Source organism: Schistocerca gregaria, chromosome 9, assembly GCF_023897955.1.
Source record: "Schistocerca gregaria isolate iqSchGreg1 chromosome 9, iqSchGreg1.2, whole genome shotgun sequence".
NCBI classification, from domain to species: Eukaryota; Metazoa; Arthropoda; class Insecta; order Orthoptera; family Acrididae; genus Schistocerca; species Schistocerca gregaria.
The window spans coordinates 70,916,990-71,205,347 of record NC_064928.1 but is presented as its reverse complement, the minus strand read 5'-3'; the positions used below and the strand labels follow the sequence as shown (position 1 = coordinate 71,205,347).

Here is a 288,358-nt window from a genome sequence, read left to right as displayed (position 1 = left end):
AATGATCACACGCACGGCACAGCGGACACACCAGGAACCGCGGTGTAGGCCGTCGAATGGCGCTAGCTGCGCAGCATTTGTGCACCGCCGCCGTCAGTGTCAGCCAGTTTGCCGTGGCATACGGAGCTCCATCGCAGTCTTTAACACTGGTAGCATGCCGCTACAGCGTGGACGTGAACCGTATGTGCAGTTGACGCACTTTGAGCGAGGGCGTATAGTGGGCATGCGGGAGGCCGGGTGGACGTACCGCCGAATTGCTCAACACGTGGGGCGTGAGGTCTCCACAGTACATCGATGTTGTCGCCAGTGGTCGGCGGAAGGTGCACGTGCCCGTCGACCTGGGACCGGACCGCAGCGACGCACGAATGCACGCCAAGACCGTAGGATCCTACGCAGTGCCGTAGGGGACCGCACCGCCACTTCCCAGCAAATTAGGGACACTGTTGCTCCTGGCGTATCGGCGAGGACCATTCGCAACCCTCTCCATGAAGCTGGGCTACGGTCCCGCACACCGTTAGGCCGTCTTCCGCTCACGCCCCAACATCGTGCAGCCCGCCTCTAGTGGTGTCACGAAAGGCGTGAATGGAGGGACGAATGGAGACGTGTCGTCTTCAGCGATGAGAGTCGCTTCTGCCTTGGTGCCAATGATGGTCGTATGCGTGTTTGGCGCCGTGCAGGTGAGCGCCACAATCAGGACTGCATACGACCGAGGCACACAGGGCCAACACCCGGCATCATGGTGTGGGGAGCGATCTCCTACACTGGCCGTACACCTCTGGTGATCGTCGAGGGGACACTGAATAGTGCACGGTACATCCAAACCGTCATCGAACCCATCGTTGTACCATTCCTAGACCGGCAATGGAACTTGCTGTTCCAACAGGACAATGCACGTCCGCATGTATCCCGTGCCACCCAACGTGCTCTAGAAGGTGTAAGTCAACTACCCTGGCCAGCAAGATCTCCGGATCTGTCCCCCATTGAGCATGTTTGGGACTGGATGAAGCGTCGTCTCACGCGGTCTGCACGTCCAGCACGAACGCTGGTCCAACTGAGGCGCCAGGTGGAAATGGCATGGCAAGCCGTTCCACAGGACTACATCCAGCATCTCTACGATCGTCTCCATGGGAGAATAGCAGCCTGCATTGCTGCGAAAGGTGGATATACACTGTACTAGTGCCGACATTGTGCATGCTCTGTTGCCTGTGTCTATGTGCCTGTGGTTCTGTCAGTGTGATCATGTGATGTATCTGACCCCAGGAATGTGTCATTAAAGTTTCCCCTTCCTGGGACAATGAATTCACGGTGTTCTTATTTCAGTTTCCAGGAGTGTATATAAATAAATAAATATTCCCACAGAAGATGTCACGGTGATACCTTGATGGGCGAGGGGGCACTGTGGCGAGGCCCCGGGTTACGAACCCTGGTCCCTCCAGTAAAATAAATAAATAAAAATAAAAATAAAAAAAGTCACGAGTCTTGATGGGGAACGCATTTTTAATCTGCCAGGAAGTTTCATATCAGCGGCATACTTCGCTGCAGAGTGAAAATCTCATTCTGAAGGTTCGAAATGTAGAGTTTTGTGTTTCCTGGCATACGCTAACCATCAGACAGACCTGTGGTACAATGAACATCTACGATATACCATGATGAGCAAAGTGTCCTCAGAGAAATGAGAGCGCTCTTCCGTGTTCGCAGTTTGAAATATTGTTTCACTCGCAGAATAGATAGTATTTGGCATTCACTACCTTGCAGTAAATCTTCTCAATGGCATCAAAAAAATGCAAACGGTTTAGTGAAATTAATACGATCAAGACACGTTTCTCTGTCGTGTCGGCGGACATTTATAACTGTCTTGCGGAGAAGACATGTGTGTGGCCCTTTTAACTGTTTGTTTACCCTACAAGACCCAAAAAGTATTACGCAATTCGGTCTGTAGTATGGCAGTTCCTAGTTGGTGTAAACGTACGTGCGTCCGTCGAATGAGTATCCTTGTGAGTGGATGGGAATCAACCAGAAGCAATGAGTGTTTTTCTAGTTCATCCTATTCTGCGAAGTGCTGTTGAGTCAGTGGTATGGCAACGGTGTAGACGTTCTTGCATCCGTCGAATGAGCAGCCTGGTGGAATGACTTCAGAAATTGATGGAATCTCTGTAGGAGCAGTATCTGCTTTCTCGTGCATTGAGCTCTGCAACTTGAACTCGTTCTCCAAGTCTATAATTCCACCCTGCCGCAGTGGACAATACAAGTGGATAAACTGATACACACATGAGCTTTCTCCACTGTGAACGCAAAAACGGCTGTTTTAACGTTTGTGCCAACTGAAACTTACAATACGCCTCGTATTTTAATAATCTATTTGAAAGTTGCGCCTATTCACAGTCTGAAAGTATGGACGATCGATAAGGAACTAATGATGTAACGACACGTACGTTTCGCCTGCTTCGAGGGACGGAACCTACTTATAATAACAAAATGGTGCACACTACACTGGTCAAGCAGAGAATTTGTGACCTTGCAATACAGTGCCAGCTGCTCGTCCATGTACAATGCACTTTAGCTGTAAGGAGACTACGTCACAGCTAGTTATCCGACTGGGCAAGCCCCCTCTAATGAGTGACCCGCTATATCTGTGACCCGCCAACTTTGCTCTTCGTTTCTTATTTCGTAGCTAAAAAATGTTGCGTCGTAGTCGCTCAGTTCGAAAATAGCTCTCAGATACTGTGGCAGTAAATATACCACGGTAAACGTTAGCGTGCTTCCCGCCCACCCTGAAATTATCTGCGTTCCTGATGTGCGACACGGCAGTAACAGATATCGGACACCTCTTATTGGGTCGCGTCACGAGAAGTATTTCAGGACAGAGTGATATGTTTGTGTCATAGAGTCACTTTATGTCTGTCAGATATTAATCTGTAACTGTTTGTATGAATGTTCTCTGGAGAACCATTACGGTGAAACAATAGGAGAGGGAGCATTGTTTTGAGACTAATTAACTTTGCAATCGCATTGAAACGCGAGTCAGTGACCAATACGACAAGCGTGTTGTGTATTCCTTCCTCTGTATTACAACAGATTAGACGCACATGGCCACATTTGTAACGTGAATGCAGAGCGTGCGAAGGGCCCAGCTGCACTCTGCCGTATCGAGGCACAACACACATCCCTTATTACCCACCAGCCTGGTGTCTCTAGAAGACGTAGACGTCGCGGAGTAGCAGCATAGGTATTTCGGAGGTTCGTGTTCCTTGATGAGAGGCAGTAAGGAACTGTTCAGTGAGTTGCTACTGCAAGAGAGATGGAACAAATGTTAGATGGTTGAAACACAAAATTAGAGGAATATGGAGTGAAGATTGACAAGCAGAAAACGAAAAGCATGGTAAGTAAAGGAAAGGGGAGAAAATGCCGTATGAAAATAGGGGAAGTGTAATAATGGATTATATGTATTGTTCAGCAGAAATTAGGAAAAGAATTGCAATGGCAGAAGAAAGAGTCAAGAGGAAATATAAATTACTTTGTGGACCACTAAACAAAGATCTGAGGAAAAGACTTGCCAAATGTCACATCGGGAGCGTTGCACTATATGGTGCGGAGACCTGGACATTGAGGAAGGAAGATGTAAGAAGATTGGAGGCACTAGAGATGTGGACATGGAGAAGAATGGAAAAAGTGAAATGGGAAGAACGAGTAACGAATGAAGAAGTATTAACAAGAGTTGGAGAAGAAAGAAACATGCTGAAAGTTATCAGAGAGAGAAGAACTGGATTGGACATTGTTCGAGGAGGGACTGTTTATTGAAGGAAGGAGTAGAAGGAATGATAGAGGAAAAAAGGGGAAGAGGAAAAAGAAGATATCAAATGCTGGACAATATCAAAGGAGACAAAGATTCAGAAATGAAAAAGACTGGTTATGGAAAGACAAAAGTGGAAGAGGCTGAAACCATGACAAGACCTGCCGCAAGCCAACATACCATTCCACTACTGCTAAAAGAAAAGACAAATTCCAAAGAGGGACACCAACGGCTCTTAGTGCTCTTATAACGTATTAGCAAAACTAAAACGTAACACGAAACACAGATCCAGAGTGTAACAACTGAAATACACACCAAATATGTTTAGAACTGCATTATGCAATACGCATTTGTATCGGTATATTTTAGGATAACACCATCATTGGCTCCACTGTACTAAAGAAGAATAAAAACACATGTAATGAACTGTGTAACATTGAAGCATGCAGCTGCTAGATGAAACCACATTAAATACATCGCATCACTGTAAGAAAGTTCTTGCAAAAGCATCTCAGACATGTACTTACGTAATTGGAATAATAGTAAAATAAAACAGTGATCAGATGCAAATTGTTCCAACGTTAGTAGTAGCTGCATATGCGTAACGTACTCTTCACTGTAAGAAAGTTCTTGCAAAAGCATCTCAGACATGTATTTACGTAATTGGAATAATAGTAAAATAAAACAGTGATCAGATGCAAATTATTCCAACGCTAGTAGTAACTGCATATGCGTAACGTACTCTATATGTTCATTTAACCTCATAGACGTTTGTGTGTGGTATATTCATGCACTGAACAGACTGGTTGGACATTATTCAGTGAAGCATTTGAAACATACCAAATATCTACCAACTATTCATTAGATCGATTGTCCATGCCCAAGTCGTTAATACATTACCTGCCATTAAAATTGCTGCACCAAGAAAAAATGCAGATCATAAACAGGTAATCATTGGACATATATATTGTATTAGAACTGACATGTGATTACATTTTCACGCAATATGGGTGCATAGATCCATAACAACCACCTCTAGCCGTGATAACGGCCTTGATACACCTGGGCATTGAGTCACACAGAGCTTGGATGACGTGTACAAGTACAGGTGCCCATGCACCTTCAACACTATACCACACCTCATCAAGAGTAGTGACTGGCGTATTGTGACGAGCCAGTTGCTCGGATACCATTGACCAGACGTTTACAATTGGTGAGAGATCTGGAGAATGTGCTGGCCAGGGCAGCAGTCGAACATTTTCTGTATCCAGAAAGGTCCGTACAGGACCTGCAACATGCGATCGTGCATTATCCTGCTGAAATGTAGAGTTTCGCAGGGATCGAATGAAGGGTAGAGCCACGGGTCGTAACATATCTGAAATGTAACGTCCACAGTTCAAAGTGCCGTCAATGCGAACAAGAGGTGACCGAGACGTGTAACCAATGGCACCCCATATCATCACGCCGGGTGATACGCCAGTATGGCGATGACGAATACACGCTTCCAATGTGCGTTCTCCGCGATGTCGCCAAACACGGATGCGACCATCACGATGCTGTAAACAAAACCTGGACTCATTCGAAAAAATGTCGTTTTGCCATTCGTGCACCACGTTCGTCGTTGAGTACACCATCGTAGGCGCTCCTGTCTGTGATGCAGCGTCAAGGGTAACCGCAGCCATGGTCTCCGAGCTGATAGGCCATGCTGCTGCAAACGTTGTCGAACTGTTGGTGCAAATTTTTGTTGTCTTGCAAACGTCCCCATCTTTTAACTCAGGAATCGAGACGTGGCTGCACGATCCGTTACAGCCATGCGGATAAGATGCCTGTCATCTCGACTGCTAGTGATACGACGCCGTTGGGATCCAGCACGGCGTTCCTTATTACCCTACTGAACCCACCGATTCCATATTCTGTCAACAGTCATTGGATCTCGACCAACGCGAGCAGCAATGTCGCGATACGATAAACCGCAATCGCAATAGGCTACAATCTGACCTTCATCAGAGTCGGATACGTGATGGTACGCATTTCTCCTCCTTACACGAGGCATCACAACAACGTTTCACCAGGCAACGCCGGTCAACTGCTGTTTGTGTATGAGAACTTTCCTCATGTCAGCACGTTGTAGGTGTCGCCACCGGCGCCAACCTTGTGTGAATGCTCTGAAAAGTTAATCATTTGCATATCACAGCATCTTCTTCCTGTCGGTTAAATTTCGCGTCTGTAGCACGTCATCTTAGTGGTGTAGCAATATTAATGGCCAGTGGTGTATTACATTACAACATTATAAACAACGCTAAATGCATCTATGTTACAACATTAATAATTCAGTTACATACCATTTCCGTTTTACAGCTACTGTTAACGTTAGTGGAAACGTAGACAGACACACTTCAGTCTAACCAACTCTAAAAGTAATATAGGTACTAGTCATAAGGACAACACCGTCATGACATTGGCACTTTGGAGATTTTGAGTAAAAAGATGATGATTTGTAAGTGCTCTGTTTGCAATTTGTATGGTAGAACATGGAGAATAGCACACGCAGAACCTTTTCAGTAATGTATTAAGTACAAGTAAGGACCATGTTAAATGTTGATAATCGGTAAGTACGTATCATGGTGGCATGTTCCCATAGGGTACTTGACATTGCACGCCATGGCGATTTCATCTTTATGATTAGTACCTATATTACTTGTAGAGCTAATATCTGTGTTTCCATTAATGTTATACAGGGTGTTTCAGAAGTCATGGTCGATTTTTCACACGTGGTAAGTACAGGCCGAAAGTAGCTAAAAAGCTCCAACTAACATGGGTCGGCAAATCAACCGCTGCCGAAGCATCGCACTACTTCGAGTTGGGAACCAACTCTAAACGTCCCTGGATACGTCATTATCTTTAGGTTTGGCATGGACTATCTGTTTGTTTACGCATGCGCACCTACTTACTTTCCCATGCTTGCCCTGTGCCGTACCGGTTTCACAATCAGTTACGAACGTGAAGTCAGCATGAACAGAGGTTACACCAATGAAGAGTACGCTGACGTGCACTTCATGTGTGACAAAGCCAATGGCAGTGCCCTTGAGGCTGTGCGATTGTGTGAAGAAGGTTTTTCTCTCCGCAGGCAGCCCGACAGGCGTACATTTAGCCCGTTACGTCAGCGTCTTAACTAATCCGGGATGTACGAGAAGGCCGACCCAGAGCCATAACACACGATGTTGAAGAAAGGGTGTTAAATGCACTGTACGCGAAAGTCAGAGGACTTCAACAAGGAGGGTTGCTACTCAAGAGCATGTCCTGCGCCATAGCAGTGTGTGGTGGATTTTATATCGGAAAATACTCCATCCATATCATATCCAGCGAGTGCAAGCCCTCTATTATATCTCTTAAAAAATAATGTAACTATTTATGTTAGAGGAAACACTCTCCTAGTCAATTTGGTTGTCCTTTGATGTATCGTGATGTGTTACTGATTTTTAGTGAAGTTAGTTTTTACGTTTAGCTTTAAAAAAAATACAAAGGAGATATAATAAGCGAAATAATGAATGTCGTAGGTTACCAATTAGGTATTATATCTCGTTTTATCGAGCGCCAGGCTCCCTACAAATCACTGTAAATGCAATAGCGTATCTCCAGTTCACTGATCTGAAATTATTACTATCACAGAAAATAGACAAGTTTTAATAAAATTGTTTTATTGGATTCCTTCAATTAATCTCACTGAATATTTTTACATAATTTCTTCCGCTCCGACATTGTGCTGTGAAAAAATATATTTAAATGTACAGCGTAAAGGCGTCTAATTGTTAACAGTCAGAGATCACTGTTACTCGCTCCGCAGCAGCTGGAGACATGCTAAATAATTTTCATTAAATATTCTTTTCATAAGATAAATGTGGCGTAGGTTCTTGAAATAACTCACGGAGATCACTTTATACTAATATATTCTTACTAGGACACAGTTTACACCATCAAATATTTGCAATTACGTTACGACAGAAAAAAATGCTAGCGCAGCACAAGAGCTTGCTTACCTTATTCCAGCTAACATCAGAACGAACAGAACAAAACAGACTAGACAGAAGAATGAGCATTGTATTGTGTTTTATACTCTTACAAAGATAATAATAATTGTTTTAATTACTTACGCATTATAATCTCATACAATAAAAATAATGTCTTTTCTGCATCTATCGATCTATATTGTACATTTTTACAGTCAGTGTTATTACTTTTTGCAGATAAATCGATGTTTGCAGTTCATTTTGTGTCACATACAATCATTTTTATTTATGTTTCACCTCGATAATGGTGAATATTGCAAAAGGGACACGACACCTCCTAGAGAGAATTTCTGCCTTTGGGTGCAACAACAGTGTATCCTGAATCTCCTGTTTGTAAGCAGTACTCTGTTCATGGATGAGGCTGGATTTACCTATGACGACATTTTTAACTACCATAGCTGTCAAATTTGGGCCGATGTCAATCCTAATGCAGCACATGCATCACGAAATCACCAGCGTTATTCGTTAAATGTTTGGCAGGAGGGCTCAGAGACCGCATAACTGGGCCACACTTCCTTCTAGAAGCCGACCTCGGGGAAGATCTGTTTGGATTCCGCAGAAATATTGGAACACGTGAGGCAATACTGACCCTACGACTTATCTTAGAAGAAAGATTAAGGAAAGGCAAGCCTACGTTTCTAGCATTTGTATACTTAGACAAAGCTTTTGACAATGTTGACTGGAATACTCTCTTTCAAATTCTGAAGGTGGAAGGGGTAAAATACAGGGGGCGAAAGGATATTTACAATTTGTACAGAAACCAGATGGCAGTTATAAGAGTCGAGGGACATGAAAGGGAAGCAGTGGTTGGGAAGGGAGTGAGACAGGGCTGTAACCTCTCCCCTATGTTATTCAATCTGTATATTGAGCAGGCAGTAAAGGAAACAAAAGAAAAGTTCGGAGTAGGTATTAAAATCCATGGAGAAGAAATAAAAACTTTGAGGTTTGCCGATGACATAGTAATTCTGTCAGAAACAGCAAAGGACTTGGAAGAGCAGTTGAACGGAATGGACAGTGTCTTAAAAGCAGGGTATAAGATGAACATCATCAAAAGCAAAACGAGGATAATGGAATGCAGTCGAATTAAGTCAGGCGATGCTGCGAGACTTAGATTAGGAAATGAGACACTTAAAGTAGGAAAGGAGTTTTGCTATTTGGGGAGCAAAATAATGGTCGAAGTAGATAGGATATAAAATGTAAACTGGCAATGGCAAGGAGAGCGTTTCTGAAGAAGAGAAATTTGTTGACATCAAATACAGATTTAAGTGTCTGGAAGTCTTTCCTGAAAGTATTTGTATGGAGTGAAACCATGTATGGAAGCGAAACATGGATGATAAATAGTTTGGACAAGAGGTGAATAGAAGCTTTCGAAATGTGGTGCTACAGAAGAATGCTGAAGATTAGATGGATAGATCACATAACTGATGAGGGGGTATTGAATAGAATTGAGGAGGAATTTGTGGCACAACTTGACTAGAAGGGATCGGTTGGTAGGACATGTTCTGAGGCATCAAGGGATCACCAATTTAATATTGGAGGGCAGCGTGGAGGTTAAAAATCGTAGAGGGAGACCAAGAGATGAATACACTAAGCAGATTCTTGCAGTAGGTACTGGGAGATGAAGATGCTTGCACAGGATAGAGTAGCACGGAGAGCTTCATCAAACCAGTCTCAGGACTGAAAACCACAACAACAACAACTTCCTACTAGAGAGTCTAACTGGGCAGCAGTACATGCGGTTCCTGCGGACTGTACTTTCAGATGTACATGATGATGTACCACTGAACCAACGCCTATGAATATGCTTTGTGCATGTCGCTGCTCCAGCAGATTTTCATTAACGGGTGCGCCTGCGTTTAACTCGGACGTGTGGTCAACATCGCATAGTGGAGGGGGGTCTGTGCCATGGCCTCCAAGTCCTCGGGATTTAAATCCCCTGGATTTCTGTATGTGGGGTCATGTCAAAAGCCTGGTCTAAGCTACCGAGGTCAACACTGTTGAGGAATTACGCTTGCGGATTGAAACAGCCTTCCAACACTTACAGTATTCCCCGGGGCTGCCTGAGATGATTCGCAACTCATTTTAGAGACGGGTTCAGTGTTGTATTCAGACGCATGGATAACATTTGGGACACTTACTTTAAAGTTGAGAGATGCCGTGTGTTCTTAGACACTGATGAACCGCAACAGAAAATGTATCTCTATAACGTTTGATTTGTGGACCCATGTTTATTGGGGCTTTTTAGCTACTGTTGGCCTGTGCTTTCCATGCGTGAATTATTGCTTATCACTTCTGAAACACCCTGTACACTAAACGTAAAATGCAAATGAATTATTAATGTTGTAAAATGTTAGTTAGCATTTAGCGTTTGTCGTAATGTGTAATGTTAACGTCTGTGTGGTGTTTACAATCTATGTAATCAATAGCTGGCATATCTTTGCAGTACCTTAAATGAATGATTGAATAATCTTTGACTACTCAGTTCCGTGCATGAGTATATCACACAAAAACGTCTTCGTCGTTAATGGACATATATGTTACGTATATACAGCTATTGTTACTATTGAAACAATATACATCTGATAACTGTAATTCAAATTACGCACGGTCTGGGGCGCTGCAGTCTCGGAGTGTGCGGTTGGTCCCGGCGGAGGTTCGAGTCCTTCCTCGGGCATGGGTGAGGGTGTTTGCCCTTAGGATAATTTAGATTAAGTATTGTGTAAGCTTAGGGACTGATGACCTTAGCAGTTAAGTCTCATAAGATTTCACACACATTTGAACAAAATACGCAGATGCACAGCTCAGATGTTTTGTAAGTACCTTGCTATAGTGACGCAAGATATGGTGTATTTACTGTCGTTACACTTCCATACTCTATACTTCGTTACATGCGTTTTTGTTCTTCCTCAGTACAGTGGACCGGATGATGGTCTGATCCTAGACCGAAATAGATCGTCTCTAATTAAATATACCGACAAAGCTGTGCATTGCACAATACAGTTCTTAACATTTATTAAAGCTGACCGAGCGAGGTGGCGCAGTGGTTAGACACTGGATTCGCATTCGGGAGGACGACGGTTCGATCCCGCGTCAGGCCAACCTGATTTAGGTTTTCCGTCATTTCCCTAAATCGCTCCAGGCAAATGCCGGGATGGTTCCTTTGAAAGTGCACGGCCGACTTCCTTCCTCTTCCTTCCCTAATCCGATGAGACCGATGACCTCGCTGTCTGCTCTCCTCCATCAAAAACAACAACAACAACATTAAAGCTGTACAATACCACCTCCATAAAGTACTCAAAATGCTTTGCATACCTCACCTAACAGAATAAACTTCTTCTTTAGACACTCGCAACGGCACGATTCATTACGCCAGTTTCGTAGACGGCGCGTAACTGGGACGGTACACGTGCGACCTACAACCGTATCGTCCAGGCGCTCACTCCGTGGCGATAGTCCGGCAGACACGACTCTCAAAACACGACTACTCAAACACATTGCTGGCGCGAACCGAATAGTCACAAAGTGCTTCGTCTCCATTACTTAGTACTAAAGTAAGTACTTGCCCGCGAAAGGCAGAGGCTCTGAGTTCGAGTCTCGGTCCGGCACACAGTTTTAATCTGCCAGGAAGTTTCACACCAGCGCACACACCGCTGTAGAGTGAAAATTTCATTCTAGTACCAAAGTAGTTAAAGAAAAATTATTACGAACAGAATCTGAATATAGTATACGACAGCTTGCTGTTGGGGATCTCCGCAATGACAGTCAATCAAGTCAGAATAAAATATAAAAGGAATAATTAATAAATGAAAATGTGTCTGGATCTCACTTCACTTCTTTTGTTATACTCGCCGATTATATTTAAACTTTTGCTACTTCAGCCAGCGTAGCTGCAAAACTATCTACCGTATACAAATCCAACTTTTTAGGAATGATTTTCAGCGTAAATTCTGCACGAAATGCTTTGTTAGTATTGTTAGTATAGACCATAGATAACATAGACTGCGCGTAACGTCATTTTACTCAAACCACCATGTGTGTCAAATGACTAAGCACGAAGCCGAATATATCATTATGCATTTATAGTGCACAATTTATGACTTTTTGTTACAGATCAAATGTTGTGCTGTTGTGCCTATTACTAGTTACAGAAGTAAAGAACTTCTTATATGCTCAGATAAGTGTTTTGTTTTTGTATCCTACAGATTAGATATGGTGATGAAAATCTGAGTTGTGTAATTAATTTAAAATACTTGTATTTTCACAAGTTGAAAGTTAGGATGGATGCAGGTCCTTCAAGGTAAAACTTGGTGATTGACTAAGCTTTCGAGACGACATGTCGTTAATACCTAGCTCATTACAACAGTATAATCAACATTTTGTAATATATTACGCTTCCTATCTTGATATCGTTTTGGTGCCTCTACTGTATTAAGTCAGAAAACGTATCTGCTCATTTTATGTAAATGCCTGACTGTGGTGTCACCGCCAGGCACCACACTTGCTTGGTGGTAGCCTTTAAATCGGCCGCGGTCCGTTAGTATACGTCGAACCCGCGTGTCGCCACTATCAGTGATTGCAAACCGAGCGCCGCCACGCGGCAGGTCTAGTCTAGAGAGACTCTCTAGCACTCGCCCCAGTTGAACAGCCGACTTTGCTAGCGGTGGTACGCTCTCATTTGCAGAGACGACAGTTTAGCATAGCCTTCAGCTACGTCATTTGCTACGACCTAGCAAGGCGCCATATTGAGTAATGAGAATGAATTCTGAATAAATACTATTGTGAATCATGTACCGGCAAGAGCGACGTTCATCATTAATAGATTAAAGTTAAGTATCAAACTAATTACGTTCGCTTTCTGAATTCTAATTCCTTGTCATGTTCCAGACCTCACGCCAGCCTGCGTGAGCTAAAACGCGTGCATTTCGGCCTCCACTAGTAACACCGCGTTGGCTCTCCTGCCAACACAACACTGACATTATGCATATATACGGATTTCCTTTCTTACAATAGCATGTCACACATAGTCTTGTGTTTGAAATTGTTATTTTGTCTTCTGCTCCTGCGGAAGCGGTGAACTACAAGAATTCATAGTGAAAAAAGAAAGAAAAGAAACGTGTATTCACTAAAGAAGGAGCATTCTGACGCTTGTTAAGAGAACTGTGAATACGCTTCAACTTGACCACATCTAAAACTGATAACAATTGTTTTATCAGGAATTTCGAATAAATTAGATTAACTGCACTATTACATGTCTAAGACTACCTAGACCTACAGAAGGTTGAATATCAAAATGAATGCTTGATTTCAGCAATAAATGAGAGAAGCTGTAACTGTCATTTCCACTTTACACAGCGCGTTACGACGGAAACTCAGCTTTCTGCTCCGAGTCACGTGACTTAGATGTTGGTTTCAACCGATAACACGGCAGAGAGAGTGACATGCGCGGTCTATGTTATACGAGGGTTGGAAAGTAAATAGTGGCAACTATTTATTCACAACCGATACAAAAGAGTTACTTGTTTTCACCTGTTACTGTCCGTCAAAGTATTCACCAGCGTTGTGTAGAGCCCGTTGCCAGCGATGTAGAAGGCGTAGTATAGCGTTGGCAGAGCCTGTTCTGTTGATGGTGCGAATAGAGCGGTCTAACGGTCGCATACTGCGCAAGCTGTGGCTGCTCTGTTCGGTCGATAGGATTGGAAAGTAGTGTACCATCCACCATACTCCCCGGACTTAAGTCCTTGTGACTGATTTGAAGATGAAGGAACCATTTAGCGGTATTCGCTTCAGAACTGTTCCAGAGATTCGGCAGGCAGTAGACCGCTCCATTCGCACCATCAAAAGAACAGGCTCTGATAACGGTATACTACGCTTTCCACATCGCTGGCAACGGGTTCTACACAACGCTGGTGACGATTATGAAGGACAGTAACAGGTGCAAACATGTAACTCTTTTGTATCGGTTGTAAGTAGTTGCCGCTATTTAAGTTCCATGCCTCGTATATGGCCTATGATTTTCAGTATTATGACTTGTTAGACACCATTGCTGGTACATTGACAGGGCTGAAACACAAGCATCAGTGTATATTATAGCAGCAATAGCGTACCCGCTACGCGTTATAGGAATACGGAGAGGTCCTCTTTCCACGTAGGGATTGAGGAACATGATTCGGAAGTTCGAATTAACCGGCGATTTGGGAGAGACTAACGGATAATTGGCCTCAAATTATAGACGAAGCTGCTGCTGACGTGGCTAAGAATGGCGAAAGCAAAGTGCGACCTTCGAGTAGTGTACGAGCTGTGTCACGACGACTAAACATCCCATGATCCACCTGAGATGTTTCGGGCAGCAGTGGAGCAAACTCTACTGCGGTTCTAGTCTATCGTGGATGCACATGGTCGTTTGTAACCTGAAACGTAAACATGGTACGCAATTAACGAATGTTACCCTCTCACGTGTAAATTAATATGTTCCATGCAACGGTTTATCCGTTATTATTTTCTGAATGTCCTTACAAACGTTTCTACACGGTTTCAACGTCCTACGAATGGGGGCCCCTCTGAAGTAACGAAACTTGATTTATAATCATACTTTACTTCAACCAAGTCCGTTCCCGGTAGCTGAGTGGTCAGCGCGACAAAACGTCAATCCTAAGGGCCCGGGTTCGATTCCCGGCTGGGTCGGAGATTTTCTCTGTTCATGGACTGGGTGTTGCGTTGTCATCATCGCCATTATTTCATCCCCATCGACGCGCAAGTCGGCGAAGTGGCGTCAAATCGAAAGTCTTGCATTAGGCGAACGGTCTACCCAACGGGAGCCCTCGTCACACGACTTCAGCTAACATTTCCTTTATACACACATCAAAAAAATTTTGCATCGCCTCGGTTCCGAGAGTTCCGGAACGTGTACAGAAAAGAAGAATAGAGATCAACATAAACAACATTTCCGCCCTTCTTATAGCTCATGAAAACCACACATCGCATGTTGTACTACCATACACCGAGAATTTCAGAGGTGGTGGTCCAGACTGCAGTACACACCGGTACCTCTAATACCCAGTAGCACGTCCTCTAGCATTGATGCATGCCTGTATTGGTCGTGACATACTATGCACAAGTTCAGCAAGACACTGTTGGACCAGATTGTCCTACTCCTCAACGGTGATCGGCGTAGATCCCTTGGTGAGTCACCTCGTCTATAAAGAGCCCTTTTCATTCCATCCCAGACATGTTCGATAGGGTTCATGTCTGGAGAACATGCTGGCTACTCTAGTCGAGCGATGTCGTTATCCGGAAGGAAGTCATTCACAAGATGTGCACTTCGGGAGCGCGAATTGTCGTCCATGAACACGAATGACTCGCCAGTATGCTGCCGATATGGTTGCAATATCTGTCGGAGGATGCCATTCACGTATCGTACCATGACCACCAGAGGCGTACGTCGGCCACCCCAAAACAACAGGTAACCTCCACATTGCTGCACTCGTCGGTCAGTGTTTCTAGGGTATTCAACCTGACCAGGTTGCCTCCATTCTTCGACGATATTCTGGTTGAAATCATATGCGACCCTCATAGATGAAAAGAACGTGATGCCAATCCTAAGAGGACCATTCGGCATGTTGTTGGACCCATCTGTACCGCATTGAATGGTGTCGTGGTTGCAAAGATGGACCTCGCCATGGACGTCGGGAGTGAAGTTGCGCATCATGCAGCCTATTGCGCATAATTTAAGTAGTAAGACGACGTCCTGTGGCTGCACAAAAAGCGTTATTCAACATGGTGGCGTTGCTGTCGGGTTTCCTCCGAGCCATAATCCTTAGGTAGCGGACATCAACTGCAGTAGTAGTACTTGGACGGCCTGAGCATGTCATCGACAGTTCCTATCACTGTATTTCCCCAATGTCCGAACAACATCGCTTTGGTTCACTCCGAGTCCCCTGGACACTTCCCTTGTTGAGAGCCCTTCCTGGCACAAAGTAACAATGCGGACGCGATCGAACCGCGACACTGACCGTCTAGGCATGGTTGAACTACAGACAACACGAGCCGTGTACCTCCTTCCCGGTGGAATAACTGGAACTGATCGGCTGTCTGACCCCCTCTGTGTAATAGGCGCTGCTCAGGCACAGTTGTTTACATCTTTGGGTGGGTTTAGTTACATCTCTGAACAGTCAAAGGAACTATGTCTGTGATACAATATTCACAGTCAACGTCTGTCTTCAGGAGTTCTGGCAACCGGGGTGGTGTAAAACTTCTTTTGGCGTGTGTAATTACCAAGTGAGGTTTGGGAGAGAATAGTACAATTCCCAGAGCCAGAAATCTTACACCACACACTCGTACCTTTTAACAAATATTTAAGGCTCCCTAAATATCGTAGCAGATCTGCTTTAAGCAAAGTAGCAAGCGGCAGTCATGTGCTTTTTTTTTTAAATTTTTTGATGTTATGTTACAAATTTTACTTACTAACTTACCATACTCATTGTTATTGGTGTTGCTGCTATTGTTGTTCTTTTGAGTCTGAAGACTGATTTGGTGCAGTGGTTCATGGTAGTCCAACATCTGCAAGCCTCTTCAATTCTGCATAACTCCTTAAACCTACTTCCAGTACAACCTGCTTACTCTAGTTGAGCCAGAGTCTCCCTTTGCAGTTTTTACCGTCCGCACAGTCCTCCATTGCCAGCCTGACCATCCCCTGGTAGGATGTCTTCAATAAGCCAGTCACTTCTTCCTGTCAAGTTACGCTATACACCGTGTTCATTTTTACTGAAAACACTGAAATATCTCGAATATTACACATCGGATAAAAAAAAGAAAAAGAGTTACAAATTTCAATTTTTTTGTTTTGGAGGGGGGAATCCAGTGCTGTTGCAATCGACCAACGCCGGTCCCCCTACGCCCCTCATTCCGTGCGTGGGTGGCGGGGGCAGCTTTGAAATCTTCAATAGGAGGTCTCGTTTATTGCAGAATCGAATTTACAGGAAAATCTATGTACGTTTTGTCTTAACTGTCTCGTGGGCCCCTACCACGACGGCTCAGGCGCGTCCCCAGGTTGCTGATAGGGGATGCGCCCTTCAGATATGAAGTGTAGCTGCGAGTACAAAAAAATACGCAGTCGCGGACAGCCGGTGGGGGCAGGGGATGGCGTCATGAACCGTCCCTGGTTCTTCTTCTCTTACTATCAAATCTATTCATCAAGAATCAGCAACATTAATGGGCATGGGTCCCTTTAAAGGAAAATGTTCCGGAGGTAAACTAGGTTTCCATTCGGATCTCCGGGCGGGACCTACTTCGAAGAGATTCAGGCCGAAAGGAACTTTCATGTTGGGAACATGGAACGTTAAAAGTTTGAACAGGCCAGGAACGTTTCAGACATTAGTAGGTAAACTAGATAGATTCGATGTAGACATTACAGCTATTCAAGAAACTCGGTGGCAGGGGGAGGGTAGCATAAAGAGGGGTAACTATACATTTCTCTATGGAGGTGCGGAAGCTCACAGTTTCGGAACAGGTTTCGCAGTACAGAGAAAAGTGCTTCACGCAATCAGAGATGTAAGGTTCATTAGTGACAGACTATCAGTTATAGTGTTTCCGGCAGGTGGAATAGACCAGTAGTAATTAATGTACACGCACCAACTAAGGACACTGAAGAGAGTGTTAAAGACTGCTTTTATGAAGAACTAGATCAACTGTGGGATGAGTTCTCCTCGTATGAATACAAAATTAACCATAGGTGATTTTAATGCGAAGATAGGGAAGGAGGAAGCATTCCGGCCTACAATTGGGAAAGAAAGTTTGCATAACATTTCGAATGATAATGTCACAAGGGTGGTTAACTTTGCTGTTTCAAAAGACATGATTGTTGAGAGCACATATTTCAAAAGGAAGGATATTCATAAAACAACTTGGGTGTCTCCGGATGGACACACCCGAAACCAAATTGATCAAGGGCTTCAGGGCTAGGACAAATGCACTTCGAGGGGATGCTTGGGGAATACTGACAGACCCCAGTGCAGCATTTTGAGCATCTATTAAATGTACACCAGGAAGCAGGAAATGAACAGGCGTACGAAATACATACAGCAGAACCCCAGACACCTGAGCCAACGTTAAAGGAAGTAAGAGAGCTAATCAATAAATTGAAAAACCACAAAGCACCAGGATCAGATTGCATAACTGCAGAATTAGTTAAAAATGGGGGACAGAAATTGGTGGAAGTAGTTCACAAAGTGATAACTAAAGTATGGAACTCAGAGATGATATCTGAAGAGAGGCAGGAGTCGATTCCGATCCCAATTTTTAAGAAGGGCGACAAAATGGATTGTAGCAATTATAGAGGGACATCGCTACCACCAGTATGTTCCAAAATATTCTCGAATATTCTGCTGAGCAGGCTTACACCATATGCAGATGAAATTGTGGGGGATTACCAAGCCGGCTTTCGGAGGAACAGATCAACTATAGACCAAATATTCATCCTGCGTCAAATTTTGGAAATGAAATGGGAATACAATAATCCAGTTCATAATCTTTTCATAGATTTTACAAAAGCATATGATTGAGTATCGCAATCAAAATTGTACAGAATTCTTTGGAACTTGGAATACCAAAGAAGTGTGTTACACTTATAGAAGCGATTTTGAAAAACACAAAAGGTAGAGTACGCGTGGGGAAATTGGAGTCAGAAGAATTTGTAATAAAGATCGAACTTAAGCAGGGAGATGCCCTGTCTCCACTACTTTTGAACTTAGTCCTAGAATATATTCTACGAATGGCAGCAGATATTTCAGAGGGTGTGGAGTTAAATGGAAATATTAAGATATTAGGGTATGCAGATGATCTACGAGTAAACATCATTAGCGAAAGGAAAGAACCTCTAACAGCAAATGCGAATGCGTTAATCAAGGCTAATGAAGATGTAGGTCTAAGGATAAGTGAAGACAAAACTAAATACCTGGTTACTACTAGAATGCCAACAGCAGTAGGTCAGGAAATGTTAAAGGAGTTGGAGACATGCAGTTTGAAAAAGTGAACACATTTAAGTATCTAGGCGTGGACATCACTTCGAGAAATGAGATTGAATCCGAACTGAAGAAGAGATTACGGGGGGGAAACGCCTGCTATTTCTCACTGAATAGATTACTTTCACCACGGATATTGTCTAGGAATTAAAGATTAGAATATACAAAACTATTATTCTATCAGTTATGCTGTATGGGTGTGAGACTTGGTCTCTCACTGTGCAAATGAAAAGCCGTTTCGAGTACTTGAAAACAAAATTTTGAGGAAAATTTGCGGAGCAAAAAGGGATGACATTAGTGGAGAGTGGCGAAAACTGCATAACGAAGAGCTTCACGAACTCTGTTCGAGCCCTGACATAATCAGTATCATTAAATCACGTAGGCTGCGATGGGTGGGTGACGTAGCTCGAATGGATGAGGGCAGGGCAGCGCGCAGAGTACTGGTAGGGCACCTAGAGGGAAAACGTCCTGTGGGGAGACCGAGGCGTAGATGGGAGGAGCCTAGGTATTGAAGGTGAATGGAAGGAAATAGCCCAAGACAGGGACAGATGGCGAAAATACGTTGCTGCGGTAATGGACTCTCGAGTCCGGTATGACCAGTGAGTGAGTGAGTAAGTAAGTTTTGTCTTAAGCATTTTCTTCATTTCGCCAGGGTTGGCGCTGTAATCAGAGGAATAGAAATGGTTACACAGTGGTAATTTACGACATACTACTCAATGGCCCTTGAATGTCCAATGGCACTTGGACCCCACTTCATGCCGCGAGGGTAGGAAAGGTGAGCGTTTCATAACTTGTGACTGGAAAGCCCACTCGCAGCGTTGTATTCCTCCGACATTTCGAACAGGCGACTACTCGACGCGAAGCTGTTGCTGTGGCGAACTATACTCTACTCTCCTAATCAGAGTAACTGTTCAAACGTAGTAAATGATCCTACACAGGACAGAAGCATATCTGCGGGAATTTTAGCTCATGTTTCTGATGCGGTCGATCATTTCTTCTTGGCCTGTTGGCACTTCTTGATACACTGTACCTTATCAATATCCCTACAGAAGGAACTGCTGCGACATCAAATCTGGCGCCCTAGCAGGGCAATTAATGGAGCCATCCCTGACGGTCTACTGACCAGCGTAAACATGATCTAATACCTACCGTACTTCAGTTGTGTAAAGCGCTGGGCAACCGACACGCTGAAATTACATACGTTGTCGAACGTCCAGAACAACACCCTGCAGCAGAACCGGCAGTTCCAAAAACTTTCGATATTTGCGTCTACCCAACGTGCCGTTGATAAAATACAGACCAATAAGTTTGTTCCCAATCATGCCACACAATACGTTAATAGAACAAGGACGTTGATGGTCAACTTATCGTAACCAGTGGGAACTGTCTATAGTCCAGTAATGCATCTCATGCCGGATAATGGTACCATGTAGACTCATCGAAAAATAGCATCTCAGCAAAGAACGTGGAGGTCATTTGCATTTTGTTGACGTGTCTATTCACAAAACACTACCCGGTTATGAAAGTAGGTGCCATGAAGTTCCTGGTGCAGTGACGTGTGGTATGGATGGTACTTACGATAATGCAATATTGCGAAAATACACTGAAGAGCCAAGGAAACTGGTATACCTGCCTTATATCGTATAGGGCCCCCGCGATCACGCAGTAGTTCCGAAATACGACGTGGCATGTCTTCGAGTAATGTCTGAAGTAATTCTGAAGCTAACTGACACCATGAATCCTGCAGGGCTCTCCATAAATCCGTAAGAGTACAAGGGCATGGAGATATCTCCTAAACAGCACATTGCTAGGCTTTCCAAGTATGCTCAATAATGTTCATATCTGAGGTGTTCGGTGGCCAGCGGAAGTGTTTAAACTCAGAAGAGTGTTCCTGGAGCCACATTGTAGCAATTATGGACGTGTGGGGTGTCGCATTGTCCTGCTGGAATTGCCCGTTAGAAGGCACAGTGGATGTGAACGGGTGCAGGTGATGAGACAGAACACTTACGTACGTACCACCTGTCAGTCGTATCTAGACATATTAGGGGTCTATATCACTCCAATTGCACACGCCTCACACCATTACAGAGCCTCCACCAGCTTGAACAGTCCGTGGACTCACGAGTTTCGAGCTGTGCACGGCTCGTGTTCATGCTATTTATTGCTTGTCATCTTCTATTACGGTACTGCCGCCTCGTTTTCTTAATCCTTCCTCCCTTACTTGTCCGTTAGCGGCAGCGGCAGCGTGTATCGGTAAGTGCACTGTTGTACCATCTCTGGAGCGACCGATAGTATTTCTGGGTCGTCGTGAGTCTGGCAGCCAGTTGGAAACGGACCAGCAGTGAAGTCAGTGACGGAGCGCCGGCGAGGCGCGGACAGCCAGTGCTCGCTGACCGCTGGCGACCCACGTGACCTGTCCGACTGGAGCGGGTCGACCGTTGGTCGGTCGTTCGGTTGGTCGTCTCGTTGGCCGACGTATGTCTGGTCCTTTCAGCGTTTCCGCGCATGCGCAGTTGGTCGGTTGGCGTGGAGCAGCGAGGAAATCTCCGTCGCACGTGGGCCGGTGGCAGTGTACACGTGCGGTTGGAGTGTGAGGCGCTGCTTGCAAGTGCTACCAAGTTCGTCGCCCACCGATCTTGGACCTGAAATTTGAGTCCTCACTTAACCTACTATCGAGCCTCAACTGCTTACATTTCTTCGTTTGATCCTGCTTGTCGTTTTTGGGACATTCCCGCGAGCAGTAACGTGTGTGTGTATTCAAGTCAGCTAAGATTCCAGCCATCTTCCTATTGAGTTTTTCTTAAATTATTCCCTGTTATTGAAGTTGACCAGCGGTATATTCTGCCTTGTGGCCGTTGACATTCCAGTTGACGTAATTTTCGGCAGTGTATTTTCCTCTTGGTGTTGTTGCTGTCCAGCCTGGCGTGTAGATCGACAGATGAGGTGTTGTTGTTCGTTGTGAGCGCCGGTATTCTAAGTGTCGATGTATTGAAATCTTGTGGTCGTTATGCTGGTTGTGTGGAGCTGAATTGATTTTGTTGATTGGTCGGTCGGCTGTCTGTCGGTTGGGTTGCCTTCAGATTAAGAAGTCGCTGTACAGGCAGCCTTCCTCACCTAAACGGGCGTTAGTGTTACAGTCTCAGGCCGGCCCTTGGAAACTTCTGAGCACCGTTCCTTGTGTGTTACATAGTAATTTCCCTGTTGGGGTTTTAGTTGTTTGGTTGATGTGTAGCCTATGGCAGAGTATCAATATCTCTTAAAATTAATGTTCTTGTGTTGCCCTGCCCTTAAGACGTGAATTTTGCTATTCTTTTATATGAGGTCTTCAGACGAATTTTACACGAGATGTTTTAAGATGAGGCTTTCTGCCTTTTAAATTCAAACTCTTTTTCTAGACCTGAAGCCGTTAAACATATTTTGTTGATATGTGGCCTTCATCTGAGAGTTAATATCTCTTAAATTAATGTTCTTGTCTTGCCCTTAAGGCATGAGACTGTTATTCTTTATAGGGGCCTTAAGTCGAATTTTGTATGAAATGTATTAAGATACGACCTTCTGCCTTTTAAAATTGAAACTCTTCTTCCTATGGCTTAAGCCGTTAAATTATTTGCTGATGTGCGGCCTTTGGCCGAGTTTTAATATCTCTTAAATTAATGTTCTTGTCTTGCCCTTAAGGCATAATATCGTCATGCTTTTGTATGGGGCCTTCAGCCGAATTTAGCATGAAATGTTTTAAGATAAGGCCTTCTGCCTTTTGATTGTACCTCTTCTTTTTGCTTAATATGCAGCCTCCAGCCAAGTTCCGTTAAAATTAAATTGCTAAGGCCTTCAGCCTGTTTAGATTGAAGATTTAGAAAATATTTTTGAGTGAAACCTCCAGAAGATCCTTGTATTTCAATTTCTTGCTTAGACCTTGTGTCTTGGATGTTGAGTGTGGCCTTCAGCCGATCTAATCAAGGGAGATCGATTAAAATTTCGAGTGTTTTGTATCCTTGTTGTAATATTGTGTGTCTATAAATGACGTTTGTATGCTGAGTGCAACTGACGGCAACTTATTTTGGCCCCTTTCCACAACCTAATCCGCTCTGTCCTGCTAGCCCAGGCATTTCAAGGTTGTCTTCATTCTAGTATACCACCATCTGCTCGATACAATTTGAAACGAGACTCGTCCGACCAGGCAACGTGTTTCCTGTAATCAACAGTCCAATGTCGGTGTTGGCACAGGCGAGGCGTAAAGCTTTTTGTCGTGCAGTTAGCAAGGGTACACGAGTGGGCCTTCGGCTCCGAAAGACCGTATCGATGATGTTTCGCACGCTGACAGTTGTTGATGGTCCAGCACTGAAGGTTGCACTTCTGTCACACTCAACCATTCTCTTTAGTCGTCGTTGGTCCCGTTCTTGCAGGACTTTATCCCAGCTGCAGCGAAGTCGGAAATCTGATGTTTTACCGGACTGCTGATACGGCATACTCATCAAATGTCGTGACCTGCCATTGTAGCAGGAGTAACCGATCTAACAAGTGCGCCAGCCAAGTACGACCGTAAGGGCACGTTTTACGCTGTGCTGAATGAGGTATAATGAGGGCCACAGCTTGCCGGCGCATTCAACTTAGACAGCACAGGTCAGCCAGCGGTCCAACTAACCTGCAATGATGTGAGCAGCTTCAGTTCAGACATAAAAAGAGACGAGCAAGGAAACGATGTAGCTTCGAATGTCATTTAATTTTAATCAGAATGAAATAATATAGAGAAACTCTACTGTTACCGCGAGCTTCTTAGGTGACCAGACGGAAGGCATAAAATGTACTCGTTCTCACCGGCCATAGTATTCGAATTACAAACACGAGTGATGAAAATTTCTAACGTAAACATAGGGTAATTTTTCTGAGTGAGTTATGTGTGATGCAAAAGCATACTGCAGGGGTTTCACCGTACTGTTGAATACTGAAGTCATTGAAGGTATTCGTCAGTCATCTGATAATCTCTTAGCTCCTTCCTTACCCGAAACAGAAAAATAAATTTCGGTTCTGGAAGTGCCGCCCGCGACGTTGATAACGAGTCTGTCAACAACAGAATCCACGAAGTCAACTGGCGCCGCATTTTCTCTTCTTCTTTTATGACGAGCCGTTCTATATGTCGCCAGCGTTCGGCAGTGACGTGAAAAAGCTGCGTGCCTTAGTTCCAGTACGCCTGGCAGCATAACAGTCTTGTTACTTCTCGGGCTCAATCCCGCAACTTGGCTCCAGATCAGTTCTACTGGGCTCATTTTGTAATTGTCTCAAGATGGCCTTGTAAGCCGAAAACCGTTAGCAGTAAAGGTAATATTGTGAAACAAAAGCAAACTGGTGCTTTTCATTTATTATTATAATGTTGTTCTACCAAGAATCGACGGAAGATTCTGTTAATATGATTACTTTTCATATTTCTACGATACTTATCTACCTCTGTAGCATAAAACGATGGACATAATCGATATAGAGAAGATTTGGGTGCTCATCTTTGCCTTAAAAAATTAAATTTTTATGTTTTCTTAATGTAAGCAACTTATGTGAACAGTCTTTCACAAAATATCGATAATTAAGAATTTGTATTTGAAATAAAAACAGGAATTCGCGTCCAGTACGCAATAAGAAAAAAAAGGAGGTGCATTATTCATAAAAAATAGAGATGAGCTTTATAATTAGAGATGTAGGTATTTGAAACTGACCGAGAAAAAAAATGACAGTAGGAAGACACGACCCAACGAATAATTATCTGTGGCTTGATAGCACTCCATCACGGAACCGATTGCGCAACATGTGCGATACTGATACTGTCAACAGTATTACACAGAGGAGGTAGGAAACATCAAGGTCGACTACCTCCGTAAATTTATGAAAAACATTAAGATCATCCAATTTCTCGGGCTTTTTAACCGTATTACACACGTGTGTTTCACTACGGAATATAAAGCAGCCTCAGCCATTTTCATACTGCGCATTAACAGCGCGACAATCAGAGAACAACACTGCAGAGGCCGTGACTGTACACGATTTTAAAATAAGAACCATATATCTAAAGCATGATTAAGAAAAAACGTTGATGGCTGATAGAACATTTAAATATCTTATAGTTTCATGTAACATAACTTAGTAACAAGATATCTAATACGTACGTAGGACCTACTTCCAAGAGCGTAGCAACATTAGTGTACGTGTGCTACGGCTTCTGGCCAATCATCGCGTTTGTGTTTGTTTACATGAGGTTTATTCTTATGATGAACCGATTATAGCAACGCCGCATACCATCAAAATATATCGCTTTTAACTGTTTCCCTCTTAAAATGGATGTTAATCTCTTCAGTGTGAATATAAGATTTGTTAGTCTTTGGAACTCGTTTGTCCGTTTCATTGTGGAAAACACAGATTCAAATACCGGAGGTATAACAAGGAGAGAGGGTGCTACAGACTTACGCTGTAAGTTGTTTTGAAGCCAGCGCTTCCATCTTAGATGCATGAAAACATAAGCAGGCTACCGTGTTACGAATGGAGGCCGAAATGCACGCGTTTTAGCTCACGCAGGCTGGCGTGAGGAGGGAAGAACTATACTGACGTGAGGTCTGGAACATGACAAGGATTTAGAATTCACAAAGCGGACGTAATTAGTTTGATACGTAACTTTAATCCATTGATGATGAACGTCGCTCTTGACGGTACATGAATCACAATATTATCTGTTCAGTATAATAGTAACTGAATATGGCGCCTTGCTTGGTCGTAGCAAATGACGTAGCTGAAGGCTATGCCAAACTGTCGTCTCTGCAAATGAGAGCGTCTGTAGTCAGCGAACCATCGCTAGCAGCTGTACAACTGGGGCGAGTGCTAGGAAGTCTCTCTAGACCTGCCGTGTGGCGGCGCTCGGTCTGCTATCACTGATTGTGGCGACGCGCGGGTCCGACGTATACTAACGGACCGAGGCCGATTTAAAGGCTACCACCTAGCAAGTGTGGTGTCTGGCAGTGACACCTCTGTCTACACTCTACGAACACACATACGCCTGTAGCGCAGTTGCCTACAACCTAGTGTCGTCGTGTGAACTAGGCTTTAGTAGAAGCAAGTAAATATGGTAGATAAACAAGCTGTCCCTCGCAATCTACGCAGCACTACATGTCTCAACGGGAATCTCCTCACTCGGTGCTCTCTTTGCTGCCGGATGGGACAGATAAGCCGTCAGTAAACACAGCCGTCGATCGGATCCTCAGAGGCGGCGGTTACGTAAAGGCGACTCATGCCCGATGACCTCTGCGTCCTTCCCAGCCGCCACACCAGACTGATCCTCACGTTGACCTCTCGCGACGGCCTGGGCTGCGGTTATTTAAGCGCCCGAGCGACAGCGCCCGGCGCACTGCGTACGTGTTCTGTGTTTCGGACATGGAGATCAGCTTCAAGAACCGACGCATCCTGGTGACGGGAGCGGGTCGAGGTACATCACCGTAGCGACAACGACAGTGCAATACTTAATTAATAATTTCTACCGCTTTTTAGTAGTATTTATTAGCACGAAGCGTTTCGGCAGCATGCTGCCATCATCAGTTGCTTACAGTTATGTGCATAAGGAGCAGCCAAATGAAAACAAGACAGGTGGGAGAAAAATAAAATATTATTTCAAAAGTAATCGCTGTAACTGTTAACACAGTTATCTCACTGTAAGACAAGAGCGTCAATCCTTTCGTGGAAATATGTTTGTGGTTGCTTACGGAAGCGTGATGGTCCTCAGGAACACACCTCTTCGTCAGAAGCGAATCGGCCGCCAGCAATGTCTTGTTTTAGGGCTCCAAAAATATGGAAACCACGTGCAGAGAGATCGGGACTACGTGGAGGATGTGTAAGGGTTTCCCAGTTACCCAGTGAGGCATAGCTCCGTATACCGATCCTGCCTTGGAGGCGGTTAAGTGGGAGATGTGTCTCAGAGCTGGACAGTGGCAGATGGTGACGCCAGACTAGACGCGCACGTAGTTTATGTATCAGCCGATAGAGGACAGTACTGGGTAGGGGGACTGATTTAGTTTCGATTGTGCCCACTAGCGTGCACTAAAGTAAGAGAATGTTTTCATAAACTGTTCTAGTATTTTTATAAAGCGTTATTATGTCTTTTTGTGTATGTAAAATGTTATAAGTGTGTTTTAGCAGTATGAATGAGGCGTGAGTGTGGTTTAAGGTTAATATGAAGATAATTGTTTAACGATTTATATAGTGGGATTTAGAATGGGAACATTTCGAAAAAGTATGGATGTAGACAAAGGGGATTTTTGTAGAATAGATTTGTAAAGTAAGTTTATGGTAAAGGGAAACTTAATTCAGGTATAAATAACAATAGTAAATAAATTTATGCATAAACAAAACTTCAGCATATTAGATAATTACGTCGGTAAAAAGTGCAGTTGTTAGGTTTACTATTCTGCGAATGGTTATTGATGAAAAGCGCGGACTGACGCGGGAGAATGTTGTTTTGCTATTGGCTGTTGAGTAAACTGACTACTGAGAAAGCAAAATACTTCGCTCGTCTTTCTCTGCTGGTAGAGAAGACTCAGAGTATTCTAGAGAAGAGTCGGAGCCTAGCCATGAAGCAGTTCGGACGTGTGTAGTAGTAGTTCTGGTTAAAACGATAAGTTGCCGGATCTAGCAGGGTTTCATACATCAAAATTGTTGTAAAGTGACGACATAATTATTCCGATGGATGTGTAGAAATTTGGATTTTTTAAGTGAATTTTGTCATGGGAAAAGACTTATATTCCGCGTGGCGTATTGAGCAGGTCGGTGGATGAATACTGGGACTGCATTTGGAACCGACAGACTTAATATTTGGCGAGCATTATCAATCAAAAACAATCAGTATTTTTATACTTACTACGTTTTCGGGAAATGCAACACCATAAGCTTGCTAACATGGGATTGTGAGTGACTGTCTCAAGACTAGCACGGCCTTGGCAGTGATGCTTGTTCACCTAAGTTTCAGAATATATTAATTGAGGACAAAATTTCCAACCTTTCATTTCGTGTGAGAACTCACTCCCGAAACGTAGATTAGTGACAATTGCAGCCTGGTTCACGTCGAAGTACAGTAGGTCTCGCTCGGCTTCCCTACTGATGATCTGCTGAGACAATGTTCACAGGTAGGTGCAGGTCCGTCGTAAAGGGACGGAAGGAACCCAGCGGAACATCTGCAGCAGAGTCGGCACAACCTTGGCAACATGAAGGCAGGCATTATCCTGCGGCGGAATGATGCCGTCCGTCAACATTTCTGGGCGTTTGGACTTCAGTGTCTGCAGAAAGTCCACGTACCGCTGTGCTATAGTTGAGACGCAGTGCTCCAGAAAGTTAATGGGCAGCAGGACCTGGCAATCATAGAAGAAGTTCATCGTGACCTACCGGAGCTGGCGGGCCTGTTGTTTCGCCTATGCTGCAGAAGTATCTCTGGACAGCCGTTACATATCTTTCCCCATATGATTTCTGTATTTTTAAGCACTAACGAAAGACATTCGTGTGCGTCGATTTGCTGAGGACGAAGACGTAATATTTGTCCACGAAGGCGCTGACTGTCTTGTCTCACAGTGGGACATACAGGGTGTTTCAAAAATGACCGGTATATTTGAAACGGCAATACAAACTAAACGAGCAGCGATAGAAATACACCGTTTGTTGCAATATGCTTGGGACAACAGTACATTTTCAGGCAGACAAACTTTCGGAATTACAGTAGTTAGAATTGTCAACAACAGATGGCGCTGCGGTCTGGGAAACTCTATAGTACGATATTTTCCACATATCCACCATGCGTAGCAATAATATGGCGTAGTCTCTGAATGAAATTACCCGAAACCTTTGACAACGTGTCTGGTGGAATGGCTTCACGTGCAGATGAGATGTACTGCTTCAGCTGTTCAATTGTTTCTGGATTCTGGCGGTACACCTGGTCTTTCAAGTGTCCCCACAGAAAGAAGTCACAGGGGTTCCCGTCTGGCGAATAGGGAGGCCAATCCACGCCGCCTCCTGTATGTTTCGGATAGCCCAAAGCAATCACGCGATCATCGAAATATTCAATCAGAAAATTAAAGACGTCGGCCGTGCGATGTGGCCGGGCACCATCTTGCATAAACCACGAGGTGTTCGCAGTGTCGACTAAGGCAGTTTGTACCGCCACAAATTCATGAAGAATGTCCAGATAGCGTGATGCAGCAATCGTTTCGGATCTGAAAAATGGGCCAATGAATCCTTTGGAAGAAATGGCGGCCCAGACCAGTACTTTTTGAGGATGCAGGGACGATGGGACTGCAACATGGGGCTTTTCGGTTCCCCATATGCGCCAGTTCTGTTTATTGACGAAGCCGTCCAGGTAAAAATAAGTTTCGTCAGTAAACTAAATGCTGCCCACATGCATATCGCCGTCATCAATCCTGGGCACTATATCGTTAGCGAATGTCTCTCGTGCAGCAATGGTAGCGGCGCTGAGGGGTTGCTGCGTTTGAATTTTGTATGGATAGAGGTGTAAACTCTGGCGCATGAGACGATACGTGGACGTTGGCGTCATTTGGACCGCAGCTGCAACACAGCGAACGGAAACCCGAGGCCGCTGTTGGATCACCTGCTGCACTAGCTGCGCGTTGCCCTATGTGGTTGCCGTACGCAGTCGCCCTAGCTTTCCGGCACGTTCATCCGTCACGTTCCCAGTCCGTTGAAATTTTTCAAACAGATCCTTTATTGTATCGCTTTTCGGTCCTTTGGTTACATTAAACCTCCATTGAAAACTTTCTCTTGTTGCAACAACACTGTGTTCTAGGCGGTGGAATTCCAACACCAGAAAAATCCTCTGTTCTAAGGAATAAACCATGTTGTCCACAGCACACTTGCACGTTGTGCACAGCACACGCTTACAGCAGAAAGACGACGTACAGAATGCTGCACCCACAGACTGCTTTGTCTTCTATATCTTTCACATCACCTGCAGCGCCATCTGTTGTTGAATTGTAACTACTGTAATTTCGAAAGTTTGTCCACCTGAAAATGTACTGTTGTCCCAAGCATATTGCAACAAACGGTGTATTTCTATCGCTGCTCGTTTAGTTTTTATTGCTGTTTCAAATATACCGGTCATTTTTGAAACACCCTGTATATACCACTGTGAGACAAGACAGTCAGCGCCTTCGTGGACAAATATTACGTCTTCGTCCTCAGCAAATCGACGCACACGAATGTCTTTCGTTAGTGCTTAAAAATACAGAATTCATATGGGGAAAGATATGTAACGACTGTCCAGAGATACTTCTGCTGCATAGTCGAAACAACGAACATAATGGAATGTACTCGAATTAAGTCGGGTGATGCTCAGGGAATTAGATTAGGAAATGAGACACTTGAAGTAGTAAAGGAGTTTTGCTATTTGGGGAGTAAAATAACTGATGATGGTCGACATAGAGAGGATATAAAATGTAGACTGGCAATGGCAAGGAATGCGTTTCTGAAGAAGAGAAATTTGTTAACATCGAGTAGAGAGTTAACTGTCAGGAATTCGTTTCTGAAAGTATTTGTATGGAGTGTAGCCATGTATAGAAGTCAAACATGGGCGATAAATAGTTTGTACAAGAAGAGAATAGAAGCTTTCGAAATGTGGTGCTACAGAAGAATGCTGAAGATTAGATGGGTAGATCACATAACTAATGAGGAGGTATTCAATAGAATTGGGAGAAGAGGAGTTTGTGGCATAAGTTGACAAGAAGAAGGGACCGGCTGGTAGGACATGTTCTGAGGCATCAAGGGATCACAAATTTAGCATTGGAGGGCAGCGTGGAGGGTAAAAATCGTAGACCAAGAGATGAATACACTAAGCAGATTCAGAAGGATGTAGGTTGCAGTAAGTACTGGCAGATGAAGAAGCTTGCACAGGATAGAGTAGCATGGACAGTTGCATGAAACCAGTCACAGGACTGAAGAGCACAACAACAACGACATTGATGTCTTCCTTGCGAGGTGCGTTCTATATTGAATTACACGGTATTTTTTCCCATCATTCAGCGCTCGCCGTATGACTGATCGCTATAGGTGCAAGTATGTAGTGCTTTGGTCAAACCGTAGGTGGCAGCGCAGTCGCTATAAGTGTAATCCCTGAAACATTTTCCCACATGCTGTCATTACGTGACAAGGCAATATGTAGTGTGATCATCAAGGACAGCCCTGCACGGCGTGGTTTCTGTGCAAGGAGGACGTAGGCACCTCGGATATTCACAGGCGGCTGGTGGCAATTTGTGGAGAGTGTGCACTGTCAATAAAAGATGTTCCAGCAACGCGACAAAGCCCGTCCCCCTACGATTACGACTCGGAAGACTACGGCTGCTGGAGCTGCAATGGGGTTCCAGGTACTGCCACACCCATCGTATTCTCCTGGCTTTTCCCCTTTTGATTCCCACATACTCAGGCCTATGAAGAAACCTCTGTGCAACAGCACTTCACAATACTTCTAAATTCGTGTCTGTATGTATCAAGTTACTATCTGATAAATGTATAGAACAGTGTTAAAATTAAACTTTTGAATGTGAATATGTGGAGCTCATGCTACTCGATGTGAAATGCAGACTAGTCGGTATATTAAACAATCCGTCTGCGAGAAAGTAACCCGTTTGCCATGGAATTTACTTATGCTGTCTGACTGCAAAACAAAATTATTCTGTATAGAATGTTGGCCCTGAATACAATTAATCTTTATCCTTAGCCTTGAAAACAATCACTGCACCAGAACCGTTACTCTAATTACAGAGGAAATGAACATTTAAATAAACGCATCTGACTTTCTGATAAACTGCTTGTAAACTTACAAGATAGCACTTCGCTGAAATCTTTTGCTAAAATGAAACCTCTGAATTATTATAATATTTTCAAAAATACCACATTCTGACAATCGCTGTATCTTACAGTGGACATGGTTTTGATGATAATTAAATTTCTTGGCCTACCTGTGAGCAAATTTCATTTGCTGTACTTGAGATATGCAATGGTAGACGGTATCTCACAAATTTTCACAAAAACTGCGTCTAAAGCACATGGAATGTGCGGTGCGAGTATACAAGCACATTCATAAAGCTAAAAAATGAAAGACGAGCAACTAAACTTAATGATTGATCAATTAGAATAAAGACTCCAAGCTTCATTAAACCATATGTCCTAGTCATTTTGCAACTTGTTTTGATCTTCTGATGACTTTTCTAGACGGTAAATGACGGCATCTTCTGCAAATAATTCAAGAAGGTTCAAAATGGTTCAAATGGCTCTGAGCACTATGGGACTTAACTTCTGTGATCATAAATCCCCTAGAACTACTTAAACCTAACTACACTAAGGACATCACACACATCCATGCCCGATGCAGGATTCGAACCTGCTTGCAGCTATCATATGTTAGTTAGAATGTAGTAAAGTACTCTCATTTAGCGCAAAGTATCGTTTTGAAAAAATGCAGTGCTAGATTGTCTAAATGTTACTGTCTAAAATACCTGCTTCACAGGTGGTGAAAAAGGCAGGCAAGTTAAACTCATTTGAAACATAATTTATCCTTGATTACGAACATGAATGATTTTTTTGGTAGTTATTTGAGCTCATTGGTCAGTAGGTTGCCTTGAAATGTAAAAATATAAACTATTTCAAGTAAAGCTAAGAATTAACTTCGGTTGAATTAGTTTTTACTACTGAAATAACCGTAGAGTTTGACTAGTGATACTATACTAGTTTAGGGTCCCCGCCATATTCTTCTAATATTAGAAAGATAATGGGAATATTATTGCTACTATGGAAATCTGATATATTTCTTTAAATTCGAGTGTAAAAAGTGTAATTGAGATATTATTTTTTTGTGATTGTTACATGTCAGTTAAGTTAGAAGCCCCCCACCTCCCCCATGTCCAACTTTAGTACTGTACTTCCTGCAGTAACATCTCAGTACTGAGTCAAGTAATGATCTTGATTGTAGCTGTTATTAGTATGAGTTTGGTGCATTTTTGATTTCTATGATTACTGGTTTGTGCATTATTGGTAACTGCTGCTACCCACAGCTCAGAGAGCCCTGTGTCTGTTTGTGTCGTGTGTGCTGTTCAAAGGCAATACTAATGAGAGTAACTTCAATAACTGATATTCAAGTTTCTTAAACTTATATTTCCAAATTAATGTGCCTAATTAGGCTGCCGACCGTTCGTCTTTTTCATTCACATATTAATTTGACTACTTTCATTAAACCCCAAAGTTAAAGTCTGTTTAGTTTTTCTATTCATCGCACTACATTGAAAATTATAGTCCCATACCCTTATCTGTTAGACAAACATGCGGACAAAATTCTAAATCCTCTCGGAGGGTAACATTAGTTTGTTCCACGGCAGGCTATTGTTATACGTAGCTTTTCCCATGACATCAGTAAAGGTTAGGTTGCTGGGGCAGAGTAACACATACGCTAGTGCATTACACATTTGCAAGCTACTGTTATACTTGGTAGTCGCTCTGCCGCGGTGTAAGTTAATGCTTTGTTTGCACGCCGTCAGCGCACACTACAATCTTCCGACGGCCAAGTCCCAAGCCGTGCTTAGCTGCAGTCCGCCGCCCTTATTGAGGCTGTTGTCATAAATTTTTATCTCGAGCGCTTCATTTATTACGCTATCTCAGAAACTATTAGTCCGTATAAAAGCAGATATCGTGTTGAATGCAGTACAATGTCCGCTTTCTAGAGCATACTCTGCCACCACCTATTTCTTCGGTGCCATAGACGAAAGCATACCTCTCGCTCTACACAACTGCTCAATAATACGCGCAGTAAATCCGACATAAAAGTGTTCGCATCCACACGGTATTCTATGTATTCCTGGCGTTCTGAGGCCTTCAAGTATTGAGTGGGAACGCTGAGCGCACTTGGCATGTTTTTAATGCACAATCTTTTTTTACGAATTAATTAAATTAATAATATTATATTATGTTTATAAAAATGTTCAGCGCAAAGAGTTTTTATAAGATAAAAATCGATTTTTTTATCTTCTAAGTTTTTTACAATCGAAGACTTTTTTATCTTATAAAAAACTTGGTACCGAAAATGTTAATAAACATAACATAATAAAATACTCATTTTTATTTATTTTTATTTTATGGCCTCTACTCATTTATACAAAGGTTTATACAGGTTGTTGTTACTCAATAATACAATACAGTTCAGTAATAATTCAATAAGAAAAAATACAATAGAGCAGTAGCTGTACAGGGATTGTTATAATTTGTTATTATAGGAAGGGTGTTTTGCTCTCCTATCTACCCAATACGTCTTCATTGTTTCATATATTTTCTTTCTTTCTTCGTCTGAGATCACTCTTCCTGCAGCACTTTTACTGATCTTCGTTTATACCCTGGTTTGTGTGTCTTGCAGGATTCTGGTTGTCTTTGTTTTGTTTTTTAGGTCGTCTACGGTAATTTGGAGTTCTCTTATATCTTCATTAATTTCTATGATCCATTAAATATTGCTCTTACACCTTATACACCGTTTCATTTGAAGCTATTACCCACTGCTCAGTTGCTCAGTATTGTTTATTTATGCATATTCTAATTATTCTTCTTTATGTCTTTAGAATTTTGTTGTTTCGAAGATGGTTTCAGCTGCTTTAGTTATTTCTGGTTGTGTAACTATTGCATAATGTTTTAATTTTGCATGTGTGGATAGGTTTTTTTAATTATATGTGGTTTTGGAAATGTAATTTGCTTTGTTCAGTTTTTCTGTTTTGTTTTGCCAAGACGGTTTCTCACTTAGATTGTAAGTTACGATTTCACATAAATATTTAAATTTTTCAAAAATTTCGATTTCTCGCCCTCTTGTTGTAATTTTGTTTGGAAGTGGTGAATCAGTTAGCGTAACTCTGTCTTTTTAAATGATATTCTGAAACCTGCTTTCTGTGCTATTTCTTGTAGTGATTTAACTTTTTGTCTGGTTTCTTGAACATTGTTGGCTCGAGAGCAAAACCATCAGCAAATCCTAAGCAGTTCAAACTTATAATAATTTTAGCACTCCCTATCCTTATGTTCTTTAGGTTATACTAGTGTACTATTCTTTCAATGTGTATTCCAGGGCGCAATTGAAAAATAACGGTGATAGCCAGTCACCTCTTAAATCTGCTTTCATAAGCAACTGTTCAGAAATTTCTCCTCTAGACTTCGATTTTCTGTTGGTTTAAGTTTTAGTAATTTAATTAGTTTTGGATGGAGTCAAGATTCCTTAAAATTCTTAGTACTGCAGGTCTTGCCTTCTTAAAATCTGCAAATACCATTGCAAGATGTTTGTTTCGTTTCGTGTAGTATGCCATAATCAATTTTAAACTAACGATATGCTCTGCACGGCTTCTCCACGGTCTGAACCCCCCCTGGGATTCCTCTGACCCCTGTTACAGTTGTTCCTTGATCTTCCACGTAGGATCTCGTATCAAATCCTGTATGTGCGGTCTAGGAGGGAGATTCCGCTGTAGTTTTATGAATTGCTCTTATCCTCCTTCTTCTGAAGTGGCTCCGGTCCAATGTCCAAGGAATTGCACTGTTACCGAAAATTCACCTTTTTCTGATTATCATGTGTAGTTGTTATGGGACTGCATGTTTGTGTTTGGTTCTGTTGTGTTGTTGTCTGTGGTTTGGTGCTTTTTTCTTTTATCTTACTTTTAATTTTGTTGTTTATCTTTGTGACTACGTTATTATTGTAACCATCATTTTTGCTATCTGAATTATTATGTCCAGCTCTTTTTTGGTAAGTTTCTTTGGTGAGTGGTACTGTGTTGAGTCTATGGAGCATGTGTCAAAGTGCTGCTTGCTTTTGTGAGTGTGGGTGGTTCGAAGATTGGGGAATGATGATGTCCTTTGCTGTGGGTTTATGGTAAATTTCAAACATATGCTTACTGTTATGTATATCTTGTTGAAGTCAGTATGTAGTTTCTCAATTTTTGTCTGTGGTTCATCTATTAAGCAAAGGATGTCATCCGTATATCTGAATCAATACAATATGTTGTATTCTTTTGTTACTACTTTTGTGAAAATGATCTTTTCAATGTGGTTTACAAAAATATTTGCTAAAGCTCCGGAAACTGGGGTATAAACATCATGAACAGAAGCTAGTCTTGAACATACACTTAGTACTTTGTTAGGTTGCCAACAAGTAGGTAATCGTGCGTAAGAGGAGGAAATAAGCAATTGAGTTGCAATATTTACGTTGTGAAAAGCAGTGTGAGACGAAATAGTTATATCGAGTGGAAAAAGAATAATAGTACACCACAGGAAAGATGAGAAACGTGGTGAACAGTATGAAGAAAGTCAGAACGAAAAGTTGTGCTTATATGGCAATAATAAGAGTGCTAGTGCGACCTCCAGACCAGATGTGAGGAAACGCAGATCAGCAAATTGTAATTAATTTTTTACAAAATAAACGTGACGTGAACTGTATCCTTATACATCCCCCTTATAGATGCCTTAGATCAAGATAAGGAGTAACGCGTATGGGATAAATAAATTAGGTAGCAGCAGGAAAAGCCAGTTTATTTACAAAAAAAGTACCTTGTGTAGTGTTTATTACGTCTTTATGGAATCCTCTCTTAATTCGCCTAATGTTCTGCGTGAATTTTTTCCTTCCCTTTTTGTGCGCGATCGTATTTTCTCCTGTTTTGTATGCTTGTACCTTAACCATGCGTAGTGTCTTTCTTCGTGGAATTTGTCACATTTCGGTGTCCACCATGCATATTTTCTTCGAGGGTGCAAGGGAACTACATTCTCGGCTTGTTTCCTGTGACTTGGTACCAGGTCTAGATTGTTTGCTACTTTAATGGTTTGTGTTATTTGTTGATATTTGTCATTTTTAATTAGCTGGTGCTGATCATGCACTCTTCTCGTTTCATTAATTTTTTCATTCTTTTTCTTTAATGAAGTGACTTCGATTTTAATTTTAACTAAGTAGTGGCTTAGCCTGTGCCTCTCAACACGTTGACGTTGTATATTTCCTTACGAAAATTTGAGTCTATACAGATATGGTCTAGTTGCCACTCCCCCTTCATCCAACTTCATTTGGCTTCCTCTTGAAGTATGTTGATTGAGATATAATGTTGTGTTCTCAGGAGTGTTTACAAGTCTTTGAACATTCTTGTTTATAAAGTTATGTGGCCACTGCTTTCCAGTTGCATCTTTATATGTCCTTTCTTCTCCCAGCTTGGGGTTGAAGTCTCAAAATAAGATGTTTCCATTTCTGTCATTTATTCTGTCCACAGTTTGTTCGAGGAGGTCCCAAAATTTATCTACCTCTTCTGTGTTTTTGATATAATTTTTTTTCATTTATAGTTCTGTCGGTTTTGTTCATTGTTTTAACAGTGAGAGTTGGAATTCTTGGTGATATTGCTTGAAAATCAGTTATTGACTCAATTATTTTTATGTTCACTATAAATCCTTTTCCAAATTACGGACATTACTTCATAACCCTCTGTCCTGGTTTCCCGTTATAAATTCGATACCCTTGTTACTTGAATAGATCTATCATGTTTCTCATTTCTTGTAGCCCCGCTATTAAAATATTTTTGTTTATATAATTCACCTATGAAAAGTCTGGAGTTTTCCGATCTAAGGTAGTGAGTTTATGATGTATGTTGCTATATAATTTTTTTGCTTATGTTGACTCTTCTTTTTGCGTGTCAGTGTGCAATTGGGTGTTTGCAAATGCTCCGATTCATTGCTGTCTTCAAGGTGGCTACCCACGGAGTCCGATGTAGCCTTTACCTGCCTTTTTGGCCAGGACAGTGGTACTTTTTTCCTAAAAGACCTTTCCATATTTAACTTCGAAAGGTAATTAACCTTAGCTGGAGCAAGCTTCGATTTGAAGCTACTGTTGTTAACTGCAGAGGGTGGGTTTGGTCCGTGACAGTTACGTTATTCCACTCAAGTCCATTAGTTAGCCAGTTAGGACCTGCCCTACCCCTCCTTCCCCCCCCCCCCCACCACCCCAAATCTACTACCTGGGACGCACCACATAGAAGTATCACCGCCCCTCCTGCTACGGCAATGTAGTAATTTCGTGGGTAATACAATACAATGTAATGTAATATAATACACTGTTAATTGTTTCATATATAATGCAATTAATTTGTAAAAATATGTTGTGTATAAAAAACATGCCAAGTGCACTCTTTGTACCCACTTGCTACTCTTACAGCAGACTTCTTTGGGTCCCCCTTGGGCTTGTGTTTACAGTTTTTGGGAAGAATGTTTACGAAATCAGGCAGCTATTGCAGGTGATTTTCTTGAATACTTCCCATCAAGTGGCTCAGTTCCTTGGGCAGATCCTCAACGTCAGAGATGGGTTCCGTTCGATACACCAAATTCCGTCCGTGTCCCGACTCCCGCCCTCAGGCGGGTTTACCGGATGGGCTCCGCCTTGCGACTCTTAGCCATGATTTTCAGCTTCCTTCTTTGTCCTGTCTCCCTCGCTCCCTCCCCTCCACCCCACCCCCCTTGGTTAGTGCCTCGGCCTCGAATTCGCACGGATCTCCGCCGAGGTCCGAAAGATTCCATCCCCCCTGTGGTGTTCCGTTCCTTTTTCCGCCAAATTTGATGGGAGTTTCGGCTCTAAATCTGCTGATCATGTGGGGTATGCCTTCACGTCCTCTGTTGGAATGGAAAATCATCTGCTGCCACCTACATGTGGGGTGTTTACTGCGGAATTGATGGCAATTTCCCAGGCCATTACCTTTATTAAACAGTCCCAACACAACCGCGTTTTGTTATGTACGGACTCAATGAGTGGCCTTCTTGCTATTGACCAGTGTTTTTCGCGCCATCCCTTGGTCTCTGCCATCCATGAGCATCTCGCTGATATTCACCGTGCCACTTGTTCCGTTGACTTCCTGTGGGTCCCTGGCCATGTGGGTATCCCGGGTAATGAGCTCGCTGATCGTTTGGCTGGGGCAGTAGTGACTTAACCCCCGTTTTCTGTAACCCCTCCTGCAGCGGATTTACGGCTTCACATCAAATCCGACTTCGCATAGTCATGGGCCAATTCTTGGGAAGCTACTGCCCTGTCTAATAAACTTCGTGCGATTAAGGTGACACCAGGACCGTGGCGTTCTTCCTTTCGCCTCTCCCGAAAGGACTCGACCACCCTGTGTCGTCTCTATGTCGTCTCCGCATTGGCCATACCAGGCTGACCCATGGTTTTCGTTTGCGTGATGAGCCACCCCCACTTCGTGGTTGTGGAGCCTCCCAGTCAGCAGTCCACATTTTGGTTGAATCCCCCCTTCTTGTGGCTCTGCATGCTAAGTACAGACTCCCCCACACTTCACCTTTGATGTTGGCTGACGATTCCTGGATGGTCTCTCTGGTCCTGGGTTTCCTCCGGGGAAGGGGGTTTTATTCTCAGTTTTAAGGTTTTTAATCTCTCTCTGCTGTTGGGGCAGGGCGGTGAGTGGTTGAGTGTTTGGGTGTCTCCCACTGTAAGATTCCCGATTCACCTCCCTAACAGAGATCCTTTTTTTCTTCACCTTTTACTCTGTTTTTTACCTTTTTTTTAAGGATTGGTTAGTCTCCTTTTCCCATACGTACTTCTACATACTAGCGGTTGCACGTTTTAAGTCACAGGTGGTCTAGCCTATGCTGCTTCAGCGTAGCGTTGGGTGCGTTCTCTTGCTGACTTCCCTCATTTTCTTTTTACCATTGACAACATGACTGCCCTTTTACGTTTTTAGCCTTTTCCCTTTTATTGTTCTGACTTTCCTGAGATGTAACATTAGCGGAATGGACCACATTTGAAACAAGGGACTGATGACCTTGCTGTTTGGTCCCTTAACCCTCAAACAACCAACCAACCAATCCTTCCGTGTCGATGAGTTTCTGGTGAACACTGTGGCTAAGACACCCATTTGCTTTACAGTTGATGAGGACATCAACGAACGGCAGGCCACCATCTGTCTCTCCTCCATTGTGAACACGATGTCATGGATATTGTTTCTGTGGTCCAAAAATTCTCCAAGCTTTTTATATTCATGAGTCCAACAAAGAACGTATCGTCAGAGAAATGGTAAAAGCAAGTAGGGTGTGCAAAGCCATTCCAGAACGCCATAACATAAACAGGTTACCTATAACTAGACCCTAAGGGCTCCCCATCGTGACGTTGTCTCTCTGGTTAAAATATTCTCCATCATAGAAAAAGTACGATGTTGGCAGAGTATTCTTAACACTCCGATGCTGGCGCCTGTAAACTCACACGGATTTTGGAGCCGGATCTGTGAGGTCCATCACTCAAATTGACAATACTTTGAAAATATCACGTATGGATGAGCTGTAGGATCTAGTAAGGTAATATATTTATTTTTAACAATTTCATTAGAGAACATAGAAATAAGGAACTACGCTTGGAAAAATTTAATGTTCCGTAAATGGTTTACATGGTATGTACGACATACAAAGTCCTGAAAAGTAATTTACAACTAAAAATATAACAAATAAGAGACGTTTTCGTGTTTCTTCTGGAGGAGCACCTAATTCAGATCCTTCACGGCAAACAAAATCACAGTGCTGAAGACACAGATATTGTTCACATTGTTTACACGAATATTTCGTCAGTCGTCTTGTACTAGTTGTGAGGCGCGGTTTGCAACACATTCGTCTTCCTTGATTGGTCTCGGCATCGTCGGCTCACTCACCAACAAGACCTGAAGGTCGGCGATATTGCGGCAGAATTTCAAAAATGCTCGTAGCCATGGTCCGAGATAGTTTGGAAAGCACAATTCATTTTACCAATTGATCTCCCAAGAATTCCCATCCGAGCTGACGAAGAAACAGCCGTCGGTGGACACTTTCGTTTCCATTTACCATATAAATTATCTGGCAATTTATACCAGCAACATAAAATACGACCATGGGCCGTCGTCGTGGTACCCCTCTGAACGTTGTGGGCAGACCACAATTTGTAAAAAATATCGACTGCAATTTTGTGTGTGTTATAATATGTTATGGTAATAGGTTTTCTTTAATCTCCCGTGCTTTCGTCAATTTCAGCGTCATAATGCATACTTGTGATCAATAAAACATTTTTTGTTATTTTTATTTCGTGGGACGTACGAAACAATCGTACCTTCTTTTCTGTAAGCAAATATGCTAGAATTTGCAGCCCTGGTTTGCACATCCTTCATTTCTTTCGGGATCTGCTGTTTATTTGTTTTCAGGGTTCCAACATATGACAACCGGTACTTCTCTGACAAATCACAGAGCAGATTTACATCACTGAACCAGCTGTCAGCACAGATATTACGTCCTGAATAAGTGGAAGGGGCCACCAAACGTTCAACCACGTCACTGCTTTTATTATTAAACTGAAATGGACTATCTGGCTGTCTGCCAGCATAGATCTCCATATTGCACGTGTAAAACAGTTTGGAATCAACTGTAGCAAATATTTTTATTCCATATTTTGCCTGCTTCGACGATATAATTGGATAAAAGAGCAACGTCATCTGAAGGCCTCGAGTTTCTCGTTAATGGTGACGTTTTGGCCTACAGCGTAACAAGATAGGCAGTTCTTCACAAACCTTTGAAATAAATGTTGAATTGGCGTCACGCGGTCCCCTTTTCTGCATTTGTTACGTGATTGTCTACCATCAAAAGCGCAGAGCTTGTAACAGAAAACGAAACCTGTACTCACTCATGGTCAACCGAAATGTCTCGATTCCCAGCCCCTTGGAATCACACAGATCTTGAAGACTTTTCCTTTCCGCCTTTTGCATTTTAGCTATGTTTAGAAGTCCAATGAAGGCTTTTGTGCCGACTAAGTCCGTTGGGTAAGCGTTTGGTTCAGCTGGTAATTGCTTCGAATAATTCCATTGTATTGGTTCGTGTTCTTTACAATCATTTCCAGCATTTCCTTGTCAAATAAGCTTTCCCATGTTTTTGAAATTCCTTCAATATTATTTGCATTTCCAGTGACACCAAGAAGCCTTATGCGGAGAATGTTTTTCTTTCTTTTTTTCCTGCGGTTTGTGTATGGTGCCTTTTACCAGTCGAATTATTTGATTATTTTCTTTCCTCTCTTCCTATAACGACGCACACGGCCCTCTTCCTCACCTGAACTCACTCTGTGTCACTCTGTTCAGTCTCTGAGTCGTCTCTTTCTTCTATGCTTTCTTAGGCATCAGTATCTATCTCTTCGTCTCCGCCGCGCGGGATTAGCCGAGCGGTCCCAGGCGCTGCAGTCATGGACAGTGTGGCTGGTCCCGGCGGCGGTTCGAGTCCTGCCTCAGGCATGGGTGTGTGTGTTTGCCCTTAGGATAATTTAGGTTAAGCAGTGTGTAAGCTAAGGGACTGATGACCTTGGCAGTTTAGTCCCATAACATTTCACACACATTTAAACTTTTTTTTTCTTCGTCTCCCAAATCGAGAATAGGAGTCCTGTGTGCAGTATGTTCGCCCTGGTGAACGCTGTCTTCAAACAAAATTTACTGAAAATCTGTAACTTCTGGATTGTGTGTATCCAGAATTTCATTTGATCGCATGTCCAGACAAACAACAGATCTGTAAACAATGTTAACATTGCCATGTGGAATAATCGGGTCTACTGCCAGATGTTTGTGTCGCTCTGGCTCAATATTTCGCCCACATAACTCGTTGCCTTCTTCAGGTGCTACCCGAGACTGCCGTATTGGAGAGTTTTTTTTTTTTTTTTTTTTTTTTTTTTTTTTGCACATTTCATTCTTCTCCTCAGGGGAGAAGGCGGGCTGTTCTAGTGCTTATCTGTTTGCCCTTTATCAGCCATAGGTTACAATTTTTATTTTATTTATTTCCATTTTCTTTATATATTTCATTACATGCCATTATTTTATGTTGGGTATCTTTAACTTTACGTTACTTTTTGGTGAATAGAATGTGAAAGAAAATTGATTGAGTTAATTATGCATAACTGAAGTTATTTAACAATATAACTAACTTAACAAGGCTAATTGTTTACTTAATTGAATCTAGGATGCGATTAGTTATTGACTTTATAAGGTATGTGGGGGTGATATGACATTATAACTGGAAGTGACACATTAAGCTAGTGGGTGATTATTATAGTGTTTTTTCCCTATGTAATAATTCTATGAAATGCAAAATTTTGTGGGACAGTGTTGTTGTTGTGGTTGATATACTCTAGCTTAGACTAATCTTAATACTAGTGTTTACAAGCTCTCCTTTCCTGTTCCGCAGTAGTTGGAGCTGGTTGCTACAATTTTTTGTCTTTTTTTGCCTTATATCTAGTTTTACATATTCTCGTTTTCCTTTGGTGTTACTTGGAGCTGGTTTTTACATCTTATCTATGATTTCCTTGATGCTATTGTGCTTTGTGTTATGGGGTGTGTTGTGTGTTGAATGCAGGGGGCTGTCGTGGTGCACTAGGTCATTTGTTGCTGTGCTATTGTCTTTCGTCTAGGTGGGGTGGGGTGGTTTCTCCTCCTGTCAGTTGTGTGGGTGCCAAGTCGGGGAACTCGGTTGATGTATTTTGTGGTACTGTACGCTCCGGGTAAATGTATTTCTTTTTAGGGCGTCTTGCTGTGTGTGGCTTGGTCGTCATTACGTCTTCCATATCGGGTCGTTTGTGTAGGATGTGTGAGCCGTATCTTGCCCTAAGTTTTGCCAGTCTTGTTTGCAGTGGGGTTATTTCAGTCGTCTCGTATACTTCGTCGCTAGGGTGCAGCATGGTAGTTTTGCTAGGCTGCGTAGTAGTCGGTGTTCTGTCGCGTGCAGTCTCAGTCTGTTTGCTACTGTCTTCGTTATTCCGCCCAGTGGTGCAGCGGCGTATTCGTATATTGGTCATATGTATGTCTTGTACGTGTGTATGGCCGTCCTGGTGGAGCAGCCATACAGCCGTCCTTGCACTTGTCGGTTTAACTGTTGTCGTTTCCTCGTTTTGTTGAGCAGGTATTGCAGGTGGGCTTGGTAGTTGAGGTGGTAGACACCGAGGTATCTCGCGTTGTCAGTCAGTTGTATGGGCTCGTTCCACAGTCGGAGTGTTATGTCTTCTTGTTTCTGCTGTCGTTTTCCCGTCAGGTTGCGGTGTTAGGAATAGGGCTAGTTGTGTTTTGGTCGGGTTAGGTCGAATTCTCCATTTGGTCATCCATGTCTCTAGTTTGGTCAGGTATTTTGCAGCTTTTCTTTGTATTACGTCAGTTATGAGTCCTGTGCACCAATATGCAGTGTCATCTGCATATAGGGCGATTTCTTCGTGTTGGTCTGTTGGGGTCGGTATGTCGTGTATAGCGCGTACAGTAGCGGGGATGATATTGCACCGTGTGGGACTCCTGCCTCTGGGGTGAATGGTTATGAGGTGGCGTCTTGCCCATGTACTCCGCTGTGTCGTCCGGTCATTTGTGTTTTTGTGAGGCGTACGAATTTTGGTGGAAGGCCAAGTTTGAGCAGTTTGAATAGGAGCCCATTGTGCTATAGACGGTCGAAGGCGCGTTCGATGTTCAGGAATATGGCTAGTGTACAGTGCGATTTGTTGAAGCCGTGGGTGATGTCACATGTCGGTTTAAGGAGTGGGTCTGTGGTGGAGTGGTTGGGGCGGAAGCCGGCTTGGAGTAAGGGAAGTAGTTGTTTGCTGTCCACATATTTCCACAGTCTGTCGGTCAGTATACATAAGTTTTGCCTATGACGTCTAGTAGTGAGATAGGTCGGTAGGAGAGGGGCTCCGTTCTTGGTTTGTCGGGTTTGAGGATCATTATGGTCTTGCTTGTCCTCCACGCAGTCGGGATTGTTTCTGTCGTCAGGCGGTAGTTGAAGATCAGTGAGAGGATTGGGGTTAAGGCAGGGAGGGGGGCGTTCTGCAGGTGGATACGTTTGATGTTGTTTTGTCCTGGGGCTGAGTTTAGTCCGGTGCGTATTGCTTTGGTGATTTCAGCGTCTGTTATAGGTTTGGTCAGTTCGGAGGTGTCTTCTGTTTCTGCTGTTGGACTTGTTAGCAGGTCAGGGAGTTGGTTCTCTACCTGTCGGTAGAAGTCGTTCTCGAACTTGGCGTCTGTTGGGAAGGAGTGGATGATTTGGAGGGCGTTCTGGAATGTGTCTGCCTGTGTTTTAGGGTCTGTGATTGATTCGTTGTCTACTATTAGTGTCTGGTTGGGGGGTTTATTTTGTCCAGTCAGCGTCTTGAATTTGTTCCAGAATTTTCTGCCTTCTTTGCAGTTCAGTTGGCGGCAAGTGTTGCCCCACTCTTTTTGTTTGTACTGGGACATTATACGTTTCGCTTGTGCTTTTAGTCGGTTCCACTGCCGTCTTAAGTCTGAGTTATTGGTACTTCTAATTTCGCGCTGCAGTTGCCTTTTCCGCCTTAGGATCGCTAGCGCCTCCGCCGGAATGGCGGGCCTTCAGTTTTCTATGGTCTTTTGTGGCATTGCTTCGTCTGTTGATGTTGTGAAGTTGGTTTCTAGTCGCTCGTTTAGATATTCCAGGCCGCCGTTGTCTGTCGAGGAAGTTGGCGTTGCTAGTTCGTCTTGTATGACGGTTTTGAATTTCCCCCAGTCGGCTTTTGCGTATAGGCGGATGTTGCATTGTGTGGGGTGAGGCGGTGGTGGGTTTATGGCGGCTGTGGCTAGTATGATGGGGAGGTGGTCGCTGGTCGTGGGGTCTCCTAGGAAGGGATTGGAGAGGTTATTGGCTAGGATCGGGCTATGGAGGATATGGTCTGGGGTGGAGGAGCCGCGGTGTCCCATGAACGTTGGTTGGTCGAGTGCAAGTATGGATATCGTGTCGGTTGTTGGTATGTCAAAGAGTGCTCGTCCATTGTCGTTTGTTGCTGTGCAACCTAGTTGCGTGTGGCGTGCGTTCGGGTCGGTCAGCAGGATGAATTTGCTGTAGGTCGTCATCAAGTACTGCAAGAACTCTTGTGGGATGGGGTGTCAGGGTGGATTGTACAAATATGCGACAGTCAGCGTGCATCTTTGTTGTGTCCTAATTTGCACCACAACAGCTTCTGTATCCTGTAATTGTTGCGGGAGGGGCACCTCTACAACTGGGATGTTGATATGTGGGTATATTGCTACGGCCCCCCGCCCCTCCCGACGTCAGGTCTGCTTTTGGAATGGCACGTGTATCTGTTTAGTTTACAGTGTTGTTGTGGGCGCAGCTATGTTTCGGCTACGCCAAGGATGTGTACCTCGTGTTGGTGCATTAGTGCGTTTTTTTCTGCTTTGCAGCCTTTGGACATTTACAAACATGATGTTGACGCCGTCGTTCTCTATCCATCCCGCCATCATGATTCTGACCGTTGTAGGGGGGGGGGGGGGGGGGGAGGGGGAGTTGTTTACGTTGTGTCTGTAATTGTTACGTGGACCGTGTTGTTGCTTTGTGTCACTTCCAGGTCTTTGTTTAGCAGTTGTCTGACAGTTTGGCGTAGGACAGTCTTAATGTCGTGTTTTCTGTCCTGGAAGACGTTCAGCAGGACGGTGGTGAGTGTGCAGATGAACTCTTCCTTCACCACTGCCTCTTCTTTCAGTTCTGCTGCAGTTTGGGGGCGTGGGTCAGATTCGTCAATAGGTTTGATGACGGCCTTTGCGTAGATGTTTACTGCTTCTTTGGGCCGGCTCTGGCATTTTAGTGACAGTGCAGAGTGGCTTTCTCCGCAGCTTCAAATGGTTCAAATGGCTCTGAGCACTATGGGACTCAACATCTTAGGTCATAAGTCCCCTAGAACTTAGAACTACTTAAACCTAACTAACCTAAGGACATCACACACATCCATGCCCGAGGCAGGATTCGAACTGCGACCGTAGCAGCCCTGCGGTTCCGGACTGCAGTGCCAGAACCGCACGGCCACCGCGGCCGGCTCTCTGCAGTTTGCGCATTTCGTGCTGTTTGGGGGTGCGTTGCACCTTGACAGCGTGTGTTCCGCGCTACACTGTGGGCGTTTTGGTTTGGCCATGCAGCGTGCGTCTTGTGGTCGAATGACAGGCAGCGACCGCATTGCGCCGGCTGGGGGGGGGGGCAAAAGGTTCGATGGTTCTACTGTTCATACTTTGTAGTCGATCTTGACACCATCGTTCAACATTCTGTAGATGGTGTCAGGATCGTGAGTCAGTACTCGGAATTTCATGGTTGGCCCGGCAGTTTCGTGGGAAGTGATTCGCCAGGTTTTGTGGACCTTCAATCCCTGCTCGAACAGCTGTTGCTTTACTTCTTCCTCATCCACCTCTTGCTCTACACCCTTGATCACTGCTTGCAGAGTTGTCTGCATTGCAGTGGTTCTCTGGTTGGGAGCAGTACACTTTAATTGCTGGTGAGCGGTGGTTGCGGAAGGACGCCCGCAGGATTGGCGCAGCTTCCTCGGATGCGTATCTTATATTTGTTGAGAGGCCTCTCCCGAAGTGCTTATAATGTTTGCCTTCATGTTTGAGCTGGCGAATTGCTTGAAGGTTGTTGCTATGGAGTTTTGTGTTGTTTCTCGCGGCATGTTGAGTAGGATGGTGGGCTGATGGTAGAGGGGTTGGGGGGGGGGGGGGAGTCACGTCGCTCGACCAGTAGGTGGATACCCTAGGTCTTCGTGGCGGCGTGCTGCAGTAGGAGCTCGGATAGGTACCTCTCGATGATGGGGTCCGGCTCCTCTGATCCCGTTGTGCAGATGGTACTTTATCTAGGGATGGTGGGCTGATGGTAGAGGGGTTGGGGGGGGGGGGGGGAGTCACGTCGCTCGACCAGTGATCTCGGATCGGTTTCGTCGGTGCGCTGGCGCGTTGTCAGCTCGGCAGTCTAAATATTTAGGCATGTGTGGCCGCATTTGGCGCGCTGAGTTCCCGCTTGGTTGGCTCCTTGCTTTGATGCCTGAAGGTATCCATGCGAGTGATCAGCCCTATCTACTCGTGCGTTGGTTACGGAGCTCTGCTGCTGGCCCTGGCACGGATTTTTCCCTGCAAAGGGGGCAGAGATGCTCTGCTGTGCGGATGGAGCTGTGGCTTTATGGCCTTATATTTGTTTCGCTGCCATGGCGGAACAGCATTCGACACTTTTGCTTTTTTTGAATTCCACGACAATTGCTTTCCTGGATGTTACCGTTTTAGCGGCAACAGCTGTCGTCGCTTTCCGGACTATCTCCTTCGTCTGGACGCTTCGACTCGTCCGCTGGCTGCTGGTGCCTTTGTCCGGTGGTGGGGGCTAATGGTGGCTGGTGACCCCCTCAGCGCTCTGCTATGACGACCTGCTCGCTTTGGCTGCCACGGCTCTAATGGGAGGATCTTCTCCAGTATTTATGCCCAGACTGCGTTGGGTGCCCTCTTTGCTGTCCGCTCCCACCTGGCGCTGCTGGTAAGGTGTTGTCTCTTCCCCAGTGCTCCCTCGGACGTCCGTGCCCGGCTCGTCCACCGTCTGTGCACATGGCAGCTGTCTGGGGCCGGACCAGCGTTTGGCGTTCCGTTAGCGGTCCGCGCCCGCTTGGCGCTCCTAATGAGGTGTTGGCACTTCCCTGGTACTCTGACGCTCGTCCGCGCCCGGCTCGTCCACCATCTGTGGTCATGGCAGCTGCCTGGGGCTGGACCAGCGTTTGGTGTTCCGTTAGTGGTCCGCGCCCGCTTGGCGCTCCTCCTGAGGTGTTGGCACTTCCCTCGTACTCTGACGGTCGTCCGCGTCCGGCTCGTCCACCATCTGTGGTCGTGGCAGCTGCCTGGGGCCGGACCAGCGTTTGGCGTTCCGTTAGTGGTCCGCGCCCGCTTGTCGCTCCTAATGAGGTGTTGGCACGTCCCTGGTACTCTGACGGTCGTCCGCGCCCGGCTCGTCCACCATGTGCGGTCGTCGCAGCTGCCTGGGGCCGGACCAGCGTTTGGCGTTCCGTTAGTGGTCCGCGCCCGCTTGGCGCTCCTCCTGAGGTGTTGGCACTTCCCTGGTACTCTGACGGTCCTCCGCGCCCGGCTCGTCCACCATCTATGGTCGTGGCAGCTGTCTGGGGCCGGACCAGCGTTTGGCGTTCCGTTAGTGGTCCACGCCCGCTTGGCGCTCTTCCTGAGATGTTGGCACTTCCCTGGTACTCAGACGGTCGTCCGCGCCCGGCTCGTCCACCATCTGTGGTCGTGGCAGCTGCCTGGGGCCGGACCAGCGATTGGCGTTCCGTTAGTGGTCCGCGCCCGCTTGGCGCTCCTCCTGAGGTGTTGGCACTTCCCTACTACTCTGACGATCCTCCGCGCCCGGCTCGTCCACCATCTATGGTCGTGGCAGCTATCTGGGGCCGGACCAGCGTTTGGCATTCCGTTAGTGGTCCACGCCCGCTTGGCGCTCCTCCTGAGGTGTTGGCACTTCCCTGGTACTCTGACGGTCGTCCGCGCCCGGCACGTCCACCATCTGTGGTCGTGGCAGCTGCCTGAGGCCAGACCAGCGTTTGGCGTTACGTTAGTGGTCCGCGTCCGCTTGGCGCACCTCCTGAGGTGTTGGCACTTCCCTGGTACTCTGACGGTCGTCCGCGCCCGGCACGTCCACCATCTGTGGTCGTGGCAGCTGCCTGAGGCCAGACCAGCGTTTGGCGTTCCGTTCGTGGTCCGCGTCCGCTTGGCGCACCTCCTGAGGTGTTGGCACTTCCCTGGTACTCTGACGGTCGTCCGCGCCCGGCACGTCCACCATCTGTGGTCGTGGCAGCTGCCTGGGGCCGGACCAGCGTTTGGCGTTCCGTTAGTGGTCCGCGCCCGCTTGGCGCTCCTCCTGAGGTGTTGGAACTTCCCTGGTAGTCTGACGGTCGTCCGCGCCCGGCTCGTCCACCATCTGTGGTAGTGGCAGCTGTCTGGGGCCGGACAAGCGTTTGGCGTTCCGTTAGTGGTCCGCGTCCGCTTGGCGCTCCTCGTGAGGTGTTGGCAATTCGCTGGTAGTCTGACGGTCGTCCGCGCCCGGCTCATCCACCATCTGTGGTCGTGGCAGCTGCCTGGGGCCGGACCAGCGTTTGGCGTTCCGTTAGTGGTCCGCGCCCGCTTGGCGCTCCTCCTGAGGTGTTGGCACTTCCCTGGTACTCTGACGCTCGTCCGCGCCCGGCTCGTCCACCATCTGTGGTTGTGGCAGCTGTCTGGGGCCGGATCAGCGTTTGGCGTTCCATTAGTGGTCCGCGCACGCTTGGCGCTCCTCGTGAGGTGTTGGCACTTCCCTGGTACTCTGACGGTCGTCCACGCCCGGCTCGTCCACCATCTGTGGTCGTGGCAGCTCTCTGGGGCTGGACCAGCGTTTGGCGTTCCGTTAGTGGTCCACGCCCGCTTGGCGCTCCTCCTGAGGTGTAGGCACTTCCCTGGTACTCTGACGGTCGTCCGCGCCCGGCTCGTCCACCATCTGTGGTCGTGGCAGCTCTCTGGGGCCGGACCAGCGTTTGGCGTTCCGTTCGTGGTCCGCGTCCGCTTGGCGCTCCTCCTGAGGTGTTGGCACTTCCCTAGTACTCTGACGGTACTCCGCGCCCGGCTCGTCCACCATCTGTGGTCGTGGCAGCTGTCTGGGGCCGGACCAGCGTTTGGCGTTCCGTTAGTGGTTCCCGCCCGCTTGGCGCTCTTCCTGAGGTGTTGGCACTTCGCTGGTACTCTGACGGTCGTCCGCGCCCGGCTCGTCCACCATCTGTGGTTGTGGCAGCTGCCTGGGGCCGGACCAGCGTTTGGCGTTCCGTTTGTGGTCCGCGTCCGCTTGGCGCTCCTCCTGAGGTGTTGGCACTTCCCTGGTACTCTGACGGTCGTCCGCGCCCGGCTCGTCCACCATCTGTGATCGTGGCAGCTGTCTGGGGCCGGACAAGCGTTTGGCGTTCCGTTAGTGGTCCGCGCCCGCTTGGCGCTCTTCCTGAGGTGTTGGCACTTCCCTGGTTCTCTGACGGTCGTCCGCGCCCAGCTCGTCCACCATTTGTGGTCGTGGCAGCTGCCTGGGCCGGACCAGCGTTTGGCGTTCCGTTAGTGGTCCGGGCCCGCTTGGCGCTCCTCCTGAGGTGTTGGCACTTCCCTGGTACTCTGACGGTCGTCCGCGCCCGGCTTGTCCACCATCTGTGATCGTGGCAGCTGCCTGGGGCCGGACCACCGTTTGGCGTTCCGTTCGTGGTCCACGCCCGCTTGGCGCTCCTCCTGAGGTGTTGGCACTTCCCTGGTACTCTGACGGTCGTCCGCGCCTGGCTCGTCCACCATCTGTGGTCGTGGCAGCTCTCTGGGGCTGGACCAGCGTTTGCCGTTCCGATAGTGGTCCGCGCCCGCTTGGTGCTCCTCCTGAGGTGTTGGCACTTCCCTGGTACTCTGACGGTCGTCCGCGCCCGGCTCGTCCACCATCTGTGGTCGTGGCAGCTGTCTGGGGCCGGACAAGCGTTTGGCGTTCCGTTAGTGGTCCGCGCCCGCTTGGCGCTCTTCCTGAGGTGTTGGCACTTCCCTGGTTCTCTGACGGTCGTCCGCGCCCAGCTCGTCCACCATTTGTGGTCGTGGCAGCTGCCTGGGCCGGACCAGCGTTTGGCGTTCCGTTAGTGGTCCGGGCCCGCTTGGCGCTCCTCCTGAGGTGTTGGCACTTCCCTGGTACTCTGACGGTCGTCCGCGCCCGGCTTGTCCACCATCTGTGATCGTGGCAGCTGCCTGGGGCCGGACCACCGTTTGGCGTTCCGTTCGTGGTCCACGCCCGCTTGGCGCTCCTCCTGAGGTGTTGGCACTTCCCTGGTACTCTGACGGTCGTCCGCGCCTGGCTCGTCCACCATCTGTGGTCGTGGCAGCTCTCTGGGGCCGGACCAGCGTTTGCCGTTCCGTTAGTGGTCCGCGCCCGCTTGGTGCTGCTCCTGCACCGCACGGAATGATAACGCCACGTCAAAGGTGACGATAATATCTCCTTCTCCAAAACGCTTATAGACTTAAGATGTTTTCTCAGACCATAGTTCAAATGGTTGAAATGGCTCTGAGCACTATGGGACTTAACTGCTGAGGTCATCAGTTCCCTAGAACTTAGAACTACTTAAAGCTAACTAACCTAAGGACATCACACACATCCGTGTCTGAGGCAGTATTCGAACTTGAAGACCTTAGCAGTCGCTCGGTTCCAGACTGTAGCGCCTAGAGCCGCTGAGCCGCTCCGGCCGGCTTCAGACCGTGGTAACACTTGTTTGTGGACAATTATTGTTTTTTGGATTTCATATCTGGCACTCTCATTACTGTTTACCTGTGATGGGCCAATGCCTGTGTGCCTTGTAGGAATCGGCCGGGAGGTGTCGCTGTCTCTGGCTCGGTGCGGCGCGCAGGTGGTGGCGCTGTCCCGCACCCAGCACCACCTGGACACGCTGGTCGCCGAGGCCAGGGCAGAGGGCTTCTCCATCACCCCCCTGTGTGTGGACGTGGCGGACTGGGCGCGCACCAGGCAGCTGCTGGCCGGGCAGCCGCCCTTCGACGGGCTCGTCAACAACGCGGGCATCGCCTGCCTCGGCCACTTCTCCAGCGCCACCAAGGACGACGTGGACAAGTAGGGCGCTCGCCTCTGACACACAGCCACTCAGTGTATGCCGGCCGTGTGCCAGCTACACTACTCGCCATTAAAATTGCTACACCACGAAGATGACACGCTACAGACGCGAAATTTAACCGACAGGAAGAGGATGCCGTGATACACAAATGAGTAGCTTTCCAGAGCGGCGGTGGCGACACCAACAACATGCTACCATAAGGAAAGTTTCGAACTGATTTCTCATACACAAACAGCAGCTGACCGGCGTTGCCTCGTGAAACGTTGTTGTGATCCCTCGTGTAAGGAGGAGAAATGCGTACCATCACGTTTCCGTCTTTGATAAAGGTCGGACTGTAGGCTATCGCGATTGCGGTTTATCGTATCGCGATATTGCTCCTCGCGTTGGTCGAGATCCATTGACTGTTAGCAGAATTCGGAATCGATGGGTTCAGGAGGATAATACGGAATGCCGTGATGGATCGCAACGGCCTCGTATCACAAGCAGTCGAGATGACAGTCATCTTATCTGCATGGCTGTAACGGATCGTGCAGCCAAGTCTCGATCCCTGAGTCAACAGATGGGGACGTTTGCAAAACAACAACCATCTGCACGAACAGTTCGACAACGTTTGCAGCAGCATGGATTATCAGCTCGGAGACCATGGCTGTGGTTACCCTTGACGCTGCATCACAGACTGGTGCGCCTGTGACGGTGTACTCGACGATGAACATCGCTGCACGAATGGCAAAACGTTATTTTTTCGGATGAATCCAGGTTCTGTTTACAGCATCATGGTGGTCGCATCCGTGTTTGGCGACATCGCAGTGAACGCACTTTGGAAGCTTGTATTCGTCATCACCATACTAGCGTATCACCCGGCGTGATGGCATGGGGTCCCATTGGTTACACGTCTCGGTCACCTCTTGTTCGCATTGACGGCAGTTTGAACAGTGGACGTTACATTTCAGATGTGTTACGACTCGTGGCTCTACCCTTCATTCGATCCCTGCGAAACCCTACATTTGAGCAAGATAATGCACGACCGCATGTTCCAGGTCCTGTACGGGCCTTTCTGGATACAGAAAATGATCAACTGCTGCCCTGGCCAGCACATTCTCCAGATCTCTCACCAAGTGAAAACGTCTGCCCAATTGTCGGTGAGCAACTGGCTCGTCACAATACGCCCGTCACTACTCTTGATCAACTGTGGTATTGTGTTGAGGCTGCATAGATAGCTGTACCTGTACACTTAATCCAAGTTCTGTTTGACTCAATGCCCAGGCCTATCGAGGCCGTTATTACGGCCAGAGGTGGTTGTTCTGGGTACTGTTTTCTCACGATCAATTTACTGAAATTTGCGTGAAAATGTAATCACATGTCAGTTGTAGTATTGTCCAATGAACACCCGCTTATCGTCTGCATTTATTCTTGCTGTAGCAATTTTAATGCCCAGTAGGATACACTGAAGAGCCAAAGAAACTGTTACACATGAATAATATCGTGTAGGGCTCTAGCGAGCACGCAGAAGTGCTGCAGCGCGATGTGTCATCTACTCCACTAATGTCTGACGTAGTGCTGCAGGTCTGTCTATAAATCCGTAAGAGTAAAAGGGGGTAGAGATCTCTACTGAACAGCACGTTGCAAGGCATCCCAGATACCCTCAATCATGTCTGGGGAGTCTGGTGGCCAGCGGAAGTGTTTAAACTCAGATGAGTGTTCCTGGAGCTACTCTGCAGCAATTCTGGACGTGTGTGGTGTCACATTGTCTTGCTGGAATTGCCCAAGTCCATCGGAGTGCACAATGGCATGTTACCTGTCAAAGTCGTATCTAGATGTATCACAGGTCCCATATCACTCCAACTACACATGCTCCACACCATTTCAGGGCGTGCACCGGCTTGAACAGTCCCCTGCCGACATGCTGGGTCCATTGATTCATGACGCTGTCTCCATTACCGTACACTTTCATCCACTCGATGCAATTTGAACGAGACTCGTCCGACCAGGCAACATGTATCCAATCATCAACAGTCCAATGTCGGCGTTGACGGACCCAAGCGAGGTGTAAAGCTTTGTGTCGTGCAGTCATCAAGGGTACACGAGTGGGCCTTCGGCTCCGAAATTCCATATAGATTATGTTTCTTTGAATGTTCGCACGCGACGCTGCCTGACAGCGTAAAATTGAAATCTGCCGCAGTTTGTGGAAGGGTTGCACTTCTGTCACATTGAATGGTTCTATTCAGTCATCGTTTGTCCCGTTCTTGAAGGGTCTTTTTCCGGCCGCAGCGATGTCGGAGATTTGATGTTTTACCGGATTCATGATATACACGGTACACTCGGGAAAATGGTCGTACGGGAAAATCTCCACATCATCGCTCTCTCGGAGATGCTGTGTCCCATCGCTCGTTCACCGACTACAACACCACGTTCAAACTCACTTTAATATTGATAACCTGCCACTATAGCAGCTGTAACCGACCTAACAACAGACACTTATTGTCTTATACAGGCGTTCCCGACTGCAGCGTCGTATTCTGCCGTATCTCTGTATTTGAAGATGCACGCCTTTACCAGTTTATTTGGTGCTTTCGTGTAGCTAGACTGCTAAAGTTCACGACACAATAATACTGTTCAGAGTTTAATTTCACGAAGTTATGTGTCCATATGTTCACACATGTTGCTAATAAACCTAAATGAAGAAGTCACAAATACAAACGAAATGCCATTTACAGTTCCTGAAGTTACCTGTCTTAAAATTCACAAGTCCAAACGCTATTCTGTTTAGTTATTGAAGGTATTTTAATTCCATCTTTGCAACTGCAAGAAAATGTGTGTTTGTCACTCGAAAAATTTGCATTATTGAAATAAAAAAAAATAGCCATGGTATGTTATGAAAGGTATTTACAAATTGTCTTTACTTCTAAATCGAAACCTGTCCGTTAGAAACCATGTTGATTTTAATTGCACAGTTTCAAGCCTGGTTTCTGCTCTTACCAGGAATAGCCTTCTGCTTGCACATTTTTTGGGCATCGAACTGTTTTTAAAACATAGATGATGTTTTATACCAGTGATACGGAACCTATTTGTTCACCAAAGCACGTATTTCCTTGTAGTTGCAAAGACGCAATTAAAATACCTTCAATAATTATAAAGCAACTGGGGACAAATGGTGACACAAATGAAGAATTCTGTTTAAAGTTGACCATGGTATCAGTCGAAACTTTCTTAAGTTTCAGATTTTCTGTAGTAAACTTCTCATGTCTGTCAGAGTGCTGGCTGGAAAATTTCAGTCAGTTAAGCTGCCGCTGCTGCGCCCATTCTTCTTCACTGACTGCTCTTAGCAAACTGCCAGTAGCCAAAATGGCCGTCGCCCTTAAATGGGAACTATCTGTCGTTGCATTTTACTTATTGCTACAACGCATATTAGACACGAAATAAGACCATAATTCCACTGACTTTTCTGTGCTTCCATTGGATTTTTGCTGTAGTCATTAGCTTTCTCGTTATCTTTATCAGCGAGATAATTAACGTGTCCTTACTTACCATTATTTGTTATTGAACCTTGTGTCGGTGCACAAAAATAGCAAACACTCTCCTCTTTAAAAGAATCTGACGAAAAAGTAGAGAATCAGCTTCCTGAACCTTCATTCTGCCTTCCTCACCAAATATTTTGCCACGTGAACGTATTCGCATGTTTTTGTAGTGAAGCCTTCATACCTAGTATTTCCTTCCTGCTACCACTGCCCACATCTGTCTCTCTCCCACTGTTTCCATTTTTTCTCGTCTGTCTGTCACACTGTCACTGCCTTCATCCCTTGTTGTCACTCTTCTTAGTATTGTCTCCTTTTCTATTAGTTTCACTGTCTCTCTGCACCACAGCCATTGTCTTTGCCCCATTACTTTTCTGTCCCATTGCCACTGGCTCTTTCTTCCTCGCTTACACTCTGCTGTCTTCCGCTTCAGCCATCATTGTCTGCTCTCCACACACGTCCTTCACGATGTTTCGCTCTGGGTTTTGAGCCCTAGACCAGGAAACAGGTATAGAGGGTAGACGAAATAGTGCTTTGCTGTTCGTGTTCACCAGTGTGGGGGCGCCCACGACTCCCAAGCTTACCTATGGTATCTTTTTTGTTTATGCTGATCTTTATTTTTTGCTCCCACTGCTCCTGCCTCCATCCATCTATCATTCTCCTTTACTGCCATGCCTCTCACTAACCATCATTATCTCCTCCCTCTTCCACTGCTGTTGTCTTCATCCATCTGTTTCTCTTCCACTGCCACTTTCTCTCCTATCCTTCACTGTCTCCTCTCTGCTTCTTTCTCACTGGCACTGTCTGCTCTTTCTTCCGCCGTCAGCGTCTCTTTCAGCGCAAAAAAGCGTGAATATGTTTACTGCTCAAAATTTTTTGTGAAGAAATGGGATGAGGTTTCAGGCAGCCGGTACTCCACTTTTCTGTCATATTCACCTTTTCTTGCCATTGACAGGACGAATTTTCAGCTGGTTCCTTCTTCTCACTGTTACAGCAGTGTGTGCTGCTTGCACAGGGTGGGCAGAACCAATCTGAAAAACTTGTAAGGGTATCAGGGGGTAGGCAGCGCTTAGAAATAATTGTTGCATTCTTTCTGAGTTAATTTGTACTGAAGTTAGCCAACTGAGCCGTTGTGCATGCAAATTCAAGCGCCCCTTCAGAGATAGTACCGCCAAATGTGTTCTCTAGTTGGTATAACTGAAACCGAACAAAAGATCGATGCAAAAATGGGACATAGTTCAGTGGAAAAGATCCAACCCGAGCCAAAGGCTGAGCAGTCTCGAGTGCTATCAACTACACTGTCACAACAGGTGACACTGAATGTATCTTGTGGGCCAATTGAGTTTGCGGGCGCAACGGCCTCACTGGCTACCTGCAGTGCTACTCAACTCGAAAACGGCGCAACGCATAAAGTTTCTTCCATAACTGGTACTTCTCAGCACATTGTACAAGCTTCCAGACCCTTTCTCACCAACAAGTATAAAACGAATGCTTTAGGTCAGCTATGTTTTGACTGTTTATTCATATTATTCGACACACTTATACACTTTGATGATGACGATATTTGGTTTGTGGGGCGTTGAACTGTGTGGTTATCAGCGCCAGTTGAAACTTCTAGCTTGTCACTGTGAAGTCTCGCCACTTTCCCGAATGACGATGAAATGATGGGGAGAACAAAATGGTTGAAATGGCTCTGAGCACCATGGGACATCTGAGGTCATCAGTCCCCTAGAACTTAGAACTACATAAACCTAACTAACATAAGGACATCACAAACATCCATGCCCAAGGCAGGATTCGAACCTGCGACCTAGCGGTCGCGCGGTTCCAGACTGAAGCGCCTAGAACCGCTCGGCCACTGGGACCGGCTGATGGGGACAACACAAACACACACAGTCCCCCCTGGATATCGGACCAATATGGTGGGAGACATTCTGGTTGGTATCCCACAGTTCTCTGGGTACGTATTCAGCCTGGAATCTCATTAACTGGGGTAGAGTGATGAGTCCCGCTTCGGACTGAGCCCCGATGACCAGGGAAGACACCACAGATGGCGGTGGCGTACCGACTTGACTGTAGCCTGCAGTACGTCCCAACAACGAGGAGTGATGATCTGGGTTGCCACCTCGTTTCATAGCAGGATCCCTTTGGCTGTCATACACGGCACACTTGCAGCACAGCAGAATGTAGACGGTATGCTACGCTCTGTTTTCTTTCCCTTCATGGAAAGCCAACCTGGTCTTACATTTCAGCAAAATAACGCCTGTCCGCGCAGCTGAAAAGTTTCTCCTGCGTGTCTTCATTCTTGGCAAATCCTTACTTGCCTGAGAAGGCCGGCAGACCTCTTCTTTTTTTTTCTTTATTGTGATTTCATTCCCCTGCCCCTATGGTGCAGGGGAGGGCTGTCAGCGGCACAATCCACCGCTCTTCAGCAGAGTGACATGACAACTAAAACAAGAATAAAATGTTACATATATAAGGCGATAAAAAAGGGGAACTTAAAACAGAGTACAGGGAAAAAATGGAGGTAAAAATACACTGGCATGCAGACGTTCATGGAGAACAATTAAAAAAGTCACCAGAAAGTTAAAAAAAACGCTGTTGGCGATTTTTAAAACACGAATAAGACACTGATGCACATGCACAGGTTAAAAGTCTGCCACACTATTAAAAACAGTCCAAAAAACACAGTTAAAATCCACTTGGAGCACACACGATGAAGAATAAAACTGCCAGGTGGTACCTGCTGAGGGATATGTCAGAGAGTATGGAAAAGGAGGGGAGAGCAAGGGGCAGCAGGGGAGGTGGCGTGATGAAGAGAGTAGGGGCGTCAGTGGGTACACTAAGAGGCAGGAGACATGTGGGGCAGGAGATGAAGAGGGCAGACAGGGCAGGACGGAATGCAGAGACACTGAAAGGAGTAGGAGCGGGAAGCCAGGGAGGGAGGGGGAGGAGAGGGAGCCCTGAGGAGGAGGCAAGAAGATGGAATTAGAGTTGGTAGGAAGGGTAGATGTCAGGGCGAAGCTCATCATCCGGGATGGGTAGATGGTGGAAGTTGGGTTGGGAAAGGAGGTGGAGGGTGTGGAGATGGAGAGAGAGTGGGACACAACAGTAAAGGCGGGGAAATGGGTTGGGGGGGGGGAGGAAGGGAGACACCAGGGGGTGAGGGGGATCAAGGCAGCACAGAATATATAGTGTACGGATATGTTCAAGGAAAAGGAGAAGGTGGGGGAAGGGGATGAGGTCTTAGAGGATGTGCGTGGGGCACGGCGAGGCGGGACGCATATCGTTCGAGGATTTGGAGGAATTTATAGAACCGGGGAGGGGCGGAAATCCAAGCTATGCTGGCATAACAGAGAATGGGGCAGATGAAGCATTTGTAGGTGTGAAGGATGGTGGAAGGATGCAGACCCCACGTCCGGCCGGAGTTTCAGGAGGCGGAGGTGGTTGTGAGCTTTGTTTTGGATGGTAAGGAGGTGGGGAGTCCAGGTGAGGTGGCGGTCGAGGGTGATGCCAAGGTATTTGAGGGTAGGAGAGAGGTGGATAGGACGGCCATAAATGGTGAGGCAGAAATCACGGAGGCGGAAGGAGCTGGTGGTGAAGGCCTATGATGATCGCCTGAGTCTCGGAGGGGTTGATACGAAGGAACCACTGGTTGCGGACCTCTTCCAAGCTGAGAACGTTTGCAGCAGGCAATGCCACACAGTTAGTTCGAGATCCATTTTTTCTGAAACTCTAATCACTTGTTTGCCTCTACATGTATTTCACGTGACACGTCCAAGAGGACAGACATAACGCATTCATACTACTGATTCGCCTCGATGGGGAATAAATCCACGAGCTAGAGTGCAGATACACAATATCGTTCGGTCTGCAGCGGGAATCTAGAAGTAGTGAGCATGGGGAGCGTGGATGGGGTTTGAGGATAGGTGGACCTAAATGGGAGTGAACGTCAGTCGGTGGCCATGCCTAAATAGTCCGTGGATTCGTGACGAACATTGTGTCCAGGTGGCACTGCGGTTAACGCATCTGCCCGCTGTGTAGGAGGTCCGGGATTCGGATCCAGGGCCAGTACACATTTTCACTCGTCGCCGCTAATTCTGCATAAAGTTCTAATGCAGCTGATATGAGTTCCTTCCCATTCCTTCTACTTCTCTTCCCTGACCCTTCAATTCACATAATACTTCTCATCTACAGATTTCCTTTCTGTTCGTATAATTCTTACGTGGTGCGTTGTTTTCTTTTTTATTTTCCTTGGAGTGTAAAAACAGTCATTGGGCTGGTAAGATATACCTCACTGATAAGTAGATATAGTTTTTTTACAACATCACTGTTCAAACAACGCCTTTTCGTTACAGATGTAGTTGCTTTTTTTCGTTTCCATACTCTCATTTGTGAACCACTAATGCCGACATGGCGTCAGATCGGAAAATATCCCCCATTAACAGTTAGCTACTTCCCCACATCACGCTTAATACTCCAGATCAGATCGACTTCTCTCGTGTGTAAGGCTGTCATCTGCCATTCTGCCCCTTTGTGATGAATTTCAAATCATTAATTTATATTGTCTAAAATCTGTTCGTATATTCGGTCTGATACAAAAATTCGACTGAAAACGGTCTACTGCAGCTGCTTCTCATTGTTTCGGGGAATAGGGCATTAAAATGCGTAGACAATATGTCCGGAAATCAGAACAACAAATATGGGATCGTGTTTCACTGGCACTTGCCATTACCTCGATAGGGTGGGGAAACTGATCAAAGTGTAAGCCTTCAGAAAAATGTGTATTGTTTCGGTAGGTAATTGTTCCTGTTTTAAATGATCGCCTGCTTAGCTGAGTGGTAACGTGTTTGCCTACCATTGAATGGGCCTGGGTTCGACTCCTGGCCAGGTTGCAGATGTCCTCTGCTCGTGGACTGGGTATTGTGTTGCTCTCATTGTCATTTCATCATCAGCGACGCGCAAACCGCCCAAGGTGGCGTCCCTGTAATAAGTCTTGCAACGTGGTGGCCGAACTTCACCAGGAGGGGCATCCTGGCCACCAGTGCCGCACGCCCGATTCATTTTCTATCAAAAATACTCGGTGTGATACCTAATTGTATGCAGATTTAAAACGTACAAGTGGCAAACATCTGACAACAACCGTGAGTTGCCGAAAATTCTATTTTTCCTGGAGTGGCCACTTCACTCCCCCTGATCTTAACCTGATATTGTGTGTTCGTCAATATATTGCATCACACTTTATGCACTATCTCACCAGAAGTATCTGCATATCTGGTAGTAGATACTGATGTGGGTTGTATTAACTTTCTGCCTTCGTAACGGCCTCAAGTGTGGTGGGAGTGATTTGAGTGAAATGAAAAGTGGCGTGGCTGGGGCCTCGCATCGGGTACGCTGATCGCCTAGTGCAAGTCTTTTTAGTTGACGTCACTTTTGCGAGTCGATGGGGATAAGATGATGATGAAGACAACACAATACACAGTCCCTAAGCGGAGTAAATCTCCGATCCAGCCCAGAATCGAACCCGGGCCCCTTTGCACGGCATTCTGGCCAGCTGACCATTGAACTATCAGGGTGGACAGCTATTTCAGTGAGGTGTCTGAGTCTCTGTGGAGAGATGGCAGCCCATTCTTCCGCAAGAGCCGAAACCAGAGGAGATAGTTAAGTTAGACGCTAGGGTCTTGATCTGAGTCGACGTTCTACCTCTCTGCAGACTGAAGACTCTGGACAGGCCAGTCCATTTCTGGATTGTTATTGCCCACAAGCTGTAGCATCGCAGATGCTGCTAATCGCAGGCATGTTGACACTAACAATCGCCGTCACCAAACGGTTCCCCTAGTACACGCAGCACACAGTCCCGTTAAATGCGTTCATATGCTTCCGCATTTAGCGTTTACTTGGGCGCAGTTAGGGGACCGCACCCTAAGCACGAAAAGGTCCCCATACCGAAACACCATCACATCCTTACTCCACTGTTGGCATTACAAAAGATGACTGGTAGTGTTCTCTACACAATCACCAAATCCAAACCCTTCCATCGGATTGTCACAAGGTGTAGCATACGGCTTGAAATAACTCGTTTCCAGTCATCCACTGCCCAGTGGCAGCTCCAGTATCGCTGCAGAAATGTTTGACTTATGAGGAACTGCTCGACTGTTGTAGCTGATTTTTAACTTTCTGTCATTGTGTTACCTGGACTGCTCGTAGAAGTTTGGTACTCATGAGGGATTCCTTCCACCGATTTCGTGCGACTTTACACAGCCACCCACCACGATGACAGACGGTTCTGCCCATCAGTATATCAGGTCTCCCTCATCTCGGTTTAGCCGTTTCCACTTCACGATCACAACACCAACAGCTGACTTGGGCAGCTTTAGAAGTATTGAAATATCCTTGACGGATTGATTACTCAGGTGGCATCCAATTACCAGTGCACTGAGCTGTCCTGATCGATCGACTGTGTTCTCACTGCATCTCTACTGACAACGCATTCTTTTTCTTTATTGTGATTTCAGTCCCCTGCCTCATATGAACAGGGGAGGGCTGGCAGCGCCACAATCCGCCATTCTTCAGCTAAGTGACATGGCAATGAAATAAAAAGAGGAAACTACCCATCAAAGAGATGGAAAAGGGGGACATAAAACATGGTAAGTGGAGACAATTGGGTTAAAACATACACTAACACAGTGATGTTCATTGTGGGATGGTTAAAAAAAAGGCGACATACAGTTAAAAGAACACAGTTGGCGAGTCGTGGAGTACTTAAAAGACACGGGAGTCACATGCACAAGTTGAAAGTTGGTAGCAGTATAAAAACACACCGAACGAAACCACGGTAAGCTATGGAGGACACACAAAGACTTGCCGAGAGGGAGGGGCCCTGAGAGGAGGGAGAAAGAGAGGAGAAGAAAGAGCAGTGGGGGTCACAGGAGCACAAGAGGCAGGAGGTGGATGGGGCGGGAGATGGAAGGCAAGTCAGAAGAGAACACAGTCAAAGCATCAATAACCACCTCCTTTTATACTGGCGTGTCTGCCTCTCATGACATCTGGTGGTCAATTCTGAAATACACAGGATGTCCAGACACTTCTGATCAGATAGTCTAGATGCTTGAAAATGGTACAAATGCCGAAATCGCAATAGTGAAGTAAATTCAGTGTCAGCTGAAAACGGACGTGGTGTCATTTAAATAAGCAAAATCGTTATTCCATTGCAGCCAACGATAACAACGGTTCCCGTCAGATCACCGAAGTTAAGCAGTGTCGCGCTGGGCTATCACCTGGATGGGTGGCCCTCTGGTCTGCCGAGCGCTGCTGGCGAGCGGGCTGCACTCAGCCCTTGTGAGGCAGAGGAGCTACTTCATCGAGAAGGAGCGGCTCCGGTCTCGCAAACTGACATACAGCTGGAGAGCGGTGTGCTGACCACATGCGCCTCCATATCTGCATCCAGCGACACCTGTGGGCTAAGGATGAGACGGCGACTGGTGGTATCGTTGGGCTGTTCGGACCTAGTTTAGTTCAGCTTGTTCTGTTGAATATATACTTCTCTTCTAAGTAAGATTAAAGTGAGAGAATCGATGGGGAAGATATTTGAAAACGCATGCCTACGGATCTTTCGATGTTTACCCTTGTTATTGACTTAGAGACTAATCGAGAGCAACACACTTAAGTAGGCACGGTACCAATGTGAACATTTTCGCCAAAATGTCTTCTGTTTCGGATCCCGTAATCTACACATGATTCGCCGGATCCTCAACAACATGTAATTATCATGTTGTAAACTAAATAACCTTCTTAACAGCAACAACATTTCTCTTGGAGAAACAGCTGTCTGGCTAAGAATGCATTAAAACCGTCTCAACTGCTATAAAACACGTCTTTATAATGGTACAGGTTTTGGTCAGAATGTGACCATGACCGACGCCAGTAAGCATTATGAATAATTGTTTTACTGCGGTAGAAGTAATAAGAAATGTAAATCGGTTTACCCGCTTAGTACCTGTTTACAGAGCAAAGGCAATCAAGGATATACAAATAATAAATAAGGCAACAATAGCATTTCTGAAGATAAAAATCTCTCCAGTAATATCCTAATAATATCCTAATAAAATAAGTAATTGAAATTATCAGTTGTAATCTGATAACCCTTAATAAGATTAGTACTGCAGAATGTACAGAATAATTTAATTTTTAGAATTTATGGATAAGATAACCATGAGATGCGCTGGCGCCTTGATATATTTCTTGAATGATTTTTAATGACAGTTTTTTGCCAAGTTTCCACAGCTAAAAGAAAAAAACTTATACTATAAACAATATGTCGACGATTCCTTATTACTTATAGAGGGTGACGTAAACGCATTTGCCCAAACAATAGGCAGTATGCATCCAAAACTATCTTTTACTGCAGAAGTAGAAAACGACAAGTCAACTAATTACCTAGGCCTTGCCATTAAAAACGTAAACAATGTACATAAACTTTCCATTTTCAAAAAACCCACATGCACATATAAATGGTGATTCGCGAAGATACGCAAATATTTTAATATATTATTCAGCAAGTAAAACTAAAGAAAAAAGTTCATATAAACGTAGGTCCGCAAATGTTCAGTTACGGAGTTACGGCAAATAAAAGATTTGGCCTGGAATTTAGCAACTTCGCTAATATGAAGCCGTCGCAAAACTGTACGAGATTAAAGTAAAGCACGATTTCCATTTATGTTGTTGTTATTGGTCTGGTGAATCTAATAAAACATATCCCAGGCGTGTATCAGCAGTAGCTGTCCAGAACATTGAAAGAAGCAAAGATTATTATATAAGTAAATTTGTTTAGTTTCCGTTAAGAATGTAGAAACTTGTTGGTAACCGTTAGTGAGTTATTTCAGTCGTTTCCTAACCTTGAAACGATTTAGTTTATTCTGTACGTTCAGTGAAAGAACATGATAACAACAGTGTATTTAAGTGAATCCACGTAGCAACTGTTTTAGTTTGTAGATTATTTATGAAATAGGGATGCCTTTCAGATTAACGACAGAGGAATACGCCGATATGGTATTTATTTATGGCAAATGTGATGGATATGCTACGGCTGCAGTTAACGAATGTCGCATACGTTATTCAACTCGGAGGACTCCGAATGCGCGAACCACTAGTAGAGTATTTCGAATGTTACGGGAGCGTTTATAATTAGTACGAGCGCTCGATACGTGAAGACTATGATGAGGATATTATGGATGCTGTTCAACGGAGCTTGGGTACCAGTACACGACGTATCTCTCAACGGTTAGGCATTTCACAATCTAAGGTTAGGAAGTACAATAATCTGTACCCTCACCATAAACGAAAGTGCATAATTTACGTCCGGGAGATCCTGCCCTTCGCTTGGAGTTGTGAAACTGGTTAAGTACTAATCGACAGTTAAAAAAGTACATTTTATTTACTGATGAGGCACAGTTTACTCGAAATGGTATAAACAATTTATGTAACGAGCACGTACAGTCTGAAGCAACTCCAAGTGCAACAGTGCAACGCAATTTCCAGCAGCGATACAGCATATATGTGTAGTGTGGCATAATCAACATACACTTTATTGAACCATTCATTTTCCTAGGATGTCTATCTGGCGAGACGTACTTACAGTTCCTTCAAGAAGAAATGCCCCGCTTGCTCGAAAATGTTCCATTTGCTAAGCGATTGCAAATGTATTTTCAACATGAGGGCGCGATTCTACATTTGACCAACGCCGTTACTACAAAGTTAAATGAACATTTTCCCCAGAAATGAATTGGTCGTGGTGCTACACGTCTGTGGCCACCCAGATCGCCAGATTTAACACCAATGAATTTTTGAGTATGGGAACGGATGAAAGAGATAGTTTATGAGGGCAAAGTCAATACACTCGAGGCATTACTTGCTAGCATTATGAATGCAATAGGCGAAATTAAGAACAACCCTGTGAAACTGATACGAGCAACAAAATTTGTTCATACACGTGCAGCTAAATGCATTGAACTCGGTGGAGACATTTTTGAACATTTATTGTGAAAATGTATGTACACTGTACAACTTCCTTAACACTGAGCTTTGTTTTTTTCCAGTTTAGAATGAATTCACGTGTGCTATGGTATTAATAAAAGCAGATTATCTGACACATTCATACAGTTTCAGTTAACGTTATTATCATCATGTTTCCTAAATTAAATTCTGTAAAACGTCTGTGGAAAAGAGTGAGATTTTCACTGTGAAGCGGAGTGTCGGTAATATGAAACTTCCTGGCAGATTAAAACTGTGTGTGCCGGACCGAGACTCGAACTCGGGACATTTGCCTTTTGCGGGCAAGTGCTCTACCACGTGAGCTACCGAAGCACGACTCACACCTCGTCCTCATAGCTTCACTTCTGCCAGTACCTCGTTCTGTGGAAAACTTTGTGTAATTGTCTAGAATTGAAAAAAACAAGTTGGGCCAAGGAGTTAATAAATTAAAAATTTTACGAAGTTACTTCTTTGCTACTCTAAATGTTCTGGAAAACTACTCCAGATACACATCTGGGAAATGTATTATTGGATTCACCAAACCAATAACAATAAAAAAAGATGGAAATCGTGCTTTTCTTTAACCTCACACAGTTTTGCGATGCCTTGATATTAGCAAAGTTGCTAAATTTCTGGAAAAATCTTTTACTATCCGAAACTCCGTAACTAAACATTTGCGGACCTATGTTTATATGAACTTTTTATTTCGTTTTACTTATAGAATAAAACAGATCTTCGTGAAATATCCTGTATTTATCATCAACGTCAGTTCACTCCTTCGTCCACGATATAAAACAGCCTTCTAGATCTCTTTCGTTCACCCTTTACCGACAATGAAATACGGAAATAACTCAGTATTTTAAAGCAGTTTACAATAACCGATGGTTATTCTGTAAATGGTAGTGGGCAAACGCTTGGCTCAGCCATAAAACAGTACTAATAAGGAAAAGATGAAAACCATTCCGCTGCAATTTCACAGTAATGTGGCCAAACAAATGGAGAAAAATTTCATCAAATCTAAATTTAGATGTGGTTTTCAAGTTAATAAACTCTAAAACTTCACGTAAATCATAGGTTGAGAAGCGCATATGTCAAATTTGACGGTTGTGGTGTACACAGGAGATCAATGTTTGTGTTTAGTACTCGTATTACGTTGGCCAGACCATCCGCTCTTGTAATATAAGGTTTAAGTTGAGCATTGACAGACAAGTAACAAAACTACCTTTGGGTTGAATTTAGCAGAAACCGGCCATAGTAGAGGCAGTATTGACACAATTAGGCTCATTCTTCACAGAGCGCAAAAAGCAGATGTTTTCAGATTACTGGAAGAGCTTGAAATTGACAGAGCCAAAAAAACAGGAGCCAGCAAAAGACTCAATGGGCAACGCGGCTTTGTACCTAATGACCACTTTGCTTTATTTCATAATCGTACATATGAATTATTTTCTTATTGTGATTTGTTTCCCCTCCTCCCCCCGACCCCCTAGAGGGAGGTCGGGCTTGCAGCACCGTAAGACGCCGCTCTGTAGCCAACAGATAAAGTTAAAAAAAAATATAATGAGGAGATATAACAATTAAAAGGTGATAAAACGGTGACTGTTTTAGACTGGTCATGGCGAAAAAGTCCTGAAGAGAAAATAATAGGTCAGAGATGCTGATTAAAAACACTTACGAAATAGACAGGAACAATTGAAAAATATGGCGACAGTCTGGTTTCTGTTCACAGCACTTTATAAAGGGGACGCACAACACTGAACACTCACGGAAAACACTGCACTAGTGAGTACGAAGGCATATGGGTATGGGGATAGGGAGGACGTGGACAGATGAGGGGGGAGGGAGAAGAGGGGAAGCGATGGAGGGAGAGGAAACAGAAAAAGGGAGGAGCAGAGAGGACGCGAGAAAGGAGTGGGGATGACAGTGGAGGGGAAAGAATGGAGCCAAGAAGTGGGAGAAAGAATGGAAGGGGGGAGAGGTATCCCAGGAAAAGGACAGACGGACAGAGGAGGAGGTGAGGATTATAGTTGATCGGAGGGATAAATGGAGGGAGAGAGGACATCATTTGGGAGGCGGAATTGACGAGAGCCACCTTGGGTAAGGAGATGAAAGTTGTCGAGGTGGAGGCTAGGGGGGGTGAAGGTGCAACTTTGGTGGGTGTTGGGGAGGAGCAACCAGGGGATGAGGGGGATCAAGTCGGCAGGAGGTGTAGAGGACACAGACATGTTCAGGCAAAAGGAGCAGATGGGGGAAAGGAATCAGATCATAGAAGACCCGCATGGGCGACAGGAGGCATATACAGAAGGCGAGGTGGAATGCATGGTGCTCAATATTCTGGGGGGAATTATAGAATTTTGGGGGGTGGGGGGTGGGGGGGGGGGGAAGGTAGACATCCAAGCAGGACTGGCATAACAGAGGATGGGACAGATTACGGATTTTTAGGTGTGGAGGATGGTAGAGGGGTTCAAACCCAATGTCCAGCCAGAGAGGAGTTTAAGGAAATGGAGGCAGTTGTGGGCTTTGGATTGGATAGAGCGGAGATGAGGGATCCAGATGTGGTGACGGTCAGTGGTGAATCCAAGGTAGGTGAGGGTGGGGGAGAGGCGGACAAGACGAGCGCAGCTGGTAAGGGAAAAATCAAGCAGCGAGTGGTACGACCTACAGTGATTGCCTGATTAATTATAGAACACCTCTCTTGTGTATATCCTGCCCTTTCGTTGCGTAGTATAGAGTATGTCACGTATTGGATTAGTTTTCTTACATTGTACATATTACTCTCGTGTTTCGTTGTTCCTTCTCTGTATATGTAATGTAGTTCATTAGCAACATAATAACATTATTGAATGAGGGTTCGATATTTTATTATACTTTCCTTGGATTGGTGTATCTCATGGCATGAGAGGCCCTCTGGTGGTTAATTTCCTCCGTCTTCTCGCCTATGCTGTATTCTAATGGCTATACCAACAGATGGCGCTGATTACTTGCTTGGGTCTTTTATTGCCATCCATTTCGCCTCTTTCCCTAATTATTTTATCTGTTTTTTATTTCATTAACTACATAAGCTTTTTCTTCTATTTGTCATTACTTTCATCTAAAATGACCGCAAGAACGTCTCAGAACCAATATCTTTTTAAAAACTTAAAATTTAACTTTATTTTTAATTTACTTCATTTTATTACTGAAATAAGTGGGTAAGCTCACAGTAGGCTTTACCTATTACACTTTTTCATTATATTGAATGTTGAACAATTTTATAATTGAGTAATATGTGTAGAGGCTTTACCTATTACACTTTTTCATTATATTGAATGTTGAACAATTTTATAATTGAGTAATATGTGTAGACTTACAGTACTGACGTCTAGAGAGCTTACGATTCAAAGATATGTTGGGGTTACTGTACGATAGCTTGATATGAGCTCTGACGTTATTAGCAGTATGATTCCACTGGCCTAGTTGACCCCATATTTTAAATACACTGATGAGCCAAACATTTAACACCATCTGCTTAATAGCTTGTTCGTATGTCTCTGGAACGAAAAATATCACTGATGATTCTGCGTATCAGGAATCCGACAGATTGTTGGTAAATTTGTGGATTTATGTAGCATTAGATGTCTACCCATAGGTCACGTAACTCGCGTAAATAATGGGCCGTTGATTTGCGTACCCGGTGATGGCACCCGAAAGCAACCCAGATGGGTTCAGGAGGATTTGCACAGGCGAATTTGTTCGCCGAAACATCAACGTGAGTTCACTATAATGTTCCTCAAATGTCTCTCGTAGCATTACACTGCTGCCAACAATCTGCGTCCATGGCGTGCTGCGTGTTCCGAGCCGCCGTTCACCTCGTTGACGGCGTCTGTGAAGAAGACCATCGAGCTATTGTAGCGGAAATGTGGTTCATCTGAAGAGCCGACGCGTTTCCATCGATGGACGGTCGAATCCCGATGGTCTCGCGCCCACTGCAGTCGTAACTGGCGATGCCGTTGGGTCATCATGTGAACGTATAGGGATGGTTTCCTGCAGAGCTCCATGTTCGACAGTGTGCTCTGAAACACGTGTGACTGACTGCACTAACGTTGTACGTATTTGGTAGTGATACCACAGCTCACAATCTATCCTACTCTATTGAGCAGACAAGCCTCCAAACGCCACGTTTTGTGAAGTTATGGACGTCCAACCATTTAACACCTAGTGGTAGTTTCACTGTCCTTCTACCTCTTTCCATAGATGCTCACGACAGTAGCACATGAACATTCGCCAAGCTTCGCCGTTTTTTAGATACTCGTCCACCGTCTCAGAGTAACAATAGTCTGCCCTTTGTTAATGTCGCTTTTCTCAATTGATTTCCGCATTTTCAGTCCATATCTTCGCTTACATACTTTTGTTGCCGCATCACGTGAAGTCATGGACATCCAGCCATTTAGTACCTAGTGGTAGTTTCACTGTCCTTCTACATCTTTCCATAGATGCTCACGACAATAGCAAGTGAACATTGTTCCATTTAAAAAAAAAAACGTAGGTTTGTGTTAAAAAACATACTTCCGTGCATTTTTTTATGGTTTGTATTAACCAATTACACTAGCCCCTCTCCTCACGTTCGGTCTGTGGAATCGGTTCGTCAGTATTTGATGTGGTTTATGAAATATATCCAGCGATAACGTTAGGTGACTCACCCTGTATATACATACAGGGTGTTTCAAAAATGACCGGTATATTTGAATCGGCAATAAAAACTAAACGAGCAGCGATAGAAATACACCGTTTATTGCAATATGCTTGGGACAACAGTACACTTTCAGGCGGACAAACTTTCGAAATTACAGTAGTTACAATTTTCAACAACAGATGGCGCTGCAATTGATGTGAAAGATATAGAAGACAACGCAGTCTGTGGGTGCGCCATTCTGTACGTCGTCTTTCTACTGTAAGCGTGTGCTGTTCACAACGTGCAAGTGTGCTGTGGACAACATGGTTTATTCCTTAGAACAGAGGATTTTTTTGGTGTTGGAATTCCACCGCCTAGAACATAGTGTTGTTGCAACAAGACGAAGTTTTCAATGGAGGTTTAATGTAACCAAAGGACCGAAAAGCGATACAATAAATGATCTGTTTGAAAAATTTCAACGGACTGGGAACGTGACGGATGAACGTGCCGGAAAGGTAGGGCGACCGCATACGGCAACCACAGAGGGCAACGCGCAGCTAGTGCAGCAGGTGATCCAACAGCGGCCTCGGGTTTCCGTTCGCTGTGTTGCAGCTGCGGTCCAAATGACGCCAACGTCCACGTATCGCCTCATGCGCCAGAGTTTACACCTCTATCCATACAAAATTCAAATGCGGCAACCCCTCAGCGCTGCTACCATTGCTGCACGAGAGGCGTTCGCTAACGATATAGTGCACAGGATTGATCACGGCGATATGCATGTGGGCAGCATTTGGTTTACTGACGAAACTTATTTTTACCTGGACGGCTTCGTCAATAAACAGAACTGGCGCATATGGGGAACCGAAAAGCCCCATGTCGCAGTCCCATCATCACTGCATCCTCAAAAAGTACTGATCTAGGTCGCCATTTCTTCCAAAGGAATCATTGGCCCATTTTTCAGATCCGAAACGATTACTGCATCACGCTATCTGGACATTCTTCGTGAATTTGTGGCGGTACAAACTGCCTTAGATGACACTGCGAACACCTCGTGGTTTATGCAAGGTGGTGCCCGGCCACATCGCACGACCGACGTCTTTAATTTGCTGAATGAATATTTCGATGATCGTGTGATTGCTTTGGGCTATCCGAAACATACAGGAGGCGGCGTGGATTGGCCTCCCTATTCGCCAGACATGAACCCCTGTGACTTCTTTCTGTGGGGACACTTGAAAGACCAGGTGTACCGCCAGAATCCAGAAACAATTGAACAGCTGAAGCAGTACATCTCATCTGCATGTGAAGCCATTCCGCCAGACACGTTGTCAAAGGTTTCGGGTAATTTCATTCAGAGACTACGCCATATTATTGCTACGCATGCTGGATATGTGGAAAATATCATACTATAGAGTTTCCCAGACCGCAGCGCCATCGGTTGTTGACAATTGTAACTACTGTAATTTCGAAAGTTTGTCTGCCTGAAAATGTACTTTTGTCCCAAGCATATTGCAACAACCGGTGTATTTCTATCGCTGCTCGTTTAGTTTGTATTGCCGTTTCAAATATACCGGTCATTTTTGAAACACCCTCTATATATGTATGTGTGTGTTACTTGTGCTTCAAAAGAATTTATTTACAGAAATATACTCAAATGATGTTGCCATTTTACAAAATTAATGCCTGAAAACATCGTCTCCCAGGAGACAGCCGTTGTCAGCAATGCACTTGTCAAGGCGCTCTCAGAAGTTGACTTCCACTCTGCCCAACATTGCCGTGTCACTTTAAACGACTTCCACACCAACTGCTTCCTCCAGTTCTTCATGTGCACGTGGTTCATGGTCGTACACATGTGACTTGAGGTAACCCAATGAAACACAGTCGCACATGGACACGTCTGCGGAATGAGGACGCCAATACTGCCACCAAACTGGGAAATGTCGTGACCACGTATAGCAGTCCAAACAGCTTCCATTGAAATTCTTGCTGTGTGAGCTGCAGCCCCGTCCTGCTGAACACAAACTCGCCAGATAGGAATGCGTTTACTTCTTAATTCAGGTACGAATAATTCAGTCATCATCTCTCTATAACTTTCTGATGTTACAGTTGCAGTGTTCTCATTATCCTCTTGAAAAGTATGGACCAATAACATCTGCACTGGTTACAACACACCACACAGTCACCTTGTCACTATGTAATGATCTCTCATGCAGTAGTTTTGGATTTTCACTGGCCCAGTAACGATAATTCTAATGATTTATTATGCTGTTCAAATGAACATGAGCTTTATCACTCATAAGCAAAATAAGGTTGTCATTTCGCTCAAGTATGTCCTCCATTTCTCGAGCAGAATTTAAAAGCTGTACATAATCTCTAGCGTTCAACTGTTGCACCTTGGCCATTTTGTAGGGAAGAAATCCTAGATCAGCATGCAAAGTACGCCTTACTGAACGATCGCTGAGGCTCAGTTCAGCAGATGTCTCCTGGCAGATCAATAAGGACCACGAAATATGGCTTGCCGAGCTCTGTAAATATTCTCTGCAATGCATACTTAGCGAGGAGCCCCTGACGGTGTTCTGTTCATCACTATTCCTCATAAAGGAAGTGATTCAGCCCAACATAAAATGAAGAATTTGAAGTATAGAAATAGTCCCACTTAAATTCGAAACATTTGTTGAATGATAAACTTTCATTAAAATAGACACTTTCTTGATTGCATAGTATCTCTCATAAAACGTGAAAATTATCACATTACTTCTCTATATTAGATCTGTGTGCAACGGCTTTTTCCCAAATACATTATATATACCTTCTTTATATATCTTAGTTATAATTTTTATGTGCTTTTATATATGTTCGTCGCTGCTAGCACAACAGCTTGCCGTGTTTGTAGATGCGATTCACTTACTGTAATTGCAGTAATCGCATATAATATGTACGTTTTTGGACATATCACGGCATTATGCTAAACCAATACTGAGTAAGTTTCTGCAATAAATTTCTTACCTTTCAGATAAATTTTTATGCAAGTTCTAAATACCGGATGATCAAAAAGTCAGTATGAATTTGAAAACTTCATAAACCACCGAATAATGCATATAGAGAAGTAAAAATTGACACACATGCTCAGAATGACATGGGGTTTTATTAGAACCAAAATAAAAAAAAACAAAGTTCACAAAATGACGCGTGAAAGATCTTTTTCGTGCGTCGTTTGGTGATGATCGTGTGCTCAGCCGCCACTTTCGTCATACTTTGGGGTTACCTGAAGTCGCAAGTGTATCGTGATCGACAGACATCTCTAGGGATGCTGAAAGACAACATCCGACGCCAATGCTTCACCATAAGTCCGGACATGCTTTACAGTGCTGTTCACAACATTATTCCTCGACTAAAGCTATTGTCGAGGAATGACGGTGGACATATTGAGCATTTCCTGTACAGAACATCATATTTGCTTTGTCTTACTTTGTTATGCTAATTATTGCTATTCTGATCAGATGAAGCGCCATCTGTCGGATATTTTTTGAACTTTTGTATTTTTTTTTGTTCTAATTAAACCCCATGGCATTCGAAGCATGTGTGTCAATTTGTATCTATCTACATTATTCCGTGATTCATTCAGTTCTGAGATTTATGCTGACTTTTTGATTACATAGTATTTATGAAGTCCCTAATTTTGTAGGCTTCTGAAGATGACAAATTAATTTGTCGGAACCGGTAAAACGAAATATTAATATATTTGCAGCTTCCGAATGAATTTTATTCTGAAAAAGATGTAGTTGTAGATGTAGCGGTAGATGTCAACGGAATAGTGGAGTAAAAGGTATGTGGTACAGTATATACCCTCCGCCACGTTCCGTACGGTAGCTTTCAGTGTCAGATGTAGATGTTGATTTTTAGAACATTCGACTTTTTTGTAAGTCCTGTGCCTGTTTATTCCGTTGGGTGGTAGCATGTCCATTGTCTCGCAACTCTACCACGTGTGCTGTAGATCCCTAACGAGAGGTTTCCTCGCTTACAGGAGCTTCGAAGTTAACCTGAAGGCGGTGATCAACATCAGCCAGGTGGTCTCGGACGGGATGATCAAGAGCGGGAAGGGCGGCAGCATCGTCAACGTGTCCTCCCAGACCGCCATGGTAGGTGCCCCAGCTGCGCCACCTTGACGCGGTCCCCAGTCTCTCCTCCTGCACACAGCTGAGCGCCGGCCTGTGGCTCTGTGCAGGTGGCCATCCCCAACCACGCAGTCTACTCAGCCACCAAGGGCGGGCTGGACCAGCTGTCGCGGGCCATGGCACTCGAGCTGGGCCCGCACAACATCCGGACCAACTGCGTCAACCCCACCGTCGTCTGGACCGACATGACCAAGAAGGGCTGGCCCGACCCTGACAAGCTCGCCGCCATGATCTCCAAGATACCGCTCGGGAAGCTCGCAGGTACCAGACCACTCCACTCTGATTGGGCAACGTAGCCGGGCTGTTCGGCCCATTGATGAAACAAATTGTTTCGGGGCATTATGTGGTGGGGGTGGGGAGGGAGGGGGGGGGAAGATGAGGAGGAGGGAGGAGGCTGAGTCAGTACGACTGGCTGGGGGTTTCAGCCATGAGTTTTCCAATGTGAGGCCAATATGGAAAGATCCCACTAAATTAGTCATGCTTCTGTATTTCGTTAATGCCAGTTACAAACTGAATTAATTCTTCAGCAGAACCTTTCCTTCAGACCATTTTTACCTCTTTGCAGTTATTTATTTTAACCATCAATGAACAGAATTATAAAGCGATAAACATAAAAAGTTCTGAATGTTTTACTGGAAATCTGATATAATTAAATGTTCCTTGAGACACACAATTCTCATCTTTATCTATGATAATGATAGAAGCTGAAGAAATGGATTAAAATTTGTACCTCAGTCAGCACTTGAACACAGGTCTCGTGCTTACTTTTTTCCTTGCTGATAAGGCAGATGAGTTAGCCATTACACCATCGCAGCAGCATACGTAACACTGATGAACAGACTGCTCTAGTCCAATTATCTCCCCAACACAAAAGTGAAAAAAGGCGTGACTTTATGTTTGTGTTAGGGAGGGCATGTAGCTATGTTACCTATACTACTTCAGTGATGAAATGGGAAAACACCTCTGCTTAGTAGGTATGTGGCCCAGGACCTGATGGGATTTCAGTTCGGTTTTACTGAGAGTACTCTGTACTGCATTCGCTCCTTGCTTAGCTTGCATTTATCGCGAATCACTTGCCCAATGTAAAGTCCCGAGTGACTGGAAAAAAGCGCAGGTGACACCTGTATATAAGAAGGGTAGAAGAACAGATCCTCAAAATTACAGACCAATATCCCGAACATCAGTTTGTTGCAGGATTCTCGAACATATTCTCAGTTCGAATATAATGAATTTCCTTGAGACAGAGAAGTTGATATCAGTGCATCAGCACGGCTTTAGAAAGCATCGCTCCTGCAAAACGCAACTCGCCCCTTTTTTCACATGATATGTTGCGAACCATGGATGCCATATTCCTTGACTTCCGGAAAGCATTTGACTCGGTGCCCCACTGCAGACTCCTAACTAAGGTACGATCATATGGGATTGGTTCCCAAATATGTGAGTGGCTCGAAGACTTGTTAAGTAATAGAACCCAGTACGTTGTCCTCGATGGTGAGTGTTCATCGGAGGTGAGGCTATCATCTGGCGTGCCCCAGGGAAGTGTGGTAGGTCCGCTGTTGCTTTCTATCTACATAAATGATCTTTTGAATAGGGTGGATAGCAATGGCGACTGTTTGCTGATGATGCTGTGGTGTACGGGAAGGTGTCGTCGTTGAGGAACTGTAGGAGGATACAAGATGACTTGGACAGGATTTGTGATTGGTGTAAAGAATGGAAAATAACTCTAAATATATATAAATGTAAATTAATGCAGATGAATAGGAAAAGGAATCCCGTAATGTTTGAATACTCCGTTAGTAGTGTAGCGTTTGACACAGTCATGTGGATTAAATATTTGGGCGTAACATTGCAAGAATACGAAGTGGGACAAGCATGTAATGGCAGTTGTGGTGAAGGCGGATGGTCGTCTTCGGTTCATTCGTAGAATTTTGGGAAGATGTGGTTCATCTGTTAAGGAGACCGCTTATAAAACACTAATACGACCTATTCTTGAGTACTGCTCGAGCCTTTGGGATCCCTATCAGGTCGGATTGAGGGAGGACACAGAAGGAATTCAGAGGCGGGCTGCTAGATTTGTTACTAGTAGGTTTGATCATCACGCGAGTGTTACGGAAATGCTTCAGGAACTCGAGAGGGAGTCTCTGCAGGAAAGGAGGCGTTCTTTTCGTGAATTTCTACTGAGGAAATTCAGAGAACCAGCATTGGAGGCTGACTGCAGTACAATTTTACTGCCGCCAAATTACATTTCGCGGAAAGACCACAAAGATAAGAGAGATTAGGGCTCGTACAGAGGCATATAGGCAGTCATTTTTCCCTCGTTCTGTTTGGGAGTGGCACAGGGAGAGAAGATGCTAGTTGTGGTACAAGGTACCCTCCGCCACGCACCGCTGGGTGATTGCGCAGTATGTATGTAGATGTAGATGTACGTTCAAGTCCTCGCCATGGCACAAATTTTAATTCATTTCTTCAGCTTCTATCATTATTGCTATGCTTGTGTTACTTGACGATCACAATAAACACATATTGATAAAAGTGTATTAAGTCATGTTTATATAATATATCTTGTAGCGTTACATTTTTTAAAGTCAGGCATTTAAACATTCAGATGAATTAAATTGTTCCTTGTAAATAATTACATACATACGTGTACGTTTCTGAACATATGGAAATATTTAAAAATTTCATAGATTTTGTTCTTTTTGAAAGTTTATAAAATAGTTCCTTTTGCTCCCAATAGCCAGATTAATGTTACAGTACTTGCAGATAACTGACGAACTTCCTTTGCAGTTTGACAGCTTGCGTCTACTTCTCTTCTCAGACATCACAGACCGATGTCCAACACTTTCTGACGAACAACCTTCGGGGGAACAGCCTCTGATGCACGCCCTGTTTTCTTATTCTTTGCATATTCAGCAGCTAAACTTGAAGAAGGCCTCCCCCTATTTCTTCCACTTACATTCCTGTTCATTTTGCACAGAGCATGAACTATTTCATCTCTGAACTTCGAACTTGCCTCTCACCTTGTTCGTCTGTACACCAAAATAGTCACAGTCCCTCCTGGGCAATAGCCATGCCTTTACTATCATCATAGCAAGGAAGATAAAACAGTAGCCAATGGTAGTACTTCGTCGATCTGTATTCTGTATAATGCAGTAAGTGAATCTAAAAGATCCACTCTTCCCATAAAATCGCTGTAGAGAAGACTAACTGATAAGTAGCAACTTAAAGCCTTTCCTTGGCTTCCTTATCCAATCGTTTCGCCTTACTTAGTGGTAGCATTAGAAGCGTCACTCATGTCACGAGCAATAACACTCCTTTTCATAATATACTGCAGCATTCACTATATACAGGGTGGAGAGATTTTAATCCTGGATAGCTGATGCCAGTAGGAACCGAAATTACTGATGTTGTGTAGCTCGACAACGCACCATTTTAAACTACGGAAATTTGGCGCCACGCTCTTCGATTGTCCGCGGAATTGCCCTGTTGCCGTTCGTCCATTGACAACCAGCGCTGTGGTTGTCGGTTCAGATATACAAGCGTCCCTCGCCCCGTCACTGCCTCAACGTGATACATACACGTGTCGAATAGGTCTTGTTGTTTGCATCCAAATCATGTCAGAGGCATTCACAAGTAAGATTCGCTTCAGACCACACACACATCACCTGCAGTTCATACAGTAAACATGGCGGCACAGTATTCATTTGAAGAAAAACGAGAGATGCCACAGCTGCATTTGTCAACGGACCTTTACCCGTTCGAATCCCCTTCCTATGGCGATAGGATCGCAACGCTGAAGTAGCACATTCCCCAATCTGATAATACAGCTTCACTAAAAGCGCCTTTTTAGGTAACGCCAACATGCTGCGACTGCTGGCGCATCTGATCCTCTCTCTCTCTCTTTTTTTTTCTTTATTGTAATTTTAAAACCTCTCTCTCATTACAGCACCTTTTATACACGATTGTCATGTGCAGTCACTGACGTTTTGCTGTCCATCACCATCTGTCGGACATTTTGTGAACTTCAGATTTTTTTTCTTTTGGTTCTCCTAATAAAACCCCATGTCATTCAAGCATGTGTGTCAATTTTTACCTCTCTATTTACATCATTCCGTTGTTTATTAAGTTTCGAAATTTATACTGACTTTTTGATCACCCGTTACATTAAAATCAGACAATTGTGAGACCGTCAAATAATATTTTGAACGTTGGCGTGTGACTGTTAAATTTCGCGGCTATGCATATACTGTCACAGTTGAGGTGTCATATCTTGGGACGACACATTCCAGAAGGCTGAGTTACATTGTTTTGTGCCTACTGCTACGTCTCAGAAGTTGGCATTGCGAATAAACAAATCAGCCCTTTGTTTCTGATACTAGTTTTCGTTGAAAGTAGTGTGATTATCGGCTATTTCTGTGTTGTTTTTTATACGAAAATAAAATGACTAAGCGTAAAAGTAATTATATTTTTTGTAATAAATGACCCGTTTTCTAAAAAAGTGCTGATGCTAGAGACATTAAATTTTCACGGCATGTCAAGTGTGGTGATTCAACACATATTGAACCAGAATAATTAAAATGTCCTGAGTTGTTTTGTTCTTACGTTCATTTATTTATTAAATTCTGTCAAAAAGTTGAGTGTTTGAAAAAGAAGATAACATTCCGACAATACAACTTTAGTAATAATTCTAGTTCAGTGTATCTAGAAAGGTGCATTCAATAATTATGGAACATTGTAAGTTGGTGTCTTAAAGAGTTTCCAAGATAATGGGTCACAAAATTCGATAATTTAACATTGGCGACATAGTAATACAATGTCCCCTTAAGACATTGTCCGCTATATGCCTCACGTAATGCTCGTCAACATTACTAATTTAACTCCCTCTTCAAGGGCAGCTAGACTATGTAGAAGCCAGACTAATGTTGTTATCGCACACCCGTGACTCGTCAACAAGATCTGTTCTTTCAGACATGCAAGTACGTTTTAAAGAATGGCTTGCATCTTGCCTTCAGCTGGCAGAATCTTATTTTGCGATTGCAGTCTCGGTATTAAGCCATTTTCAAGCATCTACAATACATAATACAACGTAATGAGAACAATTGACAGTGGGATTAACATGAGGTACAACTAGTCAACCAGTCTTGTAGTTTTTTGGCATTCATATACCGAACTTAAAAGATTGTGACATATAGGGAGAGATAACAACGTAATATGTACAACTGCACATCAAATAAACTATAATCGAAACACCAACACCATTGAGGGAATGTACTACACAGGGTAGAGAAAGGCAGATCAATGGACGCTCTAGAAGAAATTGAAAGTTATAGCGCCGTCAAAGAACAACCTCAATACGCACCCAGTGAACAAAGGACCCCAGAAATAAAAATTGTCTCTACTGTTTTAGACATATACTCTAATGTATTGTAAGTGCACACTTGTGTAATATACACAATCCACTCTAAATCGCAGCACATAAAATGGACTATTGACTAATATCGGTGACTAGTTCTCTGATGTGGTGCAGTTGTGCGTACGACGTTGTTATCCCTGCGTATATTTTAAAATCTTGTAAGTTCGGTATATGAATCTCAAAAAACTACAAAACTGGTTGTACCTACTGTTCATCCCACTGTAAATTGTTCTTATTACGTTGTATTATTTTCGTAGATGCTTGAAAATGGCTTAATGGCGAAACAACAATCGCGAAATAAAATTCTAACAGCTAAAAGCAAGATGTAATCTTTTAGAAATTTTATAGGAGATGTGGATCCATTCCACAAGAAAATAATGGTACGGGCTCATGACGATAACAATGGCCTCGAATCCCCGTAGTCTAATTCTTCCTGCCCCGCGAATGCAATTAATAATGTTGGCGAGCATTAGGTCATGAATGTAGTGGACAGTGGCATAGAGATGTAGACATATGACTTACGGTGGTTTGGGCCGGTCATGGGAGTGTGTAGGGATAGCAAAAGTGGTTTAGACGAACAGTAGCGATAAGGGGGGTAAAATGGCTCTGAGCACTATGAGACTTAACATCTGAGGTCATCAGTCCCAACTAACCTAAGGACATCAAACATATCCATGCCCGAGGCAGGATTCGAACCTGCGACCGTAGCGGATAAGGGGGAAATCCGAATTCGAATCCCCATCCGGCACAAATTTTCGTATGAATACCTAACACAGTAGATATCAAAGAATTTACAGTCAGCAAATAATTTCCAACTATTTCGTGCAGCTGTTGATCGTCTTTACTTACAAGGGCTTAGAGCGTCTTGCATCGACTTACATTATCGAACGCTTTTTCCATGTTGACATAGCCTGTGTAGGTGTCGACTTTTTATTGCGTCTTGCTTCCATTATCAACTGCAAAATCAGAACTGCCTCTTTGGTGCCTTTGTTGTTGTTGTTGTTGTTGTTGTTGTTGCTGCTGCTGTTGTGATCTTCAGTATAAAGTCTGGATTGATGTAGCTATCCATGCTATCCAATCCTGTGCAAGGCTCTTCATCTCCGAGCAACTACTGCAACATACATCCTTCTGAATCTGCTTACTGTATAAATCTTTTGGTCTCCCTCTACGATTTTTACTCCCATGTTACACTCCAGTACTAATTTGGTGATCCTATGATGAATCAGAATGAATCGTATTAACGATCCCTTCTTCTATTCACGTTGTACCACAAATTTCTTTTCTCCCCAGTACCTCCTCGTTAGCTACGTGATCTACCTACCTGATCTTGATCATTCTTCTGGAGCTTCTATTCTCTTTTAGTCTAAAGTGTTTATCATCCACATTTCACTTCCATACAAATACTTTCGGAAAAGGCTTTTCGACACTTAGGCCTAACTCTATATTCGATGTCAACCAATTTCTCTTCTTCAGAAACGCTTTAGTTGCCATAGCCAATAAACATTTTATGTCCTCTCTACTTCAAACATCATCATCATCAGTTATTTATGTCTCCAAATAAAAAAAAACTCATTTACTACTTTGTCTCATTTCCTAATTTAATTCCCTCAGCAGCATTCCATTATCCTCGTTTTGCTTTTGTTGATGACGACCTTATAGCCTCCTTTCAACACACTGTCCATTCCGTTCAACTGCTCTTCCAAGTCCTTTGCTGTCTCTGACAGAACTGCAGTGTCATCGACAAACTTCAAGGTTTTTATTTCTTCTTCCTGGATTTCAATTCTTACTCCAAATTTTTCTTTTGTTTCCTTTACTGCTTGCTCAGTATACAAATTGAATTACATCGGAGACAAGCAACGACCCTGTCTCACTGCCTTCTCAACTACTGATTCTGCTTCGTGCCCCTGCCGTCAGGTTTCTGTATAAATGGTAAATAACCTTTCCTTCCGTTTATCTTACCCATGTCACCTTCTAATGGCCCTCCCTTGGCCACTAGGAAAAATTATTAAGTATTCCTGATAAGAGCAAAAAGAACAGACAGGCAGCCTCGAAACATTCCGCTGCAAAATTAATTGTAACTACTGTACCCCATTCTTTCCAGGTCCTCTTTACTACCTAGTATTAAATGATTTAAATAAATATTTCCTTTGGTGTTACGTTTGAATATGAATATTGAAACTGACCTTTTCATCAAAAATATAATATTTAGTGCTGTGGGGATCTTAATTACTGTCTTCTTGGCTGAAAAAGAGTAGATTATTAATTTTTCAGTAAAGCGTGGCGTCTCCGGAGTGCAATAGAGCGCACCCAAGGTTAAAGTTCTTCTTAGCAGCCAGCTTTGCAAGATCTGTGTCGTATTGTAGAGCTGAAAAATTCTGAGCAAGTCAGACGGATACGATTCTGAACGGCTACGACAGTCTGTGTCGGTAGGGCAAGCTCCACAAATTTTCGCTTCTCACAAAAGAGAATCTGTTCATTCCCAAAGACCGTGTTATTAAACAGGGATCGCACAGTAGTAAGTAGCATTCAAAATCCTATGTCTTCTGCTTGCTTGCACTTTGTATCCTGATTATTAGAAGAGGAAACATGAGCATAATATTCACTTCAGATATGAGAAAATTTTACCTTTTAAGATAACAATTATTATTTCATAAAAACGTTCTTTTCAGTGCTCAACTATTACAGTATATATTTAGTTTCTTATATACTTCCTTCCGCAGTCCAGTCTACAATCAGAAAAAAATTATTAGTAAAGTCACGGAATACATAAGTGTGTTAAAAATCACGAACGCTAACAAGCCAACGATGTTATTTACAATGCTGTGCTCTCGCAGGGGAAAGCGGTAATTCAGGTTGTTGTTGTTGTTGTTGTTGTTGTGGTCTTCAGTCCTGAGACTGATTTGATGCAGCTCTCTATGCTACTCTATCCTGTGCAAGCTTCTTCATCTCCCAGTACCTACTGCAACCTACATCCTTCCGAATCTGCTTAGTGTATTCATCTCTTGGTCTCCCTCTGCGATTTTTACCCTCCACGCTGCCCTCCAATGTTAAATTTGTGATCCCTTGATGCCTCAAAACATGTCTTACCAACTGGTCCCTTCTTTTTGTCAAGTTGTACCACAAACTCCTCTTCTCCCCAATTCTATTCAATACCTCCTCATTAGTTATGTGATCTACCCATCTGATCTTCAGCATTCTTCTGTAGAACCACATTTCAAAAGCTTCTATTCTCTTCTTGTCCGAACTATTTATCATCCATGTTTCACTTCCACACATGGCTACACTCCATACAAATACTTTCAGAAACGATTTCCTGACCCTTAAATCTCTACTCGATGTTAACAAATTTCTCTTCTTCAGAAATGCTTTCCTTGCCATTGCCAGTCTACATTTTATATCCTCTCTACTTCGACCATCATCAGTTATTTTGCTCCCCAAATAGAAACACTCCTTTACTACTTTAAGTGTCTCATTTCCTAATCTAATTCCCACAGCACCATCCGATTTAATTTGACTACATTCCAGTATCCTCGTTTTGCTTTTGTTGATGTTCATCTTACACCCTCCTTTCAAGACACTGTCCATTCCGTTCAACTGCTCTTCCAGGTCCTTTTCTGTCTCTGACAGAATTACAATGTCATCGGCGAACCTCACAGTTTTTATTTCTTCTCCATGAATTTTAATACCTACTCCGAATTTTTCTTTTGTTTCCTTTACTGCTTGCTCAATATACAGATTGAATAACATCGGGGAGAGATTACAACCCTGCCTCACTCCCTTCCCAACCACTGATTCCCTTTCATGCCCCTCGACTCTTATAACTGCCATCTGGTTTCTGTACAAATTCTAAATAGCCTTACGCTCCCTGTATTTCACCCCTGCCACCTTCAGAATTTGAAAGAGAGTATTCCAGTTAACATTGTCAAAAGCTTCCTCTAAGTCTACAAATGCTAGAAACGTAGGTTTGCCTTTTCTTAATCTTTCTTCTAAGATAAGTCATAGCGTCAGTATTGCCTCACGTGTTCCAACATTTCTGCGGAATCCAAACTGATCTTCCCCAATGTCCGTTTCTACCAGTTTTTCCATTCGTCTGTAAATAATTCGCGTTAGTATTCTGCAGCTGTGACTTATTAAATTGATAGTTCGGTAATTTTCACAGCTGTCAACACCTGCTTTCTTTGGCATTGGAATTATTATATTCTTCTTAAAGTCTAAAGGTATTTTATCTATCTCATACATCTTGCTCACCAGATGGTAGAGTTTTGTCAGGACTGGCTCTCCCAAGGCCGTCAGTAGTTCTAATGGAATGTTGTCTACTCCTGGGGCCTTGTTTCGACTCAGGTCTTTCATTGCTCTGTCAAACTCTTCACGCAGTTTCTTATCTCCCATTTCGTCTTCATCTACATCCTCTTCCACATCCATAATATTGTCCTCAAGTACATCGCCCCTGTATAAACCCTCTATATACTCCTTCCACCTTTCCACCTTCCCTTCTTTGCTTAAAACTGGGTTTCCATCTGAGCTCTTGATATTCATACAAGTGGCTCTCTTTTCTCCAAAGGTCTCTTTAATTTTCCTGTAGGCAGTATCTATCTTACCTCTAGTAAGATAAGCCTCTACATCCTTACATTTGTCCTCTAGCCATCCCTGCTTAGCCATTTTGCACTTCCTGTCGATCTCATTTTTGATACGTTTGTATTCCTTTTGCCTGCTTCATTTACTGCATGTTTATACTTTCTTCTTTCATCAATTAAATTCAATATTTCTTCTCTTACCCAAGGATTTCTATTAGCCCTCCTCTTTTTACCTACTTGATCTTCTGCTGCCTTCACTACTTCATCCCTCAGAGCCATTCTTCTTCTACTGTATTTCTTTCCTCCATTCCTGTTAATTGATCCCTTAGGCTCTCCCTGAAACTCTCTACAACCTCTGGTTCTTTCAGTTTATCCAGATACCATCTCCTTAAATTAGCACCTTTTTGTGCTTTCTTCAGTTTTAATCTACAGTTCATAACCAATAGATTGTGGTCAGAGTCCACATCTGCCCTTGGAAATGTCTTACAATTTAAGACCTGGTTCCTAAATCTCTGTCTTACCATTATATAATCTATCCGATACCTTCTAGTATCTCCAGGATTCTTCCGTGTATACAACCTTCTTTTATGATTCTTGAACCAAGTGTTAGCTATGATTAAGTTATGCTCTGTGCAAAATTCTACTAGACGGCTTCCTCTTTCATTTCTTCCCCCCAATCCATAATCACCTACTATGTTTCCTTCTCTCCCTTTTCCTATTGACGAATTCCAGTCACCCATGACTATTAAATTTTCGTCTCCCTTCACTACCTGAATAATTTCTTTTATCTCATCATACATTTCATCTATTTCTTCATCATCTGCAGAGCTAGTTGGCATATAAACTTGTACTACTGTAGTAGGCATGGGCTTTGTGTTCTGTCGAAAGTACAAGTATATTATTAGTCTAAATGAAGGCTTGTCTCTCCTTAACCTATCCCCCATGAGAAGTCGCAGGTCAGCCTTCCCTCGCGTGCACTCTCGTTTCTCCGAAATCCAAAGTGATCCTCACCGAGGTCGGCTTCCACGAGCTCCTCCATTCTTATGTAAGGAATTCGTGTTAGCATTTGCCACCGTGATTAATTACACTTATAGTTCGGTAATCCTTACACCTGTTAACATATGCTTCCTTTGGAATTGGAGTTAATACATTCCTCTGACTCTCCATCTTAAGAACCAGATGGAAGAGCTTTGCCGTGGCTGGCTCTCCCAAGGCGATCAGTAGCTCAAACGAAATGTTGTCTACTTCCGGAGCCCTGTTTCGACTTAGGTCTCACAGTATTCTTACACATTATTCACGCTGTGGTTTATCTCCAATACATCTTCATCTACGTCCACTTCCATTTCCCTCAAGTACATCGCCCTTGTATAGACCCTCTATATAGTCCTTCCATCTTTCTGCTTTCCCTTTTTTATCAGGGATCTGCCGTTCCATCTGAGCTCTTGATATTCGTACATCTGATTCTCTTTTATCCACAGGTCTTTTTAATTTTTCTGTCGGCGGCATCAGCTTTCCCCTCGTGAAATATGCTTCTGCATGCTTACATTTGTCCTCTAGTCATTCCTGCTTAGCCATTTTGCACTTTCCGTCAATCTCATTTCTGAGATGTTTGTATTCCTTTTTGCCTGCTTCGTGAATTGCATTTTTATATTTCCCCTTTCATCGATTTAATTCAGTGTCTCTTGCGTTACCTAAGGAATTGTACTAGCACTCGTTCTTTACCTACTTGATCCTCTGCTGCCTTCACTATTTCATCTCTCAGAGTTACCCATTATTCTTCTCCCCTGTTCTTGTCAATTGTTCTCTAATATTCCCTCTGAAACTCTCTACAACTTCTGTTTCTTTCACCTTATCCAGACCCCATCTCCCTAAATTCGCAGCTTCTTCAGTTTGAACATGTAGTCCAAAGCTACAGGTCAAAGTACAAATCTGCCTCTGGAAATGTCGTAGAATTTGAAATATAGTTCCGAAATCTCTGCTTTACTATCATCTAATCAGTCTGAAAACGTCTGGTGTCTCCAGGTCTCTTCCACGTATGCAACCTTCTTTCATCATTCTTGAAGCAAGAGTTAGCTATGATTAAACTACGCTTTGTGTAAAATTCTACCAGACGGCTTCCTCTTTCATTCCTTTCCTCCAGTCCATATTCACCTATAATTTTTCCTTCTCTTTCTTTGCCGGCCGAGGTGGCCGAGCGGTTCTAGGAGCTACAGTCTGAAACCGCGCGACCGCTAGTATCGCAGGTTCGAATGCAGCCTCGGGCATGGATGTGTGTGATGTCCTTAGGTTTGTTAGGAGGAGGAGGAGATTAGTGTTTAACGTCCCGTCGACAACTAGGTCATTAGAGACGGAGCGCAAGCTCGGGTGAGGGAAGGATGAGAAAGGAAATCGGCCGTGCCCTTTCAAAGGAACCATCCCGGCATTTGCCTGAAGCTATTTAGGGAAATCGCGGAAAACCTAAATCAGGATGGCCGGAGACGGGATTGAACCGTCGTCCTCCCGAATGCGAGTCCAGTGTGCTAACCACTGCGCCACCTCGCTCGGTTAGGTTTGTTAGGTTTTGTAGTTCTAAGTTCTAGGGGACTGAAGACCTTAGATGTTAAGTCCCAGAGTGCTCAGAGCCATTTGAACCATTTTTCTCTTTCTTTTCCTACAGTCGAATTCGAGTCACCCATGGCTATTAAATTTTCGTTACTTTTAACTATCTGAACAAATCGTTTTTATTTCATGATACATTTCTTCACTCCCTTCTACATCTGCTGAGCTAGTTGGCATATAATCTTGTACTACTCTGCTGGGAGTGGGTTTCGTGCCTGCCTTGGCTAGAATAATGCGTTCACTATGCTGTTTGTAGTAGCTTACCCAAGTTCCTATTTTTTATTCATTATTAAACCTACTCCTGCATTACCACTATGTGATGTTGTTTTTATAACCCCTTATTCACCTGACCAGAAATCCTGTTCCTCCTGCCACAGAACTTCACTAGCTCCCACGATATCTAACTGTAGCCTATCCATTTCAGTTTTTAAATTTTCTAACATACCAGTACGATTAAGGGATCTGACATTCCACACCTCAATTCATATAACGCCAGTTTCATTTCTTCTGATAACGATGTCTTCCTGAGTAGTCCTCACCCAGAGATCCGAATGGGGAACTAATTTACCTCCGGAGTATTTTACCCAAGAGGATGCCATCGTCATTTAACCATACAGGAGAGCTGCATGACGTCGGGAAAGGTACGGCTGTAGTTTTCCATTGCTTTCAGCTATTCCCAGTGCCAGCACAGTAAGGCCATTTTCGTTGATATTACAAGGTGTTACTGTGGTGTCACCGCAAGGCACCACACTGGCTAGGTTGTAGGCTTCACATCGGCCGCGGTCCGTCAGTACACATCGGACCCGCGACTCGCCACCTTCGACGCTAGCAGACCGAGCGCCGCCACGCGGCTGGTCTTTCGAGACCAGCTAGAACACTGGCCAGTTCTACAGCCGACTTTAATAGGAATGGTTCACTTGTCATGGCTTCAGAGATCTCATTTGCAGAGACGCTAGTTAGCATAGCCTTCAGCTAAGTCAGTTGCTACGACCTAGCCAGGCGCCACATACAGTTTATGCATTGACAATTGATTTATATGTGTGAAGCAATCAGAATTGTAAAGCAGTATTCGCAGTTCAGTCTATAACTGCACTTGTAATTATTATTGTACAAAGGCAAGATCGACGTTCACCGCTCACGCTGAATTAAAGCTAAGTATTAAATGGTACTCCTGTCTACTAACTTCTAATCACCTAAAATGTTCCAGATACATCCCGTTGTGAGAGTGTGGGTGCTATTCTGTCACTCTGCGCAACGGATTAATCTGAGATGTACCCTTTACCCTGTGGCTCCTGCACAATGCAATTTCCACCGACCACACCACTACAGAAGTCAGACAGACGCTCCTAACGTTCTAAAGAGAAATACCTGAAACACTTTCAGCAATAAATATCTTCTGGAGAAGTTCACTGTAAGGAAATGACACAAAAAGTCGCAAAATTTCTTACCTAACTAGTGGGATACTTGGGTACTGGAGTAGTGCTACTTAGTGTAAGAAGAACATGGAACTAACGTAAATTATTATTTATTTTTGCTAAAATTCTAAGAAATCACAATGGCACCTTTAGTTATGAACTGAACAAGTTATTTCCGGGTTCTTTTCAGAATGTGAAGTTACCTCCCAAGGATAGGATTCTCTAATGAAATTTCTATACAAAGTTTAAGATTGTTATTGACTTGGCAGAATAGCTGAGAGCCGCCCCTACTCAATTCGAATAATTATCCATTAGAATGTTGCTAGGTACAGTCGAGGCTGTCGCGTGTAAAATGCAGTGAAGTGCACTGTTGTGCAGGAAGTATGGGGCTCGCAATAGCTGTAGCGCACAATACCGTAAGTTGCGATGACTGCTGTCTGCGTCGCTCGCTGCTGACAATTAAGATAACTCTCGTTCTATCTGGATTGACCTTCGCCAATCAAAATCTCCCTACCGTTTGATGAAGTCAAGGATTCCTACTCACACCTAGTCAAACTACTGGCGTGGTACACCGGCCAGATAACCAGTCCACCGCGACGCCACTCAAAAATTCGCTCGCAGGCGTTTAACTATAACTCTGTCCGTTTACACCGCACAATATGTGTGATGGCCAATGCAGTGAACAACACTTAATCGCAAGGACTCAGTATAGTGTTGCACTCCGATTCGCTCTTGACGGAAGTGCTCTCCCAGTGAAGCACTGAGGAGAGACTTGTTCCTCGCTCTTTGAGTACATGTACGAGTTCACAGGCTCTCGTTACATGTTCTCGCTCCAAGAGCGACAACGGAACGGGCGCCTCTCCACGCCAGACGTGCATGGGTGTATCTTTCGGTCTCTTCCATTACTCCTTCAGCTCAGAGCGTCAGAAATATCGTTTGCCAATCAGCATTGCTCTCTAAAACGGGAGAATGACGTTTCGCTTTAGGTGATCGATCCGAAGTCTGTATCATCGGCATTGCTGTCTCCCTGTGAAAACCTCTGAAACTGCGTGCTCTGCTTGTAAAGAATGTGTAGGCTGGGCGCTCCCACACAATGTAGTGGAATTTACTTTTAAGCCGAACACGGGGTCGTTCTTCCTTTCACTCGGGCAAACGCTGTCCGCTCCATGGGCGGTCTCCTCGGTGTTTGGCGTTGACTCGGCCTCTGAAGGGACCGACGTCCCGTTGTGCGGTTTGCGTCTCCCGATCTAAAAGCCCCTGCGACCGTCATGTCTTGAATGTGTGTGTGCGTACACTAGCCTCGAGTATTTCAATCTCGGAGTGCATTTGCGATTTATTAGTTATTTGCTTGTCGTTTACATGAATTCATACAACATTGACTTTCTCTTATCGAGTTTGCGTTCGAATGAAGCATCTTGATGTGTGGAATATGTTTTTGAGGGCGGAATATGTAAGCAATGAAGGTCAGGGGACCATGGCGTCTTACATACCTCCCTCCTTCTGACAAAGTTTTGTCTGGGGTTTGTCAACGCCGAGGAAAACATTGACAAAGTCAGGCAACAATTGTTATTTTAGATTTTCCAATAAACTTTTCTCAGCCATTCTTAACAATTTTTTCTAATGATTTCATTATAGCTATTGTTTCTATTTTTTTTAATTCTACAATTTATGTTTTGTTGTTAGGCAAATATAGACTTTACAAAGGTTGTTATTCTTTGTCGTTGTCAGTATGTGTCTCTGTTTTTGTTTTTCATTTCCAAAAATTGTTTTTACAATATTAATTTTTCCAAACTCGTTAGTGTACAGTGTATCATGTTTGGTCTGGTTATATCTTTTCTTTAGTTAAGCTTTGTGTGAATGTTCGTAAAAGCTCTGTTGTATGACCTTGTTTTTTTATTTGGAATTTCATATTCTGGAAATTCCGTGTTCTTGTCCCTTCGATTCCCATCTGTCTGATCTGTCTGAATTTAATCCCAGTCTAACTGAGCCTGCTGATTCTGCAGCTCTCCGACTGTCCTATTCTCAAGTTCACTTTCTGTCCTATTCTCAATAAGCTCGTTTACTTGCTGTCTATCTGATTGATTCTCCCCCATCTTGTCTACTTGCTGTCTCTCCCGTAACCTTTTGGCCTGTGCTCTCGTTAACATGAAAACTCTTTCAACACACCACAACCCTATCTACAAAACTGTACGACCACTTACCAGTTGGTTGAACCAACAACAACAATAACGTTGTGACATCTCAGCTAATGTTCTGTCTGCTCTGCTACAGTCTCCAACCTCCACCTGTGCGCTTGCAAAGGGAGAAAAATGTTATTTCTTAATTCTAACTTGTATGATGCTGCGTCACATTGCGTCTCTGCATCACTCTGCGTCTGTGCCTATCAACTGAAAATCCTATGCCCTAACAGTTACACAAAAATCGTACAAAAATGCAAAATTTTGCAACACAATAACACACGCCTTTTTCCCTACAATTCTGCTTTATTCACTATCTGTATCTATTCTGCTCTCAATCTTTGCAAACAGCTATTTAATACATGAAAGAAAGTTCTTGCAAGTGCAACTGCTGTGACCTGCCGTACCTGACACTTTCCTATCCTAGTAGCTTACCTATTTTACCTATCCTGGCAGGGTCGCCACTTTCTGTGAGCGTGTGGGTGCTATTCTGTCACTCTGCGCAACGGATTAATCTGAGATGTACCCTTTACCCTGTGGCTCTGGCAAAATGCAATTTTCACCGACCACACCACTGCAGAAGTCAGACAGATGCTCCTAACGTTCTAAAGAGAAATGCCTGAAACACTTTCAGCAATAAATATCTTCTGGAGTAGTCCACTGTAAGGAAATGACACAAAAAGTCGCAAAATTTCTTACCTAACTAGTGGGATACTTGGGTACTGGAGTAGTGCTACTTAGTGTAAGAAGAACATGAAACTAACGTAAATTATTATTTATTTTTGCTAATATTCTAAGAAATCACAATGGCACCTTTAGTTATGAACTGAACAAGTTATTTCCGGGTTCTTTTCAGAATGTGAAGTTACCTCTCAAGGATAGGATTCTCTAATGAAATTTCTATACAAAGTTTAAGATTGTTATTGACTTGGCAGAATAGCTGAGAGCCGCCCCTACTCAATTCGAATAATTATCCATTAGAATGTTGCTAGGTACAGTCGAGGCTGTCGCGTGTGAAATGCACTGTTGTGGAGGAAGTATGGGGCTCGCAATAGCTGTAGCGCACAATACCGTAAGTTGCGATGACTGCTGTCTGCGTCGCTCGCTGCTGACAATTAAGATAACTCTCGTTCTATCTGGATTGACCTTCGCCAATCAAAATCTCCCTACCGTTTGATGAAGTCAAGGATTCCTACTCACACCTAGTCAAACTACTGGCGTGGTACACCGGTCAGATAACCAGTCCACCGCGACGCCACTCAAAAATTCGCTCGCAGGCGTTTAACTATAACTCTGTCCGTTTACACCGCACAATATGTGTGATGGCCAATGCAGTGAACAACACTTAATCGCAAGGACTCAGTATAGTGTTGCACTCCGATTCGCTCTTGACGGAAGTGCTCTCCCAGTGAAGCACTGAGGAGAGACTTGTTCCTCGCTCTTTGAGTACATGTACGAGTTCACAGGCTCTCGTTACATGTTCTCGCTCCAAGAGCGACAACGGAACGGGCGCCTCTCCACGCCAGACGTGCATGGGTGTATCTTTCGGTCTCTTCCATTACTCCTTCAGCTCAGAGCGTCAGAAATATCGTTTGCCAATCAGCATTGCTCTCTAAAACGGGAGAATGACGTTTCGCTTTAGGTGATCGATCCGAAGTCTGTATCATCGGCATTGCTGTCTCCCTGTGAAAACCTCTGAAACTGCGTGCTCTGCTTGTAAAGAATGTGTAGGCTGGGCGCTCCCACACAATGTAGTGGAATTTACTTTTAAGCCGAACACGGGGTCGTTCTTCCTTTCACTCGGGCAAACGCTGTCCGCTCCATGGGCGGTCTCCTCGGTGTTTGGCGTTGACTCGGCCTCTGAAGGGACCGACGTCCCGTTGTGCGGTTTGCGTCTCCCGATCTAAAAGCCCCTGCGACCGTCATGTCTTGAATGTGTGTGTGCGTACACTAGCCTCGAGTATTTCAATCTCGGAGTGCATTTGCGATTTATTAGTTATTTGCTTGTCGTTTACATGAATTCATACAACATTGACTTTCTCTTATCGAGTTTGCGTTCGAATGAAGCATCTTGATGTGTGGAATATGTTTTTGAGGGCGGAATATGTAAGCAATGAAGGTCAGGGGACCATGGCGTCTTACATACCTCCCTCCTTCTGACAAAGTTTTGTCTGGGGTTTGTCAACGCCGAGGAAAACATTGACAAAGTCAGGCAACAATTGTTATTTTAGATTTTCCAATAAACTTTTCTCAGCCATTCTTAACAATTTTTTCTAATGATTTCATTATAGCTATTGTTTCTATTTTTTTTAATTCTACAATTTATGTTTTGTTGTTAGGCAAATATAGACTTTACAAAGGTTGTTATTCTTTGTCGTTGTCAGTATGTGTCTCTGTTTTTGTTTTTCATTTCCAAAAATTGTTTTTACAATATTAATTTTTCCAAACTCGTTAGTGTACAGTGTATCATGTTTGGTCTGGTTATATCTTTTCTTTAGTTAAGCTTTGCGTGAATGTTCGTAAAAGCTCTGTTGTATGACCTTGTTTTTTTATTTAGGTATTATTTGTGTCACTGCTTTAAGAGTGAAGAAGTGTTTTTTCTTTTTCTATCCTCTTTCAAATTATTATTATTCAAAACCTTTTTTATATAAAAAACTAACTTGGCTTTACAGGGATTTTTTAGATTATCCACTTATACTAATTAATTTTCTTTACATAATATTTTAAGGTCTCTATCACATTATGGTCTTTACATATATGATAAAATAATTCCTTTTACAAAAAGGGAAATTTTTTTTTACGAATATATCATTTTCTTAACTCTAAATTCGTGTTTTATCAGTCTTTTCGTTTTGTGCTGCATCAGTTTCTGTGTTCGACGATCCCCACTGAAATACTGGAAGGTGTCAACTCATTTGTATGGGCGTCACAAATCATGGGAGAAGCACTCTAGCATGCAATGCCGGGTCTTACCTGTTGACATTATCATGGAGTGGTACTTTTACCCGATGATGACGACTGTGATTAACTGCATAAACAGTGATGTCTTGGTACTCCTTTGCTGTCACACCTGGGACGGTATGGCAGTTCGATGATTGTAGTTGACTACTGACGATCGTTACCCAATATTGTGCTGTGACGTCATGGTACTTCACACCTGGTTCAGTATGGCAATTTGACGATGTGGTAGGGAGAATACTGTTCATTTTGCTGAATCTATTTTTAGATAATGTTGGTTGGCACTGCTTAATATTCCGTTTGCCGTTCGCTTCTATTTGTTTGACAATTCAAGTTTTATTTGTGGAGAGGTGGTTGTAGTAATTGCCAAGCCTCAAAGTTCATGGAAAGACGTTTGTAGCAATTTGCTTTGTAGGATATGAGTGAAAGGTATCTTGCTGTCTTCTGCCCTTATTCATCTTGCATCTTCTGTTATTCTCTTCTTTCTTGGATTCTTCTGTTCTTCTAGGAATATGTGAATTTTAGTGTTGGAGTGGCATAGGATTTGTAGGATCTGACTGCCCTTCCGAATGTTACTTGATGAGTTTGTAGATCTTAGTAATTTTTTGTACCTTCATTGTCGTCTCATCATATTATGATTCTCCCCACGCTCTTCCGTTGTGTAGCAGTGTCGTGACACATGAAATGTCTGTGCTGCGCATTGTCCTCATGAAGTCCAACCTGGTTGCAACCTGCATTTCCAGTGTGGCGTTGCTCTTCATGTTGTCGTTATTGCCCTAAGTGCTTTCTCAACATGTCTGTACCCTCTCTGTCGCTATCTCGAAGCATCTGGTGTTAATGGAGCTGATGGATCTGGTGTTGGTGGCGATGTCCCTCTGACGTGTAGAAATATTTACAATTTTTGTTTTACGTACATTTGCTATTTACAAAAAAATCTCTGATTTTATATAATGCAAGAATTTTCTGATAGTGGCAAAAATTATTGTGTATATATATGATTTCTTTTCATTATTCTAATTATGCCCTACCACTTCTTCATTCTTTTAATTGTTGTGTACCATTTATTGTTTGTGTGCATGTTGTAGTGTACTTCATACTACAAGCGATTGTCAGTGTGTATTGTCTCTTTTTCTATTAATGAATGTGTTGTTCTGTTGATCTATTAATTTAACTTTTATTTAGTGGTTAGTGTAAGATAGGGTGGACATTAGTTTGCCTAACCTCTTCTGCATTTTTCAATTCAATCTTTACGTTTTGCAGTATTCAGTGGCCTAACTTCTATATCTGGTTTCTCTTTGCTATGTTGTTCTTGTCTCTGTGGACCATAATTTCCTCTGTAATTATTCGCGCCCTGGTCTCGCCAGTTGCTGTTTCTACCATCGTGACCTCTTTCAAAGTACCCTTGACCGTTGGCATTTTGATTCCTAAACCCATATCCGCCACTGTATGAGTGTCCATCACCGTTCCTATTTCGGTACCAGTTATTCTGGTTATCGTTTCTGTGCCAATTGTCTCGATTGTGCCACTTTCCTTGTCTGTTAAATTGCCTGAAATTATTGCTGTTAGAATTACGGTTATTATTATTATTGGAATATTCATTCGTAGTCCTCTCCTTTTGCTGTTCCCTTTCCTTTCTTTTTTATTTCACCTCGTCTTCTTTAAATATAAACTCAAGTTCCCTTAAAACCTCTTTGAATTCTTCGGTATTTTCATTTTTTCCTACTGTCGCCTGTTGATACTTTACCGATAATTTCATTCTACATAGACGTATCCGCTCTCCGTTACTGTATGGCTTGTCTAGGCATTGATTCTTTTTGTCCATTGTATCAAAGAATTTTACTACGCTTTTCTCTCCTGAGTTTTCATCTGGTGTCATCTGAAGTACGTCGTATTTAATTTTGTTTTGCGCCTCCTTAGACCAATATCTTTCGAGAAATGCTGTTCTGAACTATAGGTAAGACATACAGGTAGCCGCGACCTTTCGCATCACCTCTGCTACTGTCCCTGACATGTGTGCACAAATGAAGTCAAGTTTTTGAGCTACGCTCCAGTGGTTTAGTAAGCCTACTTGAAACTGATCGATGAGTGTGCGTTCATGCAAGCTACTACCTTCTTCCTTGAAATGTTGAAATTTTTAACTGTAAGGAAGTGGTTTGTATCGTATCCACTCATAAATCCGGTTTGTGGCTGATTCATGGACTCAAATAATCTGCCACTGCTTCTGTCGTCATTTTTTATTCTCTGGTAACCTACTGCCTGTCTGCCTATTCTCAGTTTCTTGACTCATATCCGCGTCATATCGTATCAATGGTGAACAAAAGTGTTGTTCGTGTATTTCTAGTCTCGTCGTTCGTGGTATAGAACCTGTGCTGTTATTGTGTTGTGTCATTGGATTTACTGGTTCAGTTGCCTGTCTTTCGATTGGTATTGGCTGAATGTATGTGTTCCGTTTTTCTAGATACTGTGCCTGGTCCTGTGGCATGTCATGTATTACTTTAATCACGGTTTTCTGTTTCGATTTCTGCGCGAGTGTTACGTTTGGCCTAGGTTCTACCTGAACTTTCTTAGACGGCGCGTGTTCGTGTACTCAATTAATGCTTGACGTATCAGTTGTTTCGCTACAGGTGTAATCGGTCTCGATCTTCGATAGTTTGTATCAACTCTGTTCGAAGCTTTTCAAAATGATCTTTGTTTTTAAGTTCTATTTTACTGATCCGCTGATCGTATTTTTTTAGTGCAACCTTTGCGACCTTGCTTTGAATTGCTTGTTCTTCCGAAATTTGTATTGCTGTTTGAGTGGCTATTTTCGTAAAACGTTCCACCTTTTTGTCAACGTTTACGATGTCCAGTTGGACCTTGTCCACGTCAGTGCGTAATTGCTGCTGGCCTTGTGTTAGTATCTGAATTGTTTCTCTGGGTTCTTTCGCGTCTTTGTTTATGTGAGTGATCTGACTATCAATTATGGCGATCCCTTCTTCCATCTGGATTTTAACCTGTTGGATCTGTGTCTTAACAGTCTGATTATCCTGTTGGATCTGTGTCTTAATAGCCTGATTACCCTGTTTCAATTCCTGATACTGTTTTGTCATTTGTGTATTCTGTTTCGTTATCTGTGTATTAATAGTATTAATATCCTGATTCTGTTGCGTCATACTAGCGTTCATTTTTAGTAACATCTCCATGATCGCGTCCTGTCCTGTAACACTACCTTCTGCTGAGCTATGTATTCTCGATCTATTGTTTTCTACTCTGTCAGTTACGTCGTTTACTGGGCTATGCTGTGGCGTTTCTGTTTGATAACTGCAATAACCCGTTCTGTCTGTGTTGAGGACTAGTAGCGTTTGTCATTGAACTATTACGTCGCGCGAACAACTCCGCATTCTGCCCTCTCTGTTGTGTATGTCTTGTGTTTGCAGGTACAGTTGAGTTTGTTACGGAACCTTTTCGGGGCGCTTGTAACTCCGCAAAATTCTGTGTCTACTGTTGGGGCATATTTAGAATGTGTACGATAGGTTTGACGTATTCTAAATGTTCCCCCTCTTCCTCACTGTTTACTTCTCTTTGAACGTTGGCTAACTGCCGGTTCATTGACTGTATTGACGCGTGATCTGTCCCTGAATATGCGGCAAACAAACGCGTTTCCTGTGCTCGTTTCACTTCTAATCTTAGACATTTCCTACGTGGGCTGTCTATTTCTGGCTCAGAATGTGCCCTACTTGGAATTTCATATTCTGGAAATTCCGTGTTCTCGTCCCTTCGATTCCCATCTGTCTGATCTGTCTGAATTTAATCCCAGTCTAACTGAGCCTGCTGATTCTGCAGCTCTGTCCTATTCTCAAGTTCACTCTCTGTCCTATTCTCAATAAGCTCGTTTACTTGCTGTCTATCTGATTGATTCTCCCCCATCTTGTCTACTTGCTGTCTCTCCCGTAACCTTTTGGCCTGTGCTCTCGTTAACATGAAAATTCTTTCAACACACCACAACCCTATCTACAAAACTGTACGACCACTTACCAGTTGGTTGAACCAACAACAACAGTAACGTTGTGACATCTCGGCTAATGTTCTGTCTGCTCTGCTTCAGTCTCCGACCTCCACCTGTGAGCTTGCAAAGGGAGAAAAATGTTATTTCTTAATTCTAACTTGTATGATGCTGCGTCACATTGCGTCTCTGCATCACTCTGCGTCTGTGCCTATCAACTGAAAATCCTATGCCCTAACAGTTACACAAAAATCGTAAAAAAATGCAACACAATAACACACGCCTTTTTCTCTACAATTCTGCTTTATTCACTATCTGTATCTATTCTGCTCCCAATCTTTGCAAACAGCTGTTTAATACATGAAAGAAAGTTCTTGCAAGTGCAACTGCTGTGACCTGCTGTACCTGACACTTTCCTATCCTAGTAGCTTACCTATTTTACCTATCCTGGCAGGGTCGCCACTTACTGTGAGCGTGTGGGTGCTATTCTGTCACTCTGCGCAACGGATTAATCTGAGATGTACCCTTTACCCTGTGGCTCTGGCAAAATGCAATTTCCACCGACCACACCACTGCAGAAGTCAGACAGATGCTCCTAACGTTCTAAAGGGAAATGCCTGAAACACTTTCAGCAATAAACATCTTCTGGAGTAGTCCACTGTAAGGAAATGACACAAAAAGTTACAAAATTTCTTACGTAACTAGTGGGATACTTGGGTACTGGAGTAGTGCTAGTTAGTGTAAGAAGAACATGAAACTAACGTAAATTATTATTTATTTTTTCTAAAATTCTGAGAAATCACAATGGCACCTTTAGTTATGAACTGAACAAGTTATTTCCGGGTTCTTTTCAGAATGTGAAGTTACCTCTCAAGGATAGGATTCTCTAATGAAATTTCTATACAAAGTTTAAGATTGTTATTGACTTGGCAGAATAGCTGAGAGCCGCCCCTACTCAATTCGAATAATTATCCATTAGAATGTTGCTAGGTACAGTCGAGGCTGTCGCGTGTGAAATGCAGTGAAATGCAGTGAAGTGCACTGTTGTGGAGGAAGTATGGGGCTCGCAAGAGCTGTAGCGCACAATACCGTAAGTTGCGATGACTGCTGTCTGCGTCGCTCGCTGCTGACAATTAAGATAACTCTCGTTCTATCTGGATTGACCTTCGCCAATCAAAATCTCCCTACCGCTTGATGAAGTCAAGGATTCCTACTCACACCTAGTCAAACTACTGGCGTGGTACACCGGTCAGATAACCAGTCCACCGCGACGCCACTCAAAAATTCGCTCGCAGGCGTTTAACTATAACTCTGTCCGTTTACACCGCACAATAAGTGTGATGGCCAATGCAGTGAACAACACTTAATCGCAAGGACTCAGTATAGTGTTGCACTCCGATTCGCTCTTGACAGAAGTGCTCTCCCAGTGAAGCACTGAGGAGAGACTTGTTCCTCGCTCTTTGAGTACATGTACGAGTTCACAGGCTCTCGTTACATGTTCTCGCTCCAAGAGCGACAATGGAACGGGCGCCTCTCCACGCCAGACATGCATGGGTATATCTTTCGGTCTCTTCCATTACTCCTTCAGCTCAGAGCGTCAGAAATATCGTATGCCAATCAGCATTGCTCTCTAAAACGGGAGAATGACGTTTCGTTTACGGCGACCGTTCCAGAAGTCCGTAGCATCGGCGTTTGGTGTTTGCTGTCTCCCTGTGAAAATCTCTGAAACTGCGTACTCTGTAAAGAATGTGTAGGCTGGACGCTCCCACACAATGTAGTGGAATTTGCTTTTACGCTGAACACGGGGTTATTCCTTTCACTCGGGCAAACACTGTCCGCTCCACAGGCGGTCACCTCGGCGTTTGGCGTTGACTCGTCCTCTGAAAGGACCGGCGTCCCATTGTGTGGTTTGCGTCTCCCAAACTAAAAGCCCCTGCGACCGTTGTTTCTCGAATGTGTGTGTGTGTACGCCAGCCTCGAGTATTTCAATCTCGGAGCGCATTTGCGATTTATTAGTTATTTGCATACCGTTTACATGAATTCATACAACATTGACTTTATCTTATCGAGTTCGGGTGCCTTTACCTTTTCTAAAGCCAAACCCATGATGTAACAGATACTCAGTTGGGTAACGGTGTGTAAGAAGCTATTGATGTATGGGGAGGAAATCTAGACTGGTAGGTTATGGTGTGGTGTGGTGTTGCAGAAACCACGGACGTGGCGAACGCGGTGCTGTTCCTGCTGAGCGACAAGGCGGCCATGGTCAATGGCGTGTCTCTGCCGGTCGACGGCGGCTTCACCGCAACCTGAGGCCACGCCCCACACCAGCCAGCGGCGAGGAGCGACTCGTCTCTCCTGTCCTGTCTCTCACGTCTGTAACGTGACGCAAATAAATGGTGCTGCGTGCAGATTTTGGTGTCTGAAGCCGAGAGAATCCTTTCATCCCATGACTGAGGCTGTGGTCGTCTTTTCCAGCGCAATCTGAGCTGCAAAAAACGCGGCCAATACTTTAGCAAGTGTCCCAGTCACAAAGAGCAGGAAAAGTTGGAAGTCGTTGGCAGTGAGGTACCAGACACACGCATCGGAGAAGCAATATTTTTCTTTTTTCCTTATTTATAGCAGCCAGTCTTTCATACATGCAATGTAACCAATTAAACTACATATACTATCATAAAGTCACATACACCCATGAATCACGTAGAACACTGACATGTGTTGTATACAGTAATTGAAGACCTAACTTCTTTACATGCTAAGGACCAAGATTAATTTCTTAAGGTATAACAAAAACACAATATTGTCTGATACACAGAATTAGTATGCACGTTTTTATACAATTAAACATTTATTATCAGCCTGAAATATAAACTATGGTGCAAGGCGAGAGAAAATTGCATTAAATTGTCCACAAAAAGAAAATTAAAAACTTGGGAGCAGAAGGTGTCTTAAACATTGCATTATTCAGACTAAATAAGCTAAGTCGAATCTCTATCATGCAATAATAGTTGACAAAACATTAACGTAGGTTGATACTTACAAAGAAGAAGACAGCATCCAGCCACTATTAATATTGCTATTTATTTAAGTAAATAGCGCCGCAACCGGTTTCGAACTGACAAATTCATCATCAGACGGCTCTTCACAAGATTCACAAGATGCACATTACATAATCGTCAGTTTTCGATTTTTATTCTACCACTGTAGTGAAATATTCTTGATGTGTTGGTGCCATCGAAAATTCAGCAAAATTTTGTTGCAAAGTTGCAGGGTTGTATTTTTGAAATATTGCAAAGTATTTGCAGCACTTATATGATTTGCATGTCTCTATATTGGGCAAAGCACCAGACACACACACACACTCACACACATACACACACACACTCACACACACCAAAAATTATTTGCCACATGTGAAGTTGACACAAAGATGTGACAAATGCTTTTTGGTGTGTTTGTGTGTGCCTGTGTGGTGCTTTGCACCATATGGTGATATGTAAATCATATTAGTGCTGCATACACTTTGAAATATTTCTAAAACCAATCCTGCAACTTTGCAACAAAATTTCGAGTAATTTTCGATGGCACCAACACACCAAGAATATTTCGCTACAGTTGGAGACTAAAAATGGAAAACTGACTATTATGTAAAGTGCATCTTGTGAATCTTGTGAACAGACGTCTAATGCTGGACTTGTCATTTCGAAACAGGTTACGGCGCTATTTACTTAAATAAATAGCAATATTAATAGTGGCTGGATGCTGTCTTCTTCTTTGCAAGAATCAACCTACATTAACTGTACACAGCCACGGTCTTACCATGTCAGTTTTAGACAACATAGCATTGACAAAACATATCTAAATACAAATATCTTAAGACATATAAACACTACTAAACAAAAATCATCAGTTTGCATCACCGTTATACAAAAGAGTAAAAAATTGCCGATGGTGATATGGCATAATGGGGTACCATAGCAAGAAAACTCTTTCTTTTCAACAGACAATCGTGAAATATTTTGCACAACTGAAAGTTATGTGTGAATGCAATCGCTAACAGCTTTGCATTTCATTAGGATGTTTACACTTTCCCGCTATTCAATGTCACGGAATGTCCTTTTGATGTGCAGTATTTCAGGTTAGGTTCTTTTAATTTGTGCACCAAGACTGTTCTCTAACTTTGTTGTGTTGATGATTTTATCAGCAGCAGTCAGGAAATCAGTACTTTTCGTCCGTCTTGAGTGTGTTCAATGGTAAATAAGGGAGTGCTGAAGTAGTTACTACCTGTAAATCATCAGATACACAATACTGGATTATCCTGTCGTGCTTTTCTATTATGGCAAAATACCTATCACAAGATAGAAAACTGTGGTCTGAAACCAGATACTTGGCTTATATGCAGCCCAATAGCTCCCTAGACACTGTGAACGCGTACACACATATATAAGTACACGGTTTTTGATTTGTCCACAACAGTTGACACTCCAAATCACAAGTTGCGATTTCTTACCAATTACACTGACGGTAATTTTAGCGCAGTTCAGGACATGGCATAGTCATGATGCTATCCTGTTAGCTCCACGAGACACTTCACCCTCACGCCACGATCACTGTCGACCTTAGCAAGAATACAGAAGTCGTAATATGAAAGCCGGATTAAGTAGACCCTATCCGAGTGAGTAAGAGTCGCCACAAACAATACTTGTTGTAAATTGATTGAAAATGTGCAAGTGTTACTTCAACACGACGAACAACACGTTCGCGACTTGAACTGTTGTGTTCAGTTCCCAAGCACACTTAGAATGAAGAAGGCCGTGGAGCTAGCTGTCACCACTGTTACGATTCGTTACATTCGTCACATTATGAAGCGCATTTTGTGTAATATACTAACATCGATGTAGGGCCTTTTGAGTGAATAAAATGAATATATAATAATGATACTTAGCGCGTCTAGAATGTTACGTCTTTATATACTCTACACTCAGCCACTGCAAAGTTATACAGCGTGTCTCTTCTAAGACTCGTCACCCGTGTCATCTCTGGTGTTCAAAAATGGTTCAAATGGCTGTGAGCAATATGAAACTTTACATCTTAGGTCAGGGGTCTCCAAACTTGTTAGTCCGCCGGCCACATTGACTCCTCCACGAAGTCATAAGGGCCAAGACCTACCTAGTGGGATTAAAGCACCCTAGCACTCCACGATCACCGTAATGTAAGGCTAAAGGAAAGATTAAATCTCAAAAATGTAAGGTTATGGGAATAGCTAGCACTGAAACGAACTACTATTTTTATTTAATTACATAATTTTGATTGGTGGACGTACCTGACCGAAATTCTGGCGTATTTTATTCTGGCGAATTTCACCGAAAAAAAGTATATCACTGCATAATCTGTATGTATTTTACAAAAGAAAGTGAAACCTCGATTAAGAAGCATCTTCCATAATGATTGATTACTAAGACTAGTCGCCGAAGTGGCGTCCATTTGAAAGACTTGCACCACACTCGTGAATACAATAAAACGCAAAGAATTTTTTTTACTTAAAATGTTTTCGCCAAACTAGTCTGTTAACCGTTCTTTTTTTCACTATTTCACGGAGAATGGTCTGTCTGTTTATTGTGGATAGCCACAAGTTTAACCATGACCTTGGTCGCGATAGGCCTCGAAACTCAATTGTTGGCAGTATAGGTACCACCTCAAATGTCTGGCGGGCCGGATACCAGGGATGTCCAGTCAGCTAAAGCGGGCCGTAGTTAGGAGACCCATGTCTGAGGTCATCGGTCCCCTAGAACTTGGAACTACTTAAACCTAACTAACCTAAGGACATCACACACATCCATGCCCGAGGCAGGATGCCGTAGCAGTCGCGCGGTTCCTGACTGAGGCGCCAAGAACCAGCCGGCCGCCGTGGCCTGCCATCTCTGGTGTTTCGGCAGATATTTGCAGTTTAGTTTTTGCAGTGGCTAGCTGGAAACAGCTCAAAGAAATACTGGTCATGACGTCCCGCATCGATGGAACACGTCGGTTTGTTTCCCTTTACAAGAAAATGAGTTTAACCCTTTCGCAGGGCTTGGGGGATATGCTTACCACTACCACTACCAGTTTTTCCATTATCCTCGTTTTGCTTTTGTTGATGTTCATCTTATATGCTCCTTTCAAGACACTGTCCATTCCGTTCAACTGCTCTTCCAAGTCCTTTACTCTCTCTGACAGAATTACAATGTCATCGGCAAATCTCAAAGTTTTTATTTCTTCTCCATGGATTTTAATACCTACTCCAAATTTTTCTTTTGTTTCCTTTACTGCTCGGTCAATATACAGATTGAATAACATCGGGGAGAGGCTACAACCCTGTCTCACTCCCTTCCCAACCACTGCTTCCCTTTCATGCCCCTCAACACTTATGCCATCTGGTTTCTGTACAAATTGTAAATAGCCTTTCACTCCCTGTATTTTACCCCTGCCACCTTCAGAATTTGAAAGAGAGTATTCCAAAAGCTTTTTCTAAGTCTACAAATTCTAGAAACGTAGGTTTGCCTTTTCTTAATCTTTCTTCTAAGATAAGTCGTAGGTTCAGTATTGCCTCACGTGTTGCAACATTTCTACGAAATCCAAACGGATCTTCCCCGAGGTCCACTTCTACCAGTTTTTCCATTCGTCTGTAAAGAATTCGCGTTAGTATTTTGCAGCTATGACTTATTAGACTGATAGTTCGGTAATTTTCACGTCTGTCAACACCTGCTTTCCTTGGGATTGGTATTATTATATTCTTCTTGATGTCTGAGGCTATTTCGCCTGTCTCATACATCTTGCTCACCAGATGGTAGAGTTTTGTTAGGACTGGGTCTCCCAAGGCCGTCAGTAGTTCCAATGGAATGTTGTCTACTCCTGGGGCCTTGTTTCGACTCAGGTCTTTCAGTGCTCTGTCAAACTCTTCACGCAGTATCTTATCTCCCATTTTGTCTTCATCTACATCCTCTTCTATTTCCATAATATTCTCCTCAAGTACATCGCCCTTGTATAAACCCACTATATACTCCTTCCATCTTTCTGCCTTCACTTCTTTGCTTAGAACTGGGTTTCCATCTGAGCTCTTGATATTCATACAAGTGGTTCTCTTCTCTCCAAAGGTCTCTTTAATTTTCCTGTAGGCAGTATCTATCTTACCACTCGTGAGATAAGCCTCTACATCCTTACATTTGTCTTCTAGCCATCCCTGCTTAGCCATTTTGCGCTTCCTATCGATCTCATTTTTGAGACGTTTGTATTCCTTTTTGCCTGCTTCATTTATTGCATTTTTATATTTTCTCCTTTCATCAATTAAATTCAATATTTCTTCTGTTACCCAAGGATTTCTATTAGCCCTCCTCTTTTTATCTACTTTATCGTCTGCTGCCTTCACTACTTCATCCCTCAAAGCCACCCATTCTTCTTCTACTGTATTTCTTTCCCCCATTCCTGTCAATTGATCCCTTATGCTCTCCCTGAAACTCTCTACAACCTCTGGTTTAGTCATTTTATCCAGATCCCATTTCCTTAAATTAGCACCTTTTTGTAGTTTCTTCAATTTTAATCTACAGTTCATAACCAATAGATTGTGGTCAGAGTCCACATCTGCCCCTGGAAATGTCTTACAATTTAAGACCTGGTTCCTAAATCTCTGTCTTACCATTATATAATCTATCTGATACCAGGATTCTTCCATGTATACAACCTTCTTTTATTATTCTTGAACCAGGTGTTAGCTATGATTAAGTTATGCTCTGTGCAAAATTCTACCAGACGGCTTCCTCTTTCATTTCTTCCCCCAATCCATATTCACCTACTATGTTTCCTTCTCTCCCTTTTCCTACTGACGAATTCCAGTCACCCATGACTATTAAATTTTCGTCTTCCTTTCACTACCTGAATAATTTCTTTTATCTCATCATGCATTTCATCTATTTCATCATCATCTGCAGAGCTAGTTGGCATATAAACTTGTACTACTGTAGTAGGCGTGGGCTTTGTCTATCTTGGCCACAATAATGCTTTCACTATGCTGTTTGTAGTAGCTTACCCGCACTCCTATTTTTTTGTTCATAATTAAACCTACTCCTGCATTACCCCTATTTGATTTTGTATTTATAACCCTGTATTCACCTGACCAAAAGTCTTGTTCCTTCTGCCACCGAACTTCACTAATTCCCACTATATCTAACTTTAACCTATCCATTTCCCTTTTTAAATTTTCTAACCTACCTGCCCGATTAAGGGATCTGACATTCCACGCTCCGATCTGTAGAACGCCAGTTTTCTTTCTCCTGATAACGACGTCCTCTTGAGTATTCCTCGCCCGGAGATCCGAATGGGGGACTGTTTTACCTCCGGAATATTTTACCCAAGAGGACGTCATCATCATTTAATCATACAGTAAAGCTGCGTGCCCTCGGGAAAAATTACGGCTGTAGTTTCCCCTTGCTTTGAAGGGGATATAAATTTTTCAAGGCATCTGGTAGAGAGAAAAGAATTTACACACACACGAAATTTTTCGCTATCGGTCTTGCAAACTGTCCTTCCTGGACCCCTGTTTGTATTTATGGCTGATGAGACATTTGCTCCAACCAAAACATCTCTCAAGACATTTTCCAGACAAAAACGTGACCCTTAACTTTTTTTTTTAAACTATCAGTATCTAGCTGTTTTGTTGAAGGTATTTCAGCAAGTAAGTGGAGGATATAACACTAGCTGATAAATGTTACATAATTGAAATATGTTGTGTGATTCGCAATTATGTGAAGATTGTTGATGGTTACTGATCTGAGCAGACCGTGACATGCGTATACGTATGTCTGCATGTGTAACTGGAGGCAACACAAAGGAAAATTTGTCACAGATGATTTTGCAGAGTGTTTGTGTTCTAGTCATGACAGTGCTTAGGAGAGACTGCTGCAAGGAATAAATCTTAAATGGCTTTCCTAACATGAATATGAAGACGAATGTGCTTGTACGTATAAGAGAAGTAGAAAAATCACACTTATTTATTGTTTCTGCGTCTATCATCTTCCTGTCTTCTAGATTCATTTTCTCCCACTCTGTCTTATTAAGTGCTATGGCAATTGATAGCAATGCATTGCACCTGCTATTATAGTTGGGCACCTTCTGTCAAAAATACACATGTATTTTGGTACCCACATTTAAGACCTCACTGTCCACATAGCCGATGTTGCACATCAGCGATAAAACGTTTTGGTCGGGAGCGCGCTACGCACTGAATGCCTCGAGGAAAACGGCTGTTGTGGCTACTCGCACACGTCAGCGGCGTGCCCCACTATCAGATAGGGACATACCACACTGGCACTCCAAGGCAGCTCATGTGGCAACCATGCCACATCTGCCAGCAGAGCCCCAAGCGTAGTCTCTTCAGTTCCCACGCAGTATCGAAATCAACGTAGAGGAGCTAGTAGCTACGCTTTGTGTGTGACGTGAAAATAGAAAGAGAATGCAGAAGTAGCTGTTCTGGGTACATACATTTGTTGATGATCATGACATAAACAGGTTATTTCACACAATATACAATGATGTAACAAATTATAGCGATAAATTTTCATTTGTGAGAAGTTGGTGGAGATCTAACGTGATTAACTCAATAAAGAGGACACAGTTCTAGGCAGGTCGTCTCACCAGAAGAAGAGATATTCATGACGTTGAGCTAACTGCCTGTCTAATCAGTAGCTAGTCGTTATTTGTTCACAGTTTTACTTACAATATCAGTTGTAACTGTAATGTATATACAAAAGTTATTTTTCAGTTTCTGTTTGAAAGTACGGGGTATTCAAAAAGTCTCACCGCAGTGCCTATGATTCTTAGACGCGCGCGCCGTATGCCGCACTGAATACACCGAAATGAAACTCCGTGAAATACAAGTTATTAATTTACTGAATATTCATTTTTACTTACAGATTTTCACATTAAGTGTTGAAAGTGTCCCCTCTGTTGTTGAATACACAATTCAATTCTTCTAATCATGTTTCCAAACACAAGCTGTAACATTTCATCTGTAATAGAAACAGTGAAAGTTGATATTAGAGTTTTCAGTTCATCGGTGGGTTTTGGACGGTTTTTATATAGAGATGCTTTCGCTGCACCCCAGAAGAAAAAGTCAGGTGGTGTTCGGACAGGCGATCGTGGAGGCCAAAATCATGCGATCACCAAAAACTTCAGCAAACAGTGACATTGAAACGCAAGCTGTATGCGCGGTTGCACTATCTTGTTGATAATAACCATTCAGTATTTCACTTAACACAAGTTCTCCTATGAATGGGTACAGAATATCACCGCAGTATCGTTGTGCGTTTATTGTTTCGCTGAAAAATACGAGACCCACAATCCGACGTCTAGAAATTGCAGTCCAAACTTCTGTTTTCCCAGAATGAAGTGGTTCTTCATGAATACACAATGGAGTTGCAGTACTCCACATACGAGAATTTTGCGAGTTCATGTACCTGGATAAATGAAACCACGCCTCATCAGTGAAAAGGTTCCATGTTGTTGAACGGAATTTTTGAACCATTGACAATAATGCAGTCTCTTGCCATGATTAGTATTTTTCAGTTCTTGCACGACTGTCACTTTGTATGGGAAAAGTTCCAATTTTTTCCTTACAGCTGTGTGGGCCGTTCCGACACTAACATCGCTAGCCTGGGCGAGTTTTCCTACTGGCTTGTTCGGACTGATGGACGTTTTATGGGAAACATCCAGCAGTTTATCCTCAGGCTAAACGCTAGGCCGACCACTTCTCGCTGCATCTGTCACTGAACCCGTACTTCAAAATTTGTTAATCAAATCGCGCAGAGTATCGCGGTGTGGGAGTGTTGTCTCCGGGAAAAATGAATTAAACGTTTGACGAACTGAATCTGTGTATTTACCGCCAGCTTTGTACACTTGTTCGACTAAAAACATATGTTCTTCAACAGTTAACGTTGCAACAGTGACGAAAACGAAACAAACGAACAAAGGAGCTAATGTTAAACGTTCACGTCAACACGTGACGACACGCACCAACGATACTATTGACGCTGGCTCAGACAAACGAAGCAGTGGAATGTTGAGAGAGTGCACTTAAAGGGAAGTGACTCAGGCAGGCGAACAATCATACGGCACGGCGGAGAGACTTTCTAAACACCTCGTACTTTACTATAAAAGCAAATTCAGTACAAATAAGTATTTTGTACAATAAGGTTGAAACGAGCCTCATTTACTTACATATCATTTCTTAAAATAATACAGCTGTATATGATGTCTCAGACCAATGACTTGCTGCACCAGGAGTTGCACCTGTGCTATTTGGGTCAGGAAGTAGGTTTTGAGAAAAATTTCTACATACATATAGTTCTTGTGATTAGAGTGAAGCATCAGGAACAGGCTGCGAGGAAATTGGAGGTCGATAATTGTGCCCTTTCTCCAACCAGCCTGTGCCTGTCGTTGAAATGGGATTCATTTATGTTGCTCATAATTCCAAACACTCCTTTTTTTTAATTTGTGGTTTGAAGAGCTCCGAGATTAAGTGTCCCAAACTGATGGTTACTTACTTACTTACTTACCCACTGGTCATACCGGATTCGAGAGTCCATTACCGCAGCAACGTATTTTCGCCATCTGTCCCTGTCTTGGGCTATTTCCTACCATTCACCTTCAATACCTAGGCTCCTCAAATCAGCCTTCACATTGTCCTCCCATCTACGCCTCGTTCTCCCCACAGGACGTTTTCCCCCTAGGTGCCCTACCAGTACTCTGCGTGCTGCCCTGCCCTCGTCCATTCGAGCTACGTCACCCGCCCATCGCATACTGATTATGTCAGGGCTCGAATAGAGTTAGTGAACCTCTTCATTATTCAGTTTTCGCCACTCTCCGCTAATGTCATCCCTTTTTGCTCCGCAAATTTTCCTCAAAATTTTGTTTTCAAATACTCGAAACGGCTTTTCATTTTGCACAGTGAGAGACCAAGTCTCACACACATACAGCATAACTGGTAGAATAATAGTTTTGTATATTCTAATCTTTAATTCCTAGACAATATCCGTGGTGAAAGTAATCTATTCAGTGAGAAGTAGCACGCGTTTCCCCCCCGTAATCTCTTCTTCAGTTCGGATTCAATCTCATTTATCGAAGTGATGTCCACGCCTAGATACTTAAATGTGTTCACTTTTTCAAACTGCATGTCTCCAACTCTTTTAACATTTCCTGACCTACTGCTGTTGGCATTGTAGTAGTAACCAGGTATTTAGTTTTGTCTTCACTTACCCTTAGACCTACATCTTCACTAGCCTTGATTAACGCTCATCTGAGTCTAGCAGTTGAAATATTCAGTTTCAAGATTATCCATAGCACTCGTGGGGGGGAAAAGAAAACTACATACTGGTGAGTAGCACGTAGTGCGTGGCAGCTCTGGTGTCTCCCTGTGCACCACCAGCCATAAATAAGCTGCTGTGCACTCCACTGGCTGCGCTGCCGGGCTGGCAGAATCTCACAGCAGTGGCTCCACTGGCAGAGCTGCCGTAGCCAGGTAGATGCCAGGTGCCGGAGGCTCCGTTGTGTCCCGTGTACTGTGTCTAGAGTCTCTGCTATGGCCTGTCAGTGCAACAGCACCCGAGATGCTACAGTCCTGTGAGGGCCGGTTAAATGAAAACTGAACACTCACCACAATGGGATAACAGAATGGTCCCATCCAAAATAATCACCACACACTCTGACATTTATCCCACAGGCAGACGAGACACCCAATTCCTGTTTCGTAGGATCTGGTTGGTCGTTGATGGATCCACAACTACACCCAATCTTGCAATTCCTCTTCTGACTGAAACCGACGTCCGCGTATGTTTTTCTTCAGGTCGCTAAAGACGTTACAACACGTGTATATTTATATTGTTGGTTTGACATCTTTCAGAGCTTTTTCTATGTCTTCGCTAGAGAAAGGGCGAGAGTGTTCAGTTTCTGTTGCTTCATGTTTTAAGGTTTTGAGTTATCGCTTCACTTGGATTATCCTTTGGTGTCCTAGACGTGTTATCTAGATGTGCAGCTATGGCATTTGGTCTTACAGCTGCTTTTGTCGTTGTGCTAGTGGGCTGCTACCTAGTTTTCTCAGCAGTGACCATGCTTGCCTGCTAGATGTTTGGAAGTTGAGGCTTTCTACAGTTTACGTCCACTTTTGTCTTCTGGCAGCATCCAAGCTGTGAAGCAGTTCATCCGCTATTTCCTGATCTCCGGATTCAAGGAAGCTCTGGTATAGTTTTTCGCTGGTTTGGGACCATCCAGGAATGTATTCTTTGCGGTACCCTCATTATATTAGTAATGTTGGTTTGCAATTATTAACGTTTGTTATTTTAGTGATTTGTCTGTTTCTTATTTGTCTGTATTGTCATACGATAAATAAAAAATAAATAAATAAATTTCTATTGTCTATTGTCGAACCACAATTTATGAAAGATGTTTCTGTTTTATTAATAGGATCAAGTAGGAATAATTAATATTTGTCATGTTGGAAATAGTTGTGGTAGCAGGGGATGTCTGCACCGAAGTATTGTTGGTAAGAGAGACCGCACATTGACACAATTTTAAAAAGGGAGGGAGAGACCGCGTACGGATACATTTTAAGAAAAGAGCGGGAAAGGCGGCGCATTGATACATTTTGTAATGGTAGCAGGGATTGTCTGTACCAGAAAGCATTGTTGGCAAGAGAGACCGCACTTTAGCGTTCGTAGTAAGCGAGATGTGAAGCGAGTCGGTAGCAGGTCTGAAGCGAGAGGTTGAGAGAAGCAATGTGCCTGCCAGCCACCAGCTACGATTTACAAAAGATTATAAGCGGATGTACAGAGATATCAGCTAACTATTACCATAAGAGGAACTAATATTATTGAATTATTTTTTTGAGAAACTCAAGACTACTGAAGGTATGTTTGCGCAATGCTAGTTCTAAGATTATTGTAAAAAGTAAGTCTCATTCGAACGTTTGCAAAATCATTTCATTCAGAATATAATTAATTTTTGCCAGCAATATTGCATTTATGATTATAATCCATCCCAAAAACCATCAACGTAAAACTTTGCAAAATTTTACTGTTGTCAAGAAAAAGTTTAACTATGAATTACGCAACTTCAGTCAAATTAATTAAAGAATAACGTCAGCTTTGGTAATACACACAGCCACTTGTTACCAAAGCCCACCAGCAGCTAATCGAGAATAGTAAAACAGAGTAAGTATATTCATGTCGCAGTTCGATGTAGCAGTCAGATGACGATCCAGAAACAGTAAAAAAAAGTAAGCAACACTCTTGGGTTATTGCAGGTAACGACTGAGGGCCACGATGACGACAAATTCTATGTTTCGTTGAAATAATCAGAAAATAACTTTCAATAAGCAGCATTTAAATTTGTATACGAAGGTTGAGAAAGAGAATTAATTTCAAAGGGAAGATTTCATGTGTTATTATTAAGAAAGAGGTAGAAATCGAAAGGGAAGGTTTCAAAGGTTATTGTAGAAGGGAAGGTTGAGCAACAAAAGAGATATAGAGGAGGCGGGAAGGTTTCAACGTTAAAATCACACTGAAAGATCTGCACTGTACAGAGGATGTTGCAGTGTTTCTTTGTAGGGTGAAAGGATTTGGGCACTTACACATGAGCCTGTCAGCGTTAGTACTAATAATAAAGGGACTGGCAAGGGCATCAGGTCATGACTTTATTGACTTATGATGAAAATGAGGCACTCTCGAGTAGTATTCCCTGCATGTGTGCATGATTACGCTACTAACTTAAAGCGTTGGTGGAAAGTGTCGAAGTTGAGAATTGTAGAATGTAAAGTCTGCACCTGGCCGTATATAGCAGAGCCGCCGTGGCCGGCAGGTAGCGGTCACCGGAAACGCGGGACAATACGGCGCCTTTGGGGGAAGTCCGGCCTCCGGAACCACCTGTGCTAGCCAACACGTGGCGGAGACGGGGCCGTATGACCGACATGATCATTGGGTAGAATCTCAAAAATGGCGTCGGAGGGGTTTCGGTGATGTAAGAGCGTTCGATAGAGGACTCGTTAGCGCTAGGATTTCACCCGGAACAAGTTCCGCCCACTCACCCCGGCTTTCCCGGTCCTTGTTCGGCGCCTGGGCATCGCCTCAGTTGCCCACGTGGTTTACCGCGTTCGGCTGCACTAGGAGTGAATGTTACATTAATATCTTGCTAGGTCTTAAATTTTGCCAGGTAGTTAAAAGGCACGTTACAAAAACCGTGCACAATTGGCCTCAGCTGTGCCAGGTACTTCCACAGCAAACATAAGAGAAAACAATTTAGCACTGAATTCTTTAAATACGGGAACTCAGTATTCAGATGAATAGCCTATGAAGAAATATACTTCTATGTGTGAAAAAGTACCCAAAGCTACAACATGAAAAACCTACGCTCAAAGAATAATTTGCTTCGAGAAACAGGAACCACAGCACACTTGACAATTGTTTCAGAACTCAGACAGTATATGTGAAACAAGCACCAACGTTCACTATACTTCCAGATGGCATCAAGATTACTCTGTTCTTGCTAGATCGGTCCTAGCTGTTTTGCGTCTTATTCACTGAATAGTTTTGCTGACAGGTTTTAGGGGTGGAAGAAGAGCGAGCACAGCATGAAGGACGTTTTACAGCCGTGAATCACTGCACCGTGCGGCTGGTCCCGGAGGAGGTTCGAGTCCTCCCTCGGGCATGGGTGTGTGTGTTTGTCCTTAGGTTACTTTAGGTTAAGTAGTGTGTAAGCTTAGGGACTGACGACCTTAGCAGTTAAGTCCCATAAGATTTCACACACATTTGGAACACTGCAGCATTTGTATCCTCCATAACTGCTCTGTGACAAACATACACATCATCATTATTATTTTTAAGAAATGGTTTGAATGACATTTACGAAATTAATAAATCTTTTGGTTAAAAACAGACAGGAGAAAGAATAACGACAGATTATTTTCCTGAGACGTTTGCAACAGCATATAGGACACCAATCACACAGAAACAGCCACAATTCTTTATAACCTCGTTTATAAAGCGCATTTATGGTATTGGAAGAATTTACAAGTTAAAATTCACCCATTACCCATGCAAATACTAACGAAATACGTCATATAAGCAAATATCTTACTGCTTTCATGAGGCATTTCTACTTCATGGCATTCTTATATTCTTTAATTTTCGTGAGCTTCTACGAGGACCTACATAAACAAAACGACTTTCACTTATTTCTATATAACGTTGTTTTTAGACAACAGAGTTAGTCGACTGCATCCGTGGCTTTACTACCGACATGACACATTCAAGACCTTTGTTTTCGCACGGTATGTTTGCTCTGCTGTTTCCCTCAAATAAACGTATTATAAAAGTGAATTACTTAATGAAAATTTGTCCCTATTGCCCTTAAATAACATCACGTTATTTTTTGTTTTCTGTTGCTGGCGACGCTTTCAATTCTCTATAAATACTTTCATTCCTTTAATAATGCACATTCATATTATATTACTATCCAGAAAAACTTAAATTTCTTATCGTAACAGACTCTCATTACAGTGTAACGTGTGTTGTACTGTGACCATAACAAGTTTGATGTAGCTTCCAGTTTGTAGAACTGGCGGCTGTTTAGGGCAGGGCCTTACACTACGGACAGGCGTAGAGGGGGATGAATGGGCGGGACTTGTCCCGGGTGAAATCCTGGCGCTAAGGGCGCGTGTTCGATAGTGGCCGAAACTGAGTATTCTTCCGCCGCCTTTTCGTACGCTTGGAAGACGGGAGAATTGTCGAGAAAGAGGACTTCGGCTTCAGTTACCGAGCGGTACCCACTTGGAGATGGCGTCTTGGCCATCGTCTTCGAAGGGACGTCGGCGAGTTAGGACGTATCCCGCGAGGTCTAAGACGCGAATTGTTACTCTGTGCAGAACAGTACAGAGAGGGATTTTTCTCGTGTACGAGTTACGGGTTTCGTCAAAAAAAAAAAAGTTGGCTTCTGTTTTCTAACTCGCAGGATTTGTGGTGTCCTGTCCGGTGGAAGTTTGAGAAGCAACTTTCAATTGAGTTTACCACAGACTGGGAGTAAGTGCTGTGACTCGGAGACCGCGGTGCCATCCGAATTATAGGTATCTTTGCCATAGGGCAAGTTTGAGTGATTGCCTTCATTATAGATGTAGGATTGCGCATTTTTTAGGTCTACACGACGAGGTTCAGTGCAGGAGATAAACGGTCTGTATCGCAGCATTGCACCAACGCGGGTTCCATGCAGACTTCTGCGCTTAGAGTTCTTCATGAGCTCATAAGCGACGTTTTCACCAACGCTTAACCACTTCCAACAACTTATCTAGTATTCTTAATTTTGTAGTTATCCTTGCGAGGTGCTGAGTATTCATCAACGTAGGTGCCGGTAACTGGGGTGTGTAATTGCAAATTAGTTAATGCGCCATTCTCAGAAGTGAGTGCTTGGTCAAAAAAATTTCACGTTTTTTGTTATATTTGTCAATTATAGGAAATATCAAAATTAAATGCCAGTATTAGAATCGAATTATCGAATTCAATGTAGCTAGCATTTAACCTGTTGCAGCAAGCTTTACATGTACCCTAGTCACTGCACAGCTCGCCCAGAGGAGAAGGAAAGAAGATTTGCGATCTCCTATGTCAGCTACGGAAAAAGAAGCTTACATCCTAACTAAATCGCCAAAGCGTAGCTTTTGACTCATTGGCATTGTGGGGGAGGACGTTATTGTGCAACAGCATGATTCTGTTTGACATTTTGGCATTATGGCTCATAACAGTTTCTGGAAACTTTCTTCATAGCGCTGCACACTGATTGCTGTTCCACACTGGAAGAACTCGACAGGGAGAGGTCCCCTGCGGTGCAGGTACAAGGTCAGTGGTTGGTGCCAGCATTTCGAGCCCAAGGACAAACAGGAAAGCCAACAATGGAAATATACCACATAGGCCCCCGCTACTCTCTGCCCCCCTTCCCCCCCTTCTCCGCCCCCGTCAAAGATATTCAAAGCTGTTTACACGAGCTCAGATGAGCTGCAGAATAACGACCACCCTCAGAATGCCAGTCGGATGGGGGCTATACTGCAGCGACTGTTGTTGGAAACACTGCACCGTTCTCCGTACGGCACACATCTTTCAACGTGTGAGCTATATGTCCTGAGGAAAGCCATGCGTTGATGCCGGTTTCAGTAGGAAGCAAAGGAGTGGGTGTGGCTGTGGACGCCTCAGGTCGCGACTGCGTTCTGCCATCAAGGGACTGATCTCCTTGTCATATACACTCCTGGAAATGGAAAAAAGAACACATTGACACCGGTGTGTCAGACCCACCATACTTGCTCCGGACACTGCGAGGGGGCTGTACAATCAATGATCACACGCACGGCACAGCGGACACACCAGGAACCGCGGTGTTGCCCGTCGAATGGCGCTAGCTGCGCAGCATTTGTGCACCGCCGCCGTCAGTGTCAGCGAGTTTGCCCTGGCATACGGAGCTCCATCGCAGTCTTTAACACTGGTAGCATGCCGCGACACCGTGGACGTGAACCGTATGTGCAGTTGACGGACTTTGAGCGAGGGCATATAGTGGGCATGCGGGAGGCCGGGTGGACGTACCGCCGAATTGCTCAACACGTGGGGCGTGAGGTCTCCACAGTACATCGATGTTGTCGCCAGTGGTCGGTGGAAGGTGCACGTGCCCGTCGACCTGGGACCGGACCGCAGCGACGCACGGATGCACGCCAAGACCGTAGGATCCTACGCAGTGCCGTAGGGGACCGCACCGCCACTTCCCAGCAAATTAGGGACACTGTTGCTCCTGGGGTATCGGCGAGGACCATTCGCAACCGTCTCCATGAAGCCGTCTTCCGCTCACGCCGCAACATCGTGCAGCCCGCCTCCAGTGGTGTCGCGACAGGCGTGAATGGAGGGACGAATGGAGACGTGTCGTCTTCAGCGATGAGAGTCGCTTCTGTCTTGGTGCCAATGATGGTCGTATGCGTGTTTGGCGCCGTGCAGGTGAGCGCCACAGTCAGGACTGCATACGACCGAGGCACACAGGGCCAACACCCGGCATCATGGTGTGGGGAGCGATCTCCTACACTGGCCGTACACCTCTGGTGATCGTCGAGGGGACACTGAATAGTGCACGGTACATCCAAACCGTCATCGAACCCATCGTTCTACCATTCCTAGACCGGCAAGGGAACTTGCTGTTCCAACAGGACAATGCACGTCCGCATGTATCCCGTGCCACCCAACGTGCTCTAGAAGCTGTAAGTCAACTACCCTGGCCAGCAAGATCTCCGGATCTGTCCCCCATTGAGCATGTTTGGGACTGGATGAAGCGTCGTCTCACGCGGTCTGGACGTCCAGCACGAACGCTGGTCCAACTGAGGCGCCAGGTGGAAATGGCATGGCAAGCCGTTCCACAGGACTACATCCAGCATCTATACGATCGTCTCCATGGGAGAATAGCAGCCTGCATTGCTGCGAAAGGTGGATATACACTGTACTAGTGCCGACATTGTGCATGCTCTGTTGCCTGTGTCTATGTGCCTGTGGTTCTGTCAGTGTGATCATGTGATGTATCTGACCCCAGGAATGTGTCAATAAAGTTTCCCCTTCCTGGGACAATGAATTCACGGTGTTCTTATTTCAATTTCCAGGAGTGCAAGCTGATTACTTTTCAAAAGCCACATTCCATTGTCCCGTTGTGGTGGGTGTTCGCTTTTGATCTGACTGCCCCTTACACTTCTGCAGCGTTCTTTCCAACTAGAATTCTGCTGGAAAAACCGAGCGTGTGGCTGTAGCCTTAGCTGCAACGTGCGAGACTGACGCACTGTCGTCACCTAAGTGAAACTGTGTAGTTTAGGATCATCAACCGTCTTCATGCCTCTCACTACAATGTAGTTGCTGGTAAGTCAATTCGCTACTTCAAGTAGCTGATTTTCTATTCGTTCTCTGAAACAATTCTACCTACTGAGAGACGTTTTCTGTTGGCAGACACCATTACCTTGATAAATTCAAAGAATGACATGATTTTTTAAAATTTAAAAGTTATTTATATTGGAGTGACAGAGGCCAAATAGCTGCACTTCAGCCGTTGTGTAACGGTTCCACTAAGATTTGACATAATACTGGTTTTGAAATGTTTGTTGTACAAGCTGGGTTTCTTTAATTATATAGTGCGTCTCAATATGATGTTATGTAAAATAAAGAATATTTCATTAAGTCTGAAGATGTTAACAGGCATAATGCTGCAGATGTAGTACGAATCTCAGTGCTGAAGAATGTGATTTAATTGTAAGGTTAAACTGAAAATCATATGATTGTAATTAATGTGTAGACAGTTTGCATAACAACTTATTTGGCGTTCTTGACGTGAGTGAGAGACGGAAATTATATAGTATTATTCGTTAGATAGTTTTATATTTGTGTCAGACCACTCATCATTAATTTTTACTAAGATAGCGACGACCCTTAGATTGGTTGTTTTGTTTGAAGGAAGAGACATTTGCTGGTTGGGATGTCACAGATAATGACTGAAGAGGGACCGTCTAAATTTACGGCTCAGCTATAGGGCGTGTGCTCAAGCTGCTTCTGCCTGTAGCTCTTGGTCTAGTGGCTATCGTTGCTGCCTCTGGATCACGGTATCCTGGGTTCGATTCCCGGTGGATTGGGGGTTTTCTATGCCTGGGGACTTGGTGTTTGTGTCGCCCTCACCATTTCATCCTCATCATTATCGTTCGTGGCAGCCGCTAGATCGGACCGTGTAGTAACTGGGAGTTTGATGAGCGCGCAGTTGAGCGCCCCACAAACCAAACATCGTCAAGCTGCTTCTTCTACAGCTGATGAGACAACAATGTCCTAACGTTAAATCTAGCCACTGTACACAACAGACAACACTAACACAGGAATGCACAATTTGATAGTTTTGAAAGTTTTGACTCTTGAATTTCTTTGTTGGAACACAGGTCGCACCCATTTATTTGTTGTTTTCATTTCTGTGAGAGGTCTATGCGGCATCTCGCCTGCTCTCACTATTCACCACATTACCTTGTGACGGTAATATATTCTTACCACATGGCTCATACTCTGTAACAAATGTATAGTATGACAGTTGCCAAGGCTACAGAAGGAGGACAGACATGTCAATGTCCGCACGGACAGTTCATAAATTTTGAAGAAAAAAAAAGGCAAAGTGGGCCTTTGAGGAAGATTCGAACACAGATCTCCCAGTGGGCAGCCGGCCAGAGTGGTCGTGCGGTTCTAGGCGCTACAGCCTGGAGCCGAGCGGCCGCTACGGTCGCAGGCTCGAATCCTGCCTCGGGCATGGATGTGTGTGATGTCCTTAGGTTAGTTAGGTTTAATTAGTTCTAAGTTCTAGGCGACTGATGACCTCAGAAGTTACGTCGCATAGTGCTCAGAGCCTTTTGAACCCAGTGGGCAGTCCAACAGCGTGACCACATAACTACGAAGCCAGCCAGGGATCTTGGAATGCGCTCGATGTTGCACAACTTAAGCTTGGACCGTTCAGTGTTGCTATTTTACTTCTTTTTGGCACTTCAATAGATGCTCTTCCTTTTTTCATGCTACGTCTGGGTTCAGTTTTTGACTGGTTGTTCACTGGGCTGTCATACCACTAAATCTGGGGGCAGTAGGGGAGGGGGGGGGATGGTCTGCGATGGTGAGTTTTCCATGTAAACAAAATCTAATTCTTCCCTTACTTTGAGCAAGTATTAGATCAACATTGGCAATGTAATTTACGGTTAATTAAATTTTTGCAGGATCTGAATTTTCTCTTAAATTGCTCAAATATGTACCAAACTTTTACAATGACAGAAATAAATCAATTGACCTTCGAATTAGCTTAACAAGCTGGATTACGGTAACACTGTGTGAGGGCACCTCTTAAAGGAAGACAGGGAAGCAACAGTACAAGTATATCCTTACCTGCACAGCTCGATAATGCAGTATTTAAGAAATTAAATTCCAAATTCAGTAAAGGCAACAACTTAGACTGCACATTGAGACATATGAAAAGCAAACTGCTCACATTTCGGATCACGTTACCTCGGACTGCGAAAACTCACCACTGCTCCAGGTTAGGAGAGCAGTGCAAAACAGCCACTGCTGGCCGACAGCTACTGTCTCTGATAACAAGTATCCAAGTCGCTCGAACCTTAGTCCCCGACTCTCGAAAAAATTCCTTCCTTCTGCCCGCACAGGTGGCGTCTAACTCTATACTATTGCCAAGATAGTGGCCGAGAAATTACGCAAAATTTTCTAAAAATAGGGGAAAAGACAGCGAATTTCCCCCTTTCTGTGTACACCACGCACTATTTCCTTTACAAAGTTGGTACTGGATGATACCAAATTATTTTCAACTGGCCGGTTCGCTCGCGACCAACGCTAGGTGAACCGAGGGTAACTCATTGGCAGAATAATGTCTTTTGAGCAAAACAAAGGCGCTGCTCCAACGTTCTCTGCAAGAGTGTAGGTCCTCAAGACGCCAGCACAGAGCAGTCTGGTTATCATACTTATCTACCATAATCATTGAAGCAGAAGAAATGAATTGAATTTTGTTCTGTGGCCGGGACTGGAACCCAAGCCTTATTGCTTGCTGGACAGAAATGCTAACCATTACACCACCAAAGCACTTAGTTGCTGCACGAATTACATAAGTTCAAACTTCCCGGCAGATTAAGTTGGGTGCCCTCCCCAACACATACTTCAATTCATATCTTCTGCTTATTTTCCCTTCGATTGTCACTACAGCGGAAGATATGAACTGAAGTTTGTGTTGGGGAGGGCCCTCAACTTTGGTAGTTCGTGCAACATTAAAAACCGTAGTGCTTTGGTGGTGTAATGGTTAGCGTTTCTACCTAGCAAGCAAGAACACCGAGGTTCAAGTCCCTGCTGTACGATAAATTTTAATTCCTTCCTTCTGCTTTAAACATTATCGTAGATAAAGAAGAGACTTAAATGTCTCAGGGAAAAATAGAATTATAAGATCTATACTCACTTATCTTCAAGGAATGGTGGGGCAGGCTGCGAACGCCGCACCCATGGCGCCGCTCACCAACACACAGGAGGTGGGAGAGTGTGAGGTTGAAATGGACGCCAGAAGCTCGGCCACCCACCATGGAGGCATGCTTCACGCAGGGCGAATTACCATTGGGCTACTCAAGGAGGATGGTCTGATATATGCGACGCTTTCCTCTGCCTTATACACAGAGCAAAACAGACTACCAATTTACAATTGGCAAACATGCTGGCCCTGAAATGAGCTGATATCACATAGTCATATCTTATGGTCATGTCACATGATCAGTAAGTATCCCTAAGAACTCGGTAGTAAAAGTAACCTGGCCTATTTAGGAACACCCACTTAAGGTGGAAACAGAGAATACTTCAAAACGCGACAATAATCTGTTTCCGAACGGCTCCTAGAATAGTAGCACTCGCCACTACCTCACATTGGTTCATCTTCGGAAACAGATAATACTTAACATGGCAAGGCCTCGTCCCGAACTGCCTCCCCCCCCCCCCCCCCCCCCCCCTCTCCGGCGCCCACCTTACAGCCAACAGCACGCAATCCAAGCAGCTTTGGATTGTGGATCAAGTGAAACAGGAACACTAGCAGATATGAAACTTCCTGGTAGATTAAAACTGTGTGCCGGAACGAGACTCGAACTCGGGACCTTTGCTCTACCAAGTGAGCTACCCAAGCACGACTCACGCTCCGTCCTCACAGCTTCACTTCTGTCTGCACAGTGTGTTCTACCTTCCAAACTTTACAGAAGCTCTCTTGTTGGTAGAGCACTTGTCCGTGAAAGGCAAAGGTCCCGAGTTCGAGTCTCGGTCTGGCACACAGTTTTAATCTGCCAGGAAGTTTCATGTCAGCGCACACTCCACTGCAGAGTGAAAATCTCATTCTAGGAACACTAGCCGCTCAGACGTATCCGAATACCCCTATATAATGTGAAATAGACCGCTAGATGTCGCAAGAGGCTGGGACCGCTAGAATGAAATGAGGCAGGAAGTTTAGTGTTGTCTACCAGAAGTACCCTCCACCACACACCATTAGGTGGCTTGCAGAGTACGATGTAGCTATAGATGTAGATGCCAGTGGGGAAGCAGCAACAACAGCATGGGTCGTTCAGGAGAACTGAGTCACTTCGACTGTGCAACAGTCATTGTATGTCACCTGAGTAAGAAATCCATCAGGGACATTTCAACCCATCTAAAGTTACACAGTTCGGCTGTCGATGATGTCTTTGTGAAACGCGAAGAAACAACTACTGCTAAAATGAAGACCACGTAGTACTCACGTAATAACGGACAGGGGATATTGAGTATTGCAGAGGACAGTTGTTAAAAGACGCATGGAATCAGCGGGAGGAATCACCTGTGAGGTCCAGTTGGATTCGAGCAGTCCAGCTAGCACAATCACTGTGCGGATGGAGTTATAACAAAAGCGCTGGGTTACAGTGGTAGAACAGCTCCCAAAGATCCACCCATTTCTGCAGGCAGTGCTAAGTGACACTTGATGTTGTTTAGGGAGCAATGACACTGGTCAGTGGATGACTGGAAAGGGCTGGCGTGGAATCATCAGTTACGCTATGGGCTTTGGCAATCCGATGGCAGGGGTCGAATTTGGCAAGCGCCTGGAGAAATTTACCTGCCATCGTGTGTAGTGCCAACAGTGAAGTATGTAGGTGGTGCCGAGCGGGTGGTGCAGTGGTTAGCACACTGGACTAGCATTTGGGAGAACGACGGCTCCAACCCACGTCCTGATTTCCCTAAATCTCTTCGGGCAATTGCTGGGATGGTTCCTTTGGAAAGGGCATGGCCGACTTCCTTCTCTAAAATGTTGGGACCGATGACCTCGCTGATTGGTACCCTCCCCCAAATAAACCAACCAACGGAGGAGCTGGTGTTAAAGTATGGGGGTGTTCTTCGTCAGGCTGAGAAAATTCTGAATGTGGAAGGATAAGGACACATGTTACAGCATCGTGTTCTGCTTAAAGTAGAGGAACAGTTCGGTGAGGTTGGTAGTATCAGCGTGACAATAACTCGTGTTAGAAATCAGCATCTTTGAGGCAATGGTTTGTGGACAGTAACGTTCCTATAGTGGACTGGTCTGCCCAGAGTACAGACCTGAACCGAATGGAACACCTTTGCGATGAGTTAAAATATAAAGTTTGCTCCAGACCCCAGCATCCAACAACACTATCTTCCCTGGTTTTGGTTCCCGACGAACAATGAACTGCCATTCCTCCACAGAATTCCACACACCTCACTGAAGCTGGATTTATGTGGCCTCATAACATTTCCAGTTTCTGACAGTTTCTTATTTTGTCATTATTTTCCCACGTCATTTTGCAATACGACCTATTTTATTGAAATGACCACAATGTTTTTACAGTATTTTACAATTTTATAACGGAATTTATATCATAACAACAGAATACATGTTATATTATATAGCCAGTTGTTGTTCCTACACTTCTTGTTACATGTGTTACGTGTTTGCTGTCCTCCCTACGTTTTACAATTGTTGACACCTTTTTTATTCTTCATAAATATTATGTATTAGCTCTTCTGTTGATGAATTTTATAACGCAAGTGACATCTGGTTGTCACCCTTTCACGCACTGAGTGTTGGTGTTACTCAAAATAAAAAAATAAAAAGTTCTGCGGATTATCTTTTTGTACAAGTAGTCAGGTCTACCTTCGGTGTGTCTACACATAGCTTTCGACACTGATAACATAGGATGTAAGGCAGATGGTATACCTGGTACGCCAGCAATTGATGTCAATTATTTGTGAAGTTTTGTACATACCTCATATATACTTTTGTTAATATGATGTTTAAAATAATAGTTTGACCGGTGATACGCCATGTACTCTATTCAATATACTATAATAATATTTTATTTCCATTTGTATGCCTTTAATGTATTCTTTGGTCGCTGACTGTTTTTATACATGACATCAAGTAAGTCTGGCACGCCAGAAATATATGTAATGTGCTATCGAAAGTCTTACACTCTGTGGATGAATGTGTATCTGTGACAACAAATTACTAGCTGCTGTCAATTACTGTGCTGTTGTACATGAAGCAAGGTACAGAATACGATCTTAAAATGTGTCTTTGAATCCTGAAGTAAAATGACGGAATATGGGTACTGTTACAATGTAAGTAAGAAATTTGTACAATAATGTTTCATCTTAATGTGAGATGTGCAAAGTGTTATTTATACATGGTGATGAATGCGGAAAATGTAAATCTTTTCCGTGTTGCTTTTACAGGTGGTTGACAATGACGCTTAGTCGAAATTAGCTAATCGCACGATTAAATAACATCGCTTTACAGCATACTATGGACCCCGTTTACGTTTATTAAGCATGTGGAGGCTGTGGATCCACACAAATACATAAATTTTAAGAAAGTGTTTTTATCAGAGTTCAAGTAGTCATAAAACCAACAAAGATGCATGTCCACCAATAGGTGTCCAGATAGTTTCTACCAAATAGTGTATTTTGATAATAATGTTGTGAATATAAATACCGTAATCCGAGAACTGCATATATTAACAGCCGTGCGCCAACTGAGATTCAGCCATGCGACCTATCTGTTTCCAAGCACGCGATTTACCGCTGACCCACGAGGCTCGACATAGATGCTGCTCTAACGTTGCCTCCCCCCCCCCCCCCCCCCCCGCCCCCCTCCGCCCTCTTTCAAGCTGTGACAGCTGTTGCTTTACTGCTTTTCCCTCCAGATACCGTCTCCTCTCTAAGTGACTAGCTCATAATGCTCATCACTTCCCATGAGATGTCACTTCAAGCATCAAATTAATATGCAACAGGTGGCGACAGATACATTACACAGTCATTATCTACAAAGGAACCCAGCGGTGCGATCTACTTTCTGGAACTATCTATACAGTGATGTAGGTTAAGACCCCAAGTACCACACACTGCAGTCATTTGCTCTAGTCGGCCTTCATTTACAAGTAATTGACGGAAAAAATTCGGAAATTTGTGTGGCAGTCAGTAGCGTTAAAAAGAGCTTGTTACGTGCAGGAAGTGATGGGTTTGCATCTCATTCGGTAAAAGAATTTATTTTTATTTTTAAATTCTTATCGAAATGAGTCATCATATTTTTATCCAAATAACTGACTTAAATGTATTTTTTTCCTATCCCTTTATCACACAATTTTAATCTTCATTTGTTCTCATTTTTCGTGCTATCATTGTTTCTCCACTTGAAATCTTTCTTCATGTGTTTTTAATTAATCTTATGTATTAATTGCGATTTAATTTCTTTTGTTATATCATCCTGTGTTTTCGTCCACATGATTACGTTCATTATATCTATTTCTCATTTGTTTGAATTTTCATTACAAATCCGTCCTTCATTTAAATTTTCATATGCTTTATTTTGTCCATAGAGCAATACGTTTTTAGGGTATGTTTTAAATGTTTGTTTGACAATTACTGTGCAAAAAAATTGCACATCTGGTGACAAAAATACATTTCTCACGCTATTCCACAAACGCAAATAGGTTATTTCTTTAGTTTTTTAACTGATTGATCTGAATTTTCAAATAATTGAATATTATAATACATAAATATCATTAAATTCATATTCACAAAAATTCCGATTGGGGAAAAATGATATAAATAAGAAATGAAACAAATGAAAAAGTTCATAATGTGATTCAAATGATGTGACAAAGGAATAGAAATAAAAAAATTGCATACATTTAAACCAATTACTTGAATAAAATAGTAATCGAAGTAATTTCAATAACGATTTAAAAATAAAAAATTAATTGTGCAGTTGATGAGATTTGAAACCACAACCTGCTACATGCGTAACTGTTATCCCATCCAATATACCACGCTACCAGACTATGCACTGCAACTTTTTAATGTCACTGAGTGTCACACAAATTTCCCAGTTCTTCACAGCTGGGGACTTCTCCCTGTTAGCGCTAATAAATATATACACAAATTTTCCCCGTGAATCTATCTATTAGTGAAAAAATGGCTCTGAGCACTATGGGACTTAACATCTCAGGTCATCAGTCCCCCATAACTTAGAACTACTTAAACCTAACTAACCTCAGGACATCACACACATTCATGCCCAAGGCAGGATTCGAACGTGCGACCATAGCGGTCGACTGAAGCGCCTAGAACCGCTCGGCCACCAGCGGCCGGCTATTAGTGAAAGCCATATCAAAATCTGTCCAGTAGTTCCTGGAATTAGCCTGAAGACACAGACGAAAACTGCGGCAGGGGACTTGAATTTCCACTATGTATGGATGGATATATTCGTTCGCGAACACTTCCGCGAATTACACAAAGTGTCGAGAATGCACCACAGCAGACTGCCCCACAACAACTATTAATAGCACTAAGCGGTTGTTAGTGTGAGCAGACAGGCACACTATCTCTGTTTATTTAAACAATATATCAGTTGCTTTCAAAATGGTGCTCACGAATTTTCGTAAGACTGTACACTCCTAGTGTGTATGAGCCAGTTTTACTGCAGCCGTTACGAGGGGTAACAGGAAGATGTGCGGGCGGAAGTACGTCATGCGGAGCAGGTTAGTGCAGGCACGAAACGCCAGACTGTTGGCTAATAACCCTAAAAGTAGGTCGCAAAAATTAAAAAAATAGTAAAGAAAAACAGCCCTCGGTCACTATTTTTAACAAATTAACGTGTTTTAAACACTGCGAGGAGTGTCTTCCTCCCAATTTAAATCAAATAATGCTCTATATTCTGTAACATGCTCACAGAAGGAGTGTCTTTCTCAGAATTTAAATCAAAGAATGGTCTATATTCTATAACATGGTCACAGAATTCTTTCACCATGTTATAGAATATAGACCATTCTTTGATTTGAATTCTGAGGAAGACATTCCTAGCAGTGTTGAAACCACGTTAATTTGTAAAAAATTGTGAGCGAGGGCTGTTTTTCTTTCATTTGTAACTATTCACGGTCTCTGAACGTGCAGCCGTGTACAAAATTTAGTGAAATAAAAGAAAAAGAAGTGTGTGCTTGTACCATACAATAATGTTCCATCAAGTACCCACAGTGATATCAACATATATTATCCCTATATATTTGTTTACTGCATCTCACTTCTCTATTGACCCTTTGAACCAGGGTTGGAGCGAACTTGGAATTAATTCTTTTACAACATGTAAGTTAAAATTTTCATCTTCGACAATGAAAAACGTCATAAACTGTTGCGTTGTCCAGTGCGGCAACTTGCAGACTGTGTCTACTTCACTAAAAATGCGCCATTATTAGTTGTAATTAAACATTCGGCGAAGAATGACATTTGGTTTTCGCAGTACCAAGCCAAATAGAATCTATTTGGCCAAGGGAAGACTGACTTAAAAGTTAGTGAAAGAGAGTACACATCTCAATTTTACAAGCAAACACACTTCAGTTAAAAATGTAAATCACTCATCTACAATAAGTAATAAAAGAACAACATTTAATACGGCACAAATACTGTGTTCGATGTACAAACTGTTTTACATGCTGTATTAAGACTTGGAAAATAGCAGAACAACAATTTTCAGATTTGTACAAAGCTATTTTTGTTCACAACAAGACAGTAGATATTTAGTTTATTGAAAGAAAGCGAATGCAAAGAAAAAAGTGTTACACATATGAATTTTCAGTTCGTCTTAGCAGTAAGTAAGATACAAACGAAGGTAACCTTACAGAACTTACTTTTCTCTCATACTCTCAAAATATCAGAGCACAGAAAGCGACATGTTTTACAGTCTGCAGTGTCACTCAAGTGCATTAAAATCCTATCAGCGCATTCGTGTTACCCGGGAACGTGAAGTGTGTGCAGACGATGAAGACAATGCGAACACAGACTGCTGTTTTTCTGAGGGAAGCAACTGCAGACATGTGGGTTCTCGGAGCCACCTAGTGCCGTCTCTTACAAGTTTTATTATCCGCCTCGCTGGTGGAGGACTAAGAATTTCTTTCACAAATTTGTCTTCACAGTACCGAACATCCAGCTGTTGCGGAAACCACCGTTGTCCTTCAGGGCACCTATTTAGATTAGTCGCGTATATATCGCACGGAAGGGCGAACTAAGAGAAGTGCTTAATGATTTGAGCAAGAAGTATCAGCTACCACCATATATGCCGTCATTACCGGCAACCACAGATTCTACAGTGTACGCAGAACTTAACTCTTTTTCCATCGGAAGTGAAACGAAAAATGTGAACCCACTCACGTACACCAAATGACTTTGTTAATTTCGCAATGTTTTATGAAGTTGCTGCTATACCTCGTATGTTATCATCATTAATGTGTGTCTTTATCAATTTGTTTTGTGTCTCTACCAATTATATGTCATTATGAATTACTTACGTAGGTGGCTCAATGGGAAATTCACGTCAAAAAAAAAAAAAAGAGAAGAAGAAGAAAGGTACTTCTCTTGTATTATTCCGGACAGTTAGTTTGCTTGACATTTTGATAATACATCGGCACATTCACTCCATATGTCCTCTCTGAATTCTTGTATGTTATCTGTACATCTTGAAAGCGTGTTCTTCCAATTGTAGATCTTTTAACCCATGACATTGTCTTGCAAACATGCTCCGGTATTAATTTTTTTGTCTCCCTCTCTGTTTCATCGGTTTGTACCATCACTTGGTAGTGGCTACGGAGATCGAAGTCAGCTGGCCTGTTATATACAGCTCAAGAAAGGAAAGATGGCCTAGCTTAATAATAAAAACTGTTTTCCGTGAAATGGTTGGTAATCGTTTTCCAGCAGCCGTTCTTCAGCCAGCATGCAAAACTACGACGGCAACCAGCTCAGTATCTGCCAAACGTCTTTTAGGGAAAATAAGTAAGGCAGCGGATATCGATTCCTTAGGATGATTGTATCTACTCCAAAAATCATACAACATACACAAACGGATCACAAAAGCAGCTACAGATCTACAATGTAGTAACTGCTGGCACCAGAGACACCTCTCAGCGCTGACGGCTCGATTCACAAAGACCTTGTGTTTAAAATCACTATACCGTTCTTGACATGGTGCTTCGGCTGTAGATGTTTCAATAGTTACACCGGAACTAAATTTCCAGTATGGAGTAGAACTAAGTATTTTCTGAAAGCTTTTCATCGTCCCCTCGTGGTAACTCTGAATGTTCTACAGACCTAAACCCCAAGTCTTTACCAGGGCCCGGTGATTTTCAGAGTGATTTATCAACATAGCAGCAGATGAGCGAAATCGTAAGTTGAGATTCCACATTTAGAAATGTTTGCCAGAAACCACTGGACAGTTTATTGTGCAGGGCACTCCTTAACCAGTCACTTACAGCGTCCTCTCACTAGGTGGACTACTTCCCCCTGTCTCCAGATTCTTACAGAACAGCACCAAAGTGCTCATTTAGAGGTATGGATAATGTACTGCCTTGCTTCACACAAATGATTATCAAAGTGGAAAACATCTGGATTCACGACTTGCTTCACACAAATGATTATCAAAGTGGAAAACATCTGGATTCACGTTGCTTAGTACAGCAGTTTCAATATAAAACAACTTGTGCAGGGCAATTCATATTGTCTGTGCCATTTCAAAACACTTTCCACTATATTACGTCACTTCATTGTTGGAAAGAACTTATCAAATAAATTTTTATGAGGTTCGTTTGGCAATGGCACTTATCCATCATGCCACACCTAGCCGAATTCTTAATTCACAAATTTTTCTGTTTTTTTTTGTTATACTTATAAATATCATGTGCTTTTACTAGTATCTCATGGGGGTGTTGTCTCACGCTGAAGATTGCGTCTTATATTTGGTCAGGATGGCGAGAGACCTAGGTTGCAGACATGAGAAAGGCCTCAGCAGACTTGTCCAATGATCAATGAAGGTGGTAGGGAAGTCACAAAGTCCAATGTTGTTCTTCTGATACCCTTTCCCAAGCTATTAAGGACTTTCCTTGCAGCACTGGAGTATCAGTTCATTACGAATAGTACAAAATTATTCTTCCCCCATTTGCTACCTCTTCATTGCAGATCCAAGACGTTAAATTGAGATCACGTTTACCATCATCTTTACAGGCTAATGACACTGATGTTACTGCAAAGTGAGAGGGACGTTACGTAGCTGGAACAGAAAACTTGCAGAGTACAAGACAGCAGGATCGCTACATTTATGGCCAGTCATTGGAGCAGGTCGAGTCATCAGGTAGGAGTCAAAGAGCGTATCTCGCCCTTTTGGGGTCGCTGTTGTTGGCAGTAGTGGAAGCTGAGACTCGGGAGGTCTCTCCATCAGCCGGCATTCCACAGTCCCGATGGCGTCAGACAGGGAGTGCGGCGCTAGAGGAGTCAGATGGCGACTGTCCGGTGTCGCCGACAGGCGGTGGCTGCACCGTGTCAGCAGGACGCGGTGTGGTGACGCCGCTGCCGTCATCCACCTCGCTGAGCGCTCGCAGGACCTCGGCGCCAGGTTGCGTCTCTCCGGAGTCACCGACAGGTGGTGAGTACGTGGTGGCGCCGACAGGTGGCGTGGTGGCGCCGTCGTTGAGACCCGCTTTGCCGGATGGCCTCAGAATCTGGGGGCTGAGGCTGAGTGTGGCGTAGGTGAGTGGGTGGGCGTAGCCCGTGCTGACGGCCAACTGGTTCAGCTGGCTGTGCAGCTGCGCCACCTGGCGGCGGACCAGCCGCTCCTTCATGAGTCCCGTGTGCAGACACAGCACCACGTGCAGCATGTAGGCCTGCAGACCTGCGCATAAACCACACAGGCACACAAGTAAGCACACACTCACACGCGCAACTTCCAAAGTTATCAAGATGATATCAGGATGACAGCTGCAGATGTGTTTAGAAACTGGAATGAGATTTTCACTCTGCAGCGGAGTGTGCGCTGATATGAAACTTTTCTGGCAGATTAAAACTGTGTGCCGGACCTAACTCGAATTCGGGACCTATGCCTTTCGCGGGCAAGTGCTCTACCAAGTGAGCTGCCCAAGTACGACTCACGCCCCAGCTTTACTTCTGCCTGTACCTCGTCTCCTACATTCCAAACTTTACAGAAGCTCTCCTGTGAACTTGCTTGATAATTGCTAAGGAACAACTGACACTTACTAAGCGGCATCTGCCAACTGCTACCGACCAACCAACGATTGCTGCAAAACATCCTGTAACATCGGTTTGTAAGCCAAGCGACTATATCACTGCGCAAAAAAATCGCAAAAGCAAAAAGGAGATTTTGAACAGAAACGAGAGTTGGTGACCGTGTTTCTACGAGGGGTATTTGAAAAGTTCGTGCAAATTCCGAGAGATGGCACCACCGTCGCGTATCGAGGTCATGTTTAGTTACTAGCATCTTTGGAAAGAACGCACACCACGTTTCAGCCATATTGGTCTATTTCTTTGTGTTTGGCATTCGTGTGAATCAAGGAAGTCGACTGATTGTCAAAAAATAGACGAAGAAGAATTTCGTGTGGTGATTAAACATTACTATATCAAAGGCAAAACGCCTCGGGAGACTAAAGAGAAGCTTGATAAACATTAAGGTGACTACAATTTAGGCCGGCCGCTGTGGCCGACTGTTCTAGGCGCTACTATATGGAACCGCTGGGGTCGCAGGTTCGAATCCTGCCTCGGACATGGACGTGTGTGATGTCCTTAGGTTAGTTAGGTTTAAGTAGTTCTAAGTTCTAGGGGACTGATGACCTCAGACGTTAAGTCCCATTGTGCCCAGAGCCATTTGACTACAGTTTATAAGTGGTTTTAAAATTTTCAGGGTGTCCATATGGGGACAAGTGTTGCCGAACGTTCTGGACGCCCTGTGGAGGTTACGACTCCAGAAATCATTGATAAAAGCCATGATATGGAGATGGATGACAGAAGAGTTAAGGTGCGTGAGATTCCTAGTGCTGTGGGCGTCTCGAATGAACGGGTACATAATATTTTGCATAAACGTTTGGACATGAGAAAGCTATCCGCAAGATGGGTTCCGCGATTGCTCACGCTTGACCAAAAACGGAATCGTGTGAAGTGTTGCAGGGATGGAGTGCAGCTGTTCCGGAAGAACCTGCACGACTTTAAGCGTCGTTTCGTCTCTGTGGATAAAACGTGGATACATTGCTATACTCCTGAGACCACACAACAATCTAAACTGGACGGCAAGAAAGTCCTTTTCGATCACGACAAATCACCAGCACACACCTCAGCAGTTGTCGTCGCAACATTATGAAAACAGAATTCCAACTCGTTTCACATCCCCCCCCTATTCTCCAGACTTGGCTCCGTCGGACCACTATTTGTTCCCCAATTTGAAGAATTGGCTGTCGGGACAAAGATTTTATTCAAACGAGGAGGCGATTGCAGCAACTAATAGCTATTTTTTCAGACTTGGACAATTCCTATTATCCGGAAGGGATCAACAAATTAGACCAGCGTTGGACAAAGTGTATAAGTCTAAAAGGAGAGTATGTCGAGAAATAAAAAAAAGTTTACCCCAACAATGTAAGTAGTTTTTATTTTTACAAGGCCTTTTCAAACGCCCCTCGTATGTCTGATAGACGATATCTATTCCAATGTAGCGCCAGTCGCATAAAAGTGGCGCTAGTTGTGCTACTATGAGGATAGAAATAGGGTTTGGAAATAGACGCTGCAACGTTGTGAGCGTTCTTTGAGATTTAATTTGGTGACTTGTGAGGTTTTGCAACAGGGCTAGGAGAATCTGGACGTTTGTTCAGCGATATTCCAAAAATGCTTGGCACGAATGTAGCCATTGTACGCGACTGCTGGCAGCGATGGTCATAAGAAAGTATGGTCACAAGAAGAAGACCGTGCTCCACTCATGCAGCACCACGGAGAGGGAAGAACATCGTTGCGTTTTGTACTTTCATTTGTCTTTGCGTTGCATAGCTCACAATTTGTGATGGCGTGTTATCGTTATTTCTTTATTATACTGGGACCTAGAGTTGGGACTGTTCAGTACATGTACATTTTGTGAGGTGCTTAGACTTTGGAAAGTGATATGGACATCAATCTACCGTCTTACAGAAAGCAGTCAGGTGCTTCCTGCACAGATACAATTTTCATTAATTCGATTAGCATCACAGTGGTGATAAAGAAACACTCAGAAATAGTTAGTATATTACTATTTACGTTTTTGATGAGAGTAATTTTGGATCAATACAGCCTCAACGTAAATCATAGTGGCTGAGAGCAATTACAGGGTGTTTCAAAAATGACCGGTATATTTGAAACGGCAAAGAAAACTAAACGAGCAGCGATAGAAATACCCCGTTTGTTGCAATATGCTTGGGACAACAGTACATTTTCAGGCCGACAAACTTTCGAAATTACAGTAATTACAATTTTCAACAACAGATGGCGTTGCAAGTCATGTTAAAGATATAGAAGACAACGCAGTCTGTGGGTGCGCCATTCTGTATGTCATCTTTCTGCTGTAAGCGTGTGCTGTTCACAACGTGCAAGTGTGCTGTGGACAACATGGTTTATTCCTTAGAACAGAGGATTTTTCTGGTGTTGGAATTCCACCGCCTAGAACACAGCGTTGTTGCCACAAGACGAAGTTTTCAACGGAGGTTTAATGTAACCAAAGGACCGAAAAGCGATACAATAAAGGATCTGTTTGAAAAATTTCAACGGACTGGGAACGTGACGGATGAACGTGCTGGAAAGGTAGGGCAACTGTGTACGGCAACCACAGAGGGCAACGCGCAGCTAGTGCAGCAGGTGATCCAACAGCGGCCTCGGGTTTCCGTTCGCCATGTTGCAGCTGCGGTCCAAATGACGCCAACGTCGACGTATCGTCTCATGCGCCAGAGTTTACACCTCTATTCATACAAAATTCAAACGCAGCAACCCCTCAGCGCTGCTACCATTGCTGCACGAGAGACATTCGCTAACGATATAGTGCACAGGATTGATGACGGCGATATGCATGTGGGCAGCATTTGGTTTACTGACAAAACTTATTTTTACCTGGACGGCTTCGTCAATAAACAGAACTGGCGCATATGGGGAACCGAAAAGCCCCATGTTGCAGTCCCATCGTCCCTGCATCCTCAAAAAGTACTGGTCTGGGCCGCCATTTCTTCCAAAGGAATCATTGGCCCATTTTTCAGATCCGAAACGATTACTGCATCACGCTATCTGGACATTCTTCGTGAATTTGTGGCGGTACAAACTGCGAACACCTCGTTGTTTATGCAAGATGGTGCCCGGCCACATCGCACGGCCGACGTCTTTAATTTCCTGAATGAATATTTCTGTGATCGTGTGATTGCTTTGGGCTATCCGAAACATACAGGAGGCGGCGTGGATTGGCCTCCCTATTCGCCAGACATGAACCCCTGTGACTTCTTTCTGTGGGGACACTCGAAAGACCAGGTGTACCGCCAGAATCCAGAAACAATTGAACAGCTGAAGCAGTACATCTCATCTGCATGTGAAGCCATTCCGCCAGACACGGTGTCAAAGGTTTCGGGTAATTTCATTCAGAGACTACGCCATATTATTGCTACGCATGCTGGATATGTGGAAAATATCGTACTATAAGAGTTTCCCAGACCGCAGCGCCATCTGTTGTTGACAATTGTAACTACTGTAATTTCGAAAGTTTGTCTGCCTGAAAATGTACTTTTGTCCCAAGCATATTGCAACAACCGGTGTATTTCTATCGCTGCTCGTTTAGTTTTTATTGCCGTTTCAAATATACCGGTCATTTTTGAAACACCCTGTAAGTCAATATATCTGAAAATAACTTTTCTCAGTCCATTATCTCCTCTTACAATATTCCGATGAGGCGACTGTTACAAAAACAATCGTCCGAGGATTCATGCTCACTGAACTGGAGTCTCACCCTGAAGGTGTTCCCAATGTTATACAAATGTCATGAGGAGAAACATATACTTTACTTTTGAAAGTTAGCTGGATCGTTTTTAACTCTACGAATTTAATTTTATTTTATTTCACTGACAATGAAATTTCAGTGGCATCAGTACATAGTAGTGTGGACAATCATCAACATGGGCATGGAATCGATTGTTACGTCTCTTGCGTGTTGAGTTCGCGAGTGTGCCAGGCAGCTAGCACTAACGACTGACGAATGCCAGTCGAGTTATCCAGGTATGTAGAATAGGAGAGATAACCACAACATAAGAAGGTTGCCCAGGAAGTAGTGCACCACATTTTTTTGCTTCAACAATTCTTTATTGAACATAACACACACCGTATTTTTCCATCTAATCTCCATCCCGTTCTATGGCCTCCTTCCAGTGCGTAAGCCCTGTCGTTACCAATCCTTGTCCTGATGGCGGAGCCTGTGCTACACTGTGTGAATCACCTCCTCATCGTCCTCAAAATGTCTTCACGAATGGCATCCTTTAACGGACCAAACAAGTGGAAGCCCGAGGGCCTGCGTCAGGTGTGTCAAACGTGAGAGCCGTGCACGGTCTGCCCGACCGCTGAAAATCGTGCAGCTCCGCGGCCCCGCCGTCTGATGAACTCACGCACCATGCAGACTCATTTCATCCTCATTCATGAAAGTGGATAGACTGGACTGAGCACAGGTTGGGAAGTTCCATGCGGCTCTTCGCGGATGATGCTGTAGTATACACAGAAGTTGCAGCATTAGAAAATTGCAGGGAAATGCGGGAAAATCTGCAGCGGATAGGCACTTGGTGCAGGGAGTGGCAACTGACCCTTAACATAGACAAATGTAATTTATTGCGAATACATAGAAAGAAGGATCCTTTATCGTATGATTATATGATAGCGGAACAAACACAGGTAGCAGTTACTTCTGTAAAATATCTGGGAGTATGCATGTGGAACGATTTGAAGTGGAATGCTCATATAAAATTAATTGTTGGTAAGGCGGGTGCCAGGTTGAGATCCATTGGGAGAGTCCATAGAAAATGTAGGCCATCAACAAAGGAGGTATTTTACAAAACACTCGTTCGACCTATATTTTAGTATTGGTCATCAGTGTGGGATCCATATCAGGTCGGGTTGATAGGTAGATAGAGAAGATCCAAAGAAGAGCGGCGCGTGTCGTCACAGGGTTATTTGGTAAGCGCGATAGCGTTACGGAGATGTTTAGCAAACTCGAGTGGCAGACTCTGCCAGAGAGGCGCTCTGCATCGCGGTGTAGCTTGCTGTCCAGGTTACGAGAGGGTGCGTTTATGCATAAGGTATCGAATACATTGCTTCCCCCTACTTATACCTCCCGTGGAGATCACGAATGTAAAATTAGAGAGATTCGAGCGCGCGCACGGATGCTTTCAGGCAGTCGTTCTTCCCGCGAACCATACGCGATTGAAACAGAAAAGGGAGGTAATGACAGTGGCACGTAAAGTGCCCTCCGCCACACACCGTTGGATGGCTTGCGGAGTATAAATGTAGATGTAGAATTTGTACGGGTGCTGATAACCGCGCAGTTGACCGCCCTACATACCAAACATCATCATCATCCATACACAGCGCCTAAGTGTACTTCTGTCGACAGCAGATGCTCCACAAGCGATTGCGAATATGCCCACAGTTTGTTTCTCTGCAGTGAGGAGTTCAATGACGGCTTGTAACGTGCATCACCTACAGACGCCATTTTGAAACTGTGGTGCAGCTACGCTGTCGAAGTTCAAATGTGTGTGAAATCTTATGGGACTTAACTGCTGACCGATGACCTCGCAGTTCGATCTCTTCCGCCAAAACAACCCAACCCAACTTAACTGCTAAGGTTACCAGTCCCTGAGCTTATACGCTACTTAACCTAAGTTGTCCTAAGGACAAACACACACACCAGTGCCCGAGGGAGGACTCGAACCTCCTCCGGGACCAGCCGCACAGTCCAAGACCGCAGCGCCCAGACCGCTCGGCTAATCCCGCGCGGCGCTTCGCTGTCGAAAGTGATGGAAAGTCGGGTGCTGAGTCAGGAGACTTCAAATAATACATACGTAACGTTTCGCATTCGTAGCATTGTTTTCGGCAGAGAAAAAATTGCATTACTTTCTGGGCAACTCTCGACTACGGCGTCAAGCAATTGATAGATTTTTCATAGTACACTCCTGCAAAATGAGAAACGAAAACACCGACGGAACTGAATAAGACCCGCCATACGTTACGAGAGGGCAGTACATGGGATGATGAAACACGCAGCGCTCCAGACACACCAGTGGCTGGCAGTTTTCCGAGGCATCCGGAGGGCGTCTGTGTCTGCAATACTGTTAGCATTCCGTGAGAGCGTGTACGTGAACCGTTGGCGCAATAGACTGAAGATGAGGGAGGGCGTATTGTGGGCCTGCGGGAGGCCGGCTGGGCGTACCGCAGAATTGCACAACACGTGGGGCGTGAGGTCTGCCAGTGGCCAACGGAAGGTGCACGTGCCCCCGTCAACCAGGGTTCGGACAGCGGCGACGCCCAGGTGTCTACATAGACATGTATACTCCGCTAGCCGCCAAGCGGTGTGTGGCGCAGGGCACTATTCGCGACAATGTCATACACTACCGGCCATTAAATTTGCTACACCACGAAGATGACGGCTACAGACGCGAAATTTAACCCACAGGAAGAAAATGCTGTGATATGCAAGTGATTAGCTTTTGAGAGCATTCACACAATGTTGGCGCCGGTGGCGACACCTACAACGCGCTGACATGAGGAAAGCTTCCAACCAATTTCTCATACACAAACAGCAGCTGACCGGCGTTGCTTGGTGAAACGTTGTTATGATGCCTCGCGTAAGGAGGAGAAATGCGTACCATCACGTTTCCGGCTTTGATAAAGGTCGTATTGTAGCCTATCGCGATTGCGGTTTACCGTATACTGACATTGCTGCTCGCGTTGGTCGAGATCCAATGACTGTTAGCAGAACATGGAATCGGTGGGTTCAGGAGGGTAATACGGAACGCCGTGCTGGATCTCTACGGCCTCGTATCACTAGCAGTCGAGATGACAGGCATCTTATCCACATGGCTCTAACGGATCGTGCAGCCACGTCTCGATCCCTGATTCAGCAGATGAGAACGTTTGCAAGACAACAACCATCTCGCACGAACAGTTCGACAACGTTTGCAGCAGCATGAACTATCATCTCGGAGACCGTGGCTGCGGTTACCCTTGCATCTCGCACGAACAGTTCGACAACGTTTGCAGCAGCATGAACTATCATCTCGGAGACTGTGGCTGCGGTTACCCTTGCTCTACCCTTCATTCGACGCCTGCGAAACCCTACATTTCAGCAGGATAACGCACGACCGCATGTTGCAGGGTCCTGGACGCGCGTTTCTGGATACAGAAAATGTTCGACTGCTGCCTTGGCCAGCACATTCTCCAGATCTCTCACCAATTGAAAACGTCTGGTCAATGGGGCCGAGCAACTGGCTCGTGACAATACGGCAGTCACTACTCTTGATGAACTGTGGTATCGTGTTGAAGCTGCATGGGCAGCTGTACCTGTACACACCATCCAAGCTCTGTTTGACTCAATGTCCAGGCGTATCAAGGCCGTTATTACGGCCAGAGGTGGTTGTTCTGGATCTATGCACGCAAATTGCGTGAAAATGTAATCATATGTCAGTTCTAGTTTAACATATTTATCCAATGAATTTTAATGGACAGTAGTGTATCTCTCCCTCTCTGTTCCACTTGCGGATCGCGAGAGGGAAAAACGACTGTCTCAACGCCTCAGTACGAGCTCTAATTTCCCTTACCTTTGACTGGCGATCATAGCGCGATTTGAAAGTTGGTGGTAATAATATGTGCTCTACATCCTAGGCGAAGATCGGATTTCGGAATTTAGCGACCAGCCCCTTCCGTTTAGCGCGCCGTCTTATCTGAAAGTGTGTCCCACTTCAAACTTTCTATGAGAGTTGTAACGCTCTCGCGATGGCTAAGTGTACCCGTCGCGAATCATGCCCCTCTTCTTTGGACCTTCTCAGACTCTTGAAACAGACCCAACTGGTAAGGGTCCGATATAGACGAACAATACTCCAAGAGTGAGCGAAATAACGTATTTTAAGCTATTTCCTTTTTTGAAGGACTGCATCGCTTCAGTATTCTACCAATAAACCGCAATCTAGAGTTTGCCTTACCCGTTACTTGTGAAATCTGATCATTCCATTTGAGATCATTTCGAATAGAGACACCCAGATACTGACGGATGCTATCACTTCGAAAGACTGAGCATTTATTTTGTATTCGTACATTAATGGGGATTTTCGCCTTGTTATACGAAGCAGGTTACACTTACTAATATTGAGAGATAACTGCCAGTCATTACAACACGCATTTATTTTTAGCAAATCCTCATTGATTTGTTCACAACTTCCGTGTGATACTACTTTCCTGTAGGCTACAGCATCATCGGCAAACAGTCTAATGCCGCTGTCAATGTCAGCAACCAGATCGTTTATGTAAATCATAAAAAGCAACGGACCCATTACGGTGCCCTGGGGCACAGCTGAAGTTACGCTTGTTTAGTTGAAGTCACCCTGTTCAGGACGACATACTGCTCTCTGTCTCCTAGAAAACTTGATATCCAACCGCATACGTCATTGGATACACCGTAAGAGCGCACTTTTTGGAGCCACTGACAGTGCGGAACTGAGTCGAAAACCTTTGGAAAGTCGAAAAATACGGCATCAGCCTGGGAGCCGGTATCCAGAGGCTGTTGTGTATCGTGCACAAAGAGGGGCAGCTGTGTCTCGCATGACCGCTGCTTCCTAAAACCGTGCTGGTTTCTGCAGATGAGCTTCTCAGTGTCTACAAAGGTCGAGACCGTCGCATCCTACGAAGTGCCGTACTGGACCGCACAGTCGCTTCACAACAACTTAGGGACGTCGTTACTCCAGGGGTACAGGCAAGAATGATTCGAAACAGTCTCTGGGAAGCAGGGCTACTGCCCCGTGTACCGTTAGGGCTTCTTCCGCTCACGCCGCAACATCGTTGAGCCCGTCTCCAGTGGCGTCGCGACAGGTGTTTCTGGAAGAACGAATGGCGACGTGTCGCGATGGTGAGACGCATGTGTGGCGCCTTGCAGGTGAGCGCCAAAATCAGGAGTGTGTACGATAGAGGCACAAAGGGGCCACCAAGGTGTGGGGAGTATTACCCTACACTGGCCGTCCTCCTCTGGTGATTGCCGAGGGAATATCGAACACTGCATGGCACATTCAAACCATCATCCAATTGGCAAGGTGATGTGCTTCTCCAACAGGACAATGCACGTCCACATGTATACCCTGCCACCCGACGTGCTATCGAAGATGTTCGTCAACTTACCCTGGCCGTCACAATGCCTGGATCTCTCTCCCACTGAGCAAAACGAAAGCTGAAATTTTAAATTTAGCATTTGAGAAATCTTTCACGCAGGAGGATCGTAGAAACATACCGCCGTTTGAGTCTCGTACAGATTCCCGTATGGAGGACATAGACATCCCTGGGGTTGTAAAGCAGCTGAATGGGTTGAAAATTAATAAATCGCCAGGTCCTGATGGGATTCCAATTCGGTTTTACAGAGAGTACTCTACTGCATTGGCTCGTTACTTAGCTTCCTTTTATCGCGAATCTCTTGCGCAACGTAAAGTCCCGAACGACTGGAAAAAAGGGCAGGCGATACCTATATATAAGAAGGGTAGAAGATCCTTAACATCAGTTTGTTGCAGGATTCTCGAAAATATACTCAGTTCGAATATAATGGATTTCCTAGAGAGAGAGAGAAGTTGCTGTCCATGCATCAGCACGGCTTTAGAAAGCGTCGTTCCTGCGAAACGCAACTCGCCCTTTTTCACATGATATCTTGCGAACCATGGATTAAGGGTGTAAGTAGGATGTTTAGGTTTTTTTACTACTCAGACTTTGAGAAAAACACGGCAATTTTACTTTGATGAATGATCAGGACTGTCTTTTTTTGACCAACATTGTATCGATAAGTGTGTGCATTTCATTTCATTGTTATTGTAATTACGAAAAATTTTCTCAAATCTGTATTGGCCACTGCCCAAAACAATTTGTAAATTTTTTTGTGGGGAGCATGGGGGCTATGTAAGTAGGATGTTTAGGTTTTTTTATTGGTAACGCCGCCGCCACGTAGCGCTCTGTATGAAAAATCACTGGCTGTGCCGTGTGCAGTCTGTGGCTGGTTAGCGTTGTTGTAATACTCGCCATTGTAGTGTCGGGCAGCGGCAGCTGGATGCTAACAGCGCGTAGTAGTGGGAGGTGAGCCGCCAGCAGTGGTGGACGTGGGGAGAGAGATGGCGGAGTTTTGAAATTTGTAAGAATTGGTGTCATGAACTGATATATATATATTATGACTATAAAGGTAAATACATTGTTTGTTCTCTATTAAAATCGTTCATTTGCTAACTGTGCCTATCAGTAGTTAGTGACTTCCGTAGTTTGAATCTTTTAGTTAGCTGGCAGTAGTGGCGCTTGCTTTATTGCAGTAGTTCGAGTAACGAAGACTTTTGTGAGGTAAGTGATTTGTGAAACATATAGGTTTATGTTAGTCAGGGCCATTCTCTTGTAGGGATTATTGAAAGTCAGATTGCGTTGCGCTACAAACTATTGTGTGTCAGTTTAAGCACAGTCTTGTATAATTTTTCTAATGGGACGTTTCAAGGGTATCAGACTCTGCGTTTGACTCTGTGTCCCACTGCAGACTCCTAACTGAGGTACGAGCATATGGGATTGGTTCCCAAATATGTGGCTTGAAGACTTCTTAAGCAATTCAACCTAGTACGTTGTTCTCGATGGTGAGTGTTCATTGAAGGTGAGAGTATTATCTCGAGTGCCCCAGGAAAGTGTGGTAGGTCAGGTGCGCTGTTGTTTTCTATCTACATAAATGATCTTTTGGATCGGGTGGATAGCAATGTGCGGCTGTTTGCTGATGATGCTGTGGTGTACGGGAAGGTGTCGTCGTTGAGTGACTGTAGGAGGATACAAGATGACTTGGACAGGATTTGTGATTGGTGTAAAGAATGGCAGCTAACTCTAAATATAGATAAATGTAAATTAATGCAGATGAATAGGAAAAAGAATCCCGTAATTTTTGAATACTCCATTAGTAGTGTAGCGCTTGACACAGTCACATCGATTAAATATACGAGCGTAAATTTGCAGAGCGATATGAAGTGGGAGAAGCGTGTAATGGCAGCTGTGGGGAAGGCGGATAGTCGTCTTCGGTTCATTGGTAGAATTTTGGGAAGATGTGGTTCATCTGTAAAGGAGACCGCTTATAAAACACTAATATGACCTATACTTGAGTACTGCTCGATCCTTTGGGATCCCTATCAGGTCGGATTGAGGGAGGACATAGAATCAATTCAGAGGCGGGCTGCAAGATTTGTTACTGGTAGCTTTGATCATCACGCGAGTGTTACAGAAATGCTTCAGGAACTCGGGTGGGAGTCTGTGGAGCAAAGGAGGCGCTCTTTTCGTGAATCTCTACTGAGGAAATATAGAGAACCAGCGCTTGAGACTGACTGCAGTATAATTTTACTGTCGCCAACTTATATTTCGCGGAAAGACCACAAAGATAAGATAAGAGAGATTAGGGCTCGTACAGAGGCATATAGGCAGTAACTTTTCCCTCGTTGTGTTTGGGAGTGGTACAGGAAGAGAAGATGCTAGTTGTGGTACGAGGTACCCTCCGCCACGCACCGTAGGGTGGATTGCGGAGTATGTATGTAGATGTAGATGTAGATGTAGATGTAGATGAGCATGTTTGGGACCGGATGAAACGTCATCTTGTCGGTCTGAACGTCCGGTACGAAATTTGGCCCAACTGAGGCACCAGGTGGAAGTTGTATGGCAGGCCATTCCGCAAGACTACATTTCAGCACCTCTGCGATCGTATCCATTGGACAACTGCAGCCTGTATTGCTGCAAAAGGACAGAATACACGGCACTAGTGCTGACACTGTGCACGCGCTCCATTGACTGCAGTCACGTGCGTATGGCTCTGTTTGTGTGATCGTTTGTTGTGTACATCCTCAAAAATGAGTCGCTAAAATTCACCGCCATTGGGGCGACGAATTCAAGGTTTCGTTTATCATTTTCCATGAGTTGAAACGGTTCACATCGCTCTGAGCACTATGGGACTTAACTGCTGAGGTCATCAGTCCCCTAGAACTTAGAACTACTTAAACCTAACTAAGCTAAGGATATCACACACACCCATGCCCGAGGCAGGATTCGAACCTGCGACCGTAGCAGCAGCGCCGGCTTTCCGGGAGTTTAAGAGCGTTTGGCCATCGGACATACCGAGAAGGGCGAATCCCCCGAGCAGCGTGCCGACGAAGGGCCAGACGTCCGGGTCGACCACGAAGACGACGGTGGACAGCGCCGTGATGAGGCCGCACTCGGCCAGCGAGAGCAGCAGGTGCGCCGCCAGCCACACCCTCAGCAGCAGCACGCTGCGCTGTCAACACACGGGGCAGACTGCTGGTGAGCGAACAGGCCTTAGCAAGACTCGCATCACGGAGGTCCATAAAAGCAAAAGTATTTTAAAAAATGACATGCACAGTATTGGTGTTGCACAATAAATTAATTTTTAGTTCATTGTGAACTAGTTTCCGGCTTTCTATTCTTTTTGTTTATTGTGATTTCATTCCCCTGCCCCATATGGGCAGGGGAGGGCTGTTCCCAGCACAATCCGCCGCTCTTCACCCGAGTGACATGACAACTAAAATAAGAACAAAATGTTACATACATAAGGCGAGAAAGGGGAACTTAAAACAGAATAATGGGAGAAAATGGAAGTAAAAAACAGACTAACACGGAGACGTTCATGGAGGACAGTTAAAAGTCACCAGAAAGTCAAAAAACACAGTTGGCGATTCTTCAAAACTTGTGTCTTCTCTGACACTGAATGGACATCCACACATTAAAAGTCGGCCACAGTAGTAAAAACACTCCTGCACAACACACTTTAAAACCCACTAGGAGCACACAAGATGAAGAATAAAACTGTCAGGTGGGACCTGCTGAGGGATATGTCAGAGAGTATGGAAAAGTAGGGGAGAGCAAGGGGCAGCAGGGCAAGCAGTGGGATGAAGAAAGGAGGGGTGTCAGTGGGTTCACAAAGAGGCAGGAGACACGTGGGGCGGGAGAGGGAAAACAGGGCAGGAGGGAGTGCAGAGACACTGAAAGGTGGCACAACAGATGGAGGGGAGTAGGAGGGGAAGCCGCTCAGGAGGAGGGAGGGGGAGGAAAGGGAGCCTTGAGGAGGAGGCAGGAAGATGGGATTAGAGTTGGTAAGAAGGGTAGATGTCAGGGCGAAGCTCATCATCTGGGAGGGGTAGACGGTGGAAGTAGTGTTGGAGATGAAGGGTGTGGAGATAGAGAGAGGGTGGGACACAACGGTATGGGCGCTGCAACTGGGTGGGGTGGAGAGGAAGGGAGACACCAGGGTGTGACGGGGATCAAGGCGCCGGAAAATATAGTGTACGGATATGTTCAAGGAAAAGGAGAAGGTGGGGGAAGAGGATGAGGTCGTAGAGGATGCGCGTGAGGGACGGAAGGCAGATGCAGAAGGCGAGGCATAGCGCATGATGGTCGAGGATTTGGAGGGCTTTATAGAACCGGGGAGTGGTGGAAAGCCAAGCTATGCTGGCATAACAGAAGATATGGTGGATCAAGGATTTGTAGGTGTGAAGGATGGTGGAAGGATGCAGACCCCAGTCCGGCTGGACAGGAGTTTCTGGAGGCAGAGGCGGTTGTGAGCTTTGTTTTGGATGGTAAAGAGATGGGGAGTCTAAGGTATTTGAGGGTAGGTGGATAGTACGTCCATAAATGGTGAGGTAGAAATCACAGAGGCGGAAGGTCCGGCTTTCTAAGTAGCCGCCAGATAGCTTAAGACTGAACGGACAGGCCACGCAGATTGTAGGAAAATTTATACAGTCGTGGAATTGCATCACCAGTTAGTACTTCAATTTTTTTTTCTTCTTGAGGAAATACACTACTGGTCATTAAACTTGCCACACCACGAAGATGTGCTACAGACGCGAAATTTAACCCACAGGAAGAAGATGCAACACAGACAGCAGTTGACCGGCGTTGCCTGGTGAAACGTTATTGTGAAGCCTCGTGTAAGGAGGAGAAATGCGTACCATTACGTTTCCGACTTTGACAAAGGTCGGATTGCAGCCTTTCGCGATTGCGGTTTGTCGTATCGCGACATTGCTACCCGCGTTGGTCGAGATTAAATGACTGTTAGCACAATATGGCATTGGTGGATTCAGGAGGGTAATACGGAACGCTGTGCTGGATCCCTACGGCCTCGTATCACTAGCAGTCGAGATGACAGGCATCTTATCTGCACAGCTGTAGCGGATCGTGCAGGCACGTCACGATCCTTGATTCAACAGATGGGGACGTTTGCAAGACAACAACCACTTGCACGAACAGTTCGACGATGTTTGCAGCAGCATGGACTATCAGCTTGGAGACCATGGCCACGGTTACCCTTGATGCTGCATCACAGACAGGAGCGCCTGCGATGGTGAACTCAACGACGAACCTGGCTGCACGAATGGCAAAATGATTTTTTCGGATGAATCCAGGTTCTGTTTACAGCATTGTGATGGTCGGATCCGTGTATGGGGACTTCGCGGTGAACGCACATTGGAAGCGCATATTCGTCATCGCCCTACTGGCGTATCACCCGGCTTGATGGTATGGGGTGCCATTGGTTACACGTCTCGGTTCCCTCTTCTTAGCATTGAGGGCACTTTGAATAGTGGACGTTACGTTTCAAATGTGTTACGACCCGTGGCTCTACCCTTCATTCAATCCCTGTGAAACCCTACATTTCAGCAGGATAATGGACGACCGGATGTTGCAGGTCCTGTACGGGCCTTTCTGGATACAGAAAATGTTCAACTGCTACCTTGGCCAGCACATTCTCCATATCTCTCACCAATTGAAAACGTCCGGTCATTGGTGGCCGAGGCAACTGGCTCGTCACAATACGCCAGTCATTGCCCTTGATGAACTGTGGTATCGTGTTGAAGCTGAATGCGCAGCTGTACCTGTAGACGCCATCTAAGCTCTGTTTGACTCAATGCCCAGGCGTATCAACGCTGTTATTACGCCCATAGATGGTTGTTATGGATACTGATTTCTCAGGATGTATGCACCCAAATTGCGCGAAAATGTAATCACATGTCAGTTCTAGTATAATATATTTGTCCAATGAATACCTGTTTATCATCTGCATTTCTTCTTGGTGTAGCATTTTTAATGGCCAGTAGTGAAATATACAGACAGTCTGTTGCAGCACAAAAAGTTTCCATAAACATCTTGACCATGAATTCGACGTTTGTAGGAACGTCTCCCTCAGAAGCAAATACGACAAGTCAGTTACGTATGTTGGCGAAGGTGCGTTAAAATACAGGGTGCAGAAAAGTTGTGTCACGAAACTAACCCTGTGTGGCTGATGCTAGTAGGAACCAAAATTACTGATGTTGTGTAGGTTGACAACGCAGCATTTTTAAACAACGGAAACTTGGCTGCACGCGCTCCGATTGTCCCCGGGTTTACCCTGTTGCCGGATGCCCTGGACAACGCACGCCCGCGAATCCTTTGGCTGTAGGAGATCGCGATGTATCCAAGGCGGTAGCGCGTCACCTTTCCACTCTGGGTGCCCGAGGGCGAATCCGCCAGCATCCCGACACATCCATTGTAGCTTCATGATAAGATGTATCGTGAGCAAATCCGTCAACAGCTGATAGTTCGGGTACAGAAAGTCTTTTAAAAATTGTAACGCCCCTGAAAAAGGCCTTTTTTGTAGCTGCGACATTGTGTATTTGAAGCAGGTGCTCGAACTGGCGACGCTCTGACGCGAGACAAGCTTGATAAGATTCCTAGCACTGCCCTGATGTGATTGGCGACATGTTTCTTCGTTTCTGGGTGGTTCGCGTATGGGTGGGTGAACTAGAACCTTGAAGAATCGCCAAAGGGAAAACGTCCTGTGGCGTGAGGTCTGGTGCTAGCGGGGTCCATGTCCTACGAGCACCTTTGCCACTTACCCGGCTGCTGAAGAGTTCATTTAAATATCCACGCACAGCACGACTGTTATGTGCGCCTGCCCCATCATGCTGCAACCGCATCCCTAGCCGTATGTCCAGGGGAACTTCTTGCACCAGACTGGGTAAAGTTCTTAAAGTGAAGGTACTTTGTCCCGCTAAGTCAAGGAGGTAGACGGACTGACCCAACCAGATGGTCACCCAGAATGCCTGCTCAAATGATGAGAGAAAATCGTTCCTGGTGTCCGTGGACATATGTGGTATGAAAATTTCCCCTTGCCTAGTAATGAACGTTTTAAGTGTTGTAAAAGCCATCCAGAAGGAAGTTGCACTCGTCGGTAAACAACACAATGGCGGGGCAGTCGGGATCTCGTGCAACACGTCGCAGAAACCACCGGCAAAACCCTAGCCTGTGTTCATAGTCCGCCACAGGATTTAGGTCTTGGTGGAAACTAAATGGATGCTGGCCGTCAGCTCTCAAAACATCCCAGACTAACCGACATGTGACCCCCATGCCATGTCCAACTGCTCGAGTAGTTGTCGTAGGTGCTTCCTCGAAGCGTTCGAGAACAGACTCTTCAAATGCAGCAGCCGTCGTGTTTTAAGTCTTACAGCATCACCAAGACATCCTGAGAACGAGCCTTTTCCGTCAAGTACCTGGTGAATTGCTGTAAACATTTGCGGATGTGGGTGGCGTCTTGGGTACAAACGTCGAGCTTCATGCGCATTACCGTCGTCTAGTCTATAAACAAAAACCATTTATCGTTTTTCTTCAAACGAATACTGTGCCGCCATGTTACAGCATGACTAAATCGCAGGTGACATGTGTGTGCTCCGAAGCGAATGCCTCTGACGTGAGGTGGTGACAAACAGCAAGACCTATCCGACACGTGTGCGTGCCACGTTGGGGCAGTTGACGCGCCGAGGGACGTTTGTATGTGTGAACCGACGACCATAGTGCTGCCCGGAAACCGGCGAACCGCAACAGGGCAATCACAAGGCCAATCGGAGCGCATGGCGCCACGTTTCCGTAGTTGAAAATGGTGCGCTGTGGACCTACACAACATTAGTAATATTGATCCCTACTGGGTTCAGCTATCCAGGGGTAAAATTTCGTGACACAATTTTTCTCCACCCTGTACATCCCAAAGGCACCAAAAAACATGAAATTGTACTTCCAAACCATATACAGTGAAGCGCCAAAGAAACGGGTATTGGCATGCATGTAAACAGGCAGAAAACGACGCTGCGGTAGGCAACACCTATATAAGACAACAAGTGTCTGGCGCAGTTGTTAGATCGGTTACTGCTGCTACAAAGCCAGATTATCAAGATTAAACTAAGTTTGAACGTGGTGTTACAGTCGGCGCACGAGCGATGAGACATAGCATCTCCGAAGTAGCGTACGACCATTTCACGAGTGTACCGTGAACAGCAGGAATCCGTAAAACATCAAATCTCCGACATCGCAGGGACAGAAAAAGATCCTGCAAGAACGGGACCAACGACGACTGAAGAGACTCATTCAACGTGACGGAAGTCCAACCCTTCCACAAATTGCTGCAGATTTCAATGTTCGCCCACCAATTAGTGTCACCTGAGGACCATTCAACGAAGCATAATCGATATGGGCTTTCGGAGACTCGTATACCCTTGATGGCGCACGACCTTATCTGGGCCCGTCAACACGGACATTGGGCTGTTGACTGGAAACATGTTGCCTGGACGGACGAGTCTCGTTTCAGATTGTATCTAGTGGATGGACGTGAACGGGTAAAGAGACAATCCCATGAGTCCATTGACCCTGCATGTCAGCAGGGGACTGTTCAAGCTGATGGAGGCTCTGTAACGGTGTGGGGCGTGTGCAGTTGGAGTGATATGGGGCCCCTGATACGTCTAGATACGACTCTGACAGGTGACACGTACGTAAGCATCCTGTCTGACCACCTGCATCCATTCATACCGATTTTGCATTCCGATGGACTTGGGCAATTTCAGCAGGACAACGCGACGCCCCACACCTCCAGTATTGCTACTCATCTGAGTTTAAACAGCTCCGCTGGCCGCCAAACATGAAAACATGAAAATTATTGAGCATATCTGGGATGCCTTGCAACGTGCTGTTCAGAAGAGACCTCCACCCCGCCGTACTCTTACGGATTTATGGACAGCCCTGCAGGATTGATGGTCTCAGTTCCCTCCAGCACGTCTTCAGACATTACTCCACTCCAGGCCGTGATGCGGCATTTCCGTATGCTCGCGGGGCCCTACGTGATATTAGCCGCCTGTACAAGTTTCTGTGGCTCTTCAGTGACTTTTACTAACACCTTACGGCTGTATTTTAACGTATCTCCGCCATAACACGTAACCCAACTGCCACTACTGCGTTCTGGAGAAGACGTTTCTGTAAATGTTGAAACTATGGTCGAAGTGTTTAATTAAACCTTCCAATTTGCAACTCATTGGCTGTTTATTATTTCTTCCAGAAGATTTAATCCTACAGTTGCTACTCTAGCCATGTAAAAAATTTTAAAATCATAATTATGTCTTTTACTGCTATTTGCTTCAGGTCATACCAGTTAAATCGTCGGTTTATTGTTCGTTTCACTTCCTATTTTGCTATTGTCGTCATCTACAATGAAGCAGTGTTCACACACTCATTTTCTATTGATACCCTGAAGTGAATAGATGAGCAGGTAAATGGAATTAACGCCAAAGAAGACAGCAGTTGCACTTGCTTCTGCGACATTTGGTCTCAACACAAGAGAGCTATTCTCTAAGACAGGTTTTAATCAGTATACAGTTTCGAGATCACTGAAAAATACAGGGAGAAAGACAATGTTGATTCTGAGTAAGGAAGAAGTAGAAAAAGAGTGTTTACTTTAAACAAGATAGTGTACTGTAAATACATCCTCTCATGGGACGTTGCCTGTCATCAACTGAGCTAAAGTGAGTCTGGGAAGAAACGTGTGGCGCCTCAGTAACCAGTAGATTTGTGAGACTGCCGGAAGCTGGACATAGAAAGAGGCCGTTATTGACAAAAATCAACGGGACAGCGTCAACGAAAAGTGGCAAAAGCGGTAGTGACATGGACGACGGATATGTGGAACAGAGTAATCTTCTCAGAGAGTCTACATTTAACCTATATGGCTCCGATGACGAAGTGTTCGAGCGTTGTAGAGTACGTGAAAAATTTTTTGCCTTCGTCTACGCACAAACAGTCAAACATCTAGCAAGACAGGTTATCTGGGGATGCATTCCTGCACACGAATTAGGTCGTCAGAGGCTTAAACATGAGAAAGTCCTTGCAAAGGTATATACCAGCATCCTTGAAGCGAAGCTTATAACCACAATGGGAGAACAATTTGGAGAATTTTCCAGTTCCATTTTCCGTGATGTTTATGCTCCTTGCCACAGAGTTTTGAAGGTAAGTCCCGTGATGAACATTTGCATCAAGCATGAAGCAGATGATGTTGCAGTTTAATTGTTATACATTTCAGATAATACATTAAAAAGTTAATTCTCTCACTGCCTAAACAATGCAGTGATTAAGTCATGTACAGAACCGACCAACTATTAAATGGCTACACTGCAATCAGGTGCAATAGTTTTGTATGTAAAATTCTGAAAACTGTCAGTGTTATGTCATAAAATAACTTTTCTGTGTTCCAAGTTCAGAAGAAGAAATGGATCAGATAACATACGCACTTCCAACCAGTTCCTTAAGAAAGTATTAAAATGTAAATAACAACCCATTTTATAGAAATAAATCATGAGGCTAAAATGAAATTGATACCCATTAGTGTGTATACGAGGGTTGTCCAGAAAGTAGGTTCAAAAAGTGGTTGGTTCAAATGGCTCTGAGCACTATGGGACTTAACATCTGTGGTCATCAGTCTCCTAGGACTTAGAACTACTTAAACCTAACCAACCTAAGGACATCACACACATGCATGCCCAAGGCAGGATTCAAACCTGCGACCGTAGCAGTCACGCAGTTCCAGACTGAAGCATCTAGAACCGCACGGCCACACCGGCCGGCAAAGTAGGTTCCTATTGGTCGCTAAATGGAACCCACAGCGAAAATCAGAAACATTTTATTTGCAAGAGTTAGCTACACTTTCCAGATACTTCTCTACATAGTCCCCACTCCGGCATAGACATTTGTTGAAGCTTTACACCAAATTCCCAACACCATCGTCATAGAAGGCAGCTGTCTGTGTTTTCTGATAATTTTCTACATGGGTCTATAGGGCGTAGCCTGCACTCAAGTGTCGTCTTTGCATCCAGCATTTCATGTGAACAGAGATGACACACAGGATGAGCCAATTAGGGCTGTGTTGTGGGTGACCGAGCGTTTCCTATCGAAAAGGCTGCAGGAGCGTCTTCACTGCCCTGCAGAGTGCGGCTGAGAATTGCCGTGAAGAAGGAAGTGCGTGGCAGTTGTGTTAGGCGGGCTGCATTCATTAAGGCGAAGCCTCTCAGCGGTCCCTCCTACTTGCCGGGAGGCATCGTTGTTTCAGCACCTTTACTCGCTCATAGTGCGCTCACAGATGGAAAGAGCGTCTTGATGCGATCGACGGTCATACTAGAGACACTGACCAATACATCTGTGCAAAGCTTCATTGGGTTTTCACTGTGGTGTCCATTTAGCGACGGATCGGAACTTACTTTCTGGGCAACGCTCGTATTTGCTGTCTATAGAAGCAGAGAGCAATCAAGGCAATTTACTTGAAATATTCAACTATTATAACGAAAGTATTGAGTTATAGAAGATGGCGCAATAAGTAATTCCACCACTGTAGTTATACAAAAGATAGTTTTTCCGAAGACATTTGAACTTTTACAAATACGTATGTATATATGAAAACACAAACACTTACGATTGATTCTTATTTGAAGTTGGCTTACCTCTAGTTTAACCCTGCCTCAAACTTCTGGAGATGACAGATAAATCTGTTGCCGGCAGTAATGTGAAATTAATTACTGTGGAGCCGACAACTAATTTATGAAAAGCCAAAATCCCTCTCTAAATCTACAAAAAACTATAAATGTAATTTTGTGTTGCTCGAATTTTTAGTTGCATGTGAAATGTTGACAGATGTGAAAATTACCGAACTATCAGTTTAATAAGTCACGGCGGCAAAATACTGATGAATTCTTTACAGACGAATGGAAAAACTAGTGGTAGAAGCCGACCTCGGGAAAGATCAGTTTGGATTCTGTAGAAATATTGAACACATGAGGCAATACTGACATTATGACTTATCTTAGAAGAAACATTAAGGAAATGCAAACCTACGTTTCTAGCATTTGTAGACTAGGAGATAGCTTTTGACAGTGTTGACTGGAATACTCTTTCAAATTCTGAAGGTGGCAGGGGTAAACACAAGGAGCTAAGGCTATTTACAATTTGTACAGAAACCAGATGGCAGTTATAAGAGTCGAGGGGCATGAAAGGGAAGCAGTGGTTGTGAAGGGAGTGAAACAGGATTGTAGACTCTCCCCGATGTTATTCAATCTGTATATTGAGCAAGCAATAAAGGAAACAAAAGAAAAATCAGAGTAGGTATTAACATCCATGGAGAAGAAATAAAAACTTTGAGATTCGCCGATGACATTGTAATTCTGTCAGAGACAGCAAAGGACTTGGAAGAGCAGTTGAACGGAATGGACAGTGTCTTGAAAGGAGGATATGAGATAAACATCAACAAAAGCAAAACTAGGGTAATGGAATGTAGTCGAATTAAGTAGGGTAATGCTAAGGGAATTAGATTAGGAAATGAGACGCTTAAAGTAGTAAAGGAGTTTGCTATTTGGGGAGCAAAATAACTGATGATGGTCGAAGTAGAGAGGATATAAAATGTAGACTGGCAATGGCAAGGAAAGCGTTTCTGAAGAAGAGAAATTTGTTAACATCGAATATAGATTTATGTATCAGGAAGTCGTTTCTGAAAGTATTTGTTTGGAGTGTAGCCATGTATGGAAGTGAAACATGGACGATAACTAATTTGGACAAGAAGAGAATAGAAGCATTCAAAATGTGGTGCTACAGAAGAATGCTGAAGATTAGATGGGTAGATCACATAACTAATGAGGAGGTATTGAATAGAATTGGGGAGAAGAGGAGTTTGTGGCACAACTTGACAAAAAGAAGAGACCAATTGGCAAGACATGTTTTGAGGCATCAAGGGATCACAAATTTAGCATTGGAGGGCAGCGTGGAGGGTAAAAATCGTAGAGGGAGACCAAGAGATGAAGACACTAAGCAGATTAAGAAGGATGTAGGTTGCAGTAAGTACTGTGAGATGAAGTCGCTTGCACAGGATAGGGTAGCATGGAGAGCTACATCAAACCAGTCTCGGGACTGAAGACCCCAACAACAACATGCGAAATGTGTAAACATAGTAGACACATGGACAGTGTCCCTTTAAAAGGAAGGATTATGAACACTTTGTAGTGAGGTAGGAAGTACTCTCAAAATAAAGATAAAATAATTTGGCTTTTAGAGAACACGTCCTGAGAAGAAAATATGCTGCATAGGTGCCCTGCGCCTGAAAGTCTGGCAACCCTTCACGTACCACAAAGGTGTTAGATCAGCAGACGACAGAGCCTCCCGCTTACACGCTGCCTAAGCCGGCAGGTGGCAATGTAGGAGACACAAGAGACCGCCGGCCCAACGCACCTGCTTGCCTTTGTGAGCCATGTGGTCACAGTTATTTCCTCTGGTAGCTTTACGAGGCCGCGGTACTTAGAACGGCGATAAGCTGCTCTGCGGCATCTTCCGTCGAGTTACGAAGCAAGCGGTAACTGCACCCACAGTTCTTCATTCAGAGTCTCAACCGGAATCTTCACGACCTTCTGAGTGAATTTGAAATGTTGACAGGTTCATCATTACGGCTTTCAGTCTAAATTCAAACTCACGTAAATTTAGTTCTAATTATGAAATTTCAGACTGTTGTAGCGATCAAATTTTCTCCAATGGAGAAGTACACTATGTGATCAAAAGTGTCCGGACATACCCATAGAACATACGTTTTTTTATAGCAGGCTGTGCTGCCACCTTCTGTCAGGTACTCCATATCAGCGACCTCAGTAGTCATTAGTTATCGTGAGAAAGAGCAAAATGGGACGCTCCGCGGAACTCACGGATTTCGAACGTGGTCAGGTGACTAGATATGACTTGTGTCATATGTCTGTACATGAGATTTCCACACCCCTAAACATCCGTAGGTTCACTGTTTCCGATGTGACAGTGAAGTGGAAACGTGAAGTGACACGTACAGCACAAAAGTGTACAGGCCGACCTCGTCTGTTGACTGACTAGAGACCGCCGACAATTGAAGAGGGTCGTTATGTGTAATGGGGTGACATCTATCCAGACCATCACACAGGAATTCCAAAATCCATCAGTGCCCACTGCAAATACTATGACAGTTAGGCGGGAGGTGAGAAAACTTGGATTTCATCGTCGACCGCCTGCTCATAAGCCACACATCACGCAGGTAAATGCCAGACGACGCCTCGCTTACTGTAAGGAGCGTAAAAATTGGGCGATTGAACAGTAGAAAAACATTGTGTGGAGTGACGAACCTCGGTACAGAATGTGACGATCCGATGGCAGGGTGTGGGTATGGCAAATGCCCTTTGAACGTCGTCTGCCATCGTGTGCAGTGCCAACAGTAAAACTCCGAGGCGGTAGTGTTATTGCGTTGACGTGTTTTTCGTGGAGGGGCTTGAACCCCTTGTTGTTTTGCGTGGCCTATCACAGGAAAGGCCTACATTGATGTTTCAAGCACCTTCTTGCTTCCCACTGCTGAAGATCAGTTCGGGGATGGCTCTTGCTCTTTCATCATGTTCGAGCATCTGTTCATAACGCACGGCCTGTGGCGGAGTGGTTACACGACATTAACATCCCTGTAATGGATTGGCTTGCACAGAATCCTGACCTGAATCCTACAGAATACTTTTGGGATGTTTTGGAATGCCGACTTCGTGCCAGGCCTCATCGACCGACATCGATACCTCACCTCAGTGCAGCACACCGTGAAGATTGGGCTGCCATTCCTCAAGAAACCTTCCACCACCTGATTGACATATGCCTGCGAGTGTGGAAACTGTTATCAAGGCTAAGGATGGGTCAATACCATATTGAATTCCAGCATTACCGATGGAGGACGCCACGAACTTGTAAGTCATTTTCAGTCACGTGTGTGGATACTTTTGATCACATAGTGTATTTTGGTTTATGTACTTTTCGATAAAACTGTTTTGCATTGTTTATCTAGGCTGTATTCTCATTGCGCCTCAGCCAGTGCAAATCTTAGAAAAATATGACATTGCAGTGCTTGCATGTTCGAAGAAACAGGTAATGTGGCGACTACAGCTGTTATAAAATATATGAAATGTATTTTGAGATGCGAATATGAGCAACCTTCAGTTGTATAATGGAATCACGACACTGAAAATTTTTGCTGGTCCATGAATCGTATAGAATTTTCTAATTGTCACGAACTTTCACCTTAACTACAGGGTGATGCACGAAATGTGTTACCATTTTGTTTTTGAAAATAATCTTTATGGTCAATACAATCTGAAATGAACATATAATACAATGAAGAGCCGTCCACGGAGATTTGTTCTAACTCAGCACATGCTCAATGTGTCCACCATTTCGTTTCCTAGCTTCCTTCAAACGAACACTGAAGTTAGTGATTACCCTACGGTACATGTCTCCCGTAATTTCACTGCAAGCTTGAAGAATAAGTCTTCTGAGCTCCATTAAATCACGGGGACGTTTCGGGATATTTTTTTTCTTTATGTACCCCCAAAGAAAAAAGTCACATGGATTGAGGTCTGAACTATTGGGGGGCCGATTTTGTCCGTCATTGAAGCGACCTGGAAACCTGAGTGAAATGATCCGCATGTCGAAATGCACGTGTAAAACCTCCAACACAGTGTTTGCAGTATGTGGCCTTGCTACATCTTGCATGAACCACTGCGTGTTGAAGGGCATGGCAGTAGCAAGAAGCAGTGGACTGAAGCTATTGCGAAGCATGCTCAAATAACGCTCGCTGTTCACAGTTTCTTCAAAGAAAAACGGTCCAATAAGTCCGTGACTGGAAATTACTGCCCACGATGTAATCGTTCATGATGCACTTGTGGGTTTTCAGTGGCCCAAAAGCGTACATTTTGTTTCTTAACCACACCGTCTAAATGAAAATGCGCCTCGTCTGAAAACCAAACGTTGTTCAGAGTTTCTTCCCTATCCTCCGCCCACTGAGCAAACAGTAGTCTCTGCTGCTTGTGTTCTACAGTGAGCTTCTGTGCACAGATCATCTTGTATGGGTACACATTGAGGTCACTTAAGAATGCGTTGAACGGAGTGTCCGGATATTCTCAGTTGCACTGCTGCCTTTCTACACGATTTCCCGGAACTTCTCTGTACAGCAACTTGTACCGCTTCGATATTCTCCGGCCAACAAACAGGCTTAAGCCGAGGTCGCTTCGCTTCCAATACTGTTCCTTGCTGCAGAAATTTATCGTAGAACCTGTGGATGGTCTTCTTGCAAGGGACCCATCGTGTGTAAAACTGTTGTCGAAAACGGCTCTGAGTCACAACAAGCCTTTCGTTTCATGTAAAAGTAACACAATTGCCGATCGTTGCTGTGTCGTCAGTCTTCCACTGTCAGCCGTTGCTGCTTATTAGTCTCCTAGCGGCAGTATCGTGAATTACACGTCATTTCGTAACTCATTTCTTTTCCCAAGCTCTGCTGGTACTGCTGTAGAAATCCCAGCGGGATATCTAATGTGCGTCGTGAATTGTGAAACAAACAATTGGTAACATTTCGTGCGCCACCCTGTACTTCCGATATCCAAGCGTGCTTCACAGCCAGACCCAAACTTGCATATATCATTGTCCGTGTGTCTACAATGTCCACTCGTACATTCATTACGTATATTCCCGTACAGGCGAGACAGTTTAATTGAACGTCACTTGACCAGTATCGGCATGTAACTATTATATTGCAGTGCATGACTAGCGCGAAGTCTGGGTTCGAACCCTGGCCTGGTACAAATTTTAGCTGTCGTTATTGTATTATACAGATGAAGGTTGTCCACATTCAGAATTGTGAATACAGTTCTTATATTTCATAACAGCTATAGTCGTGGCTGCGTCTGTTTCTTTAGACATTCCTGCTCGGCATATAAATCTGGTGATACTGAGCGAGAGACATTAGTTAAAATGTCTCCTCTGTACGGCAAAATACAGGGGTTCATATGGTTCAAATGACTCTGAGCACTACGCGACTTAACTTCTGAGGTCATCAGTCGCCTAGAACTTAGAACTAATTGAACCTAACTAACCTAAGGACATCACACACATCGATGCCCTAGGCAGGATTCGAACCTGCGACCGTAGCGGTCGCTCGGCTCCAGACTGTAGCAACGTACAGGGAATAGGCAAGGTAATGGGAAAAGTGGTAGTAATGGGAAGGTTATATTCTGCGGCCAATAACGCAGGTAAGTCACGTGTCGCGCTGGGCTGTGCGTGTTCATTACGGACTAGGCATCACAGCAGGTTGTTTACGAGGAATGCACACTTCCTATTTGCGTTCAGAGGCCGAGGTGCAATAAGTTCTAGAAAAGGGCAGATTGTGGGGGCCCGTTTACCTGGAGCACCAGTAACGAAGACAGGCAAGTTATCGAATGTTTCAAGAGCAACTGTTTCAACAGTCATGACAGTCTACACAAAACGTAGAAAGACGTCATCGTGTACACGTGATAGTGGGCAAGATCAAAACTAAATGACGTACATAGGCCTACGCTAACACGAATAGCGTCAAAACAACACAAAACTACGGCGGCTGAAGTGACTCCAGAGCTCATTAGCCATCCTCGAGGCCCCCGTCGAGAACTGCATGGAGCGAGTACTCATGGACGAGCTGCTACACAGAAACCACTGGAGACGACAGCCAACTCAAAGAAGCTTAAAACATGGTGTCAAGAACATAAATAAACACGTCACATGTTTCGACAAATTTTCTTTATTTCCAACATCGGGCCGGGTTTGGGACTAGAGAACGCTAAAAGAAGCTTACAATCTGATTGCTTGATTGCAACGGTTAAGCATGGACGTGGAAGTGCGATGGTGAGGACAGACATATCACGGTGTTCTGCTGGTCCCATAATTGCTCTCAAACGCCGTGTTACAGCCAACGATTGTGTGAACATTTTAGGTGATCAGGTGCACCCCACGATTCAAATGTTGTTCCCAACAATGACGTCATATTTCAGGAGCATAATGCACTCGTTCACACAGCCAGGACTGTACAGTCGTGGTATGAGGAGCATGGAACTGAACTGCAGCGTTTTGCTCGGCCAGCACAGTCCCCGGACTTGAACATTATAAAGCCCTTGTCGGCAGTGTTGGAGCGCAGATTACGGAGCATATTTCCGCCTCTCCGGCCACTACAAGAGTTACAAGAGGTTCTGATCGAAAAGTGTCATAATATTCCACTGGAGACTGTACAATCATTATATGCAAGTATACCACGAAGAATGACAGCTATATTACAGACAAATGGGCGTCCAACCCCTTACTACTAAACCATTCCCAAGTAAGTACAGGTGTTCACATTATTTTGCCTATCCCCTGTGCATAATGGACGTACGAGGGCAAGTTGTAGACATGTGGACGGCGAGACTGGGTCTGATAGTGAAGTATGCTCGTGTAGCTAAAGTAGTTAAGGCGACCACTCGCGTCAGTGTCGTTATTTCTTCATAGAGCAGAAGGTTGTCCACATTCACATCTCATGTAGTTAGAAAAATGTATTTTTATAGTTGAACTGATCTTCAAGCTGGTCTTGCAGTTGTCACTTGAGAACGAGACAGCAGCCGATGTCTCTATTGTGGGTAAATACGTTTGATAACAGCACAGGCAAAATGTTGTCATTTGTGAGAAAACATACTGATGCGAGTACTCACGCTCTTCTCGGCGACGAACAGCACGAAGGAGAAGACGAGCCTGAGGCCGAGCACCGCCAGGCAGGCGACCAGCACCAACTGCAGCTCTGCAACCACACAGACACTCACCTGCCAGCCATCCCCTGACACTCCAGGGGCAAGAGCGGCACCCACTGCGCACTGTGGTGACGCAGCGAATGCCAGACATTAACACACGTCCAACACACTTAACACATTTTCTCTCTTTTACATACCATTTTTTTTTTAAATAATTCATTTTTCAAGTATCTTAAGGGGGAATATTCACGAAAAACATACACTATTTCAAAGATGTGCCAAATCCACAATTCTGAAGATACGGCAATGACATTTTGTAGCATGCTTTACATTACACCAACGCATTTGCTGTTAAGTTCCTAGAATTAAATACAATTTAAATTTTTTACGGGATTTCAAAATTTTACCTTCAAAAAACAATATATGTTGGAGTAGATGACATCTTTCACAAGATATTAAGACAATGTCGAGCAGCTACAGCTGATGTTCTGAGTCACATCTGTAATGCCTTACTAACTCATGGTATTTTCCCAGACAGGTTAAAATATTCAAGAGATTTCTACAAAATTTTCTCTGTATAATATCTTTGCAAATAGTAAGCTTCTCTTGTAAAGATTGATGAATATGTCACTTAGGAGAATTTTAAATTGTAATTCTGCAAGTATAACACCAAATTCATGCAAATTTCCAAGCACTTTGCCCCATGTCTCAGCTTAGAATTTCGAAATTTACTCTTGGGACAATATTTATTTGTTTGTATAAATACGTATACCAAATTTCATAATTCTAGCCATTGTAGATTCTGAGAAAGAGGTAAAAAAACTAAAAAAAAACTAATTTTCAATAAATGCAATTCATACCTCAAACTAACGTTTATTTCTTAGTCACCTCTTCAGGAAGTCCCAGATTTGTAGTGCAGGTCCTCCTTCCCTTCAAGGCTTCTCTTCTGGTTTCTTGTTTTCCGTTCTCCTCCTCCTCCTCCTCCACCTCCTCCCTCCTTTCTTTCTGCTCATCTCCTTCTCTCCTCCCTCTCTGTCCGTTTCCTTGTACCGCGCTGACTGTTCATTACCTCCTAACCCCCCACCCCTCTCCCTATCTCTTCCTCCTTGTGTCTCTCTCTATCTTTTTTCCTTTCTCTGTCCCTCTCCTTATCTTCTCTCTCTCTGTCCATTTCTCTCTCCCCTATCTCTGTCCATATTTTCCTCCTCCTATCTACGCCAATGTCCTCATCCCCGCGGCGCGGGATAGCCGCGCGGTCTAAGACGCCTTACCAGTTCGCACTGCTCCCCCGTCGGAGGTTCAGGCCCTCACTCGGGCATGACTGTGGGTTTTGCCCTTAGTGTAACTTAGTTTAAGTTAGATCAAGTAGTGTGCAAGCCTAGGGACCGATGACCTCAGCAGTTTGGTCGGACTCCTCCTTCACCTCTACTGTCTCTCAATCTCTTCGTGCTCCCTTCTCTCTGCACGTTATCACACGCCCTCCAGTAAGAGGATTGTGGTTCTGACCCCCAGGGGTTTAGATGAGCTTTTTATCCGTGACTTTGCCCGCAGATGCATATTGCAAATATACTCCAAACATATTGTAACGTCCCCTTAGAAAAATTTACGAATGATTGTGCTGATAAACATCTTACGTTATTTGATTTTCAAACGGCTGAGCAAAACTGAACGTACTCAGACATTCACTAAACTGACACACAATATTTTTAGCGCAACGCAATCTGACTTTCAATAATCCCTACAAAAGAATGGCCCTGACAAACATTAACCTATACGTTTCAAAAATCTTCGTTATTCGAACTACTGCAATACAGCGAGTGCCACTACTGCCAGCTAAATAAAAGATTCAAACTACGGAAGGCACTAACTACTGATAGGCATAGTTAGCAAATGAAAGATTTTGATAAAGAACAAACAATGTATTTACCTTAATAGTGTTCAAAAGTCATAATATATAAATATCAGTTAATGACATCCAGTCTTACAAATTTACTGTGTCTGATGGACACACGTCCAGATCATCCGCTTTCAAAATTCCGCCATTTCTCTACCCACATCCACCACTGCTGGCGGCTCACCTCCAACTGCGCAATGCTACGCGCTGTTAACATCCAACTGCTCAACACTACAATAGCAAACAACAATGCAAACCAGCCACAGACTGCACACAGCACAGCCAGTGGTTTTCATACCGAGCGCTACGTGGCGTTACCAATATAAAAACCTAAGCAGCCTACTTACAATATTTAACAAATTTCATGTGTATTTGCATACATGTTTCACCTGTATATCTAGCGGATTCTGCCCAGCAGTTTCATTTTCGTGCAGCTCAATGTTTAGACTTCGTATCTCCTGAATTGTGATCTGCACGTTGGCATAATTCTGCAGGTATATCCAGTGATATACACTGGCGGAATGTTGCCTGATGCCACGTACTTACACGTTTGTGACTGTTAAAGCGTCATCTATCACAAAGCGAAAAAAGTTGTCCAAATAAAACATTCATATTTCTTTACGTACTACACGAATATGTAATAAAAAAATGTGGGTTTCCATTTAAAAAATGCAGTTGATATCCATTTTACCCACTGCAGCGCCATCTATCGGGCCAACCATAGCGCCATCTGGTTTCCCGCTTCAAGCTTATTTCGCGAGATATTTGGCCCAGTCACTATCAATGTTACAAAAAGGTACGGCCAAACTTTCAGGAAGCATTCCTCACACACAAAGAAAAAAATATGTTATGTGGACATGTGTCAGGAAACGTTTACTTTCCATGTTGGAGCCCATTTTATTACTTCTCTTCAAATCGCATTAATCATGGAATGGAAACACACAGAAACAAAACGTACCAGCGTGACATCAAACACTTTGTTACAGGAAATGTTCAAAATGTCCTCCGTTAGCGAGGATGCATGCATCCACCCTCCGTTGCATGTAATCCCTGATGCGCTGATGCAGCCCTGGAGAATGGCGTATTGTATCACAGCCGTCCACAATACGAGCACGAAGAGTCTCTACATTTGGTGCCGGGGTTGCGTAGACAAGAGCTTTCGAATACCCCCGTAAATTAAAGTCAAGAGGGTTGAGGTCAGGAGAACTTGGACTCCATGGAACTGGTTCGCCTCCACCAATCCATCGGTCACCGAATCTGTTATTCAGAAGCGTACAAACACTTCGACTGAAATGTGCAGCAGCTCCATCGTGCATGAACCACCTGTTGTGTCGTACTTTTAAAGGCACATGTTCTAGCAGCACAGGTAGAGTATCCCGTGTAAAATCATGATAACATGCTCCATTGAGCGTAGGTGGAAGAAACTAAAATGAGCTCTAACATGGAAATTAAGCGTTTCCAGACACATGTCCACATAACATCTTTTCTTAGTTTGTGTGTGAGGAATGTTTCCTGAATGTTTGGCCGTACCATTTTGTACCATTTTGTAACACCCAGTATATAGTTAGGTCTCGCCGGCACGGTAGCTGAGCGTCTTTGGTCAGAGAGTTAGCTACACTCTGTAATAAAATATTTTTATTCTCAGGATGTCACAAACCTACTCTTTCTTAAATAAAACTTATCTGTTTCTTAGAACTCATAAATGAGAACGTCGGTCGATTTGATAGAAGAAAACAAACTGATGTGAACTTCACTGATGGTCGCCCGAAGTCTGTACGTTCGAGCGATGAGATCGTCTACAATGTGATCACGCTCATGGTGGCGTGCTGGCTCGAAGAACTCGGCCGATGTAGGTCGTCAGCGGAATCTGCAAATATTGAGCCACTGTGACGGCGCACATAATCGGTCGATTACAGCCCCAGTGGACGTCCAAGCTAAACGAATAGCCATGAGCCGTGATAGGACAGCGACGCAGATGTGACTTACGGCGGCGCTTCCATCGGCGACCCCCAGTTTCATTGGCTATCGACATCTATCTCATGATTGGCCGTCTTCATTTCCCGTGATTCATCGCGTCTTGCCAACATCTGCAGGCCACGTAAAGGCTGACACTGTAAGTGTACTTTAAACCACAGTCTGGTACTCCGTTACTCGGCAGCCTAAAACCCGCACACAAGCCGGCCGGCAAACCTGCCCTCTCTTCCATTACTCAGCCAGGCGGTTTCGATATGGTTACCGGTACGCTCCCTGAAACGTGGAAGCGATGTCCTTAGGTGCGCGGCTACACGGATCGGTCCATCTAATGTAGTACGACACTGATGAGCCGAAGAAACTGGTACACCTCCTTAATATCGTGTAAGACCGCCCGCCCCCCCCCCCCCCCCCCCCCCCACGAGCGAAAGTGCCGCAACAGGACGTGCATGGATTCGATTAATATCTGAAGTAGTGCTGGAGGGAATTGACACCATGTATCCCGCAGGGCTGTCAATAAACCCGTGAGAGTACGATGGGGTGGTGAATCTTCTGAACAACACGTTGCAAGTCATCCCAGAGATGCTCAGTAAGCGGGAATGTTTAATCTCAGAACAGTGCTCTTGTAGCACTGGCCGCTATAGCCGAGCAGTTCTAGGCGCTTCAGTCCGGAACCGCACTGCTGCTACGGTCGCAGGTTCGAAACCTGCCTCGGTCATGGATGATTGTGATGTCTATAGGTTAGTTAGGTTTAAGTAGTTCTAAGTCTAGAGGACAGATGACTTCAGATGTTAAGTCCCACAGTGCTTGGAGCTATTTGATTTTGTTCTTGAAGCCACTCTGTAGCAGTTCTGCACGTATGGGGTGTCGCATTGTCCTGCTGGAATTGTCCAAGTCCGCCGGAATCCGCACTGGAGACTAATGGATGCCCGTGATCAGACAGGGTATTTACGTACGTGTCACCTGTCAGAGTCTTATCTAAACGTGTCAGTGATCCCATATCATTCCAACTGCACACGCCCCACACCATTACATAGCCTCCACCAGCTTAAAGAGTTCCAGGGGCAAGATGGCCACCCACTTCTCTCCCCTCCACACCATACCTTCTGTGCACTCCTTCCTCTGTTTTACTGAATGAAGGAATGAGGTTAGTACGAGTTCTTGAAAGAAATCATGGTTTGAAAGAGTACCTATTACCTACGATACGTTGTATTTAATTATCACAGGTGGTGTTTATAATTCGTTTAATGTCTGGAACAAAATTTCTACATACAGACAAACGCAAACAGTTACGTAAATTTTCATTACTGATGTTTTCTGTTAACCGAGCCTTATTAATTTTCATAACAGAAAAAAATCTCTCGCAAACGTATGTCGAGCCTAACATGTTATCTTTGCGGCTTCACGATGGAGACGAGGAAACTCTTGCTGTGGAAAGTCGTGATAAAAATCTATTACACGCCTTGCCAAAAAGAACTTGCCTCTCATACGAGAATTACGCTGTAGAATCTACAGTGCAGATCTATTAATTCCATTTGCAAACTGGGATGAATATCATCTACAGAAACAGCAAATTGTCTCGAGAAATATTCAAAACCTTGGGACAAGTGTGATATATTCCCAAATCGCTTGAGAAATTCCTGTTTTATTGCACTAAGTACGGGAAGATATTGAAATTTATTATAATGGCGTTCACTATTAAACTTCCGCTGACCAGCGAGAATACTGTCACATATTATACATTTCGATTTTTCACGTTTTTGCACAAAGAAAAAATGATTCTCCCATTACTTTTTAAAAGATAGCAAATCTCCACTTCTCCGTTTCCTTGATTCACTTTGCATTTTCCGGTTCTTGAAATACGACGTTCACTACGCAGTGGTCGCTTCGCTTCAACGTCGGCAGCTTAGCCTGGCACTACACTGCCGCAACCTGCCGCCTGTCGCCACTGCCCCATTCGACGACTGCACGCGAGCAGCACACGTGCAGCGCTGTGTGCTCATGAGCCGCGTGCAGCGTTTGCCCTCCCCTGGTCTAGAGGTTGAGGGCACGGTAGCTCAGCGTATTCGGTGAGAGGGCTAGCTACCCTCTGTACGTAAAATAAAAAGTAATGTGGGTAAAGGAATCAACGATCAACTTCAAAGGATGTCATGTAACGTCCGCCCAGATCAAACGAAACGAACAATACAGAAAAAAAACAACGTGTGGGGCAGCCAGTAGCGTAATGGAATGAGAACCAAATGCGGTTATTCGTGCGTTGGTTCAAACCACACCAGTATCACTTTTTTTCCTCGTTCAATTTGAAATACCCACATTTCGTTATTATAAAACTTATCATCATTTTTTATGAATAATTCACGTCTTCTTGTTTCTAATTACATATTGGACACGAAATTCCTGTTTCCATTTCAAATACAAATTCTTAACTATCGATGTTTTATGAAAGACTGTTCATAAGAGGTATTTAAATTAAGAAAACATAATAACTTAATTTTTTAAGGCAAAAATGAAAAACCAAATCCTCTTTATTTGGACTATGTCCATCGTTTTATACCACAGAGGTAGATAAGTGTTGTAGAAACATGAAGAGCAATCATTTTCACAACGTGGAGCACATCCTACAAATGCTGCATTTTTACGTTTGCCACTGTACAATTACAATATGAGCCCAACAGAACTGATTTGGATCCGAGTTGCGGGATTTGTCCAGAGAAGTAACAAGACTGTTAAGTTGTACTGGAACTAACGCATGCGGCTTTTTCAAACGTCACTGCCGAACTCTGGCGGGGTACAGAACGGCTCGTCATAAAAGGAGAAAATGCTACGCCTGTTTGGCTCCGTGGATTTTGTTGTTGACAGGCTCACTATCAACACAGCATGTGACACTTCTAGCACTGAAATGTATTTCTCCGATTGGGATAAGGAACGGGCTAAGAGATTACCAGAAAACTGACTGTAATTAATACTTTCAGTGGCTTCAATATTTAACTACGATGTGAAATCCTGCAATACTTTCTTACGTTACACACCTTATGTAGAAAAATTACGCTCTGGTTAAATAAGAAACTTTCATCATTGTTGTTTTTAATTACAATATTACGTTAGCTAAAAACGGCAACGTGTTGTGGTTTCCGTATGGTCGTATAAGGAGCGTATTGTGGGAGATTTGCTTAAAAAATAAATGATTTTCGAAGATATATTTCTCATCTGCTCGTCTCTTTTTACGTGTGAACTGCAGCTGGCCACGTCACTAGGGCTAGCTGTACCAGCTGACCGGCCAGTGCTGTCCAAGTTAAATGCGCCAGTAAAGCTGTTGTCCTGTATTATCGCTAAGTAGATGTGTGCGTAACGCAGAGCATAGAACGTACCCTTATTATCGTACGTGACAGTACTCGGTTTAAAATGTGTCTGAGCACTACGGGACCTAACTTCTGAGGTCATCAGTCCCCTAGAACGTAGAACTACTTAAACCTAACTAACCTAAGGACATCACACAACACCCAGTCATCACGACGCAGAGAATGACAGTACTCGGGGCACCTTGGCTGCAGTCCTGCGTGAAACGGAAATCCAATGAGTTTTCAGCAAACGCAGAATAATACATAGTGCAATGTTTACATCAGCTTTATTCTTATGATGAACGGATTATAGCTACCGATGCCAGTATTTGATAGATCCTACCTTTTGTGAATTTTCGTTACTTGTGCACTAGTCCCGTTAGATTTAATAATCATTATTAAAAATTAATTTTATTTCACAATATTATGACTTCATCATTCGCTATACTGTAATACACTCCTGGAAATGTAAAAAAGAACACATTGACACCGGTGTGTCAGACCCACCATACTTGCTCCGGACACTGCGAGAGGGCTGTACAAGCAATGATCACACGCACGGCACAGCGGACACACCAGGAACCGCGGTGTTGGCCGTCGAATGGCGCTAGCTGCGCAGCATTTGTGCACCGCCGCCGTCAGTGTCAGCCAGTTTGCCGTGGCATACGGAGCTCCATCGCAGTCTTTATAACTGGTAGCATGCCGCGACAGCGTGGACGTGAACCGTATGTGCAGTTGACGGACTTTGAGCGAGGGCGTATAGTGGGCATGCGGGAGGCCGGGTGGACGTACCGCCGAATTGCTCAACACGTGGGGCGTGGCGTGAGGTCTCCACAGTACATCGATGTTGTCGCCAGTGGTCGGCGGAAGGTGCACGTGCCCGTCGACCTGGGACCGGACCGCAGCGACGCACGGATGCACGCCAAGACCGTAGGATCCTACGCAGTGCCGTAGGGGACCGCACCGCCACTTCCCAGCAAATTAGGGACACTGTTGCTCCTGGGGTATCGGCGAGGACCATTCGCAACCGTCTCCATGAAGCTGGGCTACGGTCTCGCACACCGTTAGGCCGTCTTCCGCTCACGCCCCAACATCGTGCAGCCCGCCTCCAGTGGTGTCGCGACAGGCGTGAATGGAGGGACGAATGGAGACGTGTTTGGCGCCGTGCAGGTGAGCGCCACAATCAGGACTGCATACGACCGAGGCACACAGGGCCAACACCTGGCATCATGGTGTGGGGAGCGATCTCCTACACTGGCCGTACACCTCTGGTGATCGTCGAGGGGACACTGAATAGTGCACAGTACATCCAAACCGTCATCCAACCCATCGTTCTACCATTCCTAGAGCGGCAAGGGAACTTGCTGTTCCAACAGGACAATGCACGTCCGCATGTACCCCGAGCCACCCAACGTGCTCTAGAAGGTGTAAGTCAACTACCCTGGCCAGCAAGATCTCCGGATGTGTCCCCCATTAAGCATGTTTGAGACTGGATGAAGCGTCGTCTCACGCGGTCTGCACGTCCAGCACGAACGCTGGTCCAACTGAGGCGCCAGGTGGAAATGGCATGGCAAGCCGTTCCACAGGACTACATCCAGCATCTCTACGATCGTCTCCATGTGAGAATAGGAGCCTGCATTGCTGCGAAAGGTGGATATACACTGTACTAGTGCCGACATTGTGCATGCTCTGTTGCCTGTGTCTATGTGCCTGTGGTTCTGTCAGTGTGATCATGTGATGTATCTGACCCCAGGAGTGTGTCAATAAAGTTTACCCTTCCTGGGACAATGAATTCACGGTGTTCTTATTTCAATTTCCAGGAGTGTAGATTTAAAGGTTCTCTGTCCTTTTCCTAATCGCGTAAATCACGATAATAATTTATTTCAGACATGTATACTTCTCTTTTTCTGTTATTTATTTTCGATACCTTCAGTTCTTTTCGACATAAGTTGTGACTAGTTAATTGATCGATGCGCGGGGTTAGTCGCGCGATGTAACGCGTCTTGTACGGTCCGTGCGGCTCTACATGTCGGAGGTTCGAGTCCTCCCTCTGACATGGGTGAGTGTGTTGTCCATAGGATAAGTTAGTTTAAGTTAGATTAAGTAATGTGTAGGCTTAGGGACCGATAACCTCAGCAGTTTGATCCCGTAACACCTAACCACAAAAAAAAGAAAGTGTCGCGTGAGCTGTGGGTGTAATTTTATCGTATGCTAAATTCATTTGTTTACGAATATGATCAGCTACTTTCAAAGATTGACTCTATGTCATTAGTGTGACGTCGTTGCTCAAAGCCGACGAGTGGAATCGGACACTAGATTTGACCCCAATAATTCTGCTAAAATTTTCCTAATGAAATGTGAAACGGTTTTTCTATTTTAAAATTGAATGAATATTAAGTGTAAGGTAGTTGTATGTAGACACACTGGCTTAGTTAGTATTATACGTCGTTGTCAAAGAGTAAAACGCAGTTCCAATCGCATTATCGCTGGGCATGCTAGCGCGCCAGTAGTTCAGTGCAGAACGGTGTTGAGGCGTTAACAGTCGGAGCGGAGAACGATGGAGAAAATAGCGACGCGGCGTGGGTGTTGAGACTTTGCCGTAAGGCAGAGGTGCAAAAATATATATAAAATATTTGCCGAATGGCTCGGCGGAAGTTTGATGTGGCCGGCCACAGCATAAGGTATTAAGCGGGGATAGTATAGTCACTGCAAGAGGGCACTAGTTAACATGAAGAGTACCGTAGATCCAGTTTTAATGGTGAAGCTGCATGAAGAAAAGCTTGTGCCACACATTGTCAACAAACATTGCCTTACACACACCGATAACGACTCGACACGAAGTAAGATCTAACCAATTATCTGATTAAACTTGTATGATGAAAGAATAACAGTAAGTAAAGTTTCAATTGTTTACAAGACAACAATCAACCAAAGTGCTTACATCTAGTAATTTGAACTCTAATTTCAAAAGCAGTGTTTAACCTCGCAAAATTCGGGAAAAGTCTTTTTTGTGTATTTTTTAATGATAAATTTTCATTTTATGCAACTGTAGTCAAAAGTGTTAAAGTCGTCAGCGGATAATAGTAAGAAGTGTACGAAGTTATTTTTCGTAACCTTAATGAATAATAATGAAATCTAATGTTATTTGAGACCAAGAAGTCAGTAAAATCATTTTACGAGTTTTGACAAACTTTTGCAATTGGAAATTAGCTTTGCAGATTACGTAACTATGAATTACAAGCAAGTGATTATTGAACATGGACCTAATTATTACGATATTTTCCAAATTAAATGACGGTAATGATTAAATATAAATTATAATAGTGTCTCTTACTTCATACAGACATCGGCATCCCCTTTCTCGTGGAACTACTGTAGCTACATTTCGCGAGTTTCATTTGTTCTGCACGGTGAAATTAAATACTAATTAACCGGAACTGTAAATGGTTGTTGTAAACTGCCTACGTGAGAAGCATATCACAATCTGATATGCAGAAAGTATTTTCCAGTAAAATAAAGCGGGTCAAGCCTTGAATAGGAGCATTTGGACCTCATTTCCAACATAGGCTGTAACTGTACAGCAACTTTCAGAACACACTGTGCTCTCAGAGTAATTTGCAACGAATCATTTACACATATTCTCGCCAGTTTCCAAATAAGAAGCGAGCATACGGACTGTTCCAATTGAAATTAGAGGTTGACTGTGGAGAAGAGTTTAATCATATTTTACGCGAGCGACCGCAAGCGGTGCCCGGCAGAGACGGGGGTCACGAAACCGTCGGGCCGGGGAGGCGCTCCAGGTATCGCTAACAACGAATGGACAGAACAGACGAACGAGTAGGGGCTGAGAGACAATACGACCGACCCGGACACGAGGCAAGGAAGCAAGAGCTGAGGTGGTAAACACAGCGAGACAGCAAAAACGCAGGAACACTGCAAACAACAGCAACAGTATGTATCTCAACACACGGAGCTGGACCGCAGTACCCACACGCGAATTACGCCATGTACCAGACTGCCGGGGTGGCGCCTATACACCGACTGGGTGTTTACTTGTTGTTGTTGTGGTCTTCAGTCCTGAGACTGGTTTGATGTAGCACTACATGCTACTCTATCCTGTGCAAGCTTCTCCATCTCCCAGTACCTACTGCAACCTACATCCCTCTGAATCTGCTTAGTGTTTTTACCTCTTGGTCTCCCTCTAAGATTTTTACTCTCCCCGCTGCCCTCCAATACTAAATTGGCGATCCCTTGATGCCTCAGAACATGTCCTACCAACCGATCCCTTCTTCTTGTCAAGTTGTGCCACAAGCTCCTCTTTTCCATAATTCTGTTCAATACCTTCTCATTAGTTATGTGATCTACTCATCTAATCTTCAGCATTCTTCTGTAGCACCGCATTTCGAAAGCTTCTATTCTCTTCTTGTCTAAACTATTTATCATCTTATCTCCTCCTTTCAAGACCCTGTCCATTCCGTTCAACTGCTCTTCCAGGTCCTTTGCTGTCTCTGACGGAATTACAATGTCATCGGCGAACCTCAAAGTTTTTATTTCTCCGTGTATTTTAATACCTACTCTGAACTTTTCTTTTGTTTCCTTTATTGCTTGCTCAATATACAGATTGAATAACATAGGGGAGAGGCTACAACCCTGTCTCACTCCCTTCCAACCACTGCTTCCCTTTCATGTCCCTCGACTCTTATAACTGATATCTGGTTTCTGTACAAATTGTAAATAGCCTTTCGCTCCCTCTATTTTACCCCTGCCATCTTCAGAATTTGGAAGAGAGTATTCCAATCAACATTGTCAAAAGCTTTCTCTAAGTCTACAAATGCTGTACTCGAAGGTTTGCCTTTCCTTAACCTAGCTTCTAAGATAAGTCGTAGGGTCAGTATTGCCTCACGTGTTCCAACATTTCTACGGAATCCAAACTGATCTTCCTTGAGGTCGGCTTCTATCAGTTTTTCTATTCGTCTGTAAACAATTCGCGTTAGTATTTTTGCAGCTTTGAATTATTAAACTGATAGTTCGGTAATTTCCACATCTGTCAATACCTGCCTCCTTGGGATTGGAATTATTATATTCTTCTTGAAGTCTGACTGTATTTCACCTGTCTCATACATCTTGCTCACCAAATGGCAGAGTTTTGTCAGGACTGGCTCTCCCAAGGCCGTCAGTATCTCTAATGGAATCTTTTCTACTCTGGGAGCCTTGCTTCGACCCAGGTCTTTCAGTGCTCTGCCAAACTCTTCACGCAGTATCATTTCTCCCATTTCATCTCCATCTACATCCTCTTCCATTTCCATAATATTGTCCTCATGAACATCGCCGTTGTATAGACCTGCGATATACTCCTTCCACTTTTCTGATTTCCCTTCTTTGCTTAGAATTGGGTTTCCGTCGAAGTTCTTGATATTCATGCAAGTGGTTCTCTTTTCTCCAAAGGTGTCTTTAATTTTCCTGTAGGCTATATCTATCTTACCCCTAGTGAGATAAGCCTCTACATCCTTACATTTATCCTCTAGCCATGCCTGCTTAGCCATTTAGAACTTCCTGTTGACCTCATTATTGTTACGTCTGTATTCCTTTTTTCCTGCTTCATTTACTGCATTTTTATATTTTCTCCTTTCATCCATTCAATATTTCTTCTGTTACCCAAGGGTTTCTACTAGCCCTCGTCTTTTTATCTATTTGATCCTCTGCTGCCTTCACTATTTCATCCCTCAAAGCTACCCATTCTTCTTCTACTGTATTTCTTTCCCCCATTCCTGTCAATTGTTCCCTTATGCTCTCCCTGAAACTCTGTACAACCTCTGGTTCTTTCAGTTTAACCAGGTCCCATCTCCTTAAATTCCCACCTTTTTGCAGTTTCTTCAATTTTAATCTACAGTTCATAACCAATAGATAATGGTCAGAGTCCACATCTGCCCCTGGAAGTGTCTTAAAATTTAACACCTGGTTCCTAAATCTCTGTCTTACCAATATATAATCTGTCTGATATCTTGTAGTGTCTCCAGGGTCCTTCCATGTATACAACCTTCTTTAATGATTCTTAAACCAAGTGTTAGCTATGATTAAGTTAAGCTCTGTGCAAAATTCTACAAGACGGCTTCCTCTTTCATTTCTTAGCCCCAATCCATATTCACCTACTATGTTTCGTTCTCTCCCTTTTCCTACTACTATTAAATTTTCGTCTCCCTTCACTATCTGAATAATTTCTTTTATTTGATCATACATTTCATCAATTTCTGCGTCATCTGCAGAGCTAGTTGTCATATAAACTTGTACTACTGTAGCAGGCGTGGGCTTCGTGTCTATCTTGGCCACAATAAGGCGCTGTCTATGCTTACCTGCAGTCCTGTTTTTTTTTATTCACTATTAAACCTACTCCTGCATTACCCCTATTTGATTTTGTATTTGTGACCCTGTATTCACCTGACCAATAATCTTGTTTCTCCTGCCACCGAACTTCACTAATTCCCATTATATCTAACTTTAAACTATCCATTTCCCTTATTAAATTTTCTAAGTTACCTGCCCGATTAAGGGATCTGACATTCCACGCTCCGATCCGTAGAACGCCAGTTTTCTTTCTCCTGATAACGACGTCCTCTTGAGTATTCCTCGCCCGGAAATCCGAATGGGGGACTATTTTACCTCCGGAATATTTTACCCAAGATGACGCCATCATCATTTAATCATACAGTAAAGCTGCATGCCCTAGAGAAAAATTACGGCTGTAGTTTCCTCTTGCTTTCAGCCGTTAGCCGGCCGCGGTGGTCTCGCGGTTCTAGGCGCGCAGTCCGGAACCGTGCGACTGCTACGGCCGCAGGTTCGAAACCTGCCTCGGACATGGATGTGTGTGATGTTCTTAGGTTAATTAGGTTTAAGTAGTTCTAAGTTCTAGGGGACTGATGACCACAGCAGTTGAGTCCCGTAGTGCTCAGAGCCATTTTAACCTTTTTTCAGCCGTTCGCAGTCCCAGAACAGCAAGTCCATTTTGGTTAGTGTTAAACGGTCAGATCAATCATCCAGGCTGTTGCCCCTGCAACTAGTGAAAAGGCTGCTTCCCCACGTTTGTCTGGCCTCTCAACAGAAAGGCCAATGGCATCGGGCGGTGGGCAGCGAGGCTGTATCAGGAGACCTATCCCCGCTGTAGGCTATATAATAATTATGTGTTATTTATGGGTATTGAACGCAGAGAAATACGTAAAGACTTATTGTAGGCTAAATGAATATTTTAGACACTTTTACACGTTAATCCGCAATATTCGGTAGCGATAGCAGTGAACAAAGTAAGTCAGCACGTGTGTCGACATTGGTCACATTTTAGTCCGACGTGAGAGGCATAGATCAATGACCGCGTAGTCAGTCGCCGCGGTAGAGATTCCGCGACATTGGCGAAAACATCGAATAAAAACCTCCGACAAACGGGCATGAGGCGGTGCTTTGAGGAGGTCGTTCGAGGGGTGAAAGGAGACACGAAGAAACGTCGCCTGGACAGATGGACCGATACTTCGGTACAGCGACTTAACCGCTACACTGCTCGACAAAAGATGGCAGCAAGGGCAACGCAGAGTTTGCCATACCAGATGATACCCAAAAGAACTTGTGATACTTACCCAGGTGGTTGGGGGAGACAAAGGGAGTGCGGCCTCACCAAATGGGTCACCTGTGATGCTAGAGGATGATGAACTCTGCCATAAGACTCCGAACCTGAGGATCGCTGGTTCGTTCTGGGACGGGGCACTCCACGCAATGTCGTAGCCGCTTGTTAATAACGCAACGAACGAATTCACAAAGGGGAGACCTCGCCGCCGCCGCTGCGGTGGGTCACCGTCAAGGTTCTGAGGGAAGAATGGGACGGCTGTCGCGCCGCAGCGACACGAGTCTGCGCGCCGCAGCCTCGAGGAACTGAGCGGGTTCAGCTGCATCGCATCACTCAGTTTGTTTGGACGGTCTTGTGTCTCAATAAATGACTGTCAATGGCGCCACCAATGTTTTACGGCAGCAAAAGGTACCTGTGACCACTGGAGGTACTCTAGTTTACTTATTAAAGTTTGCCATTAGATATCTGTTTAATTTTTTGTCAAAAGTAATCCTAAGCCATATTCTGAAACAGTGTCTTGTTTCTCCAATAGGCAGTGCCACAAGTTCCTCCAAGAATCGTAACACAACACACACACAAATGTAATACCAACTAATGTAAATCCACCCGATGATGGAGGTTTAAACCTTCGAAAAGCGTCGTGGAAATAAATAAAACGGTGACTGGTAACAGTAAACTTGTTGTTTCATTTAATAAAATATTAGTTTATTTTATTAGAATACAGGGTGGTTTTTTCCCACTCTGTACAAACTCTAGGGATTGATCGATGAGAGAATAAGAAACAAAGAAAAGGTCCAATGAACTTACGTCTGGAAATGCTAGAGACCATTTATTCAATCACACATTGGTACAGAGACTGCAGTCTAATAGCGCTGTACCACGCAGTCACAGTATGTGTTGAAAATCACACCTCCCCCCAAGGGAACCCATTCTACCACCCACAAAGAGTCATTCCCCCCTCCCGCCACCCTTGACGAAACAGTGGCTTTTGCTCCCTTCTGTCACTGACGCTCATTATCTAGTGTCACTAAACCGCGACCCACTACACCGCTGACAACAAGCACACCATTCAATGTTCGCAACACTGTTTCGCCATTTGTCTGAGACAGGGTCATTTCAGCAAGCAGGAGATCATGAAGGACGCACCCGAAATGTTTGGACACTATACTAGGAGGAAAATGTGATTATCACTGTGTAAGGCGACTGCCGTGACAGTACCAGGCAGCTGGGCCGCCAGTGCAGGGTAAGCCGGACGACCGTGTGCAGTATTCTTCACGACGATTGTTACTACAGTGAATATAGCGCGGGACAACACGTTGAGAATGTGCGTTTCGCGGGAGGCGTGCCAGAGATAAGTCCCTGCACTCGCGCTATCGTCTGTGTCCTCGGTGGCTCTGATGGACAGAGCGTCTGCCATGTAAGCAGGAGATCCCGGGTTCGAGTCCCGGTCGGGGCACACATTTTCATCTGTCCCCGTTGACGTATGTCAACGCCTGCAAGCAGCTAAAGGTGTTCATTTCATTGTGATTTCATTCTAACGAGCTGCATGGTCACCGATGGTATCTGTTCTTTCGGACATTTCACACATTTCATGTGTCCGAAAGAACAGGTACCATCTTAGTATATAATTGAACCTACCCTTATGACTTACACCGCGCGCAGCGCTTACTAGCGACACTTTCCACATCAGGAGCAGATTTGCCATTTGTTTCTTATCCAGGCAACCACGATTCCGGGATTTGTGTCGTCCATCCATATGAGGCCATATTTATGCGGACTTGAACTTTCATGACAGTCATCTGTGGGCTAGTGGGCAAAATCCCCGTGGCCTGGTCACAGCGAGTCATCAGCATCGGTGCAGCTGGAATGACTGGCGATTGTATTTTGCCACTAGTCTCCCTTTCACGTCGCCTAACAGGCCGGAACTATCGTCGTTTCTTGCTGGTGACTTTGACGCCCCTGCTGGAAGAAGTGCCATTGATGATTCGAAGGGTTATGCGGCTGGAACATTATGGTGCTCCAGCCCACTTCGCCGTTAACGCCCGGTCCGGATGCATTTCAATGTGCTTTCCTTGTCGACGGATTGGACGAGGGCATCCACTTGCGTGGCCTGCTCGTACACCGGGTCTCAACCCGTGCGATTTCTGGTTATGGGGCCATCTCAAAAAGTATCGTGTATGCAGAGTCCATGCCAGATCTGGAGACACTGGACCAACGTATTCCTGCTTCCTTTCACACTGTTCAGCCTGGCCGATGTGAACGTGTCAGACAGAACATGCTACGAAATTAGAATTATATTAATACCTTCAGCTGCTGACGGGCGTCGATTTATATCAACGGGGACAGATGAGAATGTGTGCCCCGATTGGTACTGGAACCCGGGACCTCCTGCTTACATGGCAGACGCTCTGTCCATCTGAGCCACCGAGGACACAGACGATAGCGCGAGTGCAGGGATTTATCTCTGGCACGCCTCCCGCGAAACGCACATTCTCACCTTGTGTGTCCACACACCACATTCGAAGTGTCCCAACCCAACACACTCGTTACTCGTGGAAGACGTTCTTGCCAAGTCACGTAAGAGTGCGGGAATATGTGTGCATCCGCACAGAAGAAGGGGGTCATGGCCGGTATTTCCAGAACTATATACTTGTATCGATATGGTGTCTGTTCTTTCCGACATGTCCGAAAAAACAGACACCATATCATATAAGTATATAGAACATGCTACGGCGTGTACATGCATGTGTTGAGGCACATGGAAGCCATTTTCAACACATACTGTGGCTGCGTGGTACAGCGCATATTAGACTGCAGTCTCTGCAACAATGTGTGATTGAATAAATGGTTCAAAATGGCTCTGAGCACTATGGGATCTAACTTCTGAGGTCATCAATACCCTAGAACTTAGAACTACTTAAACCTAACTAACCTAAGGACATCACACACATCCATGCTCGAGGCAGGATTCGAACCTGCGGCCGTAGCAGCAGTGCGGTTCCATACTAGAACCGCACGCTTGAATAAATGGTCTTTAGCATTTCCAGACATAAGTTCATTGGACCTTTTCTTTGTTTCTTATTCTCTCATCGATCAATCCGTAGAGTTTGTCCACAGAAGGAAAAAAATTAAATAAAATAAACTAATATTTTGTGTGTTATACTTCCATTCAGTCTCCTCGCAGAGCAAACCAAAGCACCTGTCGTTCCACCCACGAGTGTACTCGTATAATCGCCGGGCACAACAACACCGTCTACACCTGTTCACTGTATTCGTGTCTTCTGCGCATTTGCGAATAGAATATGTTTGTGTTTGTGCTTTCTTTGTGTAGTACAGTGACGGGAGAGGAGAGTTACTCTTCGGTAAACGTAAATTTATTAACAGAGAGTGAGAGAAGGATCTGAAATAAACGATAGACATACCGCAGACACATTAGGCAGTCTACATGTGCGGTTGAAACTTACCGGACGGGAGAGGACCAGTGATGTGATCATCGAAGAAGAGAGTGCTCTGCTGGTTGTTGAGGATGTACAGCATGCCGAACAGTACGGGGCCGAAGAACACCTGCGACATCAAGGCAAGTTTGCGTTATCGCCACGTCCGTGCGCTGAATTATCATTTTACACTATTGGCCATTAAAATTGCTACACCAAGGAGGAACGCAGATGATAAACGGGTATTCATTGGACAAATATATTATACCAGAACTGACAGGTGATTACATTTTCACGCAATTTGGGTGCATAGATCCTGACAAATCAGTACCCAGAACACCCATCTCTGGCCGTAGTAACGGCCTTGGTATGCCTGGGAATTGAGTCAAACAGAGCTTGGATGGCGTGTACAGGTACAGCTTCAACACGATACCACAGTTCATCGAGAATAGTAACTGGCGTATTGTGACGAGCCAGTTACTCGGCCAGCATTGACCGGACGTTTTAAATTGGTGACAGATCTGGAGTATGTGCTGGCCAGGGCAGCAGTCGAACATTTTCTGTATCCAGAAAGGCCCGCACGGGACCTGCAACATGCGGTAGTGCATTATCCTGCTGAAATGTAGGGTTTCGCAGGGATCGAATGAAGGACAGAGCCACGGGTCGTAACAAATCTCAAATGTAACGTCCACTGTTCAAAGTGCCGTCAATGCGAACAAGAGGTGACCGAGACGTGTAACCAATGGCACCCAATACCATCACGCCAGACGATACACTGGTATGGCGATGACGGATACACGCTTCCAACGTGCGTTCACCGCGATGTCGCCACACACGGATGCGACCATCATTTGTGCACCCAGGTTCGTCACTGAGTACACCATCGCAGGCGCTCCTGTCTGTGATGCAGCATCATTTGTAGCCGCAGCTATGGTCTCCGGGCTGATAGTCCATGCTGCTGCAAACGTCGTCGAACTGTTCGTGCAGATGGTTGTTGTCTTGCAAACGTCCCCATCTGTTGACTCAGGGATCGAGACGTGGCTGCACGATCCGTTACAACCATGCGGATAAGATTCCTGTCATCTCGACTGCTAGTAATACGAGGCTGTTGGGATCCAGTACGTCGTTCCGTATTACCCTCCAGAACCCACCGATTCCATATTCTGCTAACAGCGATACGATACACCGCAATCGCGATATGCTACAAACTGACCTTTATCAAAGTCGGAAACGTGATGGTACGCATTTCTCCTCCTTACACGAGGTATCACAACAACGTTTCACCAGCAACGCCGGTCAACTGCTGTTTCTGTATGAGAGAACGATTGGAAACTTTCCTCATGTGAGCAAGTTGTAGGTGTCGCCACCGGCGCCAACCTTGTGTGAATGCTCTGGAAAGCTAATCATTTGCATAACACAGCATCTTTTTCCTGTCGGCTAAATTTCGTGTCTGTAGCACGTCATCTTCGTGGTGTAGCAACTGTAATGTCCAGTAGTGTATAAAAGTGAAATATCTTCTGTATACAGGCTTCACCCTACCTGTGTCCAATGATGGGACAACAAACTGTTTTTGATTGGAGAGACGTTTGTTTTTCATCCTTTTTTTCAGTCGAATAAAACAACCGAATGCAGCTTGTATCTGCGGCAACGTCGGCTATATGGATGATTTTCTCTCACTCTCCGGGTTTCTGTGGTTTCACTCAATGTGGGACAACCGACTGATCATTATATCGGCTACATGAATGTTTCCATTCAGTCCCTGGCTAGGAGTGCTATAATTTACATACTTGTTCTAGTTTTTCGGTTGTACGTAGCAAGGACTAAGGCGCTAGCCTTGTGAGAGACAAATACAGCATCTTATTTGAAGGTGAGGTCAACAAGAAGTACTGTATGAAACGTCCTGGCAGATTAAAACTGTGTGCCGGCCCAAGACTCGAACTCGGGGCCTTTGCCCTTGGCGGGAAAATGCTCTACCAACTGAGCTACCCAAATACCCAAACACGACTCACGGCTCTTCCTCGCAGCTTTTCTTCCATCAGTGCCTCGTCTCCTACCTTCCAAACTTACCACATACGAGGGTTGTCCAGAAAGTAAGTTCTCATCAGTCGCGAAATGGAAACCACTGGGAAAATCCGGTAAAGCTTTGCACAGACGTGTTGGGCAGTGTCTCTGGTATGCCCGTCGATCGTTTCGCGTCGCTCTTTTCAGTTTTGATTGAACAGTGAGCACGTAAAGATGCGTAGGGAATAGCGTCCCTCACCAAGTATGAGGGCCTGGTTAGACATTTCGCCTGTGTGATGCAGGCCACATAATACAACTGTCGAGCAGTTTCTTCTTCACGCCAATTCCCGGCCGCACACTGCAGGGGCAGCGAAGACGCTCCTGCAGCGTTTCCGATGAGAAGTGTTTGATCACCCACAATACAGTCCGTGATTGGCTCCCGCCGAGTCTCATCTCTGCTCACAACAACCGCCGGCTATGAGGACAAAATTTTTCCATAGACAACGAGCTGCCGACCAGTGCAGATAGCTGGCTGAAAGCTCAGGCGGCTGCTTTCTGTGACGAGGATATTGGAAAGTTGATATAACACTACGACAACACTCCATGGTGGAGCGGCGACTATGTACAGAAGCAGGTGGAAGTTGTACCTAACTGTGGCAAATAAAACGTTTCTCGTTTCATTGTGGTTTCCATTCCGCGACTGATCGGAACGTACTTTCTGGATAACCCTCGTATTTCCAAAAATTGACCAAATGCAAGTACAACTCGCGCACGCGGTGTTCCGTACGAACTTAATTGTGTGTGTAGACATGTAATCGATTATAATCTCACAGCCTCTCTTAAAATGAATTGAAATTACGTAAAATAACTGCGAAAATAAAATATTAACTTTCTGTAAAATCTGACTTGAAATAATAGCAATGACGGCAACGTGAAAGAAAGCTGGGGCCTCTTTTCATGAAATACAGTTTCCTTGATTCTATTGTTAATGTTTTTACATAAATATTAAACAATTTCAGTAGCAACTTCGAAATACAGTTAGCTTGGACGGCAGTTCTTTTGGTAATCTTGAGCTTGATAGTTAATCCTGCTTACTTTCGGAAAAGAAAATGTAATTTGCCAGGACTTATTGATGTAAAAATGATTGCACGTTCTATCGGAATTTAACGACAAAAGAAAGATGCGCATGGAATGGCGCTCGAAAACTACCCCGAGCAAAATAAAAACTTCCGTATTTAATTATTCCATAATTACTTATCTTGTAAGAAAAGGAGTGGATAAAATGGTTCTGAGCACTATGGGACTTAACATCTGAGGTCCTCAGTCCCCTAAAACATAGAACTACTTAAACCTAACTAACCTAATGACATCACACACATCCATGACCGAGGCAGGATTCGAACCTGCGACCGTAGCGGTCGCGCGGTTCCACACTGAAGCGCCTAGAACCGCTCGGCAAAAGGAGTGATATTGTAAATAAAATAAAAAATGAATTTAAGTGACACACACATTTATATTTGGTCGTCACAGAGACTACTCGATTGTAATCACGGAAAAACAAATAAAACTTTTATATGATTCCTGTAGATTTAATTATTCCCGGAATGCGATTAAACACTTATTCTCCAGTCAGAGTTAAAGGTGAATACCCAACCAAGTCGGCATCAGATGAAAGCTGGCCCAATTCAGAATCGAGCGAGCTAAATAAGCGAGCGGGCGAAATAAACAAAAATTGAGATCAAAAATTGAGATCAAGGACCCTTGTACCATGGTTTTTATGATCATTTCCGTCGATGATTTTTTTTCGTGTTATATAATTACAAATTAAGAACAGTCGCATTTTTTCCTTTGCTTGCACTGTTAAACCTTGCTTATTGCCAAGTATCATCATTCTATGTCACCGGGAAGTATCGTATAGGATTTAATGTGTGAGTTTGTGAGTGTAACACTTTGTGAAAGATTTATATAATTAATGACAAGAATTGCGCCAGCTAGAATGAAATATCTTTATTTCTGACGAAACGTGCACCAGCAATATAAGTCCAAGGAATATCCAAGAGTAATCCGGGTACTGAGCCTAGGCGAATACAATAGTAGATATCACACTGCAATGGCTCTGCTATAAACTCCACCAAAGGCTAGCAATAGAAAACCGACAGTAGTCTGTCCGTCTCGGTTATTTTTTTCTTTATTGTTCTTTTCAACACCTTGTACAAAGGTGGGCTGTCATCAGCATAATACGCTGCTCTTCAGCCGAGAGTGATACAATATAAAACATAACGGAGGTACAGATGATACAAGACAAATGGCGGGTAAAAAACTGTAGACACTGAAAAAAAATATACACGAAGCTGTTCACGCTGGACGAGAAAAAACACTCACACTTGTTGACACAGCGCGCATATCACGGACGACTGCGATGGCACAGGTGAACAGTGGTGGCGTGACGGCGAAAGAACACTAAACACAAAACGAAGGTATACACACGAGACACTGGTGGCGATGATCTCCAGTGCGCGCATGTGCGCGCATGTCCACTGAAAGTGTTCGAGTCCGGGGACCTGCCAAGAGAGGAGGAGGGGGGTGGGAGAGGGGAGAGCAGAGATGCCAAGGACAGGGGGATAGGGGGGAGGAAGGAAGGGAGGAAAGGGAGGGGAAGCCCGGGGGAAGAGGGGTGGAGGAAAGGGGAAAGGGGAAAGGTGAGGGAAGGGAGGGAGGGTGCCAAAAGGAAAAAAAAACACAGGAAGTGGGAGGATCAAAGTTGATAGGAGGGGTAGATGGAGGGGAGGAGGGCATCATCAGGGAGGGGGAGCTGGCAGATGCCACCTTGGGAGAGGGTAAGGAGGGTGGAGAGATGGAGGCGGGGTGGGACATGGGAATACAGGCGCGGCAGCGGGCGGGGGTGGGAGAGGATGGGCGAGGAGGATCGAGTTTACGAGAGGTGTAGAGGATCCGTATTTGTTCAAGGAAAAGGAGGAGGTGGGGGAACGGAATTAGGTCGTACAGGATCCGCGTGGGGGAGGCGAGACGGATGCGATATGCGATGCGGAGAGCATGGCGTTCGAGGATCTGAACGTAGGGGCGGGGGGGGGGGGGGGGTGGAGATCCAGGCCAGATGGGCGTAACGGAGGATAGGGCAGATGAGGGATTTTCAGGTGTGGTGGAGGGGTCCAGACCCCACGTACAGCCGGAAAGGAGCTTGAGGAGACGGAGTCAGGAGTGTGCGTCGGCTTGGATTGTCCGGAGACGGGGGGTCCAGGAGAGGCGACGGTCGAGGGTGACGCCAAGGTACTTAAGGGTGGGGGTGATGGCCTGGGTTTTAGAGGGACTCATCTTTAGCAAGCACTGGTTGCACCAAGGGGTGAACCGGTCAAGATGGGATTGGAGAAGGTGTTGGGAGGGCTGCAGGGTGGGGGCGAGGGCAAGGAAGGCGGTGTCATCGGCAAACTGGAGAAGGTGGACGGGGGGGTGACGGCGGCGGCATGTCCGTCGTATATAAAAGGTACAGAAGGGGAGATGAGACAGAGCCTCGGGGCACACTGGCGGAGGGAAAAAAGGTGTAGGAATCCGTGTTATGGATGGTGACGTATGAAGGACGGCGGGAGAGAAAGGAGCCAATCACACGGACGTAGTTAATGGGAAAGGCGAAGGTTTGGAGCTCGAAGAGGAGACTGGAATGCCATACGCAATCATAGGCACGTTCGAGGTCCAGGGAGGGGAAGATGGCGGAGCGACGGAAATTAAGCTGTTCAGAAAGGAGATGAGTGAGATAAAGGAGAAGGTAATCAGAGAAGGTCGGGCGAAAGCCACACTGGGTAACAGGAAGGAGGCAGTGCTGGCGGAGATGCTGGTGGATGCGTCGGATGAGGATGGATTCCAGGACCTTGCTGAAGACTGAGGTAAGGCTGATGGGGCGGTAGGAGGAGATGGGGGATGGCAGCCTACCGGGTTTAAGGAACATCAGGATACGGGCGGTTTCCCATAGGTCGGGGTAGTAGCCGGTGGACAGGACTACATTGTAGAGCCTGGCCAGGGTGGAGAGGAAAGAGACAGGAGCTTTACGAAGGTGACGGTAGGTGACACGATCGTGACCAGGAGTGGCGATGCGTTTCGTGCGGAGTGTGGCAATGAAATCCTGTGTAGTGATTGGGGCATTGAGTGTCGTGTGTGCAGTGTTGTCCAAGTACTGGAAACCAGGTGCGAGGGGAGGGACAGAGGTGTCAGATCGATCGCGGACATCCGGGAAGAGGGAGTAATCGAACTGGGGATCGTCGGGAAGCGAAAAGACATCGGAAACGTAGGAGGCAAAGTGATTGGCTTTACTAAGGGTGTCAAGAAAGGGGTGATCATCATGGAGAAGAGGATAGTAGGGGGAGGGTTTAGTTCCGGTAAGGCGACGGAAGGCTGACCAGAACTTGGACGAGTTTATAGGCAGGGTAGCATTACAGGTGTACAGATTCTCCTTGCAGCCTACTTGCCCCTAGCTCCTCTGCAACCATTCATGCAGGTCAGCCTGCCGCGACGTTAACACAAGAGTGCGCGTGTACTGAGGCATAGAGGGTAATGCGGCCGACTTGGGCTCACGCAAGCCCGGGCTACCTGGATTCTCGCAGGCCTGCCAAGCTTCACGGGACCCGCTCTGCTTGCTGCGCCTGACAGCAGGTTGCGCTGTCAAGCTACCGTGACTAGAGTAGCCAGGTAATTACCCGCAGTTCATTTATCGCAACGGTGGGGGCAGCACATTAAATAGGTCGAACTTCAGTGACATTGAAAAAAAAATGACAACTGGCAAATACATGCCGGTAACGAAACAGAGCACAAGTGCGACATGGGAAACGTTTTCGTGTGTTTATGAGGCCACTTCAGATAAATCGGTAGGTGTGTCTCAATGCAAACTATTTAAAAAGCTCTCAAGTACTTATTCGGTAACCTCGAGTATGTTACGACATGTGTGCAAATTTTACAAGCAGTTCCCTCACTCCGTAAATATCTTGAAAGAGGGCAAAGATTTAGTGGCCGAAATGTGTGCCAAGGACCTGAGACCATTTAGCAGTATAGAGGCAGATGGATTTCATGGTAGCCTGCAAAATCTTTTGTAAGGTACTCTATTCCATGCACTGTCCGAAATATTATGTAGACAGTGATGTTCCTCTTGATGGTCAAGTGTGCGATAGTCCTTCAAGATCGGAATAAAAACGTACAATTTGTCGTATTCCGTTAGGTTAAGTAACCTCTGCCATGCACCCTACGAAATTTTATGTAGACTGTGACCTTCCTCTTGGTTTCAAGGTATAGCGTGCAAAATTTCATCAATATTACCTGCAATACAAACACACGGACAAAATGAAAACGCACTTCTAGTTTTTCTCAAATTTTACCATTTTTCGGTCGATTATCCAAAAATTTTATTACATAAAAACCTCGTCCTGAGAATTACGAACACAGCAAAAAGAAAAATTGCCGAATTGGTCCAGCCGTTCTCTAGTTTTACGCTTATCAACACATTTGGCAATTCATTTTTATTTATATAGATAATAAGCCCGAAATATACGCGTAAAGGAAGAATGTACAAATAAAACCCATTTTGGTGCTGAGGTAAAATAAAAACTTCTAAATAACGTTCGTAATACGACATTGACGCGCGCAGACTAAACGGCTGCGTAGCGCAGCTCAGCGGTAATATGGGCAGGCAAGCAAGTTTCCCGCAGCCTGCCCGGGTCGGGTTCTGCTTGGCTTGGCTGGGCTGGGAGTGAAGCTGCCTGCCCGTTCTGCTGACGACGCACGGCGCCCTGCCCGCCTGGCCACCGGGCAAGCATGGCCGGGTCGAAAGCGGAACATGTACACCACTGGGTAGCATGTCTGTGGCCAGTCTCTGGGCCAGCGCTCCTCCTTATATGCAAAGGGCAGAGGGCCCTGAGGACCCGAGCTCAGCCATGGCGCGACCTCTTCCGTCGGCGGCAACGCTCTGAGACACCGACGGCCGCGACGGGAACGCGCGCGTGCGCCAGTTGGTTGGTTGGTTGGTTGGGTCCGTGGATACAAAACGTCTGACACCCGAGCACACAACGAAACTCTTTGGAGCAGCACTTACATTCCTGCAGCGGTATCATGGTGACGGGGGCGAGTTCCTCGACAGGATCGTGATGGACGATGTCTCACCTGACCCCAGAAACCGAACAGCAGCCAATGCACCCGCATCACAGTGAATGGAGACGAAACTCAGACCGACTGTACGGGTGCAGAAAATGGTGTGCACGGTGTTCTGGGACAGGAGAGGCATGCTGCTCATTGCCCAGAGGTGAAGCAGTGACGCTGACTGTAACTGTGGGACGATGTCGAAACTGCGACGTTCCGTTCAGATCAAGGAGGTTGGAGTGCCCACCGCAGGTGTTGAGGTGTTGTGCTGTTCCATGACAATGCCCGTCCCATATGGCTCGACGCGCAGCGACTATTTTGCAGCAGTGCCTCTGGGAGTTGTTTGATCATCCAACAGACAGCCCCGATCTTGGTCCGAGCAATTTCCATCTTTACTTGTACCTCAAAAATTCCCCAGCCAGCGTTTTGACAACGATGTAGAGCTGAAGACGGCTGTCACACACTGGCTCCATTCACAGGTGGCAGACTTCTATGAAACAGGAATACAAATGTTGATCCAACGATATAACAAGGATCGCAGTTCATTTTGTGACTATGTCGAAAAAGAGCTCAAAATTGGCGTACCTGTTTCTAATCAAGTTTTTCATGTAACTATGTTGTCTTTAGAATGAGATTTTCACTCTGCAGCGGAGTGTGCGCTCTTATGAAACTTTCCTGGCAGATTAAAAGTGTGTGCAGGACCGAGACTCGAACTCGGGACCTTTGTCTTTAGGAGACGAGGTACTGCCGAAAGTAAAGCTGTGAGGATGGGGCGTGAGTCGTGCTTGGGTAGCTCAGATGTTAGAGCACTCACCCGTGAAAGGCAAAGGTCCCGAGTTCGACTCTCGGTCTGGCGCACAGTTTTAATCTGCCAGGAAAGTTTTATGGTGTCTTTGTTCTAAAAAATAGCGAAACTTACTTTCTGCATATGCCTCGACCAGATGTAGCATAAATTTCTAAAAATGGTGTTGATAGCATCTGAGAGTTTTATATCAAGCAAATTAATAAGAGACAAAACATATCGCCTCATGGTAGATCAAATACGAGGACTGTTCAGAAAGTAGGGAACGTTTGCGTCTGACGCCGCTAGGCGCGCGGCGATCGCGTATATTTTGGTATGTGCGTGCTCGGCAGCTCAGTCGGCATCCATCCGTGACGGCGAGAACGTCTCTGTGCGTCTGGTTTTTTCGATATTCGAATTTGAAATGTGCGCTGGAATCGAAAATCCCGACAGTTCTGAGGTGTGGTCTGTGATACAGTTGGCAAAAAACCTAAAACTCATATAAATTTAAAGTGAACTGTGCGAAGTGTACGGAAACAAAGTAAAGAGTGAATGTTTCGAAAGGATATGGTGCATTCTGTTTAAAAATGGCCGAACCAACGTTCATGATGAAGAGTAGACGGCCGAGCATTGTGACCAACGATCTTGTCGCTAAAGTTGATGGAACGATCCGCTTCACAATAACGGAGCTTTCGCTTTCTTTTCCACAAGTTTCACGGACTATGTTGTTTGAAATTGTCACTCTAAAGTTAGGCTACCACTAATTTTGTGCACGATGGGTGCTCAAAATGCTTACAGAGCACCATAAAGAATACCGAATGGCGGAAACGTTGACATTTCTGGACGCCTACCACAAACATGGTGATTCATTACTGGATCGAATCGTAACCAGTGACAAGACTACGGTGAAACGCGTCAGCTTGCCAACAATGATGTCAGAGCACATATGAAACGAGGTGGTGTTTGCCAGGTAGCCCCACATCCAGAGTCGCTGTGTACACAGCCACAGGCGGTGTAGTATGGCATAGAGAAGGCCCCTACCGGGCACTCTGCGTTGGAGGGTCGTAGAAAGGAAGGAAGCGGGACAGTTTCAAATGGCAGGACCGGCCACGAGTGCCTTCACAAGAGAGAACCATTATGTGGCTGTAAGGGCACAACGGTGCCCCCTTTAAACGAGACGGCATCTGGATACTTACCTTCCGGGTGTGTCTCATAGTTTGGAAGCAACGGAACATGTCTAGTGAAGTATTCTGTGGGTGTCGAATTTTTGGTAGATTTGGGTGTTGGGCACTTCGACACGGTTCGACGACTCGGTGGTCAGCAACCCTGTGTCCGCCGCGACGCTCAGCGCTGTTTGTCGCTAAGAGGTCTAACACGGTACTGCACGAATTTCACTTTGTGTGGACTCCTCAACAAACTTATCTGAATAACTCTCGAAGGAAGCCTTTAGTAAAATTTTGGACGATATTTTATGCATACCACAGTCTTTGAACACGTATGTTCGCCAACGTATCGAGGGTCAATTGAAGTCAACACCAACTTTAATTCTACGAGTTTGATACCTATTTGAAATGAGACTAAATTTTTCCTTGGAACTTATCATTAATTTATTACCGTTGCCGAATATAGCCTCTACCCACATTAACTTACAGCGATTATCTACTTCAGTTTCACTACAAGGTAAACTACTTATAAGAGCAACACACCCACTGCTATCTGAATTTAATCTGTCATTTCTGAACATCGTTCCGTGCGTGGGAAGAAAATTCCGCTGGACTTATCTCCGGCTTCAGTCAGATTACAGTACCTATAATGATTTCAGCTTCAGTTCTCCGTCTCACAACACACCACTACCGACGTCTGTTATTTCTGCTATCGTTCTTTGTTCTAATCGCATATTACGTCTATTTAGTTACGTCATTAATATCGCTCCTGTTCATGGGATCCATACTAGGAAGGATTTATTGAGTAAACAGAGAAGATCCCAAGGAGAGCAGCGCGTTTCGTTACAGGTTCGATTAATTGGCGCGAAAACGTCACGGAGATTCTGAGGCAACCCATGTGGCAAACGCTGCAAGAGAGGCGTTCTTCATGCTTTACTATTAAGGATACGAAGTCCTATCTTCTTCGACGAGCTTGCAAACATACTACTCCATGCTACGTAAATCTCGTGATAAGTCCATGAAGATTAAACGAGAGAGATTGAAGCTCATGTGGACGCTTACCAGTAATCTTCCTTCCCGCGGACCATTCGACTGCGACAATAAAAGGAGAAAATGTCACTGTTACATATAGTACCCTCAGCCGCACACCGCTCAGATGGCTCGAAGGGTGTAGTTGTGGCTGTAGATCTAGAAAATTTATTTACATTTAGAGAAGTTTGCCATTATATGCACCAAGAGCTGATTATCCAAAAGCTAAAGATGACATTACTTTTGAATACATTATGGGAGTGGCAGTGATCAATGTCTTATAAATATTTACTATTAAAAACAGTAGTAAATAACTGAATATGACAGTTTTTCCCCATTGAGGGCTTAACGTAAGTGCAGAAACGAGTCAGATACATGGACTCACACGTTTGCAAGACCCTGCCAGAGCGTATTAAGTGTCCAATGGGTACTGTGGCTAAGACTGAATTAAACAACTTTGTGCTCTACGTCACTGACATTTTCTCAAATTACTATTTTTGGTCATTTTGCAATATTCTTTTTTTTTCATCAGTTTTCCTACTTGTGTGATGTGGCCCACCACAAATTCCTCTCCTCTGCCAACCTCTTCACCTCCGAGTAGCACTTGCAACCCTCGTCTTCAGTTATTTTCTGGATGAATTCTACAGTTTTTGCCCTCTACAGCTCCCTCTAGTACCATGGAAGTCGTTCCCTCATGTCTTAGCACATGTCCTATCATCCTGCTCCTTCTCGTTGTCACTGTTTTCCACATATTCCTTTATTCCTTTCCTCTCCGATTCTGCGAAAACCCACCTCATTCCTGACCTTATCAGTTTACCTAATTTTCAGCATCGGCTGTAGCACCATCTCTCAAATGCTTCTTCTCTTCTGTTCCGGCTTTCTCACAGTCCATGTTTCACTACCATGCAATGCTGTGCTCCAACCTTCTAGTCTCAGAAATTTCTTCCTCAAATTAAGGCCGGTATTTGATATTAGTAGACTTCTCTTGGCCAGAAATGCCTTTTTTGCCATAGCGAGTCTGCTCTTGATGTCCTCCTTGCTCCGTCCGTCATTGGTTATTTTACTGCCTAGGTACCAGAATTACTTAACTTCATTGACTTCGTGACCATCAATCCTGATGTTAAGTTTCTCATTTCTGCTACTTCTCCCTACTATTGTTTTTCTTCGATCTACTCTCAATCCATATTTTTTACTCATTAGACTGTCCATTCCATTCAGAAGATCATGTAATTCTTCTTCACTTTTACTCCGGACAGCAATGTCATCAACGAATAGTATCATTGATACCTTTTGATGCTGAATTTTAATTCCACTCCTGAAACCTTTCTTTTATTTCGATCATTGCTTCTTCAACGTACAGATTGAATAGTCGGGGCGAAAGACTGCTTTCCTGTCTCACACCCTTTTTAATCCGAACAAGCCGGCCGATGTGGCAGAGCGGTTCCAGGCGCTTCAGTCTGGAACCGCGCAACCGCTATGGTCGCAGGTTCGAATCCTGCCTCGGGCATGGATGTGTGTGATGTCCTTAGGTTTGTTAGGTTTAAGTAGTTGTAAGTTCTAGGGGACTGATGACCTCAGATGTTAAGTCCCATAGTGCTCAGAGCCATTTGAACCATTTTAATCCGAGCACTTCGTTCATCGACGTCCATCCTTAGTATTCCCCCTTGGTTATTGTATACATTGAATGTTATTCGTCTCTCCCTACAGCTTACCCCTGCCTTACACTGTTTTTAATTCGTGCATTTTGTTCTTGATCTTGCACTCTTACTGTTCCCTCTTGGTTCCTGTATACATTGCAATTACCCGTCCTTCCCTATACCTTATTCCTATTTTTCTCAGAATTTTAAATATGTTGCATCTCCAATGCTTTTTCCAGATCGACAAATCCTACGAACGTGTCTTTCTCTCATTATCAACTGCAACGTCAGAATTGGCTGCCTCGTGCCTTTACCTTTCCTAAAGCCAAACTGATTGTCATCTAATATATCCACATTTTTTTTTCCTTTCTTCTGTACATTATTCTTGTCAGCAACTTGGATGCATGAGCTATTAAACTGATTGTGTGATACTTCTCACACTTGTCGATTTTTGCAGTCTTCGGAATTGTTTGGATGATGTTTTTCCGAAAGTCTCATACATTCTACACACCAATGTGAATAGTCAATTCGTTACCTTGTATCCCAATGGTCTTAGAAATTCCAATGGAATGTTACGTACGCCTACTGCATTATTTGATCTTTAGTTCTCCAAAACTCTTGTAAAGTCTGATTCTAACACTAGATGCTCTATCACTTCAGTATCGACTCCTGTTTCTTCTTCACTCACGTCGTAAGACAAGGAGGAGACACAGGTTCGAATTCCGGTCCGCCACAAATTTTCATCTTCTCCCATGGGCTTTAGTCAATGTGCAAGCTGCTATTCTCCCATGGAGACGATCGTAGAGATGCTGGATGTAGTCCTGTGGAACGGCTTGCCATGCCATTTCCACCTGGCGCCTCACTTGGACCAGCGTTCGTGCTGGACGTGCAGACCGCGTGAGACGACACTTCATCCAGTCCCAAACATGCTCAATGCGGGACAGATCCGGAGATCTTGCTGGCCAGGGTAGTTGACTTACACCTTCTAGAGCACGTTGGGTGGCACGGGATACATGCGGACGTGCATTGTCCTGTTGGAACAGCAAGTTCCCTTGCCCGTCTAGGAATGGTAGAACGATGGGTTCGATGACGGTTTGGATGTACCGTGCACTATTCAGTGTCCCCTCGACGATCACCAGAGGTGTACGGCCAATGTAGGAGATCGCTCCCCACACCATGATGCCGGGTGTTGGCCCTGCGTGCCTCGGTCATATGCAGTCCTGATTGTGGCGCTCACCTGCACGGCGCCAAACACGCATACGACCATCATTGGCACCAAGGTAGAAGCGACTCTCATCGCTGAAGACGACACGTCTCCATTCGTCCCTCCATTCACGCCTGTCGCGACACCACTGGAGGCGGGCTGCACGATGTTGGGGCGTGAGCGGAAGACGGCCTAACGGTGTGCGGGACCGTAGCCCAGCTTCATGGAGACGGTTGCGAATGGTCCTCGCCGATACCCCAGGAGCAGCAGTGTCCCTAATTTGCTGGGAAGTGGCGGCGCGGTGCCCTACGGCACTGCGTAGGATCCTACGGTCTTGGCGTGCATCCGTGCGTCGCTGCGGTCCGGTCCCAGGTCGACGGGCACGTGCACCTTCCGCCAACCACTGGTGACAACATCGATGTACTGTGGAGACCTTACGCCCCACGTGTTGAGCAATTCGGCGGTACGTCCACCCGGCCTCCCGCATGCCCACTATACGCCCTCGCTCAAAGTCCGTCAACTGCACATACGGTTCACGTCCACGCTGTCGCGGCATGCTACCAGTGTTAAAGACTGCGATGCAGCTCCGTATGCCACGGCAAACTGGCTGACACTGACGGCGGCGGTGCACAAATGCTGCGCAGCTAGCGCCATTCGACGGCCAACACCGCGGTTCCTGGTGTGTCCGCTGTGCCGTGCGTGTGATCATTGCTTGTACGGCCCTCTCGCAGTGTCCGGAGCAAGTATGGTGGGTCTGACACACAGGTGTCAATGTGTTCTTTTTTCCATTTCCAGGAGTGTATATTTTCGTCTCCGTTTACGCACAGAAACCCCGTTGAATATCCTCATAAACCTTCACGTCGACATTTATAACTGAACTATCGTTGCCGGTGGTGGTTTTCTGTCGATTCTGATGAGAAAAACCCTATCGTCAAACTGTTCGCAGTAAATGGTTCAAATGGCTCTGAGCACCATGGCAGTTAACATCTGAGGTCATCAGTCCCCTAGAACTTAGAACTACTTCAACCTAACTAACCTCAGGACGTTACACACATCCATGCCCGAGGCAAGATTCGAACCTGCCTCCGTAACGGTCGCGCGGTTCAAGACTGAAGCGCCTAGAACCGCTCGGCTACAACGGCCGGGCTGTTCGCAGTAATGCAGTCTCTGTACTACCTTCGTGTTCATAACGAATCCTACTCCCGTTATACTGTTTTCTGCTGCTGTTGATATTATCTAACCAGAAATCCATGTCCTGTTCCACTACATCTTGATAGAGCCTTACACTCCGAGTAGTAGAGCGCTATTTCATTGGTATTTCATCTTTTTCTCATAGTCACCTCTCCCTCGGCAATCCCCTCCCGAAGATCCGAATGAGGTACTAGTCCAGAATCGTTTGCCAATGTAGAGATGATAGTCAGATGTTTTCACTTACAGGCCACATGCCCTGTGGATACACATTATGTGTCTTTAATCTAATGGTTTCCATTGCTTCTGCATCCTTATATTGTAGGTCATTGCTGAGTCTTCTGCCTTGTAGGGGCGGTTTCCCACCCCAAGGGCAAAGAGTACCCTGAATCTCTGTCCATTCCTGCAATATCTTTGAGAAGAGCATTGACGAAACGAGAGTGATTTATTAAGCCAGAAGTCTTAAGCCACCACTGCTGCTTATTTTGATTCAAACTTTATGCAGTTGTGCGTTTAGAACCCAGGACCGAGAACGGGCACAGACGAACTGTCCGGCTAGGAGATGTCCAATACCCATTAGCAGAGCATGCCCTGCAGCATAATTCTAGGGACCTAGGCACCTGCTACATCGTATGTGCCATTTGGCTTCTCCCAACCAACACTAGTCCCTCGGAACTGCGGAAATGGGAACTTGCACTCCAACACATCCTTTCGTTCCGCCATCCCCCTGGACTGAACCTACGTTAAACCACCTCACTCCCATTTACTCTTCAGTCTTCTCCTCTTTCCCTTTCCTCTTTAGCCGTTCATGCATCTTTTCATCCCTCATCTTTATACTGTATACCTCTTTACTTCTGTATGCGTCCTCTTTGGTTTGAAGCTCGCACAGTACTTAACAGTAGAATATCTTTGGCTTCCCTTTGACAACCATGCCTCCATCCTTGCTACCCTCCCTGTTTACCTTTCCCTGTTGCTTCATAACCTGGGTTGTGAGTAAATGAGTTCACTTTCCCTTCTTCCCTTTTTTCCCCTCTCTCCTCCCTGATGAAGGAACAAAGTTCCGAAAGCTAGGAATGTAAATTTTCTGTTCTGTTTTGTGTTATCTATCGGCTGTACTGAGCTGAGGTAAGTACTGGCCAGCCCCTCTATCTCTTTGTTAGTATTTGTTTCACATCTTTATATGAGATTTTCCATTAATCATTTATTATAAGATTAAGCCATTTTATTTACATAAATAGCATGCACAGTTCTTTCGATCCCTCTCTGCAGTACGACTAGAGCATGCAATGCAAGGCCACATAGTTGAGAGGCAGACAGGATTTTGGCCCATTACCTGGTGCGATAACCGCCGTACAGCTTATTTGATTGGTTGCTGCTGGATCCAGGTGAGCGCCCCGGATTGTGGCAGGGACTGTAACCAGAGGCGCAGGCAAACCGTGCCGCTACGTGTGATCGTTGTATCCAGTATGCATGCGTCTCTGAGCAGTCATATCACGAAACTATCTCCAACGCTATTGTCGGGTCACTACCGGCGTCTGGGCTGGATAGCAACAGAACAATACTGCGATTAACAGGTTCATCAGCAAAAATGGGCCCAGTAATGCGTTGTGCACTAACTGCGCACGAAACAGTGACATTCTGTTGACGAGGTGGAGCAGCAGATTGAACAAGTAGCGGGTATAAATTGACACACACGCTTGGAATGACGTGCGGTTTTATTAGAACAAAAAAAAAGTTCACAAAATGTCCGACAGATGGTGCTGGAAATCAAAACGTCAGTGACTGCACATGACAATAGTGTATAAAAGGAGCTGCAGTGAATGACATAATCAGATGCGCCAGCAGTCGCAGCATGTTGACGTTACCTGAAAAGGCGCTTTTAGTGAATCTTTATTATCAGAATGGGGAATGTGCTAGTTCATCGCCATAGGAAGGGGATTCGAACGGGTAAAGGTCCGTTGACAAACATAGCTGTGGCGAGAATGATTTCGAAGTTCGAAGCCACGGGTTGTTTAGACGATAGACCCCGTAGTGGCCGACCGAGCACAAGGCTTAATGCTGCTGAGACAGTTCAGGAAGAAACGGAGACTGTAGCGGGTTCGTCTATGCGCGGGGAAGTCAGCGCTCGTGCAGTCGCACGTCGCACCGGCATTCCATACACTACAGTTTGGTTGGCAGTTAGGCGTACCCTCCGATGCTATCTGTACAAAATCCATCGGCATCGTGAACTGTTACCTGGCGATTTAGTAAAGCGGAGGGCATTTGCTGTGTGGGCGTTTCAAAAGGTGGCGGAAGATGACGATTGGTTGAGTAACGTGTTGTGGACTGACGAACCCCATTTCATGCTCCGAGGGTCTGTCAACGCCCGCAACTGCAGAATTTGGGCTACCGACAATCCTAGAACTGTCGTGGAAACTCCATTGCACGACGAGAAAGGCACGGTATGGGTTGGATTTACGACATCTACTGTTATCGGGCCTTTTTTCCTCGAGGAAATGCATGATTCTGGTTTTGTAACTGCTACCGTGACGGGTGAGAGGTACGCCGATATGTTACAGAATCGCATCATCCGCAGCCTGGCTGATAAACACCTGCTGGAACGTACGATGTTTATGCAGGATGGCGCTCCAGCTCTCTATTGCTAGACGCGTGAAAGATCTCTTGCGCGCGTCGTTTGGTGATGATCGTGTGCTCAGCCGCCACTTTCGTCTTGCTTGGCCTCCCAGGTCCCCAGACCTCAATCCGTGCAATTGGCTTTGGGGTTACCTGAAGTCGCAAGTGTATCGTGATGGACCGACATTTTTAGGGGTGCTGAAAGACAACATCCGACGCTAATGCCTCACCATAACTCCGGACATGCTTTACAGTGCTGTTCACAACATTATTCCTCGACTACAGCTATTGTTGAGGAATGATGGTGGACATATTGGCCCATTCCTGTGAAGAACATCATCTTTGCTTCGTCTTACTTGGTTATGCTAATTATTGCTATTCTGATCAGATGAAGCGCCATCTGTCGGACTTTTTTGAACTTTCGTATTTTTTTGGTTCTAATAAAACCCCATGTCATTCCAAGCATGTGTCTCAATCTGTATCTCTTTATCTACATTATTCCGTGATTTATTCAGTTTTCAAATTTATACTGAATTTTTCATCACCGGTACACCAGTTCTATTTGTTGACCGTACACATGGAGGTGTAAGTGTGCCTCTTCACTAGACCAGATCATATCTGTATCTACTGTTGCACTTTCAAAGGCCTCAGGATCTCATTTCCAAAAGAATATCGCCGCTTCACTGATCTGTCCTCGCACGGTGGTCACTGTCCCATTTTCAGAGAAAAAAAGTTAATTTTCTCTTTCATTATCAAGAATGTCATGACGTCCTGAATTGATGCTTGTTGACATGTGGACTCCTATCTGGAGAGACCGCAAGTCTCTAGAGGAACGGAAGGTCCCAAATGATTGGAAAGGAGGACAGGTAGTCCCAGTCTTCAGGAAGGGTCGTCGAGCAGATGCGCAAAACTATAGACCTATATCTCTGACGTCGATCTGTTGTAGAATTTTAGAACATGTTTTTTGCTCGAGTATCATGTCGTTTTAGGAAACCCAGAATCTACTCTGTAGGAATCAACACGAGGAGATCACGAATGTAAAATTAGAGAGATTCGAGCGCGCACGGAGGCTTTCATACAGTCGTTCTTCCCGCGAACCATACGCGACTGGAACAGAAAAGAGAGGTAATGACAGTGGCACGTAAAGTGCCCTCCGCCACACACCGTTGGGTGGCTTGCGGAGTATAGATGTAGATGTAGATGTATGTAGATGTATCTGAATGAGGTTCGTACTCGTCCCACCTCATCCAGGGCTACAGCTGAGGCTGTTCGTCCTGACTGGCCCTTTCTGGAATCTCGTAGGACTCTAGTCTTCTCACTGGCTCATTGCAGTGTTGAAGATACTCTCACCGCAACTGTACGTAGAGAATTTGCGCAAAATGTCTTTACGATCAACAAACGTGGGTCAGTGCTGTGCTTTCATTTTGAAACGTGAAGTGAAACTGAATGATCTGTAAAATTTTCAGAGCTACAATGCACGAACATCAGAAGAAGAATCATTTACAGAATACAGTGAAGCCACAGTAAACAAATACTTTCTAACACCTATTTTGCACCACCCTGTATCTAAATTTCCTGTCAGACAGGTCACAGTTGGTAGTAATAGACGGAAAGTCAATGAGTAAAACGGAAGTAATATCCGGCGTTCCCCAAGGAAGTGTTATAGGCCTTCTGTTGTTCCTGATCTATATTAACGACATAGGAGAAGATCTCAGTAGCCGTCTTAGATTGCAGATGATGCTGTCATTTACCTTCTTGTAAAGTCATCAGATGACCAAAACGAATTGCAAAATGATCTAGATAAGATATCTGTATGGTGCGAAAAGTGGCAATTGACCCTGCGTGAAGAAAAGTGTGAAGTTATTCACATGAGTACTAAATTTCGATTACGCGATAAGTCACACAAATCTGAAGGCTGTAAATTCAACTAAATACTTAGAAATTACAATTACAAATACCCTAAATTGGAACGATCACATAGATAATGCAGAAGGTACAACAAACAAAAGACTGCGATTAATTGGCAGAACACTTTCAAGGTGCAAGAGGTCTACCAAAGAGACTGCTTACACCACGCTTGTCCGCCCTATTGTGCAGTACTGCTGTGCGGTGTGGGACCCGCATCAGGTGGGACTGACCGATCACATCGGAAAAGTGCTGAGAAGGGCAGCTCGTTTTGTATTATCGCGAATTGGGGAGACAGTGCCACAGACATGATATGTGAATTGGAGTGACAATCATTAAAACAAAGGCGTTTTTCGTTGCGACGGGATCTTCTCATGAAATTTTCTCCTCCGATTGCGAAAACATTCTGATGGCACCCACCTACATAGGGAGAAATGATCATCACGATAAAATAAGAGAAGTCAGGGCTCACACAGAAGAATTTAAGTGCTCGTTTTTCTCGCTCGCCGTTCGAGAGTGGAACGGTAGGCAGAGAGCTTTAAGGTGGTTCACTGAACACTATGCAGGGCACTTTACTGTAGATAACATAGTAATGACATAGATGCAGGTGAATTAACCAACCATGTTGAGCAACTCTGTTCCTGGGAATTTCTTTGATTATCAAATGCGTTTTCAAAATCTATAATACAAAGATGGGTTTCCCTATTGAACGTGCCACCCACATCCAACTGAGACAGCAGCTAACCCTCAACAGGAGTATGACAATGCCTTGCGGATACGGAACAGCGGCCGGTCAATCAATGAAAATCCCCAACAGTCGTATGTTTTGAGAAGTTATTTTACTTATACAACCAGTTTCTGCATCTCATTAATGCCATCTTCAGGACACTCTGCACTTCACGCATAGACAACCATATACATCGATACTTGCGTAACTGGAGCCATCAGTATCAAGATTCCGTGAATTCGTTTTTCATTACTGGATAACGCTAGCCCTCATTCTGCATCCTCTAGGGCTATAACTGAGACTGCTCGTCCTGACTGGCCCTTTCTGGAATCATGTAGGGCTCTTGTCTTTCAACTGGATTATTACGCTGTTGAAGACATGTCTCACCACAACGATACGTTCAGAATTTGCGTAAAATGTAATAATAAATATTTTGCATATTTTGGAAGAACGAATTAACGGAACCTAGATACTGATGTCTCTAGTTATGCAAGTATAGATGTATCTGATTGTCTGTACATGGAATGCATAGGCGCCTTAAGATGACATTAATGAAACTCGTTGTCTAAATAGCCTCACTAAGAAGCACCAGGGCAAGGGGTACTACATTAGTAGCCTGTGGATAAGTTGAGAATTTGGGTCTGACGCAATGTTCGAAAAGTACTGGTCCATGCAGGGTCGAGTTTATTGACACCACACTGCAGACGTCTTCGATTTCTTTCAGGAGACATCCAGAGATCAAATCGTTCCGTTGGTCACCTTAGCATTCACTGCACATCGTGTCGAATGGCCCCCTTGTAGCCTTGATCTCAACCAATTTTATCACTTCTAAAGGGGTTATTTGAAGGACAGAGTCTTCAAAGATGCCTCTGCAACCCGCCAGGATGCTGGTACTTTAATTTCCATAGAGATTCGTGCAGTCTAAAATAGTGATCTTCAGAACCTTATCAGCGAATTCACATGAAGGCTATACGCACTCATTGCTGCAGAAGGAAAGCACTTTGCAAACTTCTGTATTAAAATTCAGATTATCTGTTACAGCATAAATATCTTAACAAGAACCTATCACCCTACGTAATTCTGTAGCAGACAAAAACTTTCTAACATTTACTTTGTGCCACCCTCTACTTAGTTAGTTCCATGTCATATGTATCATACGCATGATAAATTGTAATAATGTGACACGAATCATTTTACATTCACATTTCAAATTAATATGTAAATACGCTTATTATATTTTCGGTTTTTCTCTAATTCTTATTGTTAAATATATGGATATATGGTAGTAATTCCTACCCATCACCTTTTACACTTTACAGTAATAGAAAGTCTTTTACAGAATAAAATGTGTTGTCATGAAACAAATTCTTCAGCCGTTTCCAAATTTTGCTTTCCTGTCTGTGGGACATTGTATGTCTGTGGATAAGTTGTTAAAAGTTTTAGTTGTGGGTTTATGCACACCTTTTTGTGTCAAAGACAATATTAATGTGGAGAAATGAATGTCATTTTTGTTTCTGGTATTGTAATTATGTACATCATTGTCCTGTTTGGACTGCAGTGAATTATTTACAACAATCTCCATGAGGGAATGAAAGTACCGTGAAGTACTAGTCAAAATGCCCAATTGCTTAAACAAATGTCTTCAAGATGATTGTGGGTGAGCACCACATATTATGATTACATCACAGTTTTGACCAATGAAGACTTTCCTTCTTAAATATGAATTACCCCAAAACATTCCATATGACATTACTGAGTTAAAATATGCAAAATATGTCAACTTACTTATTTGTCCCACCCCAAGTTTTCAATGATCCTAAGTGCAAATGTGGCTGAGATAAGTTGTTCCAAAATATACTTTCCATGGTTCACGTCTCGCCAAAATGGACACCTAGTAGTTTCGAAGTTCCACCTACTTATTATTTCCTCATTATGTGTTCCACCTACTTATTATTTCCTCATTATGTGTTACACTTATATACATAATTGAATATGTTGTCTTCTTAAACCTGAAGATGAGACCATTTGCAGGAAACATGTCAATGATACTTTTCCCATTACTTCTTGGAATGAATTACAAAATTATGTCATCCGAAAGAACTAATTCTGATTGTTTTACATTAGACAGAAGGTTGTTTACACATATGAGGAACAACGGCAGACCTAAGATTGAGCCTTGGGGAGTGCTATATGTGATTCCTCTCCAACCAAAGTAATGTCTTCACACTACATTGATTGAATTACTAAATACAACTATCTGCATTCTTTTGGTTAGATATGACATTACAAATTGGTTGGCTGTAGCTTCAGTCCCATCTTTATACATAAATGCTATTAAGAGTCTACATGGACGCCAACATCGTTATAGATATAGGGGGCATAATCACAAAGCCAATGAACACAGATAAAAAAGTAACGGATGCTGCATTTTCCTGAGAATTTTCAATATACAGAGTGTTGCAGGAGCAATGTTCACTCATGAGGGATACCATAGAAACGATCATTCTAAACAAAAAGGTCTAATAATCCTGAGCTCCAACATGCATACTTCAACCACTAGGTGAACTTCTTAAGTAGAAGAGATCTGCTTCGCTGTAGCGAAGGCGTAAAAGCGTTCATAGGTCTTAAGGTAGCAGTCTGTATTTTAGATTCCATGTTGACTAGAGTTTTCTGCTTCTAAAGATTTTTCTTCACATATTTCAGAATATAAACCATATTCCCAGGCACACTGTATGCATAGATTAAGCGAACAGTAAACGAAAAATACTGAGTAGGATAGGAGAACTTTTAGATCGTCACTCCATATTCGATACAGTCCTATATGCAAATGACCTGTCACTGATACCGCATGATGAAGATGACTTTCAGATGAGCGTCTACAAGTTGTAGCAGGTAACATCAGAATACAACCTAAAATGTCTGTAGATAAAACGATAGTCATGGCATTCCAGGCCATCAACCAGTAAGATAAAAATATGTGTTGAATAATAAAGTTTTGGAGTACGCCAAACATTTTAAATATATAGAATGTTACACCATGTGGGTTGGACCAAAAATTAAATACATGTGCTTGTCCATGTGAAATGATTATTAAAAATTTGCACACTAAAGCCGGGAAAACCCCGCCGAATTCTTATAAAATCACAGTGTTTCGGCCGTCACCGTTTGTACTCATGCGCCAGAACATTATGACTGACTTCTACCGCCGCGCGGGATTAGCCGAGCGGTCTTAGGCACTGCAGTCATGGACTGTGCGGCTGGTCCCGGCGGAGGTTCGAGTCCTCCCTCGGGCGTGGGTGTGTGTGCGTGTGTTTTTCCTTAGCATAATTTAGGTTAAGTAGTTTGTAAGCTTAGGGATTGGTGACCTTAGCAGTTAAGTCCCATAAGATTTCCCACATATTTGAACATATTTTTGAACTGACTTCTACCAACTTTCGTCCATTTTTTGGAACACAATGCAGCAGCGATTCTGCATGGCATGGGTTACATAAGTTCTTGATAGGTTTCCCGAGATCCTACATCTACATCTACATCCATACTCCGCAAGCCACCTGACGGTGTGTGGCGGAGGGTACCTTGAGTACCTCTATCGGTTCTCCCTTCTATTCCAGTCAGTCTCGTATTGTTCGTGGAAAGAAGAATTGTCGGTATGCTTCTGTGTGGGCTCTAATCTCTCTGATTTTATCCTCATGGTCTCCTCGCGAGATATAGGTAGGAGGGAGCAATATACTGCTTGACTCTTCGGTGAAGGTATGTTCTCGAAACTTTAACAAAAGTCCGTACCGAGCTACTGAGCGTCTCTCCTGCAGAGTCTTCCACTGGAGTTTATCTATCATCTCCGTAACGCTTTCGCGATTACTAAATGATCCTGTAACGAAGCGCGCTGCTCTCCGTTTGATCTTCTCTATCTCTTCTATCAACCCTATCTGGTACGGATCCCACACAGCTGAGCAGTATTCAACCAGTGGGCGAACAAGCGTACTGTAACCTACTTCCTTTGTTTTCGGATTGCATTTCCTTAGGATTCTTCTAATAAATCTTAGTCTGGCATCTGCTTTACCGACGATCGACTTTATATGATCATTCCATTTTAAGTCACTCCTACTGCGTACTCCCAGATAATTTATGGAATTAACTGATTCCAGTTGCTGACCTGCTATTTAGTAGCTATGTAGCTAACATCAAGATTCAATTGCCATTCCCTGCACCATGCGTCAATTTGCTGCAGATCCTCCTGCATTTCAGTACAATTTTCCATTGTTACAACCTCTCGATACACCACAGCATCATCTACAAAAAGCCTCAGTGAACTTACGATGTCATCCACAAGGTCATTTATGTATATTGTGAATAGCAACGGTCCTATGACACTCCCCTGCGGCACACCTGAAATCACTCTTACTTCGGAAGACTTCTCTCCATTGAGAATAACATGCTGCGTTCTGTTATCTAGGAACTCTTCAATCCAGTCACACAATTGGTCTGATAGTCCATATGCTCTTACTTTGTTCATTAAACGACTGTATCGAACGCCTTGCGGAAGTCAAGAAACACGGCATCTACCTGTAAACCCGTGTATATGGCCCTCTGAGTCTCGTGGACAAATAGCGCGAGCTGGGTTTCACACGGCCGTCTTGTTCGAAACCCATGCTGATTCCTACAGAGTAGATTTCTAGTCTCCAGAAAAGCCATTATACTCGAACATAATACGTGTTCCAAAATTCTACAACCGATCGACGTTAGAGATATATGTCTATAGTTCTGCACATCTGTTCGACGTCCCTTCTTGGAAACGGGGATGACCTGTGCCCTTTTCCAATCCTTTGGAACGCTACGCTCTTCTAGAGACCTACGGCACACCGCTGCAAGAAGGGGGGCAAGCTCCTTCGCGTACTCTGTGTAAAATCGAACTGGTATCCCATCAGGTCCAGCGGCCTTTCCCCTTTCGAGCGATTTTAATTGTTTCTCTATCCCTCTGTCGTCTACTTCGATATGTACGGTCATAAACAAATTAACTCCGTATCACAGCACAATGAGCCACACTACCCTCCTCACGAACGAGCACCTCACCAGCCTTGGCACGACACGTCTAAGCATGGTTCACGCACTTCCAATAAATTACGGGCCAGTGATTTGTGGATGTGGAGCCGGTGGGCGACAGTGATGTTTTTCATCGGGTTTATATCAGGTGAATTTGGTGGCCAACGTGAGTTCACTGCCCTGCTCCTCGAACCACTGCCCTCACGGTACGAAAAGGTTTATTGACGGAAGAGGCCACTGGCTTCGGGAAAGACATGAACGTAAAGGGAGGCAGGTGGCCCACAATAACGTTGAGATATTCCACAGCTACCCTGGTGCCTTTTACTATTAACACAGGCCCCATGGAGGACCAGGTGAGTGCCCCCGTAGCATAATACTTCCACCACCGGCTCGTGACCGCGGAGACGTCCAAGTCTCCAGAAGCCGTTCGCCTGGCATAACCATCCATCTGGCGTTACAAGAAACGTGGTTTACCCCAACAGGTGACATTTTTCCATTGATTCCGTGCCCACTGCTATCTTAAGATGCAGATGGAATACAATTTAAGGGTGGTAGGACGTCAAACGAGCCGACTTGGAGCAGGAGAGGCACCGCAGGACATTTTAATTTCCACTGTCTATACGTTTACAAATAAATTCATAAAACTTTGCCAGTGTGACCAGGAAGGATTCAGAACTCACACCATAGGAGTGGAAGCTCGAAAACAAAACGAAATGATTTTTTTACATGTGAAATTTCATCTTTTTTTCACTTAATAATGGCAGCATTTTTTGCTATAGGAACACTTTTCTTCATAAGTAAGAGAGATTCTTCGATGAATTTTGCACAGCATATAAACCATACTTAAAGCTGCATGAAACTCTATTTTTCCAAATCTATTAAAAACAGTGGTAAAAATTGAGGTAATTAACTATACAATTTGTGTTTTTTCTAAACATGAAGTTTAAAATATAACAGTTCATTTGTTTTTTCATAAATTAAATAAATTCTAGAGTTTCATACAGCTGTGAGTATGGTATGCATGCTGTGCAAAATTCATCAAAGAATCTCTCTAACTTATGAAGAAAAGTGTACCTATAGCAACAAATGCAGCCTTTAGTGAGTGAAAAAATGATGAAATTTCGCACGTAAAAAAATTTATTTTGTTCTGTTTTTGAACTTCCACTGTAATGAGTGAGAATCCTGAATCTTTCCTGGTGTTGCTGCCAAAGTTTTATGAATTTATTTGTAAAAGTATAGACACTGGAAATTAAAATGTCCTGTGATGCCTCTCCTGCTCCAATTCGGACCGTTTGACGTCCTACCCCCCTTAAGTTTCACAGAGAGCATTCTGCGGCATTGGCCCCTTACCTAGCTTGCATTTATCGCGAATCTGTCGCCCAGGACAAAGTCCCAGGCCACTGGGAAAAAGCGCATGTCATTCCTGTATAAAAGAAAGCTAAGATAACGGACCCACATAGCTACAGACCACTATCCTTAAAGTCGGTTGGCTGCAGAATGTCTGAACATATCGTAAGTTCGAATACAATAAATTGTCTTGAAACAGAAAACCTTTAGTCCACAAATCCATCATTCATGCGATAGTCAGCGTCCTCTTTGCCCACATATCCTACAAAGCGAGTATCGAGGGCAACAGGCAAATTTCATCTTCACAGATTTCCGGAAAGCGTTTGATAGGGCGCCACTGCAGATTGTTGACGGAAGTCTGAGCATACGGATTAGTTTCCCAGCTATGTGAGTGGCTCGAAGACTTCCTAAGTAACAGAACTCAGTACGCTGTCTTCGACTGTGAGTGTTCACCAGAGACCACGGTCTCGTCAGGAGTACCCCAGGGAACTGTGGTAGGACCGATCTTACGCTGTCTATACATAAATGATCTGCCGGGCAGGGGAAGCAGCAGTTTGCGGCTGTCTGCCGATGACGCTGTGGTGTATGTGAAATGACATACTTCAGTGACTATAGGAATATGAAGGATGACTTAGACAGAATTTGTAGCTGGTAGGCTCTACATGTAGAAAGCTACATCGATTAAATACACTCCTGGAAATTGAAATAAGAACACCGTGAATTCATTGTCCCAGGAAGGGGAAACTTTATTGACACATTCCTGGGGTCAGATACATCACATGATCACACTGACAGAACCACAGGCACATAGACACAGGCAATAGAGCATGCACAATGTCGGCACTAGTACAGTGTATATCATCCTTTCGCAGCAATGCAGGCTGCTATTCTCCCATGGAGACGATCGTAGAGATGCTGGATGTAGTCCTGTGGAACGGCTTGCCATGCCATTTCCACCTGGCGCCTCAGTTGGACCAGCGTTCGTACTGGACGTGCAGACCGCGTGAGACGACGCTTCATTCAGTCCCAAACGTGCTCAATGGGGGACAGATCCGGAGATCTCGCTGGCCAGGGTAATTGAGTTACACCTTCTAGAGCACGTTGGGTGGCACGGGATACATGCGGACGTGCATTGTCCTGTTGGAACAGCAAGTTCCCTTGCCGGTCTAGGAAGTACAACGATGGGTTCGATGACGGTTTGGATGTACCGTGCACTCTTCAGTGTCCCCTCGACGATCACCAGAGGTGTACGGCCAGTGTAGGAGATCGCTCCCCACACCATGATGCCGGGTGTTGGCCCTGTGTGCCTCGGTCGTATGCAGTCCTGATTGTGGCGCTCACCTTCACGGCGCCAAACACGCATGCGACCATCATTGGCACCAAGGCAGAAGCGACTCTCATCGCTGAAGACGACACGTCTCCATTCGTCCCTCCATTCACGCCTGTCGCGACACCACTGGAGGCGGGCTGCAAGATGTTGGGGCGTGAGCGGAAGACGGCCTAACGGTGTGCGGAACCGTAGCCCAGCTTCATGGAGACGGTTGCGAATGGTCCTCGCAGATACCCCAGGAGCAACAGTGTCCCTAATTTGCTGGGAAGTGGCGGTGCGGTCCCCTACGATACTGCGTAGGATCCTACGGTCTTGGCGTGCATCCGTGCGTCGCTGCCGTCCGGTCCCAGGTCGACGGACACGTGCACCTTCCGCCGACCACTGGCGACAACATCGATGTACTGTGGAGACCTCACGCCCCACGTGTAGAGCAATTCGGCGGTACGTCCACCCGGCCTCCCGCATGCCCACTATACGCCCTCGCTCGAAGTCCGTCAGCTGCACATACGTTCACGTCCACGCTGTCGCGGCATGCTACCAGAGTTAAAGACTGCGATGGAGCTCCGTATGCCATGGCAAACTGGCTGACACTGACGGCGGCGTTGCACAAATGCTGCGCAGCTAGCGCCATTCGACGGCCAACACCGCGGTTCCTGGTGTGTCCGCTGTGCCGTGCGTGTGATCATTGCTTGTACAGCCCTCTCGCAGTGTCCGGAGCAAGTATGGTGGGTCTGACACAGGTGTCAATGTGTTCTTTTTTCCATTTCCAGGAGTGTCTCTTGGCGTAACGTGGCAAAGCGATATGAAATGGAATGGGCACTTTAGAGTGGTAATAAGTCAGGCGAATATTCGACTTCGTTCTATTGGGAGACTTTCAGGACAGTGTAGCTCATCCACGAATGAGACGACGCATAAAACGCTGGACCGGCCCATTTTTGTGTTCTTTTAGAGGGTTTCGTATATGTGCCAGGTTGGTTCAAAAAATGGCTCTGGGCACTATGGGACTTAACATCTGAGGTAATCAGTCCCGTAGAACTTAGAAATACTTAAACCTAACTAATGTAAGGACATCACACACAACCATGCCCGAGGCAGGATTCGAACCTGCCACCGTAGCGGTCGCGCGGTTCCAGACTGAAGTGCCTAGAAACGCTCGGCCACTTGGGCCGGCTACCAGGACGGTTTAGTGGAAAGCTAGAAAAAATTCAGAGGGGAGATGCTACGTTTCATAAAAACCCAAAACAAGCCAAAGTTCAAAATTTTCTTTTTGTTATTTACTCGATAATTAGTTTCAGGCTAGGAGCTATTTTCATTGAATAAATAAAAAAAAGCGAAATTCCGACTTTGGCTAATTTGTAGTTGTACTGATTAACAGAATTTGCTGACCTGCAATTATTCCAGAATGCTGGAAGTTCGCCAGCCGCTGTGGCCCAGCGGTTCTAGGAGCTTCCGTGTGGAACCGCGCTCCTGCTACGGTCGCAGGTTCGAATCCTGCCTCGGGAATATATGTGTGTGATGTCCTCAGGTTAGTTCGGTTTACGTAGTTTTAAATCTAAGCGACTGATGACCTCATACGTTACGTCCCATAGTGCTTAGAGCCATCTGAACCATTTTTTGCTTGAAATTCGTTGCTAGACTTGTTAGCCGTAAATTCTGTCACCACGCAAGTATTACGGAAATTCTTCATGAACTTAAATGTGAATCCTTGGAGGAAAGACTACGTTCGCAAGACACTATTAACAAAATTTGGAGAATTGGTATTTGAGGCTGGCTGCTGAACGATTCCACTGCAGCCAACATACGTTTCGCGTAAGGACAACGTAGGTAAGACGCGAGAAATTAGGACTTGTACGAAGGGTTTTAGATAATTTATTTTCCCTCGTTCTGCTTGCGAGTGGAACAGGAAAGCATATCACTTGGTACCCTCCTAACGTTAGCTTGAGGAGTGTAGATGTAGCTGTAGATGGAGATGTAGATGTAACTGACGATGTCATTGGATAGTCATTGGAAAACGATGGGGCCGTCTGTTAAAAGGTCCCTTCTTCAAGAACGTGCGCTAGACAGTGTCCTGCAAAACACGTGCCCGGGCCACAACTGCGCTGTGTCGTCAGATCTACCACAAATCGCCACCTATCCTGCTTTACAGAGGGGTCAGCCTTCGACCTACACGCTCTCTTCTAGCCTTCATAATGTTTCGGTTCATCTACATCTACATCTCTGCTTACACACTTATGTGCCTGGCTAAGGATTCATCGAACCATTTATTAGTACTTCTCCATCATTCCACTGTCGAATGGCGCGTTGTAAAAACGAACACCTAAACTTTTCCGTTCGAGCTCTGATTTCTCTTATTTTATTATGATGATCATTTCTCCCTACGTAGGTGGGTGACAACAAAATATTTTCGCATTCAGAAGAGAAAGTTGGTGCTTGAAATTTCGTAAATAGATCTCGCCGCGAAGAAAACCGCCTTTGTTTGAGTGACTGCCACCCCAACCCGCGTATCATATCAATGACACTCTCACCCCTATTGCGCGATAACACGAAACGAGCTGCCCTTCTTTGCACTTTTTCGATGTCCTCCGTCAATCCCATACCGCGCAGCAATATACCAGCAGAGGAAGGACAAGTGTAATGTAGGCTGTCTCTTTAATGGGTTTGTCGCATCTCGTAAGTTCAAATGGTTCAAATGGCTCTGAGCACTATGGGACTTAACATCTGTGGTCATCAGACCCCTAGAACTTAGAACGACTTAAACCTAACTAACCCACACACATCCATGCCCGAGGCAGGATTATAACCTGCGACCGTAGCAGTCGCGCGGTTCCGAACTGAGCGCCTAGAACCGCTCGGCCACACTGGCCAGCATCTCGTAAGTGTTCTGCCAACAAAGCGCAGTCTTTGTTTCGCCTTCCCTACAATATTATCTATGTGGTCTTTCCAACTGAAGTTGCTAGTAATTGTAATTCCTAGGTATTTAGTCGAATTGACAGTCCTTACATTTGTGCGATTTATCGTATACCCTAAATTTATCGGATTTCTTTTAGTACCCATGTGGATGACCTCGCACTTCTCTTTGTTTAGTGCCAATTGCCACTTTTCGCACCATACAGAAATTCTCTCTAAATCATTTTGTAATTGGAATTGATCGTCTGATGATTTTACTAGACGGTAAATTAAAGCGTCATCTGCAAACAATCTAAGGGGGCTGCTCAGATTATCACCTAGGTCATTTATGTAAATCAGGGACAGCAGAGGACCTTTGATACTACCTTTCGGAACGCTAGATATCACTTCTGTTCTACTCGATGATTTACCGTCTATCGCTACCAACTGTGACCTCTCTCAGACGAAATCTCGAATGCAGTCATACAACTGAGACGATACTCCATATGCTCGCAATTTGATCAATAGTCGCATGTGAGGAACGGTATCATAAGCCTTCTGGAAATCTAAGAATATGGAATCGATCTGAGATCCCTTGTCGACAGAATTCATTACTTCATGGGAATAAAGAGCTAGCTGCTTTGCACAAGATTTTCTGAATCCGTGTTGGTTTTGTATCAGTAAGTCATTTTCTTCTAGATGATTCATAATGTTCGAGTACAGTATATGCTCCAAAATCCCAATGCAAATTGAGGTTAGTGACATGGGTCTGTAATTCAATGGGTTACTCCTATTTCCTTTCTCGAATATTGGTGTAACCTGTGCTACTTTCCAGTCTTTAGCAACCGACCTTTAGTCAAGTGAGCGGCTGTATACGATTGCTAATAAAGGCGCTATTGTGACTGGTTGGTGTACCATCTGGACCGGAAGACTAGCCTTTCTTAAGTGATTTGAGTTGTTTCGCAACACCTAAGATATCTACTTTCATGTCACTCATGCTAACAGCTGTTCTGGTTTCGAATTTTGGAATATTTACTTCGTCTTCTTTAGTGAAGGAATGACAGAAAACTGTATTTAGTAACTCCGCTGTAGTGGCACCATCATCGGTAACATTTCCATCGCTATCGCGCAGTGTACTTTGCCACATAAATAACGAACGATTCATAGTACCAATAAGCGCCTCTGGTAAACCGTCGGTCACGATTTGCATCTGCTCACTTGCAATACGCGATGCCTCTTCCCACTAACCAGAAAGCTGTGTGGGCTGCTTCCCTGTGTGAAACTGACTACGTCCACTGACAAGGCTGAACATGCGGGGTGTGAAGTAAGAGAAGTGTGTGTGTGTGTGTGTGCTCACCATGAACATCAAATGTTTGACTTCTGTATTAGGTTACAGTGTAGCTGTGGCGGGCTGGAGAAGTGTGAATGACCGCAGCATGGGTACTCACCATGTGGGTGATGGCTATTATCTGCGCCGCCTTGCGCATGTCCTTGGCACAGCATTTCCGCGTCTCCCAGGGCACTGCATCCAGATCTAGCATCACGTGTCACCTGGAAACATAAATCGAGTGAGAGTCCAGTTGGTCACTGGGATTCTGTTACGTCGATAAGCTCCCATCTTCATATACGGTCGTCTGCTACCCATGTTGACCCAGCTGTTAGCGCGAATGGGGCATTTGAAAGCAGGTGTTACAGATATATAACATTACATTACATTTATCGTTTTCCATGGAACCCTTGGAGAGGAGTGTCTGGAATCCGGAAATAGTTAAAGTTTTTCTTTTACTCAGATACATGGATATTGTACATTTCTAAGGCAGACAGAGTTGTGAGCTAGTGAAGGTATTCATCGATGAAGTAGAAGCAGTTGGCCAACAGGAAGTTGTTTAATTCACTCTGACGCCGATCTGTATCACTTACAAGACCTTTGATATGTTGTGCTAAGTTACTGAATATATGAGTACCCATGTATTTGAGTCCGTTTTGTACTAATGTTAAGCTTTTATAGTCCTTATAGAGATTGTTTTTGGTTCTGGTATTATAATCATGTTTTGCACTATTTCGTGTAAAAAGAGACATGTTGGAAATGACAAAGAAATTCAATGAGTATATCTACTGAGAAGTAGTAGTTAGAATACCAAGTTTCTTAAAGACGTCACTGCGTGATGATCTATCTAGGACTGACACCATATATAATTCTAATAACTCGTTTCTGAATTTTGAAAATGATCTCCTTCTGAGACAACTGTCCCCAAAATATGATTGCATAACTCATTAGTGAATGGAATTGGCCGAAAAAACTAACTTCCTCATTTTTAAATCACCTATTTCTGCTATCCTGTATCACTTCACTGACACCCTCTCCTCTATTTCACCATAATACAGAACGTGCTGCCCTTCTTTGAACTTTTCTCGATGCACTCCGTTAATCCTATCAGGTAAGGTTCCCACACAGCACAGCAGTATTCTAGAAGAGGACGGACAAGTGCAGTGTAGGCAGTCTCCTTAGTAGGTCTGTTACATTTTCTAAGTGCCCTTCCAATAAAACGCAGTCTATCGTTAGCCTTCCCTGCCGCCGTTGGATAAGCAGCTGCAGCAGCAAGTCGTATACTCCTAGCTCACTCATTTGTTACATAGTTTAATTCTTAATTTCTTTGCGTGTTTTTGGTACTTGCATTGTTTAATTCATAAATTTCGGGCGTATTATAGTACTTGAGAGTTATTTTTTTAGTACCTGAATAGTGTAAAATCGCGTAGTCTCCTTCCGCCGCCAAGCAGTGTGTCAGCAGTGCGCAAGTAGCAGCATTACTGCATTTCCTAGGCACTCTTGTATTTTAATAACCGTTTAAATTGTTTGTCCTCTCTGTAGATAAATTCAGACGTTATTTGCACAACAGTTTTTAGCATGGATATGGACTGCAACTGCAACTGTGTTCGGATGCAGGCTGAGTTGGCATCCCTTCGCTCCCAGCCTCAGGCAGTGTTGGCTTCAGTCACACAGCTTGAGGCTGTTGCCAATGGGCATCACAGTGGGGGTCCGGATGGGGGTTTGTCGGGGGCGGCCAGCTCGCCCCACGCATCCCCCGAACGGACTACGACTGTGGCTGCCCGGGATACTGCCCACATTGAGGCTGACCCCTCCCTGCGGTAGAGTGGAAGGTCGTCTCGAGGTGTGGCAGGGGTCGAAAGACATTCCGGAGGGCTGAACGGAATGCCTCTCCAGTTTGTCTGACGAGTCGGTTTCAGACTCTGTCCCCGGCTGATACTGTTCGGTCGGAGATGTCTGCTTGTCCTGTTCCAGAGGTTGCCCCTCAGCCTGCAAGATCCGGACAGTTGCAGAGGGTCGGCTTACTGGTAGTTGGAAGCTCCAATGTCAGGCGGCGTAATGGGGCCCAATGTGCACTCCGTGTGCATACCGGGGGGAGTCATTCCAGATGTGGAAAGGGTCCTTCTGGTTGCCATGAAGGGGACAGGGTGCACCCATCTGCAGGTGGTCGCTCATGTCGGCACCAATGATGTGTGTCGCTATAGATCGGAGGAAATCCTCTCTGGCTTCCGGCGGCTATCTCATTTGGTGAAGACTGCCAGTCTCGCTAGCGGGATGGAAGCAGAGCTCACCATCTGCAGCATCGTCGACAGGACTGACTGGGGACCTTTGGTACAGAGCCGAGTGGAGGGTCTCAATCAGAGGCTGAGACGGTTCTGCGACCGTGTGGGCTGCAAATTCCTCGACTTGCGCCATAAGGTGGTGAGGTTTCGGGTTCCGCTGGATAGGTCAGGAGTCCAATACACGCAGCAAGCGGCTACACGGGTAGCAGGGGCTGATGGCGTGGACTGGGCGGTTTTTTAGGTTAGATGGCCTTGGGCAAGTTCAGAAAGGGCAACAGCTTCAAAGGGCGCGGTGCAAAGTCAGGCAATGCGGGGACCAAGCAGAAATCGGTATTGTAATTGTAAACTGTCGAAGCTGCATTGGTAAGGTACCGGAACTTCAAGCGCTGATAGAAAGCACCGAAGCTGAAATCGTTATAGGTACAGAAAGTTGGCTGAAGCCATAATTCTGCAGAAATTTTTACAAAGGCACAGACGGTGTTTAGAAAGGATTGATTGCATGCAACCGGTGGTGGCCTGTTTGTCGTTGTTAGTAGTAGATTATCCTGTAGTGAAGTAGAAGTGGATAGTTCCTGCGAAATATTGGGTGTGGAGGTTACACTCAACAACCGAGCTAGGTTAATAATTGGCTCCTTTTACCGACCTCCCAACTCAGCAGCATTAGTGGCAGAACAGCTGCGAGAAAATTTGGAATATATTTCACATAAATTTTCTCAGCATATTATAGTCTTAGGTGGAGATTTCAATTTACCAGATATAGACTGGGATACTCAGATGTTTAGGACGGGTGGTAGGGACAGAGCATCGAGTGACATTATACTGAGTGTACTATCCGAAAATTACCTCGAGCAACTAAACAGAGAACCGACTCGGGGAGATAACATCTTGGACCTACTCATAACAAACAGACCCAAACTTTTCGACTCTGTAAATGCAGAACAGGGAATCAGTGATCATAAGGCCGTTGCTGCATACCTGAATATGGAAGTTGATAGGAATATAAAAAAGGGAGGAAGGTTTATCTGTTTAGCAAGAGTAATAGAAGGCAGATTTCAGACTACCTAACAGATCAAAACGAAAATTTCTGTTCCGACACTGACAATGTTGAGTGTTTATGGAAAAAGTTTAAGGCAATTGTAAAATGCGTTTTAGACAGGTACGTGCCGAGTAAAACTGTGAGGGACGGGAAAAACCCACCGTGGTTCAACAACAAAGTTAGGAAACTACTGCGGAAGCAAAGAGAGCTTCACTCCAAGTTTAAACGCAGGCAAAACCTCTCAGACAAACAGAACCTAAACGATGTCAAAGTTAGCGTAAGGAGGGCTATGCGTGAAGCGTTCAGTGAATTCGAAAGTAAAATTCTATGTACCGACTTGACAGAAAATCCTAGGAAGTTATGGTCTTACGTTAAATCAGGAAGTGGCTCGAAACAGCATATCCAGACACTCCGGGATGACGATGGCTTCGAAACAGAGGATGACACGCGTAAAGCTGAAATACTAAACACCTTTTTCCAAAGCTGTTTCACAGAGGAAGACCGCACTGCAGTTCCTTCTCTAAATCCTCGCACAATTGAAAAAATGGCTGACATCGAAATAAGTGTCCAAGGAATAGAAAAGCAACTGAAATCACTCAACAGAGGAAAGTCCACTGGACCTGACGGAATACCAATTCGATTCTACACAGAGTACGCGAAAGAACTTGCCCCCTTCTGACAGCCGTGTACCACAAATCTCTAGAGGAACGGAAGGTTCCAAATGATTGGAAAAGAGCACAAGTAGGCCCAGTCTTCAAGAAGGGTCGTCGAGCAGATGCGCAAAACTATAGACCTATATCTCTGACGTTGATCTGTTGTAGAATTTTAGAACATGTTTTTTGCTCGAGTATCATGTCGTTTTAGGAAACCCAGAATCTACTCTGTAGGAATCAACATGGATTCAAAAAACAGCGATCGTGTGAGACCCAACTCGCTTTATTTCTTCATGAGACCCAGAAATTATTAGATACAGGCTCCCAGGTAGATGCCATATTCCTTGACTTCCGGAAGGCGTTCGATACAGTTCCGCACTGTCGCCTGATAAACAAAGTAAGAGCCTACGGAATATCAGACCAGCTGTGTGGCTGGATTGAAGAGTTTTTAGCAAACAGAACACAGCATGTTGTTATCAATGGAGAGACGTCTACAGACGTTAAAGTAACCTCTGGCGTGCCACAGGGGAGTGTTATGGGACCATTGCTTTTCACAATATATATAAATGACCTAGTAGATAGTGTCGGAAGTTCCATGCGGCTTTTCGTGGATGATGCTGTAGTATACAGAGAAGTTGCAGCATTAAATTGTAGCGAAATGCGGGAAGATCTGCAGCGGATAGGCACTTGGTGCAGGGAGTGGCAACTGACCCTTAACATAGACAAATGTAATGTATTGCGAATACATAGAAAGAAGGATCCTTTATTGTATGATTATATGATAGCGGAACAAACACTGGTAGCAGTTACTTCTGTAAAATATCTGGGAGTATGCGTGCGGAACGATTTGAAATGGAATGATCATATAAAATTTATTGTTGTTGAGGCGGGTACCAGGTTGAGATTCATTGTGAGAGTTCTTAGAAAATGTAGTCCATCAACAAAGGAGGTGGCTTACAAAACACTCGTTCGGCCTATACTTGAGTAGTGCTCATCAGTGTGGGATCCGTACCAGATCGGGTTGACGGAGGAGATAGAGAAGATCCAAAGAAGAGCGGCGCGTTTCGTGACAGGGTTATTTGGTAACCGTGATAGCGTTACGGGTATGTTGAGCAAACTCAAGTGGCAGACTCTGCAAGAGAGGCGCTCTGCATCGCTGTGGAGCTTGCTCGCCAGGTTTCGATAGGGTGCGCTTCTGGATGAGGTATCGAACATATTGCTTCCCCCTACTTATACCTCCCGTGGAGACCACGAATGTAAAATTAGAGAGATTCGAGCGCGCACGGAGGCTTTCCGGCAGTCATTCTTCCCGCGAACCATACGCGAGTGGAACAGGAAACGGAGGCAATGACAGTGGCATGTAAAGTGCCCTCCGCCACACACCGTTGGGTGGCTTGCGGAGTATGAATGTAGATGTAGATGTAAATTTTCTATGTGTTCCTTCCAATTTAAGTCGTTCCAAGATGTAGTTCCTTTAGATTTGACTGATATATCGTATAATCGAGTTCAACGGATTCCCTTTAGCACTCACGTGGATGACCTCACACTTCTTGTTATTTAGGGTCAATTGCCAATTTTCGCGCGATAATGATATCTTTTCTAAATGATTTTTCAATTTTCGAGCTTCTGTAGACGTTACTACTCGATAAACGATAGTGTCATCTGCAAACAACTTAAGACGGCTGCTCTGATTAAATCGTTTATATAGATAAGAAACAGCAGCGGGTCTATAAAACTACCTTGGGGAACGCCAGAAATCACGTCTGTTTTACACGATGACTTTCCGACTGTTACTAAGAACCGTGAGCTCTCTCACAGGAAATCACGAATCCAGTCACATAAGTGACGACACTCCATAAGCAGGCGATACCATTACAAGCCGTTGTGTGGAACAGTGACGAAACCCTTCTGGAAATCTAGAAAAAGGGAATAAATTTGAAATCCCTTGTCAATACGCACAACACTTAGTACAGAGCTAATTGTGTTTTACAAGAATGACGTTTTCTAAATCCCTGTTGACTGTGTCAGTAAACCTTTTTCTTCGAGATAATTCGTAATGTTTGAGCACAAAATTTGTATGTTCCAAAATCTTGCTACATATCGACGTTAATGATGTGGGCCTGTAATTCAGTGGATTACTCCCATTACGTTTCTTTAATACTTGTGTGTCCTGTGCAACTTTCCAGTCTTTGATACGGATCTTTCGTCTAGCGAACGGTGTATATGATTGTTAAGCATGGAGATAGTGCGTCAGCATACTCTGAAAGGAACCTAATTGTTATATAGTCTTGACCGGAAGAAATGCTTTTATTAAGTAATTTAAGTTGCTTCACTAATCCGAGGATATCTACTTCTACGTTACTCCGGTTTGAATTCTGAAATACGAGAGTTGCAACTGAAATAGTGGCAGCTATTTATTCATAACCGATACAAAAGATTTACATGTTTGCACCTGTTACTGTGCTTCGAAGTAGTCACCAGCATTGTGTAGAACCCGTTGCCAGCGATGTGGAAGGCGTAGTATACCGTTAGCAGAGCCTATTCTGTGCGAATGGAGCGGTCTACTGCCTGTTGAATCTCTGGAACAGTTCTGAAGCGAATGCCACGAAATGGTTCCTTCAGAATCAAATCAAAGTCACAAGGACTTAAGTCCGGGGACTATGGTGGATGGTGCAGTACTTCCCAGTCCCATCGACCGAACAGAGCAGCCACAGCTTGCGCTGTATGCGCATTGTCGTGCAAAATGGTGGGTGGGTTGCGCAGAAAGTGTCGCCGCTTCTTTCGCAGGTGATGCTCCAAAAACGATCAGTAATACTGTGCATTGACGGTCTGCCGTGGAGGAACGTAACGCGTTAGGATAACACCACCACAGTCGTACACGAGAATCACCATAACTTTGGCCCGCTCCCCTCGCACTACCAACAGAACAGGCTCTGCTTATGGTATATATACGCCTTGCACGTAGCTGGCTACGGGTTCTACACAACGCTGGTGACAACTTTGAAGGACAGTAACAGGTGAAAACATGTAATTCTTTTGTATCGGTTGTGAATAGGTAGTTGCCACTATTTAAGGAAGATTGTATAAAAATTCATTCTATAATTCACCGTCAATTATCGTCACCAATATTCCGAGACATGATTCAATATGCGTGGTTTGCCTCAAAGTTATCAGAAACTCAAAACATTTTTTAAATGTAAATGGGGCATGTTTTGTACAGATTTATTGCAAACGCCCTGTGACTGAAAAATATCCGCCTTTGTATATAGCACAAGATGTCGCAAAAATTACTGCTTTGTTTGTTTTTACGATAATTACCACTTCGGTTCTTGTTTATAATTATTATATGTATAAAAACTAAATGTTTCCCAATCGACTTTGTTGTTTTGATTAAAAACGCAATGTTTCCCGTCATATAATTTACAATTAAAAATGGAAAACCCACCGCTATGAATTGTGTTGTAGGACAAAAAGAAAATAATTTTTATTCAATAATGTAACTAATTTGTTAAACATGATGTAGGTTTGCAAAACTTTCTGAATAATTGATGGAATAACAGAAGAAAAAGAAAGAGATGAATAAAAAGTGCAAGAGGAGGTATCGAAGCCGAGACCTCTGGCGTAATACTCCGAGGCCTAAACATCTACGCCACACGGCGGCACGGCCATGGATTAACATTTTATACTTATAAGGCACCTGAGACTCTTTGGATCGATTTTTCCCGGGATTTTCCGGGTAGTGCGTCCTAATATTTTAACCACGTGAGGTGTTAGGGGTCCTCTATCACCACACAAAATTTCGGACAATTCCCCGACCCCACGATCGTGCCGCCTCCTGGTGAGTTAAGCGACTGCCACAAAGAGTACTTCATTACGGCGCAAAAGAGCATCTCGAAAGCGGCGAAGCTGATCGCCTGACCACGTGCCACTGTCGTGAGCATGTACGTAAAGTCGTTGATGGATGGGAGAGCCACAAGCAGATGGTAAAGTGTTGGACGTTGAAGCCTCAACACGATGTAGAGGTGAGAGCACTGCCAGCTCCCTAAAACGGGATAGACGGCGATATATGTGAAGATGCGACGACACAGTACAATCCTTGTGCAGGGGGAAGTATTCCGGAGCACATTGTTCAGCTCATGTTGTTAACAGCTTTGCAGAAGATAACCCATTATACAGTTGCTGACAGATTGAGTACGGGAGTCCTTTATTTTCAATAAAAGAAATGGGAATTTGTTTTAAATGCGTTAGCTATGGATCGCAATGGATCTTCACAAAGCCGTGTACGGGCCCTGGGTTGGCGACACGTCAGATTTTTCCAGTATGTGCCGCTATCCCACGGCTTGTTCACGTGCTCGACGAACAAACAACCTTTCTGCTGACGGGGTGACGCTTACGGAAGCGTCGCTTGCCTAGGCAGAGCTCCTACAGCAGCCAATCGGAAAGGTCCAGGAGATCACGTGTGAGCGCCCACAGCGCCGAGCTGCGAGAACGAGGCATGTGGATGGCCCTCTTTTGCTGACAGGCCCCCGACGAGATCAGACGCATTGGCCGGTTACCTCTGTGCACTTTTCGAGCCCTGGCTCAATCTGTTTGCGCCTTAGCGCCGCTAAACTCACATAATGTACCCCGGCTAGGTCATCAGTAAATGTTTTCTCAATAAACGGGGGGCAGTTTGCCGAGTTGAAAAATTAAGTTTTTTTTTTTTTTTTTTTTTTTTTTTTTCTTTTTGAGACCCCACTTCCACCACAGCCACATCCTGACATGCACACCATACATATACCCGTACTGACCCAACGACATCATCAGTTTCGATTGCAGTGGGCTCATAATCATTAAAAGTGGTCATTGGGTCAATAGTAACGTGTGCCTGGTCGGATGAGATACACTACTCGTTACCAGACCGTGGATGATGACGATGAAATAATGAGGACAACACAAACCCCCAGTCCCTGGGCAGAGAAAAATCCTCTTGTTACCAGGCTGTGGATCGGTGGAAACTTGTCATCTGGGCGAATGAGTCTCGTTTCTTGTTACCAGACCGTGCATTTATGGAAACGTGTCGCCTAATTGGATGAGTCGCATTTCTTGTTATATCGGGTCAATGGTTGTGGTCGAAGACACCATCATTCATGTGAACAGCTATTCAAGACATGCACTGCATGACACACAGAGACCAGTGGGATTGTATTACATTGTGGCGGACATTCATCAGAGCTTCCAATGGGGCTGTATGGAGTTGATAAGGTGAACCAACACGATATGAATCAGGTGGTCGTAAGTTCATCGCTCATCAGTGTCTTTACTATCAGAAAAAAATAAGCAGAATATGTTTTAAGAAACCAAGCCATAGGAAAATGTGTACCAGATGCCATAACAGAATATCTTTTATTTTTTTGTGGACTGGGGTCACAAAAATCAGGGGGCATTCTGTCTAAAGCAAGTGGTCTATCATTGATCGAATACAAAACGTTAATGTCTGCGTGTAAAGCCTGGTCTTAGTGTGAACCAGGTGCATTGGAAATGTCGTTCCATAACGTTCGTTCCATAAGAGAAAACCGTGCTAAAAATAACATTGCGTAAGCAAAAATTCTTATATTTCGAGATGGATAGCTTTTATAGGTCTTAATTTCTGAAAATGTGAGTCAGGAGCATACCATATATAGAAGTGACTCATGTACTGTGGGAAAACCTGAAAGATAGGTAATCTAAATGTTTGAGATGTGCCATTACAAAAGGAGATTTGAAATTAAACAGACTGATAAGATAAGCAAGATAAGGTGGTGAATGACACTAACTAATCTCCAGAATGAATCTTCACTCTGCTCTGGAACCTGCCCTGGTTTCAATCTCCCTGTCGGATTAAAACTTTGGACGTTTGTCTTTAGCGGATACCTGCAGTACCGAATGAGCATCCCAAGCACGACTCACGACCCATTTTTCACAGCTTCACTTCCACTAATACCTCATCTCCTGCCTTCCCAACTTCCATCCTTTCTCCTAGGAGCGCTAGTCCCGCAAGATTTTGAAGTTAAGAGATGATCTGCTGGCGGAAGTAAAGGTGTGCACGTAAAAAACAAAGCTGAAAAGTTCGAGTCACAGTCTGGCACATTGTTTTAATTTGCTATGAAATTTTCCTAGACGCCACTTTTTGCCTTGCGTACAGTTTATTTATATGTCTTCCGCAACTTCCATTCTACACCAACATCGTTCGTGCAAGGGTGGGTATATTTAAAGTTTCGCTGCTTGAGTGGACACCCACGAAAACCAATTGGACCTAGCACAGTGAAACTATGCGGAATCATGTTTTAAGGACAGGGGAAAAGAAATAACGAATAAAGCCGTGGTAATGATCAAAGCAGACGAAATAAATTAGAATTTGCACTGCAGCCGGGACTGGAACCCGGGTCTTCTTACTTCCTAGGCAGAAATGGTCAACATTGCTGCATGAAGTATCTAAGCTTAGTGACCTCCCCAACACAAACTTCAATTCATGTTTCCCTCACATATTGCCAATATCGGAGAGCCCTGGCAGTAGTGTCAATATGTAAGGGAAAAATGGATGAAGCAGATAATAAAAAGAGACTTAAATGTCTCAGGGAAACATTTAATTATAAGAATAAATCTGTGACAGAAACACATTTTAATTTACGGTGGGATGTTAACATGCCTTAATTGCATACCATGTTTACTTTCGACGTTACAGGTGTTGCTCAAGATGACGACTGTTTTTCATCCACGACAACCTGGAACCGCAAAAGCTGCTGCCCCGCTGGTGCCCGAGACATCTCAGGTGGGATGTTGGGTACCTCACTCGTTACGATCATATTCAGCCTCCAACCTTTGTTAGCGTCCCCTTGATAAACAGTGTCCTTGAGGTAGCCCCACAGCTAGAGTACACACCGGTTCAAATGTGATGCTCTTGGTGGCCATGCAGTTTGGAACGATCGACCAACGATACAGTTTTTTCCAGATGTGTTACGGAGTCTGCAGTACCTCTCTCCCGACAGAACGGATCACATGTTGGCGAAGCAGATCAGAATAACGTGTGCCGTTCACGCTGCATGTCCTTTGCCCTTGGGTCCTGAGTGCTTCAGTGCCGGCGCCTAACGGCAAGTCGTGATACTAACACCACTAACAACGCAAATCCTACAGCGCACAGCCTGAACGTCATAATAATAATAATAATAATAATAATAATAATAATTTCGCATGGGTCTTTGTTCCTACAGTATATAGTTGGGTAACCAAACGGTAAATAATTTCCCGTCTTCACTGGCTCGAGTAGTGAAAGTTGAATTAGAAACGTACCGCATTCAGGCGGATACTCCAGTAAACTCACAAGGGGAAGACCTCATGCACGGCCAACCGATTCGGTTCAAATTTGGCAGGTAGCTTGTGTACAATCTAACACGAAGGACTCTAAGAACACCCTCGCAATTTTGAGAATATCACCCCTAAAGGTTATGACGAGCAATCGACTCAAAATTGCAGGGATCGATAGATAATCGTAAATCATCAGGTATGGCATCCGCAAACGCAAACTTTTCCAGAAATCGAGGAAAAAAACTTTTACAACTGCCGCTTCTGTGCCCACGTAGTTGGCGCTTTTCGCCGATGGCGCAACGGCCAAGGCAGCTATCCTGTGTAATAAAAAAAACTGAGTCAACGGATCAACGAACAACCTGAACGAGTGTAATGAGACATCCGCCCCGAACATATATAACGAACAAAATAGAACAAAATGAGACCAACAGATAATTTAAAAAAAAAAAAGGTAACTGGCTGGGAATAGGAGAACCCAGGTCCGAATCTCGAAGAAACCTAGCGGTTTTCGATTGCATATTTCCATATCTCAATTGATAGGGATAGGAGGGTTAAAAAGGTAAGTAAATCAATAAAGAATGATAATAATAAGGTAGGCAAATAAATTTCCCAAACCTCTTGGGATGGTAAAGAACTAGAATGTTAGTACAGGTCACTTTACAATGGCTCTTCCAGTCACTGTTACATGTCATCACTTTTCTTCGAACTGCTAGATAGATGGTACTTGCCATTTAAACATTCGAAGCAAATTTACTCACGGCACCAAGAACATCTAACGAATGCCATCTTTCGACAGCTACACTGTTCCTTCCGAAGAGTCGGCGGAAAACACACTTTGTTTACATTTAAAAATGTCTTTTTCGGCAATTAATTTTGATGCGTACCACGAATACGATATCATTGCCTGAAAAATCGGCGATGAAAATCGGTTATGAACTATATTTGGTTATGAATTATATTTCTGGAAAAGTATGCATTCTCGGACCTATTGATGAAAAATGCTCTATTTACAATTATCTTTCGAGCCCGCCAATTATGAGTCGATTGCCAGTCATAACCTTTAGGAGTGATTTTCTCAAAAACGCGGGGTTGTTGACCCAAAACATCTTAGATTGCTTCGTTTCAGGTTGTACACAAGCGACCTGCAAATCTGAGCCGAATCGGTTGGCCGTGTCTGAGGTCTTCCCCTTCTCAGTCAAATGCATATTGCCATTTCGGAAAAAAAAAGATGTAATTTACGTATCCCCGTTAACTTCAAGCAACCGGAATACTGTCATAATCAAATGATGATCTTTTTGTGGTCTTCAGTCCAGAGACTCTTTTGATGCACCTCTCCACGTTACTCTATCCTGTGCAAGCTTCTTCATCTCCGACTAACTACTGCAACCTACGTCCGTCTTAATCTGCTAACTATATTCATCTCTTGTTCTCCCTCTACGATTTTTACCCCACACACTTCCACACGGTACTAAATTGTAATCCCTTGATGTCTTACAATGTATCCTACCTACCGATCCTTTCTTTTGGTCAGATTGTCCCACAAATTTCTCTTCTCCCCAAATTTATTCAGTACCTCCCCAATAGTTACATGATCTACCCATCTAATCTTCATCGTTCTTCTGTAGCACCACATTTCAAAAGCTTCTATTCTCTTCTTGTCCATGTTTGACTTCCATATATGGCTACAATACATGCAAGTACTTTCAGAAAGGACGTCCTAACACTTAAATCTACACTCGACGGTAACAAATTCCTCTTCTTCAGAAACGCTTTTCTTGCCATTGCCAGTGTGCGTTTTATTTCCTCCCTACTTCGACCATCATCAGTTGTATTGTATTGTATGGAACTGGGGACCTGGAAACGATGGCGAGGCTTCGTCCCCGCCTCATTGGTTCACAACCCCGCATCAGGCTACAGCAGTCCACCCACCCCACCGCCGCCCCACACCGAACCCAGGGTCATTGTGCAGTTCGGCCCCCAGTGGACCCCACGGGGACGTCTCACACCAGGCGAGTGTAACGCCAAATCTTTCCGTGGTAGAGTAATTATGGTGTACGCGTACATGGATACAGTGTTTGCACTGCATTAATTCGACAAGGCACATGGAAAACCGCCTTAAACAGACTGGCTGGCTCACCGGACCTCGACACGAATCCGCTTAGCCGATTCGTGGAGGACCGACACGCCTTCCCACCCGAAAGGCAGTGTGTTAGACCGAACGGCTACCCGTGTGGGCATCATCAGTGATTTCGCTTCCCAAATAGCAAAACTCATTTCCTACTTTCAATGTCTGGTTTACTAATCTAATTCCCCCAGATTTAATTCGACTACATTCCCTTATCCTAGTTTTGATTTTGTTCATGTTCGTCTTATATTCTCTTTTCGAGACACGGTCCATTCCATTCAAATGCTCTTCCAGGTCCTTTGCTGTCTCCAACAAAATTACAATGTCATCGGGAAACCTCAAAGCTTTTATTTCCTCTATCTGGAATTCAATTCCTACTCCAGATTTTTCTTTTGTTTCCTTTACTGCTTGCTCAATATACAGACTGAATGACTTCGGAGATAAGCTACAAACCTGTCTCACACCCTTCTGAACCACGGCCTCCCTTTCCTGCCCCTCGACTCTCATAACTGCCCTCTGGTTTTTGCACAAATTGTAAATAGCCTTTTACTCTCCGTATTTTACTCCTGCGACCTTTAGAATTTGAAAGAGAGTATTCCCGTCAACATTGTCAAAAGCTTTCTGCATCATCAAATATCCAAAGTTATTTCTCATTTCTCTGGTATTCCTCACACTCGTCCACGTTTTCGTGAATTTTTCTTTCAATTCTTGGGAGTGAAAGCCTACGAAGGCATTTGAAATGTAGCGTGTGTTCAGTTTACCCTAAACTGTTCATATGCTGATTCTTTGGGAAAGGCACAAGATCTTTTAAATCTAAATCATCACACCAAATGCCTTGTCAGTCATGTGACCGCCGCGTATGTTCGACGTGCAATAACAACTCACAGTTGGTAGGTGGCAGCACTAGCAGTGGAAGCTTGTTGGGGGTGGGGGTGGGGGGTGGGGGACGCGGAAAGCAACGCAGTCGTTGCCCTAATGCGGAAACAGAACGATTTATTTGATTTCCAGGAGGGCATGAGCATTCGCTTTTGGGTCAATGGCGGAAGCTTTTCCGAGACGGCTAAATCTGTAGACCGTTCGCGTACCGCCATGGTTAAAATATACTGTGCACAGCAAAGTGGACTTATCCGAAACCGTCGCCGAGAAACTGTGATGCACCACAGGTAACATACAAGCCGGCCGCGGTGGCCGAGCTGTTCTAGGCGCTTCAGTCGAGAACTACACGGCTGCTACGGTCGCAGGTTTGAATCCTGCCTCGGGTATGGCCGTGTGTGATGTCCTTAGGTTAGTTATGTTTACGTAGTTATAAGTCTAGGGGACTGATGACCTCTGACGTTAAGTCCCATAGTGCTCGGAGCCATTTGCACCATTTTTGAGCCACAGACAACAGAGGTGAACGACGGCGGTGTACAGGCGAAGGGACGTCCAACTGCTGAGCAGCAGACCACCCAGATGGTTCAAATGGCTCTGAGCACTATGGGACTCAACTGCTGTGGTCATTAGTCCCCTAGAACTTAGAACTACTTAAACCTAACTAACCTAAGGACATCACACACACCCATGCCCGAGGCAGGATTCGAACTTGCGACCGTAGCAGGAGCGCGGCTCCGGACTGGAGCGCCTAGAACCGCAGGGCCACCGCGGCCGGCAGACCACCCAGATGAACCAGTGCGCTACCAACAGTGCCTCCTCAACGACTGTTCAGCGTATGGGCCTCCACAGGAAGCGTTTGGTGTTCATTGGCGACTAAGGCTGGAATTTGCACACCAATTCCTCAGCTGGACAACCACTGACGACTGGTTTCGTTTCCAGATGAATCATGGTTCATGCTCCATCGGAGGTGATACGTCCGAAAGCAAACAGCCTTCTCCGGAAGGGTGCAGGCCAGACGAGGGAGCATTATGGTCTGGGGAATGTTTTCGTGACATTTCCTGGGTAATCGTAGTTCTGCAAGGCACAATGGATCAACATACATCTGGATCTGTCCTTGGGGGTCATGTTCAACATTACATGCAGTCTGTTTTTCCTCGGCACAGTGGTACCTGCCATCAGGACAGTGCAATGTGTCACACAGCTAGTAATGTATTACGTGGTTCGAAGAGCACCAGGATTAGTTTACTACACTCCCCTGACCACCAAGCTCCCCAGGTGTAAACCTAAGGGAGAATGTGTGGGACGAAATCGATTGGGCTCTTTGTGCCACTGACCCTCCAACAGCGTGGGAGTCTACATGGCTCCACATCGTCGTCGGTTACTCTCTTCCTACAAGTCTAGCGACAGTCTGCACTGTATAAGATGGTTATTTAGGATTTTGGCAGACAGTTCCATTAATGTGATATCCTCTTGAGAAGATTGAGTAGTCTAGACCTTCAGTCCAAAAAACATTTTGATTCTGTTTTCCAGAAAAACTCCTCATCTTTGCGGTATTACTGCAAACAACATCCATTTGAACTGGGTTACTGTACTCAGAACTCCCCCTACAATTTCAAAAGTTGCTATTACTTCGGTCTCTGCCTTTAGTCGTATGCTTTTCACTTCCATATGAGGGTACACTGTAGAGAAATATTAGCAGGAAAGACTGCCTAAGAACAGGATGAACATTAATAAAACCGACAAACAGTAGGGACGCATTCCTGAGTTAAAATGGAGGAGAAAAAGGACCTATGAACATGTGTCCAGAAATGGACGGCGTGCGTGCAGATCGTTCCGGAACACAGTAAAGACTTGCATCGCATCGACGTCACAACGGTTATTCAAACTGGCCTCGAGCGGATCTGTCTGCCCCGATAGCTGAGTGGTCAGCGCGGTGAAATCTCACGCCAAGGAGCACAGGTTCGATTCTCGGCTGGATCGGAAATATTCTCCGCTCAGGGACAGGGTGCTGTGTTGTTCTTATTATCATCTGATCATCAGTGGGAGGCTAATACTGTCAGAGACAGCAAAGGACTTGGAAGAACAGTTGAATGGAATGGACAGTGTCATGAAAGGAGGGTACAAGATGAAGATCAACAAAAGCAAAACGAGGATAATGGAATGTAGTCGAATTTAATGCTGAGGGAATTATATTAGGAAATGAGGCACTTAAAGTGGTAAAGGAGTTTTGCTATTTGGGGAGCAAAATAACTGATGATGGTCGAAGTAGAGAGGATATAAAACGTAGACTGGCAATGGCAAGGAAAGCGTTTCTGAAGAAGAGACATTTGTTAATCTCGAGTATAGATTTAAGTGTCAGGAAATCGTTTCTGAGAGTCTTTGTATGGTGTGTAGTGATGTATGGAAGTGAAACATGGACGATAAATACTTTAGACAAGAAGAGAATATAAGCTTTCGAAATGTGGTGCTACAGAAGAATGCTGAAGATTAGATGAGTAGATCACATCACTAATGAGGAGGTATTGAATAGGATTGGGGAGAAAAGTTTGTGGCACAACTTGACTAGAAGAAGGGATCGGTTGTAGGACATCTTCTGAGGCATCAATGGATCACTAATTTAGAATTGGAGGGCAGCGTGGAGGGTAAAAATCGTAGAGTGAGACCAAGAGATGAATACACTAAGCAGATTCAGAAGGACGTAGGTAGCAGTAAGTACTGGGAGATGAAGCAGCTCGCACAGGATAGAGTAGCATGGAGAGCTGCATCAAACCAGTCTCCGGACCACAACAACAGTGGAAGGCAACGGGAAACCACCACTGCAATCACTTCCCTAGAAGCTCAAGCGTTGGACTTCTCTGACGAGGCTTCCCCCATGAGGCGGAACACAAAGTATTCTTTTTCATGGGATCCAGTGCACGCGTTCATACGGCGTATCATGGATTGCCACACTCTCTCGCATGTTCTGGTCCTCCCTGAATAGCGTCAAGGGCATTGTGAACACGCTGGTGAAAAGTCTGCACATCAGGAACTGGTTCAGCATAGATAACACTTTTCAGATGTCCCAAAGGCAGAAATTCAGGGAGTTTAAGTGTGGTAAACTAGCAGGCCATGTTACAGGGTTTCCGCGTCCTATCCAACGTCCGAGGAAGATGTTGTGGTGTCAGCTAACTGTAATTCCAAACTGGGCGGTGCTCCGTGATGCAGAAACCACGTAACCTGTAGTATTGCCAGAGACACATTCTCTAGCAGCCCAGGCAGAATCTTCTACAAGAAGCCCAGATACGTTTCTCCACTGAGGTGTTGTGCAATAATAACTAGGCATAGTACTTGATTGGCTAGAATGCGTGTCTACACATTTATGCTGGACCGATGCTGATGAAACGCCCCGACTATTCCTGTAGGATTGTCTGTAGTCTACAGATGACGATTATGCAAACTAATGATGCCAGTTCTGGTAAAGGTTGCTTCATCGGTAAAGAGTACTGATGGTAAAACTCCAATGATTGTGATTGGAGCAAAAACCGCCAACGAAATCTTTCCCATACAGGGAAACCTGCTGCTGATAATTCTTGCACTCGTTGCAGGTGACAGGGATACTACCCAATCTCATGCAGGATAAACGCGATCGTGCTTTACCCTACACCATGTTGGCAGGCCAGTACTTGGAGCTTGTTCTAGGGTTCGTCTGAATGTCCTGTAAAGCCGGTCCTCTGAATTCGGTGTACGCACAGTTGGCCACGCCCCTGCACTTTCGTCTGTTTCAAAGGACCCACGGTCACACAGACACTCAAAAAGGTCTGCAAATGTTTTGTGATGTGTTCGGTGTCTCTGAGAGTACTTGTTTTTGCATTTCCAACTTCTTGGTCCTACACAGACAACATCTCGGCTTGTTCCCGACATGATTACCGGACCATTCTGCTACTTACCGTACAATCTGTCAATCATACAGTCTGCAACGCACAAGGACCACACAGTACATTGTCAAAGGAACTTTCATTCCTCAGCGCCATCTACCATGGCCTCCATTTCCCCTCAGCGTGTACATTTTACTAATTTTCACCCTGTTTATTCGATGTTATCAATGTTGTTCTTTTCCAAATAGACATTTCTTACCGCTCCCAGTTTCCACTTTATTTCCCGTCAACGTCAGCCATCGTAAGCTATATGCATTGATCTCGGCCTGCCATGTACTCTGGATGAAATTTTAGCGGATGACCCAGGAGCAGCTGCTCGCGTTCTTCGTTTTATCCACTTGACAAACCTGTCTAAGGACATTTGATTATGCTGTTTTCTTTTAATCACTTGCCTGTTAATGTGCCTTTTATAGTGTTGTCCTTTTTAGCTGCTGTTTTAACCTTGTGCCTCGCAGTGCATTTATAATTTAGTTTGGGCGCTAATGACCACTGTAGCTGTGCGCCTTAAAATTACAATAAAGAAAATAAAATGAATAAATAAATAAAAAACATCGACAGCTATTCCTCCGGCCAAGTCTCTAGACTCATCAACTACTTTCAGGCTGTTATACCGTAATCTAATTTCTTCTGCCTGTCTTGGCTTACTTCGTCTGCATTCCATTGCCCTTGCTTCATTTTTGTCTCTATTCGTCGTATTTCCTCTTTTCAGTCTGGATAATCTCTTGTGACTTAGTCCAGTCTAGATACAGGGCAAGGAAACCAAAAATAGATCGGCAGCGTCTCAATGGAGGGTGTTGTCGCCATCGCGCCAGGAAATCCCACATTGTTATCGTCCCGGTGCTATCGCTACACTTCTCTCGAACGCATTTCATTCACAAAATGCAAGTGCTCTTAAGTTCATCCTCTTTCCGAGGTTGTCACCTGCCGTTGTAAACACTCAAAGTGAAGGCTCTTGACACCTGTGGAAGAAACCTCTGGGTTTCCCAGGGAAATTTTTTGCCACTAGAAACAATCCAAGCTTCCTTTTTTTTCCCACAAACGCTATGTGCCATCACAGAACCAACTTCGGCGCTGTCAAAGGGCGCTCCTCTACACCGATTCAGGAAATTTCAGCACGAGCATTTGATCGCGGTTCAGGTATTTGTGCTTATCATAAAGTCTCACATTTCTGAACTACCGAGTATTTTTCTTATATTGTCATCAATCTTGACTACTGATTCGATGCAAACCGCCACGAATCATTCTCGTGTGACAATCTCTTAAACCCTCAGTTGCGCTTACACCCAAACTCGCCATTTATGTGTTGTATACATTCCTATCTTCGCTTTCGCTACAGTTGTTGCTCTCTATTGTTTCCTGAAGTATCATGATGCTATTCATTCATATATTAACGCACATTCTATTACCTTGACCCTCCTGCAATTTTTATCTCAATAAAAGTAATGAGACAACATTCAAAAATCTTATGCACTTTACAGCATGTACAAAGATTTGTTTTACGTTAGCAAACTCCTTCTGATTACCTAAGCCTCCGTGCCCATCGACTAACCGTACTTCTGTCGACAGCAGATGCTCCATAGACTTTGCACAAGAGTTTGTAAATATTTCCCTGAGTTTCTTTCTCTGCAATGAGAAATTTAATGACAGCACGATGGTAGTAACGTACATCTGCTACAGACGCCATTTTGCAACTGTCCTGCAGCTACGCTGTCGGAAGTGACGGGAACATGACGCGCTCACTCAGAAGACTTCAGATAATACATACGTTACTTTTCGCATTCGTAATATTGTTTTCGGCTGGATGCATTTCTTTCCGGGCAACCCTCTTATTATTTATCAAATAATAATTTTTATGAAATAATAATTACATTTCACAAAATTAATTGACATATATTATTTAGATTTGAAGTTGTTTGATAAATAAGTGCACATTTTTGTGCTTTCTGTGGTTTTTGCGACGTTACGTTAATTACATGAATCTGTCCGTGCAATGCTTCATGCTGTATTTAGAAAGACTCGAGAGTTTACTGGGCATTTTTATTCGTAACCAAAATGAAATCAAAATCTAACAGGTAGGCACGCAAGTCACGAAGCAGACTTGATAAATCTAAAACTAACAATACTGTATCGTTATAGATGCCACTGATGATGCCTTAGAACAAGAGAAGGCGAAACGAGTATGGGATGAATAAAGTAACTAGCAGCATGAAAAGGCAGTTTTATTTACAAATAAAGTATTTAATAAATTCGCCTTTCCTAGCAAACAATATAAATGAAACCTATCGAAAGAAGCAATGCGAGATCAGTGAATCCTCATACCCCAGCGAAGTAATTCGCTTTTAGTTTGTATTCGTAAAAATAAGATTGCGGCGCATAATTCTGTCACTGACGTAATCATCCCAAAATACATTGTTTACTGAGCTCAAAAAACTAACACGGCCCCATCTGCAGGTTCTTTGGCATACTACGAAAATACAGCATCATCCACCGGATCTTTGGTGTATTACGCTGCGATGATTGAACATCCGAACAGCTAAGTTGAGCAGTCGATTTTACATAAAATTTTAAATTATGCTATTTTTTCTGTGCTCTGAGTTTGATGAAGAAGAGCCTACAAATTGCCCGAGATACGGTCAACTTACCTACAAGAACCCCATGAAAATTCCTCTAGTAATTTTGAAGATTAGCATGTTTAAAAAGATAGAATTGTTTTAGATAAAACTTTGGATCACGATATCTTTTTTATTTTATTTTGATGAAATAAAGCCTATACATTGCCCCAATCCATGCTCAAGTAACATCTGAAGACCACCTGGAAATTCGTCTAGTAATTTTGGAGATTAGTGTGCTGAAATAGATAGATAGACAGACAATGGAATACAGTTTTATCACACAGTCCAGTCATACAGAACCGACTAAGGAGTTTTAAGGAGGAATAAAAAGTAAATCTGGATGTACAGAGAAAAAATGTTTTTATTTTCTAAATTAGTACAATATACCATTTTACATTCATTTAGTTTTGAAAATGTCCTCACGACGGCGGCCGTTAGCATCAACACATTGTTGTAGACGATCCCTGAAGTTTGGAGCAGCTCTTGTACACACATTCCTGGGTATGGCATTCACTTGATCAATAATGTGTTCCTTTAAATCTGGTAGGGTGTGAGGGCGGCTTTTCAAAACCTTTTCCTGCACATTTTCCCAAAGAAAGTAGTCACAAATGCTGAAATCTGGTGACCGCGCAGGCCACCCCACATCACCCTTCAAAAATACGAGGCGTCCCGGAAATATTTCCCTCAAAACATAAAGTGAAATTCGAGCTGTGTGAGCACTAGCTCAACCCTGTTGGAATGACAAGACCCCCAGTCCATGTTCTCCAACAATCTCTTCGATTCTGGGTCGCAGAAAATTTTGCAACATTGAAACATAACGTGTGGAATTGACTGTCACGGTCACTCCTTCCCCCTGCCACGCCAAACTGTGATATGGCACACCACACTGTCACTGTAGGAGAATGTTGCGGTCTTTCATGGATAATTCGGGGGCTATTTTCAGCGCAGTGGCGAAAGTTTTGCTTGTTCACGCACCCACTAAGATGAAAATGTGCATGTGGCTACTGAAGAAAGCTGCATTCGGATGGATGTGAGTGAGCATTTCCTCGCACAAATTTTGACTGTTGGCGTAGCCTGCTGGGCGTAATTCTTGAGCAATGAAAGGATGGAACTTCAAATCGCATTGCAGAATCCTTCTCAAACTGCCGTCTGAAGTCCCCAATGCAAAAGCATGTTGCCGAGCACAACGTTCCAGCGATTGTTGAACTGCCGTTCTCACCCGCTGCACATTTTCTGGCGTTTTGATGGATATGCGTCGGCCATGTGTATCTGTTCTTAGTCTGCTACCAGTTTCCTCCAACTGCCGGACCCAGGACTGAATTATATTTGCATTAGGAACGGCCGGCCGCTGTGGCCGAGCGGTACTAGGCGCTTCAGTCGAGAACCGCGGTGCTGCTACGGTCGCAGGTTCGAATCCTGTCTCGGGCATGGATGTGTGTGATGTTCTTACGTTATTCAGTTTTCAGTAGTTCTAACTCTAGGGGACTGATGACCTCAGATGTTAAGTACCATAGTGCTTAGAGCCATTTATACCATTACGTGGCATTGTTGCGTGGAGTGTTGAACTGTCGCCGAAAAGCTCGTTGTGCAGCGACTAGAGACCTGTTGTTTTCATAATAAGCGCGAACGGCAAAACCACGATGTGCACCTGTCCAGACCATATGAGCTACTGAAATGAGGTCAACGACTGAACAAAGGCAGACCACGTGCAACTGCCTACCCCCATCGCAACCACAGCGGTAATCGATAGAAACTGCTTTGTCGGTTATGCCGCACCCTGTATTAATGTAACCACTGACTATGATGGACGTCAACGTGCGATATCCACTCACAGATGGAAGATGGCATCAGTAGCAGTGGACGGTAAATAATGAATGTCTAGGGGGGGGGGGGGGGGAGGATGTGCACCACGGGCCATAGATGACAGGGTGAACAATGGCTGCGGAGATGTGTGCTAACGAATAAACGTGGAACTGGTGATCAACTGACAGCCCAGATGATCCAATGGGCTGCCAAAATGTGTCCTCAACGACCTTTCAGCGAACGTTGCTGCGTTTGGACCTCCACAGCAGGTACCTGGTCCATGCACCCACTCTGACTGCTGGTCGTTGGGGACGAGGGCTAGATTTGCATGCCAGTACCGTAAATGGACGTGCACTGAATGATGAGGTCTGGGCTTCCCAGGTAAACCACGTTTTATGCTCCATCGGACAGATGGTTGTTGGCGTGAAATCTCTAAAAGCAAACATCATGCGACCATGAGTGAACAAACACTATGCATAGCAGACTGGACTCGCATTCGGGAAGACGACGGTTCAATCCCGCGTCCGGCAAACGGATATCAACTACACATATTCGTGTAATACGCAAAGAAATGTGAACGTTTTTCTTTGACCACTTTTTTCGCTTTGTGATAGATGGAGCTGTAATAGTCACAAACATATGGTTTACAATTTTAGACGAAATGTTGGTAACAAATAGGTTTTTTAAATTAAAATACAGATCGTAGGTACGTTTGAATATTGTATTTCGGTTGTTCCAATGTGATACATGTACCTTTGTGAACTTATAATTCCTGAGAACGCATGCATTTACAGCGTGATTACCTGTAAATACCACATTATCCAATAAATGCTCAAAATGATGTCGGTCAACCTGAATGCATTTGGCAATACGTGTAACGACATTCCTCTCAACAGCGAGTAGTTCGCCTTCCGTAATGTTCGCACACGCATTGACAATGCGCTGACGCACGTCGTCAGGCGTTGTCGGTGGATCACGATAGCAAATATTCTTCAACTTTCCCCACAGAAAGAAATCCGGGAACGTCAGATCCGGTGAACACGCGGGCCGTGGTATGGTGCTTCGAGGATCAATCCACCTGTCATGAAATATGCTGTTCAACACCGCTTCAACAGGACGCGAGCTATGTCTCGGATATCCATCATCCATCATACATCGCCATTGTGTCATGCAGTGAAACATCTTGTAGTAGCATCGGTAGAACATTAAGTAGGAAATCAGCAAATATAGCACCATTCAGATTGCCATCGATAAAATGGGGGCAATTATCCTTCCTCCCATAAAGCCGCACCATACATTAACCCGCCAAAGTGGCTGATGTTCCACTTGTCGCAGCCATCGCGGATTTTCCGTTGCCCAATAGTGCATATTATGCCGGTTTATGTTACCGCTGTTGGTGAATGACGCTTCGTCGGTTTTCCGTGATTTCCCTAAATCGCTTCAGGCAAATGCTGGGATGGTTCCTTTGAAAGGGCACGGTCGACTTCCTTCTCAATCCTCAATCGTCCAGGCCGTACAAGGGAGCACTGTGATGTGGAGAATATTTTCTTAGCGTTCTGGGTGATCTCGCCATTCTGGAAGCCACAATGGATCAACACTGGTATGCATCTATCTTTCGGGACCATGTCCCCCTCTACATGCGATTTGTTTTTCTTCGGCACAGTGGCATCTTCCAGCAAGACAATGCAGCGTGTCACGCAACTCGTAGTGTACACGCGTGGTTTGAAAAGCACCAGCACGAGTCTACCGTACTTCCCTGGCCGACAAACTGGCGGAGTTTGAACCTGTATCTGTGGGTCCATCTCATTTGTCAGTAGGGCGGTATGCGCTACGGATCCTCGACCGACATACGAAGTGCAGCGCTCGATTGCTCCCCATCGCTGTCGGTACACACCGGAACCTCACCGACCCTCTTCCCGCACATCTCCCAACGGTCAGCGCTCCATAATCAGGATATTCAGGCTCCTGACAGGCGAATACATGATCAGACTGGTTTGTGCACTTTAAATTTCTTTTTATTTTCTCTATTATTTAATGAGTGTTTCATTAGTGAGATTGCCTATTATTAATAATTGATTTTTATTCATGGTTCGGTTTAGCGATTCCTTTTTACTCTTTTCTCCTTCATTGGAGTCCTTTTAATTATGTTTCCGGTAGTTATCAAGTCTACAGGGTGGTCCATCGACAGTGACCGGACCAAATACCTCACGAAACAAGCATCAAACGAAAAAACTACGAAGAACGAAACTTGTCTAGCTTGAAGGAGGAAACCAGATGACGCCATGATTGGCCCCATAGATGGCAGCACTGCCATAGGTCAAACGGATGTCAACTGCGTTTTTTTTAATAGGTTCAAAATGGTTCAAATCGCTCTGAGCACTATGGGACTTAACATCTGTGGTCATCAGTCCCCTAGAACTTAGAATTAAACCTAACTAACCTAAGGACATCACACACATCCATGCCCGAGGCAGGATTCGAACCTGCGACTGTAGCGGTCACGCGGTTCCAAACTGAAGCGCCTAGACCCGCACGGCCACACCGGTCAGAACCCTCATTTTTATTACATATTCGTGTAGTACATAAAGAAATATGAATGTTTTAGTTGGACCACTTTTTGGGCTTTGTGGTAGATGGCGCTGTAATAACGTATAAGTACGTGGTATCACGTAACATTCCGCCAGTGCGGACGGTATTTGCTTCGTCATACGTCACCCGTGTTAAAATGGACCGTTTACCAATTGCGGAGAAATCGGTATCGTGTTGATGTATGACTATTGTGATCAAAATGCCCAACGGGCGTGTGCTATGTATGCTGTTCGGTATCCTGGACGACATCATCCAAGTGTCCGGACAGTTCGCCGGATAATTACGTTATTTAAGGAAACAGGAAGTGTTCAGCCACATGTGAAACGTCAGCCACGACATGCAACGAATGATGATGCCCAAGTAGGTGTTTTAGCTACTGTCGCGGCTAATACGCACATCAGTAGCATACAAATTGCGCGAGGATTGGGAATCTCAAAAACGTCGGTGTTGATAATGCTACATAAACATCGATTGCCCCCGTACCATATTTCTATCCACCAGGAATTGCTTGGCGACGACTTTGGACGTCGTGTTCAGTTCTGCAACTGGGCACAAGAGAAACTACGCGTTCTGTTTAGCGACGAAGCGTCATTCACCAACAGCGGTAACACAAACCGGCATAATATGCACTATTGGGCAACGGAAAATCCACGATGGCTCCGACAAGTGGAACATCAGCGACCTTGGCGGGTTAATGTATGCTGCGGCATCATGGGAGGAGCGATAATTGGCCCCCATTTTATCGATGGCAATGTAAATGGTGCAATGTATGCTGATTTCCTACGCAATGTTCTACCGATGTTACTACAAGATGTTTCACTGCACGACAGAATGGCTATGTACCTCCAACATGATGGATGTCCGGCACATAGCTCGCGTGCGGTTGAAGCGGTATTGAATAGCACATTTCATGTCAGGTTGATTGGCCGTCGAAGCACCAAACCGTGGCCCGCACGTTCACCGGATCTGACGTCCCCGGATTTCTTTCTGTGGGGAAAGTCGAAGGATATTTGCTATCGTGATCCACCGACAACGCCTAACAATATGCGTTCGCGCATTGTCAATGCATGTGCGAACATTACCGAAGGCGAACTACTGGCTGTTGAGAGGAATGTCGTTAAACGTATTGCCAAATGCATTGAGGTTGACGGACATCATTTTGAGCATTTATTGCATTATGTGAGTCAAGAATGGTTCAAATGGCTCTGAGCACTATGGGACTTAACATCTATGGTCATCAGTCCCCTAGAACTTAGAACTACTTAAAACTAACTAACCTAAGGACGTCACACAACACCCAGTCATCACGAGGCAGAGGAAATCCCTGACCCCGCTGGGAATCGAACCAGGGAACCCGGGCGTGGGAAGAATTAATGTGGTATTTACAGGTAATCACGCTGTAACTGCATGCGTTCTCAGAAATGATAAGTTCACAAAGGTACATGTATCACATTGGAACAACCGAAATAAAATGTTAAAACGTACCTACGTTCTGTATTTTAATTTAAAAAACCTACCTGTTACCAACTGTTCGTCTAAAATTGTGAGCCATGTGTTTGTGACTATTACAGCGCCATCTGGTCCTAGTAAAACATTCATATTTCTTTACTTACTGCACGACTATGTAATAAAAATTGGGGTTCCTATTTAAAAAACGCAGTTGATGTCCATTCGACCTATGGCAGCGCCATCTAGCGGACCAACCATAGCGCCATCTGGTTTCCCCCTTCAAGCTAGACGAGTTTCGTTCTATGTAGTTTTTTCGTTTGACGCTTTTTTCGTGACATATTTGGCCCGGTCACGATCAATAGACCACCCTCTGCATTGCTCACTGTTCTCCGTAAGTTAAAGAATACGGTGATCACAATTCCGTTTCTCAGTATCAGATCTCGTTGAGTCTCATTGCTGAACTTCTCCACCTGAAATCGCCAAAGATAATTTATCGCTTTACTGAAATCGATCAGTACAGCCAAGTGCTATGATGTGTCATGTGTATGGAATGTGGCATCCAACTTTAGTTCGTGAAATTGTTTAGGTCTTCGGAGAAATATTCTCGACGAATCCCAAATCCGTATAAAACTACAGGTTCGCACCAGCAAACCACGCAACACTTCCGAACGACTTACGTCTGTATAATCACTGAATATTTCTTTTGAAATGATTGAGGGTTATGAACTCTACGCATCTGATACTCCTTTTGTGCTTTTGTGTATTTATTTTCTTGAATACCATAAAACATAGATTACTGTCTTCGGCGGCTTCCAACAATCTCCTCTCAATCCGACATAGAACGTCTCTCTTCCAGTGTCAATCATGGAATAATTATCTCTTTGCCGTACCTTAATACCGTCTGTATATCTTTGTTATTGAGTTCGCACGGAGGTGCTTAAATTCCACAAAGTATTTATCTCTCTCGCAGGTATTTTACATTTATCCTCGTATTAATATCCGCCGTATTTTTTTCTGAGATGCTGCCACACATTTACAAAATCCGGTAGTATAACGTGTCGCTGAAATGCTGTCCTGAGATAGGATGTATTGCCTTCAACGGGAAATTGGCTTACTTATCCGACAATCTTTAGAGGGATCGCTTTATTTGTTCAGGTTCCCACACACAGATATCTTGACGAGCAATAATAGATGATGTTCCATTATCTTCGGGCTGTTAAGTGAGATAGAACAGTAGTCTTGTGTAACTTGTGGCGGGATACCTGAGTTGTCTAAAGACATAACTTCCCTTCGAGAAATTTTCCAAATACCATCTGATGCAGAAAGTACACTACTTGCCATTAAAATTGCTACACCAAGAAGAAATGTAGATGATAAACGGGTATTTATTGGACGAATGTATTACACTAGAACTGACAAGTGATTACATTTTCACGCAATTTGGTGCATAGATCCTCAAAAATCAGTACCCAGAACAACCACCTCTGGCCGTAATAACGGCCTTCATACGCTTGGGCATTGAGTCAAACAGAGCGTGGATGGTGTGTACAGGTACAGCTGCCCATGCAGCTTCAACACGATACCACAGTTCATCAAGAGTAGTGACTGGCGTATTGTGACGAGCCAGTTGCTCGGCCACCATTGACCAGACGTTTTCAATTGGTGAGAGATCTGGAGAATGTGCTGGCCAGGGCAGCAGTCGAACATTTTCTGTATGCAGAAAGACCCGTACAGTACCTGCAACAATCGGTCGTGCATTATCCTGCTGAAATGTAGGGTTTCGCAGGGATCGAACGAAGGGTAGAGCCACGGGTCGTAACACACATGAAATGTAACGCCCACTGTTCAAATTGCCGTCAATGCGAGCAAGAGGTGACCGAGACGTGTAACCAATGGCATCAGAACCTGGATTCATCCGAAAAACGACGTTTTGCCATTCGTGGAACCAGGCTAGTCATCGAGTACACCATCGCACCAGCTCCTGTCTGTGATGCAGCGTCAAGGGTAACCGCAGCCATGGTCTCCGAGCTGATAGTCCATGCTGCTGCAAACGTCGTCGAACTGTTCGTGCAGATGGTTGTTGTTTTGCAAACGTCCTCATCTGTTGACTCAGGGATCGAGACGTGGATGCACGATCCGTGACAGCCATGCGGATAAGATGCCTGTCGTCTCGACTGCTAGTGACACGAGGCCGTTGGGATCCAGCACGGCTTTCCTTATTACCCTACTGAACCCACCGATTCCATATTCTGCTAACAGTCATTGGATCTCGACCAACGCGAGCAGCAATGTCGCGATACGATAAACCGCAGTCGCGATAGGCTACAATCCGACTTTTACCAAAGTCGGAAACGTGATGATACGCATTTCTGCTCCTTACACGAGGCATCACAACAACGTTTCACCAGGCAACGCCGGTCGATTGGTATTTGTGTATGAGGAATCGGTTGGAAACCGTCCTCATGTCATCACGTTGTAGGTGTCGCCACCGGCGCCAACGTTGTGTGAATGCTCTGAAAAGATAATCATTTGGACATCTCAGTATATTCTTCCTGTCGGTAAAAGTTCGAGTCTGTAGCACGTCATCTTCGTGGTACAGTAATTTTAATGGCCAGTAGTGTATAAAATGAAATGGCACACCATACGTCACTCCTGTTTGTTAGGCCGTTTGGCCGGTGATAGATTGATATACCAACCGCTGTCTGGACGTATAGAGACCCGACTTCGTTGGTTATCGGGGCCCAATTCTAAACGGAAATCATCACAGAGAACAAATGTACTCCTGTCAATGACAGTCCATGCCGAAGGCGTGTCTTGAGACGCCCTGAAAAGCGGCGGGATACCAGACTGACTGCCGGCGGCCATTCGGCTCGACATCCAGGAGAGACCGCGTGGACAGAAGTTGGCACGATATCCCTCAAGAGGACATCCGTCAATTCTGTCAATGAATGCCAAGCCCAATACCAGCTATCATAAGAGCCGGAGATGGTCGAACGCGTTATTCACTTGCTCAATTTGTAAAGCTCATTTTCTTGAATAAATCAGCCAATTTTTCTAATCATGTGTTTACCTGTGCATGTATAACCATCTACAGATTTCCATCTCATTCGGTGCCTCGTTCCTTTCTTGCTTCGTAGAGTGTGCCGGCCGCGGTGGTCTAGCGGTTCTAGGCGCTCAGTCAGGAACCGCGCGACTGCTGCGGTCGCAGGTTCGAATCCTGCCTCGAGCATAGATGTGTGTGATGTCCTTAGGTTAGTTAGGTTTAAGTAGTTCTAAGTTCTAGGGGACTTATGGCCACAGATGTTGAGTCCCATAGTGCTCAGAGCAATTTTCTTTTTTCGTAGACTGCACGTAACGATTATACTGTCCTGTTAACCGCCTTGCCCATTTAAAAGAAGTTGTATAAGGAGATTGTGGATCTAGCATCTATGAGCTGGAGAGTGAGTATTATGAGTAATATTTTAGTTTTCCTAGGAGTGAACTAACATTAAACAAATGGTATAAAATACTAAAAAGGGACTAACTTTTTCCGTAGCGTCATAAACTGCTAATTTGCTGCATGCCATAGTTCCAGATTCGGCGCTTTTTGGGAAGATATTACGAATGAGGAAGATATTACGAAATGTCACCGTAGCAGAATCTGTTAAAGAGAGATTCGGCAGTACTATCAAGTGCGCGACAAAACATAAAAAACAAAACTGCTGTTAACTGAAGTTAAAATCTTCTGGGTTATTTGGCCGCGTCATGTTTTTTTTAAATGTTCGAAGTTTCGACCCCTCTGCTGGGATCTTCCTCAGGATCTTTTGGTGTCCACTATTGCTAGGACACTCTAGCACTAGTGGACACCAAAAGATCCTGGGGTAGATCCCAGCAGAGGGGTCGAAACGTCGATCATTTTAGAAGAAACATGACGCAGTCTAATAACAGAGAAGATTTTAACTTCAGTGACAACGGCCACGTAGCCTGCAGACTTACATAAAACCGCTGTTCTTTTCTTACAAACAGGCCTTATGTGAACGTGCGTTATCCTGCTGAAAACGCACATCATTTTCCTGTCGAAGAAATGGCAGCAGCACGGAAATAATTGCCTGTACAATGTAGGGGGCGTCGGTTGCTTTACCCTGCAGAAACATCAGATGTGACCGCCAGTTGTAACCAATGGCCTACCACAACCTGTAGCCTTGGTGTTGTGGGTGAATGTACCCTGACACATTCAGCTCACCACGTCCACGCCATATAAGTGTCCATCACTTGCACAGATACGGAACCTGCTCTCATCACTGAAGACAAGAGAGCGCTATTCCACAGTCTGCTCAACTGTACCACGACACATCCTTGACTGGTGGAGTGAGTAGCAACCTGCCCAGAGGCACACGTAATCTTAATTCTGCTGGTCCCTGATGACACTGCACCTGAAACGAGAGCCCAGATTTCGTCTCTGGATGGTGTTCGGTCGGCCATCGCTGCTCGCACAATGTGTAGATATTGACGTGCGTCAGTACTGTACTGACACCAGAACCACGGCTATGGATGTGGGGATGTTTCAGAGACCACTGTTGAAAGCAGCGCCGCACTTCGATGTACTGTGCAGAAAATCGACGATACGTCCACCCAGCTTCCCGCAGGCCCACAATGCGACCCCGATCAAATGACGGTAGTTTGCAACATTGACTCTGGGGTCCAACCTTGCCCCACCAACAAGTACGTACTTTTGTTGAACAGCTTCAATCACCTCTAAACACAGATCAGTTACTGCATGGAGACTCAAAAGACAGGGTGTACAGAGAGGACTTCGTAGCAAACGAATCACTAACGTTACAACCATTCACTACGCACATATTATGCTCTGGTTCCACAGAAAACAATCCTTGGCGGTGTTGAATTTTTTTTTCCGGCGGTGTACTACAACGGAGAATAACACGTATCACTTATTATTGAATGCTATATTCAAAAATTTCTTCAACAATTTTACCTACGCTTGAACGTGCCAAACCTGTAAAACTACGAAACCTTCGGAACACATAGCGGGACATTGCGAAATTGGCATCAGAATGACTGTTCAAGTTCGTCTCTAGAATTTACAGCGTGACAGATATTGAACTATATGAAATATAGTCGGAACGGTTTGAATTGTTTAGCGACGAAGCCCACTTTCATTTGGATGATTTCGTTAATAAGCAAAATGGCGCGTTTGGATGAGTGAGAACTCACACATTGCGACCAAGAGATCTAGAAGTCTCTTCAGCGGATGACTGTGTGGTGTGTAATGCCGAGTCACGGAATAATCGATGCGATATTTGTTGATGGTACGGTGACTGGCGAACGGTACGTGAAGGTTTTGAAAGACGATTTCATCCCCGTTGTGCAAAGTGCCCTGAACCTGACAAGGTACGGTTCATGTTAGCCGGAGCGCGACCATAGAGAGGCAGCAGAGTGTTTGATGTCCTGGAAGAACACTTCGGGTACCGCATTCTGGCGCTGGGGTTCCCAGAGGCCACTGGCATGGGCCTTGATTGGCCGCCATATTCTCCGGATCTGAAAACATGAGACTCCTTTCTGTGGAGCTATCTTAAAGACAAGGTGTACAGCAATAACAGAAATACTGCGGGTCATGCAGAATTTACATATTAATCAGTGATGGCAAGCATATCGAATATGTCATAACCTAAATCCGAATATCTGTAGTGACGTTTACATGTTGAATAAAGAGTGTGCGCGCCGTAGTTTGTAAATAATTTACGTTTTTTTCATATCTTTCAATAATTGTCACCCCGTGTGGGTCTGGTGATATACCAAGCGGCTTTCAGAAAAGTATCATCTACGCAATTCCGAGGACTGCAAGAGCTGACAAGTGAAAGAATTATAGCACAATCGGTTTTACAGCTCATGCATTGAAGTTGTCTACGAAAATAACATACAGAAGAATAGGGAAAAAGTTAGGATGTATTAGATGACGATCAGTTTGGTTTCAGGAAAGTCAAAGGCACCAGAGAGGCAATTCGGACGTCGAGATTGATAAAGAAAAATCAAATGATGCAAGATTTTCAAAGTTTTGAGAAAAATAGGGGTAAGGTGTAGGGAAAGACTGGTAATATACAATGGTACAAGAGCCAAGAGGGAATAATAAGACTGGTGGACCAGGAATGAAGAGCTCCTATTAAAAAAGGTGTAAGAAAGGGACGTAGTTTTCGGTCCCTCCTGTTCAATCTCTACATCGAAGAAGTAATGATGGAAATAAAAGGAACGTTCAGGAGTGGAATTACATTCAGTGTGAAAGAATATCAATGATTCGCTGATGATATTAGTGTCCTCAATGAAAGAGAAGAAGAATTGCATGATCTGCTGAATGGGATGAACACTCTAATGAGTACAGAAAATAGGCTGAGAGCAAATCAAAGAAAGGCGAAAGTAATGAGTAGAAGCAGAAATGAGAACAGCGAGAAACTTATCAGGATTGATCGTCACGAAGTGGATGAAATTACGGAATTCTGCTATCTGGGGAACAAAATAACCAATAACGGACGAAGCAAGGAGAACATCAGAAACAAAACAGCACTGGCAAAAACGGGCAATCCTGGCCAATAGAAGGCTGTCAGTGTCAGACAGGAGCCTTACTTCAGGAAGAAATATCTGAGAATGTACGTTTGGAGCGCAGCATTGTATGGTGATGAGACAAGCACTGTAGGAGAACCGGAACAGAAGAGAATCGAAGCAATTGAGACGCAGTGTTAAAAAAGAATGTTGAAAATTAGGTGAGGTGATCAAGTATGGAATAAGGTGGTTTTCTGGAGAATCGTCGAGGAAAGTAATATATGTGGGAAATATTGACAAGAAGTAGGAACAGTTGGTACGACATCTTTTAAGACATCACGGAATTACTTCATGGTATTAGAGAGAGCTTTAGAGGGTAAATATTGTAGAGGAAAACAGAGACTGGAATACGTCCAGCAACTAATTGAGGATGTGTGTTGCAGGTGCTACTCTGAGATGAAGAGGTCGACACAGGAGCGGAGTTCGTGCCGGTCCGCATTAAACCAGTTAGAAGAATCAGGACTAAAGTAAAATAAAATAAAATAATAGTCTTGTTAGACTAGCTCTTGACTTCTTCCAAGAAGGTCCCAGATTCAATCCCAGGAAAGGGATGCACCCCACTTGCAATAAGGTAAGTAGTCCGATGGAGGCCTTACACCACGGACTACTTCCCCAATCAGACATAATGAAAGTAACAGAATTGCTATATCTGACGCAACCATTCAAACGTCTAATCTGTTCCGCCTCTAAATGGAATTGTGGATAGTTATTTTTGTTATTTGTGGCACTCTGTACAAGAAACCCATTTTGTGTAGCATATCAAGTTCCAGACAAATTTTATTGTATTTATTTATTGTATCGTCCAGTCGCCCTTCTGAGCTGCTGCTACGATCTGTTAGAAAAGCTCAGACATAACAGAATAGGTCAGGAGAGCCATGCAGTTACTCCCGTCGTACAAACACCAAATAAGATTCATACCTAGCAATAACTGTACAGACCAAGTTCTTAGTTTAACCACGCACAAAGAAACTGGATTCCAAAAACCACTTAAAACATCAGTGGCTTCTGTTACTCTTACAGCTGATTACGAGACAGTATTGGAAACAGGGACTCTTGTACAAACTCACGAGTGTTATATAGTACCAAAACATAATTAGGCTCATTAACAACATGTTATCTGAGAGATACTTCCGAGTGGTCATCGGCAGTCAATTAAGCAGATAGGACGAAATTAATAGCGGTCTTCCCCAGGGTTCAAATTTAGCACCAGTTCCATTCAACTTATCTCTCTGAGACTGAATCACGGAAGTTGATTTATGCAGACGATTTCGATTTGGCCACTCAACAGAGATGTCTTGAAGCTGGCGAAGAAATACTCTCTGCCGATCTGAATACGATGGATAAATACTTTTAAAAAATTGAGATTAACACTAAATCCAGCAAGGACCGGAGTTATGTACTTTCATCATAACAATAGAAAGGCCTGTGCAAAGCTATATGTCATCTTTAATGGTAATGACCACGTCCAACAAAACTTGCTAAAACTCTAGGAGTAACTCTCAGTAGAATCTTGTCGTACAAGAAACACATACAAAACACTGCTACGAAGCTGGAATCGTACGGTACCATTATACAGAAGTTGAGGTTTCCTCATGGGGTGCAAGAGCTACAACGCAATTATGTTCTTCGTCAGGACTCGTCTGCTCTATTGTTGATCACTGTGCTCCAGCGTGGCTTAATGATTCATACGTGAGAAAAATCTATGTTCAGCTAAACACAGCAATGAGGACAATAACACGTTGCACGAGATCTACCCCTCTTCACTGGCTACCAGTTCTAAACCACACTGCGCCGCCAGGTCTCTGATGACAGAATGTCCTCCTCAAGGAATATGAAAAATTAATTAAAATTTCGCAGCTCCCGGTCAACTCTGGCTTGCTTGCACTTGAAATGAGCACCAGTCAGTTACTATATTGGCAGAATCGCTGCATGGAATGATTTAAGGCAACATTGTACCTAAAATTCGTTGAAATTTGACATTTTCTGTTTTCTAGTCCATAACAAACTTTGGACTTTACTGAACATTTTGGTGTGTACTATATTAAAATCACACAATTGTGAGACCCTCAAATAATATTTTGAATGTTGACATGTGACTCAAATTCCGCGGCTACATATATACTGCAACAGTTGAGCAGTCATATCTTGGGAACTACACAGTCTAGAAGGCTGTGGATTGCTTTGTTTTGTGCCTGCTGCCACGTCTCAGAAGTTGGCATTACGAATAAACAGATCCGTCCTTCGTTTCTGATACTGCTTCTCGTTGAAAATAGTGTGATTATTATCAGCTATTTTTGTTGTAAGCTAATTTTTATTGCTTTTTATACGTAAATAAAATGAGTTAGGATAAAAGTAACTGTTACAATTTAGAGAAGATGAAAAGAGCTGTGTGGAGCACTTTCTTTCATAGAATATCAACCGACGAAAAACCATGTCATGCTTTGTGTCCCCCTCCACCAAACACTTGGTGTAAATAAAGGCAATCTGAATTTTCTGGCACCCTGCATGAATTTACACATAAACATTCTCTCTCTTTGGCAGTAATGGAGGCAATCAAACACAGATTTGGCAAATCCTGAGCGACCAAAGAAGTGTTTACATGGGAAGACACAAAATATTAACAAATCGTTCAGTAATTTTGTGTGGTGCCATGCGCCTAAATATGTATTTTTTTGGCATTATGACTCTAAAGTTAGCAGTGTGTGATGTTGTACTAACTTTTAATGGTGGAAACGATGAGATACTTAAGATTCTGGAGAAGTTAGGGGTAAGATTTGGACAGAACACAGCTTAAGGACTGCAGGAACTGGATGAGCCTCGTGTACGTGAAGCAGAGTTAGATACACAGCAAATGACGAAAGGAGCAAGAAAGAAAAGGAGGAGGCAAGCACTGGGCTATTGTGACACTGAAGAAGACACAGACTATGGGCCAGGGCAATCCTAGTGCAAAAAAGACGCAGAAATGTAAGTCTGTACAAGAATTTGTAATAAAAAAGGTTTTGAACGTAAATATCTCTAACCTACGTTTTTTGCAATAAATGACACGTTTTCTAAAAAAGTACTGATGGCGGAGACATGAAATTATCACAGCATGCGAAGTGTGAGATTCAACACATATGACACTAGAATAATTCAAATATCCTGAGTTGTTTTGTTTTGATCTTCATTTATTTCCAAAATTGTCTCAAAAAATTGACTGTTTGAAAAAAAAAAAAGATAGCATGCCCCCCCCCCCCCAATAAAATTTTAGTAATAATTCTAGTTCAATTGAAACGTCCCATTAGAACAATTATACACAAATGTGCTTAAACTGACACACAATATTTTTAGCGCAACGCAATCTGACTTTCAATAATCCCTGCAAAAGAATGGCCCTGACTAACATTAACCTATACGTTTCATAAATCACTTACCACACCAAAAATCTTCGTTACTCAAGCTACTGCAATACAGCGAGCGCCACTACTGCCAACTAAATAAAAGATTCAAACTACGGAAGTCACTATCTACTGATAGGCACAGTTAGCAAATGAAAGATTTTAGTAGAGAACAAACAATGTATTTACCTTAATAGTCATAATATATATATATATATATATATCATTTCATGACATCCAGTCTTACAAATTTCAAAACTCCGCCATCTCTCTCCCCACATCCACCACTGCTGGCGGCTCACCTCCAACTGCGCAACGCTACGCACTGTTCACATTCAGCTGCCGCTGCCCAACACTACAATGGCAGACAACAATGCAAACCAGCCACAGACTGCACACGGCACAGCCACTGATTTTCACACAGAGCGCTACGTGGCGGTGGCGTTACCAATAAAAAAACCTAAACAGCCTACTTACACAATGTACCTATAAAGGTGCGTTAAATAATTATCGAAAATTGTCAGTTGGTGTCTTAAAAAGTTTCCAAGATAATGGTTCACAAAAATTGATAATTTAACGTTGGCGGCAAAGAACATTCAATGCCCCCTTAAGCATGATCAGGACGTGGTCACAAAGTGGAAAAAAATTGCTCATGAGGAATATCAGTATCTCATAAGACGTAGCACAAGGCCAGCCAGCAAGAAATTACCGCGACGTGCTTGGAAGGCAATAGAGTTCGTACAGGGCATAGCATCTATGCATAAAGACTCCACCGATGGGGTAGACTTCATCTTCTTAATGTGACTGCGGCACTGAGCATCAGACCATCAAACACTTTGTAACAAGTGAGAGCAGACGAATTTATCTTGGAAATGTAGAAGTTCCTTTGGAGCAACTGTGGCAGCCCTTAAATTGATTGAAAATTTAAATACTAATTTGCAGCTTTAGTCGACAGTCCAATTTATTTCGTAAACTTATGCAATTCACGTATAAAAGTTGCAGTTCAGTTCTATTACTATACGATAAATAACGTTAAGGGGATAGAACGTCAAACGGGCCGACTTGGAGCAGGAGAGGCATCACAGAACATTTTAATTTTCACTGTCTATACTTTTAAAAATAAATTCATAAAACTTTGTCAGCATCACCAGGAAGGATTCAGGATTCACACTCAATTCAGTGAAAGTTCAAAAACATAACAAAATCATTTTTTTACATGTGAAATTTCATCATTTTTCACTTACTTATGGCTGCATATGTTGCTATAGGTACACTTTTCTTCATAAGTTAGAGAGATTCTTCGATGAATTTTGCACAGCATACAAACCATACTTAAAGGTGTATGAAACTCGAGAATTTTCCACATCTATTAAAAACCGTGGTAAAACTTGACGTCCTACCCCCCTTAGAAACACATCGTATATTCATTCCAAGTACCTAGGAGGTGACCGTATCCCCATATGACGTCATCGAGCTTTCACCTTAATTGTTCTGTGTTTGCAAGATTTGATCAAATAGGTCTCCATTCGTCTTTTAACTACCATTATCATTCCACGCACAGTCTCGCCGGATAAATCCAGCCTAAACACACTCTAAGACGGCGCGACACGAAGGAATTATTGGAATCGTACGGAAATCGGTACATATGATGTGCATACACAGAAAAAGAACTATTACGATTTCAGAAATATTGGATGATTTATTCAAAAGAAGGAACTGCACAAATTGAGCAAGTCGGCAAAGCGTCGGTCCACCACAGACTCTTATGCCATTTGTTATACGTCTTGGCATTGATTGATAGAGTTGTTGTGTCCACCTGAGAGATATCATGCCAAATTCTGTCCAATCGGAGCGTTAGATGGACCCAATTCCGAGCTAGCTGCAGGGCCCTGCCGATAATGTCCCAAACTTTCTCAGATGGGGTGAGATGCGGTGAACTTGTTGGCCAAGATAAGGTTTCGCAGGCATGAAAACTAGCAGTGGAAATTCTGTCCAGGTGCAGGCGGGCGTTATCTTGCTGAAATGTAAGCCCACGGTGGATCACCATGCAGGACAACAAAACAGGGCGTAAAATATCGTCGCCGTACCGCTGTGCCATAAGTGTGCTGCGGACGACAACGAAAGGGGTCCTGCTATGAAATGAACTCCAGACCATAACTCCTGGCCGTCGGGCTATGTGCGGGCGACAGTGGGGTTGCTATCCCACCGCTGTCTGGGGCTTCTCCAGACGTACTGGTCATCGGGGCTCAGTTAGCAGCGGAATTCATCACTGAAGACAATTCTGCTCCAGGCAATGAGAGTCCAGGGCAAAGGTGTGTCGACGATATCCTACCCCCAATTCAGTTGTCTTCATCCTGGGCTCCCGTTTCAGCAAGATAATGCCCGACCACACATGGACAGAGTATCTACTGCCTGTCTCGGTGCTTGCCACCCCGTTGTCTAGTAAGGTCATCTGAAGACCAGTATCAACTGCAAAGCGATTTAGAAAAGATTGCTGTATGGTGTGGCAGGTGGAAGTTGATGCTAAATAACGAAAAGTGTGAGGTGATTCACATGTGTTCTAAAAGAAATCCGTTGGAATTCGATTAGTCGCTAAATAGTACAATTCTCAAGCCTGTCAATTCAACTAAGTACCTGGGTGTTAAAATTACGAACAACTTTAGTTGGAAAGACCACATAATATTGTGGGGAAGGCGAGCCAAAGGATGCGTTTCATTGGCAGGACACTTAGAAGATGCAACAAGTCCACTAAAGAGACAGCTTACACTACACTCGTTCGTCCTCTGTTAGAATATTGCTGCGCGGTGTGAGATCCTTACCAGGTGGGATTGACGGAGGACATCGAAAGGGTGCAAAAAAGGGCAGCTCGTTTTGTATTATCACGTAATAGACGAGAGAGTGTGGCAGATATGATACTCGAGTTGGGATGGAAGTCATTAAAGCAAAGACGTTTTTCGTTGCGGCGAGATCTTAAAAATGGTTCAAATGGCTCTGGGCACTATGGGACTTAACATCTATGGTCATCAGTCCCCTAGAACTTAGAACTACTTAAACCTAACTAAGGACAGCACACAACACCCAGCCATCACGAGGCAGAGAAAATCCCTGACCCCACCGGGAATCGAACCCGGGAACCCGGGCGTGGGAAGCGAGAACGCTACGGCACGACCACGAGATGCGGGCGGCGAGATCTATTTACGAAATTTCAGTCACCAACTTTCTCTTCCGAATGCGAAAATATTTTGTTGAGCACAACCTACATAGATAGGACTGATCATCAAAATAAAATAAGAGAAAGCAGAGCTCGAACAGAAAGGTTTAGGTGTTAGTTTTTCCCGCGCGCTGTTCGGGAGTGGAATGGTAGAGAGATAGTATGATTGTGGTTCGATGAACCCTCTGCCAAGCACTTAAATGTGAATTGCAGAGTAATCATGTAGATGTAGACGTAGATGCAGCAAGGTCGCCGGATCTCTCCCCAATTGAAAATGTTCGGAACATTATCGGCAGGGCGCTCCAACCAGATCGAGATCTAAGGCACCAATTGAACATTCGAAAACTCTAACTGCTTGGATAAGAGCCAGAGTTTGACCAACGCGTATGAAGCTTTTTGTGTTGAATAAATTATCCAATACTGTTTGTCTATACGTTTACATCACATTTACCGAGTTCCGTCCCATTCGGAAAACCTCTCTGTGGTGGGTCTTTTTTTCCCTCAGAGAGTATTTGACGGTTGTGACTGGTTCTAATGACACAACATCGTTGGCATGATCGTAAGATACGTGTCCTCATCGCAGTTTCTTTAGTGTGGTGCCCACTGCCATAAAAGCCAGATGTGTGAACTCCCTGCCAGTGCTGTACTTGCGATCTCCGACTCGGCAGATAACGCGTTCGAACAACACGGCTGATACGACCTTCAGTCGTTGACTCCTTATCGAGAAGCAATCTCAGTTCGTCGCTGAATGAGGCGTAAGCTCTTGATATAATTATTTTGTATTGTCCGCTCTTTTCATAAATCAGAGTTAGATCACAACCGCTTGAACTGTGGCTAAACGATTGCTTTACGAGAAAAGCCCTTTGTTCATCTTGACCTAATTTTTCGGGTAACACAAGTCAATTCCGATGTAACATAAGTTTTTGACACACTGTATTGCTCGAAATGATCCCTGACTTTTGAAAGTGATCTTATACTTGTATTCATGTAATTGGCTAACTTCGGGTGGTTCGAGTTTTCGTACTTGGCTTCTCATTTACAAATTATTACCAGCATTAAAAAAACGTGTTGGAAGCTAGGGAAGGAGTTAACTTTGAGTGAGAGTAAGTAAAAATCTTGAGTTTTACCCATGACATTGTAGTTCTGTCAGAGAGCAAAGCGCATGAAAGGGCAGCTGAACGGAATGAATAGTGTACTGAAAAGAGATTATAAGATGAGCATCAGCAAAAGTAAAGCAAGGGTAGTGGAATGTTGTCGAATTAAATCATGCTATGATGAGGGAATTACAAGGTCGATCTCCGAATATTTTATATGGAAAGTTTAACCGTTTTTTGAATAAGACGAACGTTATTAATATACCACGTCTGTATTCTCTGCGGCTACATATTAATTTCTCAACGTGTTCTCTCTGGCGACGAACATATTTCTCCCAGAGAGAGACCTGTTGTTGATACCGTTATTGTAGAAGTTTTGACTTTCTTGACATAGCCGAAAACTCACTTCTGCTTGCACCGCTTCGTCACTATGAAAGTGAAGTCCTCGAAGATACTCTTTAAGTTTTGGAAATACATGAAAATCGGAGGGGCCCAAATTGGGACTGTACGGAGATTGTTTAAGGTTGAATAACGAGTGCACTGTTTTGCTCTATTGACTCAATAGCACAAAAACAGGGTACTTGTTATTCAACCTTAAGTATGGAATTGTTCTACCAAGAAGTAACTGAAGAATTCGTAAAAAAAAGAAAGTTTGAGAAATAATCGTAGGGCCCAAGGCATGAGACTGCTGCAGAAGTCGCAGCTCTCGTACATGTTCTGTGATCGCATTGTCATGATGAAGGATAAGGTGCTCCATGTGCGGACGAACATTTCGGATACTAAACTCGTAGCACGCTGTTAGTCACGCACTGAGGTAGTTACGTTACCCGCCCCCATATTAAACGTTATAATTCGGAGCCCTCTAGCGGCAAAGGGCTGCAAATTTGTAGACGTGGAGAGGGTTCTCATGTAAAGAAATTCGGATGCACTGGCTTTCAGAACGTCATCGTAGACTAGAAACTGAGACACTAGCTGTAGTACATGTCTTGGCGGCAAACTAACTGACGATTTACGAAATAGAGAGCAGTCAAAATGCAGACTAGCTATACTTGGGAAAACATTCCTGAAAGAGAGGAATACAAAACTGAATGATAGGAAGTCTTTTCTGAAGATATTTGTCTGTCATGTAGCCTTGCGCGGAAACAAAACCAGGGCGATAAGTGGTTCAGACAAGAAGAGGAGATTTTAAAATACGGTCTACAGAAGATTGCCGTGGATCAGATGCTTGGTTTGCGTAACTAATGAGGAGAGCTAAAACAAAGTGGGTAGATTAGAAACTTACGACTAAAAAACGGCGGAATTTGATGGGACTTATCTTGGGGCGCCAAGTAATCGTCAGTTTGGTATTTGAAGGAAGTTTGGGAGAAGGTGTAAAAAGAGTTTAGGAAGATCAATGGATCGATAGTGTAAGCTGGATAACGCGAGCGACGTTCAATAAGCAGTGCAACAGATTTTTTTCTCGGCCAGTGTCGGTTGAAAAAACGAGGAATTTGTTGTGGGACATCGTAGAATATTCTCGCTTCCCCTATAGTTTCGTGAGGTTCCGATAGGTGGTAGCGCTGTATGATACTTTCAAAATGGCGTCTGTAACGGAGCTGCGTTCCAAGCGGAGAGCTGGTACTGAGTTTCTTTTGGCGGAAACCAGATCTGGCAGTAAACAAAAGCACGGTGAGTCGTTGGGCGAGGTGCCCGTCGTCGTCGTAACGACGTCGCGCAAACGTGTCCGATATCCCGGGTGCTGGCCGGCCCCTCACAGCTCCGGCTCCTGCAGTGTTTGAACGTGCGGACACTCTCATCCGAAGTGGTGGACGGATCGCAGTCAAATGGCTCGCCGTTCAACTGGATGTGTGCGCTAGTAGTGCTGAAACACTTGTCCAACAGCCTAACTGAAGCCCGTAAAGAGCAGCAAGGGACCATCTGCGCGTTGCAAGGCTGGTTGTGACAATTTTTATTCGAACCTCGTCATAGCCATCGGCTCATCAGTTAGAGTCGGAAACAAATCAGCAATCCATGTATTGGCGCCACCTCACCTGCCCTCCAAAGAAAACGCACGCAGCCACAGTGAAAGACCGTGAAGCCATTTCGAATGTCTTCCGGGGTTACTTTGTTTGCTGTCCTCCCTCATGGTGCAAATAACTCCTCTTAAGGGAGGGCAGGACGTCAGACGGGTAGACTAGGAACAGGAGATGCACCACATGACATTTTAATTTTCACTGTCTATGCCTTTACAAATAAATTCATAAAACTTTGTCAGTATGACCAGGAAGGATTCAGGATTCACACTCATAGCAGTGGAAGTCCAAAAACATAAGAAAATTAATTTTTTACATATGAAGTTTCATCATTTTTTTACTGCATTTGTTGCTATTTGTACACTTTTCTTCAAAAGTGAGAGAGACTCTGCGAAGAATTTTGCACAGCAAACAAATCATACTCACAGGTGTATGAAGCTCTGGAAATTATTTGATTTATGAAGAAATGAAAGAGCTGTTACATTTTAAACTTCGTTTTTAGAAAAAAACTCATATTTTATAGTTAATTATCTCAATTTTTACCAGAGTTTTTATTTTAAAGTTGAAAAATTCTAGATGTTTCCATTAAGGAGTTCGTGTTTAATAAGCATACCAAGATTGAAAGTAATACGATGTTTTTTTTTTGGATCTTACTTGCACCTAAGCACAGAAATTTGTGATTTGCGGAAAATGGCCGTTCAAGTCTCCGCTTGTATTTGGAATTCTTTTAGAACTGTCCAGAGCCATAAGAAGGTTCTTTTTCATTGTCCAAATCACTTTTCTTCCTTTTCACTTTCCTATGATGCACTCTTCTTCATTTCATCATCTCCAAACATAATTTATCTGCTTTCACTACACGCTCTCAGTCTATCGCATACAAAGCTTTGGTGCAGTTCACTCCTGTCTTAATTCCCATTTTCTCTAAAACATATTTCCTGCTTTGTACACCATCATTAAAACATGAAACTCCATCATAAACACCAGTAGTAAGTGCATTTCTTCCCACAAAAATAGGTGTTGGCACTCTTTCCCATAAACATCGGTTAAAACTTTCATTTGGGTTTTGGGTACCGCCACGAAGACATTTCCCTGAATATAGGTTTGATGGCTTCCATTACACTGGTTGATAGAGAATTCTTGTGATGATATTTTTTGCCATCAGCAATTTATCTCTGATAGCCACACCATGACCAACTTCCTATGGGGCACAAGTTGTGGATAGGGTTAACGTCCGTGGACATTTTGTGGAAGTATAAGGCCCAACCTGCTTACTTCTACATTTTTCAAGTCCCCCGTGTTCCTTCTTATTGCGAGGCCATAATGGGTCTGTAGCTTGTCAATTTATATACCCATCAGTCGGCCTCTCCCTTTTATTCCCTTCCCATTAAATAATTTTTTTCCTGACAAATCTTGTCTCAGCCTCCTAAGTCTATAAATTATACGGATGATAATGCAGTTCACACTGAATTATGCGATGAGCGGACGCACACGAAACATTGAGCGTTTGGTCATGTTTTCGCAACGAACGGGATGTGCTTGCCCACACGGTCGATGTTCTCTGATACTGTTATCAGATGACTTATCTGCCTGTTTCACAATCACTAGGCGCGTGATTTAGAAAAACAAACAAATAAAAAGAATGATGTGGACGATGTGGAAAACTACCTAAAAACCACACTTATGGCGGCAGATATAGAAGACCAACGGTCGCTAATGCTCCGTGTGGCTTCGATACGTTTCTGGCCGAGTTCTGTGTCTAGAAAGCTAGCGCGCAGCGCATTACACTATTCGAACAGATCGTTTAGTTACATAGTGAAAAGCTCTGAAATAATGGAAGAATAGCACCGTACTGGCCCCAAAATAAGCGGACACCGCATCTAAGTCGCATACCTAGATTTCGAGGAAGAAATAAAAAAAAAAGATTTTTTTCTGGAATAAGCCGCATACTGAGGGGAGGAAAAGTACCGAAAATTCACTTGTGCTTACATATAAGACATAGATAGGTACAGTAAGCATTTGTTCTAACATCTGATACGACAAACTGCAACATATTTTGTCTTATTTATTCTCATCAGTATCAGTGCCGGTATTCACTTCATCACTCTCACTCCTACCATTTTCATCATTCTCTTCCCTCAGTACGTCATCCTCGCTGCCATTCAGCGCATTCGACATGCAACATTTCTTGAACCCCTTGATCACTGGTTGCGAAAGGCAAAGGTCCAGAGTTCTAAGTTCTAGGGGACTAATGACCTTAGAAGTTAAGTCCCATAGTGCTCAGAGCCATTTGAACCATTAAAATGTTCCAGATTATTTTCCATTCTCTCTTTTAGATTATCTCAATATATATTTTTCTCTATAAAATGAGTGTTCCAGCTTCATACAGACATAACGGTTTAATGACTGTATCGTAGTATCTAGTATCTTTTGTAATCCTAAAATCTGTCATCATTTCATGACAATGAATTTCGAAGACAGTTTTTTTCCCTTCCAGTTTCCTGAGTGGTTTTGTTCTAACTATCTGAACTCAGAAACTCTCGATTTTCCCATATTTAGTTTTTTGGCAGCCAGGTTGTTGTAAAACTGTCTTTTGTTTTTCAAATGATTTTTGGACCCCTAGTCCTTGTGCTGTTCTTTCAAAATTTATAACTGCCTTAAATAAAAAATATTTCCAGTTGGTATTTTAGTGATCTTTCCAAGGCTTTTTGTAGATCATGTTACATTCTAGAAAACTGGAGTTGATGTCTTTACCCAGAACTGGATTAAATCATACTTAACAGACTGAATACAAAAGGTAGAGCTGAGTAATTTCGATAAAGTTGCAAACATAGAAAACTTTAGAGACTGAAAATAAATCCAATAGGGAGCCCCACAGGGTTCAATTTTGGGTCCCCTTGTGTTCCTCATTTATGTGAATGAGCTTCCACTTGACATTCAACACGCAGAATTGGTACATTTTGCAGACAGTAGTACTGTTATAATAAATCCCATAAGAGCGAAAGCAATGAAAGAGACTACTAACGATGTTCTCCAAATAATTCTTAAGTGGGTGTCTGGAAAGAGACTATTCCAAAATTTTAAGAAAACACACAATATTCAGTTCTGTAAAACAAATAATCATACCAGCTATTGATATAACACATGAACAGGAGTCAGTAAACAGAGTAGACTGCTCCAAATCGTTGGGTGTATACACTGAAGAAAATGTCAGCTGGAAGAAGCATGTTACTGAGGTTCTCAAACAATAACTTCAGCTGCTGCTAGTTTTGGTAATGAACGAATCAACCTCCCGACTGTATTTGGTATATTTCCACCCAGCAATGTCCTTTTGGGATAATTCATCACTTAGAAAGAAAGTACTGCTTGCACAAAAGCGAGAAGAGAGAATATGTGGTCTTCTCCTGTGTTCGTCACATACGTACCTCTTCAAGGGGCTGGGCAATTTAACTCTACCATTAAATTAGAGAAATTTGCTTAAAAAATTCATCTCAAATAATACATCCCATTTTGGAAGACTGGTGGTTTCCATACCCACAACACTCGACAGCAAAAGACCTCTATTACCAATTGTTAAAGTTGTCAGTGGCTCAGAAAGGAGTTCAATATACATCAACAAAAAAGTTTAAGCATTTGGCAGAACCCTAAAATATCTGACTGGTAGCAATGAAAGATTTAAATCAAAATCATTTCTCCTGGACAAGTCCCTCCATTCTGCGGACGAATTACTATTTAAAAATTGATAGCCATAACGAAAAAAACTAGTTTTTAAATGTAGCAGCATCAATAGGACTAGGAAATAATGTACTCCATAAAGTGAACACAAATCATGTGTCACATGTACCTGTGAGCTGGCACATTCCTCATAATTTCGGTAATAGAATCATTCAAGTGATCTGTAGTGCATGTAACTAACTAACAAACTAAAAGACCTGATATCGAATCGGCAGGTCGTCTGTGAAAACTTAGCTGTCTATCGTAATATTGGTTCTTTCGTATTGACAGGTTCGTAAATTTTAGGCTCTGATTTCAGCTTCCGTCGCTCTTGGATTGGTTTTTGTAAGACAAATTTGAAAATTAAGAGAGTGCGTTCACCACCTACTCTCATTTGTGTTCTAATTTCAAAATGTTCAGATATTCCGGCACTGAATTTTACCTTTAATTTTGTACCATTTAGTGTTTCACACATAGTTCTAGTGGTTTGGGAATTTCAACCATCTCCTTTCCTAATTTGTAACAGAGACTTACGATACACTGAAATATAAACTATCATAAAATGTACTTTGTTATTTTAAATATTTTGATGCCTGAGTAATAATGTCAGAAGTGAAACTGTTCTGGACAAGATTTATTTGCTCTAAAACCTGCTTCATATTCATGTTGTACTCTTACCGGGAAGCACTGACATAAATATTTACATGGAGCAGGAGGCAGGGGAATTCCTCTACAATTATTAACATCCATTCTGTCTACCTTGTTACGTGGTGGATTTATCAATGCTGTTTTCCAGTAAGCAAAATTTTCTCAGTTTGCGAATGACCAATGTAATTTTGCTTACGTTCTTTGGGCCAACTCATTCCAGAAGATCGACAAGATTTCCGTCTTCAACAGACGCTTAGCTATGTTTTTAACATTTTTATTTATCTGCAATTTGCTCTTCATTTGGTGCTTGTGAACTGGGATTAGTTTTAAAGGGTATTTTTGATGAAAATCTTTCTATAGGCTCAGAGCAATTTAGAAGTTGATTGTTAAGAGCCAATAGCCCACTTTCTTTCTTGAAACAAAGATTATAGTGCTGAAGCCTATTTATCTTTGCTTTAAAACTTTTATAAAAAGTCCTCTTACTATTGTTGTGGAAGTCTTCTTCAGTTACGTGGATAGGGTGTACTCATAGTGTGTTTTTGTGTAATTAATATGGAAGCTTCTTTCTTTTTACCACGAACATGTGATGTGCATTTTATGGTTTGGTAATATTCCATGTTTTGAATACCTTGTGTCGAGATTTTACTGCCTGTTCACAGCTTTTCCAGCAAGTGCATTTCTTCCACCTTTGTAGAGGATTTTACGTTTGGGCAGATTTTGTTAAAATTACATTTGAGTTCCAGAACAGTAGGAGATGAGGTACCGGCGGAAGTAAAGCTGTAAGGATGGGTCGTGATTCGAGCTTGGGTAGCTCAGTCCGTTGAGCACGTGCCAGGCAAAGGTCCAAAGTTCGATTCTCAGTTCGGCATACTGTTTTAATCTCCCAGACAGTTTCTTCTATTTCAATTGTTCCCAATTTTGTGCTTGCGTTTTTTCGAGTTTGTGGTTGGACTTTACTCGTATCAGATTTAGTAATTACTGACATTCTTTTGCTTAAGTTTTGGAGACTTAAGTTTGCAACAGAGTGCTGGTTACGTGTGCATGCTATTCATATGTACAAGTTATTGGCTGAACTAGAGAGGTAAAAGAACAGCAGAAACGCAAGATTTATCGAAACCGTACCACAAATTTGAATGAAATGACGAGGGGAGGAGGAAGGGAGAAGGGAGAGAAGGAAGAGAGGGTGCCCTAAGGATAAAACACAGTGTGTGAAAGGGGAGGATCAAAGTTTGTAGGAGGGGTAGATGGAGGGGATGACGGCATCATCAGAGAGGGGGAGTTGATGGAAGCTACCTTGAGCGAGGGCCTTTCTGAGTGAGAGGCAGGCACTGAAATACAGGATAGGGTACGTCGCTATTGGCTGCTGGGACCACGTGCTCCACCGCGGCGCCCTCACGTTATACGCGGGCCAGGAAAGCACGCAGCCACAGCTTGTGGTACGACAGCTGCGGAGACCTCTAGTGGTAATTGAGGTCCATTCCGTCTGGCGCGGATTCGAAACCCGCAGCACTTGGTACCAAACGGTCTTTCTTGGAAGTAAACGGAATAGCGCGACTTCATGTCGGATCACTGAAGTTTAGGGTTGCTAGGCTGGGCTAGCACTTGGATGGATAACCATGTGGTCTGCCGAGTGCTGTTGGCAAGCGGATTGCACTCAGCGCTTGTGAGGCAAAGCTGAGGAGCTACTTGATTGAGAAATAGGGACTCCAGCCTGCAGAGGTGTGGTATGGCCACATGCCCCTCCGTAGACTATCCGTGTCCATTGACACATGAGGGCTGAGAATGACACGGCAGCCGCCGGAACTCTTGGGCCTTCATGTCCTTTTTTGGTGGAGTTTCGTTTGTTTCTCAGTCAGCACAATTCCCTCAAGTTCGGAATCGTGATGTCAGCGCCGTTTACCCTTCGCCATTCGTTCATGGTATGAATGAAGTTCACAATTCCAGTGGTTGTTTACAAAAAATAGGCAGTCTAGCGACCTGTCATCAAAAGATTTTAAAACTGAATGGGAATGACAGAAGAGAGGCGTGTGAGTTCTCAGTATGTATTGTGCAGGTGCATAAGCGGCGGGTACTGAGAACGACATTAAAATACCATGCAGGAGTAATTTAAACATTTAGCTGACAACGAAAGAGCAAAAAATTACAATGAATGATTGATGGGATTCATTACCCTGTACGCCAAGGATCACTTCGTGCTAAATTTGCAGGCACGGAGCTCGTGAAGAAATTGGAGAAACAAACAGTAAAATTTCTGAAGCCGCACGCATTATTTCACTGTCAGTTGCAACCGTTTTCGCTAGAAATGAATGTGGTGCGTGGAGACTTCATGCATTAGTGCAAAGTACGTTGTTTAAGCCAAGGGGACAAGCCTGGAACGATTTTTCGATTTAAAATACGATGTTGTTGAATGTATGAAGGAGAGAGGTGTGCAGGAAAGAAACATCTGGAATGGATTGTAGACCGCGCATTTGAGTGGACTTGTTTACACACTGCACACAGTAATACTTTGCAAGGTCAGGAATAATTTATTTCTCATTTAAAAAGGATACATTTAAAAAGGAGATCGCATTCTACAAGGGACAAATTCTGACAAATTACACTGTCCAGTTCCCTAACCTGACTGGCGTTAAAGAAAATTTGCGGTTTGAAGAAGTCGTTGTAGCCTTGAAAGAATTAGAAGGATTCTAACCGTGTCGAGGAGACCGTTAATATTACATCCGTTTTAGAGCTATTTTGGAGACCGTTTGCACTTTCAGTTGAAAGTGGCGCTGTGCATGTACAGGTCTAACTGAATGACCTGCAGTATAATTCCTATTTTAAAGACAGTTCCATTGACGTTAAAGCTATCAAGGAAGTCTACATTTCTTTCCTCAGGTAGAGTTTCAACCTCTCAGCAATGAAGTTACAAAAGTGCTACAATATTTCGATCAACATATGTGTGTGTGTTTGTGAAAGACCTTTTTTTCGATTGTGAAACGAAGTAAGTCGTGATTTCCTGAGTGCAAAAATCTCCTGAAATTTTCTGCATATGTCCGTATGCCAACAGTTTGTACTGGATTAAAAATAAGGTTGCCTTCAGGGCACCAGAAATAATTAAATCGTGACCGCTACGGTCGCAGGTTCGAATCTTGCCTCGGGCATGGATGTGTGTGATGTCCTTAGCTTAGTTAGATTTAAGTAGTTCTAAGTTCTAGGGGACTGAGAGCCATTTGAACCAAATAATTAAATGAAACAATATTTGTTTTGCTTGTCATATAGATTGTCGAGAAATGTGAAACACAGTGCTCAACAAAAGTTTGGAATCCTCTCGTAAAGTGTACTCTACGATTGACCCAGGCACTTCATACATTATCCAGTTAGAGCCCATATGCTAGACGGTGTTAACTACTGGCATGCTCTGAGGCCATTTTCTAGTCATGTAAACATAGCGCTTCTGCAGCGACACACGGCGACCAGCTCAGTATCAATAACAAACTCATTCAGTTTGTGTTCAGAATTGCAGTAACATGTCATGTAGATGCATGGAACACTTTGACAGAGCCAGGATAGTGGCTTCACTTTCAGCAGGTCATACACAGCAAGATGTTGGAGATCGGGTACATTGCACTCAAAGTGGTGTGTCTAAGATACGGAGAAAGTGCAGAGACAAGGGGAGTGTGGACCGTAGACCTCCCGGTGGTCGTCCTCGTACGACGACACCAATGGAGGGTCATTTCCTTCAACTGTCCAGACCAAGGGCTGCTACTGCAGCGGACGACCGCTACCTACAGATTATGGCTCGGAGGAACCCTGACAGCAACGCCACCATGTTGAATAATGCTTTTCGTGCAGCGACAGGATGTCGTGTTACGACTCAAACTGTGCGCAATAGGCTGCATGATTCGCAACTTCACTCCCGACGACCATGGCGAGGTCGATCTTTGCAGCCAGGACACCGTGCAGCGATGTAACAGGTGGGCCCAAAAACATGCGGAATTGGCAGCTCAGGATTGGCATCACGTTCTCTTCACCGATGACTGTCTCATATGCCCTCAACCAGACAATCGTCGGAGACGTGTTTGGAGGTAAGACTGTCAGGCTGAACGACTTACACAGTCCAGCGAGTGCAGCAAGGTGGAGGTTCCCTGCTGTTTTGGGGTGGCATTATGTGGGGCCGCCGTTCGCCGCTGGTGGTCATGGAAGGCGCCATAACGGCTGCACGATACGCGAATGGCATCCTCCAGCCGATAGTGCAACCATATAGGCAGTATACTGGTGAGGCACTCGTCTTCATTGACGACAATTCTCGCCCTCATCGTGCACATCTTGTGAATGACTTCCTTCAGGATTACGACATCGGTTGACCAGAGTGGCCAGCATGTTCTCCAGACATGAACCCTATTGAACATGCCTGTGATAGATTGAAAAGGGCTGTTTATGGACGACATGACCCACCAACCACTCTGAGGGATCTACACCGAATCGCCGATGGGGAGTGGGACAATCTGGACCAACAATGCCTTGATGAACTCGTGGATAGTATGCCACGGTGAATACAGACATGCATCAATGCTAGAGGACATGCTACTGGGTGTTAGAGATACCGGTGTGTACAGCAATCTGGACCACCACCTCTGAAGGTCTCGCTGTATGGTGGTACAAGATGCAATGTGTGGTTTTCATGAACAATAGTCGCGCGGGATTAGCCGAGCGGTCAGAGGCACTGCAGTCATGGACTGTGCGGCTGGTCCCGGCGGAGGTTCGAGTCCATCCTCGGGCATGGGTGTGTGTGTGTGTGTGTGTGTGTGTGTGTGTGTGTGTGTGTCTGTGAATTTAGGTTATGTAGTGTGTAAGCTTAGGGACTGATGACCTTATCAGTTAAGTCCCATAAGATTACACACACATTTGGACAAACATGAGCAATAAGAAGGGCGTAAATGATGTTTATGTTGATCTCTATTCCAGTTTTCTGTTTAAGTTCTGGAACTCTCGGAACCGAGGTGATGCAAAAATTTTATTTTATGTGTGCAGATCTGGATTCAGGCACGAATTATCTTCCGGAAACAGCGCGTTTTCTTTTTGTAATATTTTTTTTACAAACGTGATAATAAAACTGCATTATAGTTCTATTCAATACAAGTAGAAGCTGACTGCCAAGGAAGAAGGACTCTTGCCGTCCTGTAGCTGATGATTCGTAATGTGATGAACAATGTTCAATTTTGCTGTCTTTTTTATGTGAACTCAGAGAAAAAAAGCAACACTGAAGTTTTGAGAAACAGACGAGTCACAGGGGTGGGTAAGCTTTAAGGCATAAATTCCCTTTGAGTATCAGGTTTAAGTTAAATGCCGGGTGTATATTTATATGGATTTTAAACGAGAGTACACAGTTGGTAATGAAAAGAAAAGCTTAATAAATTTGTTATTGTAAAACTAGTGTGTTTAAAGCATAGTTGCACAAAACTCACTGTGATTTCTAAAAGCCTAATAAGGCAGTTAACAGCATAGGAAGTTTTTTATTTTGTGAAAAACTGGTGTTCTATACAAAATTCAAAAGATAATTTATTCGCGGAGACAGTATTTTCGAGAACTAATCTTTTGCTAAGAACTGAATAATATGATAGAACATAGTACAAGTGTGCAACAATGTTAGATCTCTGTTTTGCCGACTGATATCACATAAATGTTTTTAAATGTTTCTCTTGATATTCAGTAAACCTCCGTCACATTTCACTTCTCTAAATCCGTGTCTTGTCATTGTTCATGGTAGCAAAGCGTGGTAATTAAAAAAAAGTAGAATAAGATGGTAGTTGGTAGATAATTCCTATATTAGTGAGAATAAATAATGTATTTTGTAATTCTGTTTCAGTAACATGTCGTTCCAAGAGATTACTGAAGTTGACAATTTGAAGAAGGAACGTTTGATGTTGGGGGAAGATATGCAATGCAGTGTTGACAAACTGGTGTGACTGAGCCGCACACATCACACTGGAGTGGATAAGGGGAAGTGATGAGGGCGTCTCAGTGCTTTAGATGAGCTTCATAGTATGTTGGCTTTTTTCGAATAGTATTCACCATTTCACAGGCAAGCCAAAAGATTTCAGACTCAGCTTGCGCATTGGAGTAATGGAATTAAATCTTTGCAAATGATCATGTTAATGGTAGAACAAAAAAATTAAATTCAGGGATTACTGAATGTGGTTGATTATCATGCTGAAGTAGCTGGTATGTTGGAAGGGAATAGTGAAGTAGAGGAAAATAATCTGTGATCATGAAAGCAAGAAGGGACAGGGCCATTAAATTGTGTTCAGTCATTTCAGTTTACGAAACTTGTGAATCATTTCCTACCAGTACTCCAGATGACAGGTACCATGGTGGTACAACCACATCCACACTCGAAAAATGCACTGAGGTCTCTTCTGGAAGTGGCGGAAGTCAGTAAAGCGTTAAAGAAGCTGTATCCAGTAGCGAACTGAAGGTTGCAGGATAAACACTGGTCACATTATTCAGCAAAATGGGTCGTTCGCGCTGTTGCAAGAATAATTTGTGCAGAATATATTCCCAAAACACTCATGTATGACTTTGTTCACGATTAGTATTCTCTGGTTCAGGTTGAAAATAAAAGCCTATCTAGTTACGTGCACAACATCACTACTTGGGCTAAGGCGTCGTGTATGGAGATAAAAGAGGTGGAATCAGAGCAACGTATTTCAGGCCAGAAGACAAATGCAGGATAGTCGTTTTTAATAAATCAAAGACGTCGAGGGAAGTGAAAACATTATGTTCGAAAACTAAAAGTGTTAGATAGGCAAGTCGGTGTAGAAAAACTACAATACTTCAGTATAAAGGAACAGGAAAATAAGTGAATGAACTGGTGTCAAGAGGGGAAAAAAGTGTGTTAGATGCCGTAGCGAAGGACATATGTCGCGTTTTTATACTAATCAGAGACAAGGCTGTAAACAAGAGTTACAACTAGACAAAAGCAGTCAGCACAGCAGAGATATAGCTACGATCTAACAGTACAATAGCATGGTAGCAAGTAAGTGTAATACATTACCATTTGCATGTGTTCAAGTCACTGAGAAACCTGTGTGTGCGTTGCTTGACTCGTACCGTTCCGTAACTAAGTTGTGTTCTAAATGGCACAGCGCAAACGTGGTGGTGGATAAGTAGCCAGAAATATATGAGGTGCGAGTGAAATTTGAGGTGGCAGGTGGTCCTGAGTTAAACATATCGGGAGACATTGTGGTAAATAGAATACTGGGATGTTCTTTGAACTATTTCTGTTGGCTGCTGACAAATTTCCAAATGACTTAATACTAGGTTACGATTTCATGCAGAATGTGGGGTTAAAGGTATCCGTTTTGTCCTCACATAAATTGCAGGTAGGCCACAGTTTGATACTGGAACAGATTGACGTAGGGAAGCTTGCAACATAGTAGCTGAACGAGTTTGGCAAGTAACTAGAAAGATACAGCGGTGTTGGGAAAGGCTAGGAATGACCAATAGAATTAAATATCAAATAAGGCTAATGGTTTAGTAATCCGTCAAACAGATGACATATACGAGAGTCGTTCAATAAGAGATGCCCCACATTTTTTTGAAAAAAGCCTTTAATAAACATACACAATTGGCCTTGTTCGTGCTTCACATTTGATGTTTGTTCTGTGAGCCAGTGAAGTTTCTTACCGTTCTGGCAGATGGCAGAGCCGTAGTACAGCGTCAAAATGGCGACTGCATAAGATTCACGTTACAAGCAGCGTGCTGCTATTGAATTCTTGTGTGCAGAAAAAGAAACCGCGGTGAACATCCATAAACGTTTGTGTGCAGTGTATGGCGGTGCTGCAATTGGTAGGAGTACAGATGGGCGATGGGTAAAGAAAGTTACAGCCTCAGGAAATGCGGAAACAGAGCTCCATGACCAGCCACGCTCGGGACGTCCTGTCACAGCCACTGCTCCAGACATGCTGAATCCTGCGGATGCCATTATTCGTGCCGACCGGCGCATCAAAAGTCGACAATTGGCTGTACGTTGACCGGTGGCATTGGAAGTGCGTCTGCAAAGATCGAGAGTCTTGGATATTCAAAGAGGTACTCACGATGGGTTCCACGAATGCTCACAGAGGGCCAAAAATTTAAAGAAAGAATGTTGGAGTGTTTCGAGACCGACGGAGAGGTGTTTGTGTCACGGATCGTTACGGGGGGCGACATCTGGGTGCACCACTTTGCGCCGGAAACAAAAAGGCAGTCCGTAGAGTGGCATCATCCTCATTCAGCACAAAAGAAGAAATTCAAGAAAACCCCTTCTCCCGGAAAAGTCAGGGTGACAGGCTTCTGGGATTGTGATGGCGTCATTATCGTGCATTTGATACCAAGAGGGTCAACCATCAATTCAGAGCCCTCTGAAGATTCTGAATAAACTCAAGAACCGTTTCCGACTTGTTCCATCGGTCAAGAATCCTGTAGTAATCTTGCTTCTACACGATAATGCCCGCCCACACACAAGTCTAAGAAGCCGGTAACACATCGCCAAAACCATCAATTCAGAGCCCTCTGAAGACTCTGAATAAACTCAAGAACCGTTTCCGACTTGTTCCATCGGTCAAGAATCCTGTAGTAATCTTGCTTCTACACGATAATGCCCGCCCACACACAAGTCTAAGAACCCGGTAACACATCGCCAAATTGGGTTGGACAACACTGCCTCGTCCACCCTACAGTCCAGACCTAGCACCCTCGAACCTCCATGTCTTTGGGCCGCTTAAGGATTCTCTACGGGGAACACACTTTAAAGATGACGAGAGGGTCAGTCATGTAGTGAAAGCATGGCTACGCCTACAGGACAAGAGCTTTTACCAGCATGAAATACATGCTCTTCCGCAACTTTGGCGTACCACCTTAGAACGTGATGGAGACTACGTAGAAAAATAGGAAATGGACAAGACATGTTGATGTATATTGTCAACAAATTCTGACTCTTAGCTGTAAATATGTACTGAGAAAAAAATGTGGGGCATTACTTAGTGAACGACCCTCGTGGATTGTTACCACCCAAAATGAGAGAATTAAAATAGATTGTACATAAGGAGTAATTTGGCCTTCATATTCCTCATATACTTGCCACGAGGGGTAGCCGCTCGGTCTTGGGCGCCTTGCCACAGTTCGCGCGGCTGCCCCCATCGAAGGTTCGAGTCTTCCCTCGGGCATGGGTGTGTGTGTTGTCCTTAGCGTAAGTTAGTTTCAGTTAGATTAAGTAGTTTGTAAGCCTAGCGAGCGATGACTCAGGAGTTTGGACCCGTAGGAACTTACCACAAATTTCCCAAAATTTTCCTCATATACTTCGCCCATGTCTTTTGGTTTCTAAATCTGGGGAGTTAGAGCAGGTGTTGACTACAGAAGTGAAACAAGACGGTAATTTTACAGTCAGTATCGCTTCTGATTTGAATACTTGGACTATGTAAGAGCACTATTACACTAAAGCCGGGGGTGTTAACAGATAACTTTGGTGGGAGATACCAAAGCGGCCACGGCGTTCTCTTTGGATTAGAATCTTTCACTATTTAAGGGTGCACTTTGATCTTGCTACAGGAGAGGCAGTTTTTCACAGTTGTTCGATTCTGAATTTGATGATTTAAAATTTAAATCTGTGTGTCGTTTCTTAGAGGATGTCATTGTTGATTGTGCTTCATGATAAGAATTGGAAATTGTAGGATAGTTATTACATCGTCTGCTGTGAAACCATCTATAGTTAGTTTAAGCGCATTTCCGAGTTTCATTCTTGCGTCTTATTTTATCTGAAGAGGGAGCAGATAGTGATCGAGAGAAGACGCTTGCGATTTATAAGTTTCCTCCGCCACGAACGGTTAACAAGATAGCTAAATATATTGGAATGGTCGGTTTTTTTCGAAAATTCGTCCCTTACTTTATATAGGCACCGCTGGGTTGAGCTCATTATCTAGTCGGGCGAAAATCCAGTTGCCGCTGTTGGCACATTGCCCGGCGGGCGCTCTGCTCTATGCTTACCAGCCGCGCCCCGGGCGAAAATCAAGATGACGTCAAAGGGCGTGGTCGGTGGGCTATAAATAGCGGAATCTCTTAAGAAAGGATCCGTCGATGGGACACATTGTGGGACGTTAAAGTATAATTAAGTAGGTAACAGAGAGGAACTGTGCAGGGGGGGAGAGGGTTGAAAATTGAAAAATTGTAAAGGGAGATGAATGCCTCAGTACAGCCGGTAGGTTCAAGTGGATGTAGGCAGGAGTTGCTATACGGAGATGAATAGACCTGTTCAGAATAGACAGGCTCCAGAAAGAAGACGACAACAACAGTGGAAATTGGAAATTTGTGCTAAGTTCCTGCGAGACTAAACTGCTGAGGTCATCGATCTCTAGTCTTACACACCACGTAATCTAACTAACTTACGCTAAGGACAGCACACACACCCATGCCCGAGGGAGGATTCGAACATCCGACTAGGTGACCCGTGTGAACTGGGACAAGCTGCCTGAGACCACGCAACAACAACAGTTGAATATCGCCTTGGAAGTCATTCTGTTTTTGTACACTAGTAACGATGTCCATACGGACATATTTTCACGTATACACTATCTCATCACAAGCCCCTGCGTAATGAGCAACACTGATCGCTCGATGCCACGAGCAGCGAACCTGCCGGTATACGAGGGTGGTTTGAAAAGTTCTCGGAATCATTACGAGAGGTTAGCGCTAGCGAAACGAGTTGTTCACGTGATATTTATTGGATTGTTGTCTGTAAACACGTGCCACGTCAGTGCTCTTGGAAGAGAGCTGTGACGGTGACGCGGCTCTGTTGTTGTTCCCGCATAGTGATTTGAGGAGACGGAAAAAAATCGAGATTAGAGCAGTGATTAAGGATACAGGGTAGTTTTCCGGCTCAATATTATGCAAAAAATGAACAGCTATTTCTTTCAGGCACTGTTTATAATGTATATGTTTCACAGATTTTTTGTCGATATCAGGTAATGCAGCACACTTTCTAAATAAATTAGAAGTATTTTGAATATTTTGAACCTGATTAGGGTTATTAAAAGAATTACAAAGAAATTGATGCAATTTTTTTTTCCAAAATGCTTTCTCAAATTGAGGTACCATTTAAGCCAATTTTATACATTTGAATGAGACCAAATTTTTACCAGATATGCATGGCATGATGGTTGAGGTACTAGACCGATTTAATTCCACCTATTGTGTATAGTACAAGAATAAAAAAATATCACATCTTACATTACAATTTTTGTAATTTTTTACCTAACAAAAATGTTATTTTTTCTATAATATAGTTGATTCTGCAATAAAGCTTAGGTCTACTATATAAGTATGGACTACAGCAAGTTACAGTAAAAATTAGAGCAATGCTTTATAAACTTTAGGAAACATTTGTACCTGAATTCTGAAAATACAACGTGCGACAAATTGCGAATGAAGATATGAGTCCAATTAAACTGTGCCTCAGAACATTCCTCAAGCATAGTCTTCATCCTACAGCATTTCCTCATCTTCAAGCTTCCTCTTGGCATTTCTTTTAGAACTTGTTGCTTATTTCGTAACTTGAAGAGCCAATCTTTCAGCTTCATACACCTGTTGTGTGTCACATGCAAGCAATTGATCTCCCCTATTAGAGACACATTTTATGCCTAAAGTTCTCAGGACTTCCGACCTTCCTATCACTTCATCATTGAAACTTATCACTGCATATAGTACGCCAACTTTTAATATATTTAGTCATACAAAAATATTCTTGGGTAATCTTTCCCAAATGCAATGGTTGATACTTCCATTTGTATTCTGAGTGCCCCCATGAAGACATTTACTAAGCAAAACAGGGTCACTTTCTTTTGCTTTTTGGTAACCACACCAAGAATCTGCACCTTTAGGGCAAAGACCGTTAACAGGGTTGTCATCTGTGGACAACTTATCAAATTAGGTGGCCCATACAGCTTTTCTTATTACTGTAACATCATTCAGAGGTGCAGTGCGTCAAATGGCCAGTCCATAATAGCTCTGAAGGAGGTCTATTTCAGTTTCTGTCAACCTTCCTCGGCCAGACAGAGATTTTCCATTAGATAAGCAACTTTTCTTCGTAGCTTCCTCTTTTGCACTTGTCCACAACATTCCAGTTCTGTTACCAAGGTATCATCGTAAACATTGAACTAATTAATTTTATTGAAAGCTTTAGAGTCCCCATGGCCTAGGTACTTCGTATATCTAACGTTATAAACGGGCACCGTCCCTCTGAAATATTTTTAGAGCTCCACTGCAACCATCATAATTCTTAGAACACTGATGTTCAATATGTCCTTCAGCGTTACCACGGCAGGTGCGGCAGTAGTTAGAGAAGCACTTAACATCAACAACTTTTCCATTCTCCAAAGAAGTACAACTTACAGCACCATTCAAGGAACTATGTCCTCGACATTGCCATGCCCCATAAAGCGCAACAGCAACATGCCTGGTTCCACTAATATTTGCAATTTCTTCTACTGGACGCTTCACAGGTGCTTTAGACACACAAGGCTTTAGACACACAAAGCATCTAAAAGTATTTTTATGTACTTTCTGAACCTACTGGGAGGAGGAGGAAGGTCCATCAAACCACAGAACGTTTGAGCAACCTTTTTTCCTTTTCCTATTGCATGCATTGCATACACTAACTTCAAATTTACATCATATGAATTACGCCCAATGTTCGAAGTCATTTTCGAGGTAGATTTATTGTAGGATCTACACAGAACAACTAATTTTGACGCTAATCCCTTTCTGCTACTTTGTTGTTCGGTTATTTTCAGACAGCCTACACCATCACATTATTTACAGTTCACCACTTCCTTTATCAAAGAAGATAAGGTGCCCACATCAAGAACAACAAATCCACTACAAACAGCGTCACTGTTAACACAAAAATTTGAATCGCCAGGAGGCGTGCCATGTGGAGTTTCTTCCCTGAAGAACTGGTACATACGTTACTTCCAGCAGTGTGGCTTGTTTTGTTTATGAACTGGTTACCAATTAAGTTCCTTTTATTGAATTTCTTGAGGGGTGGCATAGTTAGTATTTATTGCACACTAAAGGATATGAACTTTCACAAATACATGTAGTACTTAGACAACAAACATTCAGTAACATGTGAAAAATTGCTTCAGCGAAACAAAAATAAATACTAGCAAAGATAATTATTTAAAGACACTAGAAACTTTGCACTGTTACGAAGATATACATTTATCATATGTATAATCGCTGGGAACAGAAAATTCACAGTTCGTTTCGAAATAATACTGGTTTCTGTAACAGAAGTAAAGGGGGAAAGGCGGTATACATGACTGTAACTTTAAAATTTAGTATATATAGATCATTTTTCATAATTTGAAACCCTATTATATATACAGGGTTAGTCACCTAACATTACCGCTGGATATATTTCGTAAACCACATCAAATACTGACGAATCGATTCCACAGACCGAACGTGAGGAGAGGGGCTAGTGTAATTGGTTAATACAAGGAAAGACTATAGAGTTTAATAATGACATAAAGAATTTCGATTTTTCCACCATTTGTAAGTACCCTGAATCCTTAAGTACTTTATAAAGAAAAGTATGAAAGAAAAAGCGATTTATGGCCATTTCCAGAATACACTGGGGGACTGCTCCTTCATATTCAACTGTTGCCAAGTGGACAAATGAATTTAAAGTTGGTTGAGAAAGCTTAGATGATGATCCACGCAGTGGTTGGCCAAGACGTGTCACTACTCCAGAAATCATTGCAAAAGTTCACAAAATGGTCGTCTGAAAAGGTATATTACATTTGAACTGAAGAACGAGAAATGAAAAAAATATCTGCGAAATCTGTGCCGCGACTCTTGACGCTGGATCAAAAACGCGTGAGAATGGACATATTGGAACAATGTGTGGCCCCTTTTAGAAGAAACGAACAAGATTTTTTGCGCCGGTTTGTGATCACAGATGAAACTTGGATGCACTACTATACCCCAGAGACAAAACAACAGTCAAAGCAGTGGAAACATGCTGATTCTCCGCCACCAAAGAAAGCAAAGACAATTCCTTCGGCGGGAAAGGTCACGGCATCAGTGTTCTGGGATGCGAAGGGGATTCTGTTTGTAGATTGTCTCTCCACTGGGCAAAAAATTACTGGAGAGTACTATACTAACCTCCTGGACAAATTGCAACAAAAATACGAGAAAAAAGGCCAGGTTTAGTAAGAAAGAAAGTCACTTCGATCAAGACAATGCGCTCCCGCACACACGTGCCGTCGCCAAGGTGAAATTACACCAACTAAGGTGTGGATTGTTGCAACACCCGCCTTACTCACCTGATCTGATTCCGTCAGACTTCCATCTCTTCCCAGAAAACTGAAAATTTTTCTTGGTGGACGATGATTCACTTCAAACAAAGAATTGATAGCCGGAGTTGACAATTATTTTTCAGGTCTGGAACAAACTCATTTTAGGGGGGATCAAGGCGCTGGAACATCGTTGGAGCAAGTGCATTAATCTACAAGGAGACTACATTGAAAAATAAAAAAGTTTTAGTGATGTAAGTACTTTTTTTCTCTTCCGTTCCAAGAACTTCTCAAACCACCCTGGTAAAAGTAGAGAGTGTTGTGTTGTCAGTAGAGAAGCGATAACAGCATAATGGGTTGGTCAGGGGAGCTCAGTGACTACAAACGTGGGCTGGTCTTTGGCTATCACCTGAATAACAGGCATCAGTGGCTTTTCAAACCATCTGTAGCTGCTCAGTCAATACCAAGCATATCTCACGTACTTGCGGAGGGGGACCGTCGAACACAGCAGAGGTCTGTTGTAAAAAACGGCATGAAACCGGCGGAGGAGATCACTTCAGTCACGAGTCCCGCTTCGAACTCAACACCGATACACAGCGAAGACTTGTCTGGAGACCCCCTGGACAGCGGTGGGAAGCCAGCGTGACTGTCGCCCGCCATACATCCTGTAACTCTAACCATTTGTACACGCCGCTAGCAGTCAAGCTGGCTGGAGCAGCTCCTCATAAGCCACACATTTCTATAGTCAGAGCTAAGCGGCGAGGGAGGTGGCATAAACAGCCACTGAACGGAGAATGACTTGGAATTAATGATTTGGAGTGACGAATCACACTATGCCCTGTGGCAATCCGATACAAAGTTTTGTGTTTAGCGGACGCCTGGATGAAATTGTCTGCCATCATGTGTGGCGCTAACAGTGAAGTAAAAGGAGGTGGTGTTAGGTATGCGGGTGTGACGGAAATAAAAGAAAGGTCCAAGAGTGGGATTAAAATTCAGGTTGAAAGGAAATCAGTGGTAAGCTTCACTGATGACTTTGCTATTCTCAGTGGCAATGAAAAAGAACTACAGGATGTGTTGAATGGAATGGTCTAATAACTACATAATATGGACTGAGAGTAAATTGAAGAAAGACGAAAGTAATGAGAAGCAGCAGAAATAAGAACAGCGAGAAACTTAACATCAGGATTGATGGTCACAAAGCAGATGAAGTTAAGGAATTCTGCTACCTAGGCAGTAAAATAACCAATGACGGACGGAGCAAGGAGGACATCAAAAGCAGGCTAGCAATGGCAAAAAGGGAACTTCGGGCTAAGAGAAGTCTACTAGTATCAAACACAGGCCATCATTTGAGGAAGAAACTTCTGAGAATGTACTTTTGGAGACCAGATTGTACGGTAGTGAAATATGGACTGTGGAAAAACTGGGAGAGAAGAAAATCGAAGCATTTGAGACGTGGCGCCACAGAAGCATGTTGAAAATTAGATGCAGAATCGGAGAGGGAAGGAATATGTGGAAAACACTGATAAGGAGAAGGGACAGGATGATAGGACATCTGTCAAGACATGAGGGAATGACTTACATGGTATTAAAGGAAGCTGTAGGGGGCAAAAACTGTAGAGGAAGACAGAGATTGGAATACATCCAGCAAGTAGTTGAGTACATAGAATGCAAGTGCAGCTCTGAGAGGCAGATCTCCGCGCAGCAGAGGAATTCGTGGTGGGGCACAGAGAACTAGTCAGAAGAGTGACGACGAAAAAAACTGTGTTTCTTTGATTGACCTTGTGACAGCCTAAGTACAGGGGTATATGAGCAGATTTTACAGCGTTTTATACTGCATAGAGTAACAGTTCGAACGCAGTGGTTGTTTGTATCAGCATGATGGTGCACCATGTCATAAAGAAGCAGGTGTGAAGCAGTGGTTTGTGGAAAATAACATTCCTCACATCGTCTGGCATACCCAGAGTCCCGATCTGTACACAGTGGATACCTTTGCGATGGATTACAACATCGACTTCGCTCCACACCCTATCGTCCAAAATCTCTTTCGGCTCATGATGAAAAATCCACTTCACCTGGTTCTCCGCAACACAGTGAGCTACTTTGTAGGAAGTTGACTTCCCCCTCTCTGATTGCTCCAATCCACACTTCGCTCCACATTAAACGCACCAACAACCAATAGCACCTGCATTTGGCCAGCTGACATCCCTTTCTCGCCAAAAATCCCTCCCACACAGCCTACCCGTCCGGGGATGGCTTACCTGCACTGCCGAGAACTCCCTTTCCCAGTATGCTGAAGTACTCAGAAAGAGCCATCCTCCGGACATAGACCTCAGCAGTTCAGACACCTCACTGTGCCCTGGACATAGTCCTCCGCAGAAGTTCAGACACCTCACTGAGAAGTCCACAGAACACTTCAAGCCCTCATAAAGATGAGGGGTGGACACGCCCCATATTAATGGCCACAAATAGTTGTCCGGATATTTTTGAGTGAATAGTATACGGTTCATTCAACAGGTCGTACAGAGTATAGCCTACCTTTGTCGTGGAGATATGTAGCCCTCGAAAGAACGGAGGTTGGTGAACCCGCCGGCAGATCTCGGTGCCGGCTCTCCGCTAGACTGACACTGGGAAACCGGCTGCCCGCGACCGCACGTGATGTGCGCTCCTGAAGATGCCACACGTTTCGGCCGCGTCGGCACCACACTGCCTTCTCCCACGGCGGCGGCCGCCCTGAACTGCCGCTTCTTATCGCGGGGTCCGGCACCTGAGGCCGTGATTTCCTTATCGTCCGTACATCAACAGCACGACGCGTCATGTCGGCGATAGCATCTCCCGCGCGGTCACTTACACTTACGCAACCCCACTGTCTCTCAAGGCAGATTCACATTACCCTACAGATTTAAGTACGTCGCGAATTATTTAGTGACCGAACGTTGTTATTGTTGTTGTTGTTGTTGTTGTTGTGGTCTTCAGTCCTGAGAATGGTTTGATGCAGCTCTCCATGCTACTCTATCCTGTGCAAGCTTCTTCATCTCCCAGTACCTACTGCAGCCTACATCTTTCTGAATCTGCTTAGTGTATTCATCTCTTGGTCTCCTCTACGATTTTTACCCTCCACGCTGCCCTCCGGTACTAAATTGGTGATCCCTTGATGCCTCAGAACATGTCCTACCAGCCGATCCCTTCATCTAGTCAAGTTGTGCCACAAACTCCTCTTCTCCCCAATTCTATTCAAAACTTCTACCCTTCTAATCTTCAGCATTCTTCTGTAACACCAAATTTTGAAAGCTTCTGTTCTCTTCTTATTCAAACTATTTATCATCCATGTTTCAATTCCATACAAGGCTACACCCCATACAAATACTTTCAGAAACGACTTCCTGACACTTATATCTACACTCGTGTTAACAAATTTCTCTTCTTCAGAAACGCTTTCCTTGCCATTGCCAGTCTACATTTTACATCGTCTCTACTTCGACCATCATCAGTTATTTTGCTCCCCAAATAGCAAAACTCCTTCACTACTTTAAGTGTCTCATTTCCTAATTCAATTCCCTCAGCATCACCCGACTTAATTCGACTACATTCCGTTATCCTCGTTTTGCTTTTGTTGATGTTTGCTTCCATGTTAGCAGAATTCCTTAACTTAGTGATCACCAGCTCTGATGTCAAGTTCCCGCTGTTCTCATTTCTGCTACTTCTCATTACTTCCGTCTTTCTTGGATATACTGTCAGTCCATAGTCTGTACTTATTAGACTGTTTATTCCATTCAACAGATCCTGTAATTCTTCTTCACTTTCATTGAAGATAGCAATGTTACCAGCGAATCATCATTGATATACACACATCAAAAAAAGTTTTGCATCACATCCGTTCCGAGAGTTCTGGAACCTGTACAGAAAACTGGAAAAGAGATCAACATAAACATCACTGCCACCCTTTTTATTGCTCATGAAAACGACACATTGCATGTTGTACCACCGTACAGCGAAACTTTCAGAGGAGGTGATCCAGATTACTGCAACACCGGTACGTCTGATACCCAGTAGCACGTCCCCTTGCATTGCTGCATCCGTGTATTCGTCGCGGCATGCTATCCACAAGTTAATCAAAGCACTGTTGGTCCAGATTGTCCCACTCCTCAACGGCGATTCGGCGAAGATAACTCAGAGTGGTTGGGGGTCACGTCATCCATAAACAGCCCTTTTCAGTCTTTCCCAGGCATTTTGGATAGTGTTCATGTCTGGAGAACATGCCAACCGCTCTAGTCGAGCGATGTCGTTATCCTCACGGAAGTCATTCACAAGATGTGCACGATGGGGGTGCGTATTACCGTCTGTGAAGACGAATGCCTCGCCAGTATGCTGCCGATATGGTTGCACCATTCACGTATCGTACAGCTGTTACGTCGCCTTCCATGACCACCAGCGGCGCACGTCGGTCCCATATAATGCCATCCAAAACAGCACGGAACCTCCACCTTGCCGGTCGTGGTGGCCGTGCGGTTCTAGGCGCTGCAGTCCGGAACCGCGGGACTGCTACGGTCGCAGGTTCGAATCCTTCCTCGGGCATGGATGTGTGTGATGTACTTGAGGTTAGTTAGGTTTAAGTAGCTCTAAGTTCTAGGGGACTGACGACCTAAGAAGTCCCATATTGCTCAGAGGCATTTGAACCATTTTGAACCACCTTGCTGCACTCGCTGGACAGTGGGTGTCTAAGGCGTTCAGCCTGACCTGGTTGCCTCGAAACACGTCTGTGGTGATTGTCTGGTTGAAGGTAAGTGCGACGTTCATTGGTAAAGAGAACGTTATGTCAGTCCTTAGCATTCTATTCGGCATGTTGTTGAGCCCATCTGTACCGCGCTGCATGGTGTCGTGATTGCAAAGATGGACCTCGCCATGGATGTCGGGAGTGAAGTTGCGCATCATGCAGCATATTGCGCATTGTTTGAGTCGCAACACGACGTCCTGTGCCTGCATGAAAAACATTATTCAACATGGCGGCGTTGCTGTCAGGGTTCCTCTGAGCCATAATCCGTAGGTAGCGGTCATCAACTGCAGTAGTAGTCCTTGGACGGCCTGAGCGAGGCATGTCATCGAGAGTTCCTGTCTCTTTGTATCTCCTCCATGTCCGAACGACATCATTTTGGTTCACTCCGTGACTCCTGGACACTTCCCTTTTTGAGAGTCCTTCCTGGCACAAAGTAACAATGCGGACACGATCGAACCGCGGTATTGACCGTCTAGGCATGGTTGAGCTACAGACAGCACGAGCCATGTACCTCCTTCCTGGTGGAATGACTGGAACTGATCGGTTGTCGGACCGCCTCCGTCTAATAGGAGCTGCTCACGTATGGTTGTTTACATCTAGGGCGGGTTTAGTGACATCTCTGAATAGTCAGAGGAACTGTATCTGTTATACAATATCCACAGTCAACATCTGTCTTCAGGAGTTGTGGGAACCGGGATGATGCAAAACATTTTTGATGTGTAAATTTTAATCGCACTCTTGGAATTTTCTTTGATTTATGCCATTACTTCTTTCATGTATAGATTGGACAGTTGGGGCGGAAAGTATATTCCTGTCTTTCATCCTTTTTAATCTGAGTTCTTCGTTGTTGGTCTTCCAATCTTACTGATCACTCGTGCTTCTTGTACACATTGTATATCAACTGTGTTTTCCTGTAGCTTACTCTCTTTCTTCTCAGAGTCTTAATCATCTTGCACCATTTCACGTAGTCGAACGCATATCGCAGATCGACAAGCCCTGTGTGCATATCTTGATTTTTCTTCGCTCTTGCTTCCATTATCAAACGCAACGTCAGAACCGCCTCTCTTTCTTAAAGTGAAATTGATCGCCATCTAACAGATCCTCAGATTTCTTTTCCATTCTTCTGTATATTATACCTGTCAGCAGCTCAGATGCACGAGATGTTAAGTTGACTGTGCGATAGCTTTCACTATTGTCTACCGTTGCTACCGTCAGCTGAGTGGTCAGCGCGACAAACTGTCAATCCAAAGGGCCCGGGTTCGATTCCCGGCTGGGTCGGAGATTTTCTCCGCTCAGGGACTGGGTGTTGTGTTGTCCTAATCATCATCATTTCATCCCCATCGACGCGGAAGTCGCCGAAGTGGCGTCAAGTCGAAAGACTTGCACCAGGCGAGCGGTCTACCCGACGGGAGGCCCTCGTCACACGACATTTCATTTCATTTCACCGTCACAATTATGTGGGCGACGTTTTCCCGAAAATCTGTTGGTATGTCGCCAGTATCGTAGATTGTACACACGTAGTGGTTTGTTTGCCTCCTGTACGACAATATTACAGGCAGCTGTTGCTCAACAATGTTTGTGGCGATATGTTTCCCGATTAAAAGTGTTCACATTGGGCCACTTGATAGGCCCAAAGTGGACGAACGCGAGGTTGCGGGAGTGTGATTGACTCTCCTGCTTTTACGAGTACATCCCCCAAGGAAGGAAGATAAAGAAACAAGACAAATCGACTTTAATGGGTGCGTTCTTTTTTATAAGATGAATGCTTCAGAAAATTTAACTCGTGAACTGGTGCTGGATACATACCTTTATCAGAACGCCGAAAATGATGTTTAATGTTTCGTGCAAGTACACTCCTGCAAATTGAAATAAGAACACCGTGAATTCATTGTCCCAGGAAGGGGAAACTTTATTGACACATTCCTGGGGTCAGATACATCACATGATCACACTGACAGAACCACAGGCACATAGACACAGGCAACAGAGCATGCACAATGTCGGCACTAGTACAGTGTATATCCACCTTTCGCAGCAATGCAGGCTGCTATGCTTCCATAGAGACCATCGTAGAGATGCTGGATGTAGTCCTGTGGAACGGTTTGCCATGCCATTTCCACCTAGCGCCTCAGGTGGACCAGCGTTCGTGCTGGACGTGCAGACCGCGTGAGACGACGCTTCATCCAGTCCCAAACATGCTCAATGGGGGACAGATCCGGAGATCTTGCTGGCCAGGGTAGTTGACTTACACCTTCTAGAGCACGTTGGGTGGCACGGGATACATGCGGACGTGCATTGTCCTGTTGGAACAGCAAGTTCCCTTGCCGGTCTAGGAATGGTAGAACGATGGGTTCGATGACGGTTTGGATGTACCGTGCACTATTCAGTGCCCCCTCGACGATCACCAGAGGTGTACGGCCAGTGTAGGAGATCGCTCCCCACACCATGATGCCGGGTGTTGGCCCTGTGTGCCTGGGTCGTATGCAGTCCTGATTGTGGCGCTCACCTGCACGGCGCCAAACACGCATACGACCATCATTGGCACCAAGGCAGAAGCGACTCTCATCGCTGAAGACGACACGTCTCCATTCGTCCCTCCATTCACGCCTGTCGCGACACCACTGGAGGCGGGCTGCAAGATGTTGGGGCGTGAGCGGAAGACGGCCTAACGGTGTGCGGGACCGTAGCCCAGCTTCATGGAGACGGTTGCGAATGGTCCTCGCCGATACCCCAGGAGCAACAGTGTCCCTAATTTGCTGGGAAGTGGCGGTGCGGTCCCCTACGGCACTGCGTAGGATCCTACGGTCTTGGCGTGCATCCGTGCGTCGCTGCGGTCCGGTCCCAGGTCGACGGGCACGTGCACCTTCCGCCGACCACTGGCGACAACATCGATGTACTGTGGAGACCTCACGCCCCACGTGTTGAGCAATTCGGCGTTACGTCCACCCGGCCTCCCGCATGCCCACTACACGCCCTCGCTCAAAGTCCGTCAAACTGCACATACGGTTCACGTCCACGCTGTCGCGGCATGCTACCAGTGTTAAAGACTGCGATGGAGCTCCGTATGCCACGGCAAACTGGCTGACACTGACGGCGGCGGTGCACAAATGCTGCGCAGCTAGCGCCATTCGACGGCCAACACCGCGGTTCCTGTGTGTCCGCTGTGCCGTGCGTGTGATCATTGCTTGTACAGCCCTCTCGCAGTGTCCGGAGCGAGTATGGTGGGTCTGACACACCGGTGTCAATGTGTTCTTTTTTCCATTTCCAGGAGTGCAATAGTGGTCCGAGAATTGGCAAAGCCGGCAGGAGGAGACTGTATACCAGTTGCAATGCGACTTGGGGATCTCCCTTTGGGCTGGGCTGTGTGACCGAGCGGTTCTAGGCGCTTCAGTCCGTAGCCGCGCGACCGCTACGGTGGCAGCTTCGAATCCTGCCTCGGGCATGGATGTGTGTGTGATGTCCTTAGGTTAGTTAGGTTTAAGTAGTTCAATGTTCTAGGGGCTGATGAGCTCAGAAGTTAAGTCCCATAGTGCTCAGAGGCATTTGAACAATTTTTTCACCCTTTGTTTCTAGCTACTGGCGATTTGTACAGAGATTTAATGTCCACTATTCCTCAGTAACACCAGACACCAGAAGTATGAAATGCTTTGGTTGCAAGACTAAAATGTAAGTTTGAAATAAGAATACAATTTTATTTATGTTTAACTGCTGTTCGCCAGCACCCAGCACCGTGTACACTTATCAATTCCTGCTTCAGGCACTTGTCGAGATAGTATGAAACTCACGACATCAATTGCAAACCATGTGGATGCGCTTCCACTCTTCCTGTGCAACGTTTTTGCATCGCATTTGGCAAAGGTTCGTAGACTTCGGAATTTTTTGTATGCTTCATCAAGTGTAATTCCGAGCTCATCGGCAAAAACTTGCCAAGCGTCATTTTTCCCACTGCGAACTTTGCATGCATTACTTTCGACGTCCCGTAGCTCTCTTTGTAGGTGAATCGCGTTTATGAAATTCGAAGTTCTCCCGTTTGCCCACTTCTCCACTGCTGTAGCCAACAAACTCGGTACAACAAACAACAGACAAAGCAGTTAGCTATGCGTATGCGCGCAAACTTTCGAACAAAAGTGAAACGACATTGTTTTCGCACACTTAGGTGACTGTAGCGCTGTCGGTGAGAGAAGTAGGAAACAAAGGTGAGAGGGTGAGAGCCAGAGGAAAGTATTTACATACAAGAGCAGAGACAGATACTGTCCTGCAATACTAATATTGTCGGCCCTTGGTGAACAACACTCGGCAATACGTCGGCAAGCAATCGCAATATCAACAATGTTAGAAAATTGATACACAGTTGCGAATTCCTTTAACATCATCTGTATTAGGTAGGAAATACATTCTAACACAAAAAAGGCTTATCACGAACGAACGAATTTGCAATTCGAGTGTTAGCTGACATAAGCGACATAAAAATGAAAAAGCTTACATACTTTGCCTACTTTCATTCCATAATGTCATATGGTATAATATTTTGGGGTAACTCTTCAAGTCAAACAAAAGTTTTCAGATTCCAATAGCGTGTAATACGTATTATTTATGGAGCAAATTCACAGACGCCTTGTAGAAACCTCATCAAACAACTAGGTATGTTAACTACTGCCTCTCAGTTATATACTCCTTAATGAAATTTGTCCTAAATAATGTATCTCTTTTTCCAACAAACAGCTCAGTTCATACATACAATACCAGGAACAAAAATGATCTGCACAAGGACTTAAAAGCACTTACTTTAGTTCAAAAAGGGGTCCACTACTCAGGAACACTCATCTTCAATAATTTGCCAGCAAACGTAAAAAATTTAGTTACAAATGAAGATCAGTTTAAAAGGAGCCTGAAAGACTTACTAGTGGCCAACTCCTTCTACTCCACTGACGAATTTTTTAATAGAAACAAATGATATACATATTCATACTATTAGTATTGTTATTTCAGCTTTAAAAAAATTGACATGTTCCACATCCACGAGGATCTCCTCAGCACGGATCTATAGAATGAAAAACTTATTTAATCTAATCTATAATCTAATCATTAGAAAGGGACAGAAATCGGTAGATGTGGTGTTCATACGCAAACAAATGATTACGAATTCAGAAAAATTCTATGATTTATTCAGCAGCAAGATCTTCACAATTTGAGCAGGTCAATACCGCTTTGGTCCACCTCTGGCCTTTATGCAGGCAGTTATTCGCCCTGATATTGATTGATAGAGTTGTTGGACGTCCTCATGACGAATATAGTACCATATTCTGTCCAGTTGGCGCTTTAGATCGTAAAAATCCCGAGGTGGCTGCAGAGCCCTGCTCATTGTGCTCCAAATGTCCTCAGTTGGGGAGAGATCCGGAGACCTTGCTGGTCAGCGTTTGGCAAGCAGTAGAAACTATCGCGATGTGCGGGCAGGCATTATCTTGCTGGAATGTAAGCCCAGGATACCTTACCGTGAAGTGCAACAGAAGAGGTGTGCCATACCGTCAACCTACGGCTGTGCTGTGAGAGTGCCACAGGTGAGAACCAAAGGAGTCCTGCGATGAAAAGAAATGCTATCCCAGATTGTAACTCCTAGTTGTCTGGCGTATGGCGCGCGACAATCAGGTTGTTATCGCACCGCTGTCCGGGCCGTCTCCAGAAACGTCTTTGGCCTGGAATCTCATTGACTGGAGTAGGTCTTCAGTGAACAGATCCGCTTCGAACAAAGCCCCGACGATCAGCGAAGACGTGTCTGCAGACGCCCTGGACAACCGCCGAAATACCTACTTGACTGTCGCCCGCCATTTTATTTTATTTATTTATTTTATTTATCTTTTTTTTTGGAGGAGGGGGTCATCAGTTTCTGGCTGGTTTGACGGCGCGCCACGATTTCTTCATTCCTGCCCTGTGTTAACCTCTTCATCTCAGAGTAGCAATTGCAGCCTACGCCCTCTATTATTTGCTGGATCTATTCCAATCTCTGTCTTCGTCTACAGTTTATGCTCTGTACAGCTCCCTCTAGCACCACGCAAGTCATCCCCTCACGTCTTAACAGATGTCCTATCATCCTGTCCCTTTTATTTTCAACATTCGTCTGTAGCACCACATCTCAAATGCATCGATTCTCTTCAGTTCCGGTTTTCCCAGAGTTCATGTTTCGCTATCATACAATCCTGTCCTCCAGACGTATATCCTCAGAAATTCCTTCCTCAAATTAAGGTCGATATTTGATATTAGTAGACTTCTCTTAGTCAGGAATGCCCTTTTTGCCATTACTAGTCTGCTTTTGATGTCCTCCTTGCTCCGTGCGTCACTCGTTATCATACTAATTTGGTAGAAGACTTTCTTAACTTCACTACTTCGTGACCATCGATCCTGATATTTTCTCGCTGTTCTCATTTCTACTACTTCTCGTTACCTTCGTCTTTCTTCGATTTACTCTCAATCCATATTCTGTACTCATTAGACTTCATTCAGTTCAGCAGATCATGTAATTCTTCTTCACTTTCACTCAGGATACCGATGTCACCAGCGAATCGTATCATTGATATCCTTTCACCTTGAATTTTAATTCCACTCCTGAACCTTTCTTTTATTTCCATCATTGCTTCCTCGATGTACAGATTGAACAGTACGGGGGAAAGACTACATCTTTGTCTTTTTAATCCGAGCACTCTTATTATTCCCTCTTGGTTGTTGTACATATTGTATATGAGCCGTCTCTCCCTATAGCTTACCCCTATTTTTCTCAGAACTTCGAACATCTTGTACAATTTTACATCGTTGAACGCTTTTTCCAGGTCGACAAATCCTATGAACGTGTCTTGATTTTTCTTTAGCCTTGCTTCCATTATTAGCCGTAACGTCAGAATTGCCTCTCTCGTGCCTTTACTTTTCCTAAAGCCAAACTGATCGTCACCTAGCGCATTCTCAATTTTCTTTTCCATTCTTCTGTATATTATCCTTGTAAGCAGCTTCGATGCATGAGCTGTTAAGCCGATTGTGCGATAATTCTCGCACTTGTCAGCTCTTGCCGTCTTCGGAATTGTGTGGATGATGCTTTTCCGAAAGTCAGATGGTATGTCGGCAGACTCACATATTCTACACACCAACGTGAATAGTCGTTTTGTTGCGACTTCCAGCAATGATTTTAGAAATTCTGATGGAATGTTATCTATCCCTTCTGCCTTATTTGATCTTAAGTCTTCCAAAGCTCTTTTAAATTCTGATTATAATACTAGATCCCCTCTCTCTTCTAAATCGACTCCTGTTTCTTCTTCTATCACACCATACAAATTTTTCTCCTCATAGACGCTTTCAGTGTATTATTTCCCCCTATCCGCTCTCTCACCTGCATTTAAAAGTGGAATTGCCGTTGCACTCTTATTGTTATCAACCTTGCTTTTAATGCCACCGAAGGTTGGTTTGACTTTCCTGTATGCTGAGTCGCCGGCCGCGGTGGCCGAGTGGTTCTAGACGCTACAGTCTGGAACCGCGCGACCGCTACGGTCGCAGGTTCGAATCCTGCCTCGGGCATGAATGTGTGTGATGTCCTTAGATTAGTTAGGTTTACGTAGTTCTACGTTCTAGGGGACTGATGACCTCAGATGTTGAGTCACATAGTGCTTAGAGCCATTTGAACTATTTGAATAGGAGGTGATAACAAATGACATTACATAAATGGTGTGACAAGAAATAGATATAAACTGTTTTTTCCGGTACGAAACAATAACAGACCGCATCTCTCTTCGTGGGCGCGTTCATCGCCGATCCCGTTATACCTGGTGTGGTGTTGGAGCCAGGTACATCTTCACATATAATGGTGGATCCTCTCCACTGTCCTGGCCCTTTCTTTTTCGGAATCACATGTTGTAATTACATTCCCCTACCCAGTGGGCCCCAGCTGGATGGGGGATCAAGAAAGGCACCACCCAAAAAGTAGCGTATTACATTTGATTTCTCGGATTTTGCAAAATGAATGAGTGACGTTCTTTTAGAAAATTCTAGCACATTCTTACCGGACTATCGGAAAAGGTAAAGTACAGTACGAACTCGAATGAAAGGTTTTTTTTTTTTTTTTTTTTTTTTTTTTTTTTGCCCAAACACCACACTGCAGCAGAAGGCCCGCATGTCAGTCGATGTTCATCTGTCTATCCCTCATTTGAATTGTCGGTGTCCTGGAATGTGCTACGTATTTCCCATTTACAATCAGATACCACAGTTCAATAAGGTTATTAAACACTAACATGAATCCTTTACAGAAAGATGAAAAAACTGGTAAAAGCCAACCTTCGGGAAGATCAGTTTCGATTCAGTAGAAATGTAGGGACGCGGGAGGCAATACTGACCCTATGACTTATCTCAGAAGACAGGTTAAGGAAAGGCAAACCTCCGTTTGTAGCATGTGTAGACTTAGAGAAAGCTTTTGACAATATTTACTGGAATACTCTCTTTCGAATTCTGAAGGTAGCAGGGATAAAATACAGGGAGCGAAAGGCTATTTACAATTTGTACCGACTCTGCTATCGACTGAACAGAACTTGGTACGATATCCCTCAGGAGGACATCTAAAAACTTTGCCAATCAATGCCAAGGCCGAATAGCTCTTTGCATAAGGACCGCACTGATGTGCTTTCACCTTGAATTTTTATTCCACTCCTGAAGCTTTCTTTTATTCCCATTATTGCTTGCTCGATGTGCAGATTGAACAGCGCGGGCGAAAGACTACATCCCTGTCTTGCACCCTTCTTAATCCGAGCGCTTTGTTGTTCGTCGGCCACCCTTATTATTCCGTCTTGGTTCTTGTACATATCGTATATTGCTCGTCTCTTCCTATAGCTTACGCCTATTTTTCTCACAATTTCGAACATCTTGCACCATTCTACATTGTAGAACGGCTCGCGCAGTCCGGAACCGTGCGACTCCTACGGTCGCAGGTTCGAATCCTGCCTCGGACATGGACGTGTGTGATGTCCTTAGGTTAGTTAGGTTTAAGTAGTTCTAAGTTCTAGGGGACTAATGACCTCAGAAGTTGAGTCCCATAGTTCTCAGAGCCATTTGAGCCATTTGAACCATGAGTTTTGCTTCCATTATTAACCGCTACTTCAGAATTGCCTCTTCATATCTCCACCAGTCTTTACCTTTTCTGAAGCCAAAATGGTCGTCATTTAGCACATCCACAATTTTCTTTTCCATTCTCCTGTATATTACCCTTGTTAGCAGCTTGGATGCATGAGCTGTTAAGCTGATCGTACGATAATTCTCGCACTCGTCAGCTCTTGCAGTCTTCGAAATTGTCTGGATGATGTCTTTCCGAAAGACACACGGTATGTCGCCAGACCCATACATTCTACTCACCAACGTGAAGAGGCAATATTAACTAGTGTTAAAAAATGACACCACGGTGCTGACAAATTGGAGACAACACTTGAGAAAACAGGGTGTTTGTGACGTACCGTTCTGCCATCACAGTTCCCGCAGTCAGTGCCAGTGGTGACTCAGCCATAACCGATGGCTCCCCCACAAAGACGGGAGGAGTAACACTGCTGTTGCTCTCCAAAACATTGGAAGAATGGTTCTGTGACACCTCCGCCTGGGCCCTCATTAGCCGACCCGCGCCGCCAGTGGCCCAGGAGAAAGCTGGTCGGACCCCATGCGACGGACGCCGAAGGAGCAGACGCTGTAGCCGTTCTGCTGGCACACTGGGGTAGCCGGCGCAGGCTCTTCCCTCGCTTAAGAATGGACACTGTGTGAAGAGCCTGTGCACAATAAGAAGCGTGCCAAAAACTGATGGACCCCAGTAGCCATTGGGATTGAATAACGCGAATGTACACGAAAAACCATGTGAATTCTTTTGGCCCAGCAGCAATCGTTATACCTGTCTTAGAAACGAATAACGTGTCGTCAATACCAGCACCCCACAGAATCGGAGAACAGCATACACGTGGTCCCACCACTTCGCACAGGGTGGCGTGTGAACGCAGTAAGCCTTCTTAAAAAGAAGTTTTCTGAACAGTGAGGTCGTGTCTTGCAAATCATGGCCGTCAGCAGTCGAAGTCGAACCATGAGCCTGCCCAGGTCTCACCTAGAGATATCAGTTATAGGTCGCACGTCGGCTACACATTCTCCGATGATTGTCACGTTGCTGAACGCATTGCGATGCCATGTGGTAGGTGTCCAGGGTGCTCAGTCGCGACAACAGCCCGTCTGTGGGGTGGTAATCCTCTAGTGTGCCTACTGCTAGCCTCTGATGGGAGACGCTTGTAACAGTTTCCACAGCGAAACTTTGTCTCGAAACCAGGCAGAAAATCCAACGAAGTTGTGGTCGTGTGTCAAGTAGGCTGCCGGCAAGAAACAATCGATTCCTTCTCTGCACGGTAGCAATGGAGATACTATCGAAGACAGTACTGCCAAAGCAGAGATACTAAGCACCGCCTTCTGAAATGCCTTCACAGAATAAGACGAAATAAATATTCTAGAATTCGAATCGAGAACAGCTGCCAACATGAGTAACGTAGAAGTAATTATCCTCGGAATAGTGAAGGAACTTAAATCACTTAATAAAAGCAAGTCTTCTCTTCCGGACTGTATACCAATTAGGTTCCGTTCGGAGTATGCTGATGCACTAGCTCCGTACTTAACAATCATATACAGCCGTTCGCTCGACGAAAGATCCGTACCCAAAGACTGGAAAGTTGCACAGGTCACACCAATATTCAAGAAGGGTAGTAAGAGTAAGAAACTAAATTACAGGCCCATATCGTTAACGTCGATATGCAGCAGTATTTTTGAACATATATTGTGTTCAAACATTATGAATTACCTCGAAGAAAACTGTCTATTGACGCACAGTCAACATGGGTTTAGAAAACATCTTTCCTATGAAACACAACTAGCTCTTTATTCACATGAAGTGTTGAGTTCTATTGACAAGGGATTTCAGATCGATTGCGTATTTCTGGATTTCCGGAAGGCTTTTGACACTGTACCACACAAGCGGCTTGTAGTGAAATTGCGTGCTTATGGAATATCGTCTCATTTATGTGACTAGATTTGTGATTTACTGTCAGAAAGGTCACACTCGTAGTAATTGACGGAAAGTCGTTGAGTAAAACAGAAGTGATTTCTGACGTTCCCCATGGTAGTGTTATAGGCCCTTTGCTGTTCCTTGTCTTGGGAGACAATCTGAGTAGCAGTCTTAGGTTATTTGCAGATGACGCTGTTGTTTATCGACTAATAAAGTCATCAAAAGATCAAAGCAAGTTGCAAAACAATTTAGAAAAGATATCTGAATGGGACGAAAATTGGCAGTTGATGCTAAATAACGGAAAGTGTGAGGTCATTCACATGAGTGCTAATAGGAACTCGTTAAACTTCGATTACACGATAAATCAGTCAAAACTAAAAGCAGTAAATTAAAGTAAATACCTTATTATTACAATTATCAACAACTTAAACTGGAAGGAACACACAGAAAATGTTATGGGGGAAGGCTAATCAAAGACTGCGTTTTATTGGCAGGACACTTAGAAAAAGTAACAGACCTACTAAGGAGACTGCCTACATTACACTTGTCAGTCCTCTTCTAGAATACTGCTGCGCAGTGTGGGGTCCTTACCAGATAGTACTGACGGAGTACATCGAAAAAGTTCAGAGAGGGACAGCAAGTTTTGTATTATCGCAAAATATGGGAGAGTCACAGAAATGATACTGGATTTGGGCTGGACATCAATAACAGAGAGGCGTTTTACGTTGCGACGAAATCTTCTCACGAAATTCCGATCACCAAGTTTCTCCGAATGCGAAAATATTTTGTTCACACCGACCTACATAGTGAGAAACGGTCACCACGATAAAATAGGGGAAATCAGAGCTCGTACGGCAAGATATAGGTGTTTGTTTTTTCCGCGCGATATACGAGATTGGAATAATAGAGAATTGTAAAGGTGGTTCGATGAACCCTCTGCCAGGCACTTAAAAGTGATTTCCAGAGTATCCATGTATGATGTAGATGTAGATGAATGGTGTGCGATGTCACAGAATGTTGCAGGAAGCCCATTATTTGTTTTCAAACGGCTGGCGCAGACACGAAGAGGTTACGATGTGCCTGGTGCATAGAACGGCGATCCTTCCATGTGGTGATCAGCGCAGGCGAGCCGGACTTTGACGTCCCTCACATTCCCATGCAGTCCATCATTGGACCACCGTCACATTCAAATGCTCCACAAATCTGGATATCTCACAATTCGTCCAAATGGCCAAATGGAGACTCATAAAGAGATCCTTTCCAAATTCTGCCTTGTGCTGATATCGTAAGCGGTATATCCGCATCCTTCACAGTGATCACTCAACATCTCATCCTATTCACGCTCCTTGTACAGGAAGAACATTAATAAAACCGACAAACTGCATGGACGGGTTCCTGACTGGAAATGGAAGAAAAGAGGTCCAATGAGCATGTATCCGCGAATGCATCATTGCCAC

The 288,358-nt window shown here is 44.2% G+C and overlaps 2 protein-coding genes across 4 annotated transcripts; one reads left to right on the top strand and one right to left on the bottom strand.

The window, feature by feature from the left end:
- The first annotated feature begins 26,241 nt into the window (after nt 1-26,241).
- Nucleotides 26,242-100,205, top strand: LOC126291424 (D-erythrulose reductase-like). Of its 2 annotated transcripts, none has more exons than XM_049984939.1 (5): nt 26,242-26,331; nt 52,052-52,316; nt 74,528-74,642; nt 74,729-74,939; nt 100,002-100,205. In XM_049984939.1, exons 1-5 carry the CDS (start codon nt 26,280-26,282, stop codon nt 100,103-100,105), a joined length of 747 nt encoding a protein of 248 aa, XP_049840896.1. In that variant the 5' UTR covers nt 26,242-26,279; the 3' UTR covers nt 100,106-100,205. The 2 variants fall into 2 exon arrangements, with proteins under 2 accessions (XP_049840896.1, XP_049840895.1); XM_049984938.1 differs by lacking the exon at nt 26,242-26,331 and adding an exon at nt 26,386-26,489.
- A 27,116-nt stretch (nt 100,206-127,321) lies between these two features.
- Nucleotides 127,322-273,822, bottom strand: LOC126291422 (uncharacterized). Of its 2 annotated transcripts, XM_049984936.1 has the most exons (6): nt 273,619-273,822; nt 209,593-209,695; nt 177,189-177,288; nt 158,877-158,962; nt 143,125-143,281; nt 127,322-130,606 (listed from the first exon to the last, which is right to left on the bottom strand). In XM_049984936.1, the coding sequence occupies exons 2-6, from the start codon at nt 209,683-209,685 to the stop codon at nt 130,182-130,184; spliced, it is 861 nt and encodes a 286-aa protein (XP_049840893.1). In that variant the 5' UTR covers nt 209,686-209,695; nt 273,619-273,822; the 3' UTR covers nt 127,322-130,181. The 2 variants fall into 2 exon arrangements, with proteins under 2 accessions (XP_049840893.1, XP_049840894.1); XM_049984937.1 differs by lacking the exon at nt 177,189-177,288 and having other exon boundaries at nt 273,619-273,820.
- Between the last annotated feature and the right edge of the window lie 14,536 nt (nt 273,823-288,358).

Bases quoted from the DNA above. Each gene is read 5' to 3' on its own strand.
- LOC126291424 (XM_049984938.1), top strand. From the start codon at position 26,426: ATGCTGCCATCATCAGTTGCTTACAGTTATGTGCATAAGGAGCAGCCA. The intron at 26,490-52,051 runs GTGGGAGAAAAA...TGTGCCTTGTAG, and splicing joins GCCAAATGAAAACAAGACAG to GAATCGGCCGGGAGGTGTCG. The intron at 74,940-100,001 runs GTACCAGACCAC...GTGGTGTTGCAG, and splicing joins ACCGCTCGGGAAGCTCGCAG to AAACCACGGACGTGGCGAAC.
- LOC126291422 (XM_049984936.1), bottom strand. From the start codon at position 209,685: ATGCTAGATCTGGATGCAGTGCCCTGGGAGACGCGGAAATGCTGTGCC. The intron at 177,289-209,592 runs GTGAGTACCCAT...TTGATGTCGCAG, and splicing joins TAATAGCCATCACCCACATG to GTGTTCTTCGGCCCCGTACT. The intron at 158,963-177,188 runs GTAAGTTTCAAC...GTGTGGTTGCAG, and splicing joins CACTGGTCCTCTCCCGTCCG to AGCTGCAGTTGGTGCTGGTC.